Source organism: Cyclospora cayetanensis, unplaced genomic scaffold (genome assembly GCF_002999335.1).
Source record: "Cyclospora cayetanensis isolate NF1_C8 unplaced genomic scaffold, CcayRef3 CcayRef3_contig_59, whole genome shotgun sequence".
Lineage (NCBI taxonomy): Eukaryota > Apicomplexa > Conoidasida > Eucoccidiorida > Eimeriidae > Cyclospora > Cyclospora cayetanensis.
This window is the reverse complement of record NW_020312579.1, coordinates 1-222,759: the sequence shown is the minus strand read 5'-3', so window position 1 is coordinate 222,759 and position 222,759 is coordinate 1. Positions and strand designations below refer to the sequence as shown.

Genomic DNA, 222,759 nt, shown 5'->3' with positions numbered 1-222,759 from the left:
CACAGCTGAGCAACCTGGTCTAGAAGACAGCTTGAAAGAGTTTGTAGAGAAGGCAGAAACTGGGGGAGTCTGTGCGGTACTGCGCCTATGTATGGCGAGCTATCGTCTCTTCGAGGAATGGCTACTAGGTGAAGAAAGGAGCTGTCTCAAGGCACTAAGGCAAACCCTGTACCCTCATCGTCTCCTGCTTGTGGAGTCAGTAATGCCTAAATGAGTCGTCAGTTGCACGAAAACGCTGGGTACGGACTAGATGTCAGCTAGGATTGTCCTCTCCGCCTCCAGCTACTACCGATTTATCCAATCAAAGGATTCCATACAATGGCCGGTTTACAGAAAATAGGCAGAACTAATGTCGTCTTCGTTCTCTGCACCCTGCACGATTGTGGCCAAAAACGAGAGCACGTCGGTGAAGCAGCAACACCACATGTTAATTTGCTACAAGGAGCACAACAGAGTGCACCATTATCCTCCGAATACCTGCCCAGAACTCAAGGGGTGCTAGAGATGGTGCATGCTGCGAGCGGGTATAGGATGCCGGACCTGAATAGGGAAATTTGCCACAAGTGCATGGCAGGGAAGCACCTGTTCACCATATTACTCACATAGGCGCACACAGCATTTGGGAAAAAAAATGAGTTGCTTTCTCAGAGTACGGGGAATGCATAGCTTCTGCGTAGTTTCGTGTTTTGTCGTATAGGAGCTCTTGGCTGGTGTTGAATAGTAGTTGTTCTGGTTGGTCAGTAAAGCTATTGCTACTAAGTTGCTAAAAGGTGATTTTCAATGTGTGCAATTATACTGCTTTGCAGTCTACTTCAGGCTCGCTATCTGGGCTGCTCCGCATATGTTGTTGAATTGGAAAAGAAAGAGTACAGTGAAATTCCAGTTTATACTGTTTTTAACGTGTGGTCTGTTGCTGGATACTCTTAAATGATTTGGAATATCAACTGTAGCAGTCTTTGCAACGAGACTAAGAGTATCATTTTGTAATTGAATGTCCTATGCAATAATGCTGCTTGTACCGGTAGATAAATATTATTAGATGGACACAGAGCCCGTGCAAGTCAGTTGTGTTTTCGGCTGCTCCAAAGAAGAGGTGTCCAATAACGCTGCGTTGGTTTCAAATAATTTATTTGGTGAAATTGGTACTGTACATATGATTGACGATGATTTTTAGCTATTCAGACAAAACTTCCGTTTTGGAAAAGCAGTTTGTTAAACGTTTGAGCACGATGAGTTATAATTTTTTTTTATATTTAGTGGCTGGCGATAGATGTTTTTTTTCGTGGGCTACTCTAAAAAAATATTGCTTGTTTAAAATTAATGTGAACGACATTGAGAATAAAATTCATGGTGCCTTTACTAAGGGCTGTGGTTGGTAAATGGAGGTGGCTTCAAACCAAATAGGAATTTGGTTGTGGGCGTATGCGACGTGTTGTGCTGTGCAGGAAAAAAAAACGTATATTTAGCAGATATATTTGCATGCTAAAATTAAGATTGCTTATGACACCGCATTTCAAAGCTTCAAAAAAAGGCGCTGAATTATTTTCCTTTGCCTGATGGACCAATTCCGTTTACAAATCGTCGCGAATTTTTATTTATTTTTTGAGAATACGCGACGCGTTCATTTTAAAACATGGATATACAGCGCATATTGTCATACATTAGAGTGCAATACCTTTCAAACAGCAATGAGGAGAAAGAAGCTATATTCTAATTTTGCAGACAAAGTTATTAAGACATTTATGTAGCGGATATGGCGGATTTTAATGTCGAGTAAACCCTGCCTAATTGTAGCCCAGTCCGAAAATTGATGTGAAATTGATATTATATCTTGAGTTTCTGATTATTAGTACACTAAATTATATAGAATCCGAAGACCCCGTGAATTACAGAATTTAGATAGGGATGTTGAGATTCAAGCATTGCACAGTACGACATTTTCTAAAATGTATGCTCTTTTATTCATTGTCATATGAGGCGTGTGCCCAAACAGGTTATTGCAAATTTCAAATCTAGAGAATCCAAGTTTTCTTTTCACTTTGCCTTGCGTCAGCTTGAAACTTGCACAGCAAGGTGTTTCCCACGTTACGCTATTAAAATGCTGATAAGCGATAATGCTAGAGGTTCATACAATCGCTTAATTGGAATGCTCCCGCGGGTTGCTGTTTTTTTGTACATAACAGACAATAAGTTGAGGCTTTCGAATATGCGCGATGGGTTTTTTCCTAGAACACATATGCCTCGATTTCATGGCGAACGCTTTTCTGGTATTATGCTAGGATGAACATTTTCCCGTGCGTCTAAAACAAGTATAATTTTTTCATGCTTTGATATTTTTTCAGACACTTTGAAACGCGGTGGTTGTTGGTTTACCAGTGTATGTAAATGCATACATGATATTATAAGTGAAGGGGTTTTGTACATATAACAGCAGATAAGCAGAATGGCGAAGACGTAGAGAAAAACGGCAAACAATTTACGTATGCATGTTTTGGCATATGTCTAAAGAAATTATTGTTAACCGAGATGGCCTGATCGTATTGTGTGAGCCAGATATTTCATTAATATGTGAACGTCAGTTTCTTTCTGCTTAAAGCCTCTAACTCTGTTTTGCAGGATGCCTTGCTCCACCTTATTCGCCAGTAAAAGCTTGATTATTACACGCTGTCCACAGTGCAGCTTTTATCTTAGCACCCTTCAGGGTTGACAGGTATTTCTCCGGGCCTGCACACTGTGTAAGCTACGTGGTAAAAGCAGGCGAATTTTTGTTAGACAGCAGTAGCCTAGAGGCTGCAGCCTTTTCTTAACGAAGGATTATCTTGCTTCTTCTGCAATGCCGACTAAAGTGCTCTAAAAGCTTCAAATACTCTATGGTTACCTTGATTTTAATCAATCACAAAATGACCTTCTACGTCAGCATGTGATATTGTGGCTTCAATTACTTTCGCACTATTAGACAGCGCCTTCTTTAACATGTTGAGTTTGACATAGCTCTAAAGTGCTGTTGTTTTTATACATTTTGAAACTGGTAATTGTGACTAAACACAATAGAGATCAACGTCTTTTCAACAGTTTCCTGCATGAGAGTAGTCCAAAGGTATTACACAAGCATTTGAATTTGCAGTTAACTTTTGAGAAAAGTCACTTCAAGCTGCAATTAAGCGCGTTTTCAAATGAGCGTATAATTTATGGAGTCCTAAAACACCTCAAAAAGTTGATCGATAAGATTTACGTTTGATCTGATACACGTAATCAATGTCTAATGTATTCTACGAATTATTGAGAAAAGAGGTTTACGATACTCTTAATAAGAATAAACACCATGTCTAAAACGGTGCAGTGAATGGTTAATGCAGAAAAAATCACTGTTAAAACAAAACAACGAACAGCTTTGACATTGGTCAAAAAATTCTCGACCATGCTTTTCTTAATCGTTTGTGGAGACAAACGTTTCACACTGCAGAAAAGTTCATGAAGTACTTATTTTGCGTTTTGTTTCATATACAAAAAGCCCAATCTTTTTTTTTGGAGAACTATGGAGACTTCGAATGATTGACTGCGTAAGTTATTAAGTGGTGCCACACATTTTTTGAGCGGAAACTTTAGGTTGCTCTCAGACTGTGTACGGCGCTAGCCAACATAAAGTGCAGTAAAACTATAGTGCCACCGATCTGGACCGTGCGCATTCCAAACTCTTTCAAACTTCTAAACTAAAAAAGGATCGGAGATATACAAATCCATAAAATATCTATCTCAAGCCACGAAAGTATGAGGTTACCTACACAAAAAGAATTTTTGACACGCAATAATTGCACACACGTGATCAGGCTTATGTCTGCAATACAAAAGGCTAGAGCTGAATGAAAAAAAACGACCGCTTGCATTATTTCCGTTGTCAACTATAACAACTAGTGCAGCACCATTCTTCTTGTTGTCCGCAAGTGTCGGGAAATCCTGCACTCATTTGCGGACGGCTGAACTGAGACGTGGAATCAAAGTTGTTTATACAAGAATAAACAAAGCGACCACACCTCAAGAGAAGCTGTTAGCACAGTTTTGTAAATCGTGAGACAACAGACATGGAAACAAGTTAAATTCCAGTTTGCACATACCACATTGAGTGTGCACTTAAATCAACTATAACTCTTGCAGGCCTCGTTAGCAACTCTCACAAAACTCATATAAAGCTCCGAAATCCAGTATCATCTTGCACCCAGTGCATAGAGACACCTCACCATCGTTTTAACTTTCCTCCAGAGTAAGTACAGAAACCTTCCGAGACATTCAGGTGAGCTTGTTCATTCCTATTACGTGTTTTTTTTCTCCAAAGCTGCTGAAAATAAGCGATTCGGAGACTCTGAAAGAAACATAAAACCATGGTTCGTGAGAGATATGTCGTTGGAAAATTTTTACTGAGTAAACATATACCCAGGTGCCCTGTATTAAAAAAAATTATTTTAATCAATGCCGCGCATTATCGCTGCACTGAAAAACAGGTTCGGCAATTAATAGGCAAATAACACACGTTGTCATATAAACAAGCATGCACAATTGTTTATAACAAAACACATCAAAGAAATGTAAGTCCTACAGATGACAAAGATTTTCTATATCCTTCATCGATGCACTCAGCTTGAAAAATAACAGGAGACATACCACAAAATATCTCAAAAAACGTGCTAGTTCTTCTGGAAAAGCCAACGTAGGCTTCTAGATTTATCCAAAGCTTACGCAACTTCACAGTAACAGGTTGAGCTAGCAATTCATCAGTTACACTTTTTTCGGCCAGCGCCAGGCACTGTCCGTGCAAATCTGGCATTGTATTCTCATTCTTTCAAAAGTAGCGCATAGATACTATAAGCACTGGACAGTTTGCTTCTATCCTGCGGACATAGAAGCCAATAGATTCAAGAGGACCCACCCTCACAGCGTCTTTATCACAGGGAAAACTTTGTGTATTTCTCCTCACATACGCTACGCTTTTAGAGACTACTGAGATAAAGCCTTGACCTGCGAGTAAGATATATTTACCGCCCTCTACCGAAACCGACGGACTTAAAAACGGACACGCAAAGACCGGCAATACTCCTTTTTCTGAGAATATGGCAAACGCTGTATACTGTAAACTGCGTTGCCATGTAGTAATTCACCTTTTTTCTGAAAGCCTACCCATGAAACGCAGTCCATGCAAAAGTTGATACCTAGCACACGCAGAAGCAGACACACAGCACCAACGATGCATTCACCAATTTTGCAAAAACACATTATCAGCAGCAGTCTGCATACCCTTCCACACAATAAAATTTAGATCGTTGGAAAAAAACAATATAAGGTCAATGATGCAACTTAAGAAATAGCAAGCACAGTAATACGCGCTCACTAGGGTTTTTCCTGCATGATTTGGTTTACACATTAACGCACGACTCACGGTTCCCTTCCGCTATTCCAGCTCTATGCATAGATTGACATGGGACAGCACGGCGTATTGCTGCTCAACCAGCCTTGTCCGCCATCACAGTACTGCCAGTAAGTTGAGTGCATCCGCTTCAAACCGGAGCTCTGATATTACCCTGACACTCACGTGAACAGCATTCATCCATCGACAGTCCGTTGCTATCCATTCCCCTTTAAAAATAGTGATACAAGCGTGAATAGTCTGAGCATAAATTATTTACATTTGCCTTGCATTCCAGAAGTGCATACCTGTAAGAACAACGTACACATCACCTAACTCATTTCCAAGTCTATATTTTCATATAGCCCAAGAATGCATACGTCCTCTGCTATCGAATGCAATATGAGTGCGACGAAAGCTCGCCAGTCGCTAGAACATAGGTCTTAATGCGTTCACGTCCAATGTTTCGGGTGCTGGGAATCAAATCCAAAGATACGAAAATCGTTCGCAGCCACGAGTTAACGCTTTAGCATAATTCCAACAATTCTCCTTCTCACTCTCTCAATACTTTCTTCATCCTAGACGGTGTGCTCTTGAACGGCTCCTTACTAGCTTAATTGGTTCCTCTGTGATCATGTATGAGCAGTAGTACCCGCAAATACGACTTTCTGCAAAAATAACAGCCTGCACTAGATTTCACGTAATTGTACCTGGCTGTATTAAGTGTGTAGTGCAGCGCGATTTTCATGTAAAGTGTTTTTGCTAACGGACACAAAATTAGTATTTAACACTAACGGCCTATGTGCTTGCATCAAGCAATCCCAATTAGGAAAGCTATCAGCCCAATTCCTGCTTAGCAAATCCGAGATTGCTGCCAAACATTCATCCGCGTGCAGGGTCAATAGCTGACCCAGAGACAAAAGCTTTGCTTAGGTATTTTCTGCAATGCCAGTTTTGCCTGAATTAGCAAGAACAGAGGACTGAGAGCCGGTTTGGGTGCACATGTATCTGGTTTCGCCCAAGATGTGAGGTGCGCGAAGATTCATGTGACGACTAGTGGTCGACTTAGTATGCTAGTGCGCTTTTCCACAGGAACTCTCAACGCAGGAATGTAGATCGATCTGGCATCTACTCAACAGGCACGAAGTCAGCGTGGAGAAGCGCTGCACTCAAGAAAAATCTAGATTCGTCCAGGCAGTCTGGTGTACGCATAATGCTATAGCGATTTTCTAATTGTACATTTTGGCACCTCGCTGAAACGTTGCTCGCAAGCAAATTTGCTGGCGGCCAACATACCTGAGAGAGCACCACTTGCCTACCACCGTCAATGGACTAGCCCCACAATACGAAAGACAAACAATTGGAAATCGTCGAAGTGTGTCTGGCTGCTGCATCAGACAATACCAAGCCAAAATATGGGGCACGACCGTAAGCCTGCGCACGTGTTTTTGATTAAAGCGTATGCGGCGAACTTTTACTACTATTGACCTGTTCGACGATATAAAAAGAAAAACATGTTCATCTGGACAAAGAAATGCAAGCTGTCGGCCTGCAGACATCGTTATCCTTCATATATGCCTTGACTCACCCTGTATATTATGCATCAACCCACTAGCAGTCTTTCGATGAGCTGAAGCAGCTGACTCAGGGTAAGCATATACCGCATCGCATCGATCTTTTTTTTTCGGTAGGTGTTGTTGAAAAAATGTCTACTGTCCCACAAACAAACGCGAAATATCGGGTGCCGATAAAAGCCACTGCTCATAGTGCAACTCGTTCTCCACTCTGTAACTTTTCCAAAGCAGATTACCTGCCACTAAGCCGTTCGCCAATGATCGACATATGAGAAGCCAGCAAACACAATTCGTCTGTCTTTTCCAGAAAAAAAATAAACTTTGTAACAACCGATTTCAGGCCTGTGGGGAATGGGACTAGCTAAACGTTCCAAGATGCCCAATAGATGCCGACTGGAGCGAACCCGTCCTTCTATGCCCTTAGACCCTCTTCCTCAGGTACCTAATTCTAGTGCGAAAAGAAAAGCATGTAGCTCCGAAGTGGGAGCACACTCAAGGAGCCAAAATCACCTAAGCGCCCAGAGTGAGTTCACTGGAGCTCCTTTGTTTGGCAAGCAAAGGAGCAGAATCAGGAAAACTAGAAGCCTACTGCGCGGCTTTTGGCGTAGTCAAAAACATACTGAATGATAAAGGCCGCTTTGTGTCATTTTAATACATGCAAGCTTGCATCGTTCCTCAGCCTTTGCTAGCTTTGCCTAAATGTGGCTATAAAGCGGTTCTGTGATGTGCAGAAACAGTATACAAGTGCGATGACCTGGTAAGGCTCAGCAGTGAAACAGCGGTTTGCATACCAATTCTAGAACAAAATGGCTGCTATCCGTCCGCTAGTTAAATGTCATGGTAATCACGGGCCATTTTAATTGGACCCGAGTCCGGTGCGAAGTACTACCCTCGTATCATGACGTAATGATAGCATGCCATTTGGGCCCCAAGGGAAGCCGCACACGCGCCTACAGCGGTCCTGCGTGGAGGTTGCTATACCAGGAGCCGCTAGCTAGAAGCAAGACCACCTCCCTCAACAATGCTCCTTCATCAATGGTAACCGGAGTCGACTGGATATCTCAACGTGAACCATTATCTTCCTGCGGTCGAATCAGACAAATAAGAAAAGACTTCGGCATTCATGTATCCCTTCCGACCGTCTCTGCAACTTATTTCGTATCAAGCAAGATTAGTTGCGCTTCAGGCCGAAAAATAGCAGAAACGGGTAAGGCATGCAAAGGGCATTCAAGAACGTGCTAAATAGTGGCCACCTGGGGTAGGCTACTCACCTACTGGTCATCCAACGTACCGCAGTTAGCCGCTCCCTTAATAACCCCAAACAGCAGTCGCAAAATACAAAGTACTCAGCGCGTGTAAAAAAGTTAGCAGCTTGCATACGATTCCTCGAAATTAATTATCGGAATCGACCAGTTCCTGGGCATAACCCCGTGTTGATGACTAAACAAGCCGGATGTGCCTTAAATGAGTCAGCTCTAAGGCTCTAAAATGAATTTCTCTTTGAGGAAGGATTCCTGCTCCCTTACGCTTGCAAAGTATCGAACCCTCTATGCGCATAAACAGGCTCTCCAGCATGCGGCTTTGCAGGCGCCTTCGTACAACTCATAGTCCGCCAACACGGCAGGAAATAAGTGCTTTTTTCACATTTGTATAGTAACAATGGAGTGAGCTCAGTTGGCCGCTCATGCTTTGTGATGCTTCGGCCAAATTGCAGCTTCGAGCCATTCGGGAGCTCTGTAATCACGATAAGATTGTCCATATAGAAAGGGCTTCTTGTAAGACGTAAAAGTGTGCTACAGCACCTTTGGCGTGTTGTTTGGCGACTGCCTGATAAGCACTGAAAGGTGAATGCACGCGCCATCTCGTCTTCTATGGGAAGAATCAGGTCCTGTAAGTAGAGCCACATCCCGAAAGGGCTTAAAGCAGGCAAGCGTAGCCTTCGCCTCGAGCCACCACCACAAAAGCTGGGGAATTCTAAGGGCTTGCATACCAATACCAGATATCATATCTGGATATCCTCGGATTGCCTCACTCCTGCTTCGACTAATCTATTTGCCAAAGCATGACGAAGCAACTGGACAGAAGAGACTGTTTGAGCAACAGAAAGGCTAATGCGTCACCTCACAGGTATCTGGTACTTCCTCTAGGGGAATAACGAGAGCCATATATATCCAGCAATTTACGGTAGGTGCGCAGCACAAGGTCGTGCCGCCACTTCACAAGCTAGGTCATCAGTAGAACGGCAAATTATTGTTTTCCATTCCCAGCGCTTTGCTGACACCGAACAGACAAAAGCACTTCAGGACAAGCATTTTCATGCGAAGTGGTGCAGAGTGAAATATGCCAACATCGTTAATGAAGGTGTCGATTCACTGTCCCGAAAAACCATTATTTCTTTGTAATTTTAGTATGAAGATCGTTCAGATGATTGCCAACGTGATTGTCCATAGGCTCTTACGATGCTTCAGCAGTTCACTATAGTGCTCTGCGGCCTCCTTTGTCTTCGGCGATTCCATATTTGTACCAATGTGACGTGAGTGTTACACTTTGACACTCATGAATACGGTAGCATTGCAAATGTCTAGAGTGGCAAAAAAGACAGCCGTACCAGGACGAGGATCACATGCTGTACATCAAAACAGAGCAGCGATTTGGCTCTCCGCACTTTCCCACTTCACTCTACAGTTCTTAGGGCTTCATGCAGCACGTTATAGCTGGAAATGTGATTTGCTTTACGTTATAGCATAGTGATGGCTCATCTGGTTGCCTGGGATGCGTCCTGCGGGAGCGTAGTGCAGACAGGTAAGGGTTAGATTGTCACAAACTGAATTCGCGCAAGTCTCCTGGAATCGAACTTTTGCAAAATTCTGTGGCATTAAAAGGCTTGGACTAAGATACACCCGTGGCTTATTGCCATCCTGACTGTGGCAAAGGCTGACGATAATGTCTACGCTGTTCTCGAACATTCAATAAAGATGCTGATTTCAGCCCTGGCTCATGTCTACCAGGTGATGAAGTTGCTTACTTAGGCTTGACCCATGTGTACAGTTCCTCGGATTCTTAAGGAGCATTATTACAAGGAGGAATCCAACGTCCCGGAGCGCTCTGTAATCTGGATTACCAGAGTGCATAGTGACCATATTGCGACCACTGCGCACCACCCTTCAGCAGATGTGCAGACCGAGCGTGTCATCCCAAGCTCTTCTGCAACATTTGCGACTCTGTACTGACAGCAATCCAATTGGCTGTTTTGAAATGCTTCGGTATGCTAAAGGGGTTTTCATTGCAACAGGAGAATCATCTGTTTCTGCTCCCCAGCAAACCGATCCGCGCCGAATTATGTTGATGCGGGGTCCTCTGTCACACTCAACAGCGTCGATATGGTGAAGCCACCTGGCTAGAGAACGCAGATCCATGGGCAGAGCTTTCGAGAGACACGAACAGAGCTGTGAGAGACGTGGCCCGGCTTTGTCTTTCTACCCTGGAGCTACGGATCTGATGGATAGGCACACTTTGCAAGACGGACCAAATCACCTGAGAGAACGCTTGCGGCCAGTTGGGCCGGATCATTTGTTCAATACTTAAAGAATCAATATTTCACCCATTGCATCAATTTCTCTAGAAGCTTGAGATGCCAGGAAACTGGCGATATTGGGTAAGTAGATAGCTTCAATGCTACCCTATTTAAGCTTTGCACGTAAGCACGTGAACTGTGTGGAGACTGGTTGCTAGAGGAAAACTCATAGAAATACAGCATTCTGCGACTAATGAGTGCCAAGAACACACTGCACAGAAGTTTACAGGGAAATGCAGTGGGGAACGGTAAAGTGAGTAGCTGGCGAAGCACCAGCTGGTAGCTTGACCGCCTGCTAAAGAATTAGGAGCTCGGATTGTCCCCATGAATAATTTTGCGGGCTGTCACTGATATTTGTCTTTCCCGAGCACATGCGCTTTATGCAGTAGCTACCCGGAGCTATGAAAACTATTCGAAAAATTGCCGCTCATCATGGCATAGGGGTTCTTCACATGCCAATTTATCAAAAGCCACCTCATAGATGCTGTCCCTGCGTTCTTTGTTATGCCTCTTTTGGGTATTCGCCATCTACTACGCTGCACATAATGGCTGTATTCTCCACGTACAGGCTCTTATATCAGGCTTTCAGCCACAGGTAAGCTAGTTTGCATTTTGGCTTGCTGTACACATGTTTTGTTTTTGGTTTGTCGTAGCAGCAGCTTTACAAAATTGGTTGCTCTGATGACAGCAAGTCATCGCGCTACCGCAGTTGTGTTGGCTTTGCTTCCTGGCTCGGCACCTCGAAAGTGCATGTATTTCACGTCCTCCTTTTACAATTTATCGATTGGTGTTGAATTTCGTTTCATCAGTTGTAGTGGTTTTTGCTTTAACATGTGCCCGCGGAGATCCGGCAGAGCAGAAACTCTATTGTTGCCCGGAAGCCAATTGGCCTCAATGTCATCTGCAAAAGTGAGAGTGCATGCATCCAACTGCGGGGCAGCAGTAAGATGTTACGCTCTTGAATCTAGGTAGGCACTCTTTACTACACTAGTTATATATAGCTAAGGATTAATTAAAAACATGACCAATTGGTTTGCGTTTCCCGTTTATTGCCCAGTGTTTTCAGCTTGCTACAGGCGAACAGTGTTTGGTGCATGCTTTAGATGCAATGTGTCACTAGCTGCACATTCTGAAGTGGTTAGAGGGTGCGAATACGCGCATTCCTTCCGTCCATCTCCTCTCGTGTTGTAAATTCTCAAGAGGCTTGATTAGGGAAAGAGGCGGTTCCTTACGACATTTACTTTCTATTCAGCTTCTATTCACACTAGAGCCAAGGGCCTTCGTACGTGAACTTTAGATCAAGCCCTACGCAAGGCGTTTAGGGCTCCTGATATTCTGGAAGCTAGCGCATACAATACACCTTTAGCTGCGGAGAAACCAGCTCACCAAGCGTCTACAGTTTTGAACCACTAGAACTGCTTTTGTTTACTAAGTAAGTGCAGAAAATACACAGAAGCAGCGCCAGAGACCCCGGTTATTCGTGGGCTGGGCGTTCAACATCAGCACAGGGAAAACAAACCTATTAAGGACAGGAAATGCAGAATGGCAAATATGCTAAACGAAAAGATGCTATACGTAACGTCTTTGACAAGATGCATGCCGCTTTGGAGCAGAAATCTTTACGTAGTGACTCCTTGCAACTCCCCTCTGGGCAACGGGTAGTTGTGCCCCAATAAAACTGGTTGAAAGGGCTGTCCACCTACTAGCACAGCAATCTTCTTTGCAAAGGGCATAGAGGGGAAAAAGTTCTTGAAAGCTGTCGGTTCCTTCGGCACTGACATGAGCGACAATTATCACTCTTAGGTGCAAGTGACAAGGAAACGCACTCCACTAGAATTTGGAATAATTCAACAGCAGATTTAGCATAACGCTAACGACACGTTTTGTTACCAATGCCAAGGTGCGGATAGTTTTGTAAGGTCATTTAATAGCCCGTGCTTCTCGTGTTCCTTTCAATCTCCAACGTAGAAGGCCCTCAGCGTCTAACTCCACACACCCGAAAAAGACGAGCTTGCATATACCATGTAGAGCTGCGCCTACCGGTCTGCCTCCACGGCAGTGCTTATGGGGGTTATTGCCTGTGTGGGCGGCTTTGAAGCTTGGATAAGCTCTTGACAGTTTCCATGATTCGTATGTTACCACGTCACGGTAGCTTTTGAAAGCCTTTCCCACTGTAGTAAAAGCTATTCCCTCGCTTCCTTTACGATCGTTTAAAAGAGTGCTTCCGCCTTATATCAACCTTCAGTGGTATATAGCCCCGTCAGGCCGACTCTTAACCTTCTGTGTGAAGCATATCCTCTGGGCAGGTCGGTCGTGTTGCAAGATAGAAATGTGAATGCAGGATGCTACATCGTTATGGCAGGATGATTAAGCTTGTAAGCCACTTGTTTTTAGCCGTGAATTCTCAAGCAGCTCGGGAAAACAAGCCCGAATCTTGGGCCTACCGTAAAGTTGCATGTGATAGGTGGACACCAGAAGCAGGTCCCCGTCATCCAGCTCCTCTTCTCTGTGGCTTTTGTGTACTTAGTATTTCTTTGCTACAGCAGCTCTCATGATAATGGCCGCTGTGCAGTCAACCAGTTGACGAAGGCCTTGCGTCGTAAGAGATAGCCTTGTACGTCCAGAGGGGTTTCTGCTTTACCATGAACTCCCACAACGTCGTGCCTGTAGAGCGTGCACTGTGTAGCTCTATGAATACTGTGCTACAGATGCTGGGAAATACCATACATATCAGCTTCTGAGTATGTCTGGGCAGGACCTGTTTGAGTCTGCGATGAATACGAAGTCTGTCCAATCGAAGTGAGTAGGCCACCACACTTGAGACGCTTCACTGGGCCTTGAGCTGGCGGTAGAAGTGTTCTTGAAGCCCTAAGAATAGTGGGTATAACGGTCTCAGACTAGCACAGCTGGTAACTTATGACGATGTACTAGACGGTCCGCAAATAACTCAAAGGTGCCGCCCGCCGTCTCATTTGTACTGGCAATTGCAACCTTGGTGGAAAGGATCTTGTTAATGGAATGCATGAAGATGAGGATTGCATTTGGCCCTTTCGCACTGTGGAGTGACGCCGCAATAATGTAGGGTTGCCTGCGTCCTAATTGCCTCGAATAATTTCAAAAAATTGTCCAAGTCGGCGGCCTTCGTAAAGACATCTTACTGCTCCGCAAGGTGCGCAGGATTCAGCGTATTCCTTGGAAGAACTACAGGCGAGTCCAACTGCAAGACTATTCTACTGTTTCCTGCTCCCCTTGTGTCGTGCTGTAGGATGCTTTTCTGCTTCGTGGATATACCTTGGGGAAAATACTTCCTGATGGTACAGAGGTACGTCAGAGCCCATTGATGCAGATCATGCATAAGCTCCTCCTGTAACAAAAAGGCAACGCGGGACCGCACTGGCGACTAGATTTCTGACACCAATTTTGTACTTGAGACGTTTGCCTGTAAGAATCAAGAGAGGTCTAGCGAAGCTCCATGCGTAAGCGAAAAGGTTTGTTGATTTTAGCTCGAAGAGGCATTGCAGCGCCCGATCAACCGTGGGAGAAGTACCATCGCTAATCCCAACCCAAGCAGGGCATGATGTCTCTTATCGGTACACTGTATTGCGCTTCCCAGCCCCGCAAGTTTAAAAAACACAAAGACCAGTGGCTTCTTAATCGTGTTCCAACACTTCGCAAGCTGTGTAGCCTGCTTAGGTCCGTCCGTAGAGAATAGTGCCTATTGGGGGCAGCCTGCAAGAATTGAGTAAACAATTGTGTGCTTCAAGACCCTCCCTGGTGCTGCATGTTTCTGAGTTCGCTAGAACTCAATCGCTCTTTAGTGAGTTCCACAGGGGCCCTCATCATTACACCGGCGACTGCTGGCCCCATACGCATATGGCAGCCATTCAGTGCTGAGAAGCTGCTTTAGCAAGGTAACGTTGCACACGGTGCACAACTCTTCTGTCCCTATTCCGACAGCATTAATCCTTTACACGTTAAATGTTATCCCATTTGCTACCACATTGTTTGCGTGACACTCAATTGATGAATCGCCAAAGTGGCGCTTCTGGAATTTGGGGTTCATGCTGTGAAGCCAGAGAGTTTACAGCACTCCCTGTAACAACTTGGAGTAAAGTTGCCGTCCGCTCCGCCAATGTGGGGCAGAAGCATACGACTTATTGTTCTACAATTGTGCCTGAAGCACCTCGCATGCTGAATTCCATGACTTGAAATGGATTCTCCAAGTAATTATGCGGTCGCGTGAGTAAATGGTGAAAGATATACTTCATATCCATCGCTCAAAATATCTTGGCACCGTGCAGTATGTCGAGCACCCTGATAGAAGAGGATGTCGCATAGCACAAGCTTCTTTGGGAAAAAATGATTATTCTGCGTTGCTGCATGGCCAACGCTGGATCTTTGTTGGCCACGAATACGGGTGGTGCGGCAAAAAGGCAAGGCTATCCCAGCTTTATTCTTTATGCCCTGCAATATCATCTTCTGTGCTTCGACATCTGCATGATACAGCTAATTAATTGCTGGTTACTTCACATGTTGCCCTGCATTGACGTAACTGTGCTTGATGAATTTCTGAGGCAGCAGGCAGAGCGTGACACAACCACATACAGGTGACGTTGCGGATGGTGCATTTGCGCTATTGATAGTGAGCGACCCCGGCCTTGAGCCAGACGCCATTTTCCGAAGAGACCATTCCTGACCCCGTTGGCTATCATACTTGTGCAGATTTTCCTGCTTTCAATGAACTCTGCGACTCTCTCTTCTACTCCAGGTTGTCGTGCTCAGCCGGTGCAGTGGGGGTTCACCTGATAGGCGCGTTTGCCACCACTACTTTGGAGATCTATTTTCGATGATAGTGACCCAGCAGAGTTATTGCTGGCCTCGGCGCCGAATATCCTTTTCCTTTCGCTGCAGCTACCCAATGATAAGTTCGTTGGCACGAGCTTAAAATTTTAAAGACCTTCTGCCTCTTGGATGCCGGGCGAATGAGAGTTGGTAACTGCTCCAGGCTCATTAGTTTAACGTCTTCTACCAACTGGAGGTGCATTGCAGTTGCGGGCTTGTTCTCAATTACTTTTGCTTCTCGTTTGGCATCAGCTGTTGGATTTCCTGTCTCCCTACTAGCGCCTTATTCCTCTTGGGCCAATCGGTGAATGGCACCACTCCTCCCTCCCCCTGCAGTTTCCCTTGCTTGAACTCAGACGACTCGTTCTGAAATTGGCTAACTAGTAGCGGTTTCCACTTTGTGGATACATCTGGGAAACCACAAAGCTGTTAGTTATCCTGGAGCCTCGTAGTATGGAAGCAGCACCAGCGAACAAAGCTATGCCATTGTCAGAAATTTTGAAAGCGCGTGGTGGTGTCCAACATGAAGTCCGCGACAGGACTCGCCGCGAGAGAAAGGGTGTTGGTTTCTGGAACAAACTCTGAACCTTTTGCCTGTATGCTCTAACTTGCAGAACCCACGCTTCGCCCTCGCCACTCAACATAGGTGGCAGCTAGGAAGAGTATTCCCTTGTTGATAGTGCACCGCATTCCCACTGTACTTGGGGTCCACGGTTTTCCTGTGTATGCACCATGGGGTGTGCAGTGCCAAAGCCACCTTTGTTATTGCCATGGTTTGTAGCTCTAACTGATCGGAGTGTCTGGTTTTCCCAAAAGCCGCTTTGCTGTACATGAGCTTCTTGCACTTTATTTGCTCTGAACTATCCTGTTCATGTACCCGTGGCCTTAAAACATCGGTCGGCTTCCCCTACTCCTGTAGCAACTCATTTAGGCTCCGTCCTCCTCCTGGTATCGCCAGTAATCTTTCCGATTCATGGAATATATTGTGCCTTGTGCTTTGCTTGGCATCTTTTTACTGCTTGTTTGTGTGCTCTTCACGGCCTAACAAGCAATCCAGTCCTTAAGTGGTTAGGATCCTTTCCTTGTTCAAGACCATTTAAGCCAGACAATATCTTCTATGTGACAGAAGATATTTGATAGCATTGTGCTGGTATGTGCCGTATGTCCGCAAACTGGTACAACAGGATTGAAGGCCTCGACGTCTCGCCTGAAGCAGCGTGTTCGGCGATGGCACACAGTAGCTTACAGTGAGGGCAGGTCTTACCTCGCTCACGTAGAAGCATAAGCCTCTAGGAGTCCGGCACGTTCAAGCGTTGGGGCTCAACAATGCTCGTCGCTGAACTCCAACCCAGGCCACCGGCTTGTTCAACTGTTGTAGAACGGCCAGCTAACTTGCTTGTCCTGGCGTTGACCTGTTCGCTTGTTTAGTCGCCCAGTACCTTGGCCTATGGCTTTTCTGCGGCACGCTCTAGAGCCATTTCAATTGCGTTCGTGCCTGTGCTTTTAGGCTCCGACGAGCCTGTCGAAGCTGGAGATGCGTTGTCCTTTCGACTGCCGTTCTGCTTGCGGAAAGCTTGCTCGGCGCGTAGGAAACCCTCCAGATGCCTTTGCGGTTGAGCATCTACTTCTCAGGGCTTGGAATGCTTTGGCTGGCTCATTCTAGAGGTGTATAGGCTTTGCCACTTCCCTGGGGGGACCTTGTCTGCACGAGCTTCGCACCTAGACCAGCGTTGTCCTTCGCTTGCCGTTGCATTGGTCACAATATTTTCTAATGCATCAATGCCTCCAAGTATGGCATCAAGAACCTCCCTTGTTTGTTGGAACATATAATCGTGGCAATCTTAGTAATATTCTTTGATGCCACTGCACGGGATGCACCCTGCCTAGCTTGTAGTAACCGGCTTAGCTCTAGTGAACAAACACTGCAGTTGTGACTTAAGCCGCTTTTCTATGTGCTCGCCCATTGAGTTGAAAGGTCTTTAATGTCTAGAAAAAATGGTGCAAATGCATACCTTAAGAAAGGCAGTGTTTTTTTGTTGACTCAAAAGAATCGTGGGGATGGATGCTATTTCAGTTGTTAAAATTGTCAACTTTTCCCTTAGACTTTAGTCTCAGAAAGAAATTGGGCCTCGCTACGGGCAGGGCTCAGGAATTAACACAGACATGAACTCTATTGTTTTGTTAGTTGCTTGTGGCCGAAGCGGCACTGCGGCTCTGTGGTTCAATGCGGAAGCTGTTACTCCGGAGGCCTAAGTTAGTATGCACACACCACTGCACACGAAGACTAGCTTCGGTGAAGGAATAGTCTTTGGGTATTGATATTACATGCATATGACTGCTTTGTTGAACCGTTGAAATGGTTCTAGTAACGAAGATTCTTGTTATCGGTGCTGGCGTCTGACCCACAGCCACGCCAGTGAGGTTGAAAGCATGGAAACTGAGATCGCTCCCAAGAAAACCTTTATTGATCGCTCTCCTGATTTTTAAAACACGGAAGAGTTAAGTCTTGGTTGAAGCACACCTTGCAAGGGGTTCAGAACGACGGAGCAAAGTGAAAATCGACTCTCTGCAGTGCATTAAGCATTGCATCCATGGCTTTTCCTGCAATTTATGCAGTTCGCCGTGCTGCAATGTCGTTTCCTGCAGTTTACTACTGCAGCGGCGTGCCCTTCGAGGCTCTGAGATACTAGGTTTCAGCACCAAGGTACATGAAACGAATAAGCGAGAGGATAATCATTAATACAGCGCATGACATAATCTGCTGTTTGAAGTCGATTGTTTTGTGGCTTGTTAAAATTAATGTTGAGATGTTAAAAATTGCATGCATTTGTGAAATAAGGCCACAATATTCCTCTCCCATAGGTGATCCACGACATTTGGCTATGCTAGAGCCTGCATGCTTTTGGTTTTACTGTAAGTGGCATCCTGCAAGCGTCACGGGGTTGTATAGGTTCAAGATTGATCTCAGGATTGCCCTAATTGTTCACTTTTCTAAAAAAGGGGTGAAAATCATTCTGTTGTTGAAGCATACCTCGCAAACAACTTGAAATAGCTTGAGCCGAGTGAAGATTGAAAGGTATCGGAGACCCTAGAAACTCTTCGGCTGTAGCTTTACAGTGTATAACTGGCATGCTGTGGGGCAGTATTTGACTGCCTCTTCTACATACTATGAGGACATTGAAGTAGCGGTTCGGAGGCCAGGGGTACTAGCCAGATTCCAGAATGGTTTGACATGGGTTCCAGAAAGGGTGCCCTGCAAGCCTAGGGCTAGGGACACGGCACCGAGCGACCAGTATTACTGTGTATCATTCGTTTCAAGCACTAAAGCCAAAGATCGGTGAAGAAACACGCAAAGAATGAGGGACTGAGACTATGGGAACGAGCATTGTTGGTCTCAATTCCTTCGGTAGTTGTATCCATGACTCCCTGGGCCCGCTTCCCCCCCTGCGCAATTTTGTGATGGAGTTTTGAGCTTAGCACAGGCCTCCGGCTACAGCTACTTCGAAGAAGAATTGCCACCGAAGGTTAGCGTCTGTCAGGAATCTCTGTTTCGTGCTACCACCAGTGGAGCAAAGATAATTATCTGAGCCTTCACAATCCATTGGATAGTTCCTCAAAGCAGATGAGCTAGCAGGAGCCGAGCTCTGAAGCCTACTGAGGGTGCATTCCACGCTTTGATAAGAGCATTTAATGATCGTTAGGGTCCTAAACTCTGTCTGATGGCGATTATTTCGTTGGATGCTCACACTATGGTCTAACTTGCAGGCGTGCTGTAGCAGGACCCCTGAGTGTGGAAGCACGGAAACAGAAGATAGTTTCAAGGACGCCGTTATTACGCATTTGCGCTGATATCAAAAATAGGGAAAAGGATCGGACTTTCGTAGAAATAGTTTGGATGGGTTTTAGGATGCTTGAATAAAGTGTTTGTTGGGCTTGGGATCTTTACACGCGCGCTTCGATTTCCCTCACCACCCCATGCGTTGAAGAGGCTCGATCCACCACTGACTTACATCAGTTTGTGATACGCTCGCGCCTCCTTTTACTTTAGGGTCCCAGGTTTGTGGATGAAAGCAGCAAGAGAGCAAGAGAGCCACCCGATGTAGAACCGCGGCACCTCTTTGAGGGTTGAGTAAAGGCTTGTAGGGCGTTTTCGCTGATCCACATGTTCCATTTTCCTGCCTACCTGTAACTCGTAGCCAAAGTTTGTGCAGTCAATTTTCGATCGTGTAAATCGACACGAAATCGGAGTCTATCTCATCAAGCTGAGGAAGAGGGGTTTTAAGGCTGTGGGCAGCCCTTTCGAGCTTTTCCCGGTGTAGAATTAAATGCTTTCGTCTTGCCGTAGTTGCCAGCTGTACACTCCACAGTATTACAGAGTTGCACCGGTCATGAACACGAGTCCCCTAGTTAACTTCTCAGGTAGGGCTATATGCTGTACGGCCAAGTTCAAGTGGTGGGTGGCCTTCGGCGAAGTAGCAGCACCCTAGCTTCTGGGTGCAGGTATTGAGAAGTCATCAGTTGGAATCATTGCCTCTTACAGTTGCCCACGAATAGAGAAGATTAACCACTGGAGATTCAAGATGTCCATCTTCACTTCCAGTCTGAGAGTCCAGTAGTTTAGTAATGAACTGCAAACTGCTCTCGCTCTCTGTGTAGTGTCTTGGAGCTGCGATAGCAGGTGAGAACATCACTAAAATAGCAACTGAATTATTTTCCAGATTAACGAGAGGAATATCTCAAGGTACAGTCGCGTAAGCGACCGTAGACTACGGACACGTACCCTTCGGATCAAAGGCTAACATTGCATTGGCAAAGTCGGAGGTAAAAAGTCGGCGTAAGCAATCCCAGCTCCAGCGGCTGTCTCCTTCAGATAAAGCATCTTTCAAAGTTTTAGCATCGTGCCCGAGCAGCAGAGCGCATGCAGCAGCTGCTGAGACCAAGCTGGAGGATTCTGCAATGTAATGCCGTCCTGAGAGAGCAGGTACATCATGCTACAATTCCTGTGCCTTATGGGCGGCCAAGCATCGAAGATATGAATTAAGATAATCGATGTGCCTTTTGTTGCTGTGTGCAGTAATAGTTTGGCGAGGCCTAGCACTAGAAAAGTCTGGCCCACTAAGCAATAACCTCAATTTCAACGGAGCAAGAACCTCCTGTTTGAAACAATCAAGAGCAGCGAGTGCTGATGCGGCCTCCAATACATATTCCTTAGAGATAGGATGAATATCAGGAGATTCGTCATCATGTTTCTCTTCTCCTTCAGACTCCTCCAGTCCCATTGGCAGGAAATTGTTTTGGTCCATCGCACTCGCATCTTTGTCCATGTCGTTCTGCTGCAGCTCCATGCTACACGCCCCTGCCTTGTTGTCCTTAGCCACTTCAAGCACTTCTTTTAGTCTGTTGAGACCTCTTGTTTCGTTGGCATTTTCTTCCTCCAGCTTTTGGAGCTCCTCAGCTTGGCGTTCTTCCTGCAACGCCTGTAGCTTTTCTGAATAGTTCTGGTGTAATTTAGTCAGTTCTAGATTAAAATCCTGATAATCAATGCTGTCGATTTTTTCAGTTGCCTGCGAAACGAAAGATTTGGCAATAGCAGTACACCTGCGTGGTACCGGCATCGGTATCTGACCAGCGACTTTCGTGCAGGACTCGAATCTACTATCAATGCGGCTGCATCATCCAGAGCAAGCCTTTATCGTTCCCAACACGGAAAAACTAGAAATAAGGTATGTATGAGCCTCTGGCTCGTAGCTGATTGATTGAGAGAATAGCAGCAGGATTTTCTCTGTCTAGTGTTCAGTCATACTTGTCGCTCTAATGCCTCTCTTTGAGTCCGTATAATGGCCTTTGCTAGCTCTTCAGCGTATGTTTCAACGCAACAGACAGATCGGTGCCCAAATACTCCCTGATCTCCTAGGGAATCAGCACACAAGATATATTTAGCGGTGGTGGTGTGCAGTTCCACCGGCGGCAAAGGTTCAGGCGCCTCTGTCATGGCACCCGCTTCTTCCTCAGCGTCAGTAGGTGCTCTTTCTTCTAATAGATCAGAATAATCGCTGTCGGATCCTCCTGTATAACAGATGCATTGGTCTTTCCTGAGATGCACAGGTGATGGTTCCTGATTGAACGGTCTCCGGCAAATGTACGGAGAGGGTAAAGTTATTTGTGGCCAAATTATAGCAGTACTGTACTCATAAGGCAGCTTCGTAGGTGGCCAGGCTTGGTTGAGCGTGTTGTACCAAAGGTCCTAAAAGCAAGAGAATGGTTGATGAAGTACCATTTAGGCTCTGGCTCACTGCACTTTACCGTGGTTCCTTCTGTTTGCATCCGAAGGGCTCTAACGATCATCTGCTCTCGCGCTCTCCTCTGTTTCATCCATTCGCAAAGTGCCATGAGCGATTCAGCATTTGCTACCTCGCTCAATTCCACCAAGACGGCTATGTATGCTCCCGGCCGTGTCAGTCCAAAGTATCGAATCCGAGGGTTGTCCAGCACCTCCTCGACGAACAGGACCTTTTTCCGGATGTCCGGAGATCCTTGGTTATCGGCAATACAATCGCCCTTAGCTAGTCCATCAGGCAAAAAACGTTTTACGTCCCGCTCTTCCAAATCATCCTCGCTGTCTTCTTTGGGGGACTTGGCTCCCTCTTCTATGCCCTTTTCGAGCTCGCCTTGTGAAAGAAGCTCCCAGGTGGCTCCCTCTTCCTGAGTGACATATTAAGATAATTTGCAAAGCCAAGGACAGGCTTTTGCACACGCTTTGCAAATCGCATGTCATAATATTCCTAACGAAAGGCCAGGTTGATGATGGCTAGTCTAGTTTGACGTTATACTCACACCTAACGTCCTGTACACTGTGGGGGGGCCCCACGAGGACGACTACCTCAAATGGTAGAGCGCGAATGCGCGAACAAGGAAACGCGAACACCAGTTCCTTAATATGGCATGTGCCAGCAAGAACACTCAGATCAGGATGATTATTATGAGAATATACCTCAGGGAGACAGTGATTGAGCATAAAAGTATGCGTCCTGTCTGCGGCGACGTATCGTAATGCTGGCACAGTGACTCCTTCCTTAAAGGCCACCTGTTCCTCGTACTTCGCTAAGTAAACCCCGGTGGCACCAATCGTTTCTCTTAAATGGTCTAGAATGTCAGTAACGGTCTTTTCATCCACCCATTCCGTAGCTCGGATGGCCTCAAAGGCTACGTTGTCTGAGGCTGTGAGGCCGCGTGTGTCGACATTCGTGCAAGCACTTGTTGCCACTGGCGTCACCACTGTCAGTGCGCCATCCAAGGGAGCTTTATATGACGCCTGAAGAAAGGAGTATTTTTCTAAAGGGCTACACTGGTGCTCTACAGAATATTTTATGCTGATGCGCCACTCAGGGTCACCCCTCTTTCGACGCCAACTGGGGTGACGCGAAGGGCGTTTTCTTTGTGGTTTCACAGTGCGTTGCCCTGACCTGAACAATCCGAGAGGGGTGTGGTTTTACATGCTCTTCAACATAGCGCAGCAGCCATCGGGAAAGAAACAGAGGTGGATCTGAGACAAATGAAAACTGCGACCCAAAGTGCATGTGCGTTCCGGTACATAGTTGTTTGGGGTTGAGAGAGTGGTCCAATTCATTACGATAACATGTCACACAAGGTTTTTGCAGTAAGACTGTACTTCTTGCTCCCGCATACACCCAGCGTAGCAAGTTTCTCCGTTGTATGAAGTGCTTCTATGTGCATGATAGTGGCGTAGTCGCTAGTTAATCCATCAATGCTGGGCTGCCGTGTGCAGCTAGTCCTTACCATCAGGCTGGGATTTGATTGTAGCAGCTAGGCCCTCAATCAGCGCCTTGGCCACAGATTCCTGCAGGTATTCTGCTAATGCTTCAGGCGTGGCCTCTAGCCCTTCGTTACTCGAATTTGCTGCAAGTCCAATTGTGCTCATTATGGTGTGGATAATGCAGATATCATTCAAACTTTAGGGTAACAAGGGACGCTCTATATGATCCACTAGCTATAGCAATGGGTAGCAGAGGCCTGATTTTTCCGAATTGATGAGGAGCAAATGCAGCGAATGCCCTATCGATGGCCCTGGGGCTTGCTGAACTGAGGAGGATCCCTACATATCACAGCTTGTAGCCGTTCCGCTAAGTTTTAGACCTCGCATAATATAGCTGACCACTCTGCTTCGAGATGCTAGCAGTTGGTGTGGCTTCAGTATTGTCCTGATGAAATGAATCCTTTTAACCGGAAATCTCTCAGTAGGGGCCTGCCTAGGATATGTAAAACGGCTATGTTTTTGTCCGAAGTAGAATCCATAGCCCTATTTGAGTCGGTATGTCATTCAGAAGTACGGTTTGAAGATGACAATTCATCACACGGCGAAGTGGCACACAACGACAGGGGCTGCATACTCCTTGATCAAAACACTAGGTCCCAAAGTTTTCGCAAAGAGGTCTGCCCTTAAGGGACCACGCATCTTTGAAATTTTTTGTTTGTTTTGTGCAATGCAAGAGAAAAGGACGTTCAATTTAGTTGGGACTGTGTGCATGCCAGCTTGGCGGCGTGCTGTGGGAGCGGTCGTTTCCTACTTACCTACGTCGCAAATTTGATATGCTCATTGATACTGCACATCTACTAGCTTCGTTTAAAGCATTTATTCCTAAATTCAGATGCCTAAAAGCTTTTTTGGTTCAAAGGGGCTAGAGAATCATACAAATCATGACGTGGTATGTGGCACAAGCCTAACCCCCCGTTGAACCCCGTACGGCATGTACTACAAGACGGCACCTCCATTAGGGATGGCATCCGGCTCCTTTGAAAGTTTGAGCCACAAATAGCGTGAGTGCGATGCAGAGCTCACCAAAGAAAAAATAGCGACAGACGATGCATTGCTTCTGGACAGGTTCTGTATGCTAGAAGTACCTTGACTGCTGTGACAGCTGGATGCCCTCAGAGTTAACGCCGTATTTTATGGGCAGGATGGGTGGAAAGCAGAAAAATACAGTCGGTTTTAGGCATTGAAGACTTGAAAGCCGGCGATACTAAGCGGTTCAAGCTGATATTTTGTTCTGCGTGTGGTATCAAGGTGGATCCATGGGTGACAAACTTTCGGCAGCTCACGACTCCAGAGTATGGAACGAAGCGCTTGGTAGTACTTCACCCCCTGTGTGGACGGCTTTGGCGTTATGTGCGGCCATTGAAGTGTGACTATGGTTTACTACAATGCCCTAGTCTACCCTTGGCCTCAAGTGGATTTTATTCGTGTACATGTTTACCCTTACCCTGCGATGGCAACTGAAGAACGACGTTTCACAAGTCATTTCAGCATAAGAGTCTCTTTGGCTGCTGTGTTCACATAAAGAATCAGTTCAGCTACCATCCTACATTAAGGGAGGATTGAGCAGAGGCGGAAGATTTCTATTTAGTAAAGGGTGGTGTGTCAATGCCATTCTCCGTAGTAAACTGCAATCCAAGCAAAAAGGTTCCTAATGAGGCATCTGAGCCTCCCTTGGGACGCTGACATTGTCTCAACACTGAGATTAAAATGTGCTTGTGCTGGAAGTTCCAAGCTGCGGGCTACTGGCGTTAAGGCAAGACTAGGCATCACTGTCCCTTGATACGGGAATGAAAGATCTTCAAACAAGAGTGGATACTGAAAGTACGCATTCAAATTTGTTGTGCAGGAGGGAATGGAACCAGCAAGGTACACGCAAGATCACCCACATCAGCAAGCATCCCTAGAAGCAAGTCTCAGGGCCACAAGGACTTTGCAAAAGATTATTAAAGCAAGAAGCCAAATCGAAAAAAACGCTTATCTAAGGGCCACTGCTGGTTTATAATGCTTAATTTGTGTAAGAATTACCTGGTTTTCCCAGTTCGCCTATTTCACTGGCACATGCCCTCTGGACGATTCTTTTCCAAAAGCTTGGTAAAGCATCCCGCTTGGCTGTAATGTTTCGATTCCCACAAAATGGTCAGTCTTGTTCTGTCGTTCTGATTCGCCGACAAGCGCCAAGCAACTGTTTTGAGTCCTAGCGGAAATAGTCTAGGATACTCTGCTCGCTGAAAGCGCGAAGTGTACCCAATGCCTACTTGAACTATTCTGATACGTACACGAATGACTGAAGAACTCTACATTCAAGCATTGTAGTGTATCTGAAGACCTGGCTTTCTCTTTCCGCAGATGAGTTAGCTGTGCGGACACTGCATCTTTTTGAGACGTTGCGGCGAATGGTGTTCTGCGTCATAACGCACAGTACGTAAAATATTTGGCATCTCTCCAAGAACAAATTAATATTTTCTAATGGAAGAAGCTCAAGTGAGATTGAAAGTTCATCTGCAAGCTGTAAGAAGGGAACACGTACACCAAATCTAGGCAGGTTCTGGACCGGCCAGTTTACCTTTCCACCCCTACTAAAGTCTAAGCTGAACAGAATAGCAAGCTCGGTTACGACATTTACACAACCCTCTACATGCCATAGCCTTCGTCATCACTTGCTGGATTTTCATAGTTTCTTGCCTGCGCTACGCAGTACAGGAGTGAATAGTCAAGCTAAGTTGGGAAGGAGAGATGTGCATCACGTCTTCGCCAAACTTTTACCCAGCACAAATCGACCCTTTGTGTCTAACTATGAAGACGCGTAGTGGTTGGTGATTAGTGGAATGTTTACGGCAATACACCCTGAAACTGGGTACATTAGCTCCATCGCCTCTAATCACCTTGTTGCATGTTCCAAATGAGTATGAAAGCTTATTTATAAGGTGGTGTCACAGTGGCAGACTGCCTGAGTCTTGATAATGGTTCGCATTATCAAGACCCCACTCTAGGAGCATCTCAGGTTGAAAGTACTGCAATGAATATCAAAACCAGACATAGCGGCTAAGATCCAGCATATTTAGTTAGAGAGCTGGGCGCTTATGTGGAGAATGTCAATTATCAATGACTGCCATGCATATATGCTCCTTGTAGTAGCCTTACTGGCATCGGTGATGCTCTAGGGCAGCGCGTGGAGCCCTGAACGAACACTTTCACCACCAAATGGAGCGAATTATTGCGTTGCTGTAGTATCAGATCAAACATATAGGCTCCTAATAATTCAAATTTGGCTAAGTTGCTCACTTCATCTTTAATATAACAATAGAATAATTTGCTTACTGGAATGCGACTCTCAGCCCCGATTAGCAACGGCGGCTTTGTGCGCATGGTCTCAACTTTTCCAGCTTATTCTGTAGTGTTGTACCTCCCGTAGCCTTCACAGCTTTCTTCATTTTGTAACAGTAGTGCGGGATTCCATGGTCTTAAGCCTATGTTAACTATCTCATTACTTAGCCCGGGAGGACTGGTTTTTAGCAGACTTCAGGAGTGCTTTGCATGTGCAGTTCTAGCTCCTTCTTCATCGTAATCTGGGGTTTTGAAGCGTATCGCCGCTGGTGGGCTCGCTTTGAGCCTTGTTCCTCGATGTTCAGTACTCTGCCCCCAGTAGTGCCCTGAAGGCAGTGACGTGCACGTTTCTTTCGCCGCCGTCATTGCAAGCACAACTCGTCCGCCAGAGCCAGAGGGATTGGTGCATGTTATTCTGCAAGCCATTCATGTGTTCTGCTACCCAGAGCAGGCAGGGAAGAAGGCTTCACCGTTTTGGAAGATGGTGCCCCATGGATGTGTCTTGCATATAATCAGCAGACCAAGGAGTTATTTCAAAACATTGTGTGTAGTTAGATGGCCTGGAGTGCAAGTGGACGGGGGCGTAGGGGCTTCGGGTGGCGTTTGCCCGCACTGCCCCCCACAGACCGCAGCAATGGCTGTCCCAGAGGATGCGGCTTTTATGCTCTGCGCTCCACCGCAGATGAAACACGCTAGAACGAGGGCCTTCAAGCTGGCTCTTGTTGCTCTCACTGCTGTCTGGGCCAGCAAGTGCACAGAGAAGAAGCGGTACCAACAGGCAGAGCATACTACGAGAAGCCAATATATCAGTGGAGAGTATTCCAGTGCCCATGGTGCACTACTATGCACTAACGCCTCCAGAATCAGTCAAAATGTGCATCCCGACCGTATTGCTACTCTTTCAGCAATATTAGACAAGGCGGCCGACGCGCTAGTATGTTATACTTCCGCCGTAACTGTGCCAGCGTTCTGCAGGGAAGTGTCAAGGCAAGGCCTCCAGCAGGTGCTGCGTCACGAGCAGCTTGAGCTACAGAGGGCCTTCGAGGCAATACAGCCAGCCGTTGTAAGGGTGTATGCGATGACTTCACCCGAAGTTGATACTCCGGGAAGCGGGAGAGGTGATGCAACACAAGAGAATCAGGGCGCAGATGAGTGCGAGCATTTCCATTTTCTTGGTTCTGGCTTTTTCTTCGATGACCATGGTACGACATAAAGTTGTAAAAACCATATCCATTGGCGTAGAACGCCTTTGTAAGGCAGAGTTTAAGTAGACTTGCTTGTTTTATTGGTTATGGGCGCTTTCGTAGGCTATATCGTGACGGCTGCTCACGTACTCTTGGTAAGCTACATAACTTTTTCAAAAGTGCGCTAAACTGAGAATCTTCTGTTGCCCCCTCTGGCTGTTCATGTGCTAGAGGGGTTAAGGGCGCCTCTTCTTCATTGGCTGCTACCTTATGCCGTACGTTTTGCACCCAGAGACCCAAGAATGCAGAATCAGATGAGTCTGCCTGCATAGGCAACGGCATGGAGCATCATCGGATGTTCGGCGTAGACTCGGTGCCCTTCTCGCTTGCTGTCAAAGACTCTGAAGGCATGATGTACGAGGCGTGTCTCTGCGGCGTGGATGCGGGTGCGAAGCCACAGATCCACCCTGCCCTCCGTTGAAATTCTGGGTGATCGTCGAGTATAGGGATGCCAAGGGCATCATGATGCAACGATGCATATTGAAATTTCTTTTTGAATTTCGACTGTATGTATGTGTCTCAGCGACGGATGTTGCGGTGCTTCATTTGCCGGGATCGAAACCGAAAAAGATATTCTCTTTGCAAGGAAGTAGGTTTTTCTGATTGGGATAGCTTTCACCGTCGCTGGGCTTTTCTCCTACATGTGTTGAGCCATGCGTAGGTATATAGTTACTCGCAAAGCCACTGTTCTCTGCGTAGCTTCTTAAGGGCCGTTTTCGTTTATCGTGAGATGTATGACCTTTCAAGCAAGAATCCTTGCGTCAACAGGATTATATATCCACTGTTCGGCGGTACCTTCTGGTACTCCCTCAGGAAAAGTGCCCGTTTCCATTTTTGACCATGCTGGACCACTCGTGTCCTTCGTAATTGTGGCATCACTAGCTGAATAGTATGCGCCTTCCTGATTAGTCGTTTTGCTTTTCATCTGCATAGAGTTTAAGGAAAGTCGTCCGGTCATGGGGGAGGCAGTTGTGACCTATGCCGCATTAGAGGTACGAGAGTCACGCCGGTCGTATCCTCTGGCTACGCTTCCCTTGTTTTTGTCTGTGGACGACGCGTATTCACCCATTTACCCGCGGGGGCAAGATGAAACGTAGAAAGAAGCTGATGCGCTTGATATTTTCAATTTCAGCATGCAGAAGAGCCGATAGGGGTGGCAGGCCGGATGCTACAGCCTCGCCAAACTTTTGACCCTGTAGGCGACACTGGAGGTTTGAGCTTTCTACAGTTGCAGCTATTGACACTACCCGGTAGGGCCTAAGCACATGGTTGGCAGAGCGTAAAGTGGTGTGCTCTCGTTTTTGCGGTCAACCGAAGTGCGGTTTGCTCCCCACTATATTCAGGCATGTCGGGAGCCCCTGTCTGCAACATGGAGGGGTTTGTAGTAGGTATGCTTGTTAAGAAGTTCGACTTGTGCGGGTAAGCTGAATGCGTGTGTCATGCATTTCGTGCGCGTAAGTTGCTGGCTGTATCACGCCAACACTTGTTCAACCTCTGAACACCCAATCTGTTGTGCTTTTTTTAAATGCGTTAGGGTGGCAGTGCCGGCATCCATTGTCTTGCGGGTCGCAGAGGTCCTGCGAGACTCAGGCAAATTTGTACCTTCTTCTATAGGTGAGGCATGAGTGGGGAGCTGTGAGTCAACATCATTCTTAGATGCTGCTTTCGCATGTTCTATTGTTTCCCGTACCACTATCTTTGTGGGCAATGGGTGGCATCCAGGCTTGTTGGTAGAGGGAGAAGGACTACGCTTGGAATCCAAAAGCGGACAAATACCCACAAGTAAGACGTTAGTATATACTGTTGTGAAGCTCTTTGAGATCGCGATTTTACCGCTGCCAAGTTCTCTAGATAGGAGTTTATGTAAATAAGTGCCCCGAGCGGTTCACAGTGTACGTGCTTTCGCGCTTGCGGGCATCATCATATATACAAGCCTTTGTAATGGCTGAAGCCTTGCGTACCTCATATTGTGCAGATCCAGTCGATAATTTGCGTATGCTCACGACATAAAGGCTTCCCCTTTAAGCATCCTACGGGATATGCACGCAGGGCCCTGGCCGAGGGTGTGCGGGATTTTGCCAGGAGGCGCTGCTGCTAAGGCTGGTATTTTAGAAGGAGATCGCATCATCAGCGTAAAGGGGGAGACTACTGATTCAGTCGGACGAGTGAGTACCTTTTTGAGCTTTTGCAGACACTTTGGCTGGATGGCCTTGGCATCTGGAACAACCCCACAGAAGGCTGGACTTCAGGAAGAGGGGTGCATGTTCTGGTGATGTGCTTGCAGCTGCGGGAGATCCTCTTACTTCACAGAGGTGGCCCCCTGGATATCTCCGTACGGCGAGGCAAGGATATATTGAATTTTAGTCTTGATTTGAAGGAATAGGGACTGGACACTGCATTCAAAGGCATGTAAGTCGTGCCATTTGTGGCACAAACTACTGGGATCCAATTGTCGGTTTGACCTTACACGGCTCCCCGTAGTTTTTAAGGTATCCGCCGTCGGACACTGAATTCACGGCTTCATAACTAGCATGATGGGGAAATGTGGAGGCAGATTCAAACGAAGTGTTTCCAGTGTACACCGTATACAATACGGAAAGTCAACCTGCAAGACAGTGCCACCGCAGTACATTTGCACTGCGCGTCGTGCTGTCTAGCAAGGACATCTGGCTGGAAAGAGTGAGTAGGTCTCACATAGCTGCTTCAAAGAAGGTGTCCTGCCTTCATTGAAGAATACGCAGTGGTTATTGGTCTGATTCGACAAAGTAAAAATTGTTTGGGCTTTGCTTTCGGCCGCGAGGTCCCCATGAACCTGTAGATGCCCAGGGATTTGGATGACCCGAGGAGAAACAGCTACCAAGGTGCACAGCCGTGCCAATCATAATTGCACACGCAAAATATTATGTGAACTAGTTTCTAATGTCGTATTTGTCTGCCTTTTCGGCAAACTGTAATCAATAACTGCGCGAGTCACCCCCTGTGACCGGCCAAGCGGCCACGCAACACACAAATGCTTTATATTGCAGTCGCCACTATTGGTGAACAGCGAGTGACCTGCTATCGTTATCAAACCTTACTAAGTCAGTATCCTGCTCGTAAAAGTGGCACAATAGAACATTGAACAACAAAGCTGGAAAAGACTACTCCTTAATGGTACTGGTTCTAGACGTCTATCTCGTGAAAGATACGTGCTTAGTTACAGTGAACACTGAAGCAATTCCCCGATCACATTGGTCACACGAGCGGGGCACTGGTTTAGAAAATGACTTGGCTGCCTGCTTAGCAAGGCTACAACAATGCCAGACAGTAGAAGGTGTCCCAGCATGCGAGGTCAGCGGCGAGGCGTTGCCTATTCCACACACCCTACATGTCTTGCAGCTCTCGCCGCCCAGTTGTTTGGAGCAAGCGGAACAGAAGAGACTCCGCCTGGGTGTATTCAGGGGTTTTAGCCCACAGTGGCACGAACAAAACAGTCTTCCCCAGTTTCGCTTCATGATGAGCAGGCCAGGACAAACTTGTGTTGCCCTCGCATATGGCCATGATACAGCACAGCGAAACGGCACGTGCTGGGATCCATGCTGGCCGATGAGGTTGAGAAAAGGTGCGCAGATGCTCTCGCTGCAACAGAGGTTGCTTTTGCCCCAGGAAACACGCTTTTACTCATATCAGAAATGTGTTTTTGGCCAGCTCCAACGAGAGGCGACATATGGAAGCGAGTGTCAAAGATAAGGGGGACAAAAAGATTCGCAGGTGCTACAGGTATTGGAAGTGGACCGCCTTTCGAACTAAGTTCACAGAACCTGGAGTATCGAGCAGGAACAACGGATCACAGAAATGGAGAGCTGGTTGGCTCTTTACATGACATTTCCTGGTTCACCTATTTAGCATGTGGCGCGAATTCTCTGGATGAGCCGTTGCAGATTGAAAGCCTGCAACTACTTGAGTTTGCGAAGGTATATATACACCAGTTGAAAAGGAAAAGATCGTACAGCTAGTGGACGCCAAACTCTAGGGTCCTTTAGCCTATACACAACCAGATGCACTCACCACAGCACCGCATCATTATTCATCACTTGCACCACATCAGCTCCCCTTCACTGTCGCTAGAAAGGGTGTTCGAGTTTGTGGGGAGAGAGGCAAGTTTGCCCGAATATACATTTCCAATGTTGTGGTGCAGAGCACAGCCGGTGCACCAGCTCGTTTTAGTGTCCACAAGATGCCGTAAACAGAGTCGTCATCAAAAGTTCCTTGTAAAGGTTTTCCTTTGTAAGGGTGCATCAGGCAATTTGTATGCAAAACTACGCGCTTGTCTGATGCCTGTTCTAAGGTAGTCTTCGTTGCAGAATATGTTGCTGGAACTGCCTGGCATCGCGGGTTCTAATGTATCGGATATTATTTTTCTGGGCACAGGGCTACGGCCTTTCCAATAGTCCTATTTCTTGCTTTGGACGGCCGAGCCAGAGAGCATTGAGCACAGTTAGTAGCATAGCAGAGCGGCAGGAAGTTTGGCGTCGCACGCAGGTGTACAAGAAGGAACGTGCCACTCGCTAGCTCATTCACCATTGGCGTCGTTGAAAAGGCGTCTGGCCTAATTCAACATGCAAGCAGTCTGTTTTGGCGTTAAGCAAATGCGGTCTGTACCACGTAGAATCCTACGCTATACCCATTGAGCCAAACTGCCAGCTTAGCCTCTGAAAGCGGTCAGAGAGGGCACAGTAGTGCCTTCGACGGAAAAGGAGCCTCCGCATGGATTTGTCGCTTTACGCACACACAGTTCTGCAGCCCCATCGTATACAGTTCGGGAAAATGAGGCGTTGTTGGGGTGTTTACATTCGCTTGCACTTGCAGCTGCAGACAACATTTGCAGTGTATCCTAGTATAAATTGGTTCCCCTAATATGTGGGGGCTCCGATATTATGTGATATTTAAGAGCTTGCCACCTCGCATTCTTTATATGATGCTGGTTGGGTGTAAATGGCCGCGCGTCTTCGATCCGTTTGGCGTCAACGAATTGGGAGGGCTGGAAGAGGCGCCGAGGTTTTCCGTGCACATTTTACGGTGGGAACACGTAGCAGCAAAGTAAGTTACACACGCGCACACACACACACCACACCACGCCACACATACACAAACCGGCACTTTCTTCATTATGGCCTGCACTCGAAGCCCACGGCACACACAAACAAAAATTTCGAATACACCTCTGGCGAACATTGCTTGTAAGACAGAAGCGGGTGCGATCAATGACGCTGCAAGGATCGCCCTAACATTCGAGAAGCGTGAAATGCTCCTATATTATAAGCACAGAGTACAGCACATACCAGCCTTAGCGTGATATCGCTGGAGATCATATACAGTTGGGTACTGCACTGAGAAGTATTTCGGTAGAATACAAAGAAGCAATGAAGCTGCGGAACAAGCCTTGAGAAAGCGTGTACATTTCTTGAGGGCTGTTTATCTACGATTCGACAAACGTATTGGATTCATCATCATGAAAGAGACCATCCATCACATAATAATAGACTCGAATCTTGGACACGAGAAGGTAGCTCTACGGTATACTTCTCGTCGGGCAAAAAAGCCTGACTACATGCTTAACGCATAGGAACCTTGATCAGTGCTTTGATTTATTTGGAATACAGGACCAGTGGGCCTGAATGGACAGAGCTTTTATCGACTTGCTTTGTTTGCCCTAAGGGGGCTTTCGACATTGGGGGAAAAGCGCATCACCCCTCACCGCCCAGTCAAGCTCCTGAGTATGCGTTCAATACTCTTACTCGAGTCCCTGCAAGCGGTGGAGCATCAATGTACAATTTGGCGAGCCAGTAAGATATCTACTAAGCCCTTAGTGCCACCCCACACAGACGCTCCTAGCAAGCAGTTCACGTAACATAGCACAGGAGCTACTCCCTTGATGCTCGACGAAGCGTTAAATATCTGCAATGGTGATAGCGTTACCGCAGCGGAAAACAACTTGGTGCATCCTTTACAGTGTGGCCCTCGCAATCAGTTTGGCAAAGGACGCTGAGGGTAGAAGCCCCCAAACAAACCCGCAAATCATGTGCAGCCTCAGTTCCCGGAAGTGATTGGATGCACATGCTTACTAGTAACTCTAATCGAACCAGAATCTGTTCCCGGCTAGGCTTTTTCGCCTCAGAGCATAAAGCTGTCCGCAACTTTTGTTTAATAGAGCCATCATGTGATCATTGAACCCTTTTCTCCCTAACTGACAGAGCAACGCTGCACTCAGAAATTAACAGTACATATACGGATAAGAAAAACGTCACACAGCCCTGCTAGTTCAATTGTCGTTAGACTCGTCGTCTTCTAGAACCTCATAAACTTGGCTGCGCTTAATGCCCATCTTCAAAAGGATTTGACAAAGCTCTCTTTGAACATTAGGAGGAATCCTTCCCTGCGGATTAGTGGATATTGGGTGGCTTTGCCGGTTTTCCCTTCCAATCGCCTGGTCAGTCATTTGATCCCACATTATTTCCAGTTTGTCCGTCGGGTTGAACAGCAGTCTCCTACTTACCCCTTCGAACCTCTCTGGGTCCCGCTTTTCTTGAATCCGTCTGTTGATTGTGGCGCGTGCTAGCTCTTTCAAGTGTCCAGCAACCTCTTCATCAGTTGGAAGCTCATTCAGTACAAACCATCCCAATGCGTGCATTATACACCCTATCATTTGGATCACAAGCAGCCAAGCAAAGAAGGCAAACGCCTTTGCAGCATATTGTGTTTTTAGTGCTCGGACTGCAAGGATCCTAGCTGAGTCGTCCACAAAGGCATGGGTACTTCTGCTTGCTTGCAGTACTCCTATCAGGTGGCCTACGTTAGCCATGTCCACCATATCCACTCCGGCCATAGTGGCCGCACCAAAAAGTGCAACCCATCTAAACATTTGGTGCTCTGTTGCAAAAAATGCGAATCCAGCGACAAGGGTACCGCCAGATGCCTTTAGCACATTCGCGGCTTGGCGACTCGCGATAATGTTAGAAAACGTAGCCGATGCATGGCCTGATGCAGTAGGCGCAACAGAGAGGACTACAACCGCCGCTACTGTGAGGAAAGTCTGCACCACTAGCAACACCCGCAGGCAGCTCTGCAGTCTATGCAGCATCGTTAGCTCACAGTAACACTTTAGGTACAGAACAAGCACAAGAATACAAAACAACATCACAGAAAGACTCATGCATGCTCCCATAGTCATCGGCACTGCCGCTGAAAGGGGGTAGCGAACCACGCTGAAAGACATTTGGTTCAGATAAATGCAGGGCTACGGACGGTAGTGACGAAGAGCAAAAACCTAGGCACATCTTGTGACGCTGAGGCGCCTTCCCACCACAATAATCATCTCGATTTTGTCTAGACTAGCGATTAGAAGAATTTTTGTCGCACTATACGCCGTAAGAAGGGATCTGGAACCCAAGATTTGTGGGGTCACCTTGGACCCCTTTCATGCCATTGGTGCAGCTACGCCTCTAGGCGTGCGTAGGTTGAACTGTTTCATCGGTAATATTTCAGCACATACCAGGAAGGATATATCTCCAGGGAAATTCAAACCAAGGCTTGTGGGTATGGGCCGAAAAATAAGATATTCGCTATTCGGCGTCAGGTCGTGGATCTCTGTAAGCCATGCGACGATCATCCAGCTGGATCCTACGGCAGTTTCCCTAATTTGAACAGATATGATAACCGGCCACTTATATCTACTTGTGCTCAGCTCAGCAGTGGCTGCTGTCGGTAGCTTCAAATTCCACCCGTGTTCACTAGTTCTTTCCCGCTGATTCTTGGAAGCCAAACTCTCCCTTTTTGTCTGGGGCTTAAAGCCGTACACCAACACCCTTACGGAAGCAGTTGCTAATATATGACATGGCGGATTTGTTTGTTGTATTTAACTGAGGGAATCAGGCCATACAGCCGACCTAAATTTCAGCGAGAATGGTCAATGTGCAGAGAGCAGGCTGCCGTAAAATGAGGCTGTGCCCACTATGATCTTTTGTAGTCTACTATTTAACAAGATATCAAGCAGCGACAGAGGGTAGAAATGCAACTGTAGTGTGAATGATAGCTATATTAGCCCGTAACACTGGTATCATGGCTCTTAGTGTTTGGCGGTCAGAAATAGGACTCTACATAACTCATCAGTGTAGATTATTTTGACCATGCATTGCCAATAGCTGGCAGTGCTTACGCAGCCTCATATTTTGTGCTGCCAAGAGGTGCTTGGCATAAAAATGTAGCTATTGGTGAGTGCCCACTGAGCTGTCGCAGGCGCTGTCCATCAGGGCCAAAACAGACCCCCCAAGACATATAAATGCTGCACATGGCGGGAACTCGTGGTTGGAGGGTTTGAAAGAGACGAAGCTGACAGGGTCATTTGCATGTGATTTGGGCCGGCCCTGCTTCTATGCTTTCTGAGAAGCGTGGCCCTACTGCACGGCTTTGCATTTAAGAGCTAATACAGGAAGAATTGCTGCAATCGGATTGATCTTCGTTAGGCTATATGTGCTCTGTGTACTTCCCGGTATTACAAAATTTCTGCTACTAGTTATTGCTGCGTGTCTCACCTGGTTAGTTGCAGCTCGAAGTACTTGAGTACTAAGCTCTGATCTTTAGCGCTGTGCAAGTTAGAATAGCGGTCCGCCTGCTCCAATTAAAATTTTCTATTCATGGACTTATCAGAATGCCAAGTTTGATGAGTAAATGTGAATAGATTTTGCATTAGGACAACCAATGATTAGTAGGCTCATGCCTGCAAAGTTTAATGCTTTCTCAAAGGCCTGGGACGAGCGTGCCTTGCTCATTATTGGATTTGTAGTAGCTGGCTCAGTAGACCTAGGGAGTTGCTTTCGCTTTTCACCGAGTATGCCACTAGCCCTCGATTCGCAATTAGCGTTGCTGTAGGCGAGCTTGGCAAAGATGACCTTGTACTGAGTGTATGTTTCAGAAAGTTTTACGCTTGAAGCATGCAGAACACCGGCTATGAACTCAGGCTATCAAATGCTATTGTTGTTGTTTTTCGTGAAAGATGGCTAGCTAAATGTTAGTGCCTTTGCGTCACCATGACAATAAGCCAAAGCTTTCCAAGTACATCTTGGGTCACCCCTGCGTGTTAAGCAGCTGCAGTAGCCCCTTAAAAGAAGCTACGACTTCACTGCCCGAAGCAAGCTATTCTACGGGCATTATGTGCAGAAAATAAGGAGAACCACTGGTTTCTCTCATTGACTTGCGATAAACGCAGAGGGGCATTTATGCAGTAGGATTGGCATGGCTGCATCTGACTGTTGTGAGGAACGTAAAACCTGAAGCTGTACTTCAGCCTTTGCAAGCACCTGGCCATTGGGGGCCTTTGCCCTCTTGCAGGACTACCCTTTGGCAGCTTATCGACTAAGCCCTCGGAGGCCTTCGATAGGCATCTATTCTTGCCTTAGAGATACTTTTTACAATGTTAGTAATCACAGTAAGGAACGTTCCGGCACTGTGTAGGGAGGGCGTTTGTTAACAAAAAATAGTTCAGTCTAATAGTTCAACGAAAGATAGAGTCGGTATCCTAAGGCAACCAAGAGCGTACGTTGCTATGCCGCCTTTTTGTTGTGTACCTGACCGAATATGCCTCGTAACATGCAGATCAAGCTGTTTTCTACAATCGCACATCAGGACAGGTGTTGTGGCCCCAGGCGTGTTAAATCCTTGACATCTATAAGGGTTCAAATACAGTAGAAAGCTATATACGAGGAGACTGAAGTCTCATTCCTGCTACGTTTACAGAATTCGTCTAATGTGGATTCGCTTGTTATTTCTGCAGTAAGCGTATAGGTTTTTGACGTGAGTGCCCCTAACATTCAGCTGCCTTCGGTACAAGAGTCGCCTCATACTAGTTCGTGGATAAAGCCTCAAATAAATTACAGAGAACCGAGGGGGCATCGCTGCAATCCAGCACCTATCGTAAACTCCTTTTAGTATGGTTCCAAGTCTGAATCTGTTCGTTTATCTCAGGCCTTCCCCAGGCTTACGGCTTGCCGCCTGCAGGTAGTTGAATGCTTCAGTTCTGTTGGCTTGTTCTGTCCCCATTGGCATTTGTTGACATACTGCCCTCTGCCAGCAGCTCTCGCTCCGTGTAGATTTGTGAAGTCAAATGTTTATGCGTGGAACCCTAAGGTACTGATAAGTCGAAGGTGAATGGCAAGTACAGCCTTGACCTACCGAGATGAGCACTGCACTGTAGTCTAGCTGCTATTGCTGAAGCTGCCGCTGCAGCGTCCAAATATCCTATATATGGTTTGCCCAAACCCGACAGTACAGCTAATAAACTAGCTTATCAAGTTATATGGAGATCCTGAAGATGCGTGCTATTCAACGTTAAGCCGGAAAATATATGTCAAGACCACATAACAACTTGAGAATCATACTCATCTTCGTTCAGTTCCTCTTGCATCAAACTTTTGAAGAAATTCAAAAAGAATTTCTTCAAAAGTTATTCATGATAGCCGTTTGATCTTTATTTTGCAAGGTGGGTCGATTAATCCGTAGACAATGTGGCCAGCCTCGAAAAATATTGTTCCTGTGTCCTTTCTTCAAAGAAAATTCAAGCCTTCCCCACACCAAAAGGATTTATGGATCAGCGCACAACCAGGCAGCTTGCTGAGACTTCTTGAGCCAGAAAGTTTCTCGGGGTATTAAGACGTGCATCCTGCTGCGTTGGGAGCAAGGCAATGCTCCCAAGAACATCAGAAACTGCCACTCCCACCACCAATCACTAGGAGATACAGCTTCGAAAGGGGCACATGGCAGCACAAGAGCAATCAAGTACATAAAATACCTTTTGAAAGATTACAAACATGCACGAAACTGTGATACGTATCCAGCTAAGCTCCTTTTGGTTGGCCGCTGCTCTACAGTGTAAGAAGATGCAGCGGTTTGAATAAAAGCAAAACCTATTGACGAAGGAGTTCTTCCTAGTACAGTAGTCACACAAAGAGCAGAAGAGTACAGCTTAATACCCAAACCTTAGTTACTTTGCAACAAAAGCTATCCCCACTTCAACCTTCCGTGCACATTCAGGCTTGATGTCGGGTGAAGTGACATGACTTTTGTGAGCGAACATATTCCCTTTTCCTTTGCATAGAAACGTCCTGTAAAATCAAGGTCAAAATAATACATTTGCTTAAGCTCGTTGCACATTCTTGCCGCATTACGTTTACGTCGATAAACTAAGTCACGGTTTGGGACTCAGGTATTTGTAATGTTTTTCTAGACGCTTTGGTGTAGCTTCGTCTTTTCAATCTTAATGACCCTTACATTCGACCCCTGAGTCTTGCCCTCAGTCTAGTAAATAATGGAGTTATACGCATTAAGAAATGCCGCGGCTGCTTTGATGCAGTGAAAGGCGTGGCTTTAGTGCTACAGTACGTTGTTGTTAATGGAAGAAAACGGGTACAGGTGAACAGAGGACACACGAGTGCTTTTCACTACATCACCCATCTCTTGTCGGCATTCAATTCGGGTAAACCACGAGCCCACAACGAGCGCTTAAAAACTACTTTAGTTACGGAGCAGTGCAGGTAAAAATGCCCGTTACCTAGGGTCTCCACTACAGTCCGCAATAACATGCGAGCCCTGCAGTGATACAGCCTCTCTTTGTAACCCCGAGCCCAGCTGGCACATTGTGCGTTACCAAAAGAACCTACTTTACTCAAGAAATTACATGGAACGACATGATACAAAACTGCATACAGTCCGATGGAGCGCCAACTAGAGACGGTAGAACTCCCTCGAGGTTCGAGATAAAGACGTCTAGGCTATCCATTGTTTTGGTGCTCAGCCACATGGCGATTGCATAGAAACCCGTTCGCCAATTCCGGTTTGATTATTGAGTCTTAATATTTTCCGAGAGAGTAAGCAGGTGTGAGCGCTCCCCCACAATTCCCTACCCCACTATTATCGCGAGCTCGCTAGAAGGTGCTGTCGTTCCACACCTACCTTACGAGGGGAAGAGAGCTACTGGCTGATTCTGAATCGAGTTAGCGGGTAAGGCCACACTTGACCACTTTTTGCTAGTTAAATATCACTGCGAACAGTACAGAATCGATTAATTCGTTCGCCTGTTCGCAAATCTTGTTCGCAGAGTACTTTTAGTTCGATGCAGGACAACACAGTGCTATGTACGTGTTTCGGTATGTGCACTAGGTATAATGTGCAACCAGACGTGAATGCTCCCAGTGCACAGGTTGAACGCTTCTTCTGAGGCTTTCCAAAAGAGAAAGTTAACTGCAGACCAAATACAAACTTGATAGAATAAAATCGAATGTTTTCTCAAAAAGTGCTTTCTCCTGCCCGCGGCTGAGACTCCTGGAGATGAGAGTATAGGCACAGCTAGGGTGCACGTAGCCACACATTGTACGCATTCTGAGCATTCACAGCTAGTCATACATGGCAAACTAGCGCATGCATTGACAGCAATATGCCTCCTTACATCGAGCCAACAGTGCTTTGCATTATGTAAGAATTACTGAAAAAGTTCAATTAATGAGTTTTGCGCCAATTCTTCTTTGTATGTAACTTGTACAGAAGAAATTGTTTTACGTAGCCTAGCCCTCTGCAGGAGGATATGCAGCTACGCGTTCTCTAGCTTTCCCTCGCCTCACATGAAGGAAACTCTGATAAACGAGACCGTGGGGAGAAAGCAGCTCTGTGGGTGCACTTAGCTACTCTATAAACGACGTATTATATCTGGAGTCCAGTTTTTCCATGCTGAGACTCTATATATATTATCACAGTCGGAGATAGCAAGACATGAAAACCGATATTAAATCACTTAGGTAGGCAGTTATAGAAGCTCTGGATGCTTTTTGTGCAACCCGGACGCTCGTGTCGTTTAGATTTGATCGCTCGGATGCAGGGGGCTAGCTCGGTGTTCTGCAACGCAGTAAACCCCTGTTCAATTTTCAATTCGAAGCACATCATAAAGAACTTGCTCCCGTTGCTGCTCTGAGTGCTTTGGCACTTCACTGTTAAAGGTGATGTCTCATCAGCTTTCCACGCTGCACTGCCTCTGGCTCTGGGTGGCTCGTCCTGCTCAATGTATGCAGCCCTGAAATGAGTTGTTCCTGTTGTGCTCAGCAAAGTGACCCACTTATTTCTATACCTGCAGAAAGAACTTATCGACCTTGTCCATTTACTAAGCAATCTACCAGCTGATTTCTAGGAACTTATCAATATTGCTGTGTTGGTAGGGGCTATAGCGACTGGCAAGATAGTTTTTCTTAAAAAGGCGCTGTGGGTGAGCAGGGCCAGCGCAGCTGCTCCGCGTGCAATTCGCGGCTCTGAGCTATTACTCTCGCATTCTAGCTGTATTGCTGTAAATAATGGCTACTTAAGCAACAAAACGCGATGAAGCAGCACTCATATCCACCATGTATCGCGCCTTTAGCCATGGTGGAGAACGTAAGCCCCAAGTAGTGTATGAATAATGCGCACCTGCACCCAGAAATGACCGTTCTTTTTACATCGTTCACTGGATTTCTACAAAATTTGGGCTTTACCTATAGAATCCCGAATTTAACACAGCTTCAATGCTTGCACAATTGCTAGTATGCCTACTGCAATCGCTCTCTGGATTGTGTGTAGCTGGGGCGTTCAATGCATGGAAAACAGATTTCGGTAGAGCTTCTAACGCCGAAGAGCATTCCAATTAGCTTAAAACTGTTCCATTCCTTTCGTTCACCCACTCCATAGAGAAACTTGCCTCGAGGCGTAAGCGAATTTTCACGAAGTCAGGATATTATCGACTGCTTCCGATTCCGAGTTGTGTCAGCTTGCAGCATCCGCTTACCCGAAGTGTTCACTTGCCTCTCGGCAGACGCTGCAGTTCTGTACTATGCCTAGTGACGACTGAAGAGAATGCGGGAGCTCGAAGCATTATTTGCTTATTCTTCGCACCGCTATACTGTGTAGTCAGTAAAACTGAAGCTACAACTGTACCTACTCCTGATCTGACCCTCACTCGCTAAGAATACAAGCTCCGCCACATTCAAAAATGCCCAAACGGACCGGCTCTCCCCTAACCTGGGCGGGTTCCCGACTTGTCAACGTGAAAGACAAAGCAAGCTAAACTACACTGACACGTGGCAGAACTACTAAAACTATGGAATGGTCCTTCTCTCAGACCTTTGAAGCTCATTATATGAATCGAAAATTTAGTAAAATTTTGCGATTATTTAAAATCGGGGAGGCTTGGTCACGTCCCTTTGCATCGTGGAGAAACTTGAAGGGGCAAAATTGCAACTCTTGGAAGCAAAATGTAGTCATTACTTGAATGCACCAATGGCATCTTCTTATCGCTTGGTTCCCATTAGTATACTTTGTACTTCCCTAGTAACGCTGGCATTATTTCGTTGCGTGCTATCTCAGTGCACCAGGTTTGTTGCTTTCGGTCCTTCGGCGCCAGTGGAAGGGACAGACTCTAGTTTGACAAACGCGACTTCATTACAAGAGGCAGATGGTTGCAAGGGAGCAAAGGCGCCTATGAAGAAGGATGCAGCAAGTTTGCAGCAGCTCGATTCTTTCACACGAGCTGTGAATCAAAGCATCCAGGGCCTTTATGTGCGTATGGCCTCATGCAAGCTGGTCGCTGCCCATAAGAACAGTGTAGGACCACCGGGATAAGCTGGTTTGCTAAAGTCCAGAGCCCTACTGCTCTGCACAACTTCAGAGTACATAGAGGCCCTAAGGACTGACTTTCTGCTTTGGGAGGATGTATTGTTAGCAGGCTACGCAGTCCGACCCGATGACAAAGGTAGAACAGCTTCTATCAAGTCTGCGTAAGCGATTTGACGATGTCCACGCCGAAGTAAAGAGAAGAGGCGAGGAATTCGCCAGATATAAAGTAAAAACGCTACTATCAGGTGGAAATAAGCTTCGCTAAACATTCGCAAGTCGAACTTGCACAACACCTGCACTAGGACGCGGATCAGCATTCCCACAATCCCTGGCATCTGATGGTAATGCCGCTTTGCAGGAGGGAATCCGTCAGGCAGATTCTGCTGAGCACCAAATCACAAGCGATAGGGATCGCGTACGACAGGTCAGATGACAAGGTTTATGACTCCGACCCCAAAAATATGCAGCACAAAGAGTAGCACCTACACCAAAGAGGCGACTCTAATGTACAGCAGCCTAGAGTAGACTGCTTTGTGTTTGCAGCGTACCGAGGAATTGACGCAATCGCTTACGGCTCTCAGTAAAAGAGTTGCAGACGCTGCTCACACCAAGAAAACCTACCTACATGTGCTCCAAAGGACCAAGGTGATTCCGCAGTGACACTTCAGCACCCTGATACTAAGCCGGGAGTAGTTATATATCTATTTTCTGGTGCACACTGCTTCAGACTCCCTGAATTTCTTGTATTTTGCCGCTTTCAGCAAGAAAAGGACATGGTTCGTCAGAAGAACTTGCTGCTACAAAGCAAACTGAGAGCATTGGGTCTTGAATTGAAGGATGGGCATCGTGCACTGGAGTGCGTCTACAGAAACCATCCGATTTGTACTCTGAGAGTAGCATTGCCAGCATACAGTGCTGGGGTGATGTCAGGAGTCGGTGATTATGGATGCTCCGAAGCTCCTCTCTGCGATCCTCCACAGAAAACAGCGAACAAAAAAATGTAGAGCTACATGTGAACTCAACGAACTTGAGCAGGTTAGGCTTTAAGCATGTTTATCATTATTGGACCACGTGGCTATGGCTGCTACTGCTTTTCCCAAATTCCGGGACCCGAAAGTCTTGCACATTCTTCTCACCATTAGGGGCTAGCAAGAGAACGGCTTGTTCGCGAACAAGGCTTTAAAGGCATAAAAGAGGCAACTGTACTCAAAAAGGCTGCAGTCGAGAAGAGGTACGTAGTGGACTCGGATAGAGCTTGCCCTGTGTACTATTTGTTCACCCAGTTGCTTGCCTCGGGGAAAACGGAGAACGCTATATCAATCTATCCTTGTGCTCATTTTAAAGTAGCCGTATGCGGAAAGTTCCGCACTCAGACCCTTCTGCATTTCATTTTTTTCAGCCAAAGGCTTGCAGAATGGCAAAAGTCAGTAGTGGCCAACGCAGCTGCCGTGGCGCTCTCCGCGTCGTCAGGAAAGTGGCGAAGGATGCTGTGCATCGAGAAGCTTATTGCAAACTTCTTGCAGAAGTCAAACGTTAATAACGTAGAGAAGTGGCAATACACAGAAGACACGTTCCAGAAAATTCGTGAAGCAACCGTATGCTTTAGACCCTACAGGCGCCAGTGTTGCCCTAACCCAACAATCCCACTGCGCAGAATTCGAATATACTATTCATGAACTGGTCCTCTCTTCCAGATTCCGAAAACTGCCGTTAGTTACACTTGTGTTCCTACGGCAGCAGCATCGATTATTGGCTCAGGGTCTGGTTGATGTAATGGAAATCGTCAGCAAGTTTCTAAATCGCGACTCGGAAAATCAGAAGCTTAAGCAACTGGCAGTGGAGGCTGAAAGGAATCTTGAGGTGAGTGCAATCATGTTATTCGCGCCGAACAGCGCAAAGGCCACTACATTGTGTAGCCGTTTGCAAGCCGGACCATATATCACTTGGTTGTGCACCTTGAATTTTTGGTTTTGAATCAAAGCCTATGAGACCTGCTTTACGAAAGAGGCCTCATAGTATTGTACTCGATCAAAGAGTGGCTGGCTACGTTTTCAGGGATCAAGAAAGGAATACCACGAGATAGTCCGGCGGGCTGTGGAGGAGCTGGCACTGGGAAGCTGTTCCCACATAAGAAGTCTGTATGCAGTAAGCTGCTTACCAGCTAGACCTTTTCCTCGCATGTTCCAAGTCAAGATGGATACAAAACAAGCGCTGGGCAATGTCTGGAATGCATTAGGCCATATGCACCTAGCCCTTGTGTTCTAGGTTTCAAACCGTCTCAGGGGCCTCAGGGTGGACTGAATGTGCTCTGTTGGGGACGATATAGGCGCTGGATGCCCATGCTCAGTCGTGGAATAGAGGCCTGCATAGTTATGATGCACGGTGAGTTTGCGTAGAAGGATCTAGGCAGGAAATATCGGGGCCCACAGTGTCTTGCAGTTTTCAGTCAATGCAGTCACTATGCTGTACACCATGTATTTAAATTCGCTTTAGCGCGCATATACAGGTGCAGCTTGCCGGAACATTCCCTTGAGGGCGCGGAGGAGGCGAAGCGTTGCGCAGCCAGCATCAATGCAAAGCTCATGCAGCTTGGCCTCGAGGTAAGAGCCGGAGGTAGTTTGTCTTTTCTACCCGATGACCATTATTTTTATGCTAATGCAGCATCCTTTATACATGGGACATGTGATATGAAATTTAGGGCGCATATGACTTCAACGCTGACGCATCGCTTGAGTGCTACTGCCAACACCTCCAGGAGCAGAGCATTCCAGCCCTCTTCGCACTCCTTCCAGACACAAAAAAACAAAGTCAAAGCTAAGGACTTAGTATAAATAGTAAGCGATTCCCTTCGCCAACTGCAGGAAATGCGCCTGTCGCGAATTTCCTGGGGATTTCTGGGGATCTCAACACGTGAGTCCCCCTGGCGTTCCCCCCTCGCAAACCCCTCCAACCCCAGTGGCACGAGGGAAGCAGTTAGCATCAGAGCTGCCGCATTTCGGGCTTGGGTCAAAATGAAGGATCTAGACCATTTTGTGCTAGAGGAAATTGAACGCTGTGGCTGCTTGAGGCCAGACTCCAATGCCGCCTGCAGCCCGCGTTTCACCACACTAGCATTGGGATGCGGGTAAGACGGAAAGTGGAGCTAAAAAACACTGAGATCTCCCTGAGTGATCCGATTCTAGGTTGCACGACGTTCTCGCGGTGAGATGTGTAACCGTTTGAATACAAGTATAACGCCTTTTGGGGTAAAACCCCTGGCAAGGGTGCAATTCACTCTGCAATCAACATTTAAGACAAACAATACAAGAACCTAAATGAGCATAAGCCTAGGAAAATGACCAAGTATATTGATGCCACGTTTTCGCTCCAACATTTCAAGCCTTTACGCGGTGAGTCGGTATTTTGTTGTCGCAGCATCGCCATGAGCTAATAATAGGCATTCTCCGCTAAACCCAAGAGCAAACGAAAGTGCATATGGATATGGATTTAGTTGATAGCGTCTATATGAAAGAATTGTCAATGTAAAAGCCTCGATGTACGGCTGGTTTTCAGTTTCCCTGCATTTTGCGTGCCTGTAAGAATAGCGAAAAACACCCGCGCAAATCCTGGGGAAGATTTAATGCTGGCCTGATTGAAAGCTTCTACGCGCTCTAGCTTAGCATGCAAACGACGCTTGCCTTAGATTGACGGGGTGATCTAATATTAAAAAAATTCAATATGCCGAAGAATGCAGAGTGTGGCAAGGCAGCCGATCTCACGGAGCCTTGCACCAAAATTTAGGTGGATCCCGGTTATACCAACCAATGAAAGGTTCAACCTTGCATTTATTTGCTTTTGCTGAGAGGAAGGTCTAATAAGCCTTTAAAATCCAAGGATAGTCTATCGACAAGCTAGCAGAAGTCTAGGCTACATCGGAACCAGTAACCCTTTTGTGCTGCACAAATTGTAACCAGACACTAATGGACATATTAAAACTCGTATAGTCATCTGGGTTAGGCTGCATTTCATAGATTTACTATTTGCACTGGAGCAAAACTTCACCGCTGCTCCTCCCACTTGAACAATGTGTTACGTTACATGCTTTCAATCGGGAGAATAATGCTCCATAGACCAGCATCAAGCTTTGAGGCTTCCATCAGAAGTGTTATCTACCTGGATTGATTCGTCAAAAAATGCCGCCTTATTGATATCTCGGAATATTGGAAACGCGGTTTTATCGAGTTAGGAAGGAGTTTCATTTCATAGAGAAATATGTCATGGGTACTCAGTAGGTCCAAACAGATCGACATAAATTATTTGTTTAAGCAGATGCCAGAAGCGACGAAGCACTTGAATACATCACTGTATCCGCAGGATGCGGAAGAGGATCAGCTACCACGTGTAAGTGGGATACATTTGGGGCAGGGCAGGCAGAAGGAATTTACACGAAGGCACACAAACTACCATTTACTGCGACGCAGGAGCGCATGAGTACATTGCGAACTGACACAAGCAGAATTCAGTCTTACCCGATTAGCAATTTTTCGACATGTGAAACTTAGCTTCACTAAAGTTCAAGTGGGCGCCGACTGCAAGCGCACCGCAGAAGTCCCTTCGCACAAGACGCTTTCGTGCAAGGGATTCCAGTATGTCTTCTTTAGTATTATCTGTGGCCTCCCAGAAGTTGTATGACCGTTACAGGCCAAGGAAAGCAAACGATAGCGATGTGCTGGTGTGTTTAAACATAAAGGTTTCACCACACGTAAGCGATCTATCGGTTAGCCGCTGTCAATGCCTTGCATTTTAGATACTGTAATGCTCGCTTGATACTACAAGCGAATGGCATCACTGCGGCCGTCCTCAGCGGAAACAAACTTTAAATTCAATCGCTGATTCGGTCCTTCCACGACTTCATCTCAGAGCGTTGTCCTCACGATGCGCATTGTGAATGACTTTGCGCCATAAATGAGAACGCCTGCGCATTGCTCAAACTTGTAAAACCTATGGTATCCGTTGGGATTTGCCAATTTAAGCGATCACACCTCACTTTAATTGTTTTGTACGGAACGAAGAATTAGTTGTGAACCGAAGCAACAGGATGCTAAGGGGGTCATGCAATACGTTCCAATCGTAGGAAATCTTACAGCGTATGCACTTGTAATTACCTAATTTCGAATATCGAACCGATCCACCCCTTGATATGCTCAGCATAACTTATTTCCTGTGCATGGGGGTCTACTTTTGCCTCCGCAACAAAGCCCGTAACTTCCGAGGGTGTCAAGCGGCAGCTTAGCACTATATCTGCATATCGGCGCTCTGCTGCCAAAGCAGCACCTCCACCGGCTGATGTCGCGGATGTAGGCAGCGATATTCCGCCTGTCTCAGGTGCATGGACACCACCGCGACTCGTCCAGTAATGCATAACTCCAACGAACACATGAGCAGGCACTGATCCTGAAGCAAAGACCCACGAAGCGAACCGACACCATTGTGGTTAAGCACGCACTCCACGCATGCCCAATGACTGCGTGCACAGGGGAATGATGCGCACCTTTCCGGCGGTCATCAAGCACAGTGAAAAGATGTGCAAGGGTCTTTTCAACGCTTTCGCGATCTGGCGCATCACCCTAATTTATCCGCAATGGCAGAAAACACGTCTTTGATGCCGTCGTTGCCTGAAAGGGAGTCCAGGTAGCCGTCACATGGGTAATGCGTCGTGGCTCACAGGCTCACCTGCTCGCTATCGTCAACCTGCTCGGGCATCTGGATTTGGGGGATGGCACGCGATTTGCTGCGACGACGCGCTGCAAGGCTTGCTCTCTGCTTTTGCTTTGCAGCTGTGGCTGAGAGCCCGCGCAATTCTTCGAACTCTGCTTGCGCTTCGGCATCAGCGACTAGCTTGCTTATTTGGTTTGCTACATATCGCATCGCAGCCTAACACACTTCAGTGCACCAACTAAAGACGAGAAAGGGCAAAACAACCTGTAAAGCAGCTGAAGAGAAGATGGCTTATACTCATTCCTTTATTTCAAGCCTTGCTAATCAAATCGACCACAGTTGATCAGCAGCCAGAATTAACGCCCACCTGTTTCCATAAACAAATCGCTGTCAAAGAGGAGAGGCAAAACCCTTTGTACAACCTGTGAAAATACGAATTTTTTAAGTCCCGTGTGGCTCTACCAAAGGAAAACGACGCACTCTCTTGCTGATGCGTGTTTTGCCCTAGATGGTAAGTTAGTATACTGACGAAGGCATTCCGTTAATCTGGACAGTTTTAACCTTTTTTCCCCATAGCATTTAAATTTTTTACAGCAGCAGCAAAGGATATGGTATTGCAAGTGAGGCCCAGACCTCCACGAAATCGCTCCATTCCACTTGGCCTTGACGGTTCATTGAAGTCAACGAGAGAAGCACCTGCGGCAGTACCTAGCAGCCTCAGCCGTGCCATTTTCAGCACACGCTAATGTAAGGTTTTGCAGGGCGCATGTCGTGCTTTCAATAATACTGGTGGGTTCTAATGACCGTAGAGGCGGGGTAGGGGGGAAGGGTGCGAACGCGGTGTCGCTACTTCCTGGCTAACGATGACTGGATAGACGCGAACATGTATGTGCATCCTAGATAGGCATAAATCGCTTTTGTCGAGAAGATCTCGTAGCGTCCACACTGGTATGAGACCACCAGGCTCAGTGCCCATCTGCGACAAAACTCGATTATAGCATACACGCCTACGACTAAATGTGGCAGTGCACGCCAGCGCATGCTTATACACCTTACTCATTGCATTGTGAAATGCAAAGCCACATGCCCTTCGCAGTAGCACGGACTGAAGGAGAAAGATTTTTAAGCTTCTGAAGGCATCACAAAAGGCTTGCCTCGCGCTGGGCTGCCATTCCGATCGAAGCCTACAGAAGGCCGTCACCGTGCATAAAATGAAGAATCGAATGCCAGGAGCAAATGGCGGCTGGCTAGTAACCTATGAGAGACCAAAGTAGCTAAGTGTAGCCTTGGCCTTTAGAAAAAAGCCCATCGCGCAGGGGGGATACGGGACGCGGGAAATGTGTACTCTTTTGGGACACTGTAACTCACACGACTACGCAAACTCTCGTTAGCTCCTCCTTGATTGCCTCCTTGTCGACTTCGAGAACCGAGTTATTAACACTTTCTCGCCTAAATTTAATCAAACTGCAAGCTCCCTTCCTCTCTCAGCTTACTTTCGCCTCGAATAGCACTCAATTTTCCAGTGTGCATCAACGCACCTGAGAATGTGAAGCAGTGTGGGTAGAGCTGCGTATTCGACATCTCCTCGATCGTTTCCTGGAACCGTTTGCATGATAAATGCTTTATCTTGTCTAGAATACCTGAGTAAGACATTGATCGCAGGATTACGACATTGCTGCACTGTGACTGAACAGTTCAGGACTCGCAGTATACGTGTGGATACGTCGAAGTTCTTTTTCGTAAGAGACTTACCGGTCGCTACGTTCCATAGCTGCACATAGCACTTGGCGCTTCACCAAGCCTGTCCACACCACAGTCCATTAGAGTAGCCCTGGTCCTGTATCCCAAAGAGCCCGTTTGTATACATACTGAAAGCAGTTACAGTCTGGCCAGGAACAGAGGCAAGTGTTTTCAGCACCTGTTGAGGCCGCATGACTCCCCAAAGCTTCCAGCATCTCGCGTGTGACCCTGTTGTCGAAGCGAGCCACTCCACACATGATAGAAAACGCGATAATTCTGCGCCTGACTGTGAAATGACTGCTATCTATAATTGTAGATGCGATGCCCACCTGAATGTCTCCTCTATCTCTTCCTTATAAAGAAGCAGTACTGCATCTGTTGTCACTCTTTGAACTGTCTGCCTGCATAGGTTCGATAATTCTTTGTCCCCAGATATCGATAACAAGTAAGCATTTTTCATCGTGTGCAGCCTTTTCAGTCAAAAGTTTAATGCCCTCCTTGCTACCCAGCGAGTGTCTTCGGCCTTACCGTAGCTGGGCCTTCTCCCGCCTGTCCCTCAACAGGTCGAGCAGCTTTGGAATGTTCTGTGAAGCAAAGCAATTATGCAACCACTTCAGGCAATAGCTGTCCAGTTGCATGCCGACATCTATGTAGTTTTGGTTGACTTTCGTTCGTAGCGCAACTAAATTAAGCAGCTGTTCACCGTCAGATTGACTGCCAGGAATGCCGTGCAAGCCTAATTCCCTGCTGACCCTCATGAAGTGTGCGTAGTCAATCCATCCTTCTGGATCCTCATGCGCAGCGGCCAAGAGTTGCACGCCCTCCCACTTGGAGAGACCCAATGGGCACGCAAAGAGTAAGGCTGCCACCTCCCGATGTTGCAAGTGACCTGCAGAGTCCGGTAAGTCAGCTTAATAAATTAAACAGAATATTGAAATACTCGATTATTCCATCGAGGAAAAGTACAGCAAGGGCGTAGCATTATATCTCATGTGCATTTTGCCTCCTCCTTGCGTGCCTGTTTTGTCTTCGTCTGCGGCTTCAAACATTTTCTCAAGGAGCTCCTTGAGTAATACATCGGTTAGCTGGCGTTCGAAGCTCATTCGCGGTGTTAATGTCGCACGTGGATCAGAGGTGTCTTCATGCTGCATGCTACTTTCTTGACATTTCCACTTGGTTTCCTTCTGATTTTGCTCCCGCTCCTGCCTCAACAGAGCATCCTTCTGCTGGAGCAGCAGTTCGTCAACCTTCTGGAGCTGTGCCATCATGCGCGTCTGCTCGAAGCTGAAAGCACTTGCAAATTTTCCAGTTCGATATACCTCACACAGTATGGAGCTAAAACCGATAACTTTTGTGATCAGAAAGATGTCTGATATTGTCTCACGGTGTCTGCAGCTGCAGTGAACGCCTGAACTCTCTTTTGTTCTTGAGAATCCTACTCACAACCACTAGACACATTCCGTCACGACACTGTTCAGCGGTTTGCTGCGCTTGCAGATTCCATCCCAAACTGTATACGTCCTGATCAATGCTGGATCTTTACCTGTCTAGCCAGCATTCGAACTTGGAAGCCGGAAGTGTCCTGCTAGGAGTGTGAGTTAAATGCTGGCCCTCAAAGCGGAGGGTTAAATGATCTGTTTCGCCAGTCAGTTGCATTTCAAGCTGGCTACCTAGCGTCATCGAGCAAGGATTGTCTGGAAAGCCATGCGTAAGCACAGTATGTTTTGAATTTCTGTACGTTTGGTTTGTGGTTTTTGGTACAATAGATTTCCCTGCTTGTTGTACAAGCTCATTACGAGGAGTATCTCGTTGGCTCGTGCAATTACCCTGATGCTGCCATTTCATCTGCAATTTATTCATCCAACCGGATGATAAAATGAAGTGAACGGTAGCTTCGACATCTGCGATGGGTTTATCAGGCGTAAGTTTGCAGAAGGTCACGTCAAAGCTGTGTCACACAAACGAATTTACAACCAAACCACTTCGTAGCGAGTGTGTAGATTACATGCTATCAAATAAAGCAAAGTTGTATCTGATTCTCCTAAGGTGTGAAAACGATAATGGCAGCCCGCAGCCATTTATGGTGTCCAGATGGCCAGCGTGTAGTGCAATGCGACTGACGCTGCCTAGCATCAGCATTTGGCTTTTCAGTATAAAAATATTAGCGACGCGCTGATACTTGAGATGTATACTATTGATACCAGGAATCAAATCTACGCTTAATACATGAGCCATGCGTAGCTCATCTGGTTTCGAGCTGAAATAAGCGCTTTCGCTGTTCCAGGACAGCACAAAGGTCAAAGTCCCTGGGTCCTTACAGGTGTTCGCCTGTTTGCGGACTCAGGCCTAAATATTGGATTCGGTGGAAATAACTGAAACACATCAGACACCCAGAATAGTTTATATACTGTGCAGTACAGGTGCAGAAATCAAGCTAATTGACTAGTTGGGGGAACAGTAGCAGCAAGCAACAGCTTCCGATACTGTAATCTGGAAACACCGACTTCCTCGAAAAAAAAGCTGAAGGAGAGAGAATCACCCTTTAATTTAGTCAAGGGCTAGAGAGAGTGGGTTGTCCACTATTTAACATGACATTGTATTGGGCTGGCGATGTAGTATAGAAAAGTGACAATTCCGTGTTGGTTGCATTGACAACGTATAATCAGCCATGCTTGGCAGCAGTGTGATCTTGGAAGCTATTTTCCAGGATGATGAATACCGTAACATTTTCATGTAGGCTTTAATGGAAAGCATGTGACCACGCTCTCATCGGCCTGAAAGTAGATAAGAGGCTAGCAAATCCCGAAACTCACTTATGAGTCCACGTGGTCAGAAACGACCGGATATAATGAATGCCGCAGTTAGCGGGGCTGCAACGCAGACTGTCCATGGTCTTGAATTGAATAAACCTGCACAACAAAGCTTCCAAACCTAGCCGGGATCAGGGTTTCCCAACTTTGAAGATCATCTGGAGCGACAGCAGTTGGGTGCTGATAGGGGGCGTTAGCGAAGTGAACTGTGGTGCGGAGCAACACTGCCACGCCTCATCAACTGATCTAGATAAGACTACGAATCCGCCTTTCAACATTTAATGCTAAGGTGGCACATTTTTGTACGCAAAGGATACTAAAAAGTCCCACTCTTTCAAGGTGGTTCGCTTAAGTTTGATACTCACCTTGGTGTGTTTGTTGGCCTGCAGCCCACCTCAAACGGATGCAGTCGGTCCACCTGGCCATATCCTTTCCACAGTGACTGGCGCTGAGGAAAATCCGCATTGAACACGCCATTGAGTCGTTGGACTGCATCGTGATGCATTGCAATCGACCCACATATAAAAGCTAGTTGTAGCTTTATACGGAAATGTGGGAAGAGCTGAGGAGCACTTCCAGTACAATTGAACTACAGCTTGATAAGACGCTTCGAGTCCTGACAAACATCGGTGTAATCCGTGCGGTGTGCTTGCGCTAGAGAATCAAACCAGAAATTTAGACAGGAGCCTTAAAACGCCACCCAAATCTTCAAGTGAACGCCCTCCCACCACAGATACCCACCTATTTATCTAAAAACATGTGAAGAAGCTATTCCTTAAGAATTGTAATATTACACACTAGGGTGGCTATTGTGTGATGTCTAGGCTACGATCACATACGCAAACTATTTTGAGGCATGTACTAAATGTGCGTGGTATGTCGTTAAATGTGTACTCGCAGCAACCAAAGCTGCGCGCCGATTACTAAAATGCAGTACACTGCTTATCAGAATGTACAATCTAAATAGTTCTGCTTGACATGCAGGACCCGAAGAGCACGCCATGGAACCGGCACAACGAATGTACTGAGTGCAAAACTGCGTTCCTGAGTACGGTAGTATGTTCTAGGGATGGCGCTGCTCGGCACCTTGAGGACGTCCATACAGTCACACGACCACAAATGCGAGTTCTAATTACACGGTTAATACCGCTTCACCGAACTGGAGTGGGAAGGCTTTAAGATTGCAAGTACCATGAGACTCGTCCTGGCGATCACTCGCCACTCCATGAGAGTCTGGTACCCTTACCTGAGCATTCCATCTAAAATATATCGGCACCTACAGCGCACCTAGTCCTACCGGATTCTTCTAAATCTACAAGTAAGGGAGGAACAGCTGCAGGGACCAACTATAAATGTAGAACTTTCTCGATGCAAGAATGCCAGGAGACGACGTAAATCAGCATGCAGACCTACCCCATGTGTTCAAATGAATAAAAATACTTTAGTTCTTATATTAGATATGGAATCTGCATACTTAGTAATGGTTAAAATGCATTCTGGCAGGGTAATGCTAGCAGCAGAGGGCTGCCTGTTCCAGGCGGTGCACGATCGTGCCCTCAGCCCAGTTCGCTGCATGGAGGGACCCGATGCTGCTTTTAGGGCTAAGGCAATAGGATATGCGATATGTAACAAATTGTTTTGCTTAATAATTGCATTATAACAATGATATTTCTCACTGAAATGCATAAGAGCCAGTACTGTTAGTTTACTGCATCGCAGACAGCCGCGGGGCTTACCGGCAAAGGGAAAACCAAAGGCCAACAGACACGTCATGTATTAGAATAAGAAACACGATTTCAATAATCTGAATATAAGCTCCTTGCGCATTAGAGGGTGGCTCTCGAGGTTTTGCCGGGAACCTCAAATTCGGATGCGTACAGCTCCCCCTCCCAAACTTTTGACAGTAATTGATGTCTTCGGCCTTTCAGTAAAATCTCAATGTGAGGAGGAAGCTATATTTGCTCGAAGCTACACGCGAGCTGACGTCGGAATCCTTTTTTTCAATTCAGAGCCCTTTGCGTAGGCGCATCTTCGTCCCCCGTTCGCATACAGTTTTGGCATGGTCTGTACTCGATATGTCATGCACTTTGTTACTTTTCTGCGGCCATGACATGGAGCTTTGATTCGTGCAAACAAAACAGAGAGCGCTCATTTGCGCAAGCCGTGAATTTCTACGTGGTTTCGGAGACGGTTCTTCTACCAACGTGCAACCAAAGGCACTGTCTGAAACAACGAATTTCAAGACTGCTATAGAGCGCAGTTATGAACAGAGGTAAAGCAAGGAATTTTGACGCATTGGATATTCACTGCAGGGATAAATATAGCTGGCTTGTTCCTTCCATATATCCAAAGCACGCTAAGCGGTCACCCCAATTGTCCTTTTGGCACTACGCAGGAGCAATACTGTAAGACTCGTTTGAGTGACCCGTGGTTCACTGGCAGATATATAGGGTTAGAATCAAAGCCTAGTAAAGCGTAACCAGGCCAATGAATAGGAAATATGCTTTGTCTACAAGAGCATGTGCCAGGCCAAATGAGTTCACCCATGCTTATGTGAACTCGCTTCTGCATGCAGGGCTGAACATTGGAGAGGTGTCGGTGCTTCCGGGATACAGCATCCATGCAAGCGGGTAAAGCTTACACATACTCTACAGCAGTTGCCTAGGGCCTCGAAAGAACAGGCGTGCAGTAAATAAGTTGCATCAGCCCAACAACCAAAAATAGCATACACATAGCAGGCCTATTGTAGCACGAACCTGCCGCTGTATCTACGAGACAAAAAATATGTTTGCATGCCACGATATATAAAGGCAGGTAATTATAAGAAGAATCCTTTCAAACACAAGTACATCTGCAATTTCTTTACTATATCAAGGTTTCCTCATAATGAGCCTTATGTCCGCACACGAAGGAAGATGATTTGTAGTTTAGTGCATGAGCACCTTACTGAGGACCAAGATGACATGTCTTAGGTGTTTCCTTGACGGAATGCGGGGACCCCGTTGCATCGCCAAAAGAGTCCAAGCCTACTCGCAATAAAAGATGGGAGTAAGGCAGGGTCCCAGAGTTGTGGTGCAACAAAATTCTGAACTAGGGAAATGAACAATGTACATAGGTGCTCGTTGGCGACAATGAACTCTTCTGTTTAGTTGCCATCGCGGGTATAAGCGAGGTTGGGTTGTCTTGAAAGGCTGAGCAAATCATAGCCTGGTGCCTTGCGAGGCCTACTCACCCTAATAGCAGTGAACTAAGTAGTAAGAAGCCATCCAAGATGGTATCCGCAATGGTGTCTTGGTCGTTCCAACTGGAAGCCCGACAACTTTTGGTCGCTTTACCTCCTCTTAGATCCTGAAGGATTGCCTGCTTAGTTTGCTTTTCACTAAAATTCGCCTTTCCTGAATGCAAGTTCTCTGCCTCTTTCTTGAGAAGCCTTTCTGGATGCGTCTTCTCTGATGCACTCGTGCTTTTCCTAGTGCCAGTATCTGAAGAGCTATAGGATGCAGTCCTAGATATAGAGGCGACTACGTTGAGCGCTTCCGCTTCTTGCTGCCTTCTTCGGATCTCTTTACGGACAGCACTCCGCGTTTTGAGGGCTACTGACGCCATTTGATGCTCTATTTCTGTTCTCTTCTGAATCCCCACAACAGCGAAACACCAGTTTTAACAAGGGTGTCAGAGTGCATACACCTGGGTGAGCCCCTTTAACTATATTAGTAATATTTTTGTAAACATGCACATCATTAGGCAGCCTAGTGTTCAGACTGGTGATGTGGCACTTCACTCTAGTTCAGAAGCCCGCGTGAGATATAACGATTCCTCTTTGCCCACCCAGAAGGTTTCCCTCGCAAATCTCTGAGCTGCTGAGATATTGTCGCTTAGTATAATGTTATCAAATAATGTGCCCGTATCAATCGCCATAAATGTCAAGCCAACAGCATTAAAGCTAAGAACATCAATTGGCAGCACCTGAAGGCAACCGTAAAACTTTGTATGATCCAAGGTGATGTGAGCGTTTATAGCAAGCGTACGCATGCAAATGGTTGCTATAAACTCGTGCGCTTAGTTATCGCTCGTAATCTGTTAAATCATGATCGGTTGGGTGGCTGGAGGATATCGAGGTTTAGCTGAGATTGTGTGTACTTCAAGCATCTGGCTTGATCTTGGCCACGGCGGCTTGAGACCATCAAATAAAGTCCCCTGAGTGCAGGTGGTCATGAGCAAAAATATAGCAGCAATAATTTTGGTAGCTAGGTTCTATCGACAGTTACATTATTTGCGGTGGAAAGGTCACCTTGCGAGCCGTCCTTCCGTCTAAAAGGATCCTGAATGTTCCCTGTGGTTTTAAGATAAAAGTGATTAAGCGTGTGCGGTCGCTATAGGGAAGTGCCAGAGGTGGGTGCAACGAATGCACGATGCTGAAAAGCATGCAGAGATACACACTAGGAATTCTTAGCTCCATTGACCTCTTTTTAAAGACAGATTTAGCAGATCTGAGCAACAGCAGAAAGGATGCTTACCGCCTTTCAGTAGCTGGGCACACCCGAGTGATCTTAAGGAGTATTTCACGTCGGATGCCACATTGGTCGGCACCAAATCTCAGTGTGTATTGAGTGTCACCATTGAAGCGGTAAAGTGACAGTTTTCCATCCGACTGAAAGAAAGTCAGATAGCCTCCTCCGCATTCAAAATCCGGATAATACTGTTGCAGCTCATACTGAATTACTAAGGGCCTAGCGGGAGAAGGCAAGGAGCGCGAAGGTAGCAAAGTACTAATTGCATGACGAAACCCCTGAAATTAATATTCACCGATGCGCTCAGAATCAGGTTGATCGTGAGCGGAGAGGCTTAACTTGGTGACTAACAGCCAGCAGTTTAAGTGTAGCGGTGCAACTCTGTGCTAAACTGCGTGAATAACATAGAATACGCAGATGCGGCTACGCACAAAGAGTATAACACGAGGCATCTTACTTGCGAAGCCGCCATGATGCCGTGGTCCTCCTCAATTGCTTGTGGGGGACGCAGCATGTGACGCCACTGACCTGCGGAGTGTTGAACAGTCGGTCGCATCATCGTGTGCAGGAATCCGTAAGTGACTGCGGTACTGCCAGCCGCAGGAGTGCAGGTTTAGATATGGCATTAGGCTTTTGCGCAAAGAAATATGAACCACGCAGAGAATGGTACGACGTCAGCAGGATTAGTTGAGGCTGCACTCTCTGAAGGTGACGCGAAGCGTTCTTTGCGCCACAAAGCCAATCATTCTACCATCTCGTACACTACCCTTTCAACAAGTCCACGGTAATTCATCACATCAGCCTACCAAGACTGGCATTACGACCACAAGGTCACGCCTACCGGTATGTGTAGGACTTTTGGAAGTAATCCAAGAGCTAAACACATCTGACCCTTCAAAGGTCTCAACGAATAGCAAGCCTTCCACACTTGGGAATATACGATGTACCCTGGGAATCTTAGCAAGTTCGCTATTCACTCGGTGTATCAGCTCTTTCTTTTCGTCCGGTGTAAGAACCAGATTGTGGCCGAAATCAACTGAAGCTTGAAGAGATGCCTTCTTCTCCGACTCAGGGCTAAGAAGGAGCTCCTTTGTAGGGTCTGGCGGAGGATCTTCGTCTTCATCTCGATTACGCATACTCTGGTTCATGGAAAGCCGAGCACGCTGCTGCATTCTCCATTTAAGCAGCTCATACATCTCATGTCGGCCGACACTCTCTTCGAAATGGGGCCTTGCCGATTCAATGCCTACGCCAGCGTAGATCTCAGCCTCACCAGCTTTGATATTGCTTTTAAGGCTGTTCCTTACAGATGCAGCACTACCGGAAGCACTTTGCTGTACTCGAGTTCTGGACGCTCGGCCATACAGATGCCCATCTGATAAATTTTGCTCCGTTGTCTTTGAAGAACAAAGTCCAGACATATGGCTTTTGCAGTGAAACAATAGGCTTTTCTGAGAACAAACCTCGTTTTTTTGAAAAGCCCCATCGTTCTGGATAGAAATCAGTGAGTGGTTGTGTTTTGAGACTGCCTAATTCCGGCAAACTATGGTTCCTCAAGTGCTGCCTTCTGCCCCCCGTTTGATCGAGCCATACCTGATGCTTTGCATAAAATGGTCGCTCATTGCCCTTGTTAAGGTTACTAAGATCCTTTGGCAGTCCCCTTGGTACCTCCAATTCGAGTATGCGCCAGGAAGGTATGAGCGATACAACATTTTCATTTGGGTGAGTAAGTACCCTATGCTGCAATGGGACAGACTGCTGAGGGCTGTGCTGCAGAGAGTAAGTGTGAAGTTTCCAATTTTTGTGATTAGCTCTCTGAACAGTAAATGCCGGATGCACATCTTGTGTCCTCTCGCTTGCATGCACTGGGGGGTCGGCTGTGGCTGGTGCTCCTCCAAAGGAAGCGTCCGTATCACGGTCGGCCGTCACTCGTCTCTTTTCTTTATTTTCCTGCCGGTGTCTAAGTGGTATGTGAGACTGAGATGAATGGTTTTCTAAATATAATGGAAAGGAATCTACTGGTAACAATATTCGCAGACAAACCAGAAAACACACACAAACGCAGAGTGCCAAAAGTCGATGGGTACAGGGCTCCATCATTGCTTCCACGCAAATTGATACAGTATTGACATGCGGTACTCCACGAATACCTTCTCTGATTCCATGTTAATGTATCTATTTAGCCTCTTTCGTATAGCATGCAAGTTTTGTAGTTCGTCCTCAACATATTGACTACTGTGGGCTTAAGCACGAACGCGCACTTGCCAAACTGTGTATGTGTAGCCGTGCTCAAAAGCTATATCCATGGCATGGAATGTCATCAAGAAATATTGTTCCATGATGTGGTAAAAGCGGTCAATGACAGTGTTGAGAGGACTGTGGAAAGCGGCACTATTTTCATTGAACTGAATGGCCACGAAAGCCGCAATGGTTTAAGGAAAGACACGAAGTTATGAAGAATTTACAATCTTCAGTGATGCTATCGGGAAGTGGGTATCTTCAGAGCACTGCTCCGTTTTTTACTGCTTACTGCATGCGGGTTAACAAAAACCTTATTCAAAGTGGCGCCTGTGCGCATAGACACCACTTAATGCATGCAAACAGCCCCAAATGGATTATTCATCGCCGACTCCTTGCGAGACGAATATTGACTCTTTTGATTTGATATTGCTGTCAATGGTCACGGGGAGGGGTGTGCACAACGTACATGCATATCTTTCGAGGCCCAGAATGAGCCTACTGACTTTGTATTGTGCAGATGTACCCATTGGAAGGCAGGCTTGTCCCTCCCGAATTAGTCGCTGTTAATCCAAATTCCCATGAAATATTGATATAGCTAGACTCATGGCCCAAAGAAGTTACTTGCTCCCTGTTGTGGAGATCTGAATCTGTTTCGAGAGTCAAATTTGGCCGGCGGCTTCAGACCCACATGCTAACAGTTTACCTAAGCGGAAGGAAAGGAGCTCCCGCGAAGTCTTAAGCCCGAAGTTTCCGTGAAAACTCACGAAATACAAACTGCTGATGACACATTGAAGATGGCCTTGGCAAACGTAGCGGTAGCTTGCCTTCCTTACCTACTGAACCGTAGGTGAAAGTGTCAGACTTGCCCTCAAATGACCCTAATGCTTTTGGATTTTCCTTGCAGGAGTGTCATGCATTGCCTATAAACCTGTACTGTTTGTCTCATACTTAAGAACGCCGCGTCATATAGAATTTCAGCGGCTTTAGAAAACAAGCTGGTATAACGTGGGCCATATTTTCCTGCTGCACCTTCCCCAGGTCATTTAGATCCTGTATAAAATTGCTAGATCCATTGTTTCAACCAATTATTGCCATGCATATTTCATTGTATCTGGTGAGCAAGAGAATTATGGATTCCCCTTTGAAAGCGCATTTGCATGCCTCGTCAGTGAGATAAGCATTCTTTAATGCAAGTATCACCCAAGTGTAGAAGTCTTTATGCACTAGTGTGGGCTGAGTAGTCTATAAGAGGGGGATGACTTTAACAAGTTTACAGGAGTCCCTATTGCATGCGGGAGAGTCGATTGCACTGAGTGGCGTTACGCCAGCTAACGTAGCTGTTATACAAACTGCCTTCCCTGGCAAATCTAGATTCTCTAGGCTCGAATAACAATGACTGTGAGCAAGGGTTAGTATGTTATGCCTGCATGGAGAAGGGTAGGATAATGTGCATTTCGCATGTGTGGTAAGTTAAGAATCTTTCTCTGTGGGATGCTTCATCATTAGACACTCCTTCACTCACTGGTGCACGAGGGTATGCATGACTCGGCCACCACTATCTTGGATGTCATGCGGTTCCATAGAGATGGAACATGGTGTTTGCCCGGCCTTGTGGCCATATTGAAATACGGCCACCATAACGTAGCTGTATCAGGTAACGATTTGTTCTGTAGTCCAGGATTCAACAGTCTACAACACGTTTCCTACACGGTCGAATACTCCTCCGCTGGCATGTACGAGTTGTTCACGATATAGCGGAAATACTGCACCGAGATTCTTATTGTGATGCGATTCGGACTTGGACTATGGTAGGCCCAGCATTGTAATGCTCGTACAAATTGGGGGAGTTTCGGTACGGATAACTGAAAAGTACATAAATGGGCCGTGATTACCTTAATATCTCAGCGTTTAGAAACGAAGTTGTGGTTTATAAATTTGGGAAAATGTAGGACACAAAGTTTCAGTGATTGAAGCTGTTTGCTTTTCCGAGTATATCTGACTTCAATATGCATAATATCCATAAATGATATACTGCACGTTGGTAGCTCATAGAGTGCAAGAATGTGCGTCGTACAACAATAGGTCGCTAGCACTGTCGTGGCTTTCAGCGTTCCCAGCTTAGGAGGGTGTAACTAAATGTTCAACAAGTCCATGTTCTAGAAAAACGCAGCAATCAACACCGCGGGTTTGAAACAAAGCCAACCTATGTTGGGACTAGAGCATTCACCGCCACACTGTTAGTTGGCGGTTGAACGATTCCGCAGCAAATATCACAACAAAATGCATAGGCTAGGTCCCCCGTAAGTGCAAACGCACACCACCTGAAGGCCACAATAAGTAAACCTACTGGTCTGTAAGGCGTTTATCCTGATGAAATCTAAATCGGAGCTGAAGCCCGCAGGAGAATACACTTACAAAATTTTTGTCTCACCATCGAGCACCACAGCAGAAAAGCAGCTTGATGGAGTAAGTACCGAAGTAACAGGCATTATCTGTGAGTTGGGAAAGCGCAACAATCTTTTTCAGGGGCTATCCAATAAGGAAGACAACGAGCACCAGAAAATTTGTCTTCGGATTTTGCCGCCACGCTACGGAGGTGACTGCAAGTTATTTCGACAGAAACGGTGTGAAAAGCCTCCGCATAGAGAAAGAAAGACCCGCTTGCTAGTGAAGCAATTAAAGCGCCTCACGGGACGTAGAGGTACAAGTTTCTGCAGCGCATAGCAGCTATAGGATAGCTACATCCAGGACGCAGAAAATCCGGTAAAGTGCTTGAGTAGAGCAGCATGAGCGTCTACCTACCGGTCACTTTCGTCTCTAGCAATGTACTCTTTGGATATAAGGCCCTCGAGACATAGCTTGACAGCTTCTGGAGGCCAAATTTGACGTTGTTCCTTGGGTTCCAAAGTGTTGGGCTGAGACGAAGGTGCCATTGGTAATTGCAATGACTCCAGCAACTGCTGATGTGTTAGTTGGCGATGCTGTTTGAAAAGCCTGACAACTTTAGCATCAAGCCTGCCTCGTGCTTCTGGATCCAGTGGGTCCTTGACCTTTCCACGAATTGTTGGTGGACATTTAATAGTGGTTGCCAGTTCCACCTGCAAAAAAGGCTCTCTAATACAAGGCTAAAAGCATTGCAAAATGTGTCCTGTGTAATTGCTATTGTCTGCTTGTTTCCAAAGGAAACATGTAAATTTGTGACATTGGGTCTCAGTTAGAAACAAGAGGACACACTTTTGGGGGGAGCCGCGTGAGATCCACCTCAAGATTACTGCAGAACATTCGAGAAGTGTCTCTTGAGGGCCTGCACTGAAGAGGAACAAGATACGTGCTGCATCAGTCTAGCATAAGAATTTTACCATTCATTCAAATTATATTAACTTTATGCCTTCATACTGTGCTACACCCGCCGGAACGCCCCTTCATGTGCTTTGCACAATGTTAAACGTGCTATTTAACTTTTGCACACCAGAAGGTCTTGAGGCTTGACCTGGAGTCCTTCTAGGATGGATAGAGCTTCTGAATAAGAGAGGCCAGTCAGATAGGCTGCTGTCTGGGCTGAGACAGATGACATTCTGCAAAAACAAGCGTCGCAACATAGAATCTTAATGTACAACGGGAAAGTTCGAGTCTTATTATACCTTCTATTGCGATTCTTGGTCACAAGTTCTGTATGCCTTCCACGATTTACTGGTAGCACCAGAAGCATTTTCAAGCTGTGAAGAAAATTCTTACTCGTTGAAGAGAAGCAGCACGAGTGCTGCCTTCAGGCAGATGCGGAAGCATTTAGTCTTTGTGCTACAACAATCAGCGCTACCACATTTGCTGTCGTAGTAGTGTGGATGTTCTTCGACCCGAATAGTCATATCTGCATGACCGGCCTTCCACAGCCAAACAAGCTTCCGTTCAGGGAAGTGTGCTTTGTACATACTACCGAATGCCTATAGAAGCACAAACGCTAGCAGGAATGAGACTATCTGATATTTAAATGGCTGCGCACGTTTGCCACCAGCAATGCTAGCAGTCGCGGTGTGAGCAAAAGAAGAAGCATTTATACAACTGCATAAGGAAGGCTCTCTAAACGAAACTATACAGGAGACAAAGCTAGCAACCAACTAAGGTAGGTCTAGTAGCGTTAGTTTATAACACACGGATACGGCCCTATATTTGGTAACCTAGCAGTAGATGGGGAAAGAAATGGGAGGCCTGTTTTTGGACTCGCTCACTGGCGGAGCTACTCACCTCCAAGTGCATCTGCAGCTGCTGGGGAATCTTCAAACCATCAATATCCTTCCACTGCCGGCTGTGCTGGCAGAGCGGCACACTGGCGTCTGGGGGTGGGACACGGGGTCCAGTAGTAGCGGTGGCCCCGACAGGAAAGTGCGATTCCCAGGCGGTTTTTGTGAGAACCAATGCTTCAAATGCGCATGTACATTTACATTCAGGTTTCGCTACTGTGTTTCTTTGAGCAACAGTTCCCTGGTTGTCAAATGAATTATCTTTGTCAGCAACTGGTGGTGTTTCATCTTGCATGCACTGTTGCTGTCCTTTAAATGTCTGTCCCTGTACTGCTGAAGTTGATACTGACGCCGAAGCAGTAAAGCTATCCTGCTGCATATGTCTGGTATATAGGGCTAGCGTTTCATGCGCTGAAGCAACGTCTGATATCATTTGCCTGATGCGCCACTGCTCCTCTGGTGGAATGCAGCAACGTGCTTCAAACGCATGCTGCATTGCTTCCCACACCTTCAGCTCCAAGGCACAAACTTTTTCTGCTGCCTCAGAAAAGATGTCTAAAGTACACATGGCCTCCTCGTTATCCTTGATCCTAGCAGGTTCGAAGAAAGGCAGGTAAGCAGCATTCGCTGTCCCGACTGCGCTTCGCGCACGCGCTAGTCGAATGTGAAGCGGGGTCCCCTCCACATCATTGACATGGGAACCTTGCTGCGGTGTCCCAGGCGTCGCACCATCAAGGCCCCACGTGACGTACTGCGGCAGCAATCTGGAGGCTAGTAGTCTTGAGTAGCAAGCCAGGAGACGCTCGGAGAAGGGGAGTCGAGAGCAGAGACGAGCCACGTTTTCCTGAGGAAAGCACTTGCAGAAGTAATTGCATTTATAAAAGTAGATGTAGCTATTAAAGTGTGTCAAGATTGTGCAAGATAGAATTAGCGGAGAGGAGTAATGGCATACTTCCCAGCTGTCGATCTCCACGGTTTCCCCGTCGCACTTTGGAGAATGTGTGAAAGCGGCCCGCCTAAGCTGTAAGTCCATGTAAACGGCTACTGCCTCTTCTACTGTCAAGATGAGCTTGGAGTAGCCAAGAGGACACCCCAGACATTTTGCAATCAGAGGGTCGGAAATTGCTCTATCGAAAACCTGCAGTCAATACAGAATGCATAGGAGTACTGTATACGGGCTCCCATAGCTTGAGATTGCCTGGTTGACCCTACAATGAGCAAGCGAGAGACAGCTGGCGATCAAATAGCTAGATGAAGGGGAAGAATGGGAAGATCAGCAGTTCAGCATGGCAGCAGTGCTAACCGCTAACTTGCAGAATAAGCAACTATACCTGATTTCGGGCTTCAACGATGGCAGGCATATCTTTGCAAAATACTGATAGTTGCAGGTCCGACCGTTTCAAGTATTGAAGGAGCAAAAATACAAACATTTCCCCACGCAGTGGACAGAATTCGCACTGTTTTCTTGTAGTTGTTGCAAATTTTCTTGAGCTCGCATCTTCTTGAAGTAGCGTTTCTTCTAGTTCTGACAACTGACAGACGTCAGTGTCAATTTTACCAGCTGATGCAAAAGTAGCACTCTTGTGTTGCTGCTCATTTGCATCAGCGCTTTCCGGACTAGACAAGTCTGAGTTGTGCCCATCTGTGTATTGCTGCAAAAGAAGCTGCTGTCCTTCTCGACAAGCTGCACATACAAGGTCCCACTGTTTGGTTGCACGTCTGTAGAGGCCAGAAAAAGCATCAAACCCCACCAGAGAACTGGTGATTTAGAGTTTGAAGGCCAGCTCCACACCGCAACTTAGAAATCTCATGCCAGCTAATCCTATGTAGAGGGCAACTGTGCTCCATGCCAACACTCTCGGTGAGTTTGAAATTGTCTAAAGCCGAATCGGTTTTTCGTACTGAATTAAATCTCTAAGAGATGAGTCCCAGTACACGCGGAGCTGATGTGCAATGCTCTCAAGACACTCGGGCCACTCTTTAACCCAATGCAGGAGTATCACCAGTACTGCAGCAGCATTCATAATAACCCTAGCAGAGCAAACAAACACCTCAAAAGCTTGCAAACCAACCGTCTGCTATAAACTGCGTATTGTTGCACACGTTGAAAAACTTGCAGTATGTAGTACACAAAACATCACCAGAGCTCTGTCAACTTTTTGTGTGAAAACTTGCCACTCCAGTCGTTATCTTGCAGCAAGCAAAGCAGGGAAGGCTGTAAAAGCAATATTTTGCCAAAACTTTTCCTCAGTAAAACCTGGTGTGCCACCTGGACTGCAGTTTCAGCTGCACGTGCAGACAAGCGTGGCAACACGAAATTGGCCCAAATGTTGCAGGTGATTCGGCCTAAGAAAGCCCAGTTAACTAGACGCTCGATACATGTACTGGTAAGCAAAGAGCCTTATGAACGTGTGACCACAATGGAATATGACGACATGCCTAAGGTGGGCCCAAAGCAGGCCTCAGTAAGAGCTCGCTCTGCAGCAGTTAGCGCGTCAACTGCATCAAGAAATGCTCGCAGCTCAACGCCACCAGCTATCATCTGATCAGTTGCATCAGTGTGTGCGGCAGTAACCGTCTCCAATAACATCCTGAGGAACAGATCCGCATTCCGTTGCCCTGTACGTAGGCCATTCACAGTCCGGACTTAGCCGACCTTTAAATGTGCTTTGCGTATTATAGTGAACATGCGTACCTCTTCTGCTTAAACCACGTGTTTGAACATCCGCCCCAAGGTCCCCCTCCTGCCCCTATCCACATCACATACAACAAGCGGTTGCTTCGTTGGTGAATCGGTGAATGGCCTCTCTGAGAGCCTGATCCGTTTCCTGCGATGGTTATTCCACATGGCTTTTCCTCCGAAAAGCCCGAATTCGCCACCAGTTTCCCAGTTTGCACTCCAGGAGCAAATGGCATTGCAGTTATGGCTGATTTTCGTCGGCGCTGCAGCTGCGCATTTAAGGGATCGTCAACTCTTCTCAACAATATCAAGGCCTCGCGAATCCATTGCAGGTGCAATGAGGGTACTGCGAGCTGGGCTCTTGTTTTTGACGGCCTTGATGAATGCATGACTTGTATTGCTCCTGTTGGTTTGGCCTTGCCCTGGTGCAGCGATGGGCCTGCGAATTTTGATGAAACTGGTGGTTCGAAGGTCCCCGCTACTACTTCAGGCGAAGGGAAAGCTGAAACCACAGTATGATGAGGCTCTCGCCACATCTCCTTTACGTTGAAAGGAAGCTGAGACTGCACGAAAGGAGGGCCTTCAGCAGAAAACTGGTGCATCGTGTCCTGGGCTCCAGCCGTACGAACCTCTGTTGCAAGTAATCTTACTAGCAGGGCATCATGCTGTTCAAACTGATGAAGCTGATGCTCTGCGTATTTGTGCTGCTCCATTACGCATTGTTGCCCCTGAGGAAGCTGCGTTATATCCTCTAGTGCTGTTTTGGGAGCCTCGTTCCAGTCCAGTAGTTCGGGTGGTGGCTTAACATGCTGGGCGCCTTGGTGCCCGGGATGCTGCTGAGGCACTTGAAGCTCTTGATGCAGAGAAGGCTTCAAATAATGACGGATTATTGCGCATCTTTGTCTATGAGCATGCGGCTTCTGAGTAGCTGCTGCTGCACTCTGCTGGCGGCCTGCTGCTTGGGACACAGAAGTACTTAGTGCTGTTGCAGTGACAGCCATGGCACAGCCACGTCTTAAGTGGTCCAATTGTTGCCACGCTTCTAGCCGCAGTCTCTCCACTAGTCCATTGAGTGCCTAACATCAAGACCAACGCAGTCAAGCTAGCGTCGACTTCAAAACTTTAATGACCACGCAAACTACAAAATAGATCCGATTTAGATGAACGACGGGTATGTGTGGAACAGTAAGGTCACGGAAGCTTCCCCATGCCGCCGCAAAGTGTTAAATCACAGCGTTATATCTACAACCCAAAGTTTTTGATAGAGGTTTTTGCTGACGAAGCGTCCGAAGATTATGACAGCCGCTTCATCGATAGATGTAGCCTGACATAAAATCTTGGCTGTTTCATTTGCTGTACTTCTACAAGCCGTTGTATTTTGTATCCCTGCTGCTTCAGCCGCCAATAGCGATTCAGCAGCTACACCTCCAAGACGCGTTTGAAGGCTCACGGAAGCTCCGAGGAAGGCTGGCTGTTGGTGAGAGAGTGCATCTGCACCCCTGGCATACAAGTATTTGAGAAGCAGCAGTGACAGCGTGTAAGATTTCCAGGCCCTCACACACTGAGTTAGAAAGTCCCCAGCTTGAGTAGCCGCTTTACCAGCTGAAGCAGTTGCCCTGACATCGAGCCCATAACGGACACGCTCCGTGACAGCGCAGCGAACCAGGACACAACAAAAAAATAGAAAGTGGCATCGTGCTGCCGCGGGTGACTGTACTAATGAGTGCAAACCTGGAGCATACAAAACCAAATTGGAGCATCAGCCACAGCAAATAACGGTATGGCTTTATCCTGAGGGCAGTGTGCGACGGTGGTATGGGGTGTAGCACTCATAGAGATATCAACTTGGCTGTTAAGCATACTGCAGTAGGGCGTAATCAAGAATGTCATACCTGCTGCCGTCTGAGAGAGGGCAGCCACGTGCTTGTGCGAGAGATAGGTAGCACCGCTGAATACTCTCAGGTATGAGGCTCCTCCATGTGGATCACGATGCCATACGGTTGGCTCCTCGGATGAGTCTAGGAAAGCTGCTCCTCCTGTCGCACAAGCTCCACTAGGCGGCAGGTGAGCAGCGATATCCAGAAGGGGCTCAAGCAGAACTGAGCGGGCTCGATGCAGCAGCCGTAGCAGCTGTTTCCCTCTCTCCTCCTCTGACAGCAGTAGTTTCTCGTAAGCAGAGTATCCTGGGCCCCTTACGGTGGGACTGCGAAGGCTGTCAAAGGATTGGTCGTCAGGGCGAAGGCAGCGTGAGGGCCCGCTGGCTTCAGGTGGCAATGGCTCTTGCTCTAATGAGGCAGGTGGCTCTTCCGGGCACCTATGCAGTCGCCGAGTGCCTCCACGACGCCGTCGGTGGCGTCTAGCAGGTGTTTTCGTCGGCGCTTCGGCTTTCAAAGTAGGCCCAGATAAATCAGGGACCCATTCTCTGTTGGTTGGAGGCTTTACGCTAGGCCTCGATACATGAGCTATTCTTTGCTGAAGGGAGTATTCAGCTTCTGAAGGAGCGTTGGCCGCATGATGCTGGGGAGACTGCCGAACGACACACGCGGAATGCGCCGGTGTCTCCAGCTGCTGCTGCTCTAGGTGCTCCAGCGTATGAGACTGTTTTGGGAGCTGTGGAGAAGGGAGCTCTGTCGCGGCAGAGCGCCTCGTGCGTACACCTGACGACAGAGCCAACCGCGCTGGCTCGGGATCTGGGACTTGCTGCCGTGCGCTTGGCAGTCCCTCCCTTGGTGAGCCACCCACGGAACGCTGCCTCTGCCGTTTAGTTGCTCGTCGGGTTGTTCCTGGCCCCTGAGTCGAAGAAGCGCCCCGTTGTGTCATGGGCTTCCTTTGGGTTGGTTGGCTATCCGATTTACCTGCCTCTTCACAAGTATGCTGTGCACCACGCTGCATACCGGAGTGCTACGCACTAGCTCTTCCTTAAATTGACAGCGGTACGCCATCTATGCACTCCCCTATGGTGTAAGCCACTAGTTGCCCTTCCTTCGATGGCACGTTCATCATGCAGTAAGTATCCACTTCAGACACACTTGAGTCACAAAAGACCAATTAATACAGGAGTTTGGATGCCACAGAGTGTCAAGATTTGAAACTTTATGCCAGTAGTGTTGAGTCCGAGAGTGCAAACATTTCGTTCGATTACATATTGGAGCCGCGCTCCTTCCCTGGTTGTAGGGAGTTGTTACCAGACTTGCTGACTAGAGTCCAAGCGGCCAGTAATGAACTCGCATGCATGCACCCCAGTAAGTTGCTGATACGAAGGAAGCAGCAGAAGAAGAGTGGTAGGAGTCTACCAGTGTAGTGTATTCTGCGCGACCGCCAACCCAACATCTACACTATGGAACATAGCTGTATATGCATCATACTACAAGAATGCAGTGATTTTGTTTTGTTAATCTGCCAAGGTTCTACAACAGCTTTGTAAAACCAGGAAAGAACAGATAGGTGGTTGCACCGCAACGGCCGGCATACCCTAAGGGCTTTACCTAGGTTTCCTGGGGCTAGGTGCGTCTGCGGATGCTAGGGCTAAGTAAAGTAACCCTTTTCAGCCATACAGGCATCAAATGTAGCCCCGATATCCCTTTAGCAGCAGACTTGGAGCCCAAGGATGAATGCATGTGAAATAAATGCAAGGGTTTTCGCAATCGACCAGCCTGTGCATGCGCGGACAGCCCCAATGGTGGAGTGAACCGTCAAGGCCAAAGCTACCTTCCCTATGGAGACGGATATTACCTTTTATAGGTGTTTACTCTTTATCATTCATGAATATGAAATGAAAGTACTCTGTGCCCCTCATATTGATCGTTTAAGGTTCTTCCCAAAACGTTGGGTAGCATGCTTCGCAAATCCCCTACTGGGCCACGCTGGACTTCTTACTACAAAGATTATGTTTATTTAAAAATTACTATCGATTCGTGTATTTGCAGTGTGTATTGGCTCCTGATATTGGTTACACAGTAGGGTTGACCGAACGCGCAAAGAGTGAAACTTGTCTGCCTGTGAGCTTGTTGCTATGTCTATCTGAGAACGAATGCTGGCACTGGCTTGAGGGTGCAGCAATGAGCACCCGAGTTGCCCCATATGCTATCATACTGGAAGCATGTAGGATGGGGGCAAGAAAAGGGGGTTGCGTTTTTCTAATATTGGGTTTGCGGCAAAGGTCATTGTAAGAAGACCCTATGATGAGCTGTACAAATTCCATTTGGAGTACGCAAGCTAGATATACACTATGTTCAGAGTAACACGGGAGCCCACAGTTACGGAGGTAAAATCCACTACGGTGGATGTCGACAATTCTTTAATACTTGCCTCTCCACTACCTGTGTGCTGGATTGTTAGCTGGTCTGCGAAAGCTGTTGGAGTTAGAAGCTACACATTAAAAAGCTTGCAATAGGATGTTGTTCCAACATTTTCTTAGCAGAATCACCTTCGTAGATTTGCTAGGGTGGTACTTCAACTGCAACACATGCAAATCCACGAAGACATATTTTGGCATGTATGATTGCCTTTCTGACAGTCTCCATATTGTACAATCTTCCTCAATAAAAATTAAAGAAGCTTCTAAATTTAGGGTTAGAGGAATTCCTTCGCACATTTTGCGAGGTTATATAGCATTGCTGGCTTCGGGGGCTTACTGAAATTGGCATTTCAAGAGATGCTGAGACTGACATCCAGGTAGAGTGAATGTGATGAGGAAAGGTTTTTACTCAAGTCTGGCTAGGTAATAAGAAAAAATCTCGTTGTACGACAAAGGTAGACCTCTGGACCCCAAAAGCTTTTGGCCACGTGAGGGCTGATAGATGCACCCACTTTTACATAGCTAGATGAGCAGCTACATGGGAACCAGTAAACTGTTTGAGTGCAGTACATAGAGAATGCAACAATCGGAAAGCATATGTGAATTTTAACCTTGAATGCATTCAACGTAGTCTTGCGAGATGGAGGCATCCACCAAACCTTTTAAGTGCTAGGGTCGTTGACCATACAGGGCTCCCGTGTCGGTATCTAACAAGGCAAATGCCTATGGGGGACCATGCGTTGACCCTTACGTATCAGTACCTTTCGTGGCAAACAGCCTACGTGTCTAATTCATATTAACTGTAGTTCCCCAGTAGTGCTGCACATGCCTTTAACAAGCCTTTAATGCTACTCATTTTGAAAGTCTCCAATAGTGTGCGTTTTGGAGCTGTATCGTCTGCCGAGACGGTATCTGAAAGCCGTTTGACTAGACCCAAGCTATACCATGTGGCTGCCTGAGACTGTTCTGTCTTAAGCATTATTACCCTGTACACTTGTTTGTTACTGTGATCATTCTAGTGTGGCACTTAGCAACACATCGTATTTTGTTGCCAACAACCTTCCAGGCAAATCCACTAAACTATTGCCAGTGGTAAAACAAACCGGGAGTACAAGTGCGCGATTTCGCGAAACCGTCCCGATCTTTTATTGCATCTATTACAGACACACAGAAGCGAAGCGTAGAAGGACATGTCTGTAGTTTATCCTATTGCAGATATGCCAATACGGAAACCAAGTTCTAGGGTAGACAATGGTCGCTACATGCTGATTCTGATGCGTATGCCGCTGAGCTCATGAATCCAAAGGAATACTTGGCCTTATTTAAATATTTTGGATTTGGTAGGAACTTGGGCCCAGGAACACTACCGACATACCCATGCTCCTAATCTTGAAGTGAAAGCAATGCCGCTACGCCCGCTTTTACTGGCACATCAGGTGAGCCCACACATGGAAGCTCAATGCTAGTGATATAGTTTGTTGAGTGACCTGTTGTCGAGAGTGTTCCTTTACGACTAGGCACCTTATATAAAGGGCACATGTAGACTGAAGCAGACTCCGGCACGCGGTCCTTTTGAGGAAGAAACCATAGCACTGGAAGTTCCTCGAAGAGCACTTTCGGGCGGGAAGGAGCCTGCAGAGAGGAATGCAACAGCAAAAGACGACTATTTAGTGTTCCTACACTAGGTATGTGCCAACATGCGGTGATATCCTTTTTCTTTATATTGCCAGGTGCCGCCGGATCTTGAGCTAATTTATATTTGAGCGTGGATCATTACAACTAATCCAGCTACAAGAAATACATGGCGTACTAGCGTCCCCAGTTCTGCATCCCATCGGCATCCTTCCAGGAATATGCCGTGGACGAGGCATCCATCACGTGCTTCCAACGACAATTCGTCTGTGTTTTTGAGCACGATGAATGCAAACGACAGCCTATCGACGGCAACACGATACTTTCGTGCATAGTTTTGGAGCACTCCAGTGAGGAAAGCCTGAGACCAGGAAACTTGCACATCGACTTTGACAGACGCTAAAACTTCCTGTGACTCCGCTATCAGGAATCTGCGATTGGATTTGGTGCATTAGATTAACTGAGGTCAATATCCCACCTGGGGAAAAAAGAATCCGGACATCCAATAAGACCTGGGTGGGCCTTGATTGATCCAGGTATGGATAAAAGTGAGCCTTGCGGTTAGGTCTTTCAGCCAGGAGGCAAGCGGCTTCATGGATACAAATCCTTTGTCTGACCACGCTTTAGGGACCTGAACCGTACATCAATCCAGTTTCACCATTTCCGCATTCCCCTTGCTGCGCTTATGCTGGCATTTTTCTCGGTACACCTACAACGTTGCAGATACTATCTCACCTGATTATTAAAAAGAGCCTCCGAGACCATTTCAAGTTCTTCCGTCATTACAATGCGCCCTTTAAGTGCCAGGCGAAGATCGTTCATCGTCTTATTTATGACTGCTAGCAATCCATTGTATCTGGACACCAAGCAAAATAGGGGAGCTTCAAGCATTATTCATGCTCTATTTAGTCCTTTTCCTGTTACTCGTTTCTTAGAAGCTGGCTGCCCTTCTCTGACGCTCTGTTGATAAAAGCTGTCGTATTCCGATACAAAACGTGTCAAACCGTGCTAACCTGATAGATTCTTGCACAACCAGTGTGTTCATTGACTCCTCGTAACGAGTAGGGTATCGTTCTTCGACACTTTCCACATCAAATGGCTCAGGCAGCAAAGACTGCACGTATGCGGCAAGATCGGAAACAGTGGACTCGGGGCAAGAAGAACCGGCCGAACGGCTTTGTGGGACCATCGAGAGAATCCCGTCAAGTAGCTCCTGTGCACATGCGCATCAAAACAAGCCCAAGATGTGCTTATCAGCTGTGTTGAAAGCGCCTTGAAATCCAATGAGCAAGAGCTTCCTGGCTGACCTATACCCCGACGGCGAGGATACACTAGCATCACCGTGAGATGTCTAGCATACCTTTCCCTCCATTTTAGCGCAGTTAATGTTCGCATTTTCATGTAAGCCGAACACTTCCGGTTGAGCGTTCGGCGGCAGTGATTGAATATACTTGTTGAAACCTTCTATGTCCTCTTCATCGGGGCAATAGTAAATTCCGGAACGTGAAAATTTGAATGCTTCACCCTAAGAGGTCGAAAAACTAGCAGCGCGGGCAGTATTGCATCGGTCTCTTTGTGTGACAGCCCTTGGTATGGCAGTTCAAAAACTAATTATTAATAGAGCTAACAAACCTCGGAAATAAGCCTCTCGTTGACATAGGTGCTAAGGATGGCATCGATGAGCCGTTTGTCATTTGCGTCAGTAACACGCCCGCCGTAGTTTATATGAGCCCCCAAAAATCTCAGTACCTGTTGACGCACAGACCCTGGATGGCTGCGTATTTCAGCCCGTAGAATTTCAGACAGCTGTTCGGTCTGTGCTCAACCGCTTGTTCTTTAATTGCTCAGGGTTTTCGCGACTTTCGGTATTTTACCTTGTATGGAATCTTTTCATTTACATCCAGGAATATCTTTAGCTGTCTTTGACAGACAACCAGGTCATCCTGGGTGAACTCGTAGGGAATGTTCCATCCTATGGGACCAAAACGTCGGCGCTCCTAGGGGGAAGAAAAAACATATAAAACAGGCTCTCAGTGTTGCACAACGTGACAAGGGAAAATATTCAAGAAGAAAGTTGCCTGGATGGATGTATAAACGCTGTTATGCAAGAATAGGAGAGGATCATCAAACGAGGGAGCAGAGGCCTGTTGCTAACAAGCCCTGACCTGAACTATTGCATGGAAGAAGCAAAATGCGAAAAGCAGCTTTCTGAACTGTGAAGGCTTCTGTGTTGCTTTGAGCTGGCGGTTGTCTATGCTAGAGTATAGCCTCTGCAAGTTGGCCTTCAGACCCTTTGGAGGCTCGTTAGTCATCTTCACGCCGTTTTGTAGAACAGATACTGGGAACGAAGACGATGGCATAGATGTTAACCAGAGCCTACAACAAAAAACAACTGTCGGTATCGGTTTTTTAGCCTTTGGGTACAAACTTAGCTTTCGTATATTTTGCAAAGGACACAAAAAACAACAGTGAATTAATGCATCAAACCTAAAATCTCGATGTATTTCTTCGGGATTCCACTGCGCGCAAATCCGTTCTAGTTCATTCATCCACGAAGCAGCAAGATGACAATTCTGCAGGAGAACCCATCCTCCTCTACTACAGCCATCCTCTATAAGTTTTGCTGCTTTCGGTCCCTGGCCCTGACCTGCAGATAATAGAGCACGTCTACCGAAGTATGCGCAAACAAATTTATTAATAGAGAAGGGCATCGATCATAACAGAGACGAATTCTAGATAGTGTTCAAAAAGCTCACACCAGAATTAGCGCGAACTATTGTGCTGGGTGGGGTTCTTACCGAGGGATATGGACTCAAAGCGCCTGCTCATTTTCATTTCCTTTGCAAAGCTAAGGAGCTCAGATACTGGGTCAGAACCTTGCGACAAAATGAATATCAACGGAGTCTGTGGAGTGGAGTCCTTATAGCATTGCGATAAATTAAATGGAGGTGGCTCCAGAAAGCGAGCACCCAGCTCCATGGCCACATAGCTGCTTGCAGCAGCTGTCAGGGAGTCCATGCGAAGTATCCGCAGGATACACATTTTCTGAAAATAAGGTAGTAAACAGCCAGGGAATAGGAACATTTAAATGCCACATGTTTCAAAATTGATGCTCATGCAAATTTGCGTATACGGTTTTGTAATGACTGCGCGAAGGGTCAGGTTTTAGAAACATACCTGAATGGGGTTAAGAGATTGCCAACGACCGGGTAATGGCTCTTGATCTGCTTGAGGTGAGTCGAAAACCCTCTGGAATCCTTCTTCGTTAGCATGAAAAGAAGCCGCGAGTCCATTGAAAGCAGGCAGATGCGAGAGCTCGCAAATGGCCTGCCACTGCTTATCCGTTAGCCACGAAATAGGGTTTTCCTCTGAGCCTGCTCCAGTTATTGTTCCCGTCAGTAAGAATCGTAGCTCTGCGGGATCCACTGGAGTTTTTGCTTGAACCTGTCAAGGGAAAGACTGCCTACGGGCTATAGTATCTATACATGGGTTCCTTTGGATATTTTCTGAGCAGCCGAGATTGGATTCCTGCTTACCAAATATAGTGACTGGGTGCTTCACTTGCACATTCACACCAGTATATTTAACATTAAAGGGAAAGAGAAAGATATAAGTAACATACTCGCAGGCTGAGGGCGAATGCGAACAAGAGTTTGTGCCGCACAAAGAGAGACCTAGATACGTTTTGGTACACTAAGTATGAGATATGCTCCACCAGCGACAGGGTACGCTGCTCTACATTCGAAGTTGGGGAAGCCTGGACACAGCGCGACAAAAAACAACCATAGAGCTATCTGCCTGACAGGTTGCGGTGCCAACTGGAGAATATAATACAGGGCTATGCAGCACGCAAAGAGCTTTTGAACCAGTTGGACACTGCCGAGTACTATATCCCCAAACCCCTCCTGACCTCGCTTAGGCCTACAGAAACCAAATTTTGGAACCACTGCTGAGAGTATTGATACATAGGCTCGATGCACGCCAGCTCGACGAGACTGAAGAAGAGTTGACTGCATCGCGATGCCACTTTCCTGTAGCATTGCCTGACGAAAGAAATTAGCCATTCACAACATTGCATATGCTGGAAGGCGGAAGGTACCAAGAAGCACGAGTTGTACCAAGTTTTGTAAATCATACCGTGCTTCGTCAATCTCGTGCTCAGTTAACTCGGCTTCCCGAACCTTTTCTTGAATCTCTTCCGAAGTCTGCTTCGATGCGGCTAGAGTTGTCAATAATACTTCATCATCTAAAATGTTCCCTTGCGACTGTGATATGACTTGAAGGATTTTGTCCTGGATTCCCTTGAGCTCACGACGCATATCTGCGCTACTTTGTGCTAGCGCAGCCTTTCGCTCTTCTAGCTGTGGGGCTTCTTTGGTCACAACGAGGCCCAGCATTTGGTCTTCTAAGCCTGAAGTAGCGAAGGATGCCGAAGGAACACTTGTTGGAGAAATTCCTACCCCGAGGATTCGATGGCCAAAGCTTGCGAAATACCCTTAGCAGCCTGTTATGCAATTTTCGGAAACGTGTGCCACAGTGTAATGCCACCTTCCTGGGTAATTGCAAAGTTAACAACCGTGGTCTTGACAAACGTGTCCACGGGAAACTTGGGGTTGGGAAGCTTCGTGGTTAGAAAAAGTTTAAAAGTAGGGCCCCATGGAATAGGCTTGTCTCCTAGCATAATAGTGTAGCCTATAGCAAATAATGCGCCATAACTGAAACTCGATATCACCATTTATTGAGGGCCAATTGTGCTGGCTCGAAGACTGCTCACATAAGTGCCTCCTGCCATTCCCACCTGATCCACTTTTGGCCCTTTGCTGCAGAAGAATGGGGTCAAGAGAAGGGTCAAGCGTCTCTGATACGTGCTCAATTAAAACCCATTTTCCCAACTGAACAGAAAGCTCGAGTTCCCGCATGAAAGTTGCATCCGATAACTTCAGAACTTCAAATCCAACATCTGTGTTTTTTCCAGTTTTCTTAATGAAGCGGTTCGCTTGTCCCTGGGAATAACGCGCCCGTTCGAAACGTTGTGTGTAAGCGCGATGCAAGACGAAATTGGGTGCAGCAGCATTCACTAGTGATTTAAACATGCGCCGCTCAGCCATCCTGACACTCCTTGCAGCTTTCTGGCGCACCTGGGGATCTATCATTAGTGGCCATCGCCTTGATTTATCTATAATGATTCCGTTTTGGATAGAAAATTCGTCATTTGGTAGCCCCCAGACTGTCCACTGCCTAATAACTACAGGGTCGCCTGTACCCGCAAAGTGAAGCCTGTACACAAATTAATTCTATGACTGCCGCCATTACAGCGCATACTACACCAGCGTAGTAAATGCTGTCTACTGTTTACCTAAGAACTGCTGTAGCCCGCATGTAGGTTTGAATGGCAGATGGTTCAAAAGCAGCCGCTGAGACCACTGAGTATTAAGCTCTCCCCTATATGCCGCTGTAAAGGGCCCAGCATATGTGAGCATTCCAGCACTGATAAGAGAGTGTCCTGAGCACAAAAAATGAAAATAAGACAGATATAAGTAGAATACTCTTCCTCTCATGTCATCGCTTTGTGAAACGCTCCAAAAAATGACAATTAACCGACCTGAGATGTAGCGAAAATTATCCTTTGATAGGCGTGCCTGTTCCCCCCAACGGTGCTTTTCATCTGCCAGTCCCACCAGAAGTGGTTCGGCCCTTTCCAGTTTTTTCTTGCAGCTTTGAATATCTATGGTAAGTTGTTCCTGTGTCCCCACATAATCTGTATTGGCTTGTTTATCTGTAGGGTCTCGTTCGCATGTTCATGCACGGGAGGCGCTCAAGCCGACGTGTTGCGCGTTCACTATCCTATCAGTAAGGCCATTTAAAAGGCGTCACTACAGTGTATCACTATAGTATATTTGTTGGAAGCGGGTATTCTCAGTGGCTTCAGTTAATGCCTGCATTAGCTTTATAATTGTTTTTCCTACACGGGCCTCGCATTATTTAAACAGGCAGCCGTCGGTGGCTAGCTAGATTATCACAGAAGGCTCGGTGTGCAGAGTATAGCTGTATCAATTAGTGATGCTTGTGTGATCACCTTTCTATCAACGGCTAGGGCAAAATCCGCTGCGAGCCGCTCAATTTTATCCTCTACCTCCTTGAGTCTGGCCTTTGTTTTCTCGAGATTCTCGATTGTTGCGCGCAGCTCTTCTTCAGCTTGCCGTAATTTGACTCGCTTTGGTGCTACGGTTTTTGCGACGTTGTAGTACTTGAACATCGCCCGCACCCACATGCAGATCGCCTCGCAAGCTACCGATGCCTTCCGAATAGCTGCTGGATCGAAATCACTTCTATCAATATAAGGACTGATTGTTGCAATGATTGAATCTGGAATATTGTCCTGTTGAAACCACAGTGAGGGCTTTGGGGAAGCTATAGACTTGCTGTTACTCTGACACGAATTGCAGAGGCGGGTGCCAAAAGCCAAAAAATTGTCGTTCACCTAAGCTAAACTTGACACTTGACCAGTCTGACTGGTTCTTCCATCCTAGTGATACTGACCTTATCGTACTTCAAAAGATCTTCCAAAAGCTTCTTGGGATCTTTTAAAAGCCTGTGTTGAGCTGATTCCCAGTAGTCCTCAATCTTTACACCAGGTTTGAAAGGGTCTGGCTTCTTTACTGGAAGAACCTAGAATGGTGAAAACGCTCGAGACCACGAAGGCTTGTGTAGTCCAATGTTGAGCCCTTTGGCGCACATATCGTTTTGAAATCAGTAGGCTCGCGACTTACCCCAAACATGATACAGACTGCTTCCATCGTAAGAATGACGCCCGAGGGTGGCTTTGTTAGGGCTTTAACCTCTCGTATATGATCAGACTTCAGCTTTTTAACGCATTCAACAGCTTCTTCAAGTGCCGGAAGTGCTTCGTCTAGATCACGCTGCGCATCATCCTTGAGAGCCTGTGTCTCTTTTGCTTTTTTCAAAGCGACCGCTTCATCATGCGCTACTACTTGCTTGGTCTCGTCTGCAAGAGCGTGGTCTTTCTGAATCTGTATCATAGTCTTCTCAACCTGCAAAAGCGCAACACCTTGTTTTTGAGAAACAGCTGTTGCGCCGTAGCAATATCGCCGTCCACCTAAGTTTTGGGACAGCACTTCAACTATCGTTTGGAGAGCCACTTATTTGCATCTGTAGGGCATAGGTACAGTACATCCATCTAATTGGGGAAGACTTTTACTCCCGATAGAAAAATTCGTGTGTCCAGGTACTTGGTTTCTTCCTGTGCTGCTCAAGAAATTTACCTCCTCAGACGTAGCGTGTAGAACAGGCTGTAATTGTTGAAGCTGGGCCCGCATTTCAGCTACTTGATCCGCTGTTTCTTCCAGCTTTCCTATTCCCTTTTCAAAGCGTTCGTGTACAGTAACTAGCTCCACTTGTTTGGAACGAACGAGGTGAATAAAGGCTTTCAGCATTTCTAAAAACGTTGTTGGAGTCGCATACATGGCCCGATTAAGCTGTTCCCTATAGCTTGCAGCAGTTTCTTGAACGCCGCGATGCATGGCCTGGAGGACATCTACAACCTGCTCTTGAGAATCAACTGACACTTCGCATTTTTCCATTTCTATCTGAGCAACAGAGACTAGCGCCTCTGATGGCCACTGAAAGACAGCAGCAGCAACAAAAAGATAGTGACGCAAATTTTCTTCTTTGGTTGTGTGAAGTTTCACTCAGATAACAGTCTTTTTGAGCATATCTCTGTCCGGAGCGTCCAATAAAAAGATCTTTGTTTAATAAACTCCCTCAAATTATCGTAAGCCAACATAATTACCTCGGAAAACCAATTAATCGTGCAGCAGTTTGTTAATGAAGGGAACATTCTGAGCCAAGTACGGAAATATTCCCCCAACGGGCTCATTGCCATAATGATGTGAAGATTGGCCTTCACTTTTTTCACGTAAGCGTTAAAGATGTTTCCTCTTGATGGGTTTATACCCTGCTGCTTGCAGTACAACCTGAAGGCGCATAAGCGAACTAGGAATAGCGCACTACGGGCCAAGAAAACACTGCACGAAACTGTTTTACACTGATCTTCAGCTAAGTAGACACTAAGAATAAAGCCCACCTAAAAACTTTCATAATCTCTTCCATGTCCTCCTTTTTATACAAATTGGGGACGTCTCCATAGCTAAGGGCGCTGTTAATGTCCTCGAGCATAGGTTCCCCAAGTACTTCGGAATCGCACAAAACGAGTGTTTGCACCTTTCCTTCCAAACCCGAATTCATAAAGCACTTCTTTAGTTCCTCGCGCCATTCAGCCATTCCATAACCTGCAAATACCGAATCGATTCATTTGAGAAGAATGAAAGTGGATATTGGCATAAGGAGACACGCCAGTGCACGCACTGCACGGAGCACAAAACCAGGATCCCGAAGCGTTACTTTAAGAAGTCCGCCGCTGCGCTTGAATTACCTTTGCCAGATTCAACTTTGAAGTATTCTGTGTCCATAATGAACGCTGCAAGGCGACTGAGAGACTGTCTCCCTGATCCTCTCACTCCAAGAAGCAGTGCATGACCAGAGGGATGCCGAAGTATGCGGCATATCCTCGTGATATGAGCACATGCATCGGCGAACATCACGAGCTGCATTGGAACTGATGAGGCATTATTATACTCCTGCATATAATCTTCGATTACTCGTTTTAATTCTGCAGGCGAGGTGACTTCCTAACTCACAGGAAAAAGGACGATGGATACAGAACATCTCATTGTTAGCAATTAGTAGATTGACCAAGAGGAACACCCCAAGAAGCGCTGGTCCTAGTAACACAATATTTGGCCTCTCGTCTATGTTGCATACTTGAAGTGATGGGTGCAGCTAGACATACCAAGTAATGCCGCTCGGACGTCTGTTCTGTGAAGTCAGCAAAAATCAGAGATGAAATTTCCTTAGCACTGGCAAACTCAATGCCAAAAGCTTGTTTAATGTGTCGGTGCAGGGCTTCGTGGAACCATTCGCGGTCTATGTCGTCAACTAAACGATCGCAGAATACGCGGCAGGTCTCATGGACCCAGCATCGGATAACCTGCATTACCCAGGCATTGCGGATGCAAGCATCGGTTGACATACCTTCCTCCATTGCATTCACCTTAGTAGGATTGTTCAAGCGGATGTAATGTAATTAAATGTGAAGTTAAGTACTCCCTTCAGGTTTGGTCATGCCGCCAGCTCTGCGCTGAGGTTTATCTTACAGGACGTGCCTCCGCTGTGGAGAAATGGGCACTGTTCAGGAAGCTGCTATTTTCCGTGAACTTAGAGTAAAGAAGTTGAGGTTTTGAGGAATTGAGGAAGACTATATGCTATATTTCATATTGCGGCATCGCATATACTACATTTGTTTGGTCACTATTTGAGTTTTTTCGGAAGTAGTTCTATTGTATTCCACTTTCCTTCATGTAGTTTGTAAAAGTCCTCGATAATTCGGGAGTGTTCACTCATTTAAACAACAACAAGCATCTAGCTTATTCAGTACACGTCGTTTTAGTAAGATTCGATAAATGATTATGAGTGACCGAGCTCCAATAGACCTCTAGAATTCGCTCACCGCTTTCGGTTCCTTTACTGCCTTTGGGGACAAAGGCGCAAGACCCTGGAACACCTTCCAAACTTCTCGCAGGTTAAATGTATAATGAGATTTCGTTGGTGTGGGAAGCAAGGTCATAGTGACTTCTGAGTAGAGGTCAGTTGTCGCGCACACCAAAGAGTCTGTGAGGGCCTGAGTTCCAACCCAAATAACCAAATAGGAGAATCGATAGCACCTGTTCTAGGTATTAAGTGCTCAGACGTGGTCTTAGCGATGGCTGTCCATGAATTATGCAAAATGCCGTGATCCCATGCGTTATGGTTTCACGCTCCTGCTTCAAAGATTCGGATCGACGAATTCTGCAAATGTCAGTGATCTTTTAGCTAGTGAACTGTCTCGTCTAACCTGAATGTCCTGCGAAAAGTGCTGAAAGCAGTGCCTATTCAATGTCTGAAAAATTGTCGTTATTGAAGCTCGCTGAAGCTCATCAAATGCCAAGATGCAGTAATGCCTCATTAATCGAGCAGATATTTCGTTACGTCCGCCCCCAGGGGGGCCCATGGCAGCGACGAGGCCCACTTCCACTACTTGTTGAAAGGCTAGCATTTTGCGATCATACCATCCTTTGTGATCAAACCTAGGCAATAATTTTTGAAATGTCGCAAGGCCACGTCAAGTTGTTAGCAGCTAGAGTGTATCCAGTAGGGGCGGGAGCGTAAAGGAAATCCCCAGTTCACATGCTAGGTTGTACACAAGACTCCACTTACCATTGCCGCAAGAGTTCCAGCGGTGGCTGGGCTCCAAATTCTTCTTTTCGTGGCATGTTGAGATCGTCGATGAAGAAAATACAAGTTTTACCTGCAGGTGGACCATAGATTCCTCTGCGTCTCTTCTCGAGTTTTGCTTCTAGCAAGTCCTATCAGTACATGATTCCCGAAAAGGCAGAACATCCGCTCGTATTGGGTAGTCAGATAAGAAATGAAGGTGGATTAGGAGACCGCAAACGGCTTATGGTTCAAAGCTTGTTCGCCAATTCTTCACTTTGATAAAAGGAATTGAGAGTGCACTAGAGCTTACTTGAACCTGATTTACGCGAGTGTGTGCAGAAAACGTCATTATATGTGTTTCGTAGTTCTCCGGTAACGTCAATAACAGCAGATCCGTCAAAATAACTGACTTTCCAGTACCACTCGGGCCAGCGCATAAAACAGGGTGACCATTGAGGAGCAACAAAGAAAATGTATGGGCTAAACGGATGGAGTCCAAGGTAGGAACGACAATATTCTCATATGCCGCGCCTTTTGGAACAACAAACGACGGTACGGTATCCACCCAAGGAGTCCATCGATGGTTGTTGATTTCGTAGCAGACATCGTAAAGGCTAACATCAGGTAGTATGGTCCCAATATCTAGCCCATGTTCCTTCACACGGCTTCGTAACCATTGATCGATGACTTGCCTACCACTCCCTTGCAGCGCAACAGCGCGCAAACACTCATCTTAGCTCCGGCTAAATCTCCTACGCACTGCTTACCCTGAGGAGCCCCAGTGGTGTACTTTTATGAAAACGGGTGTCTACTTACCATTTGCTGTGATGCCAAAAGACCAAATGAAACTAAAAATGAAAGCTGCCGGTATTCTGGCAAAGAGGGTGTCGACCGTTTCCTCGTTGACTGTGCTGTTTACTTGACGGTAGCGCGAGCATACAGAGCCCAACATTCGGAGAAAAGTCATACAGAGATTGGAATTTACTGTCGCAATGATTTCCTTGCATTGCTTTCTAAGAAGGCAAAGCCCATTGTGGAGAAAGGTGCAGCAGAGGTCATCAATAAGTGTCTTGTGCTCATCCTTGAACACTGGAGGGAGGCCCTTCAACCATGAATTAATGAGTGGAGGGAAACCAAGGACGTCAGGTTCCATATACACCATGCCACATCGGCTTACAGTAGCCGGCGAGGCTACAGATAGGTCCTCCACCTGAGAGCGTACCATCGTACGGGTGCGTTGGAAGTTGCACAGATTTCACCAGGCATACTACTAGTGAGCTGTAAAATAGGCATGTTGTATGTGCGTATTCTGCTTGCCTCGAACATCACCACCAGTCTATTAGTGAGGGCAATAATTTCTCCTGAGTTGAGGCAGAGCTTTTTGTTATCGTCCAGAACAGAGTTCATGCTTTCAATCCACAGAGCGTCTACGGGACCGTCAAACATAATCCAGTGCTGATCCTGCGTTGTATCACGGATTGCTTGACGAATGAGGGCGGCGGCCAAACCATCAGTCCACTCATGCGTTGTTTCATTGAAGCATCCATAGAGCTGGCCTATGGTCACGGATTTAGGGTTCAGCACATCTAAGTGCACCTTCGCGCAACAATAAGGGCAAGGAAAACTGCGGCTACCTACACAGAATCGAAAAGTAAACCTATAGAGAGAGAAGTCTGGATTACTGAAACATCGATAGCTGAGAAGGGAATCAACCGCACCTGTGCGAATCCCGGGATTTTATGAAGTTCAGTCATGGCAGCCGCTAACAAGCGATAACTGCTTGTCTTTCCTCCACCCGTAGGCCCTACAAGCATAATGCCGTGGCGGACCTGAACAGTATCATAGAGCTGCATCACCTTTGCCATAAAAGGCTCAATTGGCTGCAGCCGAAGCGCCTCAGATTGGAGTCTAAGGGCTTCTTGAAGGAGCTGGTTGTCGGATCGCGGCACCTCAACTCCAGGGAACAAATCTGCAACAATGTTTTCAAACAACGGCAGGTCATGAGACAAGAATTTTGGAACGTTGACATCGCGGAGGGCTTGCAGCAGGAGTTGCTGCTCATCCATGCTCTTGCACTTGCGCTTTAAAACTCCTGCAGCGTTGATAACCGATCGCACAGCTCTCATCCCGTAATCATAATGGTCTTGAGAGGATAATTGTTCTGAAGACAATTTGAAGGTTGCAACCATCTTTGTTGCGAGCTCCCGTGCTTGGTCAAATCCAAAGCTGTATAGCATGATCTCCGCGATCATAGAGTAATCTGGCACCTGCGTATGGACGTGCTCGTGGAGGAGTGGAACAATTATAGATGAAGCCAGCGCTAGAGTCACACGTCAGGCAGCTGTGCGCCTATACAAGTAAGGAGTATTTGAATGCGATGCGGAGACAGTGAAAAGCAAATGCCTCACCATCATAGCCATCGGTCTAAATAGGCACTTCAAGTTATCAGGGAGTTCTGTTCTGCCTGCGTATCCAGGATTCATAGTAATAAATACATTAAATGTTGGCTGCACCAAAATTTGTGAGTCTTCAAAATCAACCTCCAACGTTGATTGGTAGCTCAAGAGCTGAGCTTTCGCACCAAAGAGGACTATAAGCTGCTGAGCTATAACAGATAAAACCTGAAAAAAGCATCGTAGAAGGCTACCTGATTGTCAGGAGCAGTCAAAACAGTTTCGTAAAGGCGAAAGTGCTGGCGCTTTGCCACGGACCAGTATTTAACCAGGCCCAGAAAAAATTTGCTGGGATAATATTGGGGTGAACTTCACAAACCTCGATGTTGATACGATTGAATTCATCAAAGCAGCACCAAGCCCCTGATGATGCCAAGCCCTTGAAAAATTTTGCGATCATAATAAAGTCCATCATCTCCGAGCAGTTGAATACAACACACTGAGTTGCCAAAGCCTTTGCCAAGTCCTTTGTGGTCTCGGTTTTGCCTGTTCCTGCAGGGCCTGCGAGGGATCCTCCTACGAGATCATTCTCACATAGGCCGGAGGTGCTGGCAGAGTTATACTTGTAGCTCGAAGGCCAGGTTAGGACGGTAGCGAATGGGATTTTGGGGAAGGAAGAAGTGCTTCACACTCCTGCTCACCAAGATTTAACTGTTGGGCCCCCATCAACGTCATGTATGCCATGTCCGTTAGTGGAGTAATAACGAGCCGGAACGTATTTCCTAGATATTCATATCCATAGGGAAAGTCTGTCTGCACGCATTGAGTCCAGCAATTATCATCTCTCCAATAGTACCGCAGTTGCGCAATCCATTCAAACGCCTCCACGCTGGAGACCTCTTCCTTCCAAAGGCGTTGTACAATATCTTTGGCGTGGACGTCAATGACAATCAATGCTCCAATGGTAATGCTCTGCATGGTGCTAAGGCCCTTTCTCAGCAGCGAAACCTGGGAAACGGAAATGGCAAGTAGACATTCTCGGGCCCGTATATACTTTGCCTAACCATGATAATGCTGTTTGTGTGCAGTATACTAGGTTTCCTAGGGCCGTGATATATTCTTACCAAGTCCAGAAGCTGGCTTGTCTGCGCTTTTAGAAGATTTTTCAGCTGCCCATTTTGAATGGCATCTTCTACCATTGCAGTCCAGTGAACCTGGCTACCGTTTAACACGCACTGCCCAGCATGCTGTGTCACCCATGAAGTCCGCTCCGTCGTCGGATACTCACGTATAGAAGCATGGAGCGACTCTCTGACGGAAAGCTTCATTGTTTGCTCGAGACCCTTCATCCAAATTTCGACGCTTTTCCCACAGGTTACAAGACCCTTTACAAATGCCATCCTCTCGCCTGCATGCGCAATGTAATAGCGTCTTTTGGGTCATGCTGGCCTTCGCGCCACGGATGTGGGCACACAACATTACAAAGTTAAATTAGCGCACCTTCAGCAGAAAGCATTGCAGTAGCCACAAGATCCTCAGAGAACTCGAGATTATTCATGTTCTCAAAGACTTTGCACAGGAAGGGCTGGACCTTAAGGGGGTCAGTAGTTTCCGATAAAATCTCAAGTAGTTCATCGTTTGATAAGAAGTAGAAACGAGCAAATTGGCTACGCTTGAGCTCAAGGTATGACTCCAGTTCTTTCTGTACGCGTTCCATGAGGCGGTTGTTTTCACGAAGCTTTTCCACCAAGCCAGGTGTTGAGCAAGCAGGTAGCACTTGAGGTTCTTCGTATGTATGACGCATTAGCACTCTCCAAGCAGTGTCAACAGTGAAAAACCTGAACGCGTTTCGAGCTGCCGCATTGCAGTGCATCAGCTAATATTTTGCGCCCTACGAGGTGCAAGGTGTTTGATATCACGAGTATGGAATGGTCCTGGATACCTCGACTAACCTCTTTGTCTCCGCTGGCAGCTGTTTTGCTATATCAGGCGAATTGAAAATTGGTTGCAGATACAGCCAACCTCTCTGACACTTGAGCCATTCGTCTAGAGTTTCGGAAGCCTGAGAACATGAGTGTGCCTGCACAAGTGTAGTCCTGTGGCTCAATTTGTACTAAAGTGGTAGTGCGGGAATGCCTCTTAATTAAGGATGTGCTCACATTCATTATCAAATTAGCCCATTCATCGATTTCTCTCTCCAGGGGCTTTTTATATATCGAAAACTGTAGGCCTTGCGTGGTCAAGATGTGCTCGTCAAGCAGAGCAACAATTTCATCCGTCCCTTTCAGAATATACGTATCTGTGTCTTTATATTTCTCTTTAAACTCGAAAACGACTTGTCCCCATTCAGCTTTCATTGCTTGTAGGGCCTGATTGGAGCACACACATTACTCCATAGTTACTTGGGCTTTTTATTGTGAGCGTACTGCCAAAGCCGCTCTGCGGCAGTTCCTCTGACTAACCATTAACACTGGCCATAATAAGTGTGAGCAGTCTTCTCGGCCTCTCGTTGATTACCTTCTCTAGGTAGCTTTCCTTTTCAGCGAGTTCTCCAAGCTCTACAACAAATTCTGTGCAGTCGGCCACGCCTTTAGCCAGCAGAGAATTTAATGTTAAGGTGGACCCGTCGTGAAGCTGCGGCTTGCCAATGCGCTCGAAAAGCTGCAGGGCAGGGATACAGAGGCAAAAAACGTTCAGCAAAATTTGTACCTCAGGAAACGGCATTTGCGCTTTGTTTAGGTATTATCCTATGTCTTTCGTTGGAAGCAGTCAATAGAGAAAACGTAGCTTACTCTGTTCCAGTGTCGCTCGCGCATTCCATCGTTTCGCAATGACACAATGATGGGAACAAGGGGCTTGAAGCCGTTCAGTTCGGTTGTAATTTCTGAAGCCTTCTCAAATACAGCAGGTAGGCTGCGCTCCTGGAAAATTTTTTCCACCCGACGGAGCGCCTTGATACCTCCACACACCTGCAGGAATGTCGGCATTCAGAAACAGACATTGCACGAATGCTTCTTAAAGCACTTTTCTCCGTTGAAGCAGCAGCAAACAAAGAATAAAATGTGTGGAATATAGGGAAAATACGTCTGCCACTGGCTAGGAAGCTAGGGATGCACTTAGCTTCAAAAGTGGAGGATTACACACCTGCCTCTCAATGTCAAAAGCATCCAAATCAGCGAGTGTAGCAGTATAGATAGAATCTCGTGTAATGCTCCATTGATACGCAGTACGCCAGAGGATGGAGTAGGGCTCAAATTCCTGAGTATTATTCGCACTCCTCCGTTAAACCACAATACATAGTTATCTTTGCAGGTAGCTCTGTGATGTGTACTGTCGCAACGTACTGCTGACCTTCTGCAGCTTCGCGAGAGAAGAGTAGTCTGTAACTTCTCGTCCAAAAAGCCGCTCTCTGTGATTGAACAATTTGGCTTGCTGAATACTTGTTTCAAGTCGCTCGCTGACAGCCAGGACGCTGTCGTTGGCTTCCGCTAGCTTTGATGTGTCAGTAAAGGTGGCAAAACTCGCTACCACGTCAGCGACGTCGGTGATGGTAGCTGAAAACTCGCACTGGAAACCAGACAAGAACCAAAAGCCAGATAACACTAGGTATACTTGTCCTTGTGCAGCTGAGGGTGAACGCTGTGCTGTAATCTATATGTTGAGCTGATGGCGTCATAAACAGGGGCATCAACAAGTAGGGAACAAGTGAGGATTGCGTTAAGGGTGCGATCTAAACTACCTGCTGCACAAGCATCTCATCAAGGAACCTTGCTCTGTCTTTGATAAATGCAGCAGATGCTTCATTCATCAATTCAAGAATATGAGCAGGGGACCCGTAGAGGCGCCAGCGCAGATTGTAGTCCTCGACAAGTAACTGTACTAGTAACAAAATACATAGGCAGGCGCTTAGCTATAAGCAACTTTAGCAGGTAAACTGATTATTGCTGCACCAGCCTTCCCACACACGCCACACATAAATTATGAGTTACAGCGCTCTAAGCAGCCTGCAAAAACTAGAGCTCCGACGACTTGCCACATGCCCCTCCGAAAATACCCGATATTACCCTCACTCTATATTTAAAAGCCTCCAGCACTTCGAATATGTGCAAGGCCGATTTGATCTTGATTGCAAGATCCTCAAGCTTCGTTGGAATATCATCCATATACTCCCGTAATTCGGTGAGTTCCTCGATTCCACCTGGCCGCCTCAACAGCGTAGTGGAGATCCGCATAAACTCCTCAAGGGTCTGATTGCACTGCTCGCGGAAACTGATTCACAAAGCAGGACCCGTTGAACCGAACTTGCATGAGATAGCTGGAACTCCAGCAATCTACACCCAATACACGCCAAAAGCACATGGGAAGAGAAGTACACAGAACTAGGCATACGCCAGAAAATGTCATATAATACCTTACTGTGAAGAATCCCAAACGTCGAATACAGTACGCAGCAATGGTGCTCTCTTAGCATGAAGAGGGAATGGACATGCAACTTACCGTTTTGCGAGTGCATCGAGAAGGAGCTGAGAAGCTCCTCGTAGTATTGACTTTAAGTTGCCCCTGATTTCTTCACAAGAGACCCGAAACACGCCGACGGAGACTGAATTCGGGATTTCGTCGTCTATTTGTCTACTCCTCTGTGATCAATGCAGAGTCAGTGGGCAATGCGATATACATTGGAAGGCAGCTACCATCCTCAGGGCTGAACGCTTTTAGTGGCACTGTTGGTTAACTTCGAAACCTTTTATGGATGCGGATTCTTGGCTCCTGATTACCTCGTGAAAACTATGAATTGCATGCCTGAATGCCTCGGCAACGTCTTCAGTTGTGGCTCGCTGTTCAGTCTCCTCAACGACGTCTGTTAAGGAGAGGCAGAGGACGTCAACAAACGGGTGGAATTGATCGAGAAACAGCTGTAGGTAAGGGGTATGTGATTCAATGAGGCGCAAAATAGTTTTTTTACTATCCTGAACTCACAAAACTCATGAAAGCGCATGGAGATAAGGCCTGTAATACTAGTTTAATAAAGATTCGATGTATGGGATGCTGCTGTAGGCGTGGGCAGTTGTTATCTCCGGAGAGAGAGGGCACTACTCCAGCAATGGCTGAAAGCTCGTGGACCCTTATGGCTACGGCAAGAACGAGTAAGTAAATAGAAACCCGTGCACTCTTAAATGTCATGGAACATTGGCCAGCGTTGATTTGGCTCTACCTGCACAAGGCTTTCGTCCAGAGTTATCGGCATGGCAATATGTTTTTGCTGACTCTTGAAAAGGTGTGGAAGAACAATGGTTTCTGGATGAGGAATATCTCCCATCCGCGTAATCCTGAAAGCGCATCACATGGTAGAATTCTACGCCTAGTGAAATGCAGTACATTATACACGTGAGCCTAATGCTTTCGTGGTGCTCTTAGACTTGCCCTTTCTCTAACAGCTCGTCGGTCGCTTCCGAAAACCCCTCTGGTTGCGGTGTCAACATAAATTGCGAGCCGTCTGGGGAAGGAACAATTTCTAGGAGGAAAAGGCCGTTCCATGAGAGTTCTCGGTCTAATGACTGGACTTTGGTTTCCTCATAGATGTTTTGAACCTTTGAGAGGGACATAATATTCACGGTCTTAGGCGTTGAGGTGCGGAACAGCTCGACAAAATCATTTATTGATCGTGTTGTCATCTCGCTGAGCAATTCGCAGAGAATATAACCGATGCTTCATACGTTAAGATACCTTCATACTGGTAGTGGATAGTACACCTTGAACTGGACAAAAAATAATCGAGAGACAGAACATGTCGTAAAGCTTACCGAAGAGCGTCCCTCATGAGCAGGCGGGTCAGGATGAGCATCCGTTTGACTTTACCGTATTCATATGTCTCTTTGTTGAAGTGGTGTATGTTGAACCAACCCTTTCCAACATGGCGCAGATTTGTTTCAATTATTTCATGCAGTTTGGTGGCCCATGCCTCCTGTAGGAAGTAGGTTACCTGGCTCCAGCACAAACCAAATGCTCTTGAACAGCAATGAGTTACTGCAGTGAGAGTCCTGCAAGCATCAGTTCCTGTGCTCTCAGTTCAGTCTCCATGCAAAAGGAATACGAATGAGTCTTGTTACCGACCTGACTTATCGAGACCCGTTGCGTTTGCCGGTACTCATCAAGCTTCAGCGCCTGAAAAATGTGGCCGCAAGCAGGTCCGTCATTGAACCATCAAAACTTATAAGAGCCACACAGGACAAGCATTGAGCCTTTCAGAGCTAATGATAGACTAATAGTCGTTTTGTACTTTGACAGAATATATTAGGCACTACATCTTACTTTTGAAAACGATGTGTTGAAGATGCGCTTGTTCAGCATGTCGACGCATTCCCCACGAATGCTGACCAAGGCTTGTATAACTTCCTTCTTTACGTAAAGAGAAGACGAACAAAAGGAAGCAAAAGCTCTGCAGAAGTCATATCTAGGAACGTGGACCAAGGCGCACCTGAGTGGAGTCAAAGACGGCATATCGCGCTCCGTGCACACTTGGGTGTTGTATTCAGCTTACAGGTTATTGCTAAAGCAGCTGTCCTAAGGCTCGGCATCTGGTTTTCAATGGTGTTCAAACGCTTCAAGGCGGGGCCTTCTCACCATGCAACTGCGCGAGGCTTGGTTGGTGAAGGTAACTGTAGGTCCATATGCAGTCTCTTGTCCGTATTGCGCCCCATAAACATGTCAAACGCAATCTTGTTCATCGTTCGAGCAAAGCAGGTGTTTACTTCCTTCAGTAGAAAATCTACTGTGGGTTGCTTGTAGAGGCGCATACGGGGGGAGCTCAACGCCTTCTCCATCACGCGTTTGCGTTGCACTTCGTCTGCATTCACTCATCAGTGAAATCCTTTGCAGTTCACAAAATGGCGGCAAAGAGCAATGTAGTGCGAACTCTTACCGTGGTGTTACCAAGCAGGGGATTTTGAACATGAATGGAAACATGTAGCTGCACTTGCCCAGTCCCGGGATGTCACTCGTAGGCATGCTGTCTATGTAGTAGTTATACTGAATAAGGCATTCTGCAGCCGTCCTATAGAACAGAAAGTAGCATCTTTGGAACACAAACAAACCTTGCCCTGCGGCTGTGCGCAGAGCTCCGTTGGCAATTATTCTACATGCAGCAAATCAGTTCAATGATTGTGTCTTGAGGTAGCTCGAGATAAGGGCAGAGCAGATTGCCTATCGCTGATTCCCTACCTTGACAGGTGTGCTGCCTGAAGACGGTCAGCAAATTTTATAGGGTCTTCGCACTGCAGAGCATACAGCAGCGCACCTGACCTTGTCCGTTATGAGGTAACAAGGCCGATATACTGAAGCCTCCCGATCTGAAGATTTTCTTTACATCAAACACGGAGCAATACCTTAAAAAGTAGTTCAGTACGCAGCAGCTTGGATTTTTCGCCATGGTCGCACCACTGGACCTCAAACATATTAGACTTCTCGTCATACGCTAAGACCCGACACGGTTCCCATTTGTAGCCCCCATATGGGGGCTGAAAAAGACCCTGACGACCACAAGCGCCAGCACAGACAGTGTTGCCGTTGCAAAATGACAAAATGAGATGCTGGTGGCGGCCGACCCTTTCATGTCGTGCACCCAAACATCAGACGCCTCTGTTGAGTTTGACCAGTGGTTATCACAGTGGCAGTATTGATCCTCATTTTGAAATAAGAACGGCAAAGCTTTCATTTTTCTCATGCCTGCTTCCAACAGCCAAAGAGTATACCTTTCCAGCCAAAGGCAAAAATGAGCCATCCGGGCCTTTGCTGAGAGCCATCCATTCTTTTGGAGAGCGATCATCGAAAGTAGTGTCATCGAATGGTTCTAAGGGTAGCCTGTGGAAAGAGCTAATGACAGCGGCCATTCAATAGGCATGATTTCAGCAAACTACTGTGTCACGTGGACCCAAGAATGTTCTACCCATAAACTGCCAAAACAATTTTGTAGCAGACTTCTCCCGGTTTACAACTGCCCCGTTATCTTCGTAACTACGGATGAGGCGGCTTTCAGCATTTTTGCTAGACATTGGTTGAAGCTGACCAACTCTTGGCTCCAAAACATGGATCTGCGTAGTTGATCCCCCTTTCGGCGAGCAGTTGTTCTATATCCAGGGCCTCAAAGACCCTACGTTTGCGCTCGACCAATACCTGACGAGGCGCCTTGGCAGGGCGGTGGTCTTTCGACGCAATTACTTTGGGCTCCACTGGGGCGGTGTCAGAATCAAGTGGATTTGAAAGTCCTATAATAGATCACATCGCTTCCCAAATGAAGATTCGAGCTAATGAACTACCAACGAACTACCTACATGCGCAAGTCGTTATCCTACCCATAAGACAATTTAACTGCGAAAATGGAGGTTGGTTGATTAGGTACATTAGATTCTATGAGTGCATTTATGCTGTGCGGTATATGCAGGGGCTCCAAGGGCGGCTTTAATCGAGCTTCGCGTAATTAATTGTATTTAGCACATGCTGTTTGACCCCAGAGTAAAGCTCCTACTGCATTGTACAAACCTTTCAATGCTGTGGCAGCACACTGAAATGAAGTGGCAGGAATGGTGGATATCATAGTGGATTCTTGGTCTCTTGCCTCTTCTGGAGGACCCCTCCATGCCTGCTGCAAAAATAGCACGTACTAGACGCTATGAAACACTCAAAAGAATATAAAATGCCTTCAAGCCGCTAGCTGAGGTGTAATTCCTGGTATAATAGCATGCTTAGATACATGTGCTACACTTACAACTAACCTGAAAAGCAAGCATAACACCAGTCCAATGATTTCAAAAGAAACTTGCAATCAAAAGTCAAATTGGGAAGGCTTTACTGCCATCCCTTGTCAGTGAAGTGCCCCTTCATTCGGCCTACCACTAATCCATCACGAAACAGGCTGCAGAGACTGAGTGTCTCACCCTGGAAGCCTGTGAGTGGTGAATCCTGAGGGCCTCTGAGTAAACACCCCGTTCCATGTAGTCCTGTCCCGCTAGTCCCACGCTAGGCATAGGGCATGTGGGGTCACGGTCTCCTGGACAGTTGGAAGACCCGTGGCAGCAGCTCATTTTCACTCCATGCAGACGTCCTTCCCCAGACAGTTCGGCGCAAAGCAGCTTCAGCCCCTCCCCCGGGGTCTTTCGTATCGGAGACTTAGACCGTCGTATGAGCTTCAGATTCGGCCACAGCACATGACGTACATCTGTTTTTCTCACGGCTTGTGCAAGGCAGCCTACCTCCAGGTGTACTAGTCCTAACGAAAGCCTCGTAGCCTAGTATTATAGTTGGTTGTTGTGGCTGCTGCTCCTAACAGTGGTGCGTGGATGGCATTTAGCCTCTTCAAAAAGGACAGTGGTATCTTTAGCTTCCAAGGGTCAAAGGCATTGGCCGTTGGAGTCTCTGTATTTGAGACTACGCCTTTTGAGATACAGAGTTTGCCCATCCGGCTTAAGTGTCCAAGAAATACGCAGGAAACACTCCTGGTATGCTAAGTAAGTGGGTTTTGGCGCTGCAGCACAAAACGTCGCTATTTAGCTCATGTAAGGACTGCGTTAAAGTATTAAGATGGCTTTTACACGAGTTAATCTCTGACTGTCTCGTGCATGCGTGTTTTCAGCCCGGGAGTACCCGTATGACGTAGACTACGTTATTGCAAGTGACCTAGGACGCCACAAAGACCTGCCTGTTTCGTCCTGCATCGAGACAGGAATGTGAAGTGAGCATGGGTGCTTAGGAACAACAACCAAATGAAGCAACGGTTGAGCCGTATTCCGGTTTTTGCCGGGTCTGCGGACTCAATGCTTTGCGGACTGGTCGAAAAGTGAGCAAAGCAGCAAGGAATTCGTTGTCATCAAACGGGGCTGCCCAGGGTTACTTTGGACAGTAGTCTTATTGGAGCTCAGATTCGAGGCTTTAAGTGTATAATGAGTGAAATCATACATATCTTCTGTTAGTTGAGCGCAGTCTTCCCATAGATCACACTGCAGAACAAGCAGCCGCGCCCTATCTACTGTTTTAGCGCACGTCAGTCAGTGCTCCAGTAATAGAGAGCACACATGATTCACGAAGAGGTAGTTGTACTTTTTAATAACTCTCAGTGTAAGTGTTGCGATTTGTTCTATCAAAAGGTGAAAGCAAGGAGTAAATGCATTCAAAACGCTAGCTATCCTCGACAGGAGTGGGGCCACAGGCACTGCAGGGCACGTGTGGCATTTGACTATAGCCGAAAGTACATCTTTCTCTAACCACGCTTCTCTAGACGATTTTATGTGTTTAAATTGTACACTTGTAGCTGTTGCCAGAAATACATGTTGAATTATGCTACTCTGGGGAGTGGTACAAGCGTACACATCCAGACCAAGTGTTGGCAGGGCAGGGTAATCATTCAGGAGCCTGTAGGAACCAGAACGGCAATAGGCCTGAGCCCGACGTTAAAAAAGAGGGCATATGGGTGCTGTACGTGGCAACTGACAGCTTCTAGCAGTGGTGTAGCAGCAGCTGCCAATGCTTGAATGGGGATATTATTTCGAAATCGCATCCACATTTTCCTTAAACTATAATCTATCTCATACACCTTTGCGATCTAAACCTCTGAGCCTGAGGTGCCTCACTACCACAGGCACTACAATGGTCGAGCACAACGTCAGGTAGGGTTGGAGCAAGCTGTACCAACCCACGATTAGAACCTGTCACTATGCGACAAAATAATTAGTATTCGCAGACTCTTATCGCATTCAAACCTATGTGCACATTACTTAACACTCTATTAGGCGATTCTTTCTAAGAAAATCTTCCGGAACTTATCACGCCGGGGCCTCGACAGTTGCGATTCGAATAGTGGGGTCAGCGGGATGCGAGAGGTATACTGTGCAACGTAATATAAACAACTGAGTTTATATGTACAAAGAGCTAATATAAGCGAGGCCACCTAAAAGGAATTGTTTGAAGAGTATCAGTAATAGATGAGCTAAGTTTTCCCCATGCACTTCAACTTAGTGTGTGGAATTGTGTTCGCAGTGCCGCAATGATATCAAAGGTTGTTATTTTACCTACTGTTGTTTGAAATATCTACACGTGTCTTGTACCCTACCTTTTTGTGGCCTTAATATGTGGACATCAGCCTAATTCAGTCATCTGCAAGTTACCGGTTTGTTTTGAACTGTCAGCTGTCTACTGTTTTAGAATTGATTGCAGTCTGTCGCATCCGTGATGCTCGCTTAAAATCCTTTATGATGTAAAAAACCATTTAAATTGGGCAGAAGCTCTTCTCAAAGCATAATAAGCAAGTACTGAAAGTGGGTGGAATCCACCAAGGCTTTCTGCACTCCGAAGCAAGAATAGGGCGTTAAAAATGTGCTTCGAAGAGCCTTCAATGGCCCGGAGGAATTGAAATGAGCTGGTTGCCAAGACTCGGGGAGTATTCCAAGACAGTTTGCAAAGGCGTATCCACAGGAGTATCGAAGTCTTCAGGCGCAGTCTCTGGAATCTGAATGCCTCCCGTACCCGACACCCCATCCACTAACAGCTTGAATGCGCCTGCATCTTCCCACTGGGTAGTTACAGTGGCCATTAGAGTTTTAAAAGCTTTATCTGCAACGACACCAGGCATATTGCATGAATATGCGGAGTGAGGCTTACTTCCCCCCAAAATAGCATCAAATGCACTCCAGACATTTGTATACACTCCGCAATGTGGAAATAGGCATCGTTGCAATTTATTTAGGGGTCAATATTATAAGTTACTGGAAAGCAACATAAGGCACGCTGAGCAGTGTCTATTTTACCGAATGCTTGGCTGGAGGCATGTTCAGCAAACTTGTAAGTACGTGATGCAAACTGTGCGTCGAATTCGCGACTATTCAGGCGGCCAATAATTGCGTCACCCTCTAGATGCATGAGGTACCAGGACCGGAAGGTGATGTCCTTGGCCTCATCAAAGCAGTCTTTGAATCTCTGGGTAATACGAAGAGCTGCAAGAAGGCCTAAAAGAGGATGGGTTCGATGCGAGGACCGAGCTGCATTGCTTCCAAGTGCTGTCAACGTCTGCATGAAATGGTCTACTTGAACTGCGCTGACGCCGACAGTGTTGACTATGCCACCGTAGAGAGATCGTGCAGCCATTTTTGCTCCACTTCCCCCAGCCGGTGTGTGGGCGACACTTCCACCAACATTCACTGAGGCAACACAGCAGCCAGCCACACCTGCAGGCTCCTTTAAAGTAGTTGTTACCACCAGGCCAATTCTAAAACTTTGGCTTCGTAGCTCAGTACCTACCGAGCTTGAGACATTTTCGCATTGCTCCACCTAAACGCACCAACACAGAAACAGAGAGATATGGCTTATTGAAGGCAATTTTGCAACAAATGTTCATTCAAAGCGAGAGTTTCTGTGACACTTTGTCGGAACGACTGAATAACGAACTTGAGAAACGATTGTTGAGCATCTTTTTCCGCTTAGTGTATTCAGCAGTATTCTCAAGACCGTGTTCATTTATTTCCGTTAGACTGTAGTCTCCCGCTTTCTTCAGTCTTTCCACGAGCATCGAGTGGGCAAGGCGGCTGTTGGCATGCGCGAATCCGGCCTCGACCTGCTGTTGTTGCCAAGCGCTAGCGAAGACACCAGTTGCCGCGCAGAGGGCAGCTGCGTCTGTACTCAGTTCTTTAGTGTCCTTGGTGACATATTTAGCAAGCGCTGCTGGCAACAGAAGCGACAACCTAAAGATAAGGTCTTCAATTGATTTTAGAGCATCAATATAGCAGCGATTGCGGCCAGCCGACCGAACACATTGGCATTTGCCTGAAAGTAGCGACACAGCATCTATTTACACCAAATTTCTGCGCGCTATGCATTTGGCTAGGCTTTCTCAGCAGAGTAATGGAGGTTTTAAAACATATTTGGCTTCAAACCTATAGGTGGCGCAACGGCCGATTCGCATTTCACTTTGTTTATTTCTTTTCCTAGGCAGAGCAGCTACTGCTGCAAGGATAATGACAAAGTTACTTACCGGATGATGGCAAGAAAAAAGGAACCTTGGTATGTGGGCCTGACACATGCAGCTCAGCTTTCAGCACAACGCAGTTGGTGAGCTGCCGGCCTTATGCAAGGCGAAAGCACTTGCTTCCGTCCACGCCTGAGGCAGTGGTTCAGTCTAAAAGGGTTCACAACTTTGCATATTACCCACCATGTGCCGGGTCGATAATTGTCCTGATCTCACCCCAGGTCATGGAGTCAGGCACCTGGTTTTGGAGGGCCAATATCCACTTCTTTACAGGTCCTTGGAGTGCTCTCACCTCTGATACAAAATGGAACCCGCAGAAAGGTCGTTCATAGTTTCGATTGCCACTCCGCTGCAAAGCTATTGTACATATAACGGTCTCTTCATACATCACACCTACCACGCAAGGCTTCGGCAAAAGCTTGTGCTTCCTCCGCGTTCTGTGGCAAGCGTATACTGGTCCAACCGAGCCGCTTACAGACCTGCTGATAGGTGTTTGGAGTGGTGGAGATAATTCTTCTCATGAATGGTCCAGCTTCTTCAGCTACATGCCTCACAGGCACTAAGCGCGTACACACTCAAGAGACCGCTGGACACATGTTTTTCCGCCGCTGCAAATAGTTCTGTCTTCCCATCCCACGCGCTTCTACAGTGGCTACGACTTGACTTGGTATACTTGTGCAGAAGAACTTACTGGTTCGATTTATGTCCGATGACACAGTGTCCGAGCGGGGATAAAATAAATTATTGATTTCTCCAGGCACCAATACAAAGCCTGCACAAAGGCAAGCGGTAACCTCGAGTTCACACGAAGTAGCTTTGTACAATTGAAGTGTCGAGCCCCTAAGCGAGAGCACCACTACAGTTGATTAGATGTGGTGAACGACTGTTAAAGCACCAGCAAAGAACCATCCTGAGAACAACACGGTACCACCACCCAATCGCTTGAAGTCTCACGGTGAGCAGCTTGGACAAACATCCGACACTCTTCTATTGTGTCTGGCTCCTTTTCAGCTGGCCATGAGAGTGCAGCTTGAATATCCGCATATTTCTGTGCTTGCTGTTCGCGAAGTCTTCGTGCATACGCCTTCGTTTTCATTTTGATCTTGGCGTCCCTATCTGAACTCGAAAGACAAAAAATTAGCGGCTTAAAGCTAAACATTTTGTTTAGCACCGGGAAAGCACAAGCGGAATGGTAGTGCATGACGCAGTCAGAGTGCAAGGACTCAAGCTTGCCTGTTGCCTCGGGACTGGTCGAGTCCGAATGAGCATCTTCGGGAGGTACTGCTGCCTTGCCGCTTAGAATATTCTCAAGTATCAGCAATCCACGTAGGGGACTTGACCAAAGACCAACGTAGAATGCAGATCCTTTCGACGGTTTGATACCCTTTGCTGCTACCGCGGAATCAATTCCCGAAAGAATGGTCAAAGCCTTTTCCTTGCCTTCCTCTCGAAATAGGTGATCCACGATAGGGCAAGAATTATGTGGGCTGGATTCTACCGCAACTGAGACAGTAAGAGAAGACAGAGTCAGGGCCTAAGCTTAAAAATTGCTTCTCACGCGCCTTCCGAGGCTCACAAAACTATGCTTGCATGTACATAGGACTTTTTCGAAGGCTCGGTAAAAATGTCTCTTAAACAGTTGTTATTCCTGCCATACGGTCAGTAATAAACGTCTTCAGGCTGGGAACAGCCGAGAGAAGAGCTTCTTTATCTTCAAAGGATGCCCTCTGGAGTTCTTCTCCAATACTTCCCAAGAGGGCTGAGATAACAGCAACACGGACGCACACAGCAATGGTGAATCTCCAAATTCTAGAAAGAGTCGTGGGGCTAGCCGCACAGCTCTCATATGATGCATTTCAAATATAAGGTGCAGCACTTTTTGGCACAAGATTTGAGGTACCAGGAAATAAGAGAGACCGGAGGTACTCATACATCGCGCTTCGACCATTTACTCTGAATTCTGGAAGACGCTGAAGACCAAGAAGTTCTCCATCGCCCTCCATACAAGAGGTTACAGCGTCTTCAACTTGAACTGAAGAGAAAGGGAAAAGAAAGTACGCATACATTTGGTAGCACAGGCGCCGAAGGGCACGAGCTGGCACTATGCTACTACTCAAGTGGGTGCAGTCGAGAGGCCATGGAGTATTACGACTCTGTATGATCCTCGGCTAAGAAACTCACTTTTACAGCCCTCGATAATAGCATCTCTGAATTCGGCACTGTTCATCAGAGACACGAAATCTTTTCGGGAGAGGCCCTTGAGGAGAGATTTAAGCTGGTTAGCTAGTCTGGGACAAAACGACTCCTCGTTTCTTTTTTTTAGTGCCATGCTGCTGATATGTGCATTCAGGCAGACGGTAGCGTAGTCCTTGAGCTGGGGAAGATGCTTTCTGGAAGGATGGCTGGTCACTGCAAAGGCGCATCTTACAGCAGTGTATGAAATACGGCTACTTCCGGTGAGTGTCTCTACACTGGTATATTACCCATAAAAATGCAAAGCCAGCATGCTGGTTAGCCCTATAACTGACTTGTTTAGCTAACCATGTAGCCCACGTATGCATGCAGAGTGTACAGACCAGAAGATACTTTAGAGCCACATGGAGGAAGGGGACAGAGGGTGAGCCGCTGTACACTACGAATGTGTCATAGTGTTAAGGCTTACACATCTGAGTGTGGAAGTCGAATTCGGCACCAAGAAGAGCTGGGCCCGAGTTGGTGTTCACTGAGATGGTATAAACACGAAAGAGCATACAGAAGGTGGGTAACCTCTCCGATCTTGACCTTCATTGCTCAAGTATCAAATCTTTACCGTTGAAACCTAGAGAGGAGGCTTTCACGAAAGGTCGTTATTGATGATACTCTTGTTTGCTATTTTATAGGTGACACACTTCGTGAGGGGATAAGAAACTCACCGAATAATAAGAACTCTTGGCCCCTAAATTCAGCCCAGGAGAAGGAGTCTGGCATTGTCTCAGGGCTAATACCTAGCCCTGAAGGCATTAGGAACCACAGCAGTTTTTTAACTTTATCCCTAATACGAGTCTGAGAAAACTGGTTGTTATGTGCAAACGTATGACCAAGAAGAAAATCAGCGGTAACCACCGCCAAGTGCAGGATATTCGGCCATGTTGTTCCTTTCTACATTATCTCTGATCACAAGAATGCCTCACCTTGAATGTCGACGTACACAAAGTCCCGGAACGTTACTGCCCGGCAAAAACTGCAGCTGTTGTTCTCAGGGCATCTGTCACAGTGGCCGCTCTCCAGGATCTTGTGTAGCGTATGCAGCGCTGTCCCATAGAATGTAATACGATTTGCTAACGGACGAGGGAGGGATACCACGTCTTCCAGCAGGATACTTAGGGCAATATGCAGTTGCTGAATTAATCCATGACTTGTAGTAGAGTGGAGCATGTTTACCGGCAGTCGTACCACCACAGAGAACGGCAAACTCTCTGCAGCCCAAAGCGAACAGGCAGGCACTGTGATTAGTAATTCCCCAGTTTCCCAATGTAGGTAGCTTAGCTTCATCCTTCACACAATTACTATTTTTAAAGACCCAAGACGAGGAATTTCAGCTTAGCTGCATCTTAATCCTCCGTGAGTTTAAAGTGGAGTCTACCTACGGTCAGCATACGTCAAGTTTACGATGACTTTCTTTGGCTTTCCGCCTGCAAAATAAAAACCACGAACCCACAATAGCATCTGCTTTGCTGTTACGAAGCGCAAAACCTAACTCCAAACAAAATTACCTTTGTTCAGCGGCTTATGCTGCAACTCTCCAATAGGAACATCCAGTTGCCCAATCGGCGGGCTTTGTAAGTTATTCAGGGCGCAAAGATTGCACAGCGCTGTAGAAGGAAAGCGGGGTAGTATGGTGGGCGCACCTGACGGCTTGTACCGATTCATCATACTTGTAGCTAGGTCTTTAATGGAAGCGTTTATTTTTGCTGAAAAATGGCCTCGTCGCACCAGAAACCAATAGGCATTTTCCTCTTGCCACGCGCAAACTGTGAAGTTCACCGAGATGAATGAGACACGAATTCAATATTGTGCGGTCATGGCTGCTAAGGGAGCCGGAGCCTACATATTTTGTTCTTAACTTCGAGTAAGGCATGATAAACAGCTGGCTCTTCTCCTGCAATAGACGCAGCACCCTAGAGCATCTGCATACCTAAGAGGCCCGTGATCAGTCATGCGGACTCCGGAATCACTCGTTTCGCGCAGTTATGCTCTATAAAGGCTTGACTTCAAGTTCACAGGGCACTGGGCGGCTTTAGTCTTTCCCTTGATAAAACAAGCTCTCCAGAAGGGGGCGCTGGCCCTGTAGTATGCCTTTTATACCACAACGATGAGTGTTGGCTGTACCTTGAGATTCAAAATGGTGGCGGAGTCTGTGCAGCATATTGAGAGCATATTCTGCTGAAATCCCTGCATAAGAAATTGAAATCAAGTTACTCAATGCTGTCGATGTGGTTTTAGGAATTGTCTTGGACAGAGGTCCCTTCGAGTCTAATATCAGTGACCACAAAGCATTGCTAGTGCCTAAATAAATCAAGCCTGGCCTCGGGATCGAGATGCTTACCTATGCTTGGCCCTCCATAGAATACAACGTTGTACTTTATAATGTCGCCTGAGAGTTCAACAGCCCCCGTGTGTACATCTTAGACACTGATCACGCATTTCCAGTGTAGCCAATAATTAGCCCATAAATGTGCTTGATGCTGGTGACCTACGTTGCAAAACAAGAGCTTCGGGAACGGAGCCTGAATGACGCATATGCATAGAAACACAACAGACAATATCGCTTTCAGGGAATAAATAACATAAGAACGTGCTTGCTTATGTACCGGTATCCCAGTTCATCAGCCCTAGTTCGAATTTGTTTGTGAATCGGAAACTTGACAGATGGTAGACTGCGCTACAGCTGTCTAGGCACAGCGTTTCTGGCGAGGCTTTCCAGTGTTTCCGCCCTTACTGAGCACAAGAGACGATCCTCGCTGAAGTTGGGCAACCCCGTACTCAAAGGATGCATTCTCGTTTGCAGCATTTTTGGCGACAAAAGATATACCTAAGTTCCCAACAAATGTGCCATCGCGAAGCTGTCCGACAAAAACTTTTTTTCCTTCTGCCGTCTGATACAGAAATCCTGTATCTTCTTCAGAGCCGTCGGCGATAAATATGACAGCCGGGTCAATGGGACTGCCCTTGTCAGTGGCGTCTACACACAGGCAAAGCTCAACAGCTTGGAACATTGGTGGTCCCCAAGTGAAGGGCCAAGCCGCTTTGACTTAAGGGGTAGAACTCGAGAGTGAGCTGACAGCGGGCTGCAATGAAGGTGACGCAGCTCTCTGCCACCACTTGCATTTTGTATTTGCTCTACGCAAGCGGCGAGGAACTACTAATTGAAGTAGTAGCAGAAAAGCGCAAATTTACGCGAAATGATATGCCTACGCAGTTCTGGGGCTTTAAACACGCCACTACTGGAGAAGGCAGGTTGATAGGAATGCAGGCTGAGGATGCCGGGAGGCAGATCATCACGAGGGAGAGCCAGTACTGTTCCGGCTGGAAGTTCCATCCACAGATCACTGCCGCTAAGCTGGATCATGAGGGCATCTCGCTTAATGTCGCGTAGAGGATATTGTCGGAGCTTTTTACAAGCGATAGTGGTATTATGTCCTATTTCCGAGTGAAGATTATAGTTGGGCTGCTGCAAAAGCTGAAATTGCTGGACCGAGCAAGGCTCTCCTAGTTCACTTTCAGCGAACAGCTGGATTTCAACTGCAAAACGGAATGCAGTTCAAACACCACACCCCAGTGAGTGCAAGAAAACACAATACTAGAGGGGAAGTTAACATTTAATGAAGGTACTCAGTACAAACAGCTACTAAAAGGTAAGCATGATTCGAGCTTAGGGTTCAGGAACCATGTATCTGGGCCCCACGTGGCATAAAGGCTCTTCTGCCCAGAATATTCGTGTACGAATAAATCTTCTCGCCTTTTGTCCTTCCCCTTTCAGGCTCATACCGCGAAACTGAAAAGATGTTATTTGCTTCACTCGCTAGTTGGTCACAACTCGCTGGTTGCCCTGTGAGCTTATTTGTCACTGATCAAAAAAAGGCCACACAAATAAGACAAAATAGTGTATTTATTGCCCTACTAAAGCCGCACTTGCCGATACGCAAACCACTGTTTATGCATGCCTCCATCCAGGCACATGGTGATGCACCGCAGAATGCTTGCTTCAAAAGCCGCGCACACAAATTTAAAGTGCATGCAACAACGTTCCCTCCAATCTATTCATTATTCGAGAACAAAGCTGTCATCAATGCCCCCTTCAAAAAAATCTTTCTATGCATTAAAATCAAGCATATTCATAAATAACGTCAGAGCAAGGATAATATGTGCGCGTACGCAGGTAGTGCTTGCACTCTGAGAACAGTAATCGATGGGTACAGGTATTTGTATATAATGCGCATTGCCGTGCAAAGTGGATACGCATGTATCTTTGTGCACTGTATAAGTTTGTATTAATGTGTTTATGCATTGAGATTACAACATCCCTTACTCCGCTGAGATTGGCGAAACTTTGCATCATGCGATGGCATGTGCGGTTCAAAGTATAGCAACGCTTGGGTTGCCGTATCGCAATAAATCCTTGGAGCCCTTTTTCCAGAAGCCAGCGCTACCATTTGTTTCCCTGTTACCATCGGAGGGTTCACTTCACAGAACTGGAGGTCTCCGGATGTCTGCCCAATAAAGCTGTACGAGGCCTCGTCGAACTGGCTGGGGAACTCTACAGGACCGAAGTCAGTGCACTCTGAGGCAAATAAGTAAGGCAGCACTGCAAAGTAAAAGGTAATGAAGACACTTTCAAGGATCGTGTGTCAACAAAAACAAAGGCAGGATGATGGTTTTCCATGAGTTGTATGTGCTTTGCATTTCAGAAGCCTGAAAACTTTGGGCAGAGCTTTGCGTGGACACTTAGGCATGTATTCTTCGCTGATTCTATGGGTTTCCTTCAGCTGTGGACTTTTGCTTGCTGCTAAAAAGCATATTGTTGAGAAAGAAAAATATCACGTGAAGCACAAAGTCGCTTACTCAGATTCCGTCCATCGATCTCGTTGCTGAACTGGTCAATAATATACGTGGATGGAGCTGGTCCCTCGACAAGAGGCCCTGCAGCGCATACACATACATGAAGCATAATTATTAAAAAGCAGCTTTACTCTATTATGTGCAATTGTCTAATCAGTCCTGCCGCTTGAGCAGTAAGCGCCGAAGATTTAGGCTCGGTGCTGTGCATTCCTACACCGTCAACTTTAGGGCCTATAAACTGGCTGGCATCCAAATCTGTGTCTACTGCACGGACACCTTTAAAGCTGCAGCAAAGATATATGCTTAAGGCAAAGATTTATTTTGATGTATTGACTCTCGGTCGTATTGGAAAGCTGCATTCGCTTATCAGCTGTTTAAGCTAAAGGACATACGTGTAAGAATGCTGCCGCCACTAGGGTATCGTAAATAGCGAAGCTTTTCTCCCGAATCAGATGTAAGAGTTGCTCCATGTTCCAAAAACTCAGGACCCCCATCACCATTTCTGGTGAAACATTGCCGAAAGGGCCGAAAGTCACAAAAAACCTGGGAGCCGGATTCCGTGTACACTAGGGACAGAAGAAACAGAAAGTACGCAAAGACGTCAGCCACACAGACAAAGAAGTCATTATGGCAGAGGAAGAGATAACAGGGAGTCTCGCAACAGCTATTACGAAGCAAAAATAGATACTCGGCAGAACAGGAAGGATGCTTCTGGACACAGGTGGTCACCACGAGTAAAACAGAGGAAATATCAAAATAACTTGCTGTAAATAAATGATAAGCGTACCCCTGTCAAGGAATTCCGGCTTGGAGTAGTCTACCACAAAGAGTCCGAGGGTTTCTAGAGGGTCGTTCCCCTTCACTTTCAAGATGGCCGTCCCCTGAGGGACTTTTCCAGATATCTCTGTGTTCTCAAACAGCAGCTGGCCTGAGGCTTCCTGAACTATGGCGTCTTCCGGCAAAAGAATGTTGGATGACAGTACCTGACGGATAGCCAATAAGGCTAGGTTCGTGCAGAGCAGAAGAGGACAACGGATAGCACTGATGAGTGAAAAGGTTTCAGTGGCAAGGCAGACGCCGGCCAGGATACATAGAGAAAGGAAGTCACACCTTTAGGTTGAAATCAATAATGGTACCAGTCAAGCCTATTTGCAAGGTGCATCTGCACGGACAGCAAACTCGGTGAACGGGGTAGGACAGTGGCTACTTTCGTTTGCTTGAAGATCTCCAAGCATCGAATGTTACTTTGCGCATAGGAATTCATGCAATTATGAGTCAAAAGTAAGGATTTTATTTTCCTTTACAGCTGCATGCGAGTTATTTTTGGTGCTTGTTCTTACAACTTTGGAGTTAAGGGATTCGAGCATACTTACTTATGGGGGCAGCAGTGACAGGCATTGAAAAGAGAGCAGCTGCCACAAAAACGACGCTGCCTAGAAATGGCAACGTTCTCTCCATCCTGATGGCTGTAACGGGATGGTTCCCGTCGTGTGGTCAATCAAGAAACGATGTGAAACAATTCGAGAGGAAAGGCCACAAAACGATTGGACACGTGGGTAAGGGCCTTCGTAGCCCTACACCGGGTGCTTCCATAGGATGCTATAGTTTGATTTTTCTCTTTGCACTACTAAATATCCTCTGAGTAAGAAACGAATCCCTGCCGTTCTCTAAAACGCCAGTACGCCGGCAGTCGGGCCTTGTCCGACTCAAGAAATATATTTACTGCGGGATGAAACGAACCCTCTAGGGGGAAAAGAGACAATGTGGCGCTGAATTGTAGAAGTTGCTGGCAAGGGGACATCAGTGTGCCTTAGAAAGAAGGAGAGAAATGATTGACCACCAGAGGGCCGGCAGTTGCCGAAAATCCAGTGGGGCCTCAGATACGTTGTCTGTGTTCCTAGTTATTTCATCCGTCGTCTCAAAATCAATTCACTATTAACAAGAACCATAAATATATGAAGCTGATCCTAAGCAAAGGTAACACAAGAAGCAAACAAGCCATGAAGGCTCCAACGCCGACTGATCCCTCAGTCGGCGGCGGGCCCTAGAGCCCTTTCACGTTGTCTGTTGTCTTGCTTTTGGCTACCTGCACCTGTAAGGATCTTTTATTTAAAAATCAGGATGATTCTATGGATGTAGCTGTAGGAAGCCCAAACGGCACGCTCAGCAAGTAGCAGACCGTTTGCAGTGCTGTTTCCTACTGATCATCTGCACCGTGTCCCTTGAAGGAGACCCTAGGCAAGAAAAAATGATCCAGTGAAAGCCGAGGCGTCGCTGAGCTAGAAACAAAGGGTGTGTACTACGTATTATTGATCTGGAAAAGGGTGGACTAAGCAGATGCCTGTTATCCCTCACAGAACCACCACTGATGCTTACGTCACTTCTTCGCTTCCTCTTGACCAAACCGCTCCGCAACTCTACTCAGATCATGGTGCACCCTTGTTCCTAAAAGTTCTTGCTGCCTCTTATACCGGAAATGTCACCAGAAGAGCCTCTACCTAAAGCAACACCCACTGCATTCAGCGTAGCATAAGGAGAAAGGGCAACGATATAAGCCCATAGAGGTAACGGCAGCTAGCTGACCATTGTGGCTTGCTACCTCTCTTGGTATGTATCCTATACGAGGGAAATGTAAGCTACAAAGCCTTCTAGAAAAGCGAAATCCATGCGTACCCCTCTCGGCCTTCTCAAGGAACAAGTTTTAAAGGGAATCGGCTGGCAGTTTGAGTATGTAGAAGTGTGATTCTACTTTTAACTTGGAAATGACGTGGAATTTCATGTAGAGTTCTATTTTTGCTTCGTTTGCTTCCGACGATATACGTGCATGTCCAGAGAACAAGCGGAGGCCTCTATACCTGGGTACTCCTATCTGAACACACAAGTCCCTAGCTTTCTGCACACTTCCAGATGCGTAAGTACACACTAACGTTTGCAGCAATCCTTTGTTCCTAGACTTTTCCTGCTAGTGCAGCAACGGAAACACGAAAAGGGCCAAGCAGAGCCCTATACAATAGGAAAGCTTGCTTTTTGCATATGTTGATTGCACATTCAAGTGGTACAATAAGTACACGTTAGAGCCGCAGGCGAGTACGCAGTGAATAGGCGCTCAAGGCGATGACTGCCTGCTCTTCTTAAGGACCCGCGAACTGCGTCGCACTCCTGGTGCAACGCCTCCCAGGCCTTCCGTAGCCTCAGGGGCTCCCTGAGGGTCCCATAGAGGGCCCCGACGTGGGCCCTCCTCGGGAACCCTGCTATCATAGGAGCTGTGTTTAGGTGACCCCTGGTGGCCCCTCTTTGGACAATCCAGGGGCCCACCGTGAGAGCTGTGGGAGTTGCCGCTCCGTGGAGCATCCTGGGGAGGCTCCTGAGTGCCTCCCAAACTTCGGGCAGAATGCTCGGAGGTTCCTATAGAGCTACGCCGGGTGCCTGCTGCTCGAGCTTGCTGAACTGTGGATTGCGGAGCTTTAGAGGCTGGAAGGGAAGAGGCAGACTGTCTGAGTAGTGATCTTTTTTGGGAGGCAGGCCTCTTTGGGCGAGCAGGGGGTGAGGTTTTGGCTTGCTGGTTAGCGAGTGTACGAGCAGATGCTTGAGCACCACAGTGTGTCTGGGTAGTTCCTACCTCCTCGCAATCAGACACCAACTGAACGACATCTTCTGGAGTTAATCCACACCACTCATCTTCTTTACTGAAAAGGGAGGGAGGCGGGACATAGGTGCAGCCCGTAATCAAGCAGGAAGCCTAATGAAAGATCCAAACATAGAAAGCGGCAGCCGTACTACTTTATATAAGGAGCACTACGCATAAAGATATAGCTGGGCACGCATATAAAGGCTGGCCGTGAGTACCTCCACGAAAGAGCCTTCATGGATCTTCATGTGCAATCATATCTTCAAATTTCAGTTATTCGTAGACTGTACTGCATACCAATAGCCATATATAATTATATATTCATGTGCAGGCACTTGTATGTTTGTGTTTAGGACTTCATATGCAAAGATTCCCATATCTGCCTCTTAATATGCACATGTATATATATATATATGTATAGATACATATATATATATATATATACATATATATATACAGATATATCTGGAAAAGCACCTATATATGCAGAGATACACTTTGACGGGCAGCCGTAGGGTGGGTTAAAGCGAGAAGGGAGGAAAGAGCGACAAAAAAGAATAAATAGAAAGGAAAGAGATTGCACTTCAATGATAAAGCTTACTTCTCTTGCGAGCTCCTCGTCCCTTTGAATGGCAATGAACTCTCTCCATCCCCTTCTCTCTTCCACAGCAGAATCCACTCCGTCACTCCAGGTACCTCCCTTTCTTCCCTTTCCAGGTTTCCGCTTTATTGGCGAGGGCGAGGTGGTTGCAGCCGCCTGCCTATAAAAGAGAGGATGGCGTTCGATCTTTAAGTGGCGCCTCTCAGCCCGAGGCGGCAGCAACAAGTGTAGCAGAGGCTCCGTTACCATCAAGAAACGATCCAAAGTGGCCTGCTCGCTGGGCGGAAGACAGGTCTAAACAAAAATCGCCGGCAGCGGGGGCACACACACACCCAGAGGAAACAATCGCATAGAATAGTTCTACCTTCTCGCTCCCCCGTGTTGCTGTGCACGCGTGGACGATTCACTGCCCCTGCTCTGCCATCCCATTCGTATCTTTAGTCCTACAGACAGACGGCAGCCTCCGCGGCTGCCGTCTGTCTGCGCCATCCAGTACGCCCCCAAAAGTTTACCCGCGAAAGATGGCAGCTGCAGGTCAGACTCCCATTAACGCCGGCGTCCAGGTGTACAGCTGCAGTCTTCCCCTTGATGTCGTAGTGTAGGGGCCACCCGAACTGCAAGAAAGTCACAGGGGAGAGAAAAGCATTGCGGAAGCTCTAGGATTCAGCAAGGATACATAGAAAAGAGACACTCATATTCTGAAGCTCTTAAATACCGACTGATAAGAGTGCTCGGGTGCTGCTACTTTTCCTGATTTTTACATTATGACTCAAGCCTTACATTTTTTATCGCTGGAAGTAACATCCAGCACTGCCTAGGCCAAAGGTCTAAGTCCCTCCTATCTATGAACACCGATTTAAAGCTCTGCACTCGTGTCTGCTGTTGCTGCTGCTGCTGCAGGGGAGACGGGATGTATGTAAATCCCTCTAAAGCAAACGCCTCAACCACCACTCGAGGCAGGAGCACCTGCAGGAGCAGCCGGGTGCTGCGGGCTGACAGCCGATGGTTTACCCATAATGCCCTCAGCTGCCGTTCATTGGAAGCAAGGGACTCAATCACGCAGCCAGCAAACACCTTTGAGACACCAGCAGTGTTCGGAACCTGAAAGCAAAGCAGTTTCACGGCTTATATCCAGTACTCTTCTTCCTATTCACTGAAGAGCCAGCTGTACATTGCCGCAATCAAATACGAACGAGCTCTGTGGAAACCTAGTCTCAAGCACGCTTAATGCACACCGAGTTCTGTTTCCTTGCAAGATTTAGCTGCGCCTACTTTGTCTGCCAACCCATAATGACTCCAAAAGCACACAGCAGAAGGTCAGTACAGCTTGCAACACCGTAGAGCAGGGTGATTCAGACAGATACTTTCCGGGGGGACGCGTACATACACTCGCCTTCAGATGGCTGCATCCCCTACATCCTACGTCCTCAGTATGGAAGCTCGTTAACTCTTACCTGTTTTTTGTTATTTGAAGCCTCTGGCTTAAGCGCCTTGCTGTGGACAGTCAGCAGTAAGCCGTCAAAGTCTTCACTCAAGAGCTCGCGGCCCAACAGCGGCAGTTCAGCTGCCACAGCGCGAGGCAGTGGCTGAAGCCGAAAAGGCAGCTGGCGGTTGCGGGGGTCGTTCGGGCTGTTTCGGGGAGAGGCTGCGCGAGAAGTCATCACAGACAAGCCGCAAACTGCAAAGTTCCACCATTGTGCTCATGCTGCTGCTCATCGCCAAACAAACTTCAAACTCTGAACGGTGGCCTCCGCAGGAAGCCGATACACTCTCTGCGGTGCCTACAGTGCCGAAGCCAAAACTCTTGGTTTCCCAGGATCTTCGATGCTAAGCACCCGTGGTTGTTGCCAGTGTGAATTTGCTGTGTTCCAGTGATTTAACATTGACGGTGTGCACCTGAAAAGCTCCAATTTCCCCTAATTCTCTTGGCCAGAAGTCTTTCGTGGTTAAGGAGCTTTAGGTGCAAAGGGTATAGCTGCAGTTGCGCTGCTAGCTCCCCCCAGTTCTTGCAGTGCGGGGGTAATGGCAGTGGCAGCCGCAACAGCTGAAGTCTTAAGCCATGCCTCTCGAACCAGGCGTCACTCTCCTCTATGAGCAGCCGCTTCTGGGTCTCGCCCCAATCACCATCCATCCCCCTAGGTGTATATGTAGTGCCCCTGTTGCAGTTGCTACTGATGCTGCGCGCGTTGCAGTTGCTACTATGTTACAACTGTTCTCCCAGTTGCTTGTACCAATTCTGCTGAATATGTCCCTGCAGTGGCAATGGCTTTTGCCACTTCTGGTTGAGCCCACGCAACAGATTCATGCATTTAGATGCAAAAAATAATGTGGCAGGAGGAAGAAAGGAAAAAGACGCACAAAACAAAAACTTCTAGAATGGGAAGGGACTAGTGCCCCCGAGTGTCTGCGACCCATAAGAACACAAAGATGATTCTTTGTTTCCTTCAGGCCAGTTACAGTAGCTGATGCGTCAACGGGGTGAGTTTTATACCAAAAGAAGACAAGCGCAAAAAATATTCCTGGCCGCTTGGGTATGGTTCAGCAGATCGGGGGCCCCTGGGGTACATAACGCGTCAGCTTTAATGCACGAGTTCTATTTGAAGTTATTTTAGCGTCGCCTGTAGATTTACTCTAGAAAAAAATAATAATCATAATGCCAATGCAAAGACAGTACTCAATCTAGGCTCCTCCTTCAGTCCCTATTCCTCCCCTCTCCCTTTCTAGTGGGCGAAAAGCCTAGTCCACAAGGTTTTAGCTCTGCAAGTTAGGGGTATCTTCATAGAAATAGCGATAGTGAGCCAAGACAAAGGCCTCTTATGAGATTGAATGAAGCCAACCAGTGTTTTCTACAGAATGCTTCCCCACTTGCCCGACACCGGAAGGTAACCAGCACCACTAGCAAGCTGCACAAACAACACAACGATTTCTAGATGAGGCAGTAGTATCAGGCACAGTAGCAACAGAGGCAGGGAGAAACAGCATTTTCAGTATTGGCCGCTGTAATGCCAGACCGCTCAGATTCACCTTCACATCAACCACTGGATGACTCTAGGCCTACACAGGATTTGGTGAAGAGTTTATTGCAGCAATCGGTTGAGCTTATGCTTCATTTGTTTCAAAGCTGCAATTTGGCTGCTTTCTTCCCGTACTAGCCTTTTTATTGTAGTGTGGGAGAAAAGAAATGTTCCAGCTCAGGCCTCAGTTTTGGCTGCCACACGCTTTTCTATACAAACTATACGCGGAACCCCACAGGAACCCCAATTCTATGCGCACACAAGTAGTCCCCCCGTACTAATGGCTGCAGTAATCTTGCTGAGAATAACCAAAAGTAGCATCACTAGCAATAAGAGTAGCTCCAGGAGTCCCAGTAGCCAGAGTTGCATGGCCAACAACAGAACTACCAACAGCAAAAGCAGAACCAGCAATATCATTTGTTGAGGTATATGAACAGTATTAATAGTAAGGATTGTAGTATTACCACGATTAGATGCGGCTTAACTACTAGCGGATGAGGTAACACCAGCAACAAAACAAACAGGCAGAAACTTGGTGGGCACCGCTTACCAATGCAAAAAGCGCTTTATGCTAATGCACTAATAGAGGCGCATGCAGAGGGCCGGCAAGCACATGAAACCCGTTCTTGAACTCAAGAAAACAAAGCCCAACTTTCCGTATACAGTAGGACGACCCCTTGGTATTAGGCCGAAGCTCAACGCATACTACATGCATCCCCAAAGCATACAACGTATCTCATACATTCACAGGATGAAAGCTTAAACTTTGGGGCCACAAAAGGTGAAGTTTATGATTGGCACTTGAAGACCAGCCTCATTTGTGAGAGCCACGTATCCTATCCACTGAGACTATAACGAATGGCGCAGGAGCCATTCACGTCTTCAATTCGCAAAGTTTATCGTGCGCTTTCTCGTACAGTCTCTCTTGTCAATAAAAAGCAAAATGGCGTAATTTTTAGAAAGAGAGCCTGTTCACAAGTGGGTTATTCTGGGCAAATACATATGGGACCGTGCCCACTGTAGGATAAAGACTGCTGTGGTCACTTTGAGCCGACAGCCTGTTGATCCTAGACTTTTTTTTGAGGTACAAATCTTCACATAAAAATTGCACAGGGCTCTTGAGCAAGCCTGATGTTAGCACGAGGAGTGCTGGTCCATGACGCTCTACTAAAAGGGCACTACATTTCATGTTCCCCACAAGAATGATCCCTTCGTACTACGGTGGTGTAATGTGGACCCTCCTAAAAAACAGCAGTACTTGCTGGTTTATGGTTCAAAGCTAAGAGTTGGGTTAAAGAAGTTCTATTGCCTTTCTCGTATGTCTGACTGGTGACGTATATGCGCGGCAGAAAAAGGGAAAATAGGCATGAGGGTGTGGTCACGCTGAGCAAAGGACAGCTGGTCCTTGGAATATAACACACAACTAAGTAACTAGGGCATACATCTAACGAAGTAAATACTTTAGTTGGTCTGATCCCCTATGCTATTACCAGGCGAGCCTTTGTTTTGGCTGCATAGCTCTTCGGAAGGACGCTAGTCGCTGTTTCAATTGCTCAGGACACATACTTGGGATCGATATAAATGCGCTTGGTAAAGTTGAGTTGCCGTGACCTCTGGATTCTAAGACTCCTTGATAAATTTGCCGTAGGCTTGAGAGGATTATCATGGTTTCGCACTATCTAGAGCAATTCAGCTTTTGGCTTAGGCAGTAGCTGCAAGTTCATCATAAATTTCGGGTCAGCTGATAGTAATTTCGTTCCCCTAAAGCAGCCTCTTACATAACAAGTAAGCCTGCAATGCAGCTGTATTTCCGGCCAAATGGAGGTCGCCCTGTTTCGGGCCCTGTTACCCATAAAACATATCCTGTAAAGACTTGAAAAACTATCTGGTACTCTCTCTGAAGCCTCCCAAAAGAAAGCACCCACTGGGAACCCCCTTAAAGGCTTTGTGAAAATACTTTTTCGGCGCCTTAATAAGCCATTCCTACTTTCCTTGAAGATCCCCCAAAGGTTCTAGCCTAAGAAAAGGGTGGGTGCAAACAGCTGCACTCTCTGCGCACTCCGTGCATTTCAGGCAGTGTCACACAGTATTGGAGCACACGGTTTTAGATTATACAGCTAACCCGGCAGACAAACCCTATATTTAGTACTTCAGAAGGTCTTAGGTTGATACAGAGCCTAAGCTACTAGCTATCTATGGGTCGCTTGACCCACTACAAGCTAAGCCATTGTTCATTCCTCAAATCACGGGGGTACCCTAGAGAGCTGTTGTTTTCTAAGGGATCCACACAGCGGTGCGACTCACGACACTTGATAGCGTACAGTGCGGCACTAAGTACAAGAATTTGAAGAAGATTATGTTGCAGCAGATATGGAATTCGTTTTCTATAACTCCGATTTTCCAGGTAATTGAGACCCTTGCCATACGACGGCAGGGGAGGGGCTTCCAGAGCAAACCGCTTTCTACATTCTTCTCAGACAAAACCCCTATTTTCCGGCTTCGAACAGTTTTCTGGCTCTCTGAATCTGTGCCTGGCCACTGTATGAAGCGTAGCATATCCTCTTGCACTGCAGTTGAGCCATCCACCAGTGACCCCGTTCATCATCAAGTATACGGTGCGCCGAGGGGTCAAGCCTACATGTCTCCCAAAAGCATAAACGCATAAGGAGATGATAAGGGGAATAGATCCAACGAATTCAAGAGGACTTGGTAACGAAGACTTCTGTTTATGGGGTTTTTGCGAGTCCAGCGGGAGCGGTAGTTCCCCAGCCCCGAAGCCTCCAGCTGGAAAAATCGGCAATTACCCGGCAAGGCAGAAAATTGTACCTTTACAGTGCTAGGAAACACAAGGCTAGTTGGAATTGTCAATATACTTGTCTAGCCATCAGTGAATGACCGGATCTGCATCTTGCCACACGGAGCATCCGGAACAGACCGGTGCTCCTGCAGAGAGGCTGCAGTACGCAAGAGCAGCCGGAGCGCCTGCAGCCGGAGCTACCCGGGATTGCCTAGCATTTGTTGTGCATCAAGGCGTATTAAAGGCTACTTAGTTTGTAATTTTAAAGCTAAGCTTCCTTCCCTCAGCGCCCCCGTTGTCTAGTGCTCCGTCGTTCGAGGTTTCCCCCTACGCCTAGGGCCCCATCTTCGCCTTCTCCATCTTAAACCCTGCCATGTTGAGGGCTGGTTGCTACATGAACGCTCGGGTTTTGCTGTTCTACGTACCCACCCAGATTTTCCAGCGGTTGGGGGCCCCTTGGGCCCCCCCCGCGCACTGCCGTCTTGTGGGCCGCAGGTACAACACAAACAGCAAGGGCAGCTAACGCTGTTGCTACTGCAGCAGCAGCAACGGCACTCGACACCTGCTGCAGCAGCAGCAACGACACTGACAATCCGGGAGGACACAATGTCAATGGCAACCGAAAATGCAACGAAGGCGATGGAGGAGAACGTCACAGGTTCAGGGGACAGCAGACACACCCACGGCGTACTGGCCCTTTTGGTTAGGGAGGATTCTGCAGGAAGGGTTGCCGGTGCTTTGGGGTTTCCTCATCCGCAGGCCTCTGTGAAAGAGGCAGAACCAGCAGCACCACGCAACATGCCGCGCCGTCGCCGCATGCGCTGCTGGTGGGCGTGCGGCGACACTTTTTTGAGGTTCCGCAAGGTTTCTGGGGCTTTCGAGGCTCGTGGGAGCCCACCTGGTCTCTTAGATTGGATACCAAAGGAATTTCTACTTATTGTATACATGGCGAGCGCTCTGTTGACGGGGTGCGTGTACTTTGGCTTTCATTCTCTCCGGCGCATGCTCCTGCAGTCAGGAGCCTATGCGTGGCTTTGCGAAGGCGATGCAACAGTTGTATCAGTTTCGGACGGATCGGAGTCTGAAGTCGGCGCTTTGAGCGATTCCGATGTGTTGCTTTGCGATATGCAGGATGCTGCAGTGTCCCCACTTATAACAGTAGCAATGGTATCGCACTCCCTCATGTCTGCAGTAGCGGGAGCTCTCCTGGATCGAGTGGGGCCCAAGGCGACGGCTATGATGGGGCAAGGATTCAATGCGTTGGGGTGGTTGCTGCTGGCAGTCTGCAATTCGAGCTTCCCGGCGTATGTGCCCGCTTTTTTATGTATGGGGCTTGGTGCTGATTCGTGCTATCTTCCTCTGCTGAAAATAGTGAATCGTTTCAGTGCCAGACGAGCCACGGTGATTTCACTGCTCGGAGTTGCATGCACCGCGAGTTTCGGGGTCCCTATGGTGCTGGAGGCTATATGGCGCATGAGGCCCCAATGGGAGTTCAGCACCTTGTGCTGGGTGTACATACTGATGGGACCGGGCTTTTGTTTGCTCATTGCCGTCGTCCTGGTGCCGTGGACGGCATTTCCGGATGTTCAAGAACAGGAGCAAGAAGGAGAGAAGCATGGAGCCAAGGATCGCATGCAGCAGCTCGAAGACAAGGGGCACGTCTGCCCGAGTCCCGTATCCACGGATAACAGTATTAACATCTCAATTGAAACTTCGGCAGGCAGCCATATGGATAGCGTGGCAATGCAGTCCGATGGTTCTTCAATGCTGCCCAAGGAGTCTGAGAACGCCCAAGCCGATATACCAGCAGCAGTTGATACGAGTACTGCAGGGCCTGCCACTGCTGCAGCTCCTACACCCGGTAAAGTAGTGCTACCTGCGGCAGAAGGCGAGACACAGCAGCGGTCTAAATGCATGGATATCTGGCGCCGTGTGTCTTTTCCTTACAAGAGCTTCAGCAGCTTGAGCCTGTGCAGCAGCAGCAAGAACAGTGGCAGGAGCAGTTTTATGTCCGAGTTTCTGTGTGTACGTTACCTGTGTATTTTAATTCTCGCATCATCCCAGCAGCTGGCAATCTCATTCTTCCAGATGGCGGGGCCCCGCTTGTTGGACCCCCCCGTTGGGACTCAGATGGATCGGTACATATCTCTTGCTTTCATTCCGTGTATTTTGATTGGGGCGGCAATTGACTTGTTCGGTATTCTGCCCATTTTGTCGTGTATCAACACACTGGGGTTCTTGGCGTATGCATTTACCCTGGCCCCAGCCTCTTACGGGGCCCACGTGGCCTCGCTGATTTGCTTCTGCGGTTACATTTCGTTGGACAGCGAGCTCATCTTCTGCTGTATCAACAGCATGTTCAGCAGCACCAATTTCGGTCGACTGGCCGGCGTTTGCCAGGCAGCGGGCGGCATTGTATCCCTCAGCTCCATTCCGTTATACAATACTCTCTCCGTCGGAATCCACAGAGGCGATTGCAAGCCAGTGGCGTGGGCTCTCACGGCCGTTTTGGGGTTGATGTATGGGCTCCTCTCCGTACTCTTCTGGGTATCGAAGCGGCATCCAAGCGGGGCCCCCAAATCTGCTCCCGACAAGCTACCAGGCCCAGGAACTCCTGCTCTTGAAGAGGCGTGATTGGACTACCCCCAACAGCGGCCCGTGGCAACAGCTGCGGCTGTTGATCTCAGCAGACTGAGGGCCTATTACACCAAAGGGATGCGCAGCGCGGGTTGCAGGACCATTGGACGGCCTAGAGGAGCCAGCTGCCCACCCGATATGGGTGTGTATGCAGATTCAATACTGGAACAGCTCATGCCGAGTTCAAGAACGATGAGCCCGGTGTTGAGACACCTGGAGAACCCCTAACATAGAGGAATCGAACACAAATCAGCAGAAGCAATGAAGCAATATAGAGAAACAGACAGATACTAATTGAGTGTGCATGGCTGTGTGCTCGTAGCTATAAGGTGTTTGTGGTAACCAAGCCTCCAGCGCCCCCCCCCCCTCCCCCCACCTGTATATGCATGTTTCGGTGCATTGTTGAATGGTGGCAGTCATTGTAGATAGCAATTAAAAGAGGTCAAGCAGTTCTCAGGCTCGGGCCCTGCCCCTTTTGGAGAGATGACAAGGGAGAAGACGTCACCGTTTCTGAGTGCCTTGTATCATCATCTGCCAGTCTATTGGGGGTACAGTGGCTCTACTCTGCTAGGTTCCCAAGACAGAAAGGGGGCCTCTGCATTAAGCAGAAGGAAAACACCTGAGCAGCCTCTTTCGAAAAGCCTGTGGGTCCACTTGGGGGGCCCTATTGGGTTATGGAGGAGGTGATCTACGAACACGCATTTTCCGCAAGAGCACTAGTGGATGGTGACGGTAAGCCATATGATGCAAGAGCAGGACCAGTGCTCTGGGCCCCACATAACTGAGCGCGAGGAAAGTGACAGCGAGGGGGTGAGGAAGGAGAAACGGATTAGGCGAGGTGGACTATGATAAGTGCCAAGCGAGCCTCACGTTGTCAGTCAGTAGGGCAGACAGTGATTGTACTGTGCGCTTAGCTACAAGTAGAAGAGCTTCATATCTCGAGTTTTCGGAAAAGGCGCCACTACGATTACCTGCAGTTTAAAGTACTTCCAAGTGTGTAACTTCCTCAATATGTATTACTGCCCAACAAACAGGAAATTTATGGCTATGAGGGGAGGGGTTTTCGGGGGGACTAGCTCTGGTGGCGCTACAACAATAGATGACATCCATTAAGGATTAGGATGACAGTAAGGCAGGTAGCAGCCGAGCAGGCATGCTCAGAATACAACAAAGCTTCTAGGCAGGAACCTGAAGTGGAGGATCAGCTACAGGAGTTAGAGAAAGGTGGCGTGGCAGGGTTTTTAATGACCAGGCAAAAGGATTTAAGTTCTTTTAGTAGCTCCTAGTAGTCGGGCACTACAAGGTTGTTAATTCGCAGCTACGGGCCCTTGGGGGTCGAGTAGGGAACTCATTAAGGGATAAAGCTTCCGATTCGCGGCTTGAAGTTTCAAAAGCAAAGGGCTGGTCTATGCGGCTACTTCTCAGCGGGGCTTTCTGTAAAGGCCCCGAAGTTAATTTCAGGGCGCCAAGGAAAGCGATGTGGAGGGGCAGGGGCTGGCGAGGGGAGCCGTAGGTGGATTACGTGTAAGTAGGCTGTGCAGAACAGCGGGCTCCGCTTCGCAGTACGCATGCGCTACCTTACTCGCTTCTAGACGTTCAGAACGAGGGGCATGCAGATTCGTGCAGAGTAGACTGACGGGTATGGGAGGGGGCTAGGAAGCGTTAATGGGGAAAACTCGATTGTCTAGCTGCATTCACGTGAGGGGAATCCGCAAAGGGGACCTGCGAAAAATTTGGGAATCAGAGGTCGCCTCGCATGATGAATTCTTGTCCAAACCCCCAGTGATGGTAACCCCGCTATACCCTTCGATCGGTCCCAAAGATCCTCTCGCTTAGGGAATAGACCACCAATTTTGGGCGAGGTTGCGCGTGCTTCCCCTTCACTCCATTCAGGAGTTAGAGTGTGCGTGGCTCCTGAAATCCTTGCTAACTCTAGAGACACCCCGTAGCCCACCAAGATCTACAAGCTGAAGCTTTAAAATGTTTGTAGGGCACCTGTAGAATTCATATGCTCTTCGGAACGCCGATGACGGGCGCAGAGCGCCCATAGGCGACAGTCCGGATTCCATGTGGATGTGTGAGCACCATGCAGGAGTGCCCAGCATCACAGTAAAAGCACATGCTGATTGCTTTTTGGAATATCTGTACATGTAGAACCGTGGACTGGGTTTTTTTGAGGCACTAGAGTGGGAGGCATCGGGAATTATAATGATTCACTGGGTTCCTTTGAGAACACAGGGTTTACAGTAGTGAACGGTCGAGTGAAGGGCAGCGTTGTTAAAGTTTCTTCAGGCGCTCTGGTCTGCACGAAGAGGACACTATACAACCGCTCCCAATTCCTAGGAAGCCCTAGCCATCTACACTCTCAACACCGGACACGTTTCCGCTTTGAAATAAGCAGCAGCCATATCAATGTTTCCGCGGCAGATTGCAGTATCTGGTTACCCCAGCGAGCGCAAAAGCGTCGACGACCCTACGATTTAAGGGGGTTAGGAGAGGTGGCGAGCTCCGGGGTGCGTCACCACATGGCAACCAGGCAGGACGCGTCGGCTGCCCAGTGGTGTTATTTCATAATTTTAGGCTTCGAAGCAAAAAGTGGGAGTAACTGTCTTCGCAAATTGTGGTTTTAGGAAGAAGATGGCAGGCAGTGGTAGCATCGGCCATGGGTGGTGTTTTTCCCCCCCTAGCAGATGACCACAAGCAGCGGCAGCTGCAGGATTAGGAATAGCGATTCCCAGCTCGTACTGGATCTTATTGCAGCCGCAACGCTAATTCTGAAGTATTGGTGAAGTGCTGTGTCAATTTTGCTAGAAGGCGGCTGTTTCTCTCCTGATACACCCGAACCCGCAGCTGCTGTCTGGTGTGTTAATAATACACACTTGCGTTCTATCGGCTGCCCGTCCCTACAGGTACCCCCGTTCCTTTTCTGCCTCTTCTCCTAGCAGTCCGTCCATATTCCGACGCTTCAGGGCCTGAACCCTGCGCTGGCGCTGACTTCCCTTCGGCTGTCCATTCATGCCGACTTGAAAGAGCACGCAAGCAGGCGGAACCCTTCCTCTTCCGCCATCAAGAGCAGCAGTTGCCGTAGGAGTATTAGCAGCAACAAATCAGCAACGCGACCATCAATGTCCCCCCGCAAGGGCGCGGAGTCGGGCAGCAGCAGCCTCTTCTCCGTGGCTGCGCTGGCAGCTGGTGGTGCTCCTGGCCGAGAACCACCCTCTCCCCCCGACTGCAATCGATCTGGGGAGGAGCCTCCAGAGGAGACAGAGTGGGAGACGGATGTTTGCAACGAGCCGTTTGTGGGACCGCAGATTCCCCTCGAAGAGCTTGCCGCTGAATTTATTCAGGGCAGCAACGCGCACAGGAAGATCCTGCATCTCGTCTCGCTGGCAAAACACCAGCAACAAGAGCAGCAGCAGCACCAGCAAGGAGTAACCAAGATGAGGCGAATACGGCGGGACGGGTGCTGCTTTTATCGTGCTTTTCTTTTCGGCCTCTTTGAGAGGCTGCTACACCATCCAGCTGAGGCTGCAGCCCTTCGGCAGCGCGTGCAGAACGTCATTGTTCCTAGAATACTCGAGGCAGGGTGCGCTTCGTTGCAGCTGAAAACAGTGTCTTTTCTGCTGCCATAGACGTACTGCGTGCTTCAGACTGTTTGTGTTGTTGCTGGCACGACCCCGCCTCGCCTGGTGCTTCTGCTGGGCAGTCCATAGGACGCATGCGTGTGTGCTGATACGCAGATACCAACGAGATGTGATAGATGAATTCGTCGAGGGTGCGTAGGTGCCAGAGTCTATTGACGTTAGGGCTCCGGGTTCAGCCGAACTTCCTGGGTGTTTGCATGTGTGTATATTATATATATGTGTGTATATGTGTACGTGTGTGTATGTGTGCGTGTATGTGTATGTGTACCTATGTGTACGTGTGTGTGTATGTGTATGTGTACGTGTGTATATATATGTGTGTATGTGCGTGTGTATGTGTACGTGTGTGTATGTGTACGTATGTATGTGCATGTGTATTTACGTATGTATGTGTACATATGTGTACGTGTGTGTGTGTGTTTACGTATGTATGTGTATGTGTACGTGTGTGTATGTGTGTGTGTGTATGCTGGGAAAAAGGGGTGGGTGTGTGTTGTCGAGAAACTTTGCGTGCTGTGCTTGCCGTTGCATGGAGGGCAGGGGAGGGCAGGAGGCCTTTAGGATGGGGTATGCAGATGTCAACACTGGCGAGTTAAGGGCTTAAATATACAGCACAGACACTGTCTCGGCAGGGAAGACGCCTAAGAGAGGCAGATGCTGGTTCGGAGCATGTGCTTCAGAGATGCTGGGGGCTTTGGATGTCTTGAGCCAGCCTGGTGCTTCTCTTAAAGAGGTGGAGGAGATCTTCAATTCGACTGGGCCTAGCAACTACCTCGTTGTCTTTGCGAGGTGCAGCCAAGCCTTCGGTGCTCCCCTGAAACATCCCGAGCATGCAAGCATGCGTGCTCGAGGAAAAAATGCATGCATGCATGCAATGAAGGCTTTGCGACGTTCACTGGCTCCAGCGGGGTCCTGCATGCGCTGTTTGGAGCAAGGGTTTCAGTGCGCTTGTAGGGGCAGCATGCAGCTAGCTGCGTGTACAGGCTCGCCGTCACAGTTGTTGGGGGTCTCGATGTGTGTATTTGCGTGTGTGTTTGCTTGTGTTTGTGTGTGGCTTGGTGCTGCTGTACCATCGCGTGCGCATGCCAGACTTGCGGCAGGATCAGAGATTCGTCAGAGAAGCTCATTGTTTCTTCCTTTTCTCTCGGGGCACGCGTCGGCTGAAGAATTCTGTGCGAAAGAAGTGGAGCCTATGTGGGTATGTGCAGAACAGCCGCAGATACTGGCGCTGGTGATGGCCCTTGAATCTTCCGTCGAGATCCTCTATGTCGACCAAAGTGCAGGAAACGAACCAGGCATGTTTCACGACGTGCAGCAGATGATGAATGCAAAAGACGATGGCGCCTCGAGAAGGGAGGGGAGACGGTAGCTAGTCAATCCGAAGGACTTATGTACACACCCCGATCTCCCTTGACTGCATGCAGCGCCTTTGTAGATGCATGCACCCCAGCGTTGTGTGGTGCTGTGGATGCCTCAGCTCGCCACATTCTCCCCGAGTCCTCCTCTCCGGCTGTCAAGCTTCTGTACCGGCCTGGACACTATGACCTCCTGTACCTGTAGGGGCTGCTAGCGAGCCGCTAGCGGGCCCTTTTCCGTATTTTTCTAATTACCTACTAGTCTAAGTGCCTTCTCCCCGACTTCCTGTAATTAAATCACACTAGCAAGTGCGCTTCTCTAAGGCTCGGCGACCTAGCCATTTCCAAGCCGCTGAGTAGGAACTATCCCGTTTTCGCCCAAGTTAGCTGGCACCTCGCTTGGCATGGCTGCCTAGATATGAAGAGGGAATATGAAGCTGGCGGAACAGTGCCCTGGACTTCAGGCTGTTCAGCGCCTGCGGTGTATAGTCACCCCCCAACCGTCGCATTGTTTGCATTGAACAGTTTGGAAAATCCGCAAAAGGACATACATTGTGTGACCCCTTTCTAGCCCCGACTGCAGACGTTCGTTCACGCCGTCCTCCACACACGACCCTCGAAAAAGCGCTTTGCTGCCATGGGTTTGAGTTGGGGTAATCGGCCTAGAAAAGCCTTTGGGGGTTCCTGACTTGTTGCGCATCATGCTTAGCCTCAAGAAACCGTCTGTACGGGATGCGGAATGCCTGGCAGAAGGCGCTGTCTGTACTCCTGAGGATCAGGCGAAGGGGAGGGAGGGGAGGACACCACAGAGGTTGATACGGCTCTAAACCTCGCCAGCCCCGCTGGGGGTGCAATAGTGGCAAGACCAACATGGAAGACAGAGGAGAGTTGCCGCGGTTAATAGCCTCCTCTAGCTCTTGCTGAGAGTGCTGCTGCTGTTGCTGCAACAGCAGCAGCTGCAGCCTTCTTCTAGCGATATGGAGGGGCTGCTCTTGCAGTAGTTGCTCCCTGAATTTCCACTGGTTTCTGTCTTGGCTAAATTGTCTGTATACTTTAGCCTCTTCACCCTCATCGATCGAGTGCGGCCGTCTGGCTGCATGCGTCCTGATGAGAAATTCATTCACCAGCGCCAGGTGCCTCGGCACTATTCGGGTGTACAGACCGTAGGTCAGGGCCTGCGGCCATTCCAGCACCTCCTGTAACCGGGTGTACATGCAGTTCTGTACATACAGCAGCTTTGCTTTAAGCGACCCTTCAGGGTCTACACTTAACAGGCGTGGGTGCTGCAGCACTAGCTGACGCAGTTGCTCTTGCAGCTGCTTCTGCGCTTCCTGAACTCGTGAAGACTGCTGCTCCAGTCGAGCCAATGCAGCTGCACGAGCTGCTGCCGCCGCTTCTTCTCCTGCTGCTGCTGCCTCCTCCTCACCTGGGAAAACCTCTTTCAACAGGAGTCCGTCACCCTGGGGAACCAGCAAAGGGCCCCCCGGAGGGGGCCCCCCAACAGCCGAAGCTTTCGGATGCTCCTGCTGCTGCTGCTCAACTGGAGGTGGAGGGCCTTCGCCTTTCCACCAGGGAAGCCACTGGATGTTTTCCTTCGGTTGGTCATCGTGCTGCTGCTGCTGATCTTCTTCCTGCTGATGCTGCTGCTGATCTTCTTCCTGCTGATGCTGCTGCTGCACAAGAGGATCGTCTTCCCCTCCCCAGAAGAAGGGCCTCGTCGAAAGGACCTGCAACCAGACTTTGAAGATGTGTTTCAGCTTTTTTTCCGGCTGCTGCTGCTGCAGCAGCTGCGGCCGCTGCAGTGCCATTTGCTGCAGCTGAGCGCTACTGAACCCCAGCTGCTTCCACCGTGCAAGACGTTCCCTCATACAGGCTGCTGCTGCGGTTCTGTGGGCCTCGGCAGCAACCTTTGCAGCAGCGTCAGCTGTACGTACAGCTGCTGCGCTCGCACGCGGCTCCAGGGCAGCAGCCTCGGGAGTTGCAGCGGAGGCAGCAGCCTCCGCCGCTGCACCATCTGCCGCTGCCGCAGCATCGATTGCCTCGTCTATTGGAAGGTTTGATTTAAAGGCCTTGGGGTTCTGGAGGAGCCACTTCTTTACAGCGGCTGCTGTCCACCCTTCCTCCCTAAGCAGCACTGTTGCTGCTCCTTCTGCAGCTTCTGCGCCCCCTGGACAAAGCAACTGCACCCGACGTTGCAGCAGCAACATGAGTTCCCGGGGAGACAGCCGCAACAAAGAGGGAAAGCGCAGCGCTTCTAAACGCCGCAAGAACGGGGATGACAGCAACATCCTGCGTTGGAGGTGCTTTTGCTCAAGATCCTGCTCAGAACCTTGTTCCTGCTGCTGCGGCTGGTTTCCACTCTGCTCGGGCAGGTTGGCCGCTATGGTGTATACATCTGTAGCCTCGTGCTGCAGCACGAGGCGCAACAATGCGAGATGGGAAGGCTTTGGCTTCTGCGGTTCTTTTTCTAGAGTTCGAAGAGCGAATGCGAGGCCCCTACGGAGCTTATCGGGAAGGGGCCCCACTCTCTGCTCCTCCTCTGCGTGTTGCTGCTGTTTCTGCTGCTCTTGCTGCAGCTTCAAAGGGTGAGGATGGTAGAAGGCGGGCAGCGAGGGGAGGAAAGGCACAGGAGGATCCTTCTGCCTCCTCTTCTGGAGGCGCTGTAAGGAGCAGAGCGCAGTCCATACTCTGGGGGGGGAGGGACGGCTTGCATTATACCCCCCAATAAAGCCTGCTGCAGATGCAGGTTCTAGGGTAGCAAGAAAGGGGGGTTGCTCCTCGCCAGGGGAACCTCTGGGGGAGGAGGAGGGCCCCGTGAGGCCGCCTTTCGGGGGGCCCCATGCTATCGCATCCTTACCGCCAAGCAGATACAGCAGCAGCGTCTGCTGCAGCAGCGGTAGCAGCGGCAGCAGCAGCTGTCGCCAGGAAAAACGCATATCTCGTTCGGGATACACACGAGTGTGGCGGCCTGTCTTATGTGGCCTTTCAACCAGCGACCCCTCAAGGGGGCCGCAAGAGAGGCCACAAATCGAGCGTTTCACGCCTCCGAAATCACTGCCCTTTGCATCTGCTTCATGCAGGTAGGGGACTCGTGTGCGCGGAGGGTGAGAAAGAGAGAAAGAGAGAGAGAGAGTCGCAGAGGCGAGTGGTAAGAGGCGTACCGCTAAAATATGCAATGGCTAAAACTCCACATCCGAACCTCCAGGAACTCTCACTGGACCCCGAAATTCACGAAACGCACGTTTCTTGCTGCCTTGCCTGTTCTGCCTAGCCATAAACAACAACCCCCTAACCCTGAACCTCCAACGGGCTGCCACGCGCCGCAGGGACAGAGTCGTGCTGCTATGAAAAAAAAAGCTCTAGTGGCCCCTTAGCTGACGGGAGCATGCAAGGGGCTCTAAGTAAGGCCACATTATTCATGAGGTCATTGAAATTCCCACAAGATTCCTTCAGGTGTCGCGTCCAGTCCCGTCATACCAGCGCCGCCACGCGCACAGCAACGGCGGCTGCGCTGCTGCGCGCTCTCCAGAAACCTTCCTGCATGATCGGATTTATTTTCCCGGCTCTTGTGCTTGCTTTCTTCGAAGACTTGCACTCTGAAGAAGACCGCAGTCTGGGGAGCTGGCCAGGTGCTGCTGCGGAAGTTCCCCACTGCTGGCATCGACCGCAGGCGAAGCTGCACTGTCTGCTGCTCCGCCGAGAGCTGCGGCGGCAGAGGCCCCCAAATGCTCGAACGTTCGTATGTGCACACATAAGCGGCGTCTACTTGCGCACAGTGAGTCATCCCCGCAAGGTATCGAACCGCAACTCTTCCCTTTGAGGCTCCCCAACGAGCAGCCACCCCAGCAGCATGGAGGGACGGCCTCATAAGGCCCCCGAACCTCCTGCCTGCCCCCCTCTTCCTCCCCATGACCATTCCCAGAAGCAGCAACGAGACGCAGAGGAATGGCATGAACGCGGGGTGGCGACAGCAAACAGGAACGCTGAAGCAGATGCCGGCGCTGACATGGCAGCAGCAGTAGAAGCAGCACTAGAAGCAGCAGAAGCAGCAGTAGAAGCAGCAGTAGAAACAGCAGTAGAAGCAGCAGAAGCAGTAGAAGCAGCAGAAGCGGCAGTAGAAGCAGCAGAGGCAGCAGCAGCCTCTGGAGCCTTAACAGTGGCGGCAGTTGCAAGTGCAGCCGCAGCAACAAATACACCTGAAGCTAGAGTAACTGATGCAGAAGAACTCTGGCCTCCTCCCCCCCTCCTACAGCACTCGCCTCCCAAGTATTGCCTGTGTTGCGCTATCACAGCACAGCGGGAAAGCAGCACGGGGGGCAACAATAATTGCAACAGCAGCGGCAACAACCACAGTACCGACAACAACACCACTACCACCACCACTACCACCACCACAAACGCCACCACCACAATTGCCACCACCACAAACGCCACCACCACCACCACCTTGACATGTGCTCCATCGGACGCGAGCAGCGCCAGCGGCAGCTGCACGGAAGGGAAGGGGAACAACAACTGGACAGCCCCCTTCGTGGAAGCCTTTCTGCAGCAGCTGAGGCGGAGGGAGCTCAGAGGGAGTCACATGTCAGCGAAGAGGACTGCAGAGGCAAGCGCCGACTGCATGCGCCAGTCCTGCGACTGTTGCACCGGACGCAGGCTTCATGGTGCTCGCCACTCTCCAGGTGGTATACATATCTATATATGTATATATGTCTGTGTATGTAGATGTCTGTCTGTGTATGCCAATCTGTCAATCGGTATGGCTCTATGTATGTCTGTCTAGCTGCCGGTCTGTGTGTGTATGTATGTAGATGTCTGTCTGTGTATGTGCAGATGTCTGTCTGTGTATGTAGATGTCTGTTTGTAATGTGCAGATGTCTGTCTGTGTCTGTAGATGTCTGTCTGTGTATGTGCAGATGTCTGTCTGTGTATGTGTAGATGTCTGTCTATGTATGTAGATGTCTGCCTGTATATGTAGATGTCTGTCTATGTATGTAGATGTCTGTCTGTATATGTAGATGTCTGCCTGTATATGTGGATGTCTGTCTGTATATGTAGATGTCTGTATATGTGGATGTCTGTCTGTGTATGTAGATGTCTGTCTGTATATGTAGATGTGTATCTGTGTATGTAGGTGTCAGTATGACTGTATGAGTGCATGTATATGGCTGTATGGCTGCATGTGCATGTGCATTGCCAAGAGAGGGGTGGTCAAGTGTTTTTTTTCAGACGCTGAAGCGGGTGGTTGATGCAGTTCCGTGGACCACAACTCAAGAGTTGGTGGATGTTGTCACAGGGATTGGGCGGCGCTTAATATGTGCAGCTCCTTTGGATCTCCTTGTTGCAAATGTCGTTAGACGGGTACATTTTAAAAGCGTTTTTTTGCAAGGCCTTTTTTAGGCGGCCTTGTGATTAAGACTCTTATTCGGCATACACAGCACCGACACACGCAACTCCCTCGCTTCGCCTTTTCTCCCTCCCTGTATTTCTTTCTCTCGCTTGCATTTCCTTCCCTTCCTTGCTCTCGCTTGCATTTCCCTTCCTTCTCTCGCTTGCTTTTGCCTCCCGAAGCAGAACTTGTGCGCCGTCAAGCCTCGGAAAGGCTGGCGTATGAGCCTTAGAGTTTGTGAGGGGGGGCGTGGTGTCGGAAAGTGGGCAGTGCTGCCTGCGTCTGCGTCTGAAGCGTATGCATGAGGAGTCGTCTGAAGGAAGGCGTGTTATGTGCCTGCGCCGCTGTGGGGTGTCCACCTGTCGTGTGCAGGTGTTGTGTATCTTTCGGACGGAGCACTACAAGCACCAAGATGCGCATCGCCAGTCTCTGAAGCCCACGGGCACGTTGTGGGGTGCGGGATATACAGGAGGGGAGGGGGAAGGTCGTTACAAGGGAAGCGAGCGGCAGCTAGCCGTACGCGGCTTGCGCCAGCAGCAGCCGCAACAGCGAGCCAAATGGGTGGCTGAGCGAGCAGCTCCCTCGATGGCTAGCTACTTTGATCCGTATGCGGCAGTGGATGCGAGAGACTTCCTGCTGCCCGTCCCTCCGACTGTCAAGCAGTCCATATTCGAGGTGTGTTTGCAGCTTGAGGAGAGGTTCTCTTCGAATCTCGAAGATGCTGCGCGTGAGCGCAACAATCTCCACAGCATGGCTGCTTCGTGCTGTGTGTGGACGTGCAGAGCATGTCTGAACTGCTGGCAGAGATTGACAGCCTCTGGGAAGACGGGGAAGAAATTCGAATGAGCTGCTTTCATGACGGCGATTGCATCCTCACATACGGCTACTCTTTGGCCGTCGAAAGACTCCTGATTGCTGTGAGGCACACACCCCAACACACGGCTTCCCTGCTTAAGACGCGATGGCTGCCCCTCCACGCTGAGCACTGGGATTACCCTGTATGTACCTGTGCAAGCAAGGCCAAAAAAAGAGGTACCACCATGAAGGCGCTTCGCTAAAGACGACCCTTTAGGGTGGAGAATCTACTTACACACTCTACACCCCCACGGCTAGCCATAGATTCCTCGCCAACGGCTTCCAATCCCGAACCAGGCGTGGAGCATAGCCTTAGGCTCCTTAGATTGCCGCGTATCGTGTGTGTATGCATATGTGTATGTGTGTCGTGTATGTACTGTGTATATTTTTCGTGTATGTATGTGTGTATTTGTGTCGTGTACGTACTGTGTATGTGTGTCGTGTATGTATGTGCGTATGTCTATGAACGTCTCTGTATATGCCCTATATATATATATATATATATATATATATATATATATATATATATATATACTTAATACATATATGTGTGTGTGTGTGACATTACGTGTCGTGTCCTTCTCTCTATTTAACTCGCCATGCGTCTGCTGCGCATCGGCTCCTTTCTCTCGAGGGATTTATGTGGAAGGCGTGTTCGGTTGGTGTGTGGCTTTCAAGGTGCACGAGAAGAATCAAAAGCTGCAGCAGGCTGCGCGCCGCTCGTCCTCATCGTCTTCTTCCAGGTGTTGCTTCGAGGTGGTGGTGTTGGGTGGCGATGCGGAGGACGGAGGCAAGCGACTGGCAGCCAATCTAAAGAAGGCTAACATCCAGACTACATATATTCCCGACACGGCCCTCTTCCCCGTCATCTCCAAGGTGGATAAGGTCCTGCTTGGTAGGTTGGCGGGGGGAGGGGAGTTGACGCGGGGAGCCTGTGAACAGACACCCTAAAAAAGAGATATTCTGACTGGGAAACTGGTCTAGGCTGTGCATGCGCGGTAGATTACCATGGTGATCCCGTGTTAAGTGTTGAGGAAGTGCTGTCTCTTCGTTGCCCGTGTCGTTTTCTCTCTTGGTCTCTGTGCGCCTCCGAAGCAGAGCGTGGGCAGTTCAGCATGAGTGTTCAATGCAGCAAAATTCAGAAATTATATTTATTACAAATATATATATATATATATATGTACATGCGTGTTTTGGAAGTGGTCTTTAACACTTGGATCTAGATGCTTTCTTCCCTTTAAGCACATCTGGCGCTGTCACCCCCGGACTTGTTGCTTGGGGTGTACGTGTAAGCACATGTGTACTTGTATGTATACCTATGTTTATATCTATATATTTATATATATGTACATGTGTTTGTGTGCCTCTATGCACGTGCTGTTAGGGACTGTGGCGGTGTTATCGTCCGGGGGTGTCGTGACGGTCGGCGGTGCAAATTCTGTAGCGCAAGCCGCGAAGTTTTTCAGTAAACCCCTGATCGCAGTTGCACCCCTCTTCAAGCTGACGTATCTGCCCTTTTTTGACCACCATAGCTCCAACGAGCTGCTTCCTCCCGCAGCGGTAAGCGTGTGCACAACGCGTTATCCAGCAAACAGTCATCTCCAAAACCCTCCCTGCTGGCAGCACGCTGCGCATAAGGCCCTCAGACAGATCAAAAATCCAGCGCCAATGGGAAGGATGGCCGGATCTCTACGGCGTTGTTGCTGCGTCTGCAGATGGTCCCCGAAGGCTTAAAAATGGGGAATGTCAGCATCAGGTAGGCCTTCGAAAGTGCTCTCCGTCTCACCAGCCGATTGCGCAGCCTTGGCAAGCGGGCACGCAGCGACAGACACCACCTCGCGAGTCAGTTAGCTAGTGGGTTTTAGGTGTGTCTCGCGCCTCAGTTTGCTCCTCTGTGTGTTTGTTTGTGCGGTCTGTTTTTTGGCGCACTCCACAGGATCCCAATGTTTGACTACGTCCCTCGTTCGCTGGTTTCCGTCTTTATAACAGACGTCGGCGCCATCGACCCTAGCTACCTCTTCACCCTTTCGAGGCAGAGGTACCACGTGGACGACATCGCTCTCAGCATTGTGGACTAGCTAGTAGCTAGCCAACAATGCAGCCTGCCGGCGGCGCGCCTAACTGCATCTCTGAGCCGAGCAGGCGCCTTCTAGCGCGCAGATGCAGTCATTGCTGCGTTGCTTATGGGGTAGGGTAGCTAGCTGCTCGTATCGCTAGCGGGATCGCTGCCAGGGCCAGGAGCTCTCCCCCTTCTGGCCAAGGGTACTAGTCACGGAAATAGGCAGTCTGTGTACAGACGCACGTCGCAGCTGCGGCGCTTGCACGCTGGAGCCCTCTCACGCAACTTCTGCAGGCGTGCCCCTGCCGCTCTCGCCTTGAGGTGTAGGTGCCTACAGCGACCCTTGCTGATCGCCCCCGTGCCCAGTCAAACGCCGAGCGAGCCACATGTTTAGGGAAAAAACAAGGCTCCTTGAGTGATGTCTGTCCCCCACACCGTCAACACAGGGGCTGTCACCATGCAGTTGTGCGTCCCCCCCATCGCCTTCTCTCTCTCTATCCTCGGAATACGGGGTATTGTACTGTATTGTATGGCCCGAGTGTACCCCCTACTGGCCGAGGCCTCCCGGCACTGGGGCCCTCTGCTTCAAAAACCAACTCGAGCTGCCACTCCGCATGCACGTAACGCTAAAGTGTAACGACTCTCTGTCTAGCCATTAGCTGCGTGTGCCGCGATCCCCCACTCCTCGCATGCTGCGCTGCTAGCTAGCCGCTAACAAGACGCCAAGGCAGCCGAAGCCTCCTCGCCCCTCCAGTCACAGGTCGTCGTAGCTCGTGGTTGGCCGGGAGACCGCCTGGGGTGTACATACACACCGCGCATGCAACAGAGAGCGCCCCCGCCTTCCAAGAGGTCGCCGCAGTCACTCTACCCCCTTGCTCCCCTCCCAAAAGACAACTGCCCACACTCTACCCCCTTGCTCCCCTCCCAAAAGACAACTGCCCACACTCTACCCCCTTGCTCCCCTCCCAAAAGACAACTGCCCATGCCTCGTCCCCTACCTAGCAGCCTAGCATTCCAGCCTGCCGCTGCCAAGGGGCCTCGCCTCCCTAGCGCTCTGCTCCACAACTCACCAGGGGTGCAGCGGCTGGGCCGTTGGGAGAATCCCAGTCTCTCTGTCTTCTCAAGTGCGGGGGCAGCATGTGCGGAGGGGGCAGCAGAATAGGGCGTGAAGGGGGGCCCCCCGCTGCGAACAAATCAAACTAAACTCACTGGCAGGGGTGAGAGAGATGCAGCTGCACTGGCGTCCGAGCCGCTCAGGGCAGGCCAGCCAGGCGTCCACGCCTACACCGGATACACCCGGCATTGGGATCGCGTGTAGGACCCCTGAGCCAACCCGCCTCGTCCAACTCTTTACATGCACAGGGTGTGGGGCAGCGTGTCACTCTAATTTCTTCCGGTGTCAACGACGCCAGAAACACGAGCTCCGCAGTTCGCGGGAGGAACCACGCGACGAGGCGCAACTCACGCATAAACATCGAGGGAGGAGGCGGGGGGGGGGGCCTGCCCCTAATCGTCAACCTCTCCCGCTCGCGATCTCGGTGTCTCTGCCGCTGCTGAGGCAGTGTGATGTGTTTGTTCGGATCGTTCATGTACGCCGTCCGCATGAGGTGGGGCACGTACTGCACACAGCACACCACTAAAAACCCACAAGGCCTAAATGCAAGCTGGCCATAGCGTTGCACTGCACGCAGGATCTCCCGCTCTGAGGCTCCAAGCAGCCAGTGTACAAGGACCTTGCCACGGCTGCCAAGCTTACAGGCCAGAGCTAAGGCTTCCAAAAGGAGCAGCACTCACAGACAGACAGGCACCTTCCTTCCCAACTCTCTCTCTCCCCGCCTGCCTGCCTGCTGACCACCCACAGCCCTTCCCACATCCACGTGCCCCGTAGCCTACTCTGTTGATGATCCTTGCAAGTTCTCGCTCATGCTTCTTCCTGTGATGGAGGTGAACAAACGAAGGAGCCTTGAAGAGCTTCTGGCAAAGCGTGCAGCGATACCGGCCCTCCGCATCCTTCGATGTGTGCTGTACACAGACCGCCCCACACCCCACACCAAGAAGCCTCCAGGAGATTAAAAAACGGCGCGACCGTTGAAGCACAGCGGCTCCCGTCGAGATCGACACCACACCATCGAACCACACCATCGAACCACACCACAACACACCACACCGTAGCTCTTAATGCGAGACTTTCGGCTAAGCCTTTTGGGGGGATGACCACGCCTTACTTCTTGGCAAAATGCCGTCCATTTGGTCTGGATAACAGGGCTCGCTTGCTCGTCGAGGGGAGGCGGAAGGTTCTGCTGCATCCTTGCCGCCATCTGCAGCAACACGCGCAGCCGCTGATCCAGCTGATCTGCCCACAGCTGCTGCTGCTGAGACACCCCGACACTGCGGCTGCTGCTGCTGCTTTCGCCGTTCGTAGCCATGTCGTCTTCATCCTCCGGCTGCCTCTGCTGCTGCTCCTGCAAGAAATGCTGCAAATGCTGCGGAACCGCAGGCCGAAGGTGTCCAGCTGTGGCATTGAGGTGCAGCTGCTGAGGGTCGTCATACACCTGCACAACGCACGCCACAACCCCACGCAACCCCACGCCGCAACACGGTACAATACATCCTGGACGTCGGACTTCCGCGAAAAAACACACCACGCTTTCTTTGAGAGGCCTGTTGTGGGATCAAGCATACCTTGCCGCTATAGTAGCATACGCAGTGCACATGGCGCAAGTATGTGAGCATCAAGTCCAGCCGCCTGGAAAGCCCGAAACACCGCATGCAGGAAAAACGCATGCATGAAGGAGCGTTCTCCACACGCAAAAAGCTGCACGGCAAAATGATCTCCCCCAAAGATCAGTCTTCATGATCGAAAGCCACACGCAAAAAGCTGCACGGCAAAATGATCTCCCCCAAAGATCAGTCTTCATGATCGAAAGCCACACGCAAAAAGCTGCACGGCAAAATGATTCCCCCCAAAGATAAGTCTTCATGATCGAAAGCCACACGCAAAAAGCTGCACGGCAAAATGATCTCCCCCAAAGATAAGTCTTCATGATCGAAAGCCACACGCAAAAAGCTGCACGGCAAAATGATCTCCCCCAAAGATAAGTCTTCATGACCGAAAGCCACACGCAAAAAGCTGCACGGCAAAATGATCTTCCCCAAAGATAAGTCTTCATGATCGAAAGCCACACGCAAAAAGCTGCACGGCAAAATGATCTCCCCCAAAGCTCAGTTTTCATGATCGAAAGCCTCCAAAAAGCAGAAACTCGCCAACAGCGCCAAGCGAGAGGCGCGCCGTGTCAGTCGTGGAGCACGTACAGCCAAGCATCTTCAACCCCATCAAGGATATCCTCCAAAGGGTGGCTCGCATCCGCAGCGCAAACATCCAACTGCCCGTCTGCAGGAGCAACGGCATGCTCAACGCGCCAGCAACAGAAATATTGAGGCACGCGCGAAAGCACCAAACAGATGGCAAAAATAGCCGCATCGCCTTCGCAAGCACTGCCCTCCAACACGCAGCCTTCCAAGCAACCGTTGAACGCTGGCCCCCTAAAGATTCACCCCCTTCCCCCATTTTTCCCCTAAGCCCTTACCAAGCGTTCGAATCAGCTCCCACGCTCTTTCGGTGTCTTTGTTTAGTCTGTCCGCAGTGGCAGCAATTGGCGGCGTAAGTGCAACCCGCACGGAGGGGCCCACCTCGGGGGGCCCCTGCAGCTTCAGACGGAACTCCCGCAGCGCGTCACTCTCCTCACCCGGCTTGTCTTGGTAGAGACGAACGAGTCTGCATGCATGCACAACCCACCCACACACACAGCAACAGCCCTGAACTTCGACCCCTAAGACAGCGCCAAGCTGCAAGCACCAATGAGGCCCTTCAGGCACACCACCAGCTCCATGAGCTCACGTGAATTCAGCGCCTTGCGCCAGCGCCTCATCGGCAGCCTGCTGAGTCGGGAAGAAGACATGCGCTGTCCGAGATGCCGTCAAACCCCCGTTCGATACCATCGCCACATACAGAGCTCCCCGCTTCTGATTTTCGCACAAAAACCGCAGTGTCATGTACATACACCCTAAACTGTAAACATCCCATAAGAAGGCACGGACGCCCCAACAGAATACACTCTGGGAAGCCTCCACGCAAACTCCCCCCACCCCACCCCTCCCTCCCGCACGTGTCAGAGACCCCACCCCGCCAAACAACCCCACTAAAAAACACCTCGAGTGCCTTCAAGATGTCGAACTTGTTGATTTGTGGGTCCACACGCTGCACTTGCAGGCAGCAGGCGTTCGGTAACAACAGGAAATCTGTAGGGACATTCAAAATGCCAAAGGCCTGCTGCTTCTGCTCCTCCTCCTCCTCCTGCTGCGTAGACACCCGAATCTGCCTTGGCCAGTCGTCAAGCAGCAGTGGCGAGATGTCGCCTGCAGCAGAAAATTCAAAGCACCCGCCGTCTGCCCCGCCATCAAAGACTCTGGAAAAAGCGTCCGCCTATCCCCTCGATCACAAAAACACCCCCAAGCAATAGCGCATGGAACGAAACAAATACTCCAAAACCTCCACGAACCACCGACACCCGCCAACCCTGCATGAGCACAAATCAAGGGTAAAGCTTCAAGAAAAAGCGGAAGGAGGAGCACCAGCAGGCGAAGCGAAGCAACTGTCAACAAGGCCTGCCCACAAGCATCAAGAAAATGCGTAGCTACCTTCATCCGCCAGGAGGCCAACGGGAGCCTCAAGCCTCAAATTCCGGAAGCCGCCCTCCTCCCAGCGCTGCAGCACGAGCCCGCATACATACATGTACAGATATATATGTATATATACCCCCTGCCATGAATTGTGTTGCTTTTTGCTGCCTCCCCTCCTCGTTTGGCTCTGTATTACAGGAGCTGCGCCATTCTACATGCAAAGTGTTCATAAGGCACGAAAAAACCGACAAACACCGAGGCGAGTAGGCGGCCTCAAAACGCTTTGCTCGCTCGCTGCATCGACGGAAAAGCACACCTGCAGGAAGCTCCTGGCTTGCTGTTGAGCCCTTTCCCTACAGCGAAGAAACTGCTCCCTCAGCATGTTGGGGTTGTATGCTTCTTGCATGAAGCCTGAACGCAGGAACGAGAGAGGGCAGCCTAGATCCTGAGCCTTAGCGAAGCTCCGGGGCACAGGATCTACCTGCATGTACAGTCCTATATCCCTGAGACTTTTCTAGCGAGCCAGAGTTTCACGGAAAAATCACAGGGGGCCCTCAAAGGAGGGCAGGGCCGACTGACGCAGTACCTAGGTGGTGGTTTTCATCGAAGAAGCGCGCAGCATGATGGGCCCTGTACTTTTCCAGATACGCCTTGTATCCGTCGTTCAGAACATCCTGACTTGTCCCGTCAGGCTGCGCATACACCCCAGCAGCAGAGTCGCACGCCTCCCTCCCTCGCCGACTGGCAAGCAGCGCTCTTCCGACGCAGGCAGAAACTCTGCGCAAGAACTCAAGACCCTTACATTTCGTAGAACGAACTGCTTGAAGGTGAGCATCGGTCCATCTAGAAGACTTCTAGGATCGTCTTCTGCCCCAGACACATCCATGGAAGCGGGGGGGTTCCTCCCTTCCCAGGGGGGGCCTCGCCAAAAGGGAGGGCCCCCCGAAGGGGCGCCCCGGGGGCCCCCGTTTCGTCCCTCTGGGCCCCGCCGTCTGTACCAGCCGCCCCGCGAGGAAGGAGGGGATCTGCTGCGGCTGCGCGCCATTTTCAACCCTCAATCCCAAGTCATACAGCTGGAGAGATTGCGCAGGGGAGCACCAATCCCGATGATCGGGGCAGAGTTGCTGCCGCCGCAGCGGCCTAAGCAGCAACTGCTGCTGCCGCGAGCCTCGCTTTCCTGCTCTCAGAGTGTCTGCAGCTGCTGCCCCGAAGCCCCTGCAGCAGCTGCTGCCTTGCCTTGAGGTGCTGCTCCGGAGCCTACGGGCGACGCTGCTACTACGGCAGGTGCCGCGGCAATTGGATAAAGCCAAGTTTGAAGCGTCAGCGCCACTTTGATTGACAGCGGGGTGCACAAGTTCTGTGAATCCCCCTTTGGGGCCTCGGTGTAGTTGCAGCCACAGGATGGCGGCAGCAGGCGCGCGTAGCCAGTGCAGAAACCCTCGGGAAGCAGCAAAGATGATACTTTAAATGCAATAGAGAGGCTAAAGGCAGGACTTGAGCACTAGCGACGTCCCACCACCACCAACAATGCCGTGGGGCAGACGGGCTGCCTCGGGGCTGTCCATACACCCCAGATGCATGTCTTCTCGTTTACGGCCCATCTCTTTCCTTTCGTCCTTTCTACGCCTCCCTATTGTGTTGTATTTGATATCTGAGGAGGTCACATGTGCAACTGTGCACCCGTGGCTCGAGTGGCTGCATGAGGGCCCCCTAGCGGCAATCTGCAGCAACTGGCGAGCCAAAATTCGCGCGGATGGCCGTGACGCTCCGCCTCAATTAAAAGCACTACGCTTTACATGGACTCGTTGCGGTAGTCACTGTAGAACAAGTCACCAAACCGTCGGCGAATCCAATCGGATGCAACCCTCTAGCATACCCAAAGTGAACGGGGGTTCGGGCCCCTATCCCATCAAGTTGCATGGTGCTTGGAGTTTGACGTACGAAGCCTTGCAATCCCCCTAAGAAAGGAAGTGAGAGTCCAACCTATTTCAAACTCTAGGCAACAATAGGCTGTAGGCGGAGCACCGAGCAGCTGAGCGGTGTCGCGGGTGGGTCGTCTATTTAGGGCTTAGATGGTGTTTCAGAGTTTCTAGCCGGATCGGTGCATGACACTCAACGATAGCAGCAAACCCTGGTTGTCCCATCGCGGTGTATGCGCTGCCCAGGAGCCTCTGAAGAAGAGCACACATGCGCACAGCCATCTGGACTGTGAGGTCCGTAGTGTGTAGCTAGCTATTCGCACATCAACCCCAAACCTTGGAGTCAGATACCTCTGATTTTCAGGCCTATAGCTTCATACCTTTGCAGGGTTTGCCAAGAAACACTGTTTGTCCCCTAGCGCGTCGAGACACCAGAAATTGCGCCCCAGCTGCAAGGCGGCCCCCGCATCTCCTTCATCGACTGCAATGGAAGCCTAAAAAGCCCAAAAGTGCACGATCGTAGCGGCTGCAACACTGATTGTTTTGACGCTCCTGCTTCGAAGGGTAGCACAGCTCCCTTGTACGCTGCCACTGTAAGGCGTGCAGTTTAGGGTTTAGAGTTTGCGTTACAAGCGTTAGGAGCTCTTCCAGTTCGGTCCGTGTCCCCCCGTCTTCTTTCAGCTTTCGAACTTTTTTTGAAAGCCCCTCCAGTGAATATCCGAGATCGCGCCACCCCAAATCTGCCTTCTTGTCGTATGGTACCACCACTCCCAATCCTACACACCAAAGAGGTACACCCTCGGCTAGGTGCACTAGAGGCGCTTACACTTGGGGTAAATATGTTTCAGAGACTCGAGCTGCTTCTGAAGTCGGCCGGCAACTCGATCTCACTACACACCCTAGAGCCCGAAGCGTAGGGTGCTTGGACTACACCTCAGGGCTTACCCGAGAGATCCTTTGCTATGCACACTTTCTTGCGTCTTGCTGCCCACTGAGCTGCACCCTTAGCAACTCGCTTAGCTATCGCCTCCAACCTTTGACTTCCGCTGGCGTTAGTGCTGCTGGCGCTAGGAATGGGAAGGAAGTCCAGAAGCCTTGCGCAGAGATCTCTGCACGCAAGCCACAACATTTTGCGTTCGGAGTAAGAAGAGGAAGACCACTGCCGTCCAATGGTGTACTTTTGCTTCGCACCATCCCCATCCTCATTACATGCGTCTCGTGTGTATGCACAGCCAACACGTACTCTCGCTCTCCGCGCGAAAGGGCTTGTTTTCCCTGGGAACTCCCTCGTGAAGCTCCCGCCATAGATGCCTCCTGTGCGGCATCTACTGCGTGCCTAATGCAAGCGGCAAAGAGAAGCGGGAGATGAGGAAAATCCTCTTTTGCAGCAGTGGCAGCTGCCGCCTTTGCCTTCGAGGGTTTCGCATTCTTGAGATCGGTGTCGATGGCGGCAAAAGGTGTCTGGACACCAGAGAGGCCGGGATCATTCCAAACCACACACTCTGGGCTAGACTCCTCTCGATCCCTAAACAAAGAAAAAAGAGGAGACGAATCATCGGTGCTGCTGCTGCCGCTGCTGCTGCTGCTGCTGCTGCTGCTGCTGCGCATCACGGGAATGCATTCAGGTAGAGTATAAAGACTGCGGGAGTGAGAGGGAGAGAACGAGGCTTGAGGGTCTGACAGAAGGTCGAAGGGGCCTGCACACAGACAGCGAACCCTAAATCGTAAGTCATAATCCTGGAGCTCAAAGCCTGGACTTCTTGGTTGCAAATCGGCTGTATCTTTGCGCTGTGTGGAACAAGCAAAGTGATGGGGTTTCAGGTTTAACATTTGGATTTCGGGATATACCGCAAAGAGTGAGGCCTAAAGGCTTCAGGGCGTCTCTGGGGTCCTTCCCTGGTGGAGTGTGCGCACAGCAGAAATCCCACAATGCTAACAGTCCAAGAGTATCTGCTGACGCTTTTGAATGATTATGCAATAGGAACTGTTGCTTCAACTGCTCATACATCTGTGCCTTCTGTGGCTGCCCTTCCTGCTGCTGGCACCGTTGTGCTTGTTGCTTCTCCCCAGGATCGCGCCTGGTCTTTTTACATTGCGGAAACAAGCAGGAGGCTGCTGTCTCTGTTGCTGCGGACTTGGCTGCAGCCATTGTTGCTGATTCTGCTGGTGCCTTACGCTTCGTCCCCATGCTCAGCCGCTTACTGCGGCTCGAGGGGCCCCCCATAGTGAGCTGGGCTAGTGGGGGTCGTTGTGGACTTGTGCTGACTGCTCTTACTACTGAGGTGTATTCGCCTCTAAGAGACTAGGCCGCAGCTGCTTGCTATTACTGGGATATACGGCCTAAAGCCTAGAATTGAGGGTTCAAAGACGCGATGGGCTGCCATAGGTCAGAGGCTACGCGTTGGGGTTTCAGGCTCGGGCTGTCTGGACACTCCAAGTGTCTCGACTGACCAGGAATGCGTGCATGCACCCCCTTCAAGCTTAAAGATTTGCGAGTAACTTGTAACGAAACAAGCTCTACATTGATTATAAGGTTTTGTAAAAAGCTAGGGAGTGTAATAGGATCAAGGTGAAGAGTGTAGGCTCTTTTGTTGTCGAAGACCACTGCTTGTGCGCAGCCGACAGATCCGACTGCCCGTTAACCCCAAGCCCTAAACCCGAATTCGTAATCTGGAAACTGCGAATCCCATAAATCAAGCTGTAATATGTAATCCTGTTGCTTATTCGCAGAGCCATACGCCCCTGCTGTAGCTAGTTGAGTCCCACCTAGGCTCCATGCCGTTCGCTGAGCAGTGATTCAAGAGAAATAGCACGAGATGAGGTCAAAAACTCTTTTACCTTGAGAGGGGCAGCCATAGCAGCCGTGTGGAGGTAGTCGGAATTTGGACACTACTCGCATATTTAGCCCGTAACACCTCCTTCAATATTCTGGCTAATAGTTCAAGGTCTTCCTTAAATTCACGAACAAGTCAGTCTTTTAGCCCCTTGAACGGCGATACCTACTAGGAGCAGCTTACGTATATGACTGACAAGTTAGGCTGTGCCAACTAGCGGGGTTCCGATCCATTGTCTGGCAGTCAAGGCTCTAGACTTCAGGGTAACGGCTTATCCACTACCTTCGCACGCATCTACACTAGCGATAAATCACGGTGGGAACTAAAACTGCAGGTCTAGAGCATTTGTTCTAGTACTGGAGGCTCCTTTGAAGACCTCTCACTGCACTATACAGGAGACTTTTGAAGAATACTCGTGGCTTTGATTGACTGTCTCTGTCGCCCCCAGTAAGTATCGCTCTACGTTTCTTTGACAATGCAATGGCTTTACAATGGTGCTCTAGGAAACACGTGTACCCTCGGCTGGTACACTAAGGCCGGTGCTTTGGTCTGAAGCAGCTCACGTGCATTGCTACGACGCTGCACTTTTCGAGGTGCCCTGCTGAAGGTTTGGCCCATTCGGCAAGCCAAAGGACACACGAAAGGGAGATATAGAAGTTATGCAACCAAGAACATGGTGATGCACAGGCATGGGTAGTTCAGTCAACTACCAAAGAGAAGTCCCTATAATGGATTTTGCAAGCGATTGAGCTCCACTTATACACTTTCCACAACACTTATTATATTTATTAAACTAATAAGCAAGGGACTTATTGGCTTGTCTTTCTGCATACCTTACTCACTGCAGAGTATTTTTAACTTGACACAACAGCACGCAATGTGGTGTGCGTCTGGGCTTGATGCTATGCGCAACTAACTGTTAGTGCTGGAAGTGGCTAGAGGGTGTGACTTTCCGCATTCTAACAGTTGTTCTCCCCTTGCGTCAAGAACTCTGGGGGTCGCGGGCTAGGGAAGGAGGAAGTCTTTCCAGAAACACTCAACTAAGCCATTGAGTCCAGTGCTAATTGTCTCCCTACGGCGACGTTAGATGGATGTTACAGGCTTTAGCATCTCATGGTTTGGTGCGGCAGTTCCTTGCTTGTCCACTGGCTGTGGCTGCAGTGGGATTTCAGGTTTCCTTACAACAGCTGTTTGGTTTTGGCCAAGTAACCTGGTAATTCAGCAATCTGATTCTCTTCGGCAACAGGCTGATGAAAAGCCTTTTCGCCGTGAAAGCTTGACAAGCGTTTGCTGAGGAAGCAGAGGCCGGCGTGTAAACTCATGAAGGCTATAGCACCAGAGCTGGTCAAAAGACATGAATTGGCAGCTGAAGAATGTTTCCGGATGCGTGAATACGGTTATGCCTACAAAACTTTTTGTTATTCGTGAATAGAAGTAGGTCTTCGAGTATTTTGTAAGCCATTTTAAGACGTGCTTCGGTTTTTTCACCGCCGACGTAGAGAAACACGTGCCCTATGGCATGCTTACTGAGAGGAGGAGCACGTTGATGGGGCTCTTATCATGTTCAGAAAATCGTCTGCCTGCAGGGAAGACTACAGTATAAGCTCTCATGTCTCCTCTGACTCATCGGTTAATATCGGCATCCTTTAGCACTAAGCTTTGGAATGGTTGAGAACGCTCGAGCACGAGAAGCTGTCTATAAGAAGCTGTGCTCGTAAAAGTTACAACTTATAGAAGCAGCTGCATTATCAGGAGCTATATAGTGTCAGCTTGAGACGTCACTTCAGGATGCGGCAGGATGGGCAGCGAGTCACCGATTAAACAGCTGACCGGAGCGGCCTCCGCAGATGAAGAAGCAGTTGGGGCATCAGCAGCAAATAAGTGCAAACCATGCGTATTTGGCTAAAGAAGAACGGCCACATCAGAATCAAAACCTATTAGCTATCGAGGCCACGTCAGCTGGCACAACATTACTTTGTAAGGTGAACGAGAAGAGAAAGCCAGAGAAAAGCCCCGCTTCTGAGGAGGCCTGGATAGCTTCTCAACAACGCACATCCTTCTACTCTAGGAGACTTGGTGATGAATCTGGAGCTACGAACACATGTAGAAAGCCAAAGAACTTGGATAAACAGAACTGGGCTCAGAAGATCCATACGACTTGGCAGGCAAAGAAACCATAACAAGAAATCTAAAGCCACCCACGAAGACTGCCACGCTGTGAAGGAGGTACGGAGGATGTAGCCGCTATCGAAGACCCAACAAGGTTAAGGTCTGCACTGATACTGGCTCACATCAAATAGAAACAATATTCAAGCACTTTTAGCCCTACAGTCCTCGATATAAAAAGTGAGTCCTTCATTTGACGGGGCAATACCGTACTGGGAAGTGCAATATGCCTCTCGACGCGCCACCGCAATCCCTAAAACTCAGGCTTGCTCAAGGATTGCGAAAAATACAATTGCCAAGGATACGGCATAAATTATCAGTATATATAGAAGTTGGGTTATATCAACATAGTCCCTGACGTCTCAGGTACATCTAGGCACCTTGACGTAATCCTAGAAATGCCATGGGGTACCCAACGCAAGGCAGTCATGCGTCCATAGGTGTGCGCCATGGAGGTAGGCATGGCATGAAGCCCTCGAAAAGAGCAGCTCTTGGTCGCCTCAGCAGATTGCATTGTTCCGATAGTTAGCAAGGAAGAGTCAGTAACTTAGCAAGGGGAGGCAGGGTCTTCCTGCAGGTGGTTGTGCAGTGTGGTAAAGAAGATGGTTCTGAGCATGCCTCCCGCCTGAATGGTTTTGCTAAGGATTCTTCTATGAGAATTTTGTACAACGACTAGCTGAGGAGAGGCAGGGATGGGAAGTTACCAAGGGTTTTGTGAATGGGCTAAACGATGACGAACGAACTGCTGGCAGGCTGGCCACCTGCTGGTCAACCAGCACACCGTTTTAAGATAGTACCTGAATCAGTCCTAAGCTGTATTCCATGTTGTCGTAATGCCCCACAGCCTGAAGAGCGTAGTAGTTGGCGGTTGGATGATTTGTCGCAAAGTCCTACGGGTAAGAATCTACTAGCGCTTTGGGCGTAACCTCGAGTTGATGTCCAGAATGGACAGAAGGTGAGACACCTGCGGTAATCTTAAGCCCCTAAACAATATTGCTGTGTCGAAAAGGTTACTAATTTTTTCTCAGCAAAGTCTTCGCCGAAAACACGGGTCAACAGTTTCTCTAACATTTGGCAACACAGATGCCGCTTTAAACTTCACACTCACCCCGATGCACAAAGGGACGTTGCACATGCCAGTCGCAGACTCGAGGGCACCTGTATGCCTTTTAGAATCTTCCAATCCCAGCTGAGCTGCTCTGTCATGTTTATACGGCCTCTTGAAAGCCCATCAAGGATGGGTGGATGGCTCTGTACACGTCTGAAGTTTTAGTTCTCAGCAAGACTTTCAAGAGCATGTGAGCTTCAGTTGTTGTGGGACAAGCACTAGCCTTTAAAGGCATGCAAGTTGTGTTTTCTCGTAAGAAAATTGTCTCTCGGATTCTGTGCTTGTCTGTAGAAATCGGGAAGATACACAAATAATCGAAGCGATTAAGTGGTGGCTTTTACCTATACACACCCGTACGGACGATGAGTTGTCGTGTGGATTTGCGTCATATTGCCAAGATAGATTCCCGATTTTTATGGCTTTGCTGCTATCTTGGCTTATACACCTTGGAAAGCAAGCTCTTGAGTTTTGAAAGACAAGTCTGACGCAGCAGCAAGGACCCGTGTCGGCAGCCGTACAACTCCTCCGGTACTCACGCTGCGCTTGAATATGAGCTCCATTTGCTTGCAACAATTGATGCTATTAATAAAGCGGTGGTGACGTATCTTCAAAGAGGCTGTGGAGCTCCAGTGAAACCGCTTTAGTGCGGGCAGGCGACACTACTCGATGTGCTAGGGCTTTAAAAAGTAGCGGAACTATTTGAAGGAGAATCCTTTTTGTCATTCGTAGCAACCGTCCGCTTTTGATGTACCCTATGCATAGTAATATGAAGTTTGATAGCACTAGAGTGGCTCTCTTGCTGCGACGCGCCCTGCAGTATCACATTAAGGGGAAGTACATAAAGGGCGCTACCAGCCTTGTCGTCACTTCGCTCTTGCGAAGCCCGAGTGATTTAATGATATGTCGCACAACTGCTTGTGTCTGTACCGAGTCCCGCTTTGTATCGAGATTGCTTAAGCCATATGCATCCTGGTTTAGATACTATTGCCAGCATTCAGAATGGCAGGAGGGTAGAGCACTGGCGCGTTGAGGATGGCCTGCGGTGGTTCAAAAGACAGCGGAGACTCCGCCGCTTGTACTTTGGGGCTAAATTCCAATGTGCGTATCGTGTAAATCACAGGATCACATTCTCGCGGGCTGTTGTTGTAATACACTATGATGAAAGGGGTCTCACTGCCTTTCTGGTGGCCTCTGATCTGTCTCGCGGCGTAGTAGAACACCGTCATTTCCAGAATGTCAGCAGCTGAAGCCGCCCAATTCATCACGGCCTGGTGTTTTACAAAGCTTTTCAGTACTTTGGAAGGCTTTGGAGTGATGCGGCAAGAAATAGATTTGGGGCTGTCGGAGGTCAAGGGTTAGGATAGCATGTTTGCTACTTTTGACATCCCCAGCGAACACGTGCATTTCATTGCAGTTCGTCCCTCGTGATTGCTCCATCATGACTCAGGAAAACACTAAATTATTTCTAGCGCCTGCGTAGATACTTCACGAGCTCCCCGAGTACATAATGGAGGAAAGAGATCCTAAAGTCATTGGTGCTCTAAGGCATGTCAACGTGAGCCGCCAACGCGCTGACCATGACATAATCACTGGAAACCACCTTGACGTAGATGGACGGAAAGAGCGCGCGAGCCTCAGTCTTCTGCAATACATCCAACCGTATGCCCGCTTCGATTCATTCGCTGTACTCTCTTTCGCTTGCTGAGGAAAATCATTTTCCAGCACTTCACCTGTCTATTCGTTGCTCTCCTGTATCCTAGTCTACACTGAAGAGCCTTCCCCAATCCGTACGTGAACCTGTTGGTCCGAGGCTAAGACCAACTTTCAGCAGCGTGGGGGTTCAGGAAAGGCTGGCTGATTCACTTCAGTGCATCAGGAGAGCTTATGAGAGACAAGCACAGAAGTATGATAAGTGGCGGTCGGCTGTGTATTCCAAACCTGAAGAATTGGTCCTAGCGGACAGACAGGCTTCACGAGGTGCAGCAGAAGTTTACCAGAGAAGGGAGTTTTGCGACCAGGTGACTAAGACCTCTCGCCATCCCCCCCAGTCAACGCCCTTTCGCATTCTATCAGCTATCCTAAAATTGAAGGCGTCAGAACTATCTACATTCGTTCCATAAAGAAGTGCCAAAATCCCTCGAATTATTCGCGGAATTCGCCGCGCAGGCACACCATTTGTTTGGAGCCGGCTGCTCTACAGGGAGCCCTTGAACCGCCAGATCCTAGAACTAGTGAACACCGCAGACAGATTTTCATCTGAAGTTGTTGAAAAACGCCAAGCTCCTTGGTTGCCGGAGGAGATGTTCTGCTCTCTGCAGCTCTCTTCAGTTCACAAGATTAGCTGCCATAGATGATATTCTCAACTTTCCTTGGTACTTTTCTTTCCCCAGAGTATAGTCTGCTTGTGAAAGATACCGTTTTCCATGGAAACCTTGAAATGTTGTCGGCTGTTGTAATAAAGGTGTTAGCTAGACACAGCTTTATATGCTGGCATTGAAAGGTATGTTGTTCCTACATCCTCTTTGACGCCTCGTTCTTGGCTCGGAACCGACAGTTGTGCGTGGATCTGGTGTGTTTCCGGGTAGAATTCGATGTACACGATGCGGAGGTACCACTGAACTAGTGTGTACTCCTTACACATCTTACGTGCCTCCTGTTTTCTCGTAGCGTAAAGCTCGCGCGTTTCAGGCCTCGAACAACAGCGAGCCATAGCGCCTCCGCGGTAGTGGTCGTTTGGTGCTTGACCATTGCTGGCAAGTGTGTGTGGTCCTAACCATCAGTTTCACTTGGGCGGATTACTCACACGTTTGCTTTTCGGATGTGGACTGTCTAACTGCTCATGCTTACCTGGGGAATAAAAACAGTGCGGTAAGCCCTCCAATGTCTTGCACGTAGCTGGTTTCGATGTACACGTGTGGAACACGAGGCCATGTGTTTTGAAGTAGGGGGAAGGCGTAGAGGGCTAAATTACGCTCACACACTTCTTTTACACTAGTTAAATTACATTTAAATAAAAGCTAGGAAACAAGCGACTAAATGGTTTGTCTTCCTGCACAGCTAGCTTTTGCAGAGTAACTCTTTTTTTGATACAAAAAAGGTAATGTGTGCATCTTGCGTATATCCCATCTGCAACTAGCTCTGAATGATTGGATTCCTCAAATGGTGCCTCTACGCACACGGTAGCTAATCATATCCCTTTATATTTGGAATTCAAAGAGGCGGGGACAATTAGAAGGGGAAAATCTTTCGGGAAACACTCAATAACTTCCGCTCTGTATTATTGAGTCTGAGCTTCAGGCTCGGTGCGGGGTTTCTTGGAGCGCTGCACGTTAAAGACCTGCAGTAGGAGACGACACAGCAACTGTGGCACACACCTCTTATTAGATTTTTTCAAACAATCTTTGCTATCTGAGTTTGGATCTGAAACCAGTCTTTTTTCTGCAACATTTTTCAGATGCTTTCTTGTAGGAGCTTATTCTCTCACCTTAAGTCCAATACTACTGGACGTGAGGACTGTTGGAGCCCATCTGGGACAGCCAGTATTTTACGTCTCGTTGAATATTTTGGATGGGCATAACCCTGGATTTTGGAGTTCTAATCTTTTGGAAAGTAGGCCCATTATCTGGAGTAGGGCACTCGCTCTACATTAGGTCTCAGTAGGGAGGAAACTAACTCCGGAATGAAAACAAACTCGGATTTAGTTTTGAATGTTCTTTTAAAGCGCATCCATTTGCACTGCCCTGGCCTCTCAGTGTTCGCATATAGGGGAAGCATGACTGCTAGGGTGGGGGTCGCTGCATCCTTCGAGCACCTCCACTCTTTCCACCTAGTTTGCACATAGCATCGAGCGCAGACAGACACAACCTTGCTTCGTATTGTATCAGACTGACGCTACTCTGTGATGAATGGAGAGATACGAATAGCCAAAACCAATTAGGCAGCTGTTTGCCAGTTTATATTTAATTAGAACAAATGTATTAGAAATTGCAAGTGAAGCTTAGCGTGCTATATTGGGTCTGTATATACTTTTCGCTTTACAGCAAGCCTAAGTCCGTGCTATAGGACCTAACGCTGTGTGCCTGCACACCATATTGCACTATGTGGCCGGATTCCATTGAGTGCTTGGAGTGCTAAGAGGGATCAGAGAAAAAGTCGCGATCGAGCTTTCCTCTCGCATCATAAGCCGAAACCCTGTGTGGGGAGTGGAAGAAAGGTCAGAAGGGAGGCCGCTCGTAGGGAAGACTGCAGTCTTTTGAATTTCGGTACGGTTTGGGTTGTGGAGATTCCCATGGGCACCATGGGAGAAGGGATACGGAGATACGGTGACCTCAGTGTACAGGCACACAGCAAACATATACCCAGAATATTGGCTGCACTATCTGCCTCTGGGAAACTGTACCAAGGCGCGCAAAGAGCGCGGCCCGCTTGAACGAATCCTATTAAATATCGACTAGCCCGGGTGTGCGAGTGAGCGATTGCCTAAGCCCGCTATTGATCGAAGATGACGTGGATAGGGCCTCTAAATAGAAGAAATTTCATTTTTCTGGTGTCGCCCTTGTGTCCTTCGCGCGTAGTATATCTTGGAAATTTTGAGCGATCGGTACGCCCATTGCGCGCCACCGAGTGCAGGAGAGGAAGTATTCTGTGCTCCGTGGCATTGCTGCCCTACCAGGATACATAGGGATAGAAGAATCAGTGTTTAAATCCCTACATTCACCGTGATTTGGGGTGTATCGACACCTCAAAGGTCGATGAGGGCAGTCTTGCATGTTGCCGGTTGCAGCGGCGCTCAGTGTCGCCAGGCGAAAGATAAGGCGTGGTGGGTCGTTCTACTATGTACATTTGTGGCTAGGGAATGTTATTTTTCAGATGTATTCATAGATATGCCTTGAAAGGACGAATGCGCATTACATATACCGGTGTGTTAGGGAAAGTGGTGTGACCGACCGTTGCTATGGAGGCGCCCGTAATTCGGTGCCCGAGTTTCCCTTCTTTTGCTGTGTTTTAGTGCCAAAAAGGAACCAGTGGCCCTAAAATGCTCGACATAATAGGGAATCCTCTGTACTAAGTGGAAATGCAGGTTTCCGGATAATTACTTTGTGCTCCTATTCTCGACGCTGTATAGAGGAGAACATTGCATGAGAAAGCGCAGCGAAGGGTCGAGCCCGAGGGTGGCTGTGGTGAGGTCCCCTTAAAAATGTCTTCCTCCTCCTTCCTCCTCCACTTCCTATTAATTGACTTCTTTCCACCATCTAAAAAGCGAATTAGACTGAAGCAAGATGACCGCAGCGCTCCCTCCAGACCCCTCGTCTGGGATCAGAACTCCCTGCCGTGAACCGGAGGTCCGCGGAATGTACTATGGGGAATTCGACGGTGAGGGGTCTCTCAAAAAGCCCCAAGGCTCCGGAAATTTCCGCGTCAAAAAGGGTAAGCACCTTTCCCGAAATTGTAAGGGCCGCCTAGTGCCTATCCTGGGAAGCTCCCGCATCCAGGCTATTCAATCTGCGACCATGGAGACCTTGCCCCCAAACGCTGCCTTACCTCCTAAAACACAGCACATAGGGAGTACCCCCCGGCACGCCTAAGTGTGCATGCCTTAGCGCTCGTGATTTTCGCCCGTGGCCCCTCCTGCCTTTCCCTCTCGGGGCCCTGTCTCCGCTCCTAGCTGTGTGCACCTGCGCGTACACCCGAAGCGACTGCGTGCCTCCTGCTGCCAACGACAGGGGACACCATCCTGCTGAGGGCTTACGAAGGCACGCAGAAGCTCCCCGTGGCAGGATGCACAGCCACCGACCCCCTAGGCAAGGAGCTGGTGCTCGACAGCAGCCGCGACACCCTTGGAAACTTCACTTTCGTCCTGCAGGCCGAGATCCCTGGTGAGGCTTCACGGCCGATTCTTGTGGGAAGGAAGGAGGGGGGCGAAAGAGCGCTCTCTGTGCTCGACTGCGCCCACGAGCGCTTCGTTCAGCGCGGGACGGGGGAGAGAGAGGGCTGCAGTTCTTTCCCGAAGACTTTCTCGTGTCTAAACTTGCATGCGGGGGAGGGAGAAGCGACGTGGCTCTGTATACACCCTCACACTGAGGGGCCTCTCTGTGGCGTGCAGGGCCCTACCGCCTATGGCTCACGTTCGACGCTTCTTGCGAGTCTGGAGTCCCCTCCACTGCCACCAGCTCACCCTCAGGGAGACAGGCGCAGTCGTCTCCTTCCTCTCAGTCTTGGCTTCAGCAAGAGCACCTGCAGCAGCCGCTGCGAGGGCCTCATAACATCATTATTGTGGAACCAATCATCACACTCAAGGGAAAACCGATCCACGCGGAGGCCCTTAGCGTACAGACCGTCCTCTCCCGCTCCCTGGGAGGCATCAAGCGCTGGTGGCGGATGTAAACACACACATACATAGACACATACATCAACACACATAGACACATATACACATAGGCATAGACACATATATACATAGGCATAGGCACATACATACATAGGCATACACACCTACATACACACATTCATAGGCATAATAGACACATACATAGACACATATAGAGACACATGCTCATACACATGCATACATGTAGAGCCACAGACACATACATACACACATGTAGAGACACATACACATATACATACATACACATTGAACCATAGAAACATACACGCCCATAGAGGCACATACACATATACATACATATACACACATACACATACACACACATATACATACACACAAATATACATACACACAAATATACATACACGCACATATACACACAAGGACAAGCGAAAGACAAATAGGCATGCAATCCCACAAGCCCATAGGGTAGTCCATAAATCCTGGTTTAGTCGATGCATGCTTCATCGGAAGTGGGGTCGGCTGGCGACGGCAGAAAGAGGGAGGAGGCGGGCGCTCTTGAGAAAGTCTCAGCTGGCGTTTCCGCTGCAGCTGCTCCCTTTGCTGCAAGTGGAGTGAGAGGGCACAACACAGCAGCGTCAGGCGTGCTGTGTCTGTGTGTGTCGTGTTTTCTGCAGGTTTCAGCATACAAAGGATATGGGATACAACATGGTGCACTTTACTCCGCTTCAAACCACTGGAGAGTCTGGCAGCTGCTACAGGTCCACTGCCGCAAGCAAGCACGGAAATCCGAATTTCCCAGCTTTGCTTCCTTCCAGTTTGGCACCACAGTTTCCCTGCGCCTAGAGAGCTAAGACCCTTCTTTGCTCCCTTGTAGCGCATGCACCGTGTAGGGTTTGCGGCGTTTGGCGCGTTTGGGTGTGTTGGTGCTCGGCTGCAGTCTTGCGAAGCAGTTGGAGATAGATGCCTTTTTCTTCCGAGAGGAAGAGGATGCATCTGAAGCAGCCTCTCAGGGAGTGTCTAGCAAGGGGACCGCCAAAGTGAGCGCTGCTTCGAAGGGGACGGCCTTGCCCAAGGATGAGGCCGAGGGCCTTCAAACTTTGGCATTAGCGGTGACGATGCTCGAGAAGGAGCTCGGAATTCTCTCTGCTACCGACTTGGTTCTCAATCACACTGCAAACAACAGCGAGTGGCTTGTGGACCACCCTGAAGCAGGGTATGAATCGAGGTTGAAGGGGGGTAGGGCTTGCTGCTTTCTGCGTCTGAGAGGAGTCAAAGGGCGCGACCGGCTTTTTGTGTCGCACTCCCTGCGGCCTGTTGCCCTCTTGCGTCTGGACTTGCGCCTTCAGCTTCAGCGCGTGGAAACACGAGTGCGATGCGTGTGCATTTCGAAGGTATAACTTGGAGAACTCGCCACACTTGCACGCGGCGTTCGAGCTGGACTGCGCTCTGCAGTCCTTTTCCGCCTCCTTAGCTCGCGGGGAGCTGCGAAGTCAGTTTGGCTGTTCAGGCATCATCGACACAGAGGAAGACTTGCGCCGGGTGCTGCATGCGCTGAACGAGAAGGTCATCAAACCCTTCCACTTTGAGTCATGGTTCACTATGGATGTACTGCCCCTCCTAGACCGATGGAGGCAAGACCTGTGTAGCGCAGTCTCAAGCACTGCTAAGCAGCCGCACGACTTTACAACGCCAGAAGAACGGAAGGAACGCGTCTTCCAGATGGTACAAAGCTTTCAAAGTGCTTGACAGCGTTGTGTGAAAGAGCACGCCCTGCATACGCGTGCGCTCGTGTCCACTGTACGGGATGTCTGGTTCCTATGTGTATGCGTAGTGTGTGTGCGCAGGTGTATGTGTAGTATGTATGTGTGTGTGTAGTATGTATGTGTAGTGGGTTTTTGTGTGTATGTGTAGTGTGTGTATGTAGTATGTATGTGTAGTGGGTTTTTGTGTGTATGTGTAGTGTGTGTATGTAGTATGTATGTGTAGTGGGTTTTTGTGTGTGCAGTGTAGTGCGTGTATGTATAGTGTGTGTATGTGTAGTGTCTGTATGTGTAGTGTCTGTATGTGTAGTGTCTGTATGTGTGTGTATGTGTAGTGTGTGTAGTATGGTTGTGTGTGTAGTATGTATGTGTGTGTGTAGGACGTATGTGTGTGTGTAGTCTGTGTGTGTATGTGTAGTGTATATATATATATATATATATGTGTAAATCTGTGGTGTATCTGCGGGCTGCGTAGATGTACAGATATATGCATAATATATATATGTGGATATGTGTGTTTATCTTTTAGGCCCTGCGTGAGACAGGCATTCGTCGAGGCCGGCCTGTGGAGTTTGCTGCGGGATTTCTCTCTGCCTTGTATCCGTCTGTCCACTTTGAGTCGGAAGTGCACGGAGCCTTAACGGCAGCGAAGGATCGGTTGTTGCAGGAGGCGCGGGCAGCGCGTGCGAATTGTTTGAGTGCCATAGAGGGCTTGGTGCGGTACGAAAGGCTGCAGTGTAAGCGGGGGCCCCTCTCGACGGACCACTGGAATGCCCTCGTGCCCAGATACTTCACCGTGTTAGTCTCGAAAGAGACAGCAGCGCCTAGCAGTTTCGCCAGCAGCGGTGCTGCGGAAGGCGCAAAGCCTGTCGCTTTGGCAAATAACGGGTGGGTTATGGGGTGGGATGCCACAAAGGACTTTGCGGCTCCCGGATCGCTTGTGTATCTGCGGCGAGAACTTGTTGTCTGGTCGGATTGCGTGAAACTGAGGTAGGCCTTTTGCGCCTTAGTGCAAGCCTCTTGGAGCGCTTGCGCTAACGTCCTCTCGAGCTGGAAGGCAGCACGCGATGGGGCAGCAGGTGTTCGTGCGTTTCCTTCTGGGGTGGCGGGGGCCCCTTAGAAGAGCGGCCTGCAGGGGCCCCCTGTCTGTTGTGTGCACGCGCGCGTTGTAATTATGTCTGTGGCAAACCCTTTTAGCCGCTGCATCCGACGACCTGTGCGGAGCTTGGACTTGCGCTTGCCAGGTATGGGTGCCGGCCGGAGGATTCTCCGTTCCTCTGGGAGATGATGGAGAAGTACTGCAGAGACACTGCCAAGATCTTTCCAGCCGTTCGGCTCGACAACTGCCACTCGACCCCCATCCATGTTGCTGCGGTAAGGTGGGGAGAGGTGGGGAGAGGGAGAGGTGGGGAGGTCAAGGATGTTGGCATAGCGGCACCTTTTTTCCTGCGCAAAGATATAGAGACATGCCTGTACGCGGCCTTTCTCCCCTTTCGCGTGGGGGCTGCTGCGCGCTCTCTGTGTATCCGTATTGGCGGTGTTTGCCAGCAGATGGCGTGCTTGGCGCTTAGGAACTCGAAAGGGGAATTAAAATGTCAGCGGGATCGTGCCTGTGGTGTGTGGGGGCGATGCATGCGGTGCAGCACATGTTGCGTGAATGCCGCCGCGTGCGTCCCGACATTTGGGTGTACGCTGAGCTTTTCACGGGCAGTCAGGAGGCCGATCTCCACTTTGAGCGCCAGCTGGGCTTGAATGCGCTTATTCGCGAGTCCATGCAGACTCGGAACCCAGGGGACCTTGTTTGGCAGCTGACGCAGTTTGGCGGTAGAGACGCCGTGGGAGAGCTGGATTCACGCCCTGCGTACTTGCAGCTGCCTGCAGCAGGAGCAGGAGCAGCAGCAGCAGTAGGAGAAGCGTTGCGTGGCGAGCAGGGGGCTCTCTTGAAGCCTCTTCCAGCGCGGCTGTGCCCTGCTCTGTTTTATGATTGCACTCACGACAACGAGCCTGCGGCAAAGAAGTTTACGCCAGCGGCAGCGCTGCCGTTTGCTGCCCTCGCCGCGGGGGCTGCGGCTGCATGCGGGAGCACCCGAGGCACCGACGAACTCGTGCCGGAAACGCTCTCCGTGGTTCATGAAAGACGCCTGTACAACGATTACCATCCGGAAGCTCCCCTGCGAGATCCCAACAAGGCAGACGTTGGAGCTGGAACATCCGCAAAGAAAAAAGCAGGGCACGCGGCAACAGCGCTCGAGAAGAAGGAGGCCGAAGAAAAGGAGGATGAAGAGCAGCAGCAACAGCAGCAACGAGAAAAAAGAACTGTGGAAATCACGTGGCACGGCGAGGCACAGCGCGTCGTTCTGCGTGGGGAGTGGGACTGCTGGCAGAAGGACGTCGAGATGGAACGCTGCGCGGGAGGATTTCGGTGCGAGTTGAGGGAGGACGCACACTTCGTGATGCAGGTGGGAGGTAGGCAAGCAGTTACCAAAGAGGCTGTGCAGTACAAATACGTTGTTGACGGCACGTGGACGCTGGACCCTTCAAAGCCAACCGCGACCGACTCCCAAGGGAATAGAAACAACCTGGCAATGCTCCCTGGCACTCGCCATCACGCGCAAGGTATGGCTGGAATGGCTAGCTGGCATGAGCGCCATCCCCGATCTGTAGAACCGGGTGCTAGAAAAACAACAGCCCACTCTGCAGCCTTCTGTGCGTGAAGGTGTCGCTTTTTCCCCTCGCTCTCTGAGAAGCGTCTTTTTCGCCTTCCTTCGTAGTGTACGACCCTGGTTCTAGGGAGACTGCGCCTTGGGGTGGTACTCTGCACGTGTGTCTCAGAGACTCTGCCTGGACTACTGGCCGTACGTCCCACACTCAACAGCCTCCATGTGCGCTTAGCTGAGGAGGGGTTCTCGCAGCTTTCGGTGTCGCTACAATCGGACGATGTCGTTCTGCTTCAACGCTGCAACCCCGTCTCGTTGGAGTGCTGCTACGTCCTCGCGAGGTGTGCGTACAGCTGGAACGCCCCCGGCGGGCCGCTGCCAGAAGTAAGTTGAAGACTCCAGAGAGAGAGACACGAAGTCGCTTTTCGCCGCGGCCTACCTGTCGCGCCTCGACTGTGTTTTGGTGCATCGCGACGCTCGAAGCGCCGTGTGGGAGAGCCCTCCGCACTCTCGAGGCTGTTTCCGTGTGCTGTATCCGGGTCGCCTTATTTGACTGTTCAATGGGGGCGGGCTGCTGCTTCTGCGAGGCGTGCGTGCAGATCCAGCTGAGCGGTCGCATCACGGAGGTGCCTTTGGTGGCGAGTCTGTTCGTTGGAGGCAACGCTCTAGGGGACTTCCAGCCCAACCCCGCCCGCATCAACGGCTTGGCGGGTTCAGCGCAGGTCCACGCAGGTTTGGAGGCGGTCGCCAGCTGGACATACAGCTCAGAAACGGGGCTCACCACTGTGAGGCTGCACGATTTCCCTCCCGGCTCAGTGGCCGTGGCGTTCACGGAGCCGGAGAAGCGCGCGCTGTTGCAGCAGCTCGAGCAGCAGCTGCAGGATACCCTCTCGCGTACGCCCGCCCTGCTGGCGCCAGCCTCGCCGGCAGCTCTCAACAGCCTCATGTTCCGCTGCAATCAAGAAGAAACAGACGCCTCCGGCGGGAAGCGAGGAGTCTACGACGTTCCCGAGTACGGACCTCTGGTGTACTGCGGCCTGGCCGGGGTGGCTGCGGCGTTCGACGCCGTGCGCATGCTGCTCCCCAGAGACCAGCTGCAGCATCCTTTGTGCAGGAATCTTGTGGACGGAATTTGGCTCCTGGAGTACGCCGCGGACAGACTGACGGAGCCCACGCTGCTGCCCCTGCAGCAGCAGCTGCAGCACACCGTGCAGCTCCTGCAGCAGCTGAAGGGCTACGCGTGGATCAGGCCGCGCATCGCAGACAGGCTGCTCAGTGGCGTGTACGCGCAAGTGGGCGCTCTGGTGCTGTCGCGTCTGCCCGCGGCGTCGGCGATTGCCCCCACAGACTCCTCAGTGGCGGCCGTCGATCCGCTGCTGCTGCATCTCCTGACAGCCACGCTGCAGTTCTACGGGCGAGTGCCTTCTTCGCCCTTGGTCTGGGGCACGCAGGAGCCCAGCCTCTGCGCAGGCCTTCCCCACTTCACCACTGGATTCATGCGCAACTGGGGGAGAGACACGTTCATTGCCATCGGCGGAAACCTCATCGCGACGGGGTGCGTGAGTGAGCCCTCAAACAGGCGGGAGGGGGGCGGATGTCTCGGGCTCGGATGGCGAGCGGCGTTTTGTGGCTTTCTCGCCGTCAACGCGGCTTTGCATGGGCTCCTCGAGTTCGAAGTGACTGCGCCTCACGGGAATCGCCAGAGGGGCCGCGCGGCGTTGGGGCGGGCTGCAGAAGTCGGTGCGCATGCATGGGACTGTGCGCTCGCATGGCTGCTGCCCTTCTTGCAGGCGCTATGCGGAGGCTCGCGCAGAAATCCTGGGGTATGCGCGCGTTCTACGTCACGGCCTCATTCCGAATCTTCTAGATGCCGGCAACAACCCACGCTACAACGCTAGAGATGCCACCTGGTTTTTCATGCAGGTAAACGTTTCGGGGCCCAGCACTCACCTACCCCACACGCTCCAGCTGCAACTCCATTCCCCCCCCTCCTGATTTCCTAGCGGGAAGAAACAACACCGAGGTCTTGCAGGGCTGTGGGTGCCGTTCTTCTTGCCTGTCCTTGGCGCCAGCGGGCACCTTTTCCTCGAACGTTCCACTGCCACATGTCAAAAAGGCACACTTCCCTGCTCGCCACTTGGCGACGAATGTTTGAGTCTTAAAGAGCTCGGGGTCGAAACCTCCTTGCGCACAAACATGTAGTAGTAGTAGGGCTTGCCCTCCCGCTTTGGGCCGCCTTCGAGCGTGCGGCTTTTCTGCGATGGACGCGTGCGTGGCGTGTGCTCCAGGGAATCCAGGATTACTGCAAAGCAGCGCCTGAAGGTGTGGACTTCCTGCAGACGCAGGTGGAGCCCAAATATGGCGTTCATGCGTCGCAGCTTCCTGAACAGCAGATTAAAACCCTCGCGGATGTGATGCACCATATTCTTGCCTCCCACGCGAAGGTGCGAGAGCGGCTTGAGGCGTGGAAAATGGGGTTCAGAGTGTGGATATATGCGCCCCTCTTGTTCGCTGCCCTGACTGTCAGCTAGCTCTGCGCATTCTCTGATGGCCTTTGGTAAGCGGCGTACGAATGGCGGTGTCGCGAAACAGCGTAGTATGCTGTGCAAGTGTCGCCTCAGGGCATCTCCTTCAGGGAGTGGAATGCTGGCCGGCAGCTAGACGAACACATGCAAGACAAAGGCTTCGATATTGAAATTCGAGTAGATCCCAACTCGGGTATAATCTATGGCGGCAACGAGCTGAACTGCGGCACGTGGATGGACAAAAACGGCTCCTCAGACAAGGCAAATCAAAGACTGCTAAACTCCAAACTCTGAGCCGACGCCCCACGATTGACAGAACGCTTGCACAGTTTTCTGTTCTCCAACTGGCGTGCGAATTTATCTCGGAAGCAGTGATGTATTTAGTGGCTGGTGGCTCTCGTTGGAGGCGCATGGCCATATATGCATGCAGGTGCTGCTCTGTCGTCTTTTTCTTCTGGACGCAAGGCCCCTCATTGACATCTTTGTGTGCTGAGGCTTATGCCTCTTTGTGTTCTAGGCTGGAAACAGGGGGTTTCCTGCAACACCCCGGGACGGCGCGGCGATAGAGATTAATGGTCTGCTTAAGTCAGCATTGCGATTCGTTTCTCGCCTTCCTGAAAACGTGTTCCCCTACAAGTCGGTCTTTTTCGCTGATGGATCGGAGTGTATGTACACCCGGTGGGCGTCGTTGCTGGATGCAAGGTTCGAAAAGGTCTTTTATGTTCCACTTGCGCCGGAAGAGGACGCCGAGTACTTCCTCGAGCCTAAGCTCATCAACAGAAGAGGCATTTACAAGGACACGCACAAGGCTTCAACTCCCTGGGCAGACTATCAGCTCAGGCCCAACGCCTGCATTGCCCTAGCAGTAGCGCCTGAACTTTTCCGACAGGTACGTGAGGGCTTCAAACTGTAGTGGCTACGGCCTACGGTGTGTATCTGTGTGTGTGTCTGTCTGTGTATCTGTGTGTGTGTGTCTGTGTGTCTGTGTGTCTGTGTGTCTGTGTGTGTCTGTGTGTGTCTGTGTGTCTGTGTCTGTGTGTCTGTGTGTCTGTCTGTGTGTCTGTGTCTGTGTGTCTGTGTCTGTCTGTGTGTCTGTGTCTGTCTGTGTCTGTCTGTGTCTGTGTGTGTCTGCCTGTGTGTCTGTGTCTGTGTGTTGTGGGAATGATAAGGGTGTAGGGTTTTTGAAGGATTCGAGTTTTTTTCTTCCATGGAAACAGAACTCCCGTAGCGCTTGAAGGGCATGTGGTGGGGGTAGCTTATGGGCAGGGAAGTCAACTGGTCGGGGTTGAAGCGTATTGAGCTCGGCGATGCAGTGCGTGGCCGTCTTTTTTTCTGAGACGTGGGCCTTTAAGTGAACACGTCATGTGTGGACGTCTCAGTTCAAGAATGCAGGACTTGGGGTGTAGCGTCTGCGCCATGATGCAGCGATCCGGAAATCAGACATGAGGTCTGGGGTTTTTGCCAGTCTCGGAGTCTGTGATTGCAGTCTTCTTGCGTGGCGTTCTTCGAGGGAGTATGCCAGTTGGGGGTCGGTGAGAGGCTTTTTTGCGTTCAGAGCTTGGGGTTTGGTTTCTGTGACTGCACAGGACCACGCGCGTAGCTATCTGCATGCTGTAGAGGAGTATTTGCTTGGAAACGACCAACTCGGCCTCAAAACTCTCGATCCAGGGGATTTGCAGTACCGACCTGACTACGACAACGCAAATGATAGCTGTGACAAGGCTGTTGCCCATGGATGGAACTATCATCAAGTAAGCAAACCACGAGGCCCTCACGATTGGAAGCCTCCTCATGGAGGCTTCTCAGATTGAAACGCGTTATGAAGGAAGGAATCCAGGAGGGTGGAATTTTTCTATACGACCGATAACAGAACCTTCAGAAAACCCCTTGCAGAGTGATCAAAGCGCAAACTTTTCGCATAGCCTTCTTTACACTGTGAGCTCTCCGCCGTGCGGACTGCCGATTCTGTTTGCGTGGCTTCTAAGGGTCCTGAGTGGGTGTGGCCTCTGGGATATTTTTTGGAGGCGAAGCGGCTGTTTTTTGATGACAGTGGCGCTCCTGCAAAAGGGCCCACCAGCCCCCATTCCGGTGTGTCTACAGCCGCAAGGCGCACACTACTCAGCTACCTGAAGAAGCACCGCGATTACATCCGAACCGACGTGTGGCGCTCTCTCCCAGAGCTGACGAACCACAGCGGCACGTAAGACGGCCAGAGGCTACCCCATAACGGGTTGTGGGCCTTTATGGTACCAGGTCCTCTTCCAATCTTCATTTTGTGCTTCCCCTTTGCGGGGATCGAGCACCTAGTAGCGAGCTGCCTCTGTGGGATCCAAATCTTCGAGCAAGCGCGTTCACATGTATAATGAGTGTCTGTTTTGCCCTCCGCGCAGATATTGCCGAGACAGCTGCCAGGCACAGGCTTGGTCCGTAGGGACGGTCCTCACTGCGCTGCTGACCCTAGCCTCGGCGGATTCCAAGGTTTAGGCTTTACAGGTGCTCAATTTGAGGTTTTGCTTCCATGACTTTTGCGAGCAGGGGATACCATACAGGGAGTCTTTTGGCCTTTGGCTTCCTCCAACCCTCCCCTGTAGCTGACAAACTCGGCAACGCGTTCCGTTGTATCTGGCTCGCCTGATAGTTTTGTAAGCAGAGGGCTAGGTAGATCGTCAAATATCCCGTTATATGTGAAGCTGGATGTGTCTGACCAGCCAGAAACTAGTAACAGTACTTTTGTGCTAACGGGCACTCGCGCACCGCAAAAAGAATTCATCTTAATCTGTTGTGATACTGGGTTCCAGGGTTTATGGCGTGCAGTTGATACAACACGTGAAGGGCGCTGCTTTATAAAAGCACTAGCTGGGGTTGCCCACCACCTCGTGTGGCGGAATATTTGGTAACAAGCGCGGCAGGAGGGGGGAGAGGGGGTAAAGGGGAGGGGACAGGGGAGAAAAAAGAGTACCTAGACTATCCAGTTTTTTACAAAAAAGCTTCGCCTTCCTTCCAATTGACTGCTCTATAGACGCTGGCTCACTGGAGCAGATCCGAGACGGTACACGAGGTCGTTAAACGATTTGATCCCCTTGGCCCACGGCACTTTCTGAACAGAGGGTCAATGGCAGCACAGAATTGACAAAGATATCAGAAGCGCTGCCAGCGATGGTGGCGCTTGCAGACACCCTCGCAGGCTCTAATGAAAGCTTATACTTATTAATACGATAGCGTTCTAGCGGCAGTTACGTTCCACACGGATGGGATATCAATGGACTACACAGCCGGATAGCAGCGTCTGAAAGGGCCAGATGGCTTGTAGCCCACGGGTGCACACAATTGCTAAGCGCTCAGTAGAGGAATGAGAACGAAAAGGCACATTCGATTGAGGAATGGAAAGCTAGGTAGGCGCAGTATAAGCGTCGCTTCCTAACAAGGCAAATGTGATGTATATATATATATATATGTATACATATATATATATATATCGGAGGAACAGATCGACGCCCGCAGTACACCCCAGTCGTTTCGTGTCAGGGATTACAGAAAGAAAAAGATCATCTTTCAAAAGAGACGGGTGTTGGACCTTGAGGTAAGACCCGTCTAGATCTTGGAGCATAGTACAATTTCAGGCATGTGCTCGTCATTAAGCCCACCATCCAGAGTCTCTAAAGGTACATTATGCGATTAAAACAGTTTGGGATGCGTACAGCTTCCCGATACGCTAAACGGCTTGCTTAGCCCAAAGTATGACATTCCGGATAACTGGCGTGAGAAGGAAAGCCTTATCCGAGATAAAGGAATAAGAGTTTTATCCTCACTGAAGTGTGCGAAAGCAGAGAACGCGCTAGAGCTCGAGTGTGTCTATCAAAATGCGGCCGGAGAAGCTGTTTTTTGCGTAATGCGCTACTCAATGTCTGAACAAACAAACTATGCAAGCAGAGCGTATAGGCGTAGTCCCTACTACGCTTATAAGCAAGAAATCCTTATCTATAACCTGTAGCTTAGCACAGAAAGTGTTGCCTATGGTGCCTCCTGTTCCGAGTAAATGATACTCCGCATGCCTGTATCTTTTATACTTTGGCGTGTAAAACAACAGAGTGTGTTCTAGTTCTGCTGTGGCAGTATTTGAGTGCGCACGCTGAAATCCGTGATCCGAAATAAGCACGCATAGTCTATCATGCCTTATCCCAAGGTTTCTACGATGCAACACCAGGGACACATTTGTCGGACCCCTACGGCAAACATGCGACCCAAGAGATGGACAAGCGAACTAAAACTGCCCTCTACACTCGCCTACCTGTGAGCAAACCTAATGAAGTTACCCCTCTGTGTGTGTATAAGCCCTAGAGCGGCGGCCTCGTTTTGGATGTCGATTCGTGAAGAATGTGCAGTCCTCCGATTAGCCACAAGCATATACCAATGAGCTGCCCTAGCTACCCTGCGTACCTTCATATAAACATCCATGCATCCAAAACCTTCCTGAAGGAGCTTCACAATAATTGCCCTTGAATGTTGAACCGTCCACCTAGAAAGTCGTGTTTCGTCAACAGTTTCGGAATTCAAAAGATCCCTACACATGCCATCTTGAAAGCCTGCTGCATAGCAGTACATCAGTAGTTACTATGCTTTGAGCTTTCTGTTTAGCCATATTCCTGTTTGACGCAAGTCGATGGTGTCTCTGGCACACGAAACGCAGTGTGGGAGCGCGTTCTACCGCCAACTTGGGACCGCTGCCCAAAAGCATGCTTCCTCTAGCTGTTTCGCACAGCACAAAGAAAATGCTGCTACTGCTTTTTCGAAGGGCTACTCCCAAAACTTATCCTTGCTGCCTGCTTGTTGGGACGCATCCAGTCTGACAAAACAACCGATATCGACAATGCCGAGCGAAAACGGGGTCACGGGGAGTGGTACTTCCACATCGCCAACCTTCTCATCATGTGTGATAATTAGGACCGGATCTCGCAAGTTACCTTGTGAAACATTGTTCGTAATGCGGCGTATGCCGTGATGCTCCATCCTTACCGCCTCCAAAGGCAACCAGATATTAAGTTCTGGAAAAAATAGCCCTCATCTTCTCTGTTTGCCGAATTCTGCAAGGCCCGTAGCCTCCCTGGTGCCTGAGTTACCACCGATGATCTGCTGCAGAAGCACATCACGTCCTATTAGCTTTTTACGTTCTGCTACCAGTACAGAAAACGTTAGTGTGTGCCAGGCGAAACCTTGCCTGCAGCACCAAGCCCAACAGCAGTTCGTAGTGCCAAAAAGCAGTGGAACAGATTGTGCATGAAGTTAGGAGTTGGACGCTTTCTAATGGCACCTTTTTTGTGGGGCTCTACACAATGCTTTGGGCATTGTCGTGGCATGCAGCTTTTCAAGTCCCTTCCATTTGGCCTATAATCCAGTGCGTTGTGCCCATTCAAGAAGCGCAAGTGGAGTTGCACCGTTCCACCAATGCAGCATGCAGACCTCTAGAGATCGTACACATATATCCCACCACAGGGCAACTGGACACATAGATGCCCCTAACAAGGAACTGTATAGTTGAATTAAAAGGTTGAGGCAGTGGACTAGTGTGGGATTGGCCTGCGCCTTCCGAAAGATCTCTCATATTTATCCGTGTCACCTCAAGGTGTCGAGAGATGCAGACTTTTGCAACAGGCCCTCAGCCTTGTAAAAAGAGTAGTCGCTGCCTTGTTATTGCTTAAAGGTGTAATATGAATAGGCAGATCCACACAAAAGGAATGCACTGTACGTCGCCCCAAGGCAAGCTTGGGCTACACAGAACTTTGAGTTTGCCCTGCTTAAAATCTTTATCATGCTAGTATGCGCTCCTGACTTATGCACAAGCCTAAGATCTGCCAAAATGTAAAAGCATGTATTCGCAGGCCTGGTCCTCTTTTGTTTTTTGTCTCGTCGGAATATCAGCGGCTTTCATCGGTTTAAGTCCATAGTCGATGCTGCTTCGGCCAGTAGATGCCCGCAACGCCGTTCATTCTACACATTTAATGCCGACATGAATGCGAAGCTAGCATTTATGGAAAGGTCTGATGACACTATCATAAGACTTCAGGGATACGTACAGCACTGGAAGGACGCGATCAACACGTACACCTGCCTGCAGTCGGCGGCAGCGTGTGGGGGGTTTAAAGGTTGCGCTTCTGGTTTTGCATATCCCCATGTGAACGAGGGAAAACATACCACTGCATTACATTGCAAATCAGTAGCAGCAAAACGAGTGCCAACACAGCAGAAGGTTGCTGCCTTTTTGGGATGCAGGCAAGGAGGTCACCGGAGTCCCTTCTCATATGCCCGTTCACTCTATGGGGGCACCTATACCATTTGTGGGGGATACCAGCTGCCAGGACTAGGAGGAAGACTGTGTCTGAAATAAGGAACGAGCAAGTGCTTGACGACATCAGGGGCAGCACGACCAACAGCCTAACTCCAAAAGCATGTACTTAAGATGCAGCTCGCCTGCTATCTTGCTCTGGCCTCCTGTCCGCTTCTTCCTAATACGTCGTGGAACACACACCAGCAGTAACACAGCTTCACGAACAACAACAACTCAAACAAAAGCAGTTTCTGTTGCTTGTAGGATGCCGGAACACCCGCAGGCAGCAATCGCCGACGCAGCAAGAAAAACAACCAGGTCTTCACACGTTTGCAGAGAGCTTATTCTCTACTCAGGATCAAAGGGGTGCCAGCATGGAAAAGGGAACTGGAAACGTTTCGGATTGAGGTGGCACCGACGGACGCAGCTACACCAACAACCACAGCAAGCGCGTCAGTAGGCTGCGCAGCAGTGGAAGCAAACGCGGAAACACCTGAACTGAAGCAACACTATTCGAGCGTGCATGAGCAAGTAGTCCTACTTCGAAAAAACAGAAACAGCACCCAATGCAGCTACAGGACAAGCATCGGAGGGCGGTGCAGTTACACCACCGGCACCAAGTAAGGCCACAGCAACAACGACACAAGCAGGAAATACATCGAAAAGGGATTGCTCTGCTGGGTCAACACCATCAGAAGTTTCAAATGTTTCACGAAAGGATTTTTCTGTGGCTTATTCACAAACGAAATACAGTCAGCGGCGCACGCAACCGAAAATACAAAAGGCACAGCAATAAGAGAAGCAACAACTCTAATGCGATCAGCAGCAGCGCTGCTTCGCAAGTGCGCGTTTCTGGAAGATCAGTACTAATCGACTAGCTCAAAAGTACATAAGCCAACTGCTGCTTTTAGTGCAGAGTTGGGAGAGCAGAGGCAGGAGACCAATGCCCGCAGAACCAGTGGCAGAAACAGCAACATCTTTGTATTTCGAACAAAGCAAGCTCATACGTCCCTACCCATCTCAGCATTCCATGAACTTCAAAGCTACACTTGTTAGCGGAATAGCCGGGCACCTACGGCAGCAACGCACGGCAAAAGTAGAAGCAAGACCGACAAATATTCACTGCAGGCAGAAGCACCTGTGTGCAGTCTCATATTCGCTAGAGACCTTTCAGTGCCCCGCGCGTGGTCTGGCAGAGGGTCCTGCAGCAATGGTGTTGCGACTTTTAGCTGCCTGCAGAAGCAGAAGACAATTTAGAACCTGACAGATGGCAACTGTATCTTCCTCCGCGCTCTGCACCTGGTCCTGGGTACGTGCTTCAGGAGCACCATGCCTGCGGGCAGCAGCACTTAAAGCAGCATTGGCAACGTGGCCAGAGCATACTCCGATTGGAGGCTTAAGAACACTCGACGACGCAAGGGCAGTAGCCGCATGGGCAAGACTACTGGTGAGACGGGAAAGCCTGGTTTGACCGCATCGAGTGTGTGCAGGGCTGCAAGCGACAGAGCTTCAACGGACTATCTCTCTTCGTACAAGCTGTAGAAACATAATGACAGATCCGGGGCAGCTACGACGCCGGCTGCTGTAGATACTGGAGGATGGAGAAAACGAAAGAGCAGCAGCATCTGCTTCTACATCAGTACCTGCTGCACAGTAAATCCAAAATAATATGAGCAATGGAAGCCCCCTTAGCGTGATTTAGGGTCTTAGAACCCCGGTACATCGACCGCTAAGCCGTTATCTCTCAGTAGCTATTATTGAAGGGAAGGGCTGCATTCGCAACAAAGGGCCAAAATTTGCAAACAAGGCACTGGAAAAGCAACAACAAAGCACATGCATGGCTGTGGGTTTCCATCTGTGGGCAACATTGAGGGCGCCAAGCTCTCTGACACACCCGTTGTATGCCTTTCGCTTTGAAATGGCCTTCATTGCTTTTCTCTCTCTGTCTCTCTGTCTGTCTGTCTCTCTCTCTCTCTCCTGTTTCCACCACCCAGCGCTTGGCTCCTATGTCATAGTATTTCCCTCGGCACCTGCTAATCCTGTCACTTCTTTGAGCCTCCGGCTCTCGCTTGCTGTCCTTGCCCTTTAAGTTCTTTGTCACTTCCCAGAACTGTTTTTGTGTCTGCCGAGTGAACATTTGCTGCCTTTGTATCCATCTGCCTGCGTCGCTTCTATTATTAGCCTCTGCAAAGATTGCTTACCGGTTTTTTTCTGCCAAATATTTCTTATACTCTCGCTTCTCTCGTGTCTGCCCCACCGTCCTTCTGCCTCTGTACACACTTGGCTCTTCCAGGATTGTGCTCAGACAGGTGCCTCCGGTGGAGGAATGCTTCGAAGCATGACGATTTTCAGAAGCGTCTGATCAATAACGCTCTTTAGCTTCGCCATCTGGAATATCAGAAGCATACCTGGTTACCTGCAATATCATTGTGAATGTCTGGTCATTTCCACCGTGAGGAACGCCTCAGAGACGCGCCGCGGCACTGCCAGTGAGCACTGGTACCCCACCGAAGAACCACATGAATCCTCCACAAGGGCTTCAGCAGAAGTTCTATCAGCCCTAGGCCACAACTGTATCGCCACGTCTAGGTGTGAGCAAGGCGCTTTTCAGCTACAACAGTAGCTACACCCAAAGTTGAAAAGACGTGTGCCTGGTGCCCTTCAGGTGCGTCTCCCTGCCCAAGGGGAGAGAGGGGCCAAGAAATCATCGCACAGAGAGCTCTGATCTTCGCTTCCCTCAGAGATCAGGACGTTTTAACTCTTGGCTTATCGACGTGGAGGCCTCCATGTGTCTCTCTCTCGCAGGACGACACGCCTGACAGCCTGAAATCATGCCTAGCGCTCAGCGTTGAATCTTGAACTCGTACTACATCCCAATGTGCAAGCAACTGCCCCAACGAATACCCGGAGCAACAGTCTAGAGGCTTTCCCAGCGCCTGGTTTCTGGCGCCAATAAATGATGGAGAGCTTCGGCTTTGGCTTATAACTGTGCTCTGCTTTTGTAGCCGAAAACAGGAGCTGTTGTACAGTGCCTCCTTTCCGAAGATGAAGACGGCTACGGATTACGACCTGAGGCGTGCGCGGATAACCCCGCACTTCCGAAATGGCTTTGATGTGCAGCTACAGGTTGTTCGAGGACCCCACAAAGGAGGTAGAAATTTCACGCTGTCTTCTTGGATCCCATACTCTAGGCGTAGTTCCACAGACACGGACTACAACATTCAAAAAAGCGAAGCTCGCATTGGGCCCGCTGCAGTAAACGCTTAGAACTTGGGGATAAGATGCTCTTTTATGCCAAGGGATACACATACAAATGCATGACGCACTGAGCAACTTGGCTTTCGAATCTGGGTGTATGACTGCCTCCTGTCGCCTTTCGCCTACTGTGCTCATTCAGCCTCCCCTAAGAAGCGCCTCGTCAGTCAAACATATAGCTAGACCCCTCTCTACTGGCTGCGGTGTCTAGCATGCATGTTCATGGGTAGTGCACGCTTGCTTGTCTACATATGCATGACGGCAACTAGACAAGCGCCTCTTAGCCTTGGTAGCGCACCAAGGTACGAGCGCGCGAAAGCGAAACGCCTACCGTCGTCTCTAGAGGTGTTGTTCCTATTTTCCAAAAGTGAGCGGCTGCAATAGAATGGCAGGAAGTGAAGTGCAGGTTCTCACCTACAAATCACAGTCGCTAGGCCCTAACGTGTAGGCGTCTCCCTGCACTCGCGCCAGCGTCAAACTACGGCTGCACCTACAGCCGAAGCTGCTAATCTGCACCTCTGCTTTTAAGCGCCTATTGCACACGACGAACTGCGTGTAGGCGTGGATTACAGCTAGGAAAGAACTCGAGCGGCCTTTGGTTCTCGAGTCTAAGAACCAGTGGTGTAGCAGTCCATGGGAAGTGGCCGTTCGGCAGCGGCTGCTGCTGGATCGAAAAAGCGAGTGCTAAATCTTCGACGTTCGCTCAGGAGACGCGCAACGCTCGCAGCCTGACAGTCCGAGTCAGACTTGTGCTCTTCATCGGCACGAAGAAAGCGCCAACCCTTCCCCAAGCTTGCAACTAACTAGAACTGCTCCAAGCTTTGGCCATGTTGCAAGAACGGCCTTACGCTTTTTGAAACCCCAAGCGAAAAGCCAGTCGACGCCGAGCATCCCAGCAAACGTTTTTTTCGCGTTCACACCTAAGCATGCCAAGACTTGAGGGGACTGAAAGACGAGCTGCTGTGGTTCGAGGTTTCTGCTTTGCCTGCCAGGCCGCTCGAGTAGAGGCGATTCGGCGCAAGAGCCTCCCCCTTTCCCCAACATCCCCTTTTATTGAGCGGCGCGCATGACAGAGGCCAACAAGTCTTGCCTGAGATGAAAGTACGTCGCAAACCGCAGAACGGGCACGTAAATTCGCTGTGGCTGCTGTGAGGACGTGGGCACGGATGTTTCACGCCAAATAAATGCATGCGCATGCACACCACGAGTGGAGCAGATCGCAGAAACGCACGCGCGAATCACACATCCACATGAACGCCTGATAATGTGTGCACCTCGAGACGCCTTCATCCATGGTGATCCATCTGTTCGGCTTCCATTAGAGAGCAGTGATTCAAGTAGTAAGCCAAACGCAACAGAGAACTGCCGCAGAAGGAGCTAGACAGGTAAATGCCTCTCAACGGCCTCAGAAGTGCTTTCATGCGCGCTCACACGCGTTCAAGCGTCGACGAAAGAAGATTACGGCAAATCGTACACAGCAAGTGCAGCAACAGGAGTACCCCAGCAGCAGCATATCGCTCCACAGCAGTCTGCAGAAGATGGCGGCAATCGTCTTTTGTTTCACAGACGTCTGCAACTGCGAAGAGGCTGGCAGCAGGAGGCTCACCCCAAGAGGGCCTTTGCTTTTGTCCACTGATCTCCTGCCCCTGCTGCTTGTTGCAGCAGCTGCTGCAGCTCCTGCGCTGCTGCCTCCCTGTCTAGCATGCTGGTCGGTACCATCTCCACCCCCAGCACTTCGGCGAGGCTGCAGCCGCTGTCATCTTGAGGCCTAAAGAAAAAGCAATAAGACACGCGGCAGTCGTTGCAGGAGCTACTACTGCTTTGTCTTCGACAACTCTACTGCCCGTGCGGCTCGGCGCAGGCAGTCCAAAGCAGCTCCACGACAAGCCCTCAAGACAGGAGCAGTGGCAACGGATAAGCAGCGCCTCAAGCAACAAAGGGCTAGAGGTGACATGCGTCTACGGATGCATGCAAGCACAGAGACATGGGGAAGCGTAGAGAAAGGGTGGACACAGTGCGAGGAGGGCAGCGCCTGGAGAGTGATCCTCGTTCTGAGCAGCAAGGAGCATCGAGTGCAAGGAGGAGAAAAAGAGACACATATAGAGGGTATAGCGTACGGTGTGATGAATAGGAACCCGTCGGAAACGAAAAAGCGCTTCGCGTCAGCCCCTTCTCTTTCTCGAACGCAGACTTCCCCTCCCTTCAGTCGTGCAACTAGAGGCGAGTGGTGGTTGGTGACGGTCATATCGCCTTCCGCGCCGGGGACTGTCACGGAAACGATGGGTGCCTTGTGCAAGTAGCATTCTGTCGGAGACGCGAGAGTGAGCAGCAGCTTGTTCTTGATGCCTCCGCTGCCGCTGGCGACGCTGCTGAGAAGGCGGACTTGCTGTTGCTGCTGTCGCAGGAGCACGGGAAAGCTGCGGTGCAACAACAACCCGAAGAGTCGAGACATCGTAGGGGGCGGAGAGACGCTGGTACGGTGGCGACCTCGCACTGGGAAAAAACTTTCCGACGTCGGGGTGCAGCCTGGACTGCAGAGTGAGGCTCCCGAGAGAGCGAGAGAGGCGCTCACTTCACGCAGCTCCGGAGTTGGCGTACACCACGAACACTGCGAATATCGCCTAGAAACAGCCGACGTCGAGTGCTAAGCCCGTCGCATGCAAGTGCGCAGTAAATGCTCGGGTTGCAAGGGCCTGCTGGCAGGTGCACGACGGCACACGTAAAGCGGTGGTGCTTCGAATTCGCATCTACAAACACCAGGAGGTGCTCCGTCGATGCGCTTTCCCTCTCCTTACGAGCCTCGAAATCCTTACAGCCCCAAAGGCAACGGCGGGGAGCGCCTCTCTCGCCTGCGTGGCGGCTGAGCTGCTGCTGCTGCGCAAAGTTGCAGCAGGAGTTGGCTTGTTTCCTTAGGCACAAAGACGGCCTCTTGTCGGCTCTTTCCGCCTTTTCCCGGAAATAATGAGGGATCTACGACTCCAGGAAAGGTTTCAAACGACGGAAGACACCACCACCTGTGGACGCCGACGCGCGGCTCCCGTGGAGGGTCCAGCAGACACTTGCTGCGAGCTGATCCCAGAAACACCTTCTTTTGAGCTTCCCTGGGAGCCTTATCGTATCCGTCGCCTCACATATTGCGAATAGCAACGCACACACACACACACTGTGTTCACGCAGAGACGGCTCTGGGCTTAGAACGACGGACTCACGCAGTTCCCCCACGCCGCTCTGCGCTCCGTCTTTGAAAATCTGTCGGTGAGAGGCAGAACCCCTTGGAACGACCGAAGCTTCACCTTAGCGGCGATGAGGAGCGAATGGCTGCGTGTGCTCTGCTCTCTCTGCCTCCTTCCCTCTGCCGTCGGCATCTCGCTGAAGGCTGCTTCGGCTCCGAAGGAGCTCCTGGCCTTTCACGCGCCTCCCCTTCAGGCAAGCGCTCCAGTGCCACGAGCAGCAGCAACCAAGAAAACAGCAACAACAGCAGCAGCAGCAACCGAAAGGCCCTCAACGACACCTCAAGAAACAACTCCCAGGCAAGCGCACATGAAACGCGTCGCTTTGTTCCCTGGCCAAGGGGCGCAATGCATCGGTGAGTCTTTGAAATAGGGGCCCCCCCTGCATGCATTCCACTTTGTTTGCCTCCAAGCGCCATGCTCTAGAGCTGTTGGCGGCTTCGCTGGTGCTTTGGCCTCCTGTGTGTGGCTGTGCATGTGCTGAGACGCCAGAAGGAAGCCTTGGTGGTATCTGCATCACGAACATCACTTGTATCTGCATCTCTCTACCCATGCATACATGAGTCCATGCGGTTACATTACACCGCTACTTTGGTACAGTAGCGAACATTCAGCAGGGAGGGGCTGGCAGTGTTGCACAGGTGTTCAACTGACGAACTAAAACAGATATTCTCCGAGAGGGTGCAACATCCCGCCAATCGGGCTATATAAAGCGGCAAGAGGATGCACATTCTGCAGTCCTTTTGTAGTCTTCATATATGCTTCCCGTGTCGCACACGTCTGTTGAGCGTGTGTATACTTGCATGGAAAGTCGATTTTCTCCTCAAAGAGCTGAGCACGTTTTTCCCTCCGACAACGACTCACTCGCCAGCTCTCTGTCTGTCTCTGTGGCGGGATCTTCTGGTGAGCAGCGAATAGCTCTCCGGAAATCTCCTGGCACCGCATAGCTAGCGTGTTCCTTGAGCGACTTCTGAGTGTCGCTGGCGGGTTAGCTGCTCGAAGTCTGGCTATATATATATATATAGCTCAGGCTGGCGTCTCGTACGTCTTGCCTCGTTTTTGTAGCGGAGAGATTCCACCGCTCCCCGCCTTCCTGTTGAGTTTAGGCTCGTGCCCCCGTCTGTCAATCCAGCTGACACCCTCGCCTGCATCCCCTCCTATCTGTGTGTGGTCTTCTTCCTATTCGCTCCCTGCCCGTCATCCATACCGTCTTCCCGCGTGCCTGACATGCATGTTGCTTTCCTCCGTCTCGTTTTGCATTTTGCTTGTTGGTTCGCCATGCCGTGTTGTTTCCGTATCTGCGTTTCCAGCGCCATGTGCTGCACGCCTGTACCGAGTTTCTAAACCGCACTCCTGTCACTTATGCCGATGGCGAATTCGGCTTGCATGCGTGCATGCTTTTCTCTACGGCTCAGGGATGGGAGTTGCCTGCGCACGCTCGCATGCTCCCTCCCGCCGACTGTTTGAGGAGGCCTCGGAGATTCTACAGTACGATTTGCTGCGGCTCCTAGAGGAGGGCCCCTCGGACAAAATCAACAAGACGGGTGTGGCGCAGCCGGCGCTCCTCACGACGTCGCTTGCTGTGTACACCAAGTGGAGAGACACCGCAGAAGAGGTGCCGAAACACAAAGTCTCAAACACCCATCCCACCTTGCGGGCTCCTATCCCGACACTTCAGAAAAAAATGTGCTGCTACGCGTGGAAACGCAAGAAACGCAAGGCACTAGCACCCCTAGGCCGTAGAGCATGAGGCCGTGTATTTCCACTCTACATCTGAACGCTGAGAGCCACAGATCGCGAGGATGCACATGCCAGCATGCGGGCATGCACGCGTCAACACTACCTAGCCTGCTGCGTAGGCGCTGTGCTTCCGTGTTCATGTGCGCAGCCGGTGCAGTTCGATGCCTGCGCTGGCCTTTCCTTAGGCGAGTACTCAGCCCTCTGCTTTGCAGGCGTGCTGTCCTTTAAAGACGCCGTGGCGTTGACTGCTCAACGCGGATCGCTCATGCAGAAAGCGGCAGAGGAGCATCCAGGGGACATGTTCGCCATCTTGGGTCTGGGGAAAGAAGACACAGAAAGGCTGTGCGCAGCAGCAGCAGCCGCTGCTGCTGCCACGGCTGCCGAGAGCAAGTGCGTGGACGGCAGCAGGCCTGGCGGCAGCGGGAGTGCTGCACACTGCGGGGTAGCAAACTACTTGTGCAAGGGAAACTATGCGGTTTCCGTATCGCGCGCGGCTGCACAGGCGCTGCAGGAGGCAGCAACGGCAGCCAAGGCAAAGCGCTGCATAAAGTTGCAGGTAGATGGAGCATTCCACTCCCCCCTGATGGCTCCTGCAGCAGAGGGCCTCGCTACGGCCATAGAGTCTGTCCCGTTCAACAAGCCGCGAATTCCCATCGTTCTGAATGTCGATGCACAAATCCACACAGATCCGAGCGTCATTAAACGCAAACTCCTCCAACAGGTCAGCGCACGCCAAAGAAGCTTTGCGTAGAACCGAATCCTCTGAAAATTCGCCTCAATGAGCACTCTATCGATACGCATGAAAAGTCGCCCTTTCCTGTCCATTCACTCCCAGCGCTTTCTTCTCCTCGCATGTGGTATCTTTTGCAGCTCACGAGCCCTACTCAGTGGCAGCAGTCCATGGAGCACCTTGGAGAGCTCGGGGTAGAAGAATCCGTAGAGTTCGGGCCGGGTGCAGTCCTCACCAAGCTTATGAACAAAATCAACCCCACAGTCCGTACGCTGCACGTCGAATAAGCGCCACCAATCAACTGATCGCGAGCTAGCTGCGGTAGCCATCACGCTGCCGACAGGCCGCCCACAGCAAGCTAGGAGCTTGCTGCAGCAGTACGGAAACTTACACCTGCTAGCTTCGAGTAAAAACAGGCCGCAGCTGACCTCTACTTTGGAGCACTGAGCGTCGTTATCGTCAGCTAGCTACGGGGGCTAGCCATGGTTGCTGATTGACTCCTGATTTAGTTTATAGCAGCGACTAGGCCGCACGCCAGCGTGCCCGTTGCCGCTCATGCATGCATCCGGAGCCCTTTACGGGGTTTCTCCCATCTCTTCTGCATTTTAAGTCACGTACAGGTGTTTGTACTGGCCGATTTGTTTCAAAAATATTATCTGGTGCGGCAAAGCGGCTTGAACGACGAAGGCATACACAGCTGCAAAGGGGCTTCGTGTGGACAGCACTGCAGCTGGGTGCATACGTGCGTATCTGTACAGCGACATCCTGTTTGCATGCTGATGTCTAGCTCACCTATGTTCGTAAAAGCTGCACCTACCTCAGTTTCCAGGCTTGCTGGTACATGGGGGTACGACTATGGCTCGTCTTGGAGAAGTGTGTGTGCACGTACCATGCATAATTGTGCGTATGCGCATACGTGTATGTGATGCACATAGTTCTTTCAGTACGCCCATACACATGCAAAGGCTATTTATACATGTTTGCGCGCATGCATATATATAGATGCATGCACACCTATACGCGAATAGTGTAGATGAAACCTTTGCTTGTATACGCGTAGCCTTGTGTGTATTAATGCATATGTATACCAGTATATGTACATCTGTGTGCACGCATGCATCGCGGCACCACCACTGTTTGCCCTAGAGGCTTTGCCTTTCCGCAAAATCAATTTGTAAGCGCCCTCCTTCATGATGGAATTTTCTGCGAACTGGCCTCTACCTACGCAGTCATATGGCTACGAGCTTTTCGTTTTCGCTGGGAGTTCCCCGTAAACACACGTCGGCACTCTGACGAGCGCAAGATTCCCTGGCTGTCCAGCTAAACGTGCCGATAGTACGGGTGCAATAGCCTTAATACTAATACAGTTTTTCGCTTTCAAAAATAAGGAGCTCAAAAGGGGAAGGACAGGACTGAACGCACGCCTTCCTAGGATTTAGGATGTACACGGTGTTCGTGCACAAGGGATTCAAAAGGAGACTGTGATTTGGGGGAGGCACCCTCCCGCGACGTGCTGGGTTGCAGCTGCAGATACCTGCATGCACACGGACAGCTTTTGAGTGCTTGACATAGCAGCTAATGACTAGGTCCCGTAGGATTCCCGCAACCATACTTGAAGTCCCATAAGCATCTAAAAGGTAATACGCTTTTATCAGAAGTAGGGGTTGCAGCTACCTATAAAAGTCCAGCTTGGGGTATCTGTTGATAAGAACCCGCAGAAGGGCTTCAGCTCGCAAATCCTTCCGCGTGACAAAGCGATGAGTTAGCTCATCGACCAGGAACTGAGACATACAAGGAAGCAACACAAAAAAATTAAAGATACAAAGTAACATCAGCAGTCTCTCTTTCTCGACTAGCGTGTTCGCTTATTCAGCTGCCTATACACCTGAAGTGTTGTAATTGCAACAGGGAGAGAATACCCCAGAAAGAACGCAAAAATGCATTCATGTGGCTGAAAACCCGTTGGTCTTTCCTAAGCTAAATACAGGAAGCTGTCTATCCGGTCGCTTTACATCAGCTGTCTCGAAACACTTGCGGAGAGCACTATGAACTGCATGAAGCTCTCATCAATATACGTACGCCTTCGCTTTGTGTATTGCTTCAAAACACCGAAACGGGCATTACAGTATTTAGGAAATACACATAACCAGAGTTACTCTTCATGCGTTGCAGCCGGGTGTAAGATCGCGTAGATCCTTTGTCCTTACTTGTACAGGATCCATCAAAGGCATTTCTTGGGATGGTGCAGGCTTCCGGTCGTACGGAAGCAGTCCCATGCGTCGTGCCGAACAAATCGCCTTGTAAATGTACCGCTGCTGCATGCGGGAGGCGTGAGTGAGGCGGCGCGGCAGCAACAGGCCGTTGCTTCCCAGAAACCGAGGAAGCAAGTGCAAATCTATTGAAGCACAAGAGCAGCCATCCAGTAGAACCGCAATGAGACAACGCATCAGGCAACCCGCCCCGAAGGCGAGAGAAACAGGGCAAGACGCGAGTTCTCCCTTTCTCTCTCTCTGTCTCTCTCTAACAGGGGGCTAGAGATTATTTAGGATGACTTCTTCGGAGCGTCAAGTTACCTTTCCAGGTGATTGGAAGGTTCTTATTTTTCAACGCGCTGCGCAAACTTGCGCTGGGGTCCCAAAAGCGCTCAGACTGCCGGTGTGGAGCTGGCGGAGCTTCTGCCTCCTGCGGTGCGAATTTGTGCATTTAGAGACGAGGAAGAAGTGGGTAAGGCGGATCTAGATCTGGCTTTGGTGGAAGCAAGGCCGCGTGGCTTTCCGGGCTAGTCTTTAGAGTTTAGAGTGCGCGTATATGGGCAGCCGCGTGAAGCGCCCTATCCGCTTTGGCGCTATCAAGGGTCAAGAGATTGAATACCTGTTCCCCGAAGTACTGCCTGTGCTCCTCGCTAAGAGGATCGTGCACTTTAGCGGCCTTCTTTAGGGACTGCCGCAGCAGCAGTCGCTGTCGTCTTGCCTCTGCTGCTCCCACCAATCTGCACGAAGGCACGCGGCAGCGATAGCGGCAGTGGCCTTAAATGGCGCCTGCCTTCGATCCAGTTCGACGGTTCCCTTCACACCCGGTTTAGTCGAGAATGAGCGCGCGCGAGAGAGAGTACCAAGCACATGAAACCGGTTCCAGCACAGGCGGCATTTACTGAACGCAAGGATGTACACTCGAATCACGCTTCGGGGAAAGGCATACCTGCTGAACTCTTCAAAATCGTGGGCTACTTGAGCCTCCAGACCCTCAACGCGTGCCCTCGGATCCCACAGCGCGTCGATTCCAGTGGATGAAGCCTGCAGCACACGCGACAGCTCCAGCCCGTGAAACTCTAGCTAGATAGGGGCACTGGCTGGTCCGTGTCGAGCGTGCCACAAAAAATAGCAAGCGAACCATCAAACCCAATCCGTGCCATCGTGCCTTTGCTTCCTGTTGCGTTCTCTCCATAAGCTTGCTGATAATGGCCTTCTCCTGCCGAGAAAGCTCCTCTATCTCGGGACTGGGGGCTTCCAGCAGGGCACTGCCGAGCTCAAATCGTCTTCTCCGTAATGTGCTAACACACTCCTCGTACAAACTGGAGCTCCCGCTCACCTGCAGCGAAGCGCACATGATGCGGAAGCACGCATTCGGAGGCGTGGAGTGTCTCTACACTGCGGGCCGTGGACTTCTCAGGCGCCACCCTGGAAAGTTCCCTCAGGGCCGAGTGGTGCGCAGCCACACATAAGAAACGAGGAGGCAGGCAAGGCTTCGAACTGCTCCTCAACTCACGCAGAGGCGACGTATTTGGCTGTCAGAGGGTGCTGCAAAGGAACTCACAGGTGCCTGCCTGGCTGCCACCTCGCGGTCCAGCGGTTGAGCCTTCGCCTGAGACGGCGATTGGGAATTCGACTCTCTGGCAGGGGGACGCAAAGGGAGCGCTCCTGTTTTACCCCGCGTAGAGCGAGAAAAGGGTCTGCTGTGAGGCTGCTGCTGCTGCTGTGCTATGCGTGCCATACACAGGCTTCTTGACACCACCGCAGCCTTTGCGCAGTTGAGGGAATCGAAGGGAAGCCCCAGGCTGCTGCCGCAGCATCTTAAAGGGACACACGCAGGCGGGCAAGCCGCCATGGCTGAACCGTACAGCTCGGACGGTGAGAAATTCGTGCAGCTCGACCGGAAATCGGACTGTGCGCGACAGGGCCACGCAGTGTATTGCCAGGACCTATGGTTAGGGGGTTCAAACTCGAAGTCATGACGCCTTCACGAATGATGCAGGGTGTGTTTATGGCAGTCACTGTATGCTGAAAAGATCCTGCGAGCGCTAAGGGACCCCGCGGGGGCGCCAAACGGCCTGCGCGCTCCGTACGACGGGGCCGAAGCGCTGCATGCAGCAAGAGGAGTTTCGAGGGTTTGGAAGTTGCTTTTCAGCCAAAGCCGCAAATAACCCCCCAAATGCACAAGCATTTGACGACGGACCTTATCTAAGGCTAGGATCAAAAGGGAGCCCCCAGATCCTGGCTTTCCAGTGCAACAAGTGTCGGCGAGTGACCAGGGCTTCATGCCATAGCGTTTAATATCATGAATTCCCACAACAAATGACACAAATGGAGCACACAACCGCAACTGCCGGCAGGATTTTAACAGAAGGCTTCGGCAGATAGCAGGTGTGTGGACTGCATTCTGGGGGGTTCCCCCTATGTGGTACGACCAAGGTGCTCAGGAGGGTGTTCCACCGAGAGACGGTGGAGGAAAACTTAGGTAGACGCCTCAGTAACAGGCAATACTAAGCTGATGTAGCTGTAACATCTTGACTCTAGCGTTACCTCCACCACAATCAGGCAATTCAATATCCCTTAATGTGTTAAAATCTGCGTGAAACCACTGGGTCGGTATCTGCAAACACCGGAACACTTACGGAGCTGAATACGTTGTTCTGGCTCTGCAGAATGGGGCCACGGCTTGCTCTCTGCCTGAACCATAATGTGTAGCGTCGTGTAATTTGGTGTTAAGGGGTTTACCTGCACCTAAATATTTTTTCTACACAAGTTACATTGACTTAAACTTGATAGGCAAGTAGCCAATCGGTTTGTCAGTTCGTATGCCTTATTTATTGCAGAGTATTGTGGAGCTTGATACAAGAAGAGGCAATGTGCGATTATTGCTAGATGGCATGTGCAACTAGCTGAGAATGCTCGGAGTGTTTAGACGATGCAGCTACTCACATCCTAGCGCTATGCCCCTCTGCCCTCGTGGCGGGAACTTTGAGGACTGCGGGCAGAGGAAGGCTAAAGAACATATGGAAAACATTCAAGAAGTTTCCATCGCGTTTGAATGAAGTACGCACTTAAATGTCTCCCTGCGGAGACCTTAAATGAACGTTACGCCATTCGTTTGCGCTTATTGAGCACAGAATAGGGGGACACTGAGGTACCCCCAAGCCATATGGATATGAATACACGTAAGAAGCACAAAGAAAACATGTGCATCAATCTGTACACAGATCCCCTTCCACCCTCGGAGGCACACACATGCGACATATAGAACGTATGGTCTGCATTTCTATATGCTAGACAAATCATGTGTACCGTAGAGATGGCACCCTAGAGCTTTCTATGGGTGCCACCATACTTACTACACCCATTAGTGCATGCGTGTACACGCCCCCAAAGATTTTAGAGGAAGTAATCTGGCACCCCACGGAGTACCTCAGCGCCTGCTAACTGGTCTGGGGATGGCTCGAATTGAATGCTGTACAACACCCCAGAAAAGGTGGAAGGAGCACGCAGGAGATTACACACACACACACACACACACACACACACAAAGATTGAGAAATATCGTGATGCTTCGGACCACCGCACGCTGTGCCTTGTTCCTATTAATTTTCACCAATATACACACGTGCAGGCACGGAAACACCGATTACGATTTTTATGTAGGGTCTGTGGTCTGTGTTGCGGTGTGCGTACAATGAGTAGCTGAGGTGTTCATCAATCTGGAGAATGGCCGCCTGATTACCGCAGCGGTAACAATAATTCGGAGCCGAGAAAAGCGTCAAAACACTTTTCCCTTGACTCCACTGGTAGCCCTGCGAGCAGAGGCAGCCGCAGCAGCCAAGCTCGGGTGTACGTGCAGGTCGAGACGTACCCCTCTTTCAAACATCCCCATGCTCTCTCCAGATCGACAAACTCAGAAGGCCGCAACTTTGGCTGCAAATAGGCTTGCGCACTAGGAATCTCTATCGGCGGCAGTCGCTTGCATGTGTCCGCCTACATATCGGCATTTCTACTGGACTTACGGAGGTACAAATTACCTCCTCAGGCCCACACGGGCACTGCAAAAAGATCCACTGCAGTGCAAAACACCTGAGCCTCGACAGAAGAGAGAGAAGCGGGGTGTCTCGTCTCTTACCTCCATAACGAGTTGATGCGCTCGGGCTATCCACTGAAGCCCATTTGCGTGCAGGAACTTCTCGGAGATGTCTCGACCGAATGTGAAGCCTTTGACACACACGATTTGCCACACCCTGCAACGCAGGCACGAAGCTGCAGCACTGGCACCGGGCAGCAGCAGACTGCAGCGACCAAGAGACAACAAAGGAGATCCAGAGAGAAAACGCGCGTATTCCGAGGACGACGCAGCAGCAGATGCGCTGAGAAAGGGCCTTAGAGGCAGAAAGCCGCAGCGCCGAGTCCGTTTTGTTCCCAAGAGACAACAGCAGACAGACACACGTTCGCAGAGAAGGAGAAGACAGAGAGACGTAGCCGAACAGATGGACAGACAGATCCGCGGAGACGCTGTCAAGCCCACAGTCGGAGACACGGCGCAAGGTTGGGGCAAGGGAAGATTCAGTAGGGGTGTCAGTAGGAACACAGAAAACGTGACTGTGGACGCCGAGATACACGGAAGCGGCCCTCTGAAGGTCGAGCAGTGTTTTTAAAAATCGGCGAGACAATCGAGAAGAAGCGTCTGTCTAACCCGCGCCTCTGGGGGAGACTCCCCATCCCTCGAGCTGGTCTTCAGGATCCGACCACAGCAAATCACACATAGGCCCTTCGTGAGGCACTTCCTGCAATCTGAGAAGAAAAACAGAGGAGGTGTCTGGCATTGGACACGGCCGTAAGAGACGCAGCGAGAAAGAGAACTCATGTGCCTGCCGCGGCAGCAAGCAGCAGCCTTCGAGGGCCGAGGCATGCATCCACGCGCGTGATCGTGCACACGGAGGGGAAAGAAGACGTGTGCATGGTAGTAGATGGGTAGGTAGGTAGGCAGGCAAGTGGAAGATTGATGGCAATTCCGCAATACATGATGAGGAGACCTAGGGGCAAAGGAAACGTGTGCAAAGCTTCCCACTCCCTCGAACAGACAGACCGTTGGAGGGAGCGAACAGAATCCAACGTATCCAGCTGAGGTGATAGTCCAGCGTGAGGACAGAAGATCTGCCCCTCAATCAAGGCGCTTAGAGGCAGGAAGTCAAAGACCGCTGAGCATATTCCACACGCATACACACACACACACATACGTATGCATGCATGCATGCATACGTACATACACACACACACTGTACATACACCCTGGAGGCCTGGAGGCGGCGGTCTAAAGAGGCCCCAGCGCAGTAAAGGCTCACAAAAGCGAAAAAAGCGATGGAAGCAGCAGCGAAACAGAGGGCAATAACGAACGCAAGAAGCAACACGCAGTAGTACTACGCATCATGCCAACTGAGAGAAAGGACTCATGCATGCAACATAATGAAAATTACGAAGGATGCCAACCTGTGATTTGGTTCCAGACATTGGCATTCCCGTATTTGCGAATGCATTCGTCAAAGAAGCCGTAGACCTACACATTGAACGAAAAACAAAGAGCGTCTCTATTTACATATGCACACAGAGAATGAGACACAGAAATATACCCATACCTACATACTTTGTTACATACTTACATACACATACCTACAGACACATGCCTACAGACATACACATGTACACACATACACCCACAGACGCCCACAGACACACACAGACACACACAAACATAGAGACACACAAATAAGTACATAATACACATACACACATACAGCCATACAAACACCTACACAAATACATGTCCAGACGCCTTTAAAAGAGAGACCCATGCGAGCACGATCTTTTTCCTCTGCCCCTGTTCGGAGGAATTCGCGCGGCAGAACGCGAAAGGAAGACACACTTGCACTAAAAAAAGGCAGGGAGGGTGAGAATCCAGAAGCAAGCCAGAAGGAAACCCTAGAGGCCTGAAGCAGAGAGCTCAAGTGGGAAGTTTGAGTGCCGAAAGACGAATAGGCAGCGCAGTTGTGCTTCGCGCATGCTGCATCTGCAAAACTTCAAGCCGTAATGAAACCTGCCTGCGTAATTTGACGGCTCTCATGATTTCCCCGAATGATAGTTACGCGATGCCTAAAGCGAACCTGCACGTGTACATACACACAAACACACACAAAGACACACACACAAAGATACACAAACATACAAAGATACACACACAAAGACACACACAAAGACACACACACAAAGATACACAAACATACACACACACACAAAGATACACAAACATACACACACACACATACATACACACACACAAAGATACACACACACACAAAGACACACACACACACACAAAGATACACAAACATACACACAAACACAGACACACACAAACACAGACACACACACATACACACACAAACACACACACATATACACACACAAGTACACACACAAAGACACACACACAAATACACACAGACACACATACAAACACAAAGACACACACACAAATACACACAGACACACATACAAACACAAAGACACACACACACACACGTTTGTACGCGCTCTCTCGGCACTGAAACTGTGTGCAGCAGCCGGCATGCACTTTGGTGTGTCGGCTCATGCGGTAAGAGATCACATGCAGCGGCTTCTCCGTTCGTCGAGAGGCCCCCTGCAGAGAGAAGCCCAAGAACCCTACTCCCCAAGTCTCTCTCTCGCTCTCTCGCTCCTAGATCACGAACGTACCTTGAGGAGAAACACGAGGGTTACGCACTCGAGAGAGTTGAACCCCCTATCCACGTAATCTCCTAGAAATAGAAAATTTACCGAGGGGCATGCTGCACGCACATGAAGCGGGCTTGACACGAATGACGCCTAAAGCGTCTAGCGCAGCTACAAGCGCACGGAAAGACGCAAGTGCTGCCTCTCAGAGTAACACAGGAAGGCTTCAAACAATTCCTGAAGGCCTCTCCTGTCCACCTCTCCCTACCCCCCCCACCTCTACATGCCCATATGCGTCTACAAGCTGGAAACGCGCGGATCCATGACAAGACTCTTCTTCTAGAAGTCTCACTTCCAGCGCATTTAAACATTTGCATCAGATCGTGAAACTGCCCATGGATGTCTCCTACGACTGTCACAGGGGTCTGGACAGGCTGCACGTTGCCTTCCTCCATCAAAATCTCCTGAAAAGCGTGTGCAGCACACGGCCAAACAAGCCATGAGCCGATCTCTCTGTCAGTCTCAGAGGAGAGCCTACTCCATCCCTTGCCTTAAATCTCTACACCTCCCCCCCCCTCGCTTCGAGACACGCAGCCGCATATATATATATAAATATGTATATGTATATTCCGCAAAATTCACGCCTACACGCGGAGAAACCGCTGCCCCCAAAACTAACCTTGAGCTTGTCGCACAGCGCCTTAACGCGCTGCTCCTCTAAGGGCTTGCATTTAAGAACTTGACTGATATCAGCATCAATAGCAAGTAGCTCCGGGGGAGACAGATAGTGTTGGGGAATGGAGGAGTTTGAGTCGAGCGGCAGGTGTTGTGATGTCAGCAAGCAGGCGTTGTCATTGTCCTCTGCAGTTGCAGTTGCTGCGGTTGCTGCTGTCGCTGCTGTCGCTGCTGTTGCTGCTGCTGCTGTTGCTGTTGCTGCCGAGGAAGAGGCGAAATCACAGGATATTGAAGGGGACGAACATGCTGCTGAAGTGGCTGCAGCTGCTGCCATCTTTGGTTGGGGATGGGGGAAGTGTCTTGCTTAAAACAAATGAGTCTCTGCTACTCTAGCACCGTTCCTCGTGCAACTGCATGGGTGGAGGATGGGGTTTGTGTTTAGCTGGGGAGAGGAGACTTGACTCTCCCTTTGATTGCCGCGCTGCTGGTGCGGCTGCAATTTCCGCAAGCCACGAAAAGGAAGCTGGGGACGACCTGAACTGCTCGGTGGGGCCCCTTCAAGGGGCCCTAGGGGTCGTTGGCTTATACACACCCATGTCCTCCCTGCGCAACGGATTCAGGTGTCTGTACGGCAGAGCAGCTTGCTGTGTCTGCTCCCCCTTGCACAAATGCTGCGGCTACTACTGCTACTGGTGCGAATATCCTCACCAGTGCTGCCGCTGCCGCTGCTGCTGCTGCCGCTGCTGCCGATCGTTCACTGTTACCTGCTCGGCGGCCCCTGCAGCTGCTGCTGCTCTTTCCCGTTAAGGCTGCTCGATACGCGAATGCGCGGAGAAAGACGCACAGCGCCCTAGGCTGCACCGCCAATGTCCTCTGGAGCTTCTGCAAGGGCCCCTGTTGCAACCCGGATGGCTAGGTTGCTGAAAGAGCGACTTGAACGCCTCTCTTGAGAGGCTACGGGGGGGTGCCGTGCGCCTGTTTATGGTCGAAAGCGCAGCTTTTGGAAGGCTTCTGAGCTCCTGTGCGAAACAAACTTGAGCTGACGCTACAGAGCCTCGGAAAACTCTTCGCTGAGGACCTCTGCTCATACAGGGGTTCCCCTCCAAGGATGGACTGGGACGTCTTCCGCACGCTTCAAGACACCCAGTGTGTCCACAGAAAAACCACTAAAACACAAAAATCGACATCCTGGGGTCAAGGATTTAGTCTTTAAGGCCTACCATTAGGGGGCTTGGCGGCCAGAAAAAAACAGCTGCGGTAGTTGAATTGCATGCACAGCGGCTGCAACAACAGCACAGCCACAGCCGGAGCTACCGCTGCTCTTCCAACAGTCTGCATGGTCTTTCTTCATTAAAATATCGTTCTCAACACTATCCATAAACAGCTATCCATCAAGGCATCCCAACTCCTTCAAAAGGGAGCGGAAACGAGGACTTTTCCCCAAGCCTGGCGATCCTCCATGGCGTTACCTTCTACTGTACGTTCGCATGCAGGCACTCTCTACCCCAGAAAGAGACCGCATGCATTATCGTTCAGAGCAGTATTTATAGCTGACCATGGATAGGCACAGAGCTGCTGGAGGGAAGCTCGCATTAGTGTGTGTTGCACGCCCTCAAATATAACCCTTTCCACGTTCCACAGGGCATCATCCAGCTTCCTGACTCTTTCGCGTGTGGTACTTAGGCTAAGTTTCGTTTCCCAGTGTTTGTTTCGTATCGTGTCACCGCACGCTAGCCTATGGAGCTGACCATGCTCCCCATAACGTCCTTTTGCACTGGATGTAGCGGTTCAGCTAGCGCTCGCTCTTTCAGGATAGTATTTTGTAACGGCGCACTTTTAACACTCAACCCGACACAAAACTCAATAGATAATTACGTTTTAAAAAAGCTTTCTCTTCTTTCTTCCTGCTGTCATCAAACCCTCTGGGTTCATGCGTGAGAGGAAAAAGACACGCAGCCAAAGAACGCGTAGCTGCATTCTCTAGGCACTCTGAGCCCTTACAGTTGGCTGCACTTCGCATCCAACGCATAGGCACACAACACTGTGAGTTCTTGTATCGAGCTAGCCGTGCTTTGCGATAAGCTAGATGAACAGACAAACCAGTATTCGACTCCTTACTAGTTCCCAGTTAAATATTACTAGTACGAAAGAAAGTCTGGTAATGCAGCTTAGCTCGCTGGAGAGTCATTAGTAAAGTTAATTGCGTTTCTTCGGGATCTTCGTTTAAGCAAAGCTACCCCAAGGGAAAGGGAGTCTGCTCTGTCCGTATCCATGTATATCAAAGTGTTTGCTCATCTTCCATGGACAGTGGATAACCCCAGTGAATCCTAATCACACTAAACATTCTTTAGAAAAGGTGCGTCTGTCATTTTAACCCCAAAACATCGCTGCGATGAAGCGTCTGCGTGGTACACCAGGTAGTCCTCCATGGTCTGCCCCCTCAGAGGTTTGATGGTTCATTCTGCGTGGCACTGCAAGCGATGCACGATGCAGGTTTTGATCTTTACAGTGAAATGCAGTTCAGTGCACTGTAAAGGGGCAACTGCTACGGATATTGGGTGCAGCGGGCACCTCAAGTAGAGCCCCTCAACCGCCTACAGCTGCCTTTACCGAAAGGCGTTAAGACTATCTTTTAACGGCATTATCGACATTTTCAGATTAAAAATTTTGTGAAGCTTCTTTAAAATCCTACGTGGTTGGCACCGCCGAAAGGTCGAAGCCAGACACTGAGAAGGAATTCTGTAGCAAAGCGGGGTGCCTGTACCGTACCCTTGGCGGTCCAGCAGTAAGTACACCACTGCATCGATTGGCAAGAAAATAGTACACACTGGGTAATTTTCGAGGAAGTTCTGGCAGCGGGAGACCTTTGTACTCGATGCCTCATCCTCCAAAAGAGAGCACTGTACGAGATTCGGGAAGCAGATGGCGAAGGTCAGGGCTTAACAGGAAAGTTGGCACTGCACAGCTCGGATTCACAACTACCTTATAAGATCGACAGAGCTTCAAAGCTGTGCCAAGGCAGCCCAAAGCAATCGTCAAAAGATTCGTAAGAAAGTCTGGGTAAAAGGCACTAATGATAACTGCGCTTGCGTTTCAAGGGGCCTCCAAACGAATCCAACTTTTCCTTAGTGCACACTCGGTATCCGGTGCCAAGCAAGGTAGGCCAAATTCTGCATCGCTCTTTGAAGGCAGCTCAACGGAGGCGCAGAGTAAGCAACGAAGCGTCTTTTTGAGCTATGTATAATGCGAAACTCTCCCACATTCCCCAGAATGCCCCCTATCAAGATTCTCACTGCTGACTGATCTACAGACGTCAAGGGCTCACGGGTTACTATTAGAAGATCTGGTGTAGAGGAGTCTCACTGAACTTGAACGTACTTTTTTTTTGAAAGTGTCTATCAGAGGTAAAGGCCTACTGAATTCCAGTAGACGATCGAGTGGTGAACGAAATGAAAACACCGCTCTTCTCTCGAAGCCAAATTGCAGCGCCATTATCGTGCATGCATCTCGTAATCAGGCAGCTGCAAAGACACCATGGCTGCAGAGACCTGGGCAAGGGAAGGGCTTTGCCAGGCGTTGTCTTCCTCTTGGCTTGCTGTCCTCCAGTATCTTTTTACTTCACAGTAAATTTGCTTTTTTGTGCGCTCTGCTCGTACACCTCCCTCCGCCTCATATTTCTCTAATTCTCCATTTCTGCTTCTGCTGGCTCTAAACCTACTGCCCAGCACTCAACCCTTGCAATCTCTGCATCTCTGCTCCATTTTCTTAAGCAGCCGAGCCGAAGCGTTTACCCTCGCCCTCTGCGCCTTTCTCTTGACTTGTTTCCCATTGCATTTTTAACCTTGCGTCTAAGATGCCAGTGTGGCATTGCGTTCTTTCCGCATTTGCTCCTCCATCTTCTGCACCGAATTTTTTCTCTATGGCCCAATATCGAATAAAGTAGGGGCCAATACACACTACAACATGGCTAGCCATCGACATGCTCGCAAGGAGACTTGACGGCTTTTTGTACAGAGACGTTCCCGCTAGATTGAGCTATCCACAGAATTGGCAGAGGCAGCTGTGTATCCTCAGAGCCCTTTTTGTCTTTGAAACTATCAAACTGCTCAGCCTCGCCTCAGCAGACTTTTCAACGACAATCGATAAGGGCGCCTCATGCTGTACTGTCAGAGATCAAATATGTTCGCGGGAATGTGTGATCTACAACTCCGTCCTGCCAGACTTGGCCCAGAACCTTCTAGCCACTGACTAAATCCTAATGCTCGTTTAAACAGGTAAGTGCACTGGCCTCTAAGCCCCAGCGAAAATTCGGGTATAGCGGCCTAGACCGCGGCTCCTTGATGAACGCCATAGGCGTTGAGCTAAACACGGTGAAGGGGTGAACGTTTTGGCAGCGTAGAGGCCCTTGCGGTTTGCTTCCACAGCGTAGGGTGTGCGGTTCAAGCGTGCATGCGCACCAAGACATGTGGCTACGCTTCGGTATGCTTGAGGTCATCAAGAGCGGCCTCGATGGAGCTTTGGTTGAGAAGGAGACTCAGAGAGTACTTGGCCTTCTCGGCGGGGCTTAGGGAATCTGCAGCAGGGAGAATATTGCAGATGTACGTGCAGCTCGTCTCATGGCAACGCAAGTGCACGTGTACATACACCGCACAGGGGCAGGGGATACCCTACATGCAGACGCGCGCGAAAGGCTGTGTAAACCATCAAGCGGATCGGTACCGGTTAAAAATAGACTCGATACAGCGTGAATGCCAATCCCGAACCGCCTTTTTGCCCTACCATATTTGCAGTTGCAAAACGATTGTAAAAGATTTTTGGTGAAGACTCCCGCAACCTCCACCCTCGGTGGGCTGAAATGAACTCGTATTAAATTCGCATCCAACAAGCCCTTGGCAAACAACGAAACAGCAACAGCAAACGCAGTAAATCGGCTCTTGGAGGCTTCCTTTCTCCCTTCGGCGTTTGTGACTTCGCCTTTCTTGCATTTGTGCCTCTCGGATGCATGTGCTGCTCATGCCCATTCTACTTGGAAAGCTGTATGGACTCCTGCACTACCCCTCTGAGTCCAAACTAGCCCCGTGCACGGCTTCTTCTGTGCGTGCCCTCCTCCAAGTTTCCGTGAGGCACATTCTCTTTTCGCATGCTGCAAGTTACACAATTTACGCACTCAATACGCCAAACCCCACACCTCACCAAGAGAACGGTGTTTTTCAGTCTCCCCAGATCCGGACAGAGCACATAAGGCCGCCGCAAGAATTCTCGGATCGTCTCGCACACCTGCGCGTGCAGATCCGAGACAAAGCGCAATCCACTGCCGTCAAAGCTAGCAAAGAGGCCTCCATACCCATTGCGCTCACGCATCTACGCATATGTGCATGCACCGTAAAACGGCACACTTTCTCTTTGGCGTCACGACAGCAGTCCCCTCCGCCACGGACGATGAATCCTATACAGCCTCAACCGGCGAGAGCAACTTACAGTCACAAGGAAGTGGACCTCGTCTTTGCTGACGTCTCGCAGCTTTCTTAAAAGGGGGAAGTTCAGAAAGCAGAGGACGCGTGCCTCGAAGCGTCTAAACTCCTGCACACGCGCACTTTAAACTCATAATTCTGGAATTTGAAGCACCATGAACATCACCCGGCAGCAGAAGAACGCGCGTGTTGCAAAGTCGAAGAATGCGGCTCAAAGCCGCGAAAAGAAGGGCCTAGGAAATCCTGAGCCTGTGGACACACCTCAACTAAAAGCGTTTCTGACATTTGCCGCAGTCGCTCCTGCTGCATGCGGTGGACTTTGAGGAATTTGGCAGCTACTACTTTGTCTGCTGTGGCTTGAGGGGCCCCTGGGGGGCCCCCCGAACGGGCAGCGTCCGCGCGTAAGGATGAAGGACCTCGAAACGCCTCCCCTGGGGAGGGATTTCGTCTGGGAGAACTCGTGAAGGCTGTAGCCGCCGCTCTGAGCAGTTCTCCTTGGTAGAAGGCATTCTTCGCCAGGGTAGAAATCACTTCTGGCGCTGTGCGAGATCCAGAGGGTTCCTCCGGCTCGTCGTCGAAATCCTCTAGTCGCGCTTGCTCCTTCTCGCGTTGGACTGCATCCGGGCGAGACAGTCGCTTCAGCATATCCTCGGTGGCTTGCTGTAGATCCCTGGAGGAGCCAGACATCGAAGGCTGGAGACTCTTCGAAACAAAGCCTATGTCTCCTGAGGCAGCGAGAGGCAGGCCCCCCAAGCCGCCTGACAGACCGCGAGGAGGCAGGAAGGGAAGACTCCATGCGCAGCAACGGGGAGGGAGAGCTAAACGCTACATCCTACTCAAAAATTAGACGAAGGAGCCTGGGGTGTCCCCCCACAGCGAGAAAGGCGGCGTCTGCCACTGAGGTGTCCGTGCAAAGCAGAGGCGAGAACAGTTCCCTGAACAAAAAGCGAAATTTCAATGCCTCATGTCTGATGTCAAACTCCATTGTGCCCGCCGCCAAGCTCCATGCCTCCGAGGAATCCGCCAGCAGCAGCAAGACGCGTGTGCAAGCCACTTTTGCTGCGTAAGGCCTCATTTTGAGGCTCATTTACGAAAGGCTCACCGGACATTGTCCTTGTTCAACTCGTCGATCTCAAGCACCTGCACCCCCTTGCGCCGTCCCGTTTGGGGTGTACGTACACCGCGCACGAGTAGGGCGGTGACGCTATCGGCGACAGAGAAGACAGTCGCTACAGTTCGCCCTTCCTGCGCATGAATGGGGGCAACAAAGCCGTCAAAGGAACCAGCGCAAGCCCTCCAGCATGAACTCTTTATCTGGGGTGTGCATTCGGCAGCTCACTAAGCCCTCACCAACAACTCCGCCCACAGCGGCACATCGCTTCCCACCTGCGTCGCTGTGGCAAGGAGGGAGCGAAAGAAAGCAGTGCCTTGAAGGCGAAGCTGATCTGCCTCCAGCAAAGCCTCGGGGGAACGCAGCAGTAAAGTCACTGGACGCTGCAGCACAAACTCTCCACGAATAGTCTGGGAGATTGGGTGCAAGGACGGCAATTCCGGCAAACCTCCACCACTGCAGTCAGCAAAACAAACAATCGCCAAACAGGCATGGGGGCTAGAACTTCATAATTGGAAGCACACCCCCGTGGTTTGCTCGACAACTTCCATGACGGCGTACAGACACTCCAGCCACTGAGAGGGCACACAAACACACACACACGATGTTTCCTCTAAGTCTCGAAATGTACTTTCCGAAAACAAGGTACAATACACTGAGATGAGGAGCTCAGTCCAGGGCAAGTTATGCCCTCGCGATTCTTGCAGGCGGCTACTGGAAGCAGGCTGTAATGATATCCGCTATAAATGTATATTCTCCTGATGCAAGGATTCAACTTGTGAACATTTGCCTTCTTAGAGGCTTCCTCAAGAGTCGTTCCCTGAGGTGCCATAGTCCACACTTCGCCGAGCAACAAGAGGGCCGCGCTGTACATACACACATACTCATACACATACACACACACAAATACACATACACACACACAAATACACATACACACACACAAATACACACACACACATACACATACACACATACATATACATATACATACACATACACACATACACATACACATACCCATACACACATACACATAAACACATACACACATAAACATATACATACACACACATACACATACCCATACACACATACACATACATACACATACATACACATAAACACATACACACATACATACACACATACACACACATATACACACACACACATACACACAAACACACTGAGTAAAAAGCGATCCTGCCCTTCTAAGGCCTCCTTGTTTTCATGTGAAAGACTTGTGTGTCGTGCATGCACAGCCCACACCCCGAAGTCTACGCTCTACCAGCCCCACTCAAGCAGCGTTTGCGGCTTCTGTTGCGCAACATTGTTTGGTCCTGTTAGAGTTTCGAGGATCTTCTGCCAAGCGGAGGCGGCCTGCACACACACACAGACGCATGGCAGCGCCTTCCAGAGACTAGCTCCTTCGAAATTTAATTCACCTAAGAAGGCTAAGGCAAATAGCTTCGGAGGCAGCAGAACGACAACCTTGAGCACGCCTAAAGGAGCCTCCCTCCACTTGCCTCCTCAGTGTGCACGCTGGCTCCCTCCAAGTTCTTTAGCAAAGACAGAAAAGTTTGTCTCTCCCTTGCATTTGGGAGCAGCAGTACCCCAGCCTGCTGCTGCTGCTGCTGCTGCTGCTGCTGCTGCTGCGCTGCCCTACGGTCTGCCTTCCTTGCTGCTGCTGCAGCTGCGCCTTCTGTCGCTGCGTGGCGAAGGGCAGCAGCAACGCTTGCGGCAAAGGAGGGAGGGAGCGAAGCCGCGACTTGTCTCAGGAGAGAGATTCTGAGCATCGAAATCCTCCGCAAACAGACTGGACGCTTGAATTTGAGGCAAAAACGAGCGAGAGCAAGCACAGACCTTGCCTCGACCACTGTGAGTTGTGTGTGTCTGTGCGTGTGTCTCTCTCTCCGCGTCTAGACTGTTTCGGCGACTAAGCGGGCACTAGGCATTTCCTCGGAAGCTGCCGCTCTAAGCGCTTCCTCCTCCCCCCTCAGTCCCCCTCCCCTCAGCCCTTCGGCAGCTACGCATGATGAATGCTGGATGCGCGACACTGCCCGCCTGCCCGTACGAGCGCGCAGAGAGGCTTCTGGGAAGATAGAGGCTCAAAGCTGCTCATGCGCATGCGTGTCTGGGACTGACGGATCCAACGCGCTGCATGCAAGTGCAAGCTGACGGGCAGCTGCACGCCTTGCAACCGCGAAAAAGCCTTCAAAGCTCCTCTCTGCCATCAACCCCACGTCAAAGGCCACAAGCTGCAGCACAAGCACACCCTGACTGCCAGCAGTTCATCGGGGAAAGAGAGCTGCGCTCCTCGTGTGTACGTCTGCAGGGAGGCTCAGCAATTGAGACAGAGGCGGCGGCTTTCGTGCAGTCCCTTCAGCCGAAACACAATTCCACGCAGACGCCAAACTCGAATTTCTTACGACTGGAAGACGCCCGTCGCGCTGCTCCATGAGGCGTGCCACACAATCCTTGAGGAGAGACGATTTCCCGACGCCTTCAGGCCCCGTCAGCAGAAGCAAGCCTGTGCGAAAAAAACTCTCGCAAATCCTCCTGCGGTGTCTCAGCAGCAGCTTTTCCCATAACGGGAGGAAGAAAAGGGGGGGGAGAAGAAAGGGGGAGAAGAAGAGGGGGGGAGCAGAAGAAGAGGGGGGGAGCAGAAGAAGAGGGTAGAAGAAGAGGGTAGAAGAAGAGGGTAGAAGAAGAGGGTAGAAGAAGAGGGGGGAAGAAGAAGAGGGAAGAAGAAGAAAAGAGAAGAAGAAGAAAAGGGAAGAAGAAAAAGAGCCATTGCTACCCTACGAGTCTCTCCGCGTTCTTCGCCCTTTATGAAGGATTCGACTGCCTGCGAGGGGCCTTCACGCCGCACGAACCCCCAAAGGGGCCTCTGGGGAAACAGGGGGGGGCCCCCCGGGGGGCCCCCCCCTGTTGGCTCTCCATCCGGGGGGGGGAATTCCTTTGCTCGTGCTGCAGCCGCCGTTGAGGAAGCGTCAGACGAATGTCTGCGTGTAGAAAGCTGCCGCTGACGGGGATGCAACGCAGCGCGAGGGGTACACGTGTGCAAGAGCTGCAAGAACGGCGAGATTTTCGCGAATGCTCGCGATGCTAAGGCATCCCTCCCCACTGCTCCCCCCCGTGCGAGGATTAGCCGAGGCAACGAACGACTCAGCATCTGCACACTTGGAGCTTTATACCCGCAACCCCCCCAAACAACCAAGCCATTGACGGAAAGCGCTGGAGAGCAGGAGTAGGTTAGACTGCTGCTGCAAAAGACGAAAAATCTCAGGCCTTAGACTTAGAGACCTTATTATAGTTTTCCGAAGAAAGCGCTTGTTGCCGGTGACAGGGATCAAAAGGGAGCAGGGTTTAGGGTACGAATGGAAGGGGCCTCCTTGGAGGGGGGGGGGGCCCTCGCTGGGGCCCCGCAGCAGCAGCGCAGCGGGGTCATCCCTAGGGGGCCCCCTTCTTCCGTGCTACGTTCCCGTTGATACCCAAGCCCTTTTAAGTTAAGAAAAAGTGTTTATCAAAGACAAATGTGCAGAAGAATGCAAAACTTGCAAAGGGGGTCCCTGGCAGGGTTTTTTCCAGCGGCGATCAGGGGTCGACGGCGGTGGGTGGTACCGTGATTCTGTACAGTTAGCTAGTTTGCGTCTTGAAGTTTCTCCCTAAAAGCTGTTGAAAGCACTAGAAGACATGGCTAAACGTGCTCCCAGGGAAGCGTATCGCTCCCGAAAAAGGCGTGACTCTGCGTGGGCAGGTGACCTGCCGTGTAAGTAGCCGCCTCCGCAGCAGCTGCTACACCTTCACCATCGTCTTTGCTTGGTGAGTGCGTGCAAGCAGAGAGCGTTTGTGGGTAGCTCAAGAGGAAGCCCCGGGTGATTCCCAAGGCGCCAAAGCCTTGGAGGGTGAGTTCACTTCGCACTAGGGGCGAGAATCACGCATACCCCCACAGACAGACCAACGGGGAAAGCAGCCCTTTAAAGATGCCATACACGGCCTATGAGGCGAATGTGCCAGGCAGTGGAGAGAGAGCGCTGATGGCGGAAGCAGCGGCAAACAGTGCAGTCGACAGGGGGCAGAGTCAACAACGCCACCGGGTGGACTAGCAGCTCTATTGCAGCAGCGGCCTCGTTGCAAAGGCAACCCCAGCAACGCTCCAGCGCTATTTGGCTAGCACTGAGCCTGCGCCGCACTTGCGCTTTAAGGCGAAGGCCACTTAATGAGCGAACTCGCATGCTCAGAGGATAGACGCCACAGCGTTCTGCGAGAAACACTGTCAGGCGACGAAACTCTTAGCCGCTTCTGCGATGAAAGCCATGCGGCGGCTCCCTGTCTGAGGCAGAATTTTCAGAATAAAAGGCAGTAGCGGCAGCAGCAGCACCTGCTGCTGCTGCCGCTATTGCCTTTGGCTGGGGGCCCCGTTAGCCCCCGTCAAGGTACCTGTTCCGCACTGTCTGTACACGCACCACAGCCCTCGCATGCAGCATGCGGAGAACCTCTGCTGCAAAATGTGGCGCTGTGAGGCCAGCCTCCTTCAGCTGCTGCTCCCGGGCAGCAGCCTCTATGAAGCGGTCCGGAAGGTCGATACACCGCAGCTGCACGGCGCAGCATCACACGGCACAAGCCTGCCCTCTTAGACACCCCAGCGCCCCGCGTTCAAGAATCGATTTCCCACGAGCAAGGTACTCGGGCGTTTCTCGGATTTCTGCACATGCATGGAGGTAAAACAGCCGCGCTTGCCCAAGTATCTACGGAGCAATGGGCTCATGCGCTTGCATCTGTCTGCATAGAGAGAGAGAGAGAGAAAATGCCGTCGGAACCTCGGCAATACACGCATGCATGCTTTGCTTTGTGGAACATACCTGGAGCCTCCCCCCGTCAAGGGCCCCCTGCTGCACTAGCGCTCGCATGGCTTTGCTGCAAAACCCTCCAGCTGCTCCCTCCTCTATCAGAAGGAGCGCGTCATGAGAGGCAGCTAGAGACGCTAGCAAGGATTCATCTAAGGGTCGCAGAAAGCGCGCATCTGCCACAGTTACGCCTACAAGGGGTGTTTCGCCCCCTGCAGCGGATGTCTTCCCGGCTGCTGCTGCAGCTGCTGCTTCTTCGACTGCTGCGGCGGCAAGTGCGGGGGTGGGGATGGCGCGAATGCGCTGCAGCAGATCCGCGGCATGCACTGCCTCCAGGAGGGGGGTGCCTAGAGACAGCAGGGCTACCTGCAGATACACCTCTCGGCAATGCATGGAGAAAGCAGAACGTTGAAAGCCGCTTTCATAGCACTCGAGCGCAGCCAAAGACGCTTATTCAAAATACGGTAGAAAAGTGCACGTTTTTGCATTATGGCGCGCACCTTGAACGCAGCCTTAGGGTGTGCCCGACGAATGATTCGACCTTTTCCTAGGGGAAGGGGCTTTCCCTCAAATTGAAATTCCTGAACATTGTGCCTGCACGGAAGCAAGTCAGGCTCCAAACCCGTACGCATGCACGTGTGACTCGAGAGGCCGACAAAGCCCCGAGAGTGAGTAAGTGAGCGTCGCTCGCCAAAGGCAGAAGGAAGCACTCCCTTCATGCGCCTAGACGAGCTCGAGACGCAGCATGCATCCTCCCCGCTGGGTGTGCTTCGTGTCTAGCCCACACTTCTAGGGGTCGAGAGTGTGGTTCGTGCAAAAACATACCCGAGCTTGCTGTTGAGAACTTCGATGCCAAAAGATGCGCTCCGCGGGAAGCGAATGGCAGACGGGCCAGACTCCAATTGGTAGACAGTCTGCACGCAAAGGGTGGAAGCACCCTCGAGCGTTTGCGCGGCATCTCTTCCGTGAATACTGAAGTCTCGCTACCCCGACCACAATCTTCCTTCACCTGTCCACAGACCCCCTGAACCTCCTCTGCACTCCCTCCCTCTTTCTTCCCCGGCACGCCTAGACCTACAGCAAGCATGTGAACAAGTTCCTGCTCGTCGCTTGGCGCCATTACGGTGAAGTTTGGGATATTCGACAAGAAACTCAAGTCGTAGGCACCCTGGTGAGTGCTCCCATCCGCCCCCACCAAGCCTGCACGATCAATGATGAATCTGAAGCACGCAAGCCGCACACCCCGCATCCACGCTCAGAAACGCATGCACACGAAGCCGCCACGCTCATGGACGAGCAGCATCTAAAACTACGCATTCCCCAGTAAGAACGGAAAGAGGAAAGCTCGAGCGCCTGCACACGGATTTTGCAGTCTCCAGATGCCTAGCGTGGATTCGCAGGGGTCCCCACGGAAAAGACGCCACGGGCAAAAGCATACATAATGCATACATGCATTTGCGTACGCCTCTATATTACGAAAAAAACATGCCTCCTCCTGTACGCATGTATGCATGCATGCACACGCGAACAACCGCCAAGCGAGGAGCATGCGCAGCATCAACGCGGATCGAACCACCCCCTCCCCGCAAGGCGCCCTCTGGGCCCACCTAACAGGCAGACTTTGCAAGGCGACGTCGTGGACGATCTGATCGTACGCCCTCTGAAGAAAAGTGCTGTATATACAGCAGAAGGGCTTCGCGCCTCCGGCCGCTAAGCCGCCGCAGAAAGTGACAGCGTGCTGCTCCGCAATGCCCACGTCGTACAGCTGAGAAGGAAGATGAGCTCCTAAAAGCGACAGGCCGGTTCCGCCTGGCATCGCTGCCGTGATTCCAACGACGAGGCTGTCCTTCTCCGCTAGCCGGAGCAACCCCTTCGCTGCAACAGAGGTAAGGGATGGCAGAGGGTGACGCGGTGCTGCAGCAGCTTTGGGAGCTCCTGTTGCACTCGCAGAGGCGCCCACTTGCTGCTGCTGCTGCTGCTGCTGCTGCTGCTGCTGCTGCTGCTGCTGCTGCTGCTGCGCGCCACCGGCCGCGGGCCCCGCCGCCGCTGCTGCTGTGGCTGCCCCCGCAAGGGTACGGCTTCCCGCATGCACGAGAAGATGCGTGGCTGCCTCGACCCCGTGCATGCGGTCCAGCGCAGCCAGCGCTGGCGCATAGCCGAAACCTTTCTCCGTCTTGAGGTGCAAGACTGTAGGACGCTCCAAACCCCGACGCTGAACGCAAGCAGAATTCAAAAAGACGCCGTAGAAACCATGGAACGGCCGTGCTCGCCAAACATCCACACACATGCAGACAGACAGACAGACAGACAGAGAGACGCAACATACAGACAGACATAACATACATACACACATAACATACAGACAGACACAACATACATACAGACACAACATACATACAGACACAACATACGCAACATACAGACAGACACAACATACAGACAGACACAATATACAGACAGACACAACATACATACAGAACACAGACAGACAGACACAACATACATACACACATAACATACATACAGACACAACATACAGACAGACGCAACATACAGACAGACACACAGACATACAGACACAACATACAGACAGACGCAACACGTTGACTCCTGAACAAGAGACGCAAGAGTACGCGCCGAGGCAAGATAAGATGGCAGGAAGATGGGGTTGCCGCTAAAACAATGCTGCCAATGTCTACCTTGATCGTCTGGAAGATCGCTACGAGGCTTTGCACGTCGTGGCCATCTATGGGCCCTAAATAATCGAATCCAAGAGCTCCAAAAAAGGAGGCTCCCCCCTGTTCTCCTTGTGCAGGCGCATGCACCGCAGACAAGTCCAGAGGCTGCTGCTGCTGCTGCTGCTGCGTCTTGAGCTGCTGGGAAAGAGACACGAAGCTGCGGCTTTTCAGCAAACGGCGCATGTGTCGAGACACCGCACTGGCAGGCGCTGTGCCCCCTGCAGAACAAAACCCCACACCATGCGCCACGAGATGCCTGTCTTTCAGCGCGCACACACATGCGCGGAAGATCCAAGAGATCCAAGTGCGAAATCCCCACTGCCAGCTGCCGGGGAGACAGCCCGTTACTACGGATACTCATGTACGTAGGAACGCATATGCATGCAGCGTGCAGACAAATGTACACCCCGTTTAGCCACTTGGATGCACTTTTCCACAGATCGCACCCGCGGAGTTCGTGCCAGTAGGAAGGGAGACTTGTTGATTGTCGTTCAAGACAACCAACACTTTGGATTGCAGATGGCCGCATGCGTTGAGGGCTTCATATGCCATGCCGCCTGTCAAGCCTCCGTCCCCTGAATGCAAATCGCAGAGGCAGAGGCGCTCTCTCCGCTACACCCCACCGCTGAAACGGAGGTTTTGGTCTAGAACGATCTTCGTCCCTTGTTGGATGGCTCCGAAAATGCCTGCATCGCGCCGTCGCTTTGCAGTAAAAAAGAATTCTTGGGCACCTCCCCTATCCCCCATGCTCCTTTGCTCCCCGCTTCCCCCATGCTCCTTTGCTCCCCCCTTCCCCATGCTCCTTTGCTCCCCGCTTCTCCCGCTTCTCCCCTCTCTCCCCCCCGCTGCCTGCATCCTGCTGCCTTGCGCACAGGCAAGTGCTCCACTCTGCGGTTGGAGGGCAGCAACAACACACGCAGCCGCCGCAAAACACGGAGCCTCGGCCCTACCGATAACCGCAACGTGCAGCCTGTTTTCCTTCTGCTGCATGCGGTGAGCGACGTATATCCCTTGAACTGCACTGACAGATGTGGAAGAGTGGCCTGAGAAAAAGCGCAAAAAAGAGGCATCCGACTCCACTCACACCGAGAACAGCCTCTAAGACGAACAGATTTTTCTGCGCTGCTCCCTCGCGAAGTTGCATGCAGCCAAGAAACAGGCTTGAAGGCTTCCCGCATAGCGGGCTCTTCGCTTCGCAGCGTCTCCTGCTTACCAGCCCCGAAGCAATCATACAGCGACTCTTTTCTAGAGAGAAAGCCAGAAAGACCACCAAACTGACGCAGGCGGTGCATGAGGTGGCGTCGTCCTGTCAGGATCTGTGAAAATCAGAGCAGCGCACAGAAAATATTTACGGCTAGCCAAAAAAGAAGAAGGGGGGAGGCGTATAGACAGCTAGCCAAGAAATAAGAAGAAGAGTCTTGGAAGAGGCGTATTGACAGCTAGCCATGAAAAAAAAGAAGAGTCTTGGAAGAGGCGTATTGACGGCTAGCCATGAAAAAAGAAGAAGAGTCTTGGAAGAGGCGTATTGACAGCTAGCCAAAAAGAGGGAGAAGAGGCTTGGAAGAGGCGTATTGACGGCTAGCCAAAAAGAGGAAGAAGAGTCCTTAGAAGAGGCGTATAGACAGCTAGCCATGAAAAGAAGAAGAGTCTTGGAAGAGGCGTATAGACAGCTAGCCATGAAAAAAGAAGAAGAGTCTTGGAAGAGGCGTATTGACGGCTAGCTAAAAAGAGGAAGAAGAGTCTTGGAAGAGGCGTACAGACAGCTAGCCATGAAAAAAGAAGAAGAGTCTTAGAAGAGGCGCGCAGGGGTCGTATCAGCGGGAGGCAAGACACTGCGTGGTCACGACTAGAGAAGTCTCGAGCATGGGAGGTTGTTTTGCAACGTGCTAGAAAAACACCGCGGCAGAAAACGGCAACAGCATCGGGTAGGAGGAGACGTTGAGAAAAAAGTTTTTAGAAAAAGCCCGCGAAGGCACGCGGCAAGCTCACACCTTGTGGGGGTAGGCTTGGTGTGAAACATCAAAAATCAGAGAATCCGTCGGCATATCTAGCGTGTAATGCAAAGCCACGATCGCTTCGATCATCCCCAGGGAGGAGGCCAAGTGCCCTCCAATCAGAGACACCAAATCGACGATCTCGCGACGAAGCTCGCTGCGCAGCAGAGGCAGGAGACAGACAGCCGCGGCGCAGCGCCCAGTGAGGCACACAGCAAGGCGACTTCGTCGCTGCTCGCGGAAAAAACACACCGCGACACAACAAAGGAGGCTTGCCCCCAACCTGTCTCCCCAACGCAGCAAGAGCAGATCCTGTCTTGTTTTTCCGGGAAAAACAAGACAGGATCTGCTCTTGCTGCGCGGCGAGGTTTGGATCACCTACTTGCACAATTGAGGAAGCTGAGACACTTTGAGCATTTTTAAGTCGCGGGGAACGTTGACAGCAGAGAGCAGCGAAGGCGTCAGAGGCCCCTGTAAACTGCTGCTTTTGCTGTTGCTGCTTTTGCTGCTGCTTTTGCTGTTGCTGCTTTTGCTGCTGATTTTGCTGTTGCCGCTTTTGTCGTACTGCTGGGTGCTGTGCTGCTGGTTGCCGTTGTTGCAGGGGGAGGAGGGCGACGGCGACAACGATGAAAAAGAAGACAAAAAATTCGTACTTCCTGGGAAAAGCGGCGGAAGGGAGCGCAGCTGCAGTCGCGGATGAGCACCTCCGGGGAGCCCTGTAAGTACACTTGCGTTGTAGAAGGAAGGCTGGAAGGGCAGTATTTCAGGAGTGTGACAGTCAGACTCCTCCCTGCGAGCTGATGCTGACGCTGCTGCGCCTGCTCCCGCTGCTGCCGAGCAGAAGGCATCTGATGACGACGAATGTGCGACTGTAGCGTGCGACGCTGTTGTCTGCAGCTTTGCAGGCAGCACTGGCAGCTTTCCTGCCGCTGCCGTTCCTCGCTGTCGAAAAGTTGCATCACCTGCGAAGGGCCATAGTCGCTGACGAGCTCTGAGGCGCAGCTCCCCGCTGCTGCTGCTGCTGCTGCTGCTGCTGCTGCTGCTGGTGCTGCTTGTGTGACGTAGGGAGACGTGAAATGCAGGGGCTGTCGCGGGAAGCGCAAGCCAGGGGGGGGCGGTGGGGCCCCCCAGGGGGCCCCCCCCCCTCTTGCCGGCAGAGGAGTCGTGTGACTTCGAAACGCTTGCCTCCGCAGGCTGCAGCAGGAGAGGCTCAGTCAGCAGCAGCAGCAGCGGGAGAAGCAGCGGGAGCAGCAGCAGCGATCCTTTGCAGGGCTGTGCGTCGAAGAAGGACTTGTCTAGTGTTGGATCCGCTGTGCGCCTTGTCGATGAGGCTCTAACGACTGCGTTCACCCTGTTAGGGTGTATGTCTCCCCTATGAGAGCTCATGGCTTTCGTGCATTGCGGCTAGAGATTTTTGAGGCTGAAGACTCCCAGTAGCCTATTCTACTTCCCCCCGCAAGTCCTCCTAAGCGTTGGGTGCCTCTAAAACGTGTGCGATTTCCCATGCCAAAAGAGGCATCCGCCAAGCAATAGCAGGCAGTCGCAGTCTCTACACCCCAACGCGGCCTCCCCTTGACATCAGATAATGCTTTTAATGCTTATTTATAGACACACATGCTCATGCACATTCACATGCTCATGCACATTCACATGCTCATACACATTCACATGCCCATGCACATTCACATGCTCATGCACGTACACATGCTCATGCACGTACACATGCTCATGCACATTCACATGCTCATGCACATTCACATGCTCATGCACATTCACATGCTTATGCACATACGTAGTCTTACACACACATCCATTCATGTGTATGTACATGAATATAGCAAACCTACACACCAACGCATTTTACACACAGATACTTCAACATACACAGATACTTCAACATACACAGATACTGAAGCCAGTTGCGGCGAGTCTGCTGTAGCTTCAAGTTTTGAATGCGTTTGAGAGAGAGAGAGAGACCCCCAAATGGCTCAGCCTCCAGACAGAGTGCTGCTGCACGAAGCCAGCGAACAATCGCTGAGTTGTTGGATGACGAAGGCGCGAAGGCGAGACGGCTAAAAATAGTAATTCGGACACCTCAGATCCTGAAAATGCAGTTCCTGCAAAGAAGCCCGGGTGTCTTGCTGGGAGAGGAAGAAGAAGGAGCCGATCCGCAGTGCAGTACATACACCCCCCGAGCGTTCCTAGGCGTTCGTTAGATCCAATAGGCTTCGTGGAAAGGGCCTTCCCCTTGTCGAACGGATTTGAGAAATCGCGAATTAGGAGTGGAAGCCAAAGTTTGGGGCTTTGAATTAGCGTCTGGCCCACAGACATGGAAAAAGGCTGGGAAGAGGCGATGCTGCTGCTGCTGCTGTGCTGCTGCTGCTGTGCTGCTGCTGCTGCTGCTGCTGCTGTGCTGCTGCTGCTGCTGCTGCTGTGCTGCTGCCACGCGGCAGCCCGAGCAACAGAGAGCAGCAGCAGCACCTCGCCTCGCCTCACCTCACCTGCTGCTGCTGCTGCTGCTGCTCTTGCGCTCTCCGTTGTAAGGGCTGGCGTGGCATGTCTGCTGGCGTCAGAATTTGCAGGACGTCGCCTGCTTCCTGTTTATTTCGGACCGAAAACACCGACAGCCTTCTTCCGCAGCAGACTGGAGAGCGTAAGCCTTCAACACCCGTACTATGAGGTTCAAGCTTCCGGCTTGCTCCAGTGCTGCCGCTCCCGCCGCCCCTGAGCTGGGCAAGGGTTCGAGCCTCTGAAGTATGTCTGTGTGTATTATCGCCAGCCTTTTTGCGCGGAACCGCTCACGAGAAGCGTCGGATTCTCGCAGCACACTCCCGCTCCGCCGCTTCGTGAGTGCCCCAGCAGATCTCAGAGGACGCGCTGCCTGAGCCGCCACGCGGCAGCGTACCCGTTTTTCCAGTAACGGCGGGGAATATAACGTGGCATTCATGAAGACTCCTCGCTTTCGGCCGCCGCCTCTTCATGGGAGACAGAGTCGCACTTGCCCGCTGGCCCCTCGAGGCGTCTGTACACCCCAACGCGTGAACCCCAATGGGCAATGCCGTGGGAGTTGACGCGACGGCAAACTGCTTGCGAGTGGTCTTTTTCTGCGCTCCGCCTTCCAGCTCGTCTCCTGCCGCGACTTCGGCGCCTTCAGTCGCGGACGGCAGCTCCTCCTCCTGCAGTCATGGAAACATCCCCGCGATCATCCGCCTGCTGCTGCAGGGAGCGCTCCCTGCGGTCGAATTGAAACGCATCAAGGGCCCTAACGCGGAATCCGTCACGGATCTGCTGCTGCTGCTGCAGAAGCAGGAAGTCTGCAACGGGCTCCGTGGCAGCTGCCTGCCCCCCGACGTCGCAAGTTGTGGCACTGCCGACAAACCCCCCCCTGCAAACACCCCCTCCTCCTCCTCCAGCGCCAGCGCCTTAGCGGAGGCGGATGCCTTCTACAGCGGAATCTATTTTTGGGGCCTCCTTTCTAAAGACGCCGAGGAGGCAATCAAGATCGTGAGTTTGTGCCGCTGCCGCTTGTGCCGCTGCTGCTTGTGCCGCTGCTGCTCATACACCGCGTGAGGGGGCTGTCGTGGGCAGTGCACGAGGGCAGTCCGACCGCCAGCGGTAGGCCTCTCGCGCGCGGCGCATGCATAGGCTCAAAGGCTGCTGCAAGGAAGCATGCAGACACAAAGAAAGAAAAGCCGCTACCTTGTGCATCATTAGTGCGCCGTTGTGTGTGTGTGTGTGTGCCTGCTGCTGCTACTGCTGCAGCTCCTGCCCTTGCTTCCTTCGAAGCTTCACATTGCGCTCACAGGCAGTGGCGCCTTCGCCCTCAAGTGCCTCCTGCTGCAACTGGAGGAACGCCACACTCAGCTCCACCAGCAAACGCATGCATGCTTGCAGCTGGATTTCTCGTTTGAGCGGGAAAGCCTCTGCCTCATAGGGGCCCTCCACTTCCTAAGGCGTCTCTTCCCCTCCACGCTCTTCAAATATATCGGGTAAGAAAGCCTTCCCTGTGGCGTTTGTTCTAGCGCCGTGCATGCACATCAACCTCCTGAAGCAACACCGTGTAAAGCTCGCAAAAAACACCTGCTTGTGCTGCGCAGGACTGGACAGCCTCTTGCTGCATCTGATGCCCCCAAAAGTGCCTTTGTAGAAGGGTGCGTCGAATACTCCCCTGTCAACCTTCCAGTCCTCTATGTGTATGTGTCTTTGTGTGTGTATATATATGTGTATGTATGTGTCTTTGTGCATATATATATGTATGTATGTGTATGTGTCTTTGTGTGTAGGATATCTGTGTATCTAAGTGTATGGGTATGGATCTGAGTTTCTGCGTCCATGAGTTTGTGTCTTTATGTTTATGTGTGTGTCTTTGTGTGTCGTGTGTATGTGTGTGTCTTTGTGTGTATGTGTGTATGTGTGTGTCTTTATGTGTATGTGTGTATGTGTTTGTCTTTGTGTGTACGTGTGTATGTGTGTGTCTTAGTGTGTATGTGTGTATGTGTGTGTCTTAGTGTGTATGTGTGTATGTGTGTGTCTTTGTGTGTCGTGTGTATGTGTTTGTCTTTGTGTGTCTGTGTGTGTCTTTGTATGTCGTGTGTATGTGTGTGTCTTTGTGTGTATGAATGTGTATGTGTGTGTCTTAGTGTGTGTTTATTTGCTTGTTTGTGGCGGTCTGGTAGCTTCTTGCCACTTGGACATAGCATTTGCAAGAAGGGAGTTCTCTGTTTCTCTAAAAGGCTGCAGACACACGGCTTTAAGGTATTCGTGGTGGTTGTTGTCTCGTGTTTGTGTTTTGCAGTCCAATAAGCGCCGAGGATAGCGACAGCCTCTATCCGTATCTGCTGCTAAATCTCAAAGCCGGAGTATCCTTTCACAAGGTTACCTCTGCGCCCTCGACGTACGATCCTCAGAAGGAGGAGAGGCAGCAGCAGCAGGAGAAGCAGCAGAAGCAGCAGCAGCAGGAGAAGCAGCATGAGGAGCAAGGGGCTGAAAGCGCTTGGTTCGGATGTGGAGGTGGCATGTTTTCCCTTGGCTGCAATTCGCACAGAATATCGGAAAGAATCGGAAGCAGCACGATTGGAGGAGGAACGTTCATGGGCCTGTGCAGGTGCGATAGTCTACACGTGCATGCATGCTATTCTACTACAAGTGCATGCATGCTATTCTACTACAAGTGCATGCATGCTATTCTACTACAAGTGCATGCATGCTATTCTGCTACAAGTGCATGCATGCTATTCTACTACAAGTGCATGCATGCTATTCTACTACAAGTGTATGCATGCTATTCTACTACAAGTGCATGGTATGTATTCTACTACAAGTGTATGCATGGTATGTATTCTGCTACAAGAGTATGCATGCTATTCTACTACAAGTGCATGGTATGTAGTCTACAAATGCATGGTAGTCTTCTGTGAGGGAAGTGGAGTGGAGTGGGGTGTATGTGTCTGTCTGATCCGGGGAAGGGGACTCTTGACTACGAACGATTGCCGTTGATGGCGCAGACTTTTAAGGGTGTTTTTGCAGAGGGATTGCCTTTCAGCGCTGCTCAGAAGTGCCTCTAAAGTGTCTTCTATCCTCTTGTGCCCTGCCACAGGTTGCTGCTTTCAGCTCCCTCCCCGCTCCCTGCTGCCTACGTGTCGCTCGCGGAAACAGGAGACAATCGAAAAGTCGACATGCTGGTGAAGGATATTTACGGAGGCAACTATGCAGCGATTGGTGAGGGTTGTTGGGGGAGCTGCGTAGGGAGGGGAGCAGCAGCGCAGCAGCAGCATCATCAGCAGTAGCAGCGGCGGCATTTTCTTTGGGGTGTGTAATTACAGTGCGTTCCCCCTCTGGAGCCGAAGAAAGTTGTCTTATCCACAGGTTTCACTTGTTGTGTTTTAGAGCCTTTATTTTCTTGCGTTTGAGTCTTTTTGCGCGCGTCTGTCGGCTGCTTAGGCTTGAAGGGGGATACAATTGCCTCTACCTTTGGAAAGATGCAACACGCGAAGCTCAAAGACAACAGAAGCCACTGCTGCAGCAGGAGCACTTGTGCTGCTGCTGCTTCTGCTCCTGCAGCAGCAGCGGGGGCTGGGGAGGACGCAGCAGGTGTGGCTGCAGCTGTACGTTTCTCGAAGGCGCCTCTCTTGTCGCAGCTGGATGCGACGAATGGCAGCAAGGGCAGCCTCCCGAATTTCACCCCCAGCAAACCAGAAGGCTTGCAGCAGCCTTCGGGAGAAGCTGTCGCAACGGCAGCCGAGTGCGCCTGTGGCAGCAGTGGCTGTTGCTGCTGTTGCTCTTGCGCGAATGACGGGGAGTGCAGCAGCAGCTGCTGCTGCAGTTGTTGCAGCAGTAGCTGCAGCTGCTGCTGCTGCAGCAGCAACTGCGAGGAGTTCAGCGATTGCAGCAGCCTCCTTGACCATTCAACGTACCCCGATGCTCTCTGCAGCGACGAGGAGCAGGGGGCAGAGGACTGCTGCTGCTGCTGCTCGAGCACCAGCAGTGACATGGCTTGCTGCTGCTGCCCTAAGAAGCCCAACGGAGCAGAAGACGCACTTTGCAGTGTAGATACAGCGAAGAACAGGAACGCGAGCATGAGCAGCAGCAGCAGTAGCAGCAGCAGTAGCAGCAGCAGCAACACTACGATTGCATTCAGAGGAGCAGACTTCTGTGATCAGGCAAGCCAGCCTCTCTGAACACCCAGAATTCTTGACGCAGGTGATGCTCTTGCTGACGCATGCGCCGAAATCCCTGCTGAATGCCTCTGCAACTTTCTTGCTGCTGCTGCTGCCTGCGCATGCGTGTGTGTTTGCGGTGATGTATCCAGCCCTCGGAGGCAGATGTTGTCAGGTCGCTCTTGGCGATGATGAGCTTCAATCTCGCGCAGCAATCCTTCCTCCATGCAGTTCTACATGGTCTCGACAAGTAAGATCTCTGCCTGCCTTAGCCGCTGCTCCTTCCGCCGTTGTTGCTGCCTGCATTTGTTTCGCTGGTGCGCGTGCTGCGTTTACGGAGGTGTCTTTATTGGGGGTTTTTTTTATGGAGCGTTCAATTTCAGGATCGTCATCGTCGGCTTCCTCGAGGCACCCTGCTTCCTCGCCTCCGTGCAGCATTCCGTAAACTTCTGGTCTAGAAACTCATGCACGATCATCTTTTGCAGGTAAATATGTTTGTGCGTATAGTATTGCAGGTAGGCGGTCAGTTCGCCGCATGCAGTGGCGGTATGCCGCATGCTAACATGCATGATGAGCAAGGGGGGGCTGGCAATCTTTCGACGCGTACTGTGTTATCGAACGCCGATCGATGCCTTGCATGAGTCTTGGACCTGAAAGTGTTCTTGTTTTTGCCGCAGCCACCCTTTCCCGTGGTGTTCAATCATTTTTTTTTGAATTTTTGGGGTGTACGTCTTGCACTGTGTATCTATCGCATGCGTTTCTGTCGTTTCGCGGCTTTTTCTCAGACTCTCCTGCTTTCTCGGAGCCCTCGGCGCTGCCCTGCAGTGTGGAGCCTTACGCTGCAGCAGCAGCTGCTGCATGCTGCCTCAGTTGCAACAGCTGCAGTGGGAAGTTCAGTGCCTTCAGCAGCAGCACCAGCAGCAGCAAGGAGGGCGACCTCAGTGGCTCACGAGCCTTTCGCCCCACTCAACGTCTTCCCTGAATAGGGGAGAAGGCGCTGTTGAGACTTCCGAGGCTCCAGACGAGGCTTCCGAGACTCTCCCGCAAATGTACGCAGGTGTCGGCGGGGGGGGGCCCCCAGGGGCCCCCAGGGGTACTGCACCCTTCTCCCCCGCCACTCCTACGGCGTTCCTGCCCTTGGGAACGAATAAAAACAATCATTTCAAGGAGCCGCAAGCCCCCCCTCTGTGGCTGCCTCCTAGACCTCCAATGCTGCCAGCACCTCCGCCCTTCAGCCAGTTGGTGGTGACAACGGAAATGCCAGGTGCAGCAGCAGCGGCACTATCAGCAGCGACAACAACAGCACTATCAGCAACACTGACAACAGCGGACGCGGCAGCAGCAGCTCCTCATTGTGGATTCACCTCGAACCCTTCGGGTAGAGCCCGTATGGAGGAGCTCGAGTGATCGTGAACCAACACGGCTGCCTCTGCTGCCTCCTTGCTGGTGCTGCAAGGGCAGCAGCAGCGCAAGCAGAGGCTATTCCACTCTCTCGAGTGCCATGGTAGATACAACAGCCGCGGGTGCAGCAGCGGCAGGCACTGCGCCTGCTGCTGCAGCGCGTCTCCCGCGTAGAGAGTTCTCTCTAAAAGCTTTGCATGGGATCAGCAATAACGAGGGGTTCTCTCGACGTGTGACTGTAGAGTTTTGTTGTTTTGTACCCGTCAGCATTTACGCAGTGCTGATGTTTTTCGTGTAGGGGCCCCCGGGTGGGGGCCTCTCTCTCCCGCAACTATCGATGCCTTTCGAGGGCGAGCCGCTATCAGCCAGGCGGCCCTTTGAGACCTTTCTTATTTTGGAAAGCAGCTAAATACTTGCGCATGTGAAGACACGCGAGATGCTGCTGCACCCTCCAGATGAGCAGCCGCCTCTCGTTGCAATGGCGGCTGCAAGTCCTACTCTACTGTTGTTGTTGCTGTTGTTGTTCCTTGCGCCTCTTGCTGGCTTCTTTCTTTCGCGCGCTGGCCACATCTTCCGCCAGCTGAGAATCGTACTTGTACAGAAGCGCCTCCAGCTCTGGGGTGTACGTACACCCCAAATATTTAACCGAGTAAAAGAGGCCAGAGAGGAGGCGGCAAGTATCCTCGTTCAGCTCCCCCGATGCAGTCATGGACTGCAACGCACACAGAGCGAGTGCCACGAAGACGCCAAGAATTCCTTGCAGGATACGGTAACGGGCGAGAGAGAAGGGGAGGCAAGAAATAGACGTCTCGACGAGACGTCTATTTCCACCGCAAGCGTAGTCATCCAGAGGCAAATAAAAGATGCAAACGAATACTGGAAATGAATACCTACGTTGACTGCATGCTACTGCAATCAGATCTGCAGGCAGAGGCGTGCAGGTCGAGTACGCCATGCCGTGAGTACACCGCGCGCATTGCGCTTTGCAGTAGTGACTAATTCACCAAACATGTGATACCAAAGCTCATCTCGATGCGCAAACATGCCCTCACCACTTGTTGAACCCCTAACACCTCCCAGCTGTGCTGAAAGCCTAGCAGTCTCTCACCGCTACAGCCGTCCGCATGAAGGCAACGCGCGCCGCATGCTGCCCCTTGCTTTCCCACTGTGTCTTCTTCAAGATATCTGCTAACCACGCTGAATCTGCTGCTGACTGTGTTTCGCTAGCTGCTGCTGATGGTGTTTCGCTGGCCGCTGCTGATGGTGTTTCGCTAGCCGCTGCTGGTGGTGTTTCGCTAGCCGCTGCTGGTGGTGGCGCAGCTTCCGGAACTGCTGATGGTGGCACTGCTGCGGTTTCTGACGACACAGCCGCAAGGGTTTCCTGTACGCCCTCTGTCATTTTGCGCGGTGTATCGACAGCTGACATTCCCGGTGCGTGGACCCGTAAGCCTTCAAGGCCTTACGCTGAAAGCGCCTTGCGCGTGTTGTCAGTACGAAGGGCGCAGTCTAGGGAGTGCTTGCTGTGGGAAAACGCCTTCTCAGCCGATTTATGAACTGCATTCTTCCTCCATTTCGTCAAAGTCTGGTGTAAAATTGACGCGCGTCTCCCGCTCGAGCAGTTGGGGGGCCTGGGGGGAAAGCCCCAACGGCCGAAGATCCGTGCGTTCAGGAAGAAACGAGCCAGAGAAGCCGTTCAGGCCTGTTGTATCACTCGCATGCATTTAAAATGCTTGGCTTAAAACTGGCAGTGCGTTGATCAACAGAAGTAGGCGTGTGCATGTCTTTGAGATACGGTAAACGGACGGCTGTTTGTGGCCTGGTCACATGGCTCTTTCCGCCATATCAGGCATACCACCACTACTCCTCCGTCCTTCCCCGAAGCCCGCAGAGATTTGCAATTAGGGGCCTCTTGGGGAGGCACTTTGCACACGTGTGTTCAATTCAAGGGTTCAGTGGCACTGGCTGCGTGAAGGGAGGCAGCGCTTCCGCGTCCTCGAAGCGGACGAGAGGAAGTGGAAGCGGCACGCGCATATGCACAGTGCCGCGAATCCACTCGTGGAAGGCTTCACCCGTAGTCATTACGTGCGTAGTCGGACTCCGTCTTGCGGGGATTTACGTCTGCACGTGCAAACTGCAGATGCATGTGGGGAAGGCATGCAGTTGCATGCATGTCTGCATGCGTTAGAGCCTCGAAGCACGACCAAAGATACGACGTTGCAAAGACAGCAGAACAAGAGGCGCAGGAGCCGCCCATGCACGGACGTGCTCCTAGACTGCAGAGAGGAGTGGGGGCCCAAGGTGCTAGCTCTACGAGCACATGCCGTCAGCTAGCGACTTGTAGCGCTTCCTATTCCTGTCCCCCCGTGAGTCACTTTCCAACTAAACTACCAGACCTAAACGCCCATAGGCGCGGAGTTAAGCGCTTGCGCCTTCTGCATCCCACGTGCGCGAGGCCAAAAAGAAATTGCCTCAAGGTAGCACTTTAGCCACCTGCCTGGATTCGTCTACAAAAACTGCAGCACGCCCTCAAGCATTGGGGTGTGCGCCTAACTTTGACCTCCTGCTCAACATGCTTCCATATGGAGGTCTCCAGAAAACTGCCTCCGTGGATTTTCTGCCCCACAGATGCTCTGCATCCACAAGGCCCTTGATTCTTGCGCAAAATCTATGTGGGATTTATCTTGGGGTTTCCCGAACGGAGCACGACATGTCTTTCCGGCCCGTTTGAACGGTCAAGCTACCTTCGTGGGATCCTCTTCGAAGCTGAAATGTTCAAGTAGCCGCCCTGTCAAAAGCGGCATAGTCTTGATGATGCTACGTCAAAGGTTTTCAGGAGCCTTGAAGAGGTTCGCTGGAGCGTGCCAGGGCCCCAGCCTCCTCCTATCTTAGTGTTTTGTGTCTCCAAGGCAGCACATCAGTGAGACAAAAAGTAGGAGAACGAGCATAGTGACCATAAAACCCAATAATATAAATGTAATAAAGGATCGATCGGTCGGGTGTAAGGAGACTGTTGCGATGGTCTGTAGCAGCGCTGGATTCACGAGGGTTCCGTCTTTAGGGAAAGAACTCGAGAGGTGGCTCGCTGCTACTGCCTCACGCCGAAAGAAATTTCTCCTGCTGGTAACCATGTCCGAAGTCGCAACATCTTGTGGAGATTCAGAAGTGGCGAAGGGAGAGGCAGATAAATCGAGAGGCGAGCCGGGGGTGCTAGAACCTCTTGAAGAGAGAGGCGAAGCCACCTCATAGTCGCGTAGGGGACCACCTGCGAGTGCTATAATCCCCATGGTATTGGAGTCAGCAATGGGCATGGAGCGCACGTTTGCAACAGTTCTTACTGGACCCTGAAGGAGAGCGAGGGTGGAGACAATGAAATACAGGCACTGCGCGCGGTCGATGGCGGACCCCCCTCTTCCCCCTGTTTGCACTGAAAGAAGAATAGCCATTGTAGACCCGTAAACGCCGAGTTTTGGAGCCTCAACTATTGTTCTTCCAGACAGCTGTCCCCTTCGAGGGCTGCGTCATTGAGCTGGCAAGCACAAAGGGCTGTCTCCGTCTTTGACAGTGCCAAACAAATGAATTCGGCTATGCTTCTTCTGCTTAGAAAGCATGGCAAAGTCTCAAGGCGGAACGAAGATGAGGAAACGTAGGCCCCTTTCCTGTGCAATCGATATGCAGACGAGCGGTCACCCCGGGGGGTTTTGAGAAGCATGACGGTTTAGGGATTTGCGTTTCGGTACGCCTCTAATCAAATCCCCACAGTTTAAGGTCTTAAGTAGTTTATTAAAGGGCTAATTATAAGCACGCAGAGATAGTTTGGGCTAGGCCCTTCGGAATGGTGTTGCGGGCTTGCGTTTGGCTGCAGGTCTGTGAGCAGCGCCTGGAGGCACTCTGATATGGTATACAAGTCCATCTACGCAGGCCAGATTGAAACACAATTTCCCGCCCATAGCTTACTGAAATTTGTTGTGATATTTCGAATCGGTACCACAATTAAAATGCAAATGGCTGTTGCATTGCGTTTTTTGTGCACAAAAAGGCATCATTTTCCTGGGAGCTTTCTTACAGCTGGTGAGCACAAGGCATACGGTTGACATGAAACCTCACATCTATGCATGAAAGATGCTTCCACTCCTTTCCAAAGTCAATGACCTTCGAGCTGCAGGTCTAATAGCACATCTTTTAGTAATAGGGCGTCCTTAGTGGCTGTGTATCAAGTATATCGCGTCAACTCTCACTGGACGATTCGACAATGACCATGACGCAGCTACACCGCAGAACCAAGAGCGAAGAAAAAACGACGAATCTGTAGCCCCACAAAGTAGTCTCCGAAAAGGTCCTACTGGGATTTGAACCCAGGTCGGCGGATTCAGAGTCCGCAGTGCTAACCGCTACACCATAGAACCGCGGCGGCCGAAAGCTCTCCAGCCGCGGCTGACACTATTCGGTTGCTTGCTTTTATTCCCGACAAGTCCCTACTTATACCGCAAAGCATCCTCATGGCATCCTGCATGCTCGTGGCATCCTGTTGCTGTCTCTTTTTTCTCCCTGTTTCTGCCGCTGCTCATCATCTAGAGGAGCCCCTTATGCCTATGAATAGGTGTGTGCATCAGTTGGGGGTAAGCGGGATGCACGATTAGCCCCAAATTCTTGGAGCTGGAGGAACAGCCAACTCTTCGTGTTCGACCTATAGTGCGACATTTGCGGACAGCAGATATAACAGTCCTATACATGTAAGGGCGTTTTCTTCCTTCGGCCATAATTCCCATCGTCCAAGGAACCTGGTAGACATCAGGACCCTTATGATCGGCTCCTATCTGAGGCTGTTTGCAGCCGCTTATGCGTACCCACAGTACTGCACTGCATACTCTGTCTAGCACACCAAGCTACCTCTGAACAGTCTCTACGACACTGAGTACTTTCATTTATGCTTTACCTAAATATTGACAGATTGAAATGGCTCTTTGTGGATTTAATTACTTCAGAGTACTGCTTGTTAGCTCATTTTTCACCACGGGAATGCGTACCCTAGCCTACGGATAAATTTTCCATGCCGAGCGCGTGAGAATGACCCGAGATCTCGAATGCTGCAGTCACTTGCACTACCAATATTTTCTCGTCAGACTCCAGAATCCTGTGGGGTGGCAGAAAGCATTTTGGAAACAACAGATATTTCCTTCCTCTTCAGCTCTCATTGTCCCCCCATGCACGCTGCAGGACGAGCGCTAAAACGCTCGGTTTCTTCCAAGCTGATTGACGAGCTTAGACGCTACGAATAAGGCCACTGGTGTGTGTTTCGCGTACTTGCTTCTTTCTTAAACCCATATAACCGCATCTCTTCGCTCGAACGAAGTTTTCCACAAGCTGAGCTACAATTTCTAGGACACCATTTATACTTCGCTACGGAGTAGTGGAGGATTCAATAATTGGGTTGTATGCTCGTTCACCTTACCTACTCGATAGGGCTGTTAGCTGAACACCATAAGGCGAAATTTTGTTTGCGTTCGAGCACTATATGCCACGTATTTTGTGCTCAAATGCATGAAGGGTGCAGCTACGCATACCTGGGCTATCCTTTTCCTCTTATCTTCATAGCTCTAGAATGCTGGAGCAAGAGACTGCGGCCGCGTTATAAAGAGACATTTACAGCTTTTTATAAAGCTTCTTTTCATTCTGGAATGCAATCTCTGCATGTGGAGACATTAGATGCAGCGTTACAAACCCTGTTCACTATATTCCTGGCACCAAATATGTTTGCACTTTAGGCGCATTTGAGGCATAACCATACATGAATTCATACTCAGCGATCAGCATCCATAAAACTGGAGGCCTCCGTGTCTACAACTTCGTCTGAGACCATTTCGGTGTAATGGCTAAAGAAAATTATCATTATTGAATCATAAGGAACAAAGATGTAAAACGTAGCAGGCTGTGCAATGGGTCCTAGGATAGCTTGATGCGTGCAGCTATCCACTTGAGGGCTCCATAGGTAGACGCTTACCGCCAAACTGAATACTGACTTGATAAAGAGCTATTGAGTATTCTCATTAGAGCAACCCTCCTTTCCTTCGGTTTACCTCAATATTCCGACACGAAGGGATAATATCAACCGGAGTAAGCGTTGATGCACCCTCTGTGCACTCCGAAGATTCACAGGTACTTGCTCATATAAACTAGCGCACACCCACACAGCATTACATTTTCTCGTATCTGAATAACAGTCCTTTGTAATATTTAAGACACACAGACACGCAAATAAATTATTGGATTCTTTGCTGATTCTTGGGTACAGATAACTAGTGTAGCCGAACGTGTTAGAATGTAGCACAGTTCGCTTCAGCGGGTCTTGAATGCAGCGGAATTTTGAGTGCTGATTCAAAAAAATTTGTGCGCTGACAAATATGGGAGCTGTGAGCGTTGTGATTGAATTTCGATTTATTGAGAAAGACATACATCAGAAAATCTCAGCCTTGGATTTTGGTATGTATGTACGTAAAGTGGGAACCCGGTCTGACTGTTCTGGCTTCACTTTAGCACACACATCCCTTCGCTACATGCAGCCCGTTCATACTGATGTACCCCTCTTCTGATATATGCCTATATATGCATATACGAAGCAACAATGGCCTTTCCTAGTAGAATGAGTGATATGGGTGGTAAAAGTAGGTCCTTACAAACATCATATCGGCACCTTTTCGGTAACACAAGTGCTGAAATTTGGGTTGACAGACTTTTTTGTTTTATTACCCGTCTACACTAACGTCAAATGACAAATAGCCTATTAAGAGTGCCTCCTTGGTGCATCGCCGATCCATTGTCCGCTCCCGTGTCATGCATGCGCATGCAAGGGTGGGTTAAGGCGCGCGTGAATCCTGCCATTTAGGCGAGCCCGGTGGAAGCGTGGACTAATAAAGGTGGCATCAACAAGAATCTCCAACCGAAAATGGGTGTTTTTTAGTAAAATGGCTCCTTCGCCCCTACGGCCGCTGGCCGCTGGGGGTCCCCCGACCCTCAAAAAGCTGGCAGCGCAATCCGAGGTGTACGTGCACCTCGAGAAACGAGTGCATGCGTTACGTAAGCAGCTTTTTGGGTATGCGAGGGGGATGCCGGGGGAGGCTGCGTGGCTCAAGCCTCTCCAAGGAAAAGAGATGAAGGAGTACTACTGGCCGAGCAAATATGACTTGCCAAGCTTCAATATGGAGCAATACCTGCAAATGCAAGTAAGGAATCGACGCCCAAAGGTGTTTCTGGCTGTTTCTGCCTGGATCCTCCTCAGGACTCTTGCGGGAGGAAGCTGCAGCAGAGGCAAGGTTGCCTGTACAGCTCACCGTCGGTTCCAGTACTCCAGTTTGGGCTGTGGGGTTTGCAAAAGTCGAAAGGAGGTGCTTCTCATAGCACAAGCGCTTCCATTACGCAGCACACACACGTATGCCGTTTCCCTCTCCAGAGTTTGTCGCGTGTATTTTTTCGCAGGCGTTGCGCTACGCACCCAAGCCAACACACCCCTCGCTTTTGTCGCTCTCCCGTTTGATGGCACTCCTGACCGAAAGAAAGAAGACGGTTCGTCACCTGCTTTCACAGTTGGATGCAGAGCTTCTCAGGGAGAATCCTACGCTGCAAGACCTTTACGCGTGAGAGCGCCGCTCGTCCTATCAGCCCTTGAGCCTGTGCTTCCCAGGAGCGTCGATTATGATTCATGGACGGCTTCTTGACGGACGGCTTGGGGAAGCAATCTCAAAGCTACTACCGAAGGTGCTTCACATGTTTGTGGCTTGCGCTGCAGGCTCTACAAGTCGCTCTTCTCGGACGATCCGCTGAGCAGCGATTCGCGGCAAAAAGAGCAGCCGTGGCGCTGGACCGACTGCCTTGAGGCAGAAACTCGTAAGTTTTCAGTGCTTCTACAGGCTCATCACCTCTAGGATTTGGATACGTCGCACCTCCAAGAATCGAATTCAGGTGTCGCTTTCCAGTCTTGGCAGGCCCCCTGCCCCGTCGTCTCAGTGAACCCTCGAACCCACACATGGAAACTGACCTTTTAATGTAGAATCTACAAGATTGGCGTTTCTGATGGTGTCTGTGCAGTTCTCGCTCTGGTGGAGGCGACTTCGCAGCAGGAAGGCGGCGAAAAACTTTTCAGCGACATCTTAAAAGAAGCAAAAACGCAATGCAGGTAATTCTGAAAGCCGATATCATAAAAGATATATATATATATATACGCCCCAATAAAAGGCTCTGGTCGTCGAGGGTCCAGTACAGTTACATATATTGACACGCATACGCACTTTCTGAACCTTGTAAGGTTTGGGATTTGTGTATGTGTATCTGTGTATGTGTATGTGTATCTGTGGGTGTGTGTGCATAAACGTGGGTGTACGTATGTATATATATATGCATACATGTATGTGTGTGTATATACATTTTCAGCTCGCTGTCTCAGCTGCAGGAGCTGCTTCAGCGTTTGTTGGGTGAAAAACTAACGCCCTCGCTAGCTTCTTCTTTGTTGTATCTTGCGACTAAAGACGTTCTAGTGCTACCGGCCGCTATATGCAGCCGCAAGTCCACCGGCCGAACGAGTGAGGCGGAAACACTTTGCGTCATTTTGCGCGCGCACTCACGCATTTCTTGTGTTCTCTGAGATGTGCCTCTTTACATTTCCTTCCTGCTGGCTCGCCCGCCTGCTTTTCATCTCATTGCTTTCCTAGAACTGAGCGTTTGTTGGTGGCCTCCTTGCGTGCTTGTCTTCCCGAGCCTTCCTGGCAGGTTCTGTATTCACAGCCTCTTGCCCAGCATCTCTTATTCGCCGTGTTGCTTTTGCGCCTTTGTTCCCTCTGCCCGTGTTTGTGGGTCTTTCTCCAGTGCGCGTGGCACTGCGAGGTTGCCTATTTGTGACTACATGTGTGCTCCCCGCTTTTTGTCTGTTGGTAGTCCCCTGGCCCTTTAGGGAGGCTTTTTTCGTTCTTTCTCGCACCCTGGGCGCATGCAGCAGGTTACTGTAACGCGAATCTCTTATTGGGTGTCTTCGCGCTCAAAGGGTGTTCTCTCTGCAGCGAGGCAACCCCGAAGTTTAGCGACTCTTTGGGCCGTGGTGTACTGTGCGCTTCAGGGGCCGTAAGTGACGCAGCTGCGGCGAAGGGGGCACTCGTGCGGATGTTAGAAAGCGCGAATGAGCAAACGGAAGCGATGAGGGCGGCAGGGAACGAAGGTAGAGACAAGGCGCTCTTGGCCCGCATTCGGCTTGTCTCCCGTTTGGCAGAAGCGGCAGAAGGGCACCCTGCTGCTGCCTCTTCTCGGCAGCAGCAGGAAGGCAGAGAGGCGAAGGGAGGCTTATCGCCCAGAACACAGGAGTCAAGGAGGCAGCCTCCATCTTTGGATCAGCACGCACTGGGTTTATTAGGGCCTCCGGGTGTGACTGTGCATTCGGTGGGTTTGGCCCCAGCAGAGACGGAGAGCCAAACGAGGCAGCGGGAAAGGAGACAAGCAGCTGCGCAGGAGGAATTGCAGAGCGAGATTGAGAGCGACGCGAAACTGGCTAGCTACTACAGAACGTCCCACCGGTTCATTGATCCCTTGTTCAAGAGGAAGAGGCTGTCGTTCCTTGACCGGCTGGCAAGGAGCAGAATCAAGAGCCAAACGGCGAAAGAAATCGGCGCTCAGGTGTACATACACCACCCCGACAGACAGCCCTCATTCCCACATAACAAGGGCTTTATAAACAGAAAGTGGCCCTCGCCTTATCACTAGAACCAAAGCCCTTAGTTCCCCAAACCCTTTCTTCTTTCATGACTCCTGGTGTAGTCCTCCCCGTCGTTTCGGTGCAATCGTGCATCGACACCAGCTTCACACCGAGTCAGTAGGGTACCTCATTCTCTCGAATAGCTATCTTGCCCCCAAGAAACACGCATCGAGCTCCGGCCATCCACATTCGATCCAGAATCCCGCGTACAAACGTATAGGGGTCCTGTGAGACGTTCTTGGGTGGCAGCTGCTAGCCTCTGGCACGAATGATGCGAATTGGGTTTCTTAGTGCTGAGTGAAACTTCACTCCGGTGTACAGTGCAGTCAAGGGGCTGGAAGTAACCAGCAAGCAGCCCGCCTAGCAGACTTGAGATAAGCCAGCGAGCTCTTGGAGAAAAGGCGAACACTCAGATAAAGCTGTGTAACCTATAATACATGTGCACGCGGGCACACAGCTGCTGCCAATACACCACAGCCCCACAAGTTGTACTTTTCAAGTGACTCTGTACAGAGTTTCCCCTTTTCTGATGTAACGTTTTCTCCTTGTTCTGTACGTTCTCCTTCGCTTGTTTGTCTGCCAAGTCCTATTCGCAAACATGCGCCACCCCCACTGGGGCCCCCCAAGGAGCCCAGTGGGGGCCCCCACAAAACTCGGGAGGGGACTTTTAATGGCCAGCCACGACCAGAACGGGGTGACGGATGAGCATGCAGCAGTGCCGGCAAATTTCGTTCCCGTAGCTCTTTTAGCAGCAGATGCAACTGCTGCCGCGGACAGAGACCCCAGGTGGGATGCCATGAGGGCCGCTCCTGCCTCAAGAAAGAGAGAAACAATGTTCCTTACAGCGAGACGGCAATGACACCCAGTCTACCGAGTCTGCCTGAAGGCTTCCTAGGCCTCTGTCTGCGTGGGCCTGGCCAGTGCGATGAGGCAAGGCAACGAAGTGTTCCTACAGCAGTCGCAGTGGCTGCTTCTGTGGGTGCGGTGGAGAGGGCAGCTCTCGCAGCGGCAAATCGAGAAAAGAGAGAGGATGGGAGGAAGGCCATGAGGTCATTTGCAGCACACCGTCATGGAGCAGGCAAGCTCTGCTGTGCAGAGGACAGATGCTCGGACGGGAAGTAAGCAGCATCAAGGGGCCCATGCGACCACTCAGGTTCGCACATCCGGTTCCTCCTTCCTCCATCTAAACACCAAAAACCACGTAGCTTTGGTGGAAGAGAGCAAGTCTTCTCCCAAAGTCTCGAGAAACGACGGATTCGCCCGACGGTCCAGCCCCGCGGCGTCGGTAGAGGATTCTCCAGATAAACTGCAGAAATCTAGTAACAATGAGCTCGCAAAATAATCGTGAGCGGTTATTGTATTGCTTTAGCGGGGAACAGTATATGAGCTTGTTTGTTATACTAATGAGATGCAAAAGGTCGAAGATTCAGCGCGTAGAGGAAGTATCACACAAGACCGCTGCCACAGAGGCAGTCGGCGCGCAGCCCAATGCCTGCAAATGCTCTGAGAGGCCATGTCAAAATGTGCACGCTCAACCTTTGAGTGCTGAAATGGCGTGTTTTGAACGTTTCTTCTGTCATGGTCCTTTCTTTGTTTCTTCTCGTTCCTTTTGTAGTCCACCGTCGGCTCTCTCGCATCGACGCAACCTAGTTCATGCTAAGGGCTGCTTCTTCGCCTAGCAATCAATGTATGTCTCTCTGCCAGATTCGCTTCACTGTTGCTGACGTCGTGTCGTTGTTGCGTGGAATGCGTATGTTTCCATGGTCGAGATATATGCGGGGTTGAATATCTAGATAAGTAGCCTTGATAGCTCTACGGGTGCAGCTGGCTAGATCCGACGGTTCTCTTCTTCCCCTATATCCCTGAATAAACGTGAGGCCTTAGGATAAACAGGAGGAGCAGCTTACTTGGTAAAGCAAGAACGAGCTCTCTCTGGCTGATTTGACCATGGTTCGTGTTGCCGGGTCCTGTATCGAAATCCATGTAGGAAAGGTGCATTCATTTCTTCGCCCTCTTCCTAACGTGCTGAAAGTCATTGTGTATGCTGCATATATACTCTTGCGCTAACCTTTGAAATTGTAGGGCTCCAAACAAGGTCTTCCTAGGAAGACGCTCAACTCCAGACTAACTATTAGCTTGAGAGGAAATCACTTAGTCACTCTCCGAAAGAGATGCTTTTCTCCCTTGCCCGTGAACCTAGGAGCTCTGACACGAGAGGCGAGGTATTTTGAGCGTGCATCAACGCGCACCCTCAAAACACCGAGCATTCAAAACTGATTGCTCGTGGCATCTAGCTCATACGCGTACAACATTGGGTCTTATTGTATCTACCTAAAAGTATTAGTGTAATAATAAAATATGCGAACAACCAAATCAAGTAGTCATTTTTCGATATTCTGCTATAAGCTATTACTAGTGTAGTAGAAAATGCCCAATGTAGCTCAGTTCGCTATAGATATCATCCATAGCAAAACCCACAAAGGTTGAACTTCATGATCCGCAGTAGGTATTGCTCCGCTAAGATGGGCTCTGCAAATTTTAACAGGAGAAAATAAACTACCGTGTCTCCCTGGATATCACGAGGGAGCAGACAACCTCAAGGTAAGTCGAAGTGCCCAGAGGCAAGTTTGTCTTTGCTTACGGGACGAAGTAATTTTCCCTATCTCGCCCTGGTACCACAAGGCCTTGAACTACAAAGAGGAAGAAAAACAGCTGAGCTTGGTGAGCTGGAAGCTCAAAATGAGCAGCTCAGCCGAGTGGAACTGGCAAGTTCACAATCATGCCATTCAAATTTCAACAAGGAAACAATGAGAAACTAGAAACCCAAGAAGGATCTTGCCTTTGAAGCTACTGCCCTTCCATAATCCGCTAGCAGTAAGGGAACAACGAGCATTGAGCGTGAAAACTGACAAATAAGCAGCTATGTTTTCCTTGGGATGTCGTGAGCATTGTTCTACGGCCTCTGGTGTATGGCGTTGCGACTTGCAATGCGGTGGCAATGTCGGCTCCACAGCCGGTATTTTCTAAGGCTTATCTGACAGGTAATGCCTTTATAATGAAAAGGGATTGATTGTTAGTACAAGTGTCGAGAGGTTCCGCTGCTTTGGAAAAGATCGGCGTCCGTAGCCGGTGAAGGCCTGAAATTCTCCTAGTCTAATTGGGGGTACTGGCTCCCCTTCCCCATGATAAGTAAATCCTTTCGGACGCCATAGCTTCGGGCTTACTCAGGACCGGACCGTTAGGCAGTGTGGCTTCTGGTGCAAGTTTTGACAACTCGCGCGTGAGGGCATTGAAAACTTCCACTGCCTTTCTTAACATACATAGCGCTCGAGAAATGAAGCTCAAGGCTCCAAGAAGCTGTGAGACATGCGGTGTATTCAGTGGATGTAAACATCACTCTGCAGTGCCCGCAGAGCAGGTTATTGTTCCTTCTCTTCAGCACTCAACATCCCCTGCTCTTGTGATGCCTATGCCATGGGAGGCGGTAAGCTCCGCCGTAAAAATGCCAGTTGTCCTATCGGCCTTGCACGCGTCCGATGCATTGAGCAAGAGGCTGTCCTATGAAATCCGTGAGCCCCAACATGCGGAGCGCATGCGTCGTAAAACTTACCCGCCTCCTCAACGAGGAGCTATTTTCAGTGCCAGTGCTACACAATCTGCGCTGGATAGTTTGAAGTATCGCCGATGAGCTTAATCCCAGGCAGTTAAGTATCGGTGTGAAAGACTGCAAGTGAAGAACATCCGCCTCATGGAACCAAAACTTTGAACGCCTAAAATCCACAATACATCACGACAAATCCAGTAGTTTCCATTGAGCTGTTACCGTGTTTAGCAGCTAGCCTATGGTGCAGCTTCAGGCCCTTGCCTTTCAGGATGCATGGCCGACGAGGGTAAGTACGTCATAGTTTGGCAGTGCTGTAGCCATCTGCAGCAATACCTAATACTCCAAGCAACGGTAAGTGGAGAAAGTTTCGACTCTACTAATTGTTCAGGTGTTTATCTGCAAAATTCAGTTCAGATCGTCTTCCCATACACCCATTCGGCTCCATTTTTCTTTTGGATTTCAAGACGAATTCTGATCCACTCATCTAGTATTATCCCCAAAAGCCCCTAACCGGAAAGCCAGAGTCATCAAAGATTCCCCCAGAGGATTTATAAGAAATGTAGCTGGCCAAGCTACACTACTGCTCGCTACATCTGAGGACTAGCTTTGAAGACTTGACCATTTGGTTTATCCCTTCGTATATCTTGCCCATTGCAGAACCGGGTTAGAGAAATAACTAGACCCAGTTTTGTGTGTGTTTGTCCAATATGCAATGTGCAACTAGCTGTGAACGCTTGGAGCACTTGAAAGCTGCAGCAAAAAGCGTCCTTACTGTCCCTCTCCCCTCATATTGGCACTATGGGGGATATGGGCAGGGGAAGGTGAAGGCTCTTTTGGAAAGCCACTCAACTACTTTCTGTGAAGTTTGTATTGAGTCTGGTTTGACGTGCCTCCCTTCTTCCAGGTGCTGAGCTACAACGAATTATCACTAGGGAAAAGGATGTCGTCGGATCCCGAGAGGGTGAAGGAGGAAGTGCAGAAATTGGAAGAGAAGACGAAGGTTTGACGCCGGTGGGTTTTGAGGGGAAGGAAGGGACTCTTGCATCGGCACCGTATTGGCGGGAGGGATGACCTGTAGCAAGTTGCTTAATCGTAGGCAACCTGCAGCTGCTAGCCTGTTGCCCGATTATTCGCAGAAGATACTAAGGAGGAGTTGTATCTCCATCCATGTGACGGTAGCGAGAAAACTCGGCCCTACTTGGTATGGCGTGGGGAAATAAACGGTTGCTCAGTGATTGTATGCGGCTGGATCAGTATTTAGCCACTCTCCTGGGAGCTTCAGACAAACACGCAGAGCGCCTTTAGGGCATTTATGGTTTTTATTACAGCTCGATATCAAGCCTCCATGCACCGATGCCCCGGAAAAAGGCGACGCTAAGGAGCGACACGCATAAATGAAGAGCACCTAAAGGGGACTTACACTGCAAAAAAGTTTTCGGACGACAATACGCCTAGCACCCGTTTCGTAAGGACTAGTCCCTAAAAGCCCTAGACACCGAAAACAGTGAAGCAAAGAGCCAAGAGCTAATTGTTAAGAGGCGGAAAGAAGCCCCTGTAGCCCCCTAAAATGGGTTCTGCCGGTCTGATTTCACCCGAATTCAGGTCCTATGATTCAAATGGAGTGCGAGACTTCGTAGTGTATTGCATTAGGCCAGCCAGCGTGCATGGGATGACAAGCCCGTGGCTGCCAGCGGCTACGAACGCTCACAATCCTAGTGGAAATACGCTTGCTGGTGCCTACAAATCGTTTCTTTATATACATTCGCCCTCCCCCATCCCTTTCTGGTGCGATCAGAAAAACAAGTAATACAGAAAAGGTCCTCGACCGTGTGCGGATTCGTTCGGCCTTACTTTCCTGGACAGAAGAGCTGCTCTCTTGGAAACTCTTCACTATCGGGAACACGAGGAAGGGATTTCGGATTTATTGCTGCTCTAATCGTGCATCAGCTCAACACTTTTTAGCGCAACGACTACATTACAGACGTTTCACGAGCTGTCTTGGCAAGTCCTTCTGCGCGTACTGCGAGGCGAGAACGAGGGAATGCAGCGAGCAGAGACATAGAAGATGGAGGCACCGGGGCTTGCTGTCATCTTTCTGAGCTTCTTGTCTCTGATTGGAGGGTTAGTGCTGTGTTTAGTCGTGAGACATTCAACCCTGGGGACGGCAAGGAAATGTGATAGCTATGCGGAAGACACTGTGGAAAACAAAGCTCAGCGTCAGAGAGGAGGTGCAGAGCACAAAAAGGTCAAGCCCAAGAATCTAAAATCGCGCCCTAAAGCTTGCACTTCCTCAGCAGACAGCCACAGACACGCTGCAGAAAATAAGGTGAACTGAGGTGACTAACCCTCTCGCAACCTTTAATCTCAGACTCACAACAGTAACTTGCACTACCAAGCTGTGCACTAGAAGTTACTGATCGACCTGTTTCTGATGAATCATACGAAAAAAGACTTCCTCAACTCAAATGGATTAGTGCAGCGCCGTCAGCGTGCATCTTCACGGGTCCTCCGTCCGTCTAGCATCTCCCTCTGCTCTCCTTCTGCCCCTTTCCCCATGCGCTCCATTTCAATTTTTCCACCATATACAATTTGTGGTGGCCAGCATGCTAAGCCACTCTTGTTAAAAGGAGGGCTTCTGTGCGTCTTCTTTTCCGAAAGTGCGAACCCTTCTGGAGAGTCGTAGAAAGCTGCTACCATGGTGTGGGCACTTGCTTTTTCAGCAGCCGTCCCTGCAGACAAATGAGCTGTTTGTAGACTATGTCAAGGGTGTTAACAAGCCCGTGGATACCATTGCTATTGCTCCTCACGCATGTAAGCGGATGGATTCATCTTTAAGGTTCTCTCTCCCTTCGGGCTGGTTTGTTCTCACTGCCATTGCCCTACCTGTGACGATATGCTTGCCACACACAATGTGTTCTCTTCCTTACACCCGCTTATCTCGCGCTACTCTCTTTTTCTCGCTTCATTGTCCTTGTACTTCGTTTTAGCTTCCTCAAGTGTCTTGCTTCTTAAAGGCGGAATTCAGTAAAAAACAGCTGCTGCATTCTAGCGTTTCTCCCTCGCCTGTGTGTATGCATATCTGTGTGTGTGTGTGTGTGTCTGTGTGTCTATGTGTGTGTGTGTGTGTGTGTGTGTGTAGAG

The 222,759-nt window shown here is 49.8% G+C and overlaps 25 protein-coding genes, 1 non-coding gene and 1 pseudogene across 26 annotated transcripts; 9 read left to right on the top strand and 18 right to left on the bottom strand.

The window, feature by feature from the left end:
* Nucleotides 1-19,899: 19,899 nt before the first annotated feature.
* LOC34620859 lies at nucleotides 19,900-23,324 on the bottom strand. The gene is made up of 8 exons (XM_026335086.1): nucleotides 23,183-23,324; nucleotides 22,879-22,928; nucleotides 22,377-22,697; nucleotides 21,689-22,087; nucleotides 21,189-21,500; nucleotides 20,502-20,949; nucleotides 20,166-20,354; nucleotides 19,900-20,051 (listed from the first exon to the last, which is right to left on the bottom strand). Exons 1-8 carry the CDS (start codon nucleotides 23,322-23,324, stop codon nucleotides 19,900-19,902), a joined length of 2,013 nt encoding a protein of 670 aa, XP_026190871.1.
* Nucleotides 23,325-27,024: 3,700 nt separating this feature from the next.
* LOC34620858 lies at nucleotides 27,025-30,170 on the top strand. The gene is made up of 9 exons (XM_026335085.1): nucleotides 27,025-27,745; nucleotides 27,815-27,882; nucleotides 28,729-28,779; nucleotides 28,920-29,037; nucleotides 29,131-29,206; nucleotides 29,322-29,401; nucleotides 29,510-29,569; nucleotides 29,837-29,952; nucleotides 30,072-30,170. Exons 1-9 carry the CDS (start codon nucleotides 27,025-27,027, stop codon nucleotides 30,168-30,170), a joined length of 1,389 nt encoding a protein of 462 aa, XP_026190870.1.
* Nucleotides 30,171-34,088: 3,918 nt separating this feature from the next.
* Nucleotides 34,089-37,541, bottom strand: LOC34620857. Its single transcript, XM_022734090.2, has 2 exons — nucleotides 37,531-37,541; nucleotides 34,089-35,031 (listed from the first exon to the last, which is right to left on the bottom strand). Exons 1-2 carry the CDS (start codon nucleotides 37,539-37,541, stop codon nucleotides 34,089-34,091), a joined length of 954 nt encoding a protein of 317 aa, XP_022587181.2.
* A 4,571-nt stretch (nucleotides 37,542-42,112) lies between these two features.
* On the top strand, nucleotides 42,113-45,266 carry LOC34620856. Its single transcript, XM_026335083.1, has 12 exons — nucleotides 42,113-42,364; nucleotides 42,558-42,674; nucleotides 42,807-42,872; nucleotides 42,992-43,093; nucleotides 43,210-43,304; nucleotides 43,429-43,483; nucleotides 43,591-43,685; nucleotides 43,851-44,043; nucleotides 44,207-44,308; nucleotides 44,775-44,830; nucleotides 44,955-45,048; nucleotides 45,147-45,266. Exons 1-12 carry the CDS (start codon nucleotides 42,113-42,115, stop codon nucleotides 45,264-45,266), a joined length of 1,347 nt encoding a protein of 448 aa, XP_026190868.1.
* A 2,322-nt stretch (nucleotides 45,267-47,588) lies between these two features.
* Nucleotides 47,589-51,499, bottom strand: LOC34620855. Its single transcript, XM_026335082.1, has 13 exons — nucleotides 51,429-51,499; nucleotides 51,270-51,320; nucleotides 50,904-51,169; nucleotides 50,414-50,774; nucleotides 50,215-50,295; nucleotides 49,684-49,785; nucleotides 49,514-49,594; nucleotides 49,023-49,233; nucleotides 48,779-48,853; nucleotides 48,534-48,567; nucleotides 48,161-48,342; nucleotides 47,979-48,054; nucleotides 47,589-47,881 (listed from the first exon to the last, which is right to left on the bottom strand). The coding sequence occupies exons 3-13, from the start codon at nucleotides 51,151-51,153 to the stop codon at nucleotides 47,589-47,591; spliced, it is 1,746 nt and encodes a 581-aa protein (XP_026190867.1). The 5' UTR covers nucleotides 51,154-51,169; nucleotides 51,270-51,320; nucleotides 51,429-51,499.
* Nucleotides 51,500-55,923: 4,424 nt separating this feature from the next.
* Nucleotides 55,924-59,303, bottom strand: LOC34620854 (annotated as a pseudogene).
* A 1,386-nt stretch (nucleotides 59,304-60,689) lies between these two features.
* LOC113146767 lies at nucleotides 60,690-65,709 on the bottom strand. Its single transcript, XM_026335081.1, is given in 9 exon segments — nucleotides 60,690-60,870; nucleotides 62,250-62,545; nucleotides 62,720-62,788; nucleotides 62,917-63,022; nucleotides 63,183-63,388; nucleotides 63,690-64,529; nucleotides 64,638-64,883; nucleotides 65,017-65,404; nucleotides 65,588-65,709. Coding segments are annotated over 9 exon segments (2,454 nt in total).
* Nucleotides 65,710-65,822: 113 nt separating this feature from the next.
* On the bottom strand, nucleotides 65,823-69,257 carry LOC113146766. Its single transcript, XM_026335080.1, has 6 exons — nucleotides 68,097-69,257; nucleotides 67,641-68,007; nucleotides 67,404-67,477; nucleotides 66,375-67,216; nucleotides 66,105-66,255; nucleotides 65,823-65,954 (listed from the first exon to the last, which is right to left on the bottom strand). Exons 1-6 carry the CDS (start codon nucleotides 69,255-69,257, stop codon nucleotides 65,823-65,825), a joined length of 2,727 nt encoding a protein of 908 aa, XP_026190865.1.
* Nucleotides 69,258-72,045: 2,788 nt separating this feature from the next.
* LOC34620852 (dynein heavy chain 1, axonemal) lies at nucleotides 72,046-93,657 on the bottom strand. Its single transcript, XM_026335061.1, is given in 57 exon segments — nucleotides 72,046-72,294; nucleotides 72,473-72,655; nucleotides 72,773-72,925; nucleotides 73,030-73,150; nucleotides 73,308-73,507; nucleotides 73,655-73,819; nucleotides 73,927-74,043; nucleotides 74,169-74,291; nucleotides 74,460-74,670; nucleotides 74,782-74,941; nucleotides 75,093-75,339; nucleotides 75,472-75,738; nucleotides 75,917-76,051; nucleotides 76,205-76,337; nucleotides 76,432-76,705; nucleotides 77,093-77,297; nucleotides 77,433-77,551; nucleotides 77,651-77,797; nucleotides 77,897-78,035; nucleotides 78,371-78,673; nucleotides 78,835-78,963; nucleotides 79,065-79,346; nucleotides 80,105-80,288; nucleotides 80,399-80,603; nucleotides 80,747-81,002; nucleotides 81,164-81,361; nucleotides 81,881-82,051; nucleotides 82,265-82,496; nucleotides 83,151-83,328; nucleotides 83,443-83,836; nucleotides 83,875-84,222; nucleotides 84,345-84,893; nucleotides 85,035-85,247; nucleotides 85,399-85,648; nucleotides 85,711-86,027; nucleotides 86,144-86,427; nucleotides 86,520-86,857; nucleotides 86,972-87,081; nucleotides 87,179-87,388; nucleotides 87,537-87,680; nucleotides 87,812-87,988; nucleotides 88,371-88,586; nucleotides 88,759-88,893; nucleotides 89,090-89,288; nucleotides 89,517-89,656; nucleotides 89,795-89,981; nucleotides 90,411-90,695; nucleotides 90,821-90,999; nucleotides 91,131-91,181; nucleotides 91,329-91,494; nucleotides 91,641-91,863; nucleotides 91,997-92,070; nucleotides 92,238-92,290; nucleotides 92,402-92,545; nucleotides 92,768-92,876; nucleotides 93,082-93,280; nucleotides 93,555-93,657. Coding segments are annotated over 57 exon segments (11,235 nt in total). The 5' UTR covers nucleotides 93,610-93,657.
* Nucleotides 93,658-96,396: 2,739 nt separating this feature from the next.
* Nucleotides 96,397-106,377, bottom strand: LOC34620851. The gene is made up of 28 exons (XM_026335079.1): nucleotides 106,331-106,377; nucleotides 105,911-106,233; nucleotides 105,516-105,689; nucleotides 105,287-105,354; nucleotides 105,127-105,190; nucleotides 104,594-104,869; nucleotides 103,970-104,131; nucleotides 103,462-103,806; nucleotides 103,004-103,315; nucleotides 102,762-102,791; nucleotides 102,611-102,658; nucleotides 101,778-102,035; nucleotides 101,196-101,480; nucleotides 100,938-101,015; nucleotides 100,688-100,747; nucleotides 100,207-100,434; nucleotides 99,902-100,057; nucleotides 99,663-99,784; nucleotides 99,249-99,559; nucleotides 98,980-99,146; nucleotides 98,717-98,797; nucleotides 98,423-98,584; nucleotides 98,209-98,319; nucleotides 98,032-98,070; nucleotides 97,449-97,823; nucleotides 97,302-97,331; nucleotides 96,812-97,201; nucleotides 96,397-96,617 (listed from the first exon to the last, which is right to left on the bottom strand). Exons 1-28 carry the CDS (start codon nucleotides 106,375-106,377, stop codon nucleotides 96,397-96,399), a joined length of 4,923 nt encoding a protein of 1,640 aa, XP_026190864.1.
* Nucleotides 106,378-107,500: 1,123 nt separating this feature from the next.
* On the bottom strand, nucleotides 107,501-111,483 carry LOC34620850. The gene is made up of 8 exons (XM_026335078.1): nucleotides 111,249-111,483; nucleotides 110,807-110,997; nucleotides 110,133-110,453; nucleotides 109,865-109,966; nucleotides 109,353-109,646; nucleotides 108,271-108,862; nucleotides 107,638-107,739; nucleotides 107,501-107,568 (listed from the first exon to the last, which is right to left on the bottom strand). Exons 1-8 carry the CDS (start codon nucleotides 111,481-111,483, stop codon nucleotides 107,501-107,503), a joined length of 1,905 nt encoding a protein of 634 aa, XP_026190863.1.
* Nucleotides 111,484-115,769: 4,286 nt separating this feature from the next.
* On the top strand, nucleotides 115,770-117,797 carry LOC34620849. The gene is made up of 2 exons (XM_026335077.1): nucleotides 115,770-117,067; nucleotides 117,155-117,797. The coding sequence occupies exons 1-2, from the start codon at nucleotides 115,770-115,772 to the stop codon at nucleotides 117,795-117,797; spliced, it is 1,941 nt and encodes a 646-aa protein (XP_026190862.1).
* Nucleotides 117,798-120,437: 2,640 nt separating this feature from the next.
* Nucleotides 120,438-123,370, top strand: LOC34620848 (ubiquitin thioesterase OTUB1). Its single transcript, XM_026335076.1, has 9 exons — nucleotides 120,438-120,450; nucleotides 120,615-120,709; nucleotides 120,831-120,915; nucleotides 120,990-121,386; nucleotides 121,541-121,575; nucleotides 122,125-122,233; nucleotides 122,534-122,739; nucleotides 122,922-122,994; nucleotides 123,106-123,370. The coding sequence occupies exons 1-9, from the start codon at nucleotides 120,438-120,440 to the stop codon at nucleotides 123,368-123,370; spliced, it is 1,278 nt and encodes a 425-aa protein (XP_026190861.1).
* Nucleotides 123,371-123,461: 91 nt separating this feature from the next.
* Nucleotides 123,462-126,074, bottom strand: LOC113146765. The gene is made up of 2 exons (XM_026335074.1): nucleotides 125,999-126,074; nucleotides 123,462-125,623 (listed from the first exon to the last, which is right to left on the bottom strand). Exons 1-2 carry the CDS (start codon nucleotides 126,072-126,074, stop codon nucleotides 123,462-123,464), a joined length of 2,238 nt encoding a protein of 745 aa, XP_026190859.1.
* A 575-nt stretch (nucleotides 126,075-126,649) lies between these two features.
* Nucleotides 126,650-131,121, top strand: LOC34620845 (translation initiation factor eIF-2B subunit beta). The gene is made up of 10 exons (XM_026335073.1): nucleotides 126,650-126,817; nucleotides 126,908-127,159; nucleotides 127,250-127,405; nucleotides 128,029-128,160; nucleotides 128,561-128,863; nucleotides 128,971-129,105; nucleotides 129,722-129,776; nucleotides 130,407-130,465; nucleotides 130,759-130,799; nucleotides 130,980-131,121. The coding sequence occupies exons 1-10, from the start codon at nucleotides 126,650-126,652 to the stop codon at nucleotides 131,119-131,121; spliced, it is 1,443 nt and encodes a 480-aa protein (XP_026190858.1).
* A 1,027-nt stretch (nucleotides 131,122-132,148) lies between these two features.
* On the bottom strand, nucleotides 132,149-136,626 carry LOC34623326. The gene is made up of 13 exons (XM_026335072.1): nucleotides 136,585-136,626; nucleotides 136,369-136,474; nucleotides 136,099-136,193; nucleotides 135,801-135,867; nucleotides 135,313-135,518; nucleotides 135,001-135,125; nucleotides 134,690-134,877; nucleotides 134,415-134,493; nucleotides 133,785-133,848; nucleotides 133,328-133,654; nucleotides 132,996-133,124; nucleotides 132,568-132,721; nucleotides 132,149-132,285 (listed from the first exon to the last, which is right to left on the bottom strand). Exons 1-13 carry the CDS (start codon nucleotides 136,615-136,617, stop codon nucleotides 132,149-132,151), a joined length of 1,710 nt encoding a protein of 569 aa, XP_026190857.1. The 5' UTR covers nucleotides 136,618-136,626.
* A 1,213-nt stretch (nucleotides 136,627-137,839) lies between these two features.
* LOC113146764 lies at nucleotides 137,840-140,557 on the bottom strand. Its single transcript, XM_026335071.1, has 9 exons — nucleotides 140,540-140,557; nucleotides 140,345-140,486; nucleotides 140,100-140,218; nucleotides 139,550-139,736; nucleotides 138,945-139,398; nucleotides 138,647-138,795; nucleotides 138,332-138,477; nucleotides 138,082-138,195; nucleotides 137,840-137,953 (listed from the first exon to the last, which is right to left on the bottom strand). The coding sequence occupies exons 1-9, from the start codon at nucleotides 140,555-140,557 to the stop codon at nucleotides 137,840-137,842; spliced, it is 1,443 nt and encodes a 480-aa protein (XP_026190856.1).
* An 8,531-nt stretch (nucleotides 140,558-149,088) lies between these two features.
* On the top strand, nucleotides 149,089-161,441 carry LOC34623325 (glycogen debranching enzyme). Its single transcript, XM_026335070.1, has 23 exons — nucleotides 149,089-149,236; nucleotides 149,533-149,685; nucleotides 149,913-150,189; nucleotides 150,836-150,919; nucleotides 151,099-151,374; nucleotides 151,508-151,700; nucleotides 152,451-152,911; nucleotides 153,166-153,295; nucleotides 153,565-153,612; nucleotides 153,691-154,629; nucleotides 154,693-154,803; nucleotides 155,178-156,133; nucleotides 156,369-156,501; nucleotides 156,867-157,022; nucleotides 157,200-157,364; nucleotides 157,621-157,992; nucleotides 158,690-158,854; nucleotides 159,089-159,303; nucleotides 159,494-159,539; nucleotides 159,695-159,996; nucleotides 160,833-160,989; nucleotides 161,072-161,135; nucleotides 161,257-161,441. Exons 1-23 carry the CDS (start codon nucleotides 149,089-149,091, stop codon nucleotides 161,439-161,441), a joined length of 5,736 nt encoding a protein of 1,911 aa, XP_026190855.1.
* A 6,289-nt stretch (nucleotides 161,442-167,730) lies between these two features.
* Nucleotides 167,731-170,045, bottom strand: LOC34621627 (ATP synthase epsilon chain). Its single transcript, XM_026335069.1, has 5 exons — nucleotides 169,913-170,045; nucleotides 169,713-169,789; nucleotides 168,798-169,018; nucleotides 168,287-168,448; nucleotides 167,731-167,770 (listed from the first exon to the last, which is right to left on the bottom strand). The coding sequence occupies exons 1-5, from the start codon at nucleotides 170,043-170,045 to the stop codon at nucleotides 167,731-167,733; spliced, it is 633 nt and encodes a 210-aa protein (XP_026190854.1).
* A 175-nt stretch (nucleotides 170,046-170,220) lies between these two features.
* LOC34621626 (malonyl CoA-acyl carrier protein transacylase) lies at nucleotides 170,221-172,667 on the top strand. The gene is made up of 4 exons (XM_026335060.1): nucleotides 170,221-170,266; nucleotides 171,326-171,525; nucleotides 171,799-172,371; nucleotides 172,521-172,667. The coding sequence occupies exons 1-4, from the start codon at nucleotides 170,221-170,223 to the stop codon at nucleotides 172,665-172,667; spliced, it is 966 nt and encodes a 321-aa protein (XP_026190845.1).
* Nucleotides 172,668-173,198: 531 nt separating this feature from the next.
* LOC113146763 lies at nucleotides 173,199-176,916 on the bottom strand. The gene is made up of 7 exons (XM_026335068.1): nucleotides 176,646-176,916; nucleotides 176,146-176,294; nucleotides 175,753-175,968; nucleotides 175,579-175,673; nucleotides 175,252-175,369; nucleotides 174,954-175,062; nucleotides 173,199-173,482 (listed from the first exon to the last, which is right to left on the bottom strand). Exons 1-7 carry the CDS (start codon nucleotides 176,914-176,916, stop codon nucleotides 173,199-173,201), a joined length of 1,242 nt encoding a protein of 413 aa, XP_026190853.1.
* A 2,413-nt stretch (nucleotides 176,917-179,329) lies between these two features.
* On the bottom strand, nucleotides 179,330-182,394 carry LOC113146762 (serine/threonine-protein phosphatase PP2A-4 catalytic subunit-like). Its single transcript, XM_026335067.1, has 8 exons — nucleotides 182,305-182,394; nucleotides 182,065-182,244; nucleotides 181,738-181,849; nucleotides 181,410-181,501; nucleotides 180,737-180,799; nucleotides 180,129-180,195; nucleotides 179,728-179,839; nucleotides 179,330-179,432 (listed from the first exon to the last, which is right to left on the bottom strand). The coding sequence occupies exons 1-8, from the start codon at nucleotides 182,392-182,394 to the stop codon at nucleotides 179,330-179,332; spliced, it is 819 nt and encodes a 272-aa protein (XP_026190852.1).
* A 3,431-nt stretch (nucleotides 182,395-185,825) lies between these two features.
* Nucleotides 185,826-197,525, bottom strand: LOC34621624. Its single transcript, XM_026335066.1, has 27 exons — nucleotides 197,447-197,525; nucleotides 197,184-197,276; nucleotides 196,680-196,808; nucleotides 196,195-196,451; nucleotides 195,103-195,707; nucleotides 194,574-194,715; nucleotides 194,321-194,409; nucleotides 193,996-194,089; nucleotides 193,511-193,861; nucleotides 193,089-193,243; nucleotides 192,352-192,505; nucleotides 191,451-191,715; nucleotides 191,057-191,175; nucleotides 190,776-190,903; nucleotides 190,312-190,448; nucleotides 189,419-189,482; nucleotides 189,246-189,353; nucleotides 188,918-189,098; nucleotides 188,634-188,776; nucleotides 188,368-188,466; nucleotides 187,793-188,201; nucleotides 187,539-187,640; nucleotides 187,254-187,337; nucleotides 186,840-186,948; nucleotides 186,534-186,633; nucleotides 186,278-186,350; nucleotides 185,826-186,062 (listed from the first exon to the last, which is right to left on the bottom strand). Exons 1-27 carry the CDS (start codon nucleotides 197,523-197,525, stop codon nucleotides 185,826-185,828), a joined length of 4,506 nt encoding a protein of 1,501 aa, XP_026190851.1.
* Nucleotides 197,526-205,074: 7,549 nt separating this feature from the next.
* LOC113146761 (pantothenate kinase 4-like) lies at nucleotides 205,075-206,665 on the top strand. Its single transcript, XM_026335065.1, has 5 exons — nucleotides 205,075-205,133; nucleotides 205,267-205,368; nucleotides 205,669-205,707; nucleotides 205,870-206,117; nucleotides 206,583-206,665. The coding sequence occupies exons 1-5, from the start codon at nucleotides 205,075-205,077 to the stop codon at nucleotides 206,663-206,665; spliced, it is 531 nt and encodes a 176-aa protein (XP_026190850.1).
* Nucleotides 206,666-206,783: 118 nt separating this feature from the next.
* LOC34622490 lies at nucleotides 206,784-207,683 on the bottom strand. The gene is made up of 3 exons (XM_026335063.1): nucleotides 207,615-207,683; nucleotides 207,393-207,557; nucleotides 206,784-206,996 (listed from the first exon to the last, which is right to left on the bottom strand). The coding sequence occupies exons 1-3, from the start codon at nucleotides 207,681-207,683 to the stop codon at nucleotides 206,784-206,786; spliced, it is 447 nt and encodes a 148-aa protein (XP_026190848.1).
* A 2,932-nt stretch (nucleotides 207,684-210,615) lies between these two features.
* On the bottom strand, nucleotides 210,616-210,687 carry Trnaq-cug. The gene has a single exon. It is a non-coding gene; the product is annotated as a tRNA-Gln (tRNA).
* A 2,556-nt stretch (nucleotides 210,688-213,243) lies between these two features.
* On the top strand, nucleotides 213,244-216,022 carry LOC34622492. Its single transcript, XM_026335062.1, has 6 exons — nucleotides 213,244-213,501; nucleotides 213,755-213,912; nucleotides 214,065-214,162; nucleotides 214,364-214,451; nucleotides 215,227-215,494; nucleotides 215,657-216,022. The coding sequence occupies exons 1-6, from the start codon at nucleotides 213,244-213,246 to the stop codon at nucleotides 216,020-216,022; spliced, it is 1,236 nt and encodes a 411-aa protein (XP_026190847.1).
* The last annotated feature ends 6,737 nt before the right edge of the window (nucleotides 216,023-222,759 follow it).

Bases quoted from the DNA above. Each gene is read 5' to 3' on its own strand.
- LOC34620859 (XM_026335086.1), bottom strand. From the start codon at position 23,324: ATGAGCACAATTGGACTTGCAGCAAATTCGAGTAACGAAGGGCTAGAG. The intron at 20,355-20,501 runs GTGGGCCAGACT...CTGCTCTCTCAG, and splicing joins GAAATTGAGGTTATTGCTTA to GACGGCATTACATTGCAGAA. The intron at 20,052-20,165 runs GTACGTGTCCGT...CTGCTATCGCAG, and splicing joins GTTAGCCTTTGATCCGAAGG to CTCCAAGACACTACACAGAG.
- LOC34620858 (XM_026335085.1), top strand. From the start codon at position 27,025: ATGGTGCCCCATGGATGTGTCTTGCATATAATCAGCAGACCAAGGAGT. The intron at 27,746-27,814 runs GTACGACATAAA...GAGTTTAAGTAG, and splicing joins CTTTTTCTTCGATGACCATG to ACTTGCTTGTTTTATTGGTT. The intron at 29,038-29,130 runs GTAGGGCCTAAG...CACTATATTCAG, and splicing joins GCAGCTATTGACACTACCCG to GCATGTCGGGAGCCCCTGTC.
- LOC34620856 (XM_026335083.1), top strand. From the start codon at position 42,113: ATGGCATCTTCTTATCGCTTGGTTCCCATTAGTATACTTTGTACTTCC. The intron at 43,484-43,590 runs GTTAGGCTTTAA...TCTCACCATTAG, and splicing joins AACTCAACGAACTTGAGCAG to GGGCTAGCAAGAGAACGGCT. The intron at 45,049-45,146 runs GTAAGAGCCGGA...TATGAAATTTAG, and splicing joins TCATGCAGCTTGGCCTCGAG to GGCGCATATGACTTCAACGC.
- LOC34620855 (XM_026335082.1), bottom strand. From the start codon at position 51,153: ATGATGGCACAGCTCCAGAAGGTTGACGAACTGCTGCTCCAGCAGAAG. The intron at 50,775-50,903 runs GCACGCAAGGAG...CGGACTCTGCAG, and splicing joins CGCAGACGAAGACAAAACAG to GTCACTTGCAACATCGGGAG. The intron at 47,882-47,978 runs GTGCGCATCATT...TCTTTGCTTCAG, and splicing joins GCTTGATGACCGCCGGAAAG to GATCAGTGCCTGCTCATGTG.
- LOC113146766 (XM_026335080.1), bottom strand. From the start codon at position 69,257: ATGCAGCGTGGTGCACAGCATACTTGTGAAGAGGCAGGTAAATCGGAT. The intron at 68,008-68,096 runs GTTTGCACTCAT...GCTGTCACGGAG, and splicing joins TTTGGTTTTGTATGCTCCAG to CGTGTCCGTTATGGGCTCGA. The intron at 67,478-67,640 runs GCAAAAACCTCT...AAAGTTTTGAAG, and splicing joins AATCTTCGGACGCTTCGTCA to TCGACGCTAGCTTGACTGCG.
- LOC34620851 (XM_026335079.1), bottom strand. From the start codon at position 106,377: ATGCGCAAAGTAACATTCGATGCTTGGAGATCTTCAAGCAAACGAAA. The intron at 102,792-103,003 runs GTAAGGGCGGAA...TGCGTCATTCAG, and splicing joins AGGATCGTCTCTTGTGCTCA to GCTCCGTTCCCGAAGCTCTT. The intron at 102,659-102,761 runs GTAGGTCACCAG...TTGAACTCTCAG, and splicing joins CGAAGCTCTTGTTTTGCAAC to GCGACATTATAAAGTACAAC.
- LOC34620850 (XM_026335078.1), bottom strand. From the start codon at position 111,483: ATGGATGGTGATTGGGGCGAGACCCAGAAGCGGCTGCTCATAGAGGAG. The intron at 109,647-109,864 runs GTAAACTTTTGG...ATTTTTGTTTAG, and splicing joins GCAGCTGCCATCTTTCGCGG to ACCTGTCTTCCGCCCAGCGA. The intron at 107,569-107,637 runs GTGGGTGTTGCT...AAGAACTTTTAG, and splicing joins CTTATGCTACGCTGAATGCA to GAACAAGGGTGCACCATGAT.
- LOC34620849 (XM_026335077.1), top strand. From the start codon at position 115,770: ATGTCAATGGCAACCGAAAATGCAACGAAGGCGATGGAGGAGAACGTC. The intron at 117,068-117,154 runs GTCTAAATGCAT...CAGCAAGAACAG, and splicing joins GAAGGCGAGACACAGCAGCG to TGGCAGGAGCAGTTTTATGT.
- LOC34620848 (XM_026335076.1), top strand. The intron at 120,710-120,830 runs GTACCCCCGTTC...CCGACTTGAAAG, and splicing joins TCGGCTGCCCGTCCCTACAG to AGCACGCAAGCAGGCGGAAC. The intron at 122,234-122,533 runs GTGCAGCCAAGC...TGCGCATGCCAG, and splicing joins TACCTCGTTGTCTTTGCGAG to ACTTGCGGCAGGATCAGAGA.
- LOC113146765 (XM_026335074.1), bottom strand. From the start codon at position 126,074: ATGGCTAGGCAGAACAGGCAAGGCAGCAAGAAACGTGCGTTTCGTGAA. The intron at 125,624-125,998 runs GTTCGGATGTGG...GCCCCCCGAAAG, and splicing joins TCCAGTGAGAGTTCCTGGAG to GCGGCCTCACGGGGCCCTCC.
- LOC34620845 (XM_026335073.1), top strand. From the start codon at position 126,650: ATGGAGGGACGGCCTCATAAGGCCCCCGAACCTCCTGCCTGCCCCCCT. The intron at 126,818-126,907 runs GTAGAAGCAGCA...GAAGCAGCAGAA, and splicing joins GCGCTGACATGGCAGCAGCA to GCGGCAGTAGAAGCAGCAGA. The intron at 130,466-130,758 runs GTCGGCGGTGCA...CTGCGTCTGCAG, and splicing joins CGTCCGGGGGTGTCGTGACG to ATGGTCCCCGAAGGCTTAAA.
- LOC34623326 (XM_026335072.1), bottom strand. From the start codon at position 136,617: ATGCTCACCTTCAAGCAGTTCGTTCTACGAAAT. The intron at 135,868-136,098 runs GTGTGCTTTTCC...CTCGTGCTGCAG, and splicing joins AAGCCAGGAGCTTCCTGCAG to CGCTGGGAGGAGGGCGGCTT. The intron at 135,126-135,312 runs GTGTTTTTTAGT...TGCGAAAATCAG, and splicing joins ACATCTTGAAGGCACTCGAG to AAGCGGGGAGCTCTGTATGT.
- LOC113146764 (XM_026335071.1), bottom strand. The intron at 139,399-139,549 runs GTATATCCCGAA...GTCTGTGTGCAG, and splicing joins TTTAGGCCTCACTCTTTGCG to GCCCCTTCGACCTTCTGTCA. The intron at 138,796-138,944 runs GTACGTGTTGGC...TCTCTGCGCAAG, and splicing joins CTTTCGCGCGGAGAGCGAGA to GCTTCTGGACTTCCTTCCCA.
- LOC34623325 (XM_026335070.1), top strand. From the start codon at position 149,089: ATGACCGCAGCGCTCCCTCCAGACCCCTCGTCTGGGATCAGAACTCCC. The intron at 150,920-151,098 runs GTCCACTGCCGC...GCTCGGCTGCAG, and splicing joins GAGTCTGGCAGCTGCTACAG to TCTTGCGAAGCAGTTGGAGA. The intron at 160,990-161,071 runs GTAATGCGCTAC...CTTATAAGCAAG, and splicing joins CCGGAGAAGCTGTTTTTTGC to AAATCCTTATCTATAACCTG.
- LOC34621627 (XM_026335069.1), bottom strand. From the start codon at position 170,045: ATGCCGACGGCAGAGGGAAGGAGGCAGAGAGAGCAGAGCACACGCAGC. The intron at 169,790-169,912 runs GCAGAGCGGCGT...GGATACGATAAG, and splicing joins CAGATTTTCAAAGACGGAGC to GCTCCCAGGGAAGCTCAAAA. The intron at 167,771-168,286 runs GTGAGCCTCCTG...CTTTCATCTCAG, and splicing joins AAAGCAAAGGCCCTCTTGGG to GCAAGACTTGTTGGCCTCTG.
- LOC34621626 (XM_026335060.1), top strand. From the start codon at position 170,221: ATGAAACGCGTCGCTTTGTTCCCTGGCCAAGGGGCGCAATGCATCG. The intron at 171,526-171,798 runs GTGCCGAAACAC...TCATGTGCGCAG, and splicing joins GGAGAGACACCGCAGAAGAG to CCGGTGCAGTTCGATGCCTG. The intron at 172,372-172,520 runs GTCAGCGCACGC...TATCTTTTGCAG, and splicing joins AACGCAAACTCCTCCAACAG to CTCACGAGCCCTACTCAGTG.
- LOC113146763 (XM_026335068.1), bottom strand. From the start codon at position 176,916: ATGAAGCCCTGGTCACTCGCCGACACTTGTTGCACTGGAAAGCCAGGA. The intron at 175,370-175,578 runs GTATGCCTTTCC...GCCTTCGTGCAG, and splicing joins GATTTTGAAGAGTTCAGCAG to ATTGGTGGGAGCAGCAGAGG. The intron at 175,063-175,251 runs GTATTCAATCTC...TTCGCACCGCAG, and splicing joins GGCAGTACTTCGGGGAACAG to GAGGCAGAAGCTCCGCCAGC.
- LOC113146762 (XM_026335067.1), bottom strand. From the start codon at position 182,394: ATGGCAGCAGCTGCAGCCACTTCAGCAGCATGTTCGTCCCCTTCAATA. The intron at 181,850-182,064 runs GTTAGTTTTGGG...CACGCTTTTCAG, and splicing joins CGCTGTGCGACAAGCTCAAG to GAGATTTTGATGGAGGAAGG. The intron at 180,196-180,736 runs GCAGGTTTCATT...TTCAATGTGTAG, and splicing joins AGAGCCGTCAAATTACGCAG to GTCTACGGCTTCTTTGACGA.
- LOC34621624 (XM_026335066.1), bottom strand. From the start codon at position 197,525: ATGCACCGCCTGCGTCAGTTTGGTGGTCTTTCTGGCTTTCTCTCTAGA. The intron at 195,708-196,194 runs GTAGACATTGGC...GCTTGCGTTCAG, and splicing joins CGATCTTCCAGACGATCAAG to CGTCGGGGTTTGGAGCGTCC. The intron at 193,862-193,995 runs GTGCGCGCCATA...GTGTATCTGCAG, and splicing joins ACCCTAAGGCTGCGTTCAAG to GTAGCCCTGCTGTCTCTAGG.
- LOC113146761 (XM_026335065.1), top strand. From the start codon at position 205,075: ATGAGCTTCAATCTCGCGCAGCAATCCTTCCTCCATGCAGTTCTACAT. The intron at 205,708-205,869 runs GTGTGGAGCCTT...TTCCCTGAATAG, and splicing joins GCCCTCGGCGCTGCCCTGCA to GGGAGAAGGCGCTGTTGAGA. The intron at 206,118-206,582 runs GCCAGTTGGTGG...TTTTTCGTGTAG, and splicing joins GCCAGCACCTCCGCCCTTCA to GGGCCCCCGGGTGGGGGCCT.
- LOC34622490 (XM_026335063.1), bottom strand. From the start codon at position 207,683: ATGACAGAGGGCGTACAGGAAACCCTTGCGGCTGTGTCGTCAGAAACC. The intron at 207,558-207,614 runs GTTCCGGAAGCT...CCAGCAGCGGCT, and splicing joins CAGCAGTGCCACCATCAGCA to AGCGAAACACCATCAGCAGC. The intron at 206,997-207,392 runs GTGAGAGACTGC...TGTGCGTTGCAG, and splicing joins TCATGCGGACGGCTGTAGCG to TCCATGACTGCATCGGGGGA.
- LOC34622492 (XM_026335062.1), top strand. From the start codon at position 213,244: ATGGCTCCTTCGCCCCTACGGCCGCTGGCCGCTGGGGGTCCCCCGACC. The intron at 214,452-215,226 runs GTAATTCTGAAA...CCCTTTAGGGAG, and splicing joins GAAGCAAAAACGCAATGCAG to GCTTTTTTCGTTCTTTCTCG. The intron at 215,495-215,656 runs GCGCTCTTGGCC...TCTTTGGATCAG, and splicing joins GGAACGAAGGTAGAGACAAG to CACGCACTGGGTTTATTAGG.